This window comes from Phocoena sinus, chromosome X, assembly GCF_008692025.1.
Source record: "Phocoena sinus isolate mPhoSin1 chromosome X, mPhoSin1.pri, whole genome shotgun sequence".
Classification (NCBI taxonomy): domain Eukaryota; kingdom Metazoa; phylum Chordata; class Mammalia; order Artiodactyla; family Phocoenidae; genus Phocoena; species Phocoena sinus.
The window spans coordinates 90,204,828-90,493,185 of NC_045784.1; the positions used below are offsets into that span (position 1 = coordinate 90,204,828).

Genomic DNA, 288,358 nt, shown 5'->3' on the forward strand with positions numbered 1-288,358 from the left:
GCAGAGTCCGATTCTCTACAGAATTCCCCTGCTACTTTAATGCTCTAGTCCATTCCCAGAGGGAATGCAAAATGTCATAAGCAAAAACAACCAGAGGAACAAGACAGCCAAAAGCCAGTAGAATGGGCCTTCACTTGTGCTTATTCTTTGCTGCATTTCAGTTTGCCCCCTGCCTCCCTTTCCTAACCCCCTGCTCATTCATCATTCTAGCTTCCTGGCAGCTCTAGTCTCATCTCTAGTTTTATCTTCTCAGCTTGTCTGCTTCACTGCCTCCCAAACCTATGGCCAATTTATTGCTTGTCTTCTCTACCCTATTCTGACCTTGGGACCCTTTCCTTTGAATTAACCCTAAAGACTATCTTATGTCTCAGCCCAATCACTTCCTTAGCTCTACTCCCTTCTTGCTCGGCCTTGAGGTGGTCAACCTATATATTAATAATTCTTCACAGTTTGGGTTCATCAACAAAAGTTATATGCATGTCTTTCATGTTGTCACCTAAAACATTGATAAATAATTTGAAAACCAAGACAAGGATAGAAATCTGTATCACATTCCTTTTAGAGTTACTCTCCTTAGGATTCTATTTATTTTTCCACTAATTTTAACAAACCTTATTTCTTAAATCATAGAGAGTTGCACTGTCCAGTATAGTGGCCTCTAGCCATTGTATAATTTTAAATTATACACTGTATAAATTATGCACTGTATAAATAAATTTAAGGTTACCTCAATTAAAATTAAATTAAATTTAAAATTCAATTCCTAAGTTGTAATAGTCACATTTCAAGTAATCAGCCACATGTTTCTAGAGGTTATCATACTTAATTAACAGTGCAGATATTGAACATTTTTACCACCACAGAAGTTCTACTGAACAGTGCTACTCCAGAATATATATTTCATTATGCTCAGCATAACCTTATATCAGTATCACAAATTCTCTTCAATTTGCTATTGATTCGTTGGTCAACTGTTTTGTTCATCTAATTATGCCCTTCTGTGCTTTTTCCATCCCACATTTTCCTATCTACTCTAAGAGGATATTATAAGATTCTTTACTGAAATAAAAATACATTGACTATAGTAGTGTCCTGGTCTACTTGGTGAGCAACTCATCTGACTAGTTATTTATTGCTTTGTAACAATTCATCCCAAAATTTAGCGGTGTAAAAATATCATCTTTTCTTATCTCTCATGTTTTCTATGGGTTAGGAATTTAGGAGTGGCTTAGTTCAGGGTCTGTCATGAAGTTGCAGTCAGATGTTACCTGTGAGTGCTATCATCTTAAGGCTTGAATGGGGTTGGGAAATTCACTTCCAATGTAACTCATTACATAATTGTCAAGATGGTATTGGATGTTGTCCACAGGTCTCAGTTCTTCTCCATGTAGGTCTCACCACAGGGCTGCTTCAATGTCTTCAAACCCTGGCAAATGGCTTCCACCAGATCAAGCAATCTGAGACACCTAGGTAGAAGCTTCAATGTCTTTTATGACCTAGCTTTATAAGTCATACATTAGCACGTCATCCATATTCTATTGGCCACACAGGTCAGCCCTCATTAATTGTGGGAGGATACCACACAAGGTCATGTCATGAATGACAAGATGCCTGGTTCACTGGGGGTTACCTTGAAGGTTGATGTCACATCATTCAAAATAAAATATGAGGTGGTTTGTCATGGTACCTTATTAATGTATCCCTGCTTGCTCCTGGGAAGCACCTCCTAGGAGCCATCTATATAATATTCTGTGAGAATTCCCTTAGAACCAACATCAAGTTTACTGGTCTATAGTCTCTGGAATCTATCTTTTTGTTCTGTTTTGAAAATTGGAATTTTGCCTGTTTTCAAATTTGCAGCACTTCTATTATATTCTGAAGATCACCATAATCACATATGTAGGGTTTTTAAAAAATTTTTAAGTCTGTCATTTTTCTGAGCCTAGAGATTTGCCCCTCAGCACAACAGCTGAGTACTCTATCAATTTTCTCTCTTTTCCAACACTACTGTGTAGTGTATCACAATATTTTTTTGTTGAAGTAATGTTCTCTCAGGACATTCTTGATTCTGTGTGTATTTGTGCATGTATGTGTTGCTCTCTACAAGACAGAGCCATGAACAAGAATCCTACTTCTTGAGAAATAAATTTAAAAATAAGAGAACAAAAGCATAAGGAGAGAATGCCATGTGTGTGTGTTTTCCTAAAGTTTATTGTCATCGAGAATGTGGTACACCAAATTGTTAACAACTTGGGAGAGGGGGTTGTGGTGGTAGTATGTGATTGGATGGAGAAGGTAGAGACTGTTACCTTTTTCTGCATTCAACTTTGAGTTGTTTGACATTACAATGAGTTGATATTTTCTAATACAATAATATAAGACATTAAAAATATGCTATCATTATTACTTCCTCCCCCAGTGGCAGTGCTGTGACCTAGATTTAGGAAAGCATTGCCCATATATTTCCTGTCATCAGTCTATAGCACACTCTCATAACAATATCACTTCCATTTTCTCTTTCCTTTTAATCCTCAATTCAAAGGATATCCATCCTACTTATGTAATGTATTCCTTTCTACGTAAATGTTTAATTTCTTAAACTTCCATGCTATTTCTCTCTTCCTCCTTTTATTTTTCTCTCTTTTCAAAATACACACACTCTAGTTGTGGATTGCTAATTGCAACTCACTTTTTTAAGTCTCAGTAATATTATGGAGATTAAACACACACACACACACACACACACATACTTCAACTTTACTATGTTCTTTATACATTATGCATTCAGGGCCAAATCCAACTTCTGTTGGATCTTAAGCTTTTATAATTTTGGGAGCCTACTTCAAAACAGAATATAAAATTGCCAATGCAGAATTACTAGTACTACTCCCAGGACCTTAGAAGTGCAAGTGAGGTATCTTGAAGCATAAGCTTCATTACCATCCTGGTAGATGTGTTCCTATATGTGTTTGTGCTAAGGGAGGCAGGCTGGCTAGCCTGAAGTTCTTGGGTTGGGAATTCCAGGACTAGGAATGGTATGGCCTTCAAAGAGGGAAAAGAGTGAGAAAAAAGGAAGTCCCATAGCTAACTTCAGAAATTCATCTGACTTTTGGTTTTAATTTCCCTGTTTTAGGTCTCTTTATAAAACAATTGTCTTTTTTTAGAGTAGCATTCCAGTTTTCAATAGCGACAAGACCCATGTTCAGCTGGGATCAGATTTCCAGGGCCCCATTTTAGAAACAAGCATAGCTCAAATCATGCTGAGCTTAAGAGCATTCCATGACAAGTGACAGAAGCTTTGCAAACTATGGTCAGAAGGCACATTTCATGACCTTTAGCCTGAGAAAACATCAGGTGTTTTTTTTGCTTTGTCCCACAGAAGATTGACACATAGGAAAAATCCAAGAATCAGTGGCAAGAGTGCTGGGGACTGTGGCAGAAATCCTACAGTTTCAAAGTTGTCTCCAAAAAGAAGAATTGAAAACCATAAGAAGGTCCTTTAGCCCCAGTGGTTCCCAAAGGAGGTTCCTCCCTCAAAGAGGAATCCTGAGAGCTTTTAACGATAGGCTGCCCCAGCCATTCACATGTATACTGGGAGATATTGGTCCTTGAGTATTTACAATCACAAATGTGCAAAGTATCTTGTCAAGAAGATTGCTATGTAACCTAATTCTGCTATTCCCACTATGGATCAGTAATGTAGGCTGCCAAACTTGTCCTAACAGAAGTTTACAAGACACTCATTTTCATACCCAAGGTGTCAGAATGGAGGAAAAACAATAAATGGCAGACCATTTTGTGTGTTTAAATGCTTAACAGATGTGTAATAAAGCATTTTATGAGATTCATTTTTAGTGTCGATTAAGATATATATTACCAGTTATAATAAATGTATAAATGAAAAAGAAGAAAAGCAGCCTAGAATCTTTTGGAATCTGTATTTTTCATAACACACATATGCTCTCTACAGTATAATTTTCTCCAGATTACGGCAATTAGCAATTTACATGAAAAAACAAATATGCAATTCTTTGTATACAAAGATGAAAGCATCGCTGGCTGGCCAGAGGTGAGGTGCTATCAAGGGCCAAAGAGTAGAGAGATGCACACTGGCCCTCTGGAGGATCAAACCCATACCCTTGGCACCATGTCTGCAGTACTCTTACCAACTGAGCTAACTGGCTGTAACCTTGCCATTTAGCGTCTCAGGTCTGCTAAGCACGATTGCTCACAAACACAGCCTCCTTCAAGTCTCCACTGAATAAGGTTTCTTTTCAGCCAAAAAACTCTCTAGAAGGAATAGGAATGGATTTTAATATTTTCTAAGCATTGGAAAATTGCTGGGTTTTTTCTCTGGAAGTTTCTTAAGCTTGAAATCCATGATTTTCCCTGTGAGGTGATCCACTGGTACCCTCTGCACAGGCAAGTCACTGGCTACTCTTGGGCTATAGCTGGGTTCCATTACTTCTTATAAGCCCTTGTTATTTCTGTTAGGAGGGCTTGCAGGCCGAAAGCGGGGAAAGGGGAAACTGGATATTCAGGGGCCTAGCTAATGTCATCTGATCTCACTTACCCTGAAGCTTTTTTGAATTTGGCTCCTCTTCACACAGTCTCAAAATATGCACCGGCCCTTCAACAGTCATTGACAAGTGGGTTCTGGAGTCAGACTGCCTGAATTGGAAGCCAGGCTCCTCCAATTACTAGCTGTGAGGCTTTAGGAAAGTTACTTCATCTCTCTGTGCCTCAACTTCCTTGCCTATAAAACAGAGATAATTTAAAAGCTGGAAGAATTTTTAACAAAATTAAATGAGATAATTATATACAAAACACTTTGTCCAGAACATATAGCAAGTACTCAATAAATTTTAGCTATTAAAAAAATAACAACAATCAAAAGTGCACAGGGCCTTAAGATAACAGAATGGATTGGAGGAGAAATGGATGGAATAAATATGGGACATAAAGTGTTGGCAAATAAATTATTTCTGGGTAAAATACAATCTGACAAGTCCTAGACTCTGGATTGACTAGGGTTATTTTCACGCAGTTTGAGGTCAGGAAATAGAGAGAGAAAAAACACTTTGGAAGGGAGAAGGGGAAGTGATGGTTGTGGGGTGAGGGGAAAAGAAGTCCTGAAGTTGGGAAAACAATGCGCTACTTCAGGGTTTGTCTCAGCCTCATGCTTGGGGGCCATCTATTTGCCTTCTGGTTGGCTAGCCAGGCTGACCTTCCCCAAACTGGCCACAAAATCCCCATAATGGCAGCTTACAGGCAAAGTTTTCCACGCTCTTCCATAACTCTTTTTTCCTTGAAATAATAATAACTTTAAAAATGTGTAGGTTGTCTGTCAAGTTCTGATCAAACACCTAGCTTCCCCTCCCCCTACCACGGGGGTTCCACCCGGCGATGCGGCTAATCCCCATGGAGTCAAGAAGCCGCTAGCCTCCCACGGAGCCTTGCAAACTAGAGAGCCCACGATCTAGCCTGGATTCTTTTGCCTGGTCTGGACTTGTCCCCTTAGACAGGCTAAAACACTCTCTGCCATCGGGGGCCACGGGGCATTTCCCCACACCCTACCGTCAGCAAACTTCATTGTTTAAAAAAAAAAGTCTCAACACTTCTTCCCTTTAGCAAAGATTCTCTTCAGATTTCCTTTAAATGTTGTATTTCTTGACTCTCTTGATTTCTAAAAACTAGATATGTATTAAAAAGTGTAACTTTCTATTAATTAGTTCACCTGCCCAGCTGTAGCTATGAAATGTTATTTTCAGATTAATATTTAGCAAGATCTAGAAGAGTTTTTCTGATCATTCAGGAATGCTTAAACTGTATTTTAAAAAGGCAAGATTTTGTGCGGTGGAGTTGTCAAGATTTGAATTCTTGGAAAATAAAATTTGCTTGGTTTACATCATATTTGAATTAATACGAAAATTCGATCCAGAACATCCGAGTCTCTTTTTTGGGGGAGGCGGCAGTTGGTTTTCCCGCACCCGTTCACAGAGAATTTTCTTTATTTAGCGAGACCGGGTTCTTCAGACTGCGGCGATTACAGAACTCACTGAGGTTCGGAGGTTAAGGAATGTAAAGGGGTCAAACTCGGAAGTTGAAACAGACACGAAATAAACAAAATCCACCAATATAAAAAGAAAATAATAACAAAAGTTAGAAGCCTGGGTCAGAAATGGTGAGCTCCAGGTCTGTGGGAAGAATTATTCCTGTAAATCTTCCTAGAGGAGGTAGAAATTTTTTTACTTAAAAAAGAAAGAAACCGGAAACAACCCCCCACATCGCGTTCTGACTCCGGAGTGCGGGTGCGCGAATGCAGTCGATGAGCTCCAGGGAAAGTAAGCAGCTTTGGGACGTTTTCTAAAGTTCTTTGCAGTGCAAGAGCTTAGAATGCGGTTAGTTGTACACACCAACTCCCTTTCCCATAAACTCTTCAAGAGGTGCCTTACCTCTCAAGGTTAAATCGCCTCTGTCAGATTCTTTTAAACCGTGTATCGGACCTCCTGCGCTTTGTGGGGAAACGGAGGCGAACAGCCTGGGCACCCGGAAATGTTCTGCAACAAAGGAGCGAATGAATGAAACCCGGCCCAAGAGCTGGAGACTGGGAAGGACGCAGGAACTTTCTCTGCGCTTCGCGAACGCGGCGAACTGCAAACTTAGGACCTGGGGTAACCAGGGCTTCTGAGACTCAGTCTCTCTTAACTCCCAGCACCTGTGAACAGGTGCGGTTCCGACTGGGCAGCCCGGGCCTAGTACCAACTAGCCCGGGGCTAGAAGAGATGTAGACCCCCTCGAGGGGACTTCGCAGCGGCCCTGTCCACGCTGCGCTGCCCTAGGCTAGTGGCTTCGAAGACCAAGCTGTGGTAGCCCTGCGGCGCACTTGGTGTTTTCTCCCCGCCCCGCCCTCACAGGGGCTCGCCTAGGTCTGATCCCTAACCCAGTGGTAAGTCATTTCCTTATCTGTCTTGATGGGTCTTTGCAATAAATGGAGCAATAAAATTAGAGGAGCAGAAAGAGAAAATAGACAACTAGAAAAGTCACAAGTGTTTCGTGGAGAGGTGAGGGCGCGGGCTGTTTGGACTGCAGAGCTGTGGGGCCCAGACTGGGAGCGGCGCGGAGCGGGACCGGTTTTCCGGGGCTGGCAGCTGCCTCGAAAAAGTTTCCTGTGGAACACTCGCCAGCGGGGGCGGGGGCGGCGGGCTCAGCGGTGGACGTGGGAGGGGGGGGCCGCCGGGGGCCGGCTCGCAAACCGTTATAGTCCTTCAGCACCTCTCTAGGCCAGTGGCCCCCTCGCCCGCCTCCCCGCCGCGGGGCTGCCCACCTGGCGACGTGACGCTGCACCAATCCCCTTCGAGCTGCTCCCGGGCCCCCTCCTTGCACCGCCCCCCTCCCCACCCTGAAAGAGGCGCACCCTGCCGGGACAAACGCTGCGCTCTCGCCCTCGGAGCACCCTTCTCACTCCTTGGTCTCCGGGACGGACGCTCAGACTCTTCTCTCGCCTTAGCCAGACTCGTTTTCCCGCCTCTCAAACTCCGGCTTCCCTCCGCTCCTCGCTCTTTTCCCTCCACATTCCCCTCCTCTTTCTCCCACGCCGCAAACCCTGGTCCCCGTTGCCTTCCCCGGCCCTTTCCCTTTCCCTTCTCCTTCGACTTCTGTCCGCTTCCACCTCAGACTCCCCGAGCGTGCCTAACTCAGTCACCCGCTCCGGTTCCGCTCGAAGTCATGGCGGGACCTGGGGGTTGGAGGGACAAGGAGGTCACGGATCTGGGCCACTTGCCGGTGAGTAGAGGACGCCCGTCACCCCCGAAGTGCTCTCTTCTGCGAGTTCTGAGCGTCGATGGAGGGGACAGACGTCCGAAAGCCTGGCTAGGCCAGGACTTCGATAAGACCGCGACTGCAGGAGGGGGCCCCGGGAGTGGGCTTGCGGGAAAGGCGCCCCCTGGGTACCCGGGTTGCTCCAAACTCACGGAAAGGCAAAGGGCCGGGGGGGAAAAGGGATGGTGGGAAGAGGTGGCAATAGGTTGGTGCGGGCCACAAACAGCGGGACCTTTTCTAAATGTGGCCCGTTTGGTCTAACGGCGCTCGGGTACTTGTCCTAGCGGGGCCCAAGGAGAGGCCAAAGAGCGCGACGACGCGTGGCTTCCTGAAAGCACGCCTCTCTGTCACCCTGCCGCCCCGTCGTTTGCTTCTTCTTTTCCCAGAAGAGATGCCCACTCTCGGCGTGACCTTTCCTTCTAGGTGCCAGCGGGCCAGAAAATTCAATCGTTGACGTCTCACTTTCTAATAGCACTTTCTAAAACCTTCTTACTCTGCCAGGGCACTGGTCCTGATTTAGTATTGCCGGAGCTAAAGAACTCGACGCCGCTTGGGGAAGAAGTGAATTCTGCACACCCCAATTTAAAAAAAAAATGTATTGCGCTCACTTGCTAACCAGATTTAGCTTTTTCTCGTGGTTTTCGTTTGCGGATTCTCCTTTTCCCAAATGCCCAGCTTTCCTCCAGAGTTGTAATTGATTGGTGAGCTATTATCGCTGTCGTTATTAGTAGACTTATTATTTTAGCAGCACCGTTTATTTCATTGGCATCTGGTTTCTGGCAGATATTGGATCCCACCCAAATCCGTTTTTCAAGTTCCCGTTTTAGATTGGCATTTCACTCGCACCCTCTCTTGAATGCAAAGGGCCCCTGGACTCTCTAAAGGGAATAAGCATGCACCATGCTGGAATGATCACCAGGCAACTGTAGTACAGGGCAGTGGCCTGCTTGCTTTGGGAAAAGCTAAATATTAACCTTGAGGTTATGGGACTATTCAAAGTAGCAGTGCCTTAATTTTATACATATTTACATTTAAATATTGTCTTCCTGATGATGGCAGACACCTGTCCCCCTCAAAAATGGGGCATTCCCCAAGCCTCACCTATATAATTTCACACTAAAACAATGTGGAGGAGGAGGTGATGCACATGGGTAACATTTTAGCAAATTGTTCTCAGCCTTTTTTTTAAAGGAGCCTCAATGTAAACGTGTTGAATTACAGATAATCAGCATTGTGGTTATTGATGCAGCTTCATAAAATAAAGTCACAAAATTTTTAAAAGTTAAATATTTTTCCACTCAGTGTATACATGAGATTTCTGGAATATGGAGGCCTCAATTGGTGGTTTCCTTTCTGAACAGCACTTTCATATTCTGACTAGATTTGCTCCCAAGTGTAAAACCAATGAATGAAATGTTACCCTCCTCCATCATTCTCTGTGTACGGTGGGGGAAAGAGAAAAAACAAACTAGGGCAAATATGGAAACCACACATAGGCAAACTGAAATAAACTCTTTTTTAAATTGACTGAAGGGAGGAATGGGAAAGACCTCCTAGAAATGATAGAGCAAGGAATTCCAGAAACAAGGAGAAAAGGTTTGATTGCTGCAAAAAAAAAAAAAAAAATGGGGGGAAATGGCCCAGACTAGCTGACCCAGTCATGGCCCTGGATATGAGAACTTGGTGAGAGCCAAGAAGATAAGGGGAAAGGCTACAATCTTTACATTGCAGCTCACTGAAATAGTTTTCTGGGGGTTGGTGGGGGTGTGGAGGGGAGAAAGATGAGGTTAGTTTTTAATATAGGGATAGAGGGAAGAAAAAATTTCAGGGCATTGATGTTTGGCCTCATTTTACAGACTTCATGAAAGTCTCGTAAGGTCCTCAACTTCTAACAATTTCTACATTTCTATTACATAGGAGCTATTTTATATCATGGAGATCTTCACCATGTGAGCAAATTATGCATAAGTTTCCCCTCTTCCTGAACATCCATCAGGGTCTAAACCCTAAGAAATCAAGCAGAAGAAGAGCACCCCCATTTAGAATTCTTTTTTTACATCAAATTTTTAGAGATGCAAAACATTCACTGTTGTTTTGGTCACTGAGGTATAGATTAGTGATTTTGGATTTCTTTGCATTTGACTTATTTCCTAAGTTGCCGAAGAAATAAGAGTAAATGAAAAGGTCAAGAGATATCTAAGTTATCTGTTTGGAAGTTTGCATTTTTATGCAAAGTAGAGATGATAAAGCAAGCAAAGAAACCTGCATATGGTGAGATCCCTTGTGATAATTATCCTCAATAGGATACATATGAGGTCAGAAAGTTGGCATCTGTCAACACCAAGTATACCAACTTGGCAACAGCCAGATAATGAGGGGGGATTCAGACTTTGGAGTTTCACACTGAGCAAGAAAAGAATCTTGAAGAGTATAGAATGATTAAATATGGGTCTAGTTTAAGATTGATATATTATGTCCGTTCTAGGGCTGGCCAGCTAAATGACCACAAGACAAGGACCTTTGAAAGAGACCAAGCTGGCTGTGCAAATTGTGATTTAAAGAAAGTAGTAGAAGGTTATCTGGCATTTTTGTTATTAGATAGATATCTTTTAAGACCTAAAATATTAAACAATAGTGAAAGCTGGGGAAGCAGGGAGAGGGGAGTGAGAAATGTACTTTTTTGCATAATTCCCTAAAGTTAAAGACATAAAATAAAAGAGTAAACATAATAACCAGAGACTGCCAGGTGGGTAAGCTACATTTTCTTTGCTAATTAGTGGGTTACTGTCATTTTTGCATTTTTCCTGACTTACTATTGAATAAACGTTTCCTATAGGTGACAAAACAGAAAAGAAAGTACAGAGATTTGTGGTTTGTGCTTCCTTTTTGAAAAAGAGAATGGCAAAACCGTATATATATATATATATATATATATATATATACATATATATACAATCTGTGTGTGTTTCACATTGTCTGCCAGCAGCAATAACCTGGGGATATATATATATATATATATATATATATATATATATGTAAGTTTTTTTCCCTACTATGCATATGTCACTCAATCCTTGGGACTGGAAACTATTTCTTCATCTCCAAATCTGGCATGTCTTTCACTATGATAGTCCCCTTTGCCTTCTGTGCCCAGTATGGTAATGACATTCCTCACAACTCTGGCCTTGGTATTTGACACTGCCGTGTGTAGTCCTAATCTATATTGGGGTCAGGATTAGACAGGCCTGGAGGACAGTAGTGGCAGAGGTGATCTGAAATAGTACATGATCCAAAAATCTATATTTGAATTACATTAGGTTTATATTTAAATATAACTGCCAGCTCTCCCAGTCTTCCATCACCCAGACCAAGCCTGCTTTCCACACTCAGTCATGAGAAACTTTCACTTTCTCAAGTCCCTTAGCCCCCTATTTTGAATCAGTTTTACCTTCTAGTCCACAAAGATTGAAATATTCAGCATATCCTCCATTAGGTATCCCAGAGCATCACCTCAAAATGACATTGTACTTCAATCAGTTTTCTCAGTCTTTTTCCCCTCAATATCTAGAGCAGTGGGTTTTATGTTAGTGCACCAGAACAGTGCCCAAGAATGATCTTGGATCTTGAGACCCATCCACAGAAATTCTAGTTTCATAATTCCATGGTTGGGGCAAGGAATCTATATTTTAAACAAGATTCTCCAGATGAGTCTCATGTAAGGAGAGTCTATGCAGTTCACAGTTTGAGAAACACTAGTCTAAAGAAGAGATTGTCCTTTTTAAATTTTCCCACTTGAATTGTGAAGCCCATTCCTCCAAATATCTCTGAAACTTACTCTGACACTTATTTTGTTTTATCTGCCACTTTCAGATTCTCTCTCCATAAACTATTTTCATAAATCACATTTTCTAATATTTAAAACAAAAGAACAATAGCCTCTGCTCTTTCTAGGTACTGTGCAATCTCTTTCTTCCTTTAGCTGTCTAACTACTGGAATGTGTTTCTATGATTCTCTTTTACTGCCCTAAATCTGAAATGTATTGCTACCTATGATGACCATTTATCATTTCCACTTTGTTCTTAATTTCTGCTGTATTTGGTCCTGTAGATCAGCCTTTGCTTTTGCGTCTCTTCCATGACCAGCAAACACTGCCTTCTAGTGGTTCTTTTTCTTCCTGTTACCCCCAACCCCCTGCCTTTAATAAAATTACCCATCAATGTTCCCATTTTCCCCCCTCTTCTTGAATTCAGAAGACAGAAACAACTCCCCAATTTCAGGATTTCAGGGAGCAGACTAGGACTTTTAAATTGCAAGAGTTAATTTAGATACATAGAAAAACATAACGAAGTATGGAGTATTTGCAACATTTTATGGTTCAAAAATGTTTGAAAACTTAGACTTTTAGTAATATCTTTTGAAAAAAACTTTCACAAATTAAGTTTTCTTGTTAAGTGACCATTCTTTTAACCAAATGGAACACCAGAACATACTGAACCACCAAGTATTCTCTAAATTGATATAGCAGTCATAAATATAAAGATCTTTCCTCTTCTGGTTTTCTTATCTCCGAGTAGCAGGGCAGAGGAGAAGACCAAGTAATCATAGAGACCCCCTTGGTGAGGACTTTAAATTTCACAGTGACCAAAAAAAGTTGACTTCTTAGTACTTCCTTCTTTGGGAGCCCAGAATAAGCTTTCTCTGACTATAATTCAGTGGAAAATCTGATACAAGAAATTGAGTAATATTACTCTAGTAATTAGCATATTTCCCTTCCTCTTTTTGCCGAGTTCGGCAATCATTTAGTCTTGAAAGAGATTAGTGTGGAGATGGAAACAAAAAATATTGCATAAAACTAATGAAAAAAATAGTCTTAGATGAATACTAAAATGAGCTGCCTTTAAGAACAGAAAAAGAGTTTTTAAAATCTTTTTTTATTAAATGTGAGCATGAGGAGAATTAAGATGTTTTGGCCATTTGTGAGCAGGAAAAACTTTCCAAACAACATGAATATAGATAAAATAAGGCCTCCAAGAATTCCACCGGCATTTTGTTGTCCCGTTCATTTCCTTGGTGTCTTTTTTGAGTATGTAGATACCTGGGTTCAAATATGAGTAAAGTACTTACATTATTGAGGGCTAGAAAAAGGATTACAGAAATTAAAGACTGTGCTCAAAGATTCAGAAATAAACTTGTTCAGATAATACAGTAATTCTCTGATATATGATATCGGGGTTTTGTTCGTTTGTTTGTTTGTTTTTAGCTAAAATGCAGCCTCAACTGTAACAAAGAATGGTTTACCGATAGGAATCAGCTAACATATTTGATTCTTTTGACAGATGACCAGAGACTGTTTCTCCAGAATTAATAATGTCTCATATAAGTTTCTCAAAGATCTCCTTTAAAGAAATATGCTAACTTGATAAACTCTTCAAGCCAAACCTTAGGAACTTCTTTGTTGGCTTTTTCCCATAAATTTTTCAATGAATTATAACAGCAATGATATGCCTATTATCAAAGTCCACTATAACAATCTATTTTTAGTTTTCTTGAATCCTCAAAATTATCATTTAAAAAAAATTTATATTTTCATTGGGAGTATGTTCCCTGAAATATTTTCCTACAGTAATACTGTGCATATTGTGACATTGATTTTAATGCTAATTTTAAGAAAGTAGGCTGCTAACAATTGTCATATCAATGCATTGAAACATCTGGATTTTAGAATGTCAGAATCTGATTTTTTTCTAAAGAATTTTAGAGCTAGGAAATCACTTAACACAGCACCTTTATTTTATATATGTGAAAACTGAGTCCCAGAGAGAGTAAATAACTTACACAAAGTCATATAGTTAATTAATGGCAGAACTGGGGCTATAACTTTAGTCTCCTGACTCTGTCCAGTTGAATACTTATTGACTGAAGTAATCCCAGAGCTGTGTCATTTTCCTATGACACTTTTGCTAGATTAAACAAATATCACACCAGTTTAAAGGAATCTATAATTTGTCATATACATTGCATTTGCTCAATAGTTTTTCTGTTTAGCTCACATTTGTCACAGTGATAAAAATATTTTTAAACAAAGTTATACAAAGTTTGTATATATAAAATGTGCTTTCTATAAGGCATGTGAATTTCCAAGAATTTGCCAGTGCTCCTATTACTTTGTGCATAAATTGGCATCTACTCATACTTCATATCTCTTTTGCTAAAATAGCAAAATAAGCTGCTAGAGTAAGAGTTTAAATAGTGATAAAATTCAAGAAACCATGTTTTGTGGTGAACAAGAAATGAATATCCATATTTTAAGGTAAGGAAACAATGTTTAAGGATAAATATGGAAGCCTTAAGAATCTGCTGATAAACATGTTATATTGTCTAGTTTTTTTTTAAAAAAATGATGCTCTTTTAATACCATGATGTTATTTTGTTAGTTATATTTAGAGGCAATATTCTTTCTTAAGAATTACTATTATATAAACAATCTAGACTTTGTAGCCAGTACCTACTCATCATTACATATCTACTCAATATTACCATTGCCATATGGTAAACTTTCTGCCTGTCTGGTTAGCACTCAAAAGATGGATATCAAAAGAGTATTTCAATTGCAAGTAAATTAATTTATTTCTACTTTTAATAGCCTTTCTAATTAACTTATGAATATGCCTCAAGTAGACATAATTGTATGCATTTTACAGTTTTATGATAATTATACAGTTAATATTCACACCATTGCTTCTTTTTTATAAATGACTACACTCAGTCCAGGGAGATTGTGACAACACTGTGCTTTTGGTAAATAACACTTAGGTTCTTCCCATGGAAATTCTAAGGGAACAAGGCAGATTAGAAATTCCACTCTAGATAATTTAATGCTTGGCTGTTTTTCCAAGAAAATTGAAAAGTTTTATCCTACATTTTTGCAGGATCCCACTGGAATATTCTCACTGGATAAAACCATTGGCCTTGGTACTTATGGCAGAATCTATTTGGTAAGTGGAGTTACATTAGGTATTCATTCTGCATTTTCTAATAATAAAAATGATTGTTAAGTCGAAACCCTACACTGCAAATCAAATAATGCCAAAGCACATTTCACTTTGAGAGAACGATCAAATTAAGATAGCTCAGTGACAGCTGTGATAATTATTACAAAAAAATGTATTGGAAAGCTATAGTGAACCAACCAACAAAACATAAGATCTAAACATTATTAGCAGAAAATTAATAAAATCACTAAAGGAAAAGAGAAATAATTCAAATAATATGTACCCAAATAAAAATATCACTTGTTTGATATTATATGTCCATACCATTCTAATTACTGACATTCAACTTTTAAGCTGAATGTTACAAAAAGTTTCCATAGCATTCTATATCATACTATGTACATGAATGTGCACATGTATGTGATAGCTTCCCAAATAATCTAACAAGAAAATATCTGCATTTGTTTAATGATATTTATTAAGCATAAAATATATGCCAGGCACTGTGATAGTCTTAAGTGGTGAACAAAACAGATAGTCCCTACTCTTCCAGGGTTTATGGTCTAGAAATATGTAAGTGATTAAATGTGTGTATTTGTGTGTGGGTGCGTGGGGGCTTGGAGAAGGCAAATATATAAGTAAGCACATGAATAACTATATAATTGCAATTGTAATATATTTCTGTAAGAAAATTCATAGTGATATAAAAGTAAAGAATGGGGGGCTTAATTTAGATTGAAAGTCAGGCTCCCTGGGAGAATCACTGTTAAACTGACATCAGGAGGACAAATATGAGATAACCAAGCAAAGGTATGGTTGTAGAGGATGATGTTGATTCATTCTAGGTAGGGGCAGTGGTAAGGGCTTGATTGGAGATGGGGGGTGCTTTAGTGGCCCTATCACCTTGATCAGGTGCCCTTCCCTCACTCTCTAATATGGTGAATAGACATTTTCTCAACCTTGTATACTGTTATGTACAAATGCAGGGTTCCTCTTCCCCAGGAATGTCCCTCAAAAACCAGATCACTGTCCCTAGTCTGATCCTTACTGTCGACTGACCACCAGTCCTCTACGTATGGGTTGTGTAGAAGTGTCTTGAAATGGGTCCAGCGGAAGGGGCCTCTTTCTAGTTCAGACAAAGGTTCCCTCTGCCTGCCAAGCCTTGTAACCTTAGGGCTGCATCTGCCCAGAAGTAGCTTATATTTTAAATTCATCTACCCAGGTAGGGTGGGGAGATCTTTAAAAGTTGTGCAAATGTGCCTAAAGCACAGACGTTGAGTAGGAGAAATAGCATTGTGGAAGGATCCTAAAAGCAGAAAGAACCTTGGTGAGTATAAGGAACAGAGAGAGTATCAATATTCATGACAAAAGTTTTTTCAAGCCATTTTGACCTGACCTATTAACAGAAACAATAAGCTATAGACGGAAATGTGATACAGACACAAATATATTGTTTCTGTTACTTCAATTGCATTCTAGACTGAATGATTAGTTAACATTTGTGTGATCTAAGCAAATTTTGCCACTTTGTGCATAGATACCTACACCTTATACATAGAAGTTTCTCTTTATGGCACATTTATAATCTCCATGGCTCCACGCACATTTTAATTCCTGAGGGGTGTGTAGTTAAGTGTGTGTGTGTGTGCGTGTGTGTGTGTGCGTGTGTATACTTGGCTTGATTTGAAGGTATAGAGCTCTCTCCACCATCAGATATTAGGAATAAAAACCTCAGTTATATAAGGCAAAAAGCAAAGGTAAGGCTAGATAACACAAAATGATGGTTTCTCATCAGCAGTCATCAGAATTGTGATGCCATAAGAAGAAAAGTCAAGAGGGTAAAAAGGTGAGTTGTGCATGATAATTCTCTTCTTTAAAAAACTAGGGCTTAGGGGACTTCCCTGGCATTCCAGTGGTTAGGACTTCGCCTTCCAATTCAGGGGGTGTGGGTTCGATCCCTGGTTGGGGAGCTAAGATCCCACATGCCTTGTGGCCAAAAAAAAACAAAACAGAAAACACAAGCAATATTGTAACAAATTCAATAAAGACTTTTAAAATGGTCCACATCAAAAAAATCTTTAAAAAAATAAATAAACTAGGGCTTATTTAGGTATAGTTTACACTTGGTAAATTCATCCTTTTAAGTGTAGAATTTTATGAGTTTGGACAAACATATCCAGACATGTACCTACCACCACAATCAAGATTTTTCAATATACATCTTAAATTACACAGTATACCTTCAAGTAGTATTCTACCACTTCACTGTGTGATGTCCTAGTTTGTGTACTATGCTTATGGTTGTTATACATTTTGCTCTTAGGTATGATATGAACCTACACTACTACTATTTTCCCTCTACTCAATACTACTACTTTTTCTTTAGTCAGTTATCTTTTAGAGCAATTTAAAAAGAAGAAATTTTATATTTATACTCATTTGAGCTATTTCTGGAATCTTCATTTCGTTGGATAAATCCAAGTTCCTATCTGGGTACGATACTCTTTAAGCCTGAAGAACTTCCTCTAACATTTCTTTTAGTGCAGGGATTCTGGTAATGAAGTCTCTGCTTTAGTGTGAGAAGTCCTTACTTCTCCTTCATTTTTAAAAGATATTTACACTGGATATAGAATTTGGGGTTGACAGTTACTGTAGTTTCTTTCAGCACTTTAAAGATAACACTATTGTCTTCTGGCTTGCATAGTTTCTGAAGTCCGTTGTCATTTTCGTTCCTCCTTCTATCTTCTGGCTGCCTTTAAGATTTTTCTCCTTATCTTTGTTTTTCAGCAGTTTAAATATGAAATGTCTAGGGGTTTTGTTTTTATTTTGTGTGTGTGTGTGTGTGTGTGTGTGTGTGTGTGGTGGGGTATTTACCATCCTCGGGTTTCTCTGAGCTTCTTCCTTGTGCTTCTGTGCTTCAGATTCTCGCTCAATGCTCTCCTGCCTCCCCTAGTGGTATACTGCTATCGCTTCTTTAAGTGCTTGTTAGCCTGATGGTGTGGGGCAGGGAGGAGTTCTCTGTTTTCCTGATTCAACCGCAGTCTTAGGCAGATACTGTGCTTCTAGGTCATGAGAGTGAGACTTTCTTACTTACCCTGCCCCTCTATTAGTGGTAAGACATCCTAAATGTTTTGGACCCAGGACTAATTCCTGCGCTACCCCCAGAAATAGAGGAATGAATTATTTTTTTTTTTTACATTTCCCCCAGCTATATCAGGTCTTCCTCTGCACCCTGCGGGGAATAGGGTTTGATGCCCTTCCCCTAAGGCTTAGGGCTTGTATTCCATGGGGAGCGGGGAGAGAAATTGCACATGGTTTCACGCTTTTCCTACTGCAAGGGCTTCTTCTCTCCATCAGGTCAGTACCAGAAATCTGTGGAGAAAAGCTTATGACTGTGCATGTATTCCTCTTGTATCTGTGGCTCATGAGCGTACTGTACTCTTATGCTAGCCCATACTTGGCCTTTAGCAGTTCATTAAAAATTCAGCAGAATTCTTTTTTTTTAATTTTTATTTTTTATTGAAACAGTTGGTCAACAATGTTGTGTTAGTTTCAGGTGTACAGCAAAGTGATTCAGTTATACATATACACATAGCTATTCTTTTTAAAATTATTTTCCCATTTAGGTCACTTCAGAATATTGAACAGTGTTCCCTGTGCTATACAGTAGGCCCTTGTTGGTTATCTATTTTCAATATAGCAGTGTGTACATGTCAATCCCAAACTCCCAATCTGTCCCTCCCCTCCACGCTTCCCCCACTGGTAACCATAAGTTCATTGTCTATGTCTGTGAGTCTGTTTCTGTTTTGTAAATAAGTGCATTTGTATCATTTTTTTAAGATTCTGCATATAAGTGATATCATGTGATATTTGTCTTTCTCTGTCTGACTTACTTCACTTAGTATGATAATCTCCAGGTCCATCCATGTTCAGCAGAATTCTTTATACCAGCTTCTATGTGATCCTGTCTTCCCTCTGTAGCCACAGGTGAGCCAGTGCTCATGTCCCATCTCTCCCTGCAAGTGCTTGTCTTTTTTCAGACTTCAGGCTGCCTGGTTGCCTTGAGACTTCTCTCTGGGTTCAAGAAAAGTAATGATTTCGTAGGTTATTCATGTTTTGATTGTTGTTAGGGTGAAGGTGGCACTCCTTTCAGCTTTCCACATCTTCATCAGGAGCCAGAAGTCCATGTCAAATTGAATTTTCATGAAGCATCTACTATATGCTAGGTCCTGTACACATTTATAATTCCTAAGACTTTTATATGTACCTATTCACATCCAGAGATAGAGAACACTTCCTACCATCAGATCTTCAAACTAGAAACCTCTATGTTACAGAAGGTGAATGATTACAGATGCTTTATTTACATTAGACAGATTTTCCTTTGTCACTCATTGATGTAACCTCTTTTTTCTCCCTCAAATTTATTTCCTTCTGTAAAAATTTTTGGGATAGTGGTACTTATATAAATACCTCCTTCATGGAAAACAACCTTGAGTATGTAGTAAATGCTTTTAAAATATTCATACTCTTTATACCAATAATTCCGCCTCTGGAAATCTATGATAAACACAAAAATATAGAAAAAGCATATATTCATTTTAGCAGAAAGGTGGCATTTTGTGGTGAAAAGTGGACCTGCTTTGGAACAAGACAGACTTAATTCAGTGCTTACTTGGCCATTAATTAGCTATGACCTTGAGCAAGTCACTTAACTTCTGAGTATAAATTTCCTTATTTATAAAATGGAGCTAATAATACCTACCTTGCAAGATTTTATAAAATTTAAAAACAATGCATATAAAGCACTTGGCACATAGCTATCTTTAAAAGATAGCTACTGATATCATTATTACTGTTCCTATTACTTGTAGGAAGACAAATTCAGCAAAACATTAAATAGTAAAAAATTAGATGAAGTAAATTATCTTAACTCAGTTAATATATTATTTCTCTGAAAAGCAATGTTTATGAAGGTATCTAGCAGCATAGAACTATGTTTATGATATTTAGTAAAGTATTGCATATTATTTGTATACTCTTACAGTTCTGTTAAAACTTGCACATGAAAAATGGTGAATTAAATGGTTAGAATAGTGAGATACTGGATGTACTTTTCTACTCTATATTTTTTAATTGTATATTTCTAATGACTGTAATGTTACATTTTCTTTATCTAAATAATATATATGTATGTGTGTATGTATATTTTATATATATATATATATACATACATATACAATTCTGTACAGATACCCTGTACAACAAAATGGAAGCATGATACCATTCAAAATTAATGTCAGAGTGACTCATAGAGTCCTTTGCTTTTTCAGCTCTGCCAACCACATCCCCTGCTGGTGTTTGTTTTGGTTAAAGTCTCTCCAATGTCTTCCAGCTTGTTTCCAAGGCCTCGTTCTCTGGCAGGTTTCCAGCTATCTACTGAGGTCTGTGCACGTTGAAATGAAGGCTGAGTTGCACATTCCACATTGAAACCCTTTTCCTTTCCTTCTTTTTCTTCTAATTAAATGCCTGTCTTTCTACCCTCTCCTACCTCCTGCCAGTACAAACCTCACTTAAAATTGTGGGTTTTATTTTTCTCTCTCTTTTTAGGAGAAAGTACTGCTCTTTCTTTTTTTTCCTCTAGTAGAGTTATAAAACGTAGTTTCCTCTTCACTTTTAGATGCTAGTCTCATAGCTTAAGAATTGTCATTTGAATTAGAATTTGCCCATGTGAGACCAAATTAACAAAAAGAAAATAGTTTGAAACTTGTTTTTTAATGTTACTATTAAAAAAATAAACAATTTCCCGAAGAGCAATACACACGGAGAGACCACAGTTATTTTATGAAACATTAAGAAAGAGACCAAGGCACCTTAGGTTGGCTCAGTGGGTGGCAACCTGACTCTCCCATTAACTGACACAATACTTATAAATTGACTTTTCTGGACCTGTTTCCTCAAGTATAAAATAAATGTGTTTTGCTAGATAATCTCCAGCGTTCTTCTGGCTCTTCAACAATACACCTAGCACAGTGCCTGGAACTCAGTAAAATGTAAACTATTCTTATTCTTACTGTCACCAGCATAATAACTAGCTTATAGTTCTTTCACCACCTTGCAAAATAGAAGTTGATTATTGGCTATTAGGTGAAGTATTTCCTCATTTCACCAAATAAAATGATTCTCATCATGTTTTTCCATTCTTTCGTCCACTTTACTACCTGATAGCAAGACCTAATATTTATCTCAGTAACTACTATGATGCTCTATGCAAAGGTAAAACTGTGTTACTGTTATCTAACAGCATTTTCTTAAGCAGAATACTATTGGGGTAAGACAATGAACTGAATCGCCAGAGTGAACCAGTTTGCCTTGCCCTTCATGACGTCTTGACTGTACTTCTAACTTTAATCACCTATTCCCACGTTGCCATTTGCAGGTGGTGAAGGCAGAAAAAGAAGTGGGAAAAGGTTCAAGGCAACTGTTTCAAGCAAAGGAAAAATTCACCTGAAATAGGGTAAAACTTTACAGTTGGATCTAGAGCTTAATTTTCACACGTCCCTGATGCCTAGTTGGAACTCAGTTAATGCTGGTGGAAGGAAGGGACTGGGCCAAATATATTATTGTTCTAAAACTTAAAAACATACCCTGGGCATAAGTAACCATCTGTCCTTGAGATATATTAGAGGGGTCATCTTCCCCTTGGCACTCAGCAGATTAAGTCAGATATAGAAGGTGTGTCATTTCAATGATGAGCAAATTCCTGAATCTATTGCTCTCTGGAAGTGTACTGTTGAATATGGTAATTTCTTTTTAAAACACTGTCCAATGCGTCCCTGTTAAGTTTGATTTTTTTTAAATCACTGCTTGACACACTGCTTTTACTTGGAAATCTCACCAGACAGGTGATATTTAGGTTTACTAGTTATGTTTTCTGGATTTGCAGTTAGGACAGGGAACGGGAACAGAAAGGCAGGAAAGAAACGTCCTCAAAGTTGATGACATACAATTTATGATATTTTAAATTAAGTTTCAGAAACATGGTGCTGACATTTGGATTGCCTAGCCACTAGGCCTATTGGATAGGGGTTTGAATATTTTTCCTTTTAGGCTGAAATTATACTGTTTATTTGCCTAACAAATGTCTAGCACTGTGAATGCTTTCTTTTTAGGTAGGAAAGTTTCCTCACATCCTTGCCATTTTGCAAATATAGCTCAATTAAGTCAGCCAACAAATATTGCTTAAGCACCCATAAAGTGCATAACACTGTGCATTTCATTATACATTGCAAGCCTCAGAAGCAGGAACTGAAGCTGAAGCTGAGTTGAGGCCACAGGCTTACGAGGCTGTTGTGCCTTCCTGGTGCAGTACCATAAGACCAGATCCCTCTCTTGGTTCCTCCTTCTTCCTATGACATCACCCCCTTGTGATTATATGCCTCAAAAGTAGAGGTTGGTCTTTCTTAAGTAATCCTCTGGCTTCTCTAGCATAGGAAACATCAATTTATCCATTAAATAAAAACATTGCTTTGAATGTTTAATTTTCCATAATACAATTAAAAAATATTTATCGAATGTTCACTGTGTCCCAAGCAATATATTAAGTACTAGGTGTTAGTTAGAATTACCAGAAACCATTTTTTTTGGGGGGATGGTCATTTTTATTGATTTAGTTTTAGTAGACTTAAAGAAGGAAGTTATTTTCCCTATGAATGTAGCTCTATATTAAGGAGGGAGTGATGAGTAACAGAAAGGAAAGGGAGTGCCAGGGTGAGATTGGGCAAAAGGAGGGAGGACATAGGAATGTCCTTTTTTTTTCTTTTTTGGATGTGGAAAGTCTAATGAACCTTCTAACTCACCCTCCAGGAACAAGTTTTTCCTCAACAAGAAAACTGAGTTTGAATATTTGCAATGGGGGTGAAAGAACCAACATACACTAAATAAATTGAGACTCAGGGGACCAAATTAGTGGAAAGTGCTGAGGCTTAGTGGCCTTGGAGAAAATGGAATATTTCTATAATGTCCATGACATCTCTCCAACTGTGGAATATAACCCAGTCTCTGAGTTGCAGGCTTGTCTTTTTCTTTTTGTGTTATACCAAAATTTACTTCTGCCTCCTGATAAAACTTGAGGGAGGAAGAAGCAATAGCATGATAGAAATGAAAGGTGAAAATAAAAGTCGTATGTAGAATTTGTGCTCTCTGGAGGCCATGATAAAAAATTTTCACAACTACACATCTATTTAATAAGTTCACAGATATATGGGGAGAAATTGAAATTCTATATTTGGTGTGTTGGGGTAATACAAAATCATGGTCTCATGTCTTCATATCTTCATATACTTAATCCAGTTGATTTTATAAATGGGTTTTATGAGCAGAAAAGACAAATTTAAATGAATGGAGACAAATACATATTTCTAAACAAAAGCCAAGACTAATAAACTATAGCATGGTGGCTTTGTTCAATCAGATAAAAGCATCCCAATTATAGATTTTTAATAAAATATAAATTTCTGTGTGGGAAATAATACAGTTACTTAAAAATTGGCGTACAATTAGGAGATTGGGATTGACATATATACACTATTGATACTATGCATAAAATTGATAATTAATGAGAACTCTACTTACTGCTCTGTGGTGACCTAAATAGGAAGGAAATACAGAAAAGAGGGGATATATGTATACGTATAGCTGACTCACTGTGCTGTGCAGTAGAAACTAACACAATATTATAAAGCAACTCTACTCCAATAATTTTTTTAAAATAAATTTTTAAAAATTGATATACAAAATTACAAAATTGATGCTTCAATTTTACACTTAAAGATGTTTTAAATATATCAGTCCTAGGAAAATTTATGTGAAAAAGCCCATTTTAAAGAGTGCTGGGAGTACTGCTAAAAATACTAGTGTGCTCTTTGTCTAATATATTGAAAATCAAGTTTTGTTTTATTTTGCATATATATGAATATATTTATATATACTATATATGTACATTTATGTATAGGAATATACATATAAATGTACATATGCTTGTATATACATATATACACAAAATGCAAATATATGTATATACATACCATATATATTTTTTTGGGGGGGCATAAAGTTTATTTTGACAATCAAGATATGGAACAGTTCCATCACCCCCCAAAATACCTCCTGCTGCCCCTATGTAGCCAACCCTTCCTCAACTCCAGCCACTGGCAACTAGTGGTCTGTTTTCTATCCCCATAGTTTTGCCTTTTCCAGGATGTCCTATAATTAGATGCACATATATTTATCCTTTTAAGTCTAGCTTCTTTCACTTAGCATGATGCATTTGAGATTCATCCTTGTTGTTGTCGGTACCACAACTTTGTTCATTTTTTATTACATACTTATTGGAGTATAATTGCTTTACAATGGTGGGTTCGTTTCTGCTTTATAAAAAAGTGAATCAGTTATACATATACATATGTTCCCATATGTCTTCCCTCTTGCATCTCCCTCCCTCTCACCCTCCCTATCCCACCCCTCTAGGTGGTCACAAAGCACCAAGCTGATCTCCCTGTGCTATGCTGCTGCTTCCCACTAGTTATCTATTTTACGTTTGGTAGTGTATATATGGCCACGCCACTCTTTCACATTGTCACAGCTTACCCTTCCCCCTCCCAATTTCCTCAAGTCAATTCTCTAGTAGGTCTGTGTCTTTATTCCTGTCTTACCCCTAGGTTCTTCATGACATTTTTTTCTTAAATTCCATATATATGTGTTAGCATACGGTATTTGTCTTTCTCTTTCTGACTTACTTCACTCTGTATGGCAGACTCTAGGTCCATCCACCGCATTACAAATATCTCAATTTCATTTCTTTTTATGGCTGAGTAATATTCCATTGTATATATGTGCCACATCTTCTTTATCCATTCATCCGATGATGGAAACTTAGGTTGTTTCCATCTCCGGGCTATTGTAAATAGAGCTGCAATGAACATTTTGGTACATGACTGTTTTTGAATTATGGTTTTCTCAGGGTATATGCCCAGTAGTGGGATTTCTGGGTCATATGGTAGTTCTATTTGTAATCTTTTAAGGAACCTCCATATTGTTCTCTATAGTGGCTGTATCAATTCACATTCCCACCAGCAGTACAAAAGTGTTCCCTTTTCTCCACACCATCTCCAGCCTTTATTGTTTCTAGATTTTTTGATAATGGCCATTCTGACTGGTGTGAGATGCTATCTCATTGTAGTTTTGACTTGCATTTCTCTAATGATTAATGATGTTGAGCATTCTATCATGTGTTTGTTGGCCGTCTGTATATCTTCGTTGGAAAAATGTTATTTAGGTTTTCTGCCCATTTTTGAATTGGGTTGTTTGTTATTTTGTTACTGAGCTGCATGAGCTGCTTATAAATTGTGGAGATTAATCCTTTGTCAGTTGTTTCATTTGCAAATATTTTCTCCCATTCTGAGGGTTGTCTTTTGGTCTTGTTTATGGTTTCCTTTGTGTGCAAAAGCTTTGAAGGTCCCATTTGTCTATTTTTGTTTTTATTTCCATTCTCCAGAAGATGTTTCAAAAAGGATCTTGCTGTGATTTATGTCATAGTGTCCTGCCTATGTTTTCTTCTAAGAGTTTGAGAGTTTCTGGCCTTACATTTAGAGATTTAATCCATTTTGAGCTTATTTTTGTGTATGATGTTAGGGAGTGATCTAATCTCATACTTCTACATGTACCTGTCTAGTTTTCCCAGCACCACTTATTGAAGAAGCTATCATTCTTCCACTGTATATTCCTGCCTCCTATATAAAAGAAGAGGTGACCATATGTGCATGGGTTTATCTCTGGGTTTTCTATCCTGTTCCATTGATCTATCTTTCTGTTTTTGGGCCAGTACCATACTGTCTTGATTAATGTAGCTTTGTAGTATAGTCTGAAATCAGGGAGCCTGATTCCTCCAGCTCCATTTTTCATTCTCAAGATTGCTTTGGCTATTCGGGGTCTTTTGTGTTTCCATACAAATTGTGAAATTTTTTGTTCTATTTCTGTGAAAAATGCCAGTGGTAGTTTGATACGGATTGCATTGAATCTGTGGATTGCTTTGGGTAGTAGAGTCATTTTCACAATGTTGATCCTTCCCATCCAAGAACATGTTATATCTCTCCATCTATTTGGATCATCTTTAATGTCTTTCATCAGTATCCTATAATTTTCTGCATACAGGTCTTTTGTGTCCTTAGGTAGGTTTATTCCTAGATATTTTATTTTATTGTTGCAGTGGTCAATGGGAGTGTTTTCTTGATTTCACTTTCAGATTTTTCATCATTAGTATATAGGAATGCCAGAGATTTCTGTGCATTAATTTTGTATCCTGCTACTTTACCACATTCATTGATTAGCTCTAGTAGTTTTCTGGTAGCATCTTTAGGATTTTCTATGTATAGTATCATGTCATCTGCAAACAGTGACAGCTTTACTTCTTCTTTTCTGATTTGGATTCCTTCTATTTCCATGTCTTCTCTTATTGCTGTGGCTAAAACTTCCAAAACTATATTGAATAAGAGTGGTGAGAGCGGGCCACCTTTGTCTTGTTCCTGATCTTAGTGGAAATGGTTTCAGTTTTTCACCACTGAGGATGATATTGGCTGTGGTTTTGTCATATATGGCCTTTATTATGTTGAGGGAAGTTCCCTCTATGCCTACTTTCTGGAGGATTTTTATCATAAATCGGTGTTGAATTTTGTCGAAAGCTTTCTCTGCATCTATTGAGATGATCCTATGCTTTTTCTCCTTCAATTTGTTAATATGGTGTATCACGTTGATTAATTTGCATATATTAAAGAATCCTTGCATTCCTGGAATAAACCCCACTTGATCATGGTGTATGATCCTTTTAATGTGCTGTTGGATTCTGTTTGCTAGTATTTTGTTGAGGATTTTTGCATTTATGTTCATCAGTGATATTGGCCTGTAGTTTTCTTTCTTTGTGACATCCTTGTCTGGTTTTGGTATCAAGGTGATGGTGGCCTCATAGAATGAGTTTGGAAGTGTTCCTCCCTCTGTTATCTTTTGGAAGAGTTTGAGAAGGATAGGTGTTAGCTCTTCTCTAAATGTTTGATAGAATTCGCCTGTGAAGCCATCTGGTCCTGGGCTTTTGTTTGTTGGAAGATTTTTAATCACAGTTTCCATTTCAGTGCTTGAGATTGGTCTGTTCATATTTTCTATTTCTTCCTGATTCAGTCTTGGCAGGTTGTGCATTTCTAAGAATTTGTCCATTTCTTCCAGGTTGTCCATTTTACTGGCATAGTGTTGCTTGTAGTAATCTCTCATGATCTTTTGTATTTCTGCAGTGTCAGTTGTTACTTCGCCTCTTTCATTTCTAATTCTATGGATATGAGTATTCTCCCTTTTTTTCTTGATGAATCTGGCTAATGGTTTATCAATTTTGTTTATCTTCTCAAAGAACCAGGTTTTAGTTTTATTCATATTTGCTATCATTTCCTTCATTTCTTTTTCATTTATTTCTGATCTGATCTTTATGATTTCTTTCCTTCTGCTAACTTTGGGGTTTTTTTGTTCTTCTTTCTCTAATTGCTTCACATGCAAGTTTAGGTTGTTTATTCAAGATGTTTCCTGTTTCTTAAGGAAGGATTGTATTGCTATAAACTTCCCTCTTAGAACTGCTTTTGCTGCATCCCATAGGTTTTGGGTCATCGTGTCTCCATTGTCATTTGTTTCTAGGTATTTTTTGATCTCCTCTTTGATTTCTTCAGTGATCACTTAGTTATGAAGTAGTGTATTGTTTAGCCTCCATTTGTTTGTATTTTTTACAGATCTTTTCCTGTAATTGATATCTAGTCTCATAGTGTTGTTGTCGGAAAAGATACTTGACACAATTTCAATTTTCTTAAATTTACCAAGACATGATTTGTGACCCAAGATATGATCTCTCCTGGAGAATGTTCCATGAGCACTTGAGAAAAATATGTATTCTGTTGTTTTTGGATGGAATGTCCTATAAATATCAATTAAGTCCATCTTGTTTAATGTTTCATTTAAAGCTTGTGTTTCCTTATTTATTTTCATTTTGGATGATCTGTCCATTGGTGAAAGTGGGGTGTTAAAGTCCCCTACTAAGAATGTGTTACTGTCGATGTCCCCTTCTATGGCTGTTAGTATTTGCCTTATGTATTGAGGTTCTCCTATGTTGGGTGCATAAATATTTACAATTGTGATATCCTCTTCTTGGATCAATCCCTTGCTCATTATGTAGTGTCCTTCTTTGTCTCTTCTAATAGTCTTTATATTAAAGTCTACTTTGTCTGATATAAGAATTGCTACTCCAGCATTCCTTTGGTTTCCATTTGCATGGAATATCTTTTTCCATCCCCTTACTTTCAGTCTGTATGTGTCTCTATGTCTGAAGTGGGTCTCTTGTAGACAGCATATATATGGGTCTTGTTTTTGTATCCATTCAGCCAACCTGTGTCTTTTGGTGGGAGCATTTAGTCCATTTACATTTAAGGTAATTATCAATATTTATGTTCTTATTCCCTTTTTGTTAATTGTTTTGAGTTTGTTATTGTAGGTCTTTTCCTTCTCTTATGTTTCTTGCCTAGAGAAGTTCCTTTAGCATTTGTTGTAAAGCTGGTTTGGTGGTGCTGAACTCTCTCAGCTTTTGCTTGTCCGTAAAGGTTTTAATTTCTCCATCAAATCTGAATGAGATCCTTGCTGGGTAGAGTAATCTTGTTTGTAGGTTTTTCTCCTTCATCACTTTAAATATGTCCTGCCAGTGCCTTCTGGCTTGCAGAGTTTCTGCTGAAAGCTCAGCTGTTAACCTTATGGGGATTCCCTTGTGTGTTATTTGTTGTTTTTCCCTTGCTGCTTTTAATATGTTTTCCTTGTATTTAATTTTTGACAGTTTGATTAATACGTGTCTTGACCTATTTCTCCTTGGATTTATCCTGTATGGGACTCTCTGTGCTTCCTGGTCTTCATTAACTATTTCCTTTTCCATATTAGGGAAGTTTTCAACTATACTCTCTTCAAATATTTTCTCAGTCCCTTTCTTTTTCTCTTCTTCTTCTGTAAGCCCTATAATTCGAATATTGTTCCATTTAATGTTGTCCCAGAGGTCTTTGAGACTGTCCTCAGTTCTTTTCATTCTTTTTTCTTTATTCTGCTCTGCAGTAGTTATTTCCACTATTTTATCTTCCAGGTCACTTATCCATTCTTCTGCCTCAGTTATTCTGCTATTGATCCCTTCTAGAGTGTTTTTAATTTCATTTATTGTGTTGTTCATCATTGTTTGTTTCATCTTTAGTTCTTCTAGGTCCTTGTTAAATGTTTCTTGCATTTTGTCTCTTCTATTTCCAAGATTTTGCATCATCTTTATATCAATATTCGGAATTCTTTTTCAGGTAGACTGCCTATTTCCTCTTCATTTGTTAGGTCTGGTGGGTTTTTACCTTGCTCCTTTATCTGCTGTGTGTTTTTCTGTCTTCTTATTTTGCTTATCTTGCTGTGCTTGGGGTCTCCTTTTTGCAGGCTGCAGGTTCATAGTTTCCATTGTTTTTGGTGCCTGTCCCCAGTGGCTAAAGTTGGTTCAGTGGGTTGTGTAGGCTTCCCGGCGGCAGAGACTAGTGCCTGTGTTCTGGAGGATGAGGCTGGATCTTGTCTTTCTGATGGGGAGGTCCGTGTCTGGTGGTGTGTTTTGGGGTGTCTGTGGAGTTATTATTATTTAGGCAGCCTCTCTGCTAATGGGTGGGTTTGTATTCCTGTCCTGCTAGTTGCTTGGTATAGGTTGTCCAGTACTGTAGCTTGCTGGTCGTTGAGTGAAGCTGGGTGCTTGTGTTGAGATGAAGATCTCTGGGAGGTTTTCCCCATTTGATATTATGTGGAGCTGGGAGGTCTCTTGTTGACCAGTGTCCTGAAGTTGGCTCTCCCACCTCAGAGGCACAGCACTGACTCCTGGCTGTAGCACCAAGAGCCTTTCATCCACACAGCTCAGAATAAAAGGGAAAAAAAGTAGAAAGAAAGAAGGAAAGAAAGAAAGAAAGGAGGGAGGGAGGGAGGGAGAGAGGAAGAAATGAAGGTGGGAAGGAAGGAAAGAAAGAAAGAAGATAAAATAAAATAAAAGAAAGTTAGATAAAATAAAATAAAGTTATTAACATAAAAATTAATTATTAAGAAAAAAAAATTTTTTAAAGAAAAAAAAATGGACGGATAGAACCCTAGGACAAATGGTGAAAGCAAAGCTATGCAGACAAAATCTCACATAGAAGCATACACATACACACTCACAAAAAGGGGAAAAAATCATAAATCTTGCTCTCAAAGTCCACCTCCTCAATTTGGGATGATTCATTGTCTATTCATGTATTCCACAGATGCAGGGTACATCAAGTTGATTGTGGAGCTTTAGTCCGCTGCTTCTGAGGCTGCTGGGAGAGATTTCCCTTTCTCTTCTTTGTTCTCACAGCTCACAGGAGCTCAGCTTTGGATTTGGCCCTGCCTCTGCGTGTAGGTCGCTGGAGGGTGTCTGTTCTTCGCTCAGACAGGACGGAGTTATAGGAGCAGCTGATTCGGGGGCTCTGGCTCCCTCAGGCCGGGGGGCGAGGGAAGGGCACGGAGTGCGGGGCGGACCTGCGGCGGCAGAGGCCTGCATGATGTTGCAGCAGCCTGAGGCGTGCCGTGCGTTCCCAGGGAAATTGTCCCTGGATACCGCGACTCTGTCAGTGGCGGGCTACACAGGTTCCCTGGAAGGGGGGTGTGGATAGTGACATGTGCTCGCCCACAGGCTTCTTGGTGGCGGCAGCAGCAGCCTTAGCATCTCATGCAGTCTCTGGGGTCCGCGCTTTTAGCCGCGGCTCGCGCCCATCTCTGGAGCTCCTTTAAGTATTGTCTTAATCCCCTCTCCTTGCGCACCAGGAAGCAAAGAGGGAAGAAAAAGTCTCTTGCCTCTTCAGCAGGTCCAGACTTTTCCCTGGACTCCCTCCCGGCTAGCCGTGGTGCACTAACCCCCTGCAGGCTGTGTTTACGCCGCCAACCCCAGTCCTCTCCCTGCGCTCCGACCAAAGTCCGAGCCTCAGCTCCCAGCCCCACCCACCCCGGCGGGGAGCAGACAAGCCTCTTGGGCTGTTGAGTGCCGGTCGGCACCGATCCTCTGTGCGGGAATCTCTCCGCTTTGCCCTCCACACCCCTGTGGCTGCGCTCTCCTCCGTGGCTCCGAAGCTTCCTCCCTCTGCCACCTGCAGTCTCTGCCTGGGAAGGGTCTTCCTAGTGTGTGGAAACCCTTCCTCCTCACAGCTCCCTCACACTGGTGCAGGTCCCATCCGTATCCTTTTGTCTCTGTTTATTCTTTTGTCTTTTGCCCTACCCAGGTATTTGGGGACTTTCTTGCCTTTTGGGAGGTCTGAGGTCTTCTGCCAGTGTTCAGTAGGTGTTCTGTAGGAGTTGTTCCATGTGTAGATGTATTTCTGGTGTATCTGTGGGGAGGAAGGTGATCTCCGCGTGTTACTCTTCCGCCATCTTCCCCTCTAAGCTCTACATACTATCTATTTATACTACATAGAATATTATATACGTGTGTGTGTGTGTGTGTGTGTATGTATATATATATGACAGTGTTGTCAGATTTTCAGTAAAGTCGGTGAAGGTGGTTGAAGGATCAAAAGTTCTTTCTTTCCTTGATCCTCTAATAGTTGACCACTAAAAATTAGTTAACCGGGTCCTCGCCACATTTCTTGAAACAGACACTTTGGAAAATAGCATTTAGGCATTTCTAACTCTTGAAAATAACAATGAGCCCTAACTTGGTTTTAGGACTTTTCAACATTATACCATACTTGTGTATCTGTGTCTAAGGTAGTTTTGTAGATGATGCCAAAATAGCATTTAGAAATTAATGTGCCACTGTAGCTCTCTGGAGGTGCCAAAGCAAAAGTGGAAGCTCTTAAACTTTTATGTTGCTGGGGCTACATTAAAGGCAGGCTCTTATAAAGAGGCTATGAGTAAAATAATGCTAAAATATCAAAGAATGTCAGAATATTAAGCAGTTATTTAACCAGTACTCTTATTTTTCTCTGTTCAGCTACACTCAGTAATTTGTATTCCTCCTCTAGCAGAGCATGGAGAAAGAGAGGAACAATAATGCATAAATTATGTGTCTTTTCAATTGGAGAAATAATAATATGGAGGTGGTTTATGTGTAATTCGTGCTGGAAAAATAATAAAGCTCATTTTAGGTATGTCATTTATAGGCAGAGTTCCTTTATGACTAGGAAAAGGAGGTTGGATTATTCAGGTTCCCCTGAGGGAAAAGAAGATTGATTATATTCTAAGCACTGCCAGTAACATTTTGTATAAATCATTAACTCTGAAGAGAAACAAAACAAAAACACCACCATGATCAAAAAGGACACGTCTGAGAGTCCTCGGAGAAGGACAGCTTTTCCTAACTCTGAGAAAAGAATTAAAATTAAATAAAATTATTTGGTACACAAATTGAGTGAGAAAAAAAGATGGAGAATGAAATGTTTGTCACTTTAGAGATAGTGAGCTCAGTGTTCTAAGAATTGGTATCATTAAAGAAAAACTGGGTAACATTCACTGAGTGCTTACATTGCGCCTAGTGCTTAATTTACACTATCATTTATATCTCATACGAGTGTTTTGAGGTAGGTACCATTGTTATCATCTCCCCCATCTCATAAAAGAAGAAATTAAGGATCCAAAATTTGAGTTACTGAACAATGCTATTAAGTTGCAAAGTCAGGAGTCAAACCAAAATTTGCCTGGCCACTAGGTCTGTGTTCTTAACTCTACTACATTATATTCAGATCAACAGGTACAAGCCAGAGTCAAAAACCACTAAACTAGATCAGCCAGTTGAAAAATATATCTGCCCAAATATAAAAATTTACAGGAGACTGGTGAGCTGAGGTCAGTGATGACGGTTATTTATGATTTGTCCCTCTGGCATATTTGTTTTTTTCATGATGGGCACTAAGGCACACTCTAGTCTGAGGGACTTAGTAGAATTCCAGAAGTGGACTGGAGCAAGCAGATGGGCTTTATAGGACACTCGAAGCTCATGACTAAATCCCCACTCAAACCCTTAGAAGCCCTAGGAAGGCAAAGAAGTGCTTGCTAATGCTTTACTCTCGTCTAGTGAGCAGGGCCAGAGGTATTTTGCCTCACTTACTGCTCCTACTGGGAGCCCCAGGGAAGGGCGAGGCAACAAATGATCATTGAAAATTAGTGTCTCTCAAAGGTGAAACAGAACCTCAGGATCTCCTTTGTGGATGATTGGTTTCTGATTGGTGGGTATTTTTTAAATTAACAAATTAAAAAGAATCTGTGTATTATCTAATAGATGCATTTCTAGGAATAATTGTTTGTTTCCTGCTTAAGAGCACAACTTCTCCCACAGTCTAGTCTGGGAATAAATTACATGTAGGGGCTAAGTGGCTATAGCTTGGAAGATTAGAGGCTGGCAGAGGAAGAGAGTTGAACAGGTAGATGGAGGCAGGTTTGGCATTGAGATGAGGAAGATGAGGAGGTGTATACCAGGGGTGCTGCTTAAGTAAAATTCTTCTTATAGTATCCCTTCAGATGGAGATGCAAGTTTTAGCAGAACTTGAGGCTTTCCTGGTGGTTAGCCTCTACAAGAATTTTGTAGGCAGCCAAGTTCCTCCCACCTTGTCACAAAATAATGTGTTGCAATGACAGTAAAAAACCAGTTCCGAAGCTTGCAGTTGATGCCTAAGAATTCATTAGTCTTTAAAACTAGTTAACAATAAATAAATATATAAATAAAACTAGTTCACAAATTTCTTCAGAGGCAGAGACCAGGACATTTTCATTTTGGCTGTACTTCCAGAGCACCTCATAAAGTGCCTTGCACGTACTAGGCACAAAGAGCATCAGGAATGTATGCCAAGCAAAAAATTCAATGTAAATGTCTTAGTATGTTTTCTATTGCCTACATTCATTTTCTCATTTTATTATCATCGTTGTCATTCTACAAGTACGTGCTGTGAAAAAATTAGGTGTGTCCAGAAAAATCTATCTGAATCACCTTTATAATCTCTTTGGGACCAGCAGAATACCTTCTACATGTGGGTGCTTGGCACAATTTCTTGTGGGACTAAAAAGATGTGTACAAAATTGACCCCCTCCCAAATGACATATTTTAATAGGGGCTGTCTGCAGATGTGCCTTGATGGAAAGGATTGACTAATGACACCCTGTTAAGCCAGTGCTGGAGACAGGTTGGCCTTTAAAAATTATGCCACCTAAGTAAATTTCTACTCTATTAGGAAAAGGTGGCACTGTGTAGAGATAAATATTTCCAAAGGATGGAAATATTAGCCTTACTTTTTTGTTAATTACTTTCTGCTGAATGAGTCATTTAGGAAGCTTGAAAGAGTATATTTTTTCTTGGGGTACTGTAGTTTGCTGTAGTGTCTTTGGCACAGCCAAGTGTAAGGATGGTTTCAAGAGAGCCTCATACCTTCAGGAAGATGTCTAGAACATGTGCAAATATTTCCTGACTTGGAAGATTGGCAGCCATTAGAAAGAAAAACACATAAATAAGAGCCTTCAAATGCCTTTGCTTCTCTCAGCCTTCTACCCACGCTTGCCAGTTGCAGTAATGGGTTTTTAAACTACCTTAAATTTTAGTGAGTTTCAAAAAATTAAATGCCCCAAAATGTTAAACTCTAAAAGTTTTAGTAATGTGGATTTTGCAAGGCCCTACACTGATATATATATACATATATATGTATATGTATATATCTATATATATGTGTATATATATATATACACACCTTGGTTGTTGGGTTACATGTCTAGTCCCATGTCTTGGGAAACTCCCATCAGTTAGGGGCACCATACATACATGCTTGATTTATGCCTTTTCATACTTGAGCAACATATTGTACTGAGTAAGACGTAGTTGTATCCTCCCCTCAACTGTACTCAGGGCAGAACTAACAGATGGGAGTAGAAAGGTGCAAAGTAGTTTAAGAGAAGTGAAAAACATAGAGTGGTGATATTTGTAGGGAGCAGAGTCTATGTTTACCCCAGCCAGCACAATGTGAAAATTGGTTTGACTGATTTCTTCACCACCACCACCATCCCCTCCAAAAATAAACTGACATAATTAATTGACTGATTATTTGACAGAAATTACCAAAATGTTTGTTGCCATCTAGTACCCATAGCCTTACTAAAATGGAAAATGAATGTTTTACATTGTGTCCAAAATGGTTTTTAGAAGGGACTTCTCAGACAGATCTTAATGCTTGGACATCAAGGGAGGGAGATTAGAGAAGCATAACGCACTGTCAACTTACCTCCCTGACGCCCTTCAGATGGGATGCTCCAGTATGAGGCCAGAACTTTTCAAATTAACCTCCCCCCATTCCCTTCACCTTTTTGGATCTGGCAGTGGCATGAGTGATGAGTTGGGTTGGGAGAGGGTTTACATAAATCAATTAGAATATGGCCAGTTAATTTATAAGGATAATTCATTTAAAGAAATAAATATCAAAGTAACTATTTACACGACTCCATTGAAATTGAGTTGTAAAGCCTTCCTAACGCTCTACAAATCAGCAGAGTTTGTATTTTTTTTAAAAATAGGCAAATGATTGGCCTTTCTACAGTATTGGTAAATATAGTAATGTGGTATCAACTCCTTTATAAATACTTATCTCTTCTGAGTTCTGTTGGTGCTGCGAATTATCTTGCCATTTATTTGCATTTAATATATCATTATGTACTTAGTAGAGAAATGCAATGCAGTTTGAATGAGTTATAGCAACAGAGATTTAGTGCCTAAGGTTGTATCTCAGGTTTATATAGAAGCAAAAGTCACTTGAGCCTTTAAGGATGCAACTTGCCCTTTATTTGCATTAAAATATGCAGAATGAAATGTGGCCCCAAGTAACTTCACTTGGCCCCAATCAAACTTTTTATTGTAAAAAGGCTGTGAGGTCAGGGACTAGATACTATACACTGTTTCTTTAATATCCCCTGAAGTAGCACTATGATGAATGAAATTTCATTGGTTAATTCTATACTTTGTGGTTTTCTTTATTAAAATCTTATATTCCAGGGCCCTGATGGTCAGATGGGGGAGTGGGGGAAATGGAGAGGAAAAAACTAACATATACACACTACTATATATAAAATATATAATCAACAAGGACCTACTCCATAGTACAGAGAGCTCTACTCGATCCTCTGTAATAACCTATGTGGGGAAAAGAATCTGAAAAAGAATAGATAAATGTATATGTATAACTGATTCACTTTGCTGTACACCTGAAACTAACACAACATTGTACATCAACTATACTCCAATATAAAATAAAAATTTTTTAAAAATAGAAGGGTAAGAGAGAACTTACAATAAAGGCTGCCAGATTTTACAAATAAAAATACAGGATGCCCAGTTAAATTTTAATTTTGATAAAGAACAAATTTTTGTGTGTGTGTCAGTGTGTCCCAATAGTATATACTTATGCTAAAAAATGTTTGTTTATTTGAAATTCAAATTTAACTGGGCCTGTCCTATAGTTTATCTGCCAGCCTTATCTAGAACAGCTTTCCCCAGGTCACGGATTTGCCATCCACCAGCCCTGTGTTATGAAGTAAAAGGGAGATTATCTCACCCACCTGCTGTGGTATGGTATAGAATGCCGGTTCAGCCTACTAAGAAGCTTCCAATGTCTAGATAGGAGTGGCCTTCTGGTCCTAGAACAGCTGCTACTCCTCCTTGCTTCTTCTGGCAAATATTTGATGTGCTTTCAGGCTCCATAGCAAGGCTGCTTTGCTGGTAGCTATAGGGCCCACGTAGTACAAGTGTGTAATTTTCTCTTTGCTGAGAGGCTGAGTAGAGGAAAGGAGAGATTTCTCTTTGACATGCCGAGGAGAACATTTTGCCTGCTCAGTCCCCTGGGCCAAAAAAGAGAATCAATATCACTTTTTTTTTCCTTCTCTAAAAGTGGAAGGGCACCGGGCTGATGACTTGATTAGTCACTCTCCAGTTTTATTGTACCTAATATGGACCAAAGCACCTAATGTGATTTCAGCCAATATCAGTCAATGATGTTTGTTTGTTTTGTTTCTCGGTAAACAGTCTTCGTTATTCTGTTTCACAGGCCAGGATATCATTGGCTTCAATTTACAGAGTTGTTTCTTCATAGGAAGACCATTTGTGTTGTTTAGAGCCCCACTGCATGTGGTTCATTTCTTTTTAAGAGTTGTGAGTTAAATCATTTTGCCTGTGATACTGGGAGTTTACCTTAAAGAAGGATACATAGGGCATGACTGATCTACAGTGCAGAATAGAGACATTGCCAGCAGAACTGTTTAAATCCAACCATCTCGCTCTGCTCCTAATTCCCTCAGGATGGCCCAGAGAATGTCCTCAAGGACAACTGATAATCACACAGGAAGAATGCTTCTGTAGATTTTAAGAAGATTACAAAAGGGGCAGTGATATACTGGAGCTCTCTACTTGATGTGACATTGTTAGTTATGCCCTCTCTGGATTTGCTAAGAGTCCCCAGTAGAGAGAGAAATAGAGCCTGAAACAAGGTCACCATCTCCCAGCTTTCTCAGTGACTTCATTTATTGGACCTTCTGCCATCATCAACTCTTTCTAGTGTTTCAGGCAAAAGTAGTTCCTAAATAATAAGTGGGGAAGGCCATGCACTCTAATATATAGATAAAAAGTAAATCAGTCTTGAACCCTAGCCCAAAACAATTCATTACCATTAATTGCTTACTATATACCAGACACTATTCTATATTCTTTATAGACATTAACTGACTTGAGCCTCATAGAAATCCCATGAGGTAGATTTTATAAATCTTATTTCTCATTTTGTATATGAAACTGAGGCATGGAGAAGTTAAATAACCCATCTAAAGTCAGGCAGTAAGTGGCCAAGCCAGGTTTGAAACCAGATCTCTCTGGCCTTCAAAGCCCTCACTTTAACTATGCTATATAAAACCACAAGAGGATTGGTAAGTACAAAAAGTAACACCTTTCTATTGATACATGATATAGTTGGATCAATAAGAACCTAGAAGGTGGTTCCACCAAGCCCCAAAGGAGTGTTTAGGATAAGGCTCCGGTGTATATAATTCTCCCAGTTTCAAGCATTATTGTTTTCTTCCACTCAGTCTCAGAGAGCCTTTCTAATGAAGACAGAGAGAATTAGAGAATTATCTTTTCAGTCAATCGACAAAGCCAAATTACATGGTATATTTTATGGGGAACATTAGAAGCTACATGAGAAATTAATTAGCCATTCATGAAGTGCCTATTCTGAATAGTAAATATTTAAGAAGGATTCAATTAAATTTTCTCATTGAGAACTGGCTTTTATTTTTAAGAATAAATTTTATGTAAAATCTTTCAACAGCAAAGTGTCTGGTGCACAATATAGGTTTTGGAACCAACCAGAACAGAAATAAATTAGACATGCTATTGATATTGTGCTATACAATTTCAAGAGGAAAAGCTCTTCTCTCAAAACAACTAGACAGTAGACACATACTGTTTAAAAAACTAATCCCTTTGATGAGAGCCCTGGCCAGGAAGGTTTCAGTTTAGGTTCATAGTATAGATTCTAAGTAGTCAGCTAAAAATTCATGTAGGGATTTATTTTGACACAAGTTTGAAGTATGCAGCTTCCATCCTTGGATAATCAAATCTGTCTAGTCCCCTGCCATGCCATAGTGGGAGCATGTGTTTTGGTGTCATACAGATATGAATTTAATCCATGAAGTGATTGACCAGGAGGTGGGACACTTAACATCTCTAAGCAGCAGTTTCACAAAAATAATGGGTATAATAAACACATTATTCAGTGCATCTGTTATTATCCCCAGGAGAGAACATGCAAAAAGCCTTTCGTCAAGACTGAAAGCATTATAAAAATGTTATTACCACTGAGTGCAGGAATTGATGGAGGGATGCCTTTCTTCAATATAAAAGTTATTTTAATATTCGCTAGTCAGAAAGCTGAGACAAGTGAGGAAGAATCAAACTTGACTGCAGGATAGAGCTGGAAGGACTCCCTAGAGGTCAGATTTTTACAGATGACCAAACTCAAACCCTGAGAGGAGATGTGACTTGCTTAAGGTCAAATATCTAAAGGTGTAAAGCCTCACTTTGTTTTAGAAGTACCATGTTCCGATTCCTTGTTAACTCATACTCAGTTGTTCAAGGCTTCTTAGATGTTAGCTAATGCTCTAATTTCCAGATAGTCATCCCCTAAGTATGCTACTTCTTCATAGGGACCTGAGATGAAATATCTCATTTTCCCTCTCATACCAGATTATGACTAATTAAAACTGTAATAAATCAAGATTACAGTTATAATTATTCTCTTATTATACCAGTGAAACTATAATTTTTGAAATCAGAATGATGATTCAAATGTACCTTCAGACTCTTCTGAGTGACGGCTAGGAATAAAGGATATTATTCAATTTACATTAAGGAGGCTTATTAGTATTTATCAAAATACAAGGAGAAAAAGAAATTTCATAAATCAGGCTTTAGTTATTCCAGCCTCTGAAAAATGAATCCTCTATCTTCAACTCACATCAGCCCCATTTTGCATCTCTTTGCCTTGACAGGTTCTTTTATTTTTGTTTCATATACCCTCTCATTTTTTTCTTTAGATACTGACAATTCTAAGTGTGGTAAATGACCTTGACTGCTATAAGTCTCTTTAATTTTTTTGGACAAAATCTGGAGAAATGTAAAAGTGACTTATTAGTTGACTTTCCAGAGTCACTTTGCACCATGCTTATCTCCATATGCTTTGTATTATTATGTAAAATTTTGAGTAATTTGTCCCAGATACATTAGATGGCGATGAACACTTGAAAGCACTGAAATTAAGTGAAGTCCCGGCCTGCCTAATCTTAAAATGTCTCTCTGTATTGGTCCTTATGGCCCTGTAGCAGGTCAAATAACCACTGATAATTGATATGCAGGGGTGTGGTGAGAGGCAGTAAGGGAGAGAGAATGAATGAATGAATATATACTCATGGATTTCAATGTTGCATTTTTTCCAGAGCAATTCATAATTTGACATGAACTAAGAAACTGTGTTTAAGCAGCATTATGAGCAAAGGCAGTATCAGGCCTAGACTTGCTGCCTTCTGATGGAGCAGAATGCCCTTACTTCTGTATTTCCATGATTCTCAAGCAGGAGTACATATCAAAATCCTCTGGAGGAATCATTTAAAAATGCAAATGTTCAAGACCCACACTAAGAGATTCTGACTGGGAACCACTGCCTAGGTGAACCTGAGATTCTACATGTAACCTAGAAATCTCAGAGAGGGTATATTACTTTTTTCATAAGTGGAAAAAATTAAGCATATGTGCTGGGAGGGCAGAGATTTGACTCAGTATGGTATGAGTTTCAGGAAAGATATCCCAGACCAAATATATATCCCAAAGACAAACCTGCTGCATTCCTGAAAATTCCCATTATTAAAGAGTCATTTCTTTGGACTTCTCACCAGAAATCACCTATTTACATGCATATTATAAATTAAGTAATACATTAAACTACTAATTAACATTTTAGCACAGATGAGATTAGTTCTCACCCTAATCCCAAGGGAAATGAGGCACAAGGCAGGTAAATTATTTTTGGTGGCTATGAGAGAGTCGAGAGGGAGAGTTTTGTAACATGGGAGTTGTTCCCAAGGAAAGCAAAGCCAGATGTAGCACCTCTGTAAGAGAGAGCCTTAAGGGCGACATGGGAGGAGCCAGTGAAAGTGGGGCAGGAGATGAAGGCAAAATACACTTTGCCAGAGGTTATCCATTTGCCCTTGATGGAGGGAGCCTGTTTCTCTTACTCTCACAGGCTCAAGTCACTTTTGCTTAGAATGACCCTCCATTGACCCTGGTTCATTTAAATGCAAAGCAACAAAAGGAGAAAGGCTGGAGGGACTTAACCCTACCATTTAGGTTACACTGTATTTAACAGCTGATTGATGTGGCCTATTCAGTGAAGAGAAACACACAGACACACACGCATGCACACACGCAGGCACAAACACATATTCAAAGCAACTTTAAATTTATTTGTCAATTCAGGGAAATTAGTTAAACTATGTCATATCATTTTGAAATGCCATTTTCTGTTTGCTCACGTGAACCTCAGCCAGAGTTGTGCGTCCTCTGGCAGATAGGGGGACTGACTCTTAGGTGAAAGAAACCTTTCAGAAGACCTGTCAGAACCTTTCAATATGCTGAAAATGCAAGCACAGGGATCTTGGCTGAAGGCTGGTTAGAGGGGATGGGGAAGATGGTCTTGTAGATTAGGTTGTTTTAAGTTAAATGAAAAATAGTGAAATATTGAAAGTACTGGTCTGGTTAAAAAGAAGTTTTGGGACATTGGTAATCATGAATTCCACCATGACTTTTATCTTTCTTTCCAGATATCAATAAAGCCCATTTGTCCAGACGTCCTGAGCAACATATAGTTAAGAGACTACGTTCCCTTAAAAAATGTGGTTTTAATTCATCTGCTCTTGGATTTTTTCGTTGCTCTTTGGTCAGATGACTTGAGTCTTGGACTTTTTATTATTTTTTTTTCTTTTTAGTATTTGGCCATGTAAAACAGGGATTAAAGCACATATCAAATCTAAGCAGCAGGATTTAAACCAAGCCAAGCACATGAACTCATTTTTACTCCCCTGGCTCCCAAGTTAGCATCTATTCCCTAAAGCAGCACCAATGTTTTTAATTAAGGAAGCCAGCTGAAGTGGCATGAGTGGGGACCACTTTCTTTACGGGGAGCCCAGAAGCTGGTACTGACGTCTTGGCAGATCATACAGTAGAATTAAAATCTAGTCAATATGGACTTACTGGAAATATGCTCAACTTCCCAAAACCCATAAGACCTTAACAGCCTTGGTGGCAAAGGAAGGTGGGATATAATGACTTAAAAATCCTTTTGAATACCCTATTACACCCTTGTGAACTTCACATCTGTCAACTGAGTAATGAAATTAGTTTTTTTCCTCCCCTGGTTTACCAGGTTCTTCCTGTAAAGTTCAGTGCAGTGTCCCAGTGGTCCTTGGAATTACTCTTTATTTTTTATTTTTATGACCTTTTGGAGCAGTTGATTCACAGATTCTACTTTCACATGTTAATACCCTTACACAGTGGTTCCCAAAGTTTGGCATCTGGACCAGCAGCATCAGTATCACTCAGGAACTTGTTAGAAGTACAAATTCTTGGTTGCCACCTCAGAACTACTAAATCAGAAACTCAAACTCTGTGGAAGGAGTGCTGGTTGTGCGGGCAGGCAGTTTGTTTTAACAGATTAAATAATTCTGATGCATGCACCAACCTGGAGAGCCACTGCCTTAGTACATTCCTTAGTTATATACCATCCTTGTAGGTGCTCTTTTGTCCCTCTATTGCACATACTCTATGTCCCCATGTCAAGCACATGCATTTATATAGGTTATCCTTCAGATTAAGTTCTTAGAGGATATAGACTTGAGGAAGGTATTTAAGACTCTCTTTCACAGTAAAAATAAACTATAAACTATGCAAGCATGTCCTTGGGCATTGATAAAAGCAAATCTCCTCACTCCTCTACTCCCACACTGCAAATCCCTAAAAGTTTAGAAATACATGTAGCCCTGGTTTTGATTATAGAATTAGTTACTTTTCCTTGCTTTGCATATGTATCCTGTTAGTGAATTGGAAACTTAAGCAATTTGTTCCTTATATCTTAATACACAGTCGAGTAGCATTTTGGGGCTGTCTTCGCAAAGTTCTTTTTTGGCAAGTTAGTGGTGGCAGCTTAGTGCCATGGTTTGGAATACTGTAACAGCATTCTGCAGTAAATTTCCCTGTGATGATGGGCTAGAATTCACTAAATGTTTCTGCAGAACTTTCAGATCTGTAAACCAGTGCAAGATTTCTCAGAAAGGGCAGAAGTTGAGGATGGTAATGGAGAGAGATGTATGATCCCCTCTCCTGGTAAGATTTACAGAGTGAAATACTTTGCAAATGATTTTAGAACTTTTGTTGTTTTGCCGCCAAACAGATTGGTCTATTCCAGTCAACTTAGCCAATCAGTTTAATAATGAAAAAGAAACATTGTCAAACCAATTGTTTGGTTAAATTAACTCTTGATTAACTATATGGCTGGCTATTTCATTCAAGACACAACAGCCTCAAGACACAGCCTACGTTTGATATATTCCCAGAAAGAAACTGAGGAAACGCTAACATCTGCAAGCCACGTGAATATAATTTTATATCTGGTTGATGGGCTTCAGATGAAAATCATTTGAGTCACAGGAAGCACCAAACTTTTTATAGTAAAGTACACTTCACCTGTGTTTCTTTTAACCTGCACCCAAATTGACTAAACCCAGGTTCACTATGGTCTGGTACATGACATCGTAAGTGCACATGTCAGATGATAAATATTCTGCTCTCTCTGAGGTTGAGTTTCAGTATTTGCAAGGGAATCCTCAGCTGTACTAGCTCTCCTGGATTGCCTTCGGGAGCTGCATAGTGTATCGCAGAAAGCATGAGCTTTGGAGTCACTCAGACCTGGGTTTTAACCCTAACTCTGCCACTTTCTGTGTGACCTTAGGCAAATTCTTTAACCAGTCTGAGCCTCAGGTTTCCTCATCTGCAAAATTAATGATAATAATACTTACCTCACAAGATACAGTACCTGATACTTAAGAAGTACTCAGTAAATGTTAGTTACCACCTTTCGGGACACAGAAGTCTACACTTGAGAAACTAATCTTAATTAAGAGGCATAAACACTGAGTTGTCCTAGTGACCTGAAGGGAGTATACTGTTTGTCTTCCTGACAGAATTAATCATGAACTGTGCACATGGTAATACATAAGCTGTTGAACAGAGGGAAAGAGAAGGTGAAAGGGCCTGAGGTTGGCATCTCTGTGCTTTGATTCAATAACAAGGATAAAAAAGAGTTTTGATTCAATGGGAGAAACAATATTGAATGGTAAAATGGAAGTACTGATCTCAGGGAAGAAGCAAAAACTAGAATTGGGAGAAGGGGAAATGTATCTTCATAATTCAACCAGGAGAGAATTCAGAAATAATTGTAATACAGTGCATATTGAAATGAGTACTAGAAAAGGAGCTATGAATGACAGTGGGGGTTTGTGGGAGAGAAGGAGGGAGAGACATTGAAATTATTCTGATTGAGAAGATTGAAATTGGGGGAGTTTCTGGAAGCTTTCTCCTCATGCCCTCTCACCTCCTCTAGCTGGGGACAAGTCTGCATTTGCAGCATACATAATTGTTTATCTCCTCAGGTTACTATCTCCTAAATGATGATCTTTATCTTATAAAACAAAAGAATGAAGGAAAATTATTGGCAGTAGAGACCCATAGATATTCATGCCTCACTTTTTATTGAGACAGTAATATTTTTTAACATCTTTATTGGGGTATAATTGCTTTACAATGGTGTGTTAGTTTCTGCTTTATATCAAAGTGAATCAGTAATATTTTTTAATTGTTGTCTGACTCTGACACAAAGAAGATAGCGTGAAATCCACTAAACCACTGTAGATACTATATTTTTGTGGAAGATAAAATATGTAATTAAGGTATTAACTTAGGCCTCACTTCTTTGTTCATGCCTCACTTTTAAACACCACTCTGATGTACCTAACATTAACAGAACAACAAATTTAATAAATAAACTAAGGGTCATTAGGATGAGTAGTCACTCTGTAGCTATTAGTCAATCAACAGTCATTATATTGATAGTTTTCCTCTGAGCCATTTGATCCATGAAGATACTTTTTACCTAATTTTTACCATCTTTCTTCAAGTTTTATGTTTATCAACCACACTCAAAAGAAAAATTGGGGATAGTAACTTTTTGTTGCTTCTATTGGTCTATGTCCTGTAATCATTCCTTCTTTAATTAGAAAGAAATCTTTTGGGACAGTTTGTCAAAGCTTTGAATTGATACCTTATGAAAATATATCTAATCATTTTATTTAGATACATTAATAGTTGCTTACAAAAAATTTGAAAATCAAGAAATTTATGAGAAACCTTTGCTGAGAAAATACCTAGGTATCTACAACTCTCACCAGAATTCTTGTTCTTAAAGGAATTCCAAATTCTGGGAGCATGTTTATTTTCCACTTTTGCCACTTTGTCTTCAGTGGTATGTAAACAGTCTGTAATAAAGTAACACTAATGCTCCTGGGATGCCATGAGAAGTCTCATTGTAGTCCACTATGTCATAGGGTTAGTGCTTATGTACATAAGATGCTAAACATCTAGATGTTTGATTACAGCATCACATCAATATTGCCAATGTGCGTGATCCTTATTTAAGACTCTTCATGGATGCAACAGCAGTAGAAAACAACATCAATGTTTATTATGCTTGTAGGCAATTCCAAGTAGAAAAAAACAATATACCAAGCTAAGGATACCACCACCACAGGATCACTGACTACTTAGGGACAGAAATAGGTACCTCAGGACCACTTATAGAGATAAAAGGGCCTAGTTTTCTTAGATACAGTAGTATCTAAACTTAACTATCCATGTATATGAGGCTGTTTCAAATAGATGCTAAATCAAATAGGTTTGATCAGTAAGTGGGTTGTTGGGTTCAGTTAAGAGAATTATTTGACTCAACAAATAGTGAAAGGCAGTGTTATATAATCATTCAAAACATAGGATCTGGAGTTTTGAATTTGTATCCTGGCTCTGACACTTAAGTACCTATGTGATCTTGGACATGGGACCCCTTAATTTTCTCATCTGCACAGTGGGTATAATAATGCTACTTACCCAATAAAGTAGTAGTGAGGATTAATTGGGCTTACATATGGTAATAATTGTTAGAACAAAATCCAGTACATAGAAAGCCATATAAAATTTTAATTTTTATTGATGTCATTAGTTATTTGAGTCTAATGGCTCTTTGTCCTGCAGTAATAGTGAAACAATAACCAGCATGTAGAAGAAATTGAGATTGATTTATTTCCTTTTTAAAGCAATCATTATTTTTATTGCTCTGATCTATTATTAACAAAGTAGTATTGCTCTATAATCTTCGACTAGAATCACACTCCTCATGAAATACGGGCTGTCAGTTAAGAAGCAAAAGGTTGGTACAGATTTAGATTCCACATTACTCTTTTTAGCCAGTTTCCAAGCAACCAGATGTAAATAATATGTAAATTAAACCTCTTCTTTTTCAGAGAAAAAGGTAATTTATAATATTAGGTAATTTATAATGTTGAGGTAATTTATAATGTTAATATACATTTGTTAAGATCAAGGTGAGAGATCAGAAACCAATTAGGAGAAGAATAAAGATAATTATACAAGTAATCTAACATCAGAAAATGAGTTAGTTGAATAATAAAGATCTGGATTTCTCAGCATCTGAGGCCAAGAAAAGGAAATTAAAAAAAAATCCTGGGGCTTCCCTGGTGGCGCAGTGGTTGAGAGTCCGCCTGCCGATGCAGAGGACACGGGTTCGTGCCCCGGTCTGGGAAGACCCCACATGCCGCGGAGCTGCTGGGCCCGTGAGCCATGGCCGCTGGTCCTGCACGTCCGGAGCCTGTGCTCCGTGACGGGAGAGGCCGCGGCAGTAAGAGGCCTGCGTACCGCAAAAAAAAAAAAAAAAAAATCCTGATGGCATTTATATCAATTTGTAGAAAACTATATTAAAAGAAAAAGAAAACTAATTTTTTTACAATCCTATCTTGATTGGTTAATCACAACCTAAGGGAGCCTTAATTTACTGGGGTTTTGTTACATAAATAACTTGTAGGACAAGGAGGAAAATAACAAAATAAGCATAAAAAGCTATTTGCTGGCAGGCAAGCACACATTCCCCACGGTTTCGCAAATCTTCTGTCTATATCAACCTTTAAGACTGTCTGCAAAATATATGAATAAGCAAAATTTCCTTTGCCATCTCCTCTTCCTCTTTTGTTCTTCCTTCCTTCCTTCCTTCCTTCCTTCCTTCCTTCCTTCCTTCCTTAACTTGGTAGCATCCCTCCCAGACTTGTCACCTGAGGAACCCTACTTGATCAACTAAATTGGTTTGTATCTCCTGCCTTTCTCTTTTCTACATAATAAGGCAGCAAATGTACTCTGGCATTTTAGAAAGCTTTCCAGCAAAAGTGAAACCAAAAGTGTTTATGGTTACCTCACAGTTAAGCTAAACATTTAGTCAAACAGAACTTTCCATTGACTGCTAAGTTCATTACCAGCACTGTCAATATAGTAAGAATAAAGTGCCACCCAAGGGAATTTTCCAGGATAATGAAACTACTCTATATCTTGATTATGGTGGTAGTTACACGACTATGTTTGTCAAAACACATAGAAATATACACTAAAACAAGTAAATTTTACTAATGTAAATTTTACTTCAGTAAACCTGACCCCAAAAATGTGCTCCATCTCCAATTGTTTTCTCCTTGGATTTTGAAAGGGAGTGATTTAAAAGATATCTGGATGGATGAATGGATAGATATCCAAAATTCTATAGAGATAAAATTATGTAGTTATAGAAAAGCACTGAGACTGAAACCCCAGAGGCATAATTTCAGGCTCAGCCACACCACTGGCTACACCCCTCCTCCAAGTGACACCGCTAAGGTTACTTACACTTTCTGGAGGTTGTTTCTGCCTCTTATAAGCTTAAGGGGTTGGGCTAGAACCTCATTAAGGTCACCTCATTCTCTGTTGAGGTGATCTGATTTGGGGGGAGGGTGGGAGGAGGGGAGATTTGTTTAAGTGTCAGAAAGTAAATCATCTGTCACAAAAACAGGTGGAATGGATAATGTCATGTGAAATTTGAGAAACATCTGTTAGCCTATAGCAGTGTCTGGGTCAAGATGGAGTCACCTGGGTCAAAGTGATGTATCAGGTTGCCGAAATCAGAATCTAACTGACCCAAGACATTTTGGCCAATGTAAAAAAGACTATTATCAGTTTTATAGTTTTTAGGATTATTTTCACTTTCATTGGGAATTGCCTTTTTTTTTAAGCTATGGGGGAAGGGGGAAAGAATTAATGAACAGTTATTCTCAGTGTAAGAGAATTATACTCACCTTAAAAGAGTAAAGATTGCCTCTAAGAGGAGTGGGTATTATTTTATGAATATTTTACTGTCTTGCTTTCCTGTAATTGCTTGCTCAAAAATAGCTCTTTCAGTTAGAGAAATGAGGAAAACCTGTATCATTGATTGTATCAGTATTGAATGTGAAAGAATAATTCATTGAGCAATATTGAGCAATATATGCTGTTATATAACCTAATTATGTTTGGGAGACCTGATTTCCATTTCCAAGCACAAATAGACCTATTGAAATAGTAAACTTGATAAGGTGATAATTTTGAAAAAGAAATAAGAGGAGCCAAGGCAAACTATGCTCTCTGGTTGAACTTGGTTGTCTTCAACCTATAAAGAGCATCTATAAATGAAACCTATGAGACAAGAATCCCCAGTGATAAATTAGAGTACTTTTATGTCAGTGACTTGTCAAACAATTATATATAGCCAGTATCAGCATTATTTTAGTTACTCATAACCCAACAATGGTGTGGTTAAGATAAAATGTGGCTTGAACCTAGAGAACAGCAGCAACTGAGAAGTCCTCATATATCTCAGAAACACACTGGAATGTGTTTCTCAACAGAGTGCATGGAAACCAAGCTTCTACTGTAAACTACTTTTTAAAAATATACTATAGATATCCCCAGTGAGAAATAACTGCTTTATAGTGTTCATTTAACAACAACATACACAAGTAGAATTCTTTGTACTAACTTACTTGATGTTTCCATAATCATGTGTGACAGTGGGGGTAGGAGGGTACAGAAATCTTCTGAGGAGGTAAATAGGCAGTTGAGTAGCCCTTGCTACACAGAAAGCTTGGAAAGAATAATAAACCTGTTTTATGGTAATTTTTAATAGCCTAGTTGACCCTGAACTTCTTGAAGGTGAAGTCCTTGACTTAATTTGTTTTTAAAGCTCAAGCCCAGCACCTTGCATTGAATGAATTAGTTCTGTTTGGATTCTTTTTTTTTTTTTTTTTTTTGGCTTGCTTTGTGTCAGGCACTGTGCTACTTCTTTCATGTACGTTATTTCTTTATTTTTAAACATCTTTATTGGGGTATAATTGCTTTACAATGGTGTGTTAGTTTCTGCTTTATAACAAAGTGAATCAGTTATACATATACATATGCTCCCATATGTCTTCCCTCTTGCTTCTCCCTCCCTCCCACCCTCCCTATCCCACCCCTCCAGGTGGTCACAAAGCACCGAGCTGATATCCCTGTGCTATACGGCTGCCTCCCATTAGCTATCTACCTTATGTTTGGTAGTGTATATATGTCAATGCCTCTCTCTCGCTTTGTCACAGCTCGCCCTTCCCCCTCCCCATATCCTCAAGTCCGTTCTCCAGTACGTCTGTGACTTTATTCCTGTCTTACCCCTAGGTTCTTCATGACATTTTTTTCCCTGAAATTCCATATATATGTGTTAGCATACGGTATTTGTCTTTCTCTTTCTGACTTAATTCACTCTGTATGATAGACTCTAGGTCTATCCACATCATTACAAATAGCTCAATTTCGTTTATTTTTATGGCTGAGTAATATTCCATTGTATATATGTACCACATCTTCTTTATCCATTCATCTGTTGATGGACACGTAGGTTGTTCCCATCTCTGGCCTATTGTAAATAGAGCTGCAATGAACATTTTGGTACATGACTGTTTTTGAATTATGGTTTTCTCAGGGTATATGCCCAGTAGTGGAATTGCTGGGTCATATGGTAGTTCTATTTGTAGTTTTTTAAGGAACCTCTGTACTGTTCTCCATAGTGGCTGTACCAATTCACATTCCAACCAGCAGTGCAAGACTGTTCCCTTTTCTCCACACCCTCTCCAGCATTTATTGTTTCTACATTTTTTGACGATGGCCATTCTGACTGGTGTGGGATGATATCTCATGGTAGTTTTGATTTGCATTTCTCCAATGATTAATGATGTTGAGCAATCTTTCATGTGTTTGTTGGCAGTCTGTATATCTTCTTTGGAGAAATGTCTATTTAGGTCCTCTGCCCATTTTTGGATTGGGTTGTCTGTTTTTTTGTTATTGAGCTGCATGACCTGCTTGAAAATTTTGGAAATTAATCCTTTGTCAGTTTCTTCATTTGCAAATATTTTCTCCCATTCTGAGGGTTGTCTTTTTGTCTTGTCTATGGTTTCCTTTGCTGTGCAAAAGCTTTGAAGTTTCATTAGGTCCCATTTGTTTATTTATGCTTTTATTTCCATTTATCTAGGAGGTGGGTCAAAAAGGATCTTGCTGTGATTTATGTCATAGAGTGTTCTGCCTATGTTTTCCTCTAAGAGTTTGATAGTTTCTGGCCTTACATTTAGGTCTTTAACCCATTTTGAGCTTATTCTTGTGTATGGTGTTAGGGAGTGATCTAATCTCATACTTTTACATGTACCTGTCCAGTTTTTCCAGCACCACTTATTGAAGAGGCTGTCCTTTCTCCACTGTATACTCCTGCCTCCTTTATCAAAGATAAGGTGACCATATGTGCATGGGTTTATCTCTGGGCTTTCTATCCTGTTCCATTGATCTACCTTTCTGTTTTTGTGCCAGTACCATACTGTCTTGATTAATGTAGCTTTGTAGTATAGTCTGAAGTCAGGAAGCCTGATTCCTCCAGCTCCGTTTTTCGTTATCAAGCTTGCTTTGGCTATTCGGGGTCTTTTGCATTTCCATACAAATTGTGAAATTTTTTATTCTAGTTCTGTGAAAAATGCCAGTGGTAGTTTGATAGGGATTGCATTGAACATGTAGATTGCTTTGGGTAGTAGAGTCATTTTCACAATGTTGATTCTTCCAATCCAGGAACATGGTATATCTCTCCATCTATTTGTATCATCTTTAATTTCTTTCATCAGTGTCTTATAATTTTCTGCGTACAGGTCGTTTGTCTCCTTAGGTAGGTTTATTCCTAGATAGTTTATTCTTTTTGTTGCAATGGTAAATGGGAGTGTTTTCTTGATTTCACTTTCAGATTTTTCATCATTAGTGTATAGGAATGCAAGAGATTTCTGTGCTTTAATTCTGTTTCCTGCAACTTTACGAAATTCTTTGATTAGTTCTAGTAGTTTTCTGGTAGCATCTTTAGGATTCTCTATGTATAGTATCATGTTATCTGCAAACAGTGACAGCTTTACTTCTTCTTTTCTGATTTGGATTCCTTTTATTTCTTTTTCTTCTCTGATCGCTGTGGCTAAAACTTCCAAAACTATGTTGAATAAGAGTGGTGAGAGTGGGCAACCTTGTCTTGTTCCTGATCTTAATGGAAATGCTTTCAGGTTTTCACCATTGAGGATGATGTTGGCTGTGGGTTTGTCATATATGGCCTTTATTATGTTGAGGAAAGTTCCCTCTATGCCTACTTTCTGGAGGATTTTTATCTTACATGGGTGTTGAATTTTGTCAAAAGCTTTCTTTGCATCTATTGAGATGATCATATGGTTTTCTCCTTCAGGTTTTTAATATGGTTTATTACATTGATTGATTTGCGTATATTGAAGAATCCTTGTATTCCTGGAATGAACCCCACTTGATCATGGTGTATGATCCTTTTAATGTGCTGATGGATTCTGTTTGCTAGTATTTTGTTGAGGATTTTTGCGTCTATGTTCATCAGTGATATTGGCCTGTAGTTTTCTTTCTTTGTGACATCCTTGTCTGGTTTTGGTATCAAGGTGATGGTGGCCTCATAGAATGAATTTGGGCGTGTTCCTCCCTCTGCTATGTTTTGGAAGAGTTTGAGAAGGATTGGTGTTAGCTCTTCTCTAAATGTTTGAGAGAATTCGTCTGTGAAGCCATCTGGTCCTGGGCTTTTGTTTGTTGGAAGATTTTTAATCACAGTTTCAATTTCAGTGCTTATGTTTGGTCCGTTCATATTTTCTATTTCTTCCTGATTCAGTCTTGGCAGGTTGTGCATTTCTAAGAATTTGTCTATTTCTTCCAGGTTGTCCATTTTATTGGCATAGAGTTGCTTGTAGTAATCTCTCATGATCTTTTGTATTTCTGCAGTGTCAGTTTTTACTTCTCTTTTTTCATTTCTAATTCTATTGATTTGAGTCTTTTCCCTTTTTTTCTTGATGAATCTGGCTAATGGTTTATCTATTTTGTATATCTTCTCAAAGAACCAGCTTTTAATTTTATTGATCTTTGCTATCATTTCCTTCATTTCTTTTTCATTTATTTCCGATCTGATTTTTATGATTTCTTTCCTTCTGCTAACTTTGTTTTTTTTTGTTCTTCTTTCTCTAATTGCTTTACGTGCAAGGTTAGGTTGTTTATTTGAGATGTTTCCTGTTTCTTAAGGAAGGATTGTATTGCTATATACTTCCCTCTTAGAACTGCTTTTGCTGCATCCCATAGGTTTTGCGTCATCGTGTCTCCATCGTCATTTGTTTCTAGGTATTTTTTGATTTCCTCTTTGATTTCTTCAGTGATCACTTCGTTATTAAGTAGTGTATTGTTTAGCCTCCATGTGTTTGTATTTTTTACAGACCTTTTCCTGTAATTGATATCTAGTCTCATAGCATTTTGGTCAGAAGAGATACTTGATACAATATCAATTTTCTTAAATTTACCAAGGCTTGATTTGTGACCCAAGATATGATCTGTCCTGGAGAATGTTCCATGAGCACTTGAGAGAAATGTGTATTCTGTTGTGCTTGGATGGAGTGTCCTACAAATATAAATTAAGTCCGTCTTGTTTAATGTATCATTTAAAGCTTGTGTTTCCTTATTTATTTTCATTTTGGATGATCTGTCCATTGGTGAAAGTGGGGTGTTAAAGTCCCCTACTATTAATGTGTTACTGTTGATATCCCCTTTTATGGCTGTTAGTATTTGCCTTATGTATAGAGGTGCTCCTATGTTGGGTGCATAAATATTTACAATTGTTATATCTTCTTCTTGGTTCAATCCCTTGATCAATATGTAGTGTCCTTCTTTGTCTCTTCTAATAGCCTTTATTTTAAAGTCTATTTTGTGTGATATGAGAATTGCTACTCCAGCTTTCTTTGGGTTTCCATTTGCATGGAATATCTTTTTCCATCCCCTTACTTTCAGTCTGTATGTGTCTCTAGGTCAGAAGTGTGTCTCTTGTAGACAGCATATATATATGGGTCTTGTTTTTGTATCCATTCAGCCAATCTGTGTCTTTTGGTGGGAGCATTTAGTCCATTTACATTTAAGGTTATTATCGATATGTATGTTCCTATTCCCATTTTCTAAATTGCTTTGGGTTTGTTATTGTAGGTCTTTTCCTCCTCTTGTGTTTCTTGCCTGGAGAAGTTCCTTTAGCATTTGTTGTAAAGCTGGTTCGGTGGTGCTGAACTCTCTCAGCTTTTGCTTGTCTGTAAAGTTTTTAATTTCTCCATCAAATCTGAATGAGATCCTTGCTGGGTAAATTAATCTTGGTTGCAGGTTTTTCTCCTTCATCACTTTCAATATGTCCTGCTACTCCCTTCTGGCTTGCAGAGTTTCTGATTAAAGATCAGCTGTTAACCTTATGGGGAATCCCTTGTGTGTTATTTGTTGTTTTTCCCTTGCTGCTTTTAATATGCTTTCTTTGTATTTAATTTTTGTCAGTTTCATTAATACGTGTCTTGGCATATTTCTCCTTGGATTTATCTGGTATGGGACTCTCTGTGCTTTCTAGACTTGATTAAATATTTCCTTTCCCATATTAGGGAAGTTTTCAACTATAATCTCTGCAAATATTTTCTCAGTCCCTTTCTTTTTCTCTTCTTCTTCTGGAGCTCCTGTAATTCGAATGTTGGTTCGTTTAATGTTGTCCCAGAGGTCTCTGAGACTGTCCTCAGTTCTTTTCATTCTTTTTTCTTTATTCTGCTCTGCAGTAGTTATTTCCACTATTTTATCTTCCAGGTCACTTATCCATTCTTCTGCCTCAGTTATTCTGCTATTAATCCCATCTAGAGGAGTTTTCATTTCATTTATTCTGTTGTTCATCATTGTTTGTTTCATCTTTAGTTCTTCTAGGTCCTTGTTAAATGTTTCTTGCATTTTGTCTATTCTATTTCCAAGATTTTGGATCATCTTTACTATCATTATTCTGAATTCCTTTTCAGGTAGACTGCCTATTTCCTCTTCATTTTTAGGTCTGGTGGGTTTTTATCTTTCTCCTTCATCTGCTGTGTGTTTTTCTGTCTTCTCATTTTGCTTATCTTACTGTGTTTGGGGTCTCCTTTTTGCAGGCTGCAGCTTCGTAGTTCCCATTGTTTTTGGTGTCTGTCCCCAGTGGCTAAGGTTGGTTCAGTGGGTTGTGTAGGCTTCCTGGTGGAGGGGACTAGTGCCTGTGTTCTGGTGGATGAGGCTGGTTCTTGTCTCTCTGGTGGGCAGGTCCACGTCTGGTGGTGTGTTTTGGGGTGTCTGTGGACTTATTATGATTTTAGGCAGCCTCTCTGCTAATGTGTGGGGTTGTGTTCCTGTCCTGCTAGTTATTTGGCATAGGGTGTCCAGCACTGTACCTTGCTGGTCGTTGAGTGAAGCTGGGTGCTGGTGTTGAGATGGAGATCTCTGGGAGATTTTCGCTGTTTGATATTATGCGGAGCTGGGAGGTCTCTTGTTGACCAGTGTCCTGAAGTTGGCTGTCCCACCTCAGAGGCACAGCACTGACTCCTGACTGCAGCACCAAGAGGCTTTCATCCACATGGCTCAGAATAAAAGGGAGAAAAATTAGAGAGAAAGAATTAGTAGAAGTAGGAAGAAAGAAAGAAAGAAAAAGAAAGGAAGGAAGGAAGGAAGAAAGAAGAAAATAAGAAAAGAAGGAAAGAAAGAAAGAAAAGAGGGAGGGACAGAGGGAGGGAGGGACAGTGGGAGGAAGAAAGGAAGGAAAAAAGAGAGAAAGAAAGAAGATAAAGTAAATTAAAATAAAGTTATTAAATTAAAAAATAATTATTAAGAAAATAATTTTTTTAAAAAAACAGATGGATAGAACTTTAGGACAAATGGTGGAAGCAAAGCTATACAGACAAAATCTCATACAGAAGCATACACATACACACTCAGAAAAAGGAAAAGGGGAAAAAATCATAAATCTTGCTCTCAAAGTCCACCTCCCAATTTGGGATGATTCGTTGTCTAAAGGAGGGAAGGAAAGAAAGAAAGAAAGAAAGAAGATAAAGTAAAATAAAATAAAGTTATTAAAATTAAAGTTAATTATTAAGAAAAAAATTTTTTTAATAATTTTTTTTAAAAAACGGACGGATAGAACCCTAGAACAAATGGTGGAAGCAAAGCTATACAGACAAAATCTCATACAGAAGCATACACATACACACTCACAAAATGAGGAAAAGGGGAAAAAATCATAAATCTTGCTCTCAAAGTCTACCTCCTCAATTTGGGATGATTCATTGTCTCTTCATGTATTCCACAGATGCAGGGTACCTCAAGTTGATTGTGGAACTTTAATCTGCTGCTTCTGAGGCTGCTGGGAGAGATTTCCCTTTCTCTTTGTTCTCACAGCTCCCAGGGGCTCAGCTTTGGATTTGGCCCCGCCTCTGCGTATAGGTCGCTGGAGGGCGTCTGTTTTTCGCTCAGACAGGATGGGGTTAAAGGAGCCGCTGATTCGGGGGCTCTGGCTCACTCAGGCCGGGGAGGGGGAGGGCCACGGAGTGTGGGGCGAGCCTGCAGCGGCAGAGGCCAGCATGACATTTCACCAGCCTGAGTGAGGCCCGCCGTGCGTTCTCCCGGGGAAGTTGTCCCTGGATCCCGGGAACCTGGCAGTGGCGGGCTGCACAGGCTCCCCGGAAGAGAGGTGTGGATAGTGACACGTGCTCGCGCATAGGCCCCTTGGTGGCGGCAGCAGCAGCCTTAGTGTCTCCCGCCCGTCTCTGGGGTCCATGCTTTTAGCCTCGGCTCGTGCCCGTCTCTGGAGCTCCTTTAAGCAGCGCTTTCAATCCCCTCTCCTCGCGCACCAGGAAATAAAGAGGGAAGAAAAAGTCTCTTGCCTCTTTGGCAGCTCCAGACCTTTTCCCGGACTCCCTCCCTGCTAGCCGTGGTGTACTAACCCCTTCAGGCTGTGCTCACGCCGCCAACCCCAGTCCTCTCCCTGTGCTCTGACCAAAGCCCGAGCCTCAGCTGGCAGCCCCGCCCACCCCGGCGGGTGAGCAGACAAGCCTCTGGGGCTGGTGAGTGCCGGTCGGCACTGATCCTCTGTGAGGGAATCTCCCTGCTTTGTCCTCTGCACCCCAGTTGCTGTGCTCTCCTCCATGGCTTCGAAGCTCCCCCGCTCCGCCACCCGCAGTCTCTGCCCGTGAAGGGGCTTCCTAGTTTGTGGAAACTTTTCCTCCTTCACAGCTCCCTCCCACTGGTGCAGGTCCCATCCCTATTCTTTTGTCTCTGCTTTTTCTTTTGCCTTACCCAGGTACGTGGGGAGTTTCTTGCCTTTTGGGAGGTTTGAGGTCTTCTGCCAGCATTCAGTAGGTGTTCTGTAGGAGTTGTTCCACGTGTAGATGTATTTCTGGTGTATCTGTGGGGAGGAAGGTGATCTCCACGTCTTACTCTTCCACCATCTTCCCCTCGTCCTCCATGTACGTTATTTTTTTGACCTCCAAAACGTTCCTGTGAGAAAGGTATCATCATTCATATTTTACAGATGAGGAAACTGAGATTCAGGAAGGTCAAGTAACTTGCCTGATAGCTGGTCACATAATCATGTAATGGTAAACATCTGAAATTCAAAGACCAGCACACTCTTTTTACCATACCAGAGCTTGCTTCACTGTCCAAAGAGATTAAACATATATTTATGTGCCATTCTAATATATTAGCAATTATTATTAAGCTGTTTCTTTTGCTACATTGTTCTGTTAAGACTAGAGGAGATTCATACTTAACGTTCCTACAGTCATTATTTAACTTATTTTCATTTTTCAATAACAGCTTTATTGAGATAAAATTAACATAAATTTCACCTTTTAATAGTGTGTAATTCAGTATTTTTTAGTATTGATATATTCACAAATTGGTGCAACCATGACTACTATCTGATTCCACAACCTTTTCATTACCCACAAAAGAAATCCTGTACCCATTTGCAATCATTCCCCATTCCCCCTTCCCCCAGCCACTGACAATCACTAATATACCATCTCAAAATATTTGCATATTCTGGAAATTTTACATAAATATAAAAAAATCATACAATATGTGACCTTTTTGTGACCAGATACTTTCACTTAACATACTATTTTCAGGGTTCATCATGTTGTAGTGTGAATCAGTGCATCATTCTTTTTTAATGGCTGAATAATACTTCATTGTATGGATATACCACACTTTGTTTATCCATTCTTCAGTTTTGATAGAGATTTAAGTTATTTCAACATTTTTGACTATTATAAATAATGTTGCTGTGATGATTCATGTACAAGTTTTTGCATGGATGTATGTCTTCTATCCTATTGGGTATACACCTTGGGATGAAATTTCTGGATCACATGATAAGTATATGACTGAGGAAGTACAAGACTGTTTTCCACAATGGCTGCACCATTTTACATTCTCATTAAAAGTGTATAAAATTTCTGCTTTCTTTCCATCCTCACCAACACACTTTTTCATTATAAAAAAAATATTATAGCCATCCTTGTGGATACAGAGTAGTGTCTCATTGTGGCTTTGATTTGCATTACCCTAATGACCAATGTTGTTGAGTATATTTTAATGTACTTATTAACCACTTGTGAATCTTCCTAGGGTAAATGTCTACTCAAATCCTTTGCTGATATAAGTCCCTGATCAGACACGTGATTTGCAAATATTTTCTTCCATTCTTCTTTTCTTTCAATTTTGATGAACTCCAATTTATCTATATTTTCTTTAGTTGTTCTAAGAAACCATTACCTGATCCAAAGATTTACTCCTATGTTTTTGTCTAAGAGTTTTATAGTTTTGGCTCTCATGTTTAGGCAGCTGATCCATTTCAGGTTAATTTTTGTATATGGTATGAGGGAGGGGTACAACTTAATTCTTTTGCAGGTTATCCCAACACCATTTGTTAAAAAAATTTATTACTTCTCCACGATTGTCTTGACACTCTTGTCAACAACCATTTGAACATAAATATAAACATATAGACATAGTTTTAAATAATTTAAATTATTTTCATACCAGCTCGGTGCTTTGTGACCACCTGGAGGGGTGGGATAGGGAGGGTGGGAGGGAGGGATATGCAAGAAGGAAGAGATAAGGGAGCATATGTATATGTATAACTGATTCACTTTGTTATAAAGCAGAAACTAACACACCATTGTAAAGCAATTATACTCCAATAAAAATGTTAAAAAATTATTTTCATATATTATCAAATTTTTATGATGTCTGCCATGAATTTAATTTAGATATTTGAGCTTCACACAAAATGAAACAGTGATAAGATACAAACTTACTTGCTCTAAAATAGTTATTGAAAGAATTTTGTCATCAAGGAAGAAAAAGTGAGTGGCTTCTAATTTTGAAAATAATTATACTTGGGTCTTTGTTACAGTAAATTATTCTCTACTGTACTTTCACCTTAACTGTGAAATGGATTACTCAAGAGCTAGTTTTGAACACAGTAATATATAAATATCATTGACTGCCTTCTATTAAATGCAAGAATAATTTTTTACTGGTTAACTACTAAAATTACAAAGGGAAAAAGAAAAAAAACAGCCAGATAATTATCCTACACACATGAAATATAATCATAAGACACTAAAAAATCAGAATAAAAGGAAAGTTGTCACACATCTCCAAAATGAAGAAGAAATATATTTTATAGTCTCTAAAGTGCTTTCCTTAGAACTTTCCTTTGGCTAAGATTATTCATAGATTTGTTTCAAAAAATAGCAATGGAGGACAGAATATTTTGGTATTATGATATGGATCATTTGATACACAAAGTATACAGAGAAAAAGTTGGTTTTAAAATGTGTGTGTTTGTACTAAAGCAGCCATTGACAATATGTAAATGGCTGTATTCCAATAAAACTTTGTTTATAAAAACAGGTGGTAAAATCCCTATGTTGTGTAACAGGAACTAACAGTGCTATATGTCAATTATACTTCAAAAACAAACTCATAGAAAAAAGAGATCAGATTTGTGGGTACCAGAGGTGGGGGTGGGAGAAGGGGAAATTGGATGAAGGTGGTCAAAAGCTACAAACTTCCAATTGTAAGATAAGTAAGTACTAGGGATGTAATGTACAACATGATAAATATAATTAATGCTGCTGTATGTTATATATGAAAGTTGTTAAGAGAGCAAATCCTGAGAGTTCTCATCACAATAAAAATATTTTTGCTATTTAATTTTGTATCTATGAGATAATGTTCATTAAACGTATTGTGGTAATCATTTCATGATGTACGTAGTTCAAGTTATTGTGCTGTACACCTTAAATGTATACAGTGCTATATGTCAGTTATATCTCAATAAAACTGGAAGAAAAAAATTAAAAATATGAGATGCATGTGTTTGTAGCTTTAACTTTCCTAAGTCAGCGTTTATGATGGATACAATTAATGGCAGATGTTAAAACCAGGGTGGAGGGGCTTGTGCTTATTATGCTCTTGATGCATTGCAGCATCAAGTGTTGACTGAATTTGTTTCCAGTGGGCAATACATTTGGGTGAGAGAGGCCCTGCATAGTACTTAGCAAATTCATACTTTAACTGTCCTTAAATCTTCTGAATGCTGAGTGACTGATTTGAGAATTAGGAATTGTATTCACCAAAAAATTAGGAACTAGCAGGGGAGTTTATATTCCATTTATCCTGTATGATAGGCCTGGGAAAAACAAAAGCAATACTGTATAAATGGTGGACAAGGAATAATAGTTAAGCTATGGGATGGTATGATATATGATTTTTATGAAACCTTAGCCCAGTCTTTTGTACTACATTGATTACATTTCCTGAAAGACAAGAAGGAAAGCCACTATGAAAACACTAGAGATGATTCTAAGGATGCTAAAGTCGCAAAAGATAAGAAGGCAGTTGTATTATTGAATACTATTAATATCAGAGAATAGAGAGTTTTGTTCCAACACCAAAACCTATATTTAGACTGGCCAAACTTCATACTTTCAAGTTAGTTATACACACACACACACACACACACACACACACACACACACACAGTTTTTAAAAGTCTCTGTGAAAAGAAGGTAACCCATTCCCATGTGTTATCATTCTAATTGTCAAAGAATTCTTGCTGCCATTTAGTCAAAATCTTTCCTGCTTTATGATGAACTGGGAGACTGGGATTGACATGTATACACTGATGTGTATAAAATGGATGACTAATAAGAACCTACTGTATAAAAAAATAAATTAAATTAAAAAAAATTTCCCGCTTTAATTAAAGCCTATTTCCTTTTTATCACTTTCCTGTAGTCACACCATATGTGTATATATATGTGTGTGTGTGTGTGTGTGTGTGTGCGTGTGCATGTGTGTGTGTGTGTGTGTGTGTGTGTGTGTGTGTATGTATATATATGTGTATATTTGAAGACAATCTTCCAGGTTACCATTGAACCTTCTCTCAGCTTTACAACCTTAATATCTCTAAACTTTCCTGGAAAGATTCAATTACCATCACTTCAGTGATTTCTGTTATTCTTTGTAAAAGAATATTCTTCTCTTTAAAAAATGATAATACTCAAATTGGCTTAAGTAGAGTCTCTTCAGGAGCGTCTGAACTTTTTGTATTTTTCAAATGAAAGAGGGAGCCTAACAATCTCTGAATTCTATTTAGGAGACTTTCATTTCTCACCTTGACATTTCTCAAACTGTTGTTTCTCACCATGTGTGGTCATATCTGAAAACTATATAAGAAAACCTTATGCCAAAGCATCTCTCAAATGCTCTGCCTTTGGAGTCAATTTGGTCATTAATGCAGGAGAACAATGTGTTTAAACCAAACTGAGTCACTTTTTGCAAGAGGATGATCTTCTAAGTTCTTCTTTATCCATGGTCATTCAGTGTCATGCATAACAGTATAAAGTTGTAATTTGAATGGAAACTTTTAAAAAAGGATTAAAAAGGGTTTTCTCTATTGTTATAAGTATATTTAGAATGCATACTGCAAGGACATGCTGAGTTTAATTTATATATCTGAAGGGGCAGAGCATAGAGTTACAAATTCCTGAAGAAAGGATCCTGCAGTTCTTGGTGCTGCTTAATTTCAAAACTCTAAATGGGACACAGACAAAAGACAGATATTTAGTCTGTAATGTGGTATAGTACATCTCATTACCTTGTAAGTATAGGGGAGATCTTAACATATCTATAGGCTACTGCCCAGTTATATCCAGCCAATTTTGCAAATTTATTCACCCTATTGATTAGAAAAATCTCTCCCTATTGTTTGAGCTAGAAGTTTAGAAATCCTTTAAAAGTAAAAGGAATAAAATATGTATTAGTGGGAAAACTCTGAAACCATCAAATATACCAAGTAGAGGAAAAAATCTGATCTTTATAGAAAATTGTCATTTATTTTAGCTGGTGGCAAACGTACCAAACCATCCAAAGTTTAATGAATATATACCTAATAAGTGAAACACGCATATGCTCATGCACACACATATATGGTTCTCAATACCTGAATAATCTTATTGATGTAATTTGGTAGTTAAACTTGTCAAGGTAGAAAACTAGTTTCCATTTGGCTTTCTGTGAGGCAAGAGTTGGTTAGTCCAGAGTTAATTTGAAAGAGTAAACCTAGGTCATTTAAGGTGTCTGAATTTTGCTACGAGACTAGTAAACTTCACAGATACTAAGCAGAAAGGACTTGTAAAATGAATTGCTTTGGCTGCATACTTTGCCTACTCTCAAAGAGAATCAGTCTTTCTCATCGCCTCCCCCTCCTCCTTCCCCTCCCCTCCTCCTCCTCCTTCTTCTCCACCTTCTCCTGCTCCTCCTGCACCTCTTTCTCTTCCTGCCTTCATCATCTTCCTCCCCACTCCCTCTTCTACCTTCCTCCTCCCTTCCCCCTCCCTCCTCCTCCTCGTCTTCTTCTTCTTCTTCTCCCTCTTCTCCTCTCTCTCCCTCCCTCCCCGTCCCTCTCTCTCCCTCTCCTTTCCTTCCTTCCCTCCCTCCCCTTCCCTGCTTCCCCCGGTTTCCCACCTTCACCCAGTCAAAGTGGATGAGTCTACTCCATTCTTCTACACAGCTCCTCTTCAGGGTCCTCTTCAGAAATATTTTTCCCCTTCATGATTGCCCCAGATGTTTATTTTAATTTATGAATCTCCCCTGAACGTAAATGTTTTTGCATTCCTTTCAGCTGCTGAAACATATTACAGGGGTTCCATTTCAGCAAGACAATTATAAAACAATTTCACTATTTCCCTAAGCTTATGCCTGGAGTGGTAGTTTGGGGAAGACAAGAGGAGAGATAATGGAGGATAGCAGATAGCATTTTATTCCTTGGAGGGAAGGCTCAATTTTTACAGGTACAGTGTCCTCCCAGAGGAGGCCCCTGAGCTCACACCCTTTCAGGTACTGCCCCACAAAGACAAGGTATTTTCTGACTTCTCATAATTCACAGTGGAATAAAGGTACACTATATGATAAATAAGAGCAACTTCTGTATTACCTCACTGACAGTGACTCATGACCATATCACCAGCAAAGACCCTTGGAACCAGAGTATTTTGGTTTTGTGAAATCCCACTTGTGGACTTAGAGAGATAGTGGAATCTTTTTTTAAATAATTGTCTTGTTGAAGTGGAAACCCTGCAATATGTTGCAGCCTCTGATAAGCGGTGCAACAAACATTTAAACCCACACAAGTGGTGAAGGCTGCTGAGCTACTGTTTATGTAAATATTGTAATTTGGGCCTGAGAGGAATTGGACTTTGTGTATTAATAAATAAAATTGGAATAAAAGAAAAAATCTGCCTTTGCTACCATGCTTTGCAGGTCTCTAGCTCTATTTCCCTATCTGTTGAACACTTATTTAGGAAAAAGATATTGGTCTTACAGCCTTGTAGGCATTACTATGGCAAAATAATCTTTTCTTCTTTTAGATTCTGCCAACACAGCCATTTGTCAGTCAATTCAGGGATAAACCAGTTCAGTCAGTTGTTTTGTTTTCAAAGTTTGGCCCAAGGGGCACTCCTTAGCCTGGGAAGTACTCTAGGTGGCATAACTCTCAAAAAGTGTAAGTCAGGTGCTTAAAACAAACCAAAACAAAAAGTAAGTAATAAAAGCAGGATTTTTTCATGATAGATTTTAATTTGTGTTATGAACTCAAATGGATTTTTTTCCTGGCTTAAGTCTATTTTTATTAAAAGAAGTTTATTGCATAATGATGAAATTTAAAATGTATCGGTAAAATATTAAAATATCAGAAGTAAGTGAAGCTAAATTGATAGAATTACAAGGAGAAATTGGTCTATCCCCAATCACAGTGGAAGACTTTGACCCCTGTCTCAGAATTTTACAGACCAAGTTGACAAAAATAAAATTAATGAAAATATAATTAGCAAGCTTGATTTCTTAGAAATAAGTAGAACTCTGCAACCAACTATTAGGGAGCAAACATTCTTTCCCAGCACATAAGAGGCATTTTGAAAATTTGGTTATATGCTTGGCTATAAAGAAAATCTTAAATATTAAAAAATCTGTATCCCAAAGAACATACTCTCTGACCAAAATTCAATACAATTTAGAAAGCAACAACAAAATGGTAACAAAAATCCTCATGTATTTAGGAATCAAAAACTTGTATATATAAATAGTTCATAGAGAAATTAATATTTTAATATATACGCAAAAATATTTTTTTGCTCAGATATTTATCCAATCCAGCAATAATTTTGATTAAATAGGAAAGGGCTATTTTGAACCTCCCATGGATATCAAATAATAGTAGTAAACACATAGCATAATAATTAATAATACTTGTTGGTTGATTGGAAAAAAGTGTAAGCAAATTAATATAATAGACAATCGTAAGATTATTTAATCTGTTAAGAATAACAATTTTTTTCAAGTCCTTTGGCAGCACTAGATTTTCTATCACACACTTCCTAGCAAAATGCTTTGCAAACAGGCATTCAATTAATTTTTGTTGGATTTTATGCAGTAAAAATTAATGAAAAACTATCCTTGGTATAGTCTTGATGAGTTAATTGAAAATCATTCTTACCCAGTCATTAAAGTAGATTTCCTAATATTGTCTATTTGGCAACCTGGATAAATATACTGAAGTTATTTCAATTTAGATTTTGAAATAATTCAGAATGTCTTTCTGAAAATTCTTCTAAATTATGAAGCATAATCTACTTAATCTTCTGAAAAGGCAAAATGACAACCAAAGCTACATCTTACAGATGCTCTTTTGACAAAGTGAGGTATGGGTGAAGTGTCTTCTCTGGACTCCGTACTCTGATCCTAAGCCAGGTGTGATATATGTTTGTTTTTGTTTTTTTGGAGGTTCTGAGCAATACTATGGCTATACTACCCAGAGCAATCCACAGATTCAATGCAATCCCTATCAAACTACCAATGGCATTTTTCACAGAATTAGAACAAAAAATTTCACAATTTGTATGGAAACATAAAAGACCCCGAATAGCCAAAGCAATCTTGAGAAAGAAAAACGGAGCTGGAAGAATCCAGCTTCCTGACTTCAGACTATACTACAAAGCTACAGTAATCAAGACAGTATGGTACCAGCACAAAAGCAGAAATGTAGATCAATGAAACAAGATAGAAAGCCCAGAGATAAAACCATGCACATATGCTCACCTTATCTTTGATAAAGGAAGCAAGAGTATACAATAGAGAAAAGACAGCCTCTTCAATAAGTGGTGCTGGGAAAACTGATATATGTTTTTGAAAGGTCTGATTATTAGCCAAAATGAGCCTGCTAAGGTTATATATAGGCCACCTAAACGTAGTGGCCTAATGCCAGACTAAGAATTAGGCCACAGTCCCTGACTTACACAAACCCACCCTGAAAATAAATCTCATCAAACATATTTCTATTATTTAATGTCTCAGCATTTTCAAAGAAACACTTATCTGGCTAAAATAATATTTAAGTAGCACATTTGTGCCTGCATTTGAATTCACAGGGATCTTTACAGATTAAACTCTTCCTTCCATTACAAATAAAAATTAAAACAAAAAATTCAAATAGCCTATTATATCAGTTCTTTTCCTTATATCCTCTAAATATTAGCAGATTGCTCCATTGGATTTCATCAAGAATCCACCCTGAAGCTTATAATTATAACAGTGATATGTGGCATTGCCATCAATATGAGACCATATAGAACCTATGGCCTAAGAAAATGTAGCTGTTATGTATGATTTCAGTTATATACTAGGAATTTGAAAATAGTCAAATATATAGGATCTCACTGATTTGCAGGAATGCTGGTCTGGATTTGTGAAATATTTCAATAGGAAAATCTTAAATATAATTCTGATACTTTCAAGGACCTCATAAGTTTTCATGTGCACCCTTATAAAAGTTGCCATTTTTTCTCCTTCATGTTGGTAGTTTGTGTACCTTTATTACTATCTAGAAAATTATTTAAAAGTAGAAACTATAACTAATTTTTATAATATATTGCCTGGTGTCTAGCATATAGGTGGGATTTAATAAATATTCCTTAAATATGGAGGTTGTGTGAAGGAGTGAAAGGAGCATCAGACTGGGAAGGAAGTCTTGGGCTTAATTGTGCCTCTGCTGCTAATCTGGGGGACTAGTGGTAGAGAATACAGCAGGAAAAAATGGCAAAACTATTTGAAAGAGGATAGGAAAAAGTCAAAATTGTGTAAAAGGCAAAGTTTATTTCTATACGCCCCCATGATCCTTTAGATCTCTTTTGTTCCTTTCCTGCAAATCTAGGAGTCGTCATTGCTACACACACACACACACACACACACACATGCACACGCACACGCACACACTGTTCCCCACTAATGCTCCTCCCACATGTGTGTGAACACACACACAGATTTTATTGAAATAATGAGGTATTTGGCATAAATATATGTTTTCAGCCTTATTATTCAGCCTTATTATTGCCTTAGCCTCTTAGTCTTCCATATTGCCTTGCTAGATTTGACTTGCCTCGGTAGCTTTCCTCTTTTGATTAGCCTTATCTAAGATCTTCCTGTACTTTTATTTCCCTGTGTACTAGCACCATTCTCCTTTTATCCTGTTACAATTTTCAACTCAGCATTTTTTGGGAGGCTATATCCCGCTATCCTTTCTCCCCACCCACTTCTGTCTGCACACAACTGTGAGAGATGCACTGAGGGGTTTAACTTCGAGTCTTTTAGTTGATTTCACACTCTTCAGATTTCATTTCTGCAGACTTGATGTAAACAGCCTGTTATTGGCAAATCCAGCACTATAGTTGCCAAAATGTGTTGAAATTCCCTTTGCCTAGATAATTCCTTTGAGTTAAAAAGGCCCTGCAAAAAGCAGACAGCTCTACTTAAAATGCACGTGTAGTTCCTTGGTGAGAAGGAAGGTCACTAGACAAGACCTTCCCAGTACATCAGTAAGAGAAGGTTAGCTAATGCTTTGACTTTGGAAAGTCCAGAGCAGGATCCTGAAGGAATGGGGTATCAGTGGAGTAATAAGGGAGTAAACATCTAAGGCATGGAGTATTGCCCACAAAGGTCAGTTCAAGGTCAGTTCAATGAGATGTATGTTTAAGTCATCTTAGGGGCTAGAATGAGGACTCCAAACTTTTTGAGGCTGGCAGAGATGGGGAGTTAGTGGTAAATTACCAAATTAATATTGGTGGAAAATGTCCTTTAATTTCTTCACATCTATGCTTTAGAGCATTGATTAGACCCTGAAAGCTGTTGGTGTTTCTTGGCCTATCTTTTGTGGAAACCATTTTTCTCTCTTCACCTCCTTTATCAATCTTTTCTATGCCCTGCCTGTTCTCTCACTTCCCCCACTACTCCTTCTTTTTCCATTTTCCCTTCTCCTTGGCATTTCCCTAAGTCTTAGTGTCCATCCCTGTCAAATATAGGTGCTTCAAAGGTGCCTTAGAGAACTGCTAATCACTGCTGTAGATTATGGAGACAATTAGGTTTTGTTTTGTTTGTTTGTTTTATGCGGTACCTGTGCCTCTCACTGTTGTGGCCTCTCCCATTGCAGAGCACAGGCTCCGGATGCGCAGGCTCAGCAGCCATGGCTCACGGGCCTAGCCGCTCCACGGCATGTGGGATCCTCCCAGACCAGGGCACGAACCCGTGTCCCCTGCATCAGCAGGCGGACTTTCAACCACTGCGCCACCAGGGAAGCCCGACAATTAGGTTTTTAAGGACTTTTTTTTCTTTAAGGCATCAGCATCCTCTCCACCTTAGCTTCATACTGAGGGTGTTGTGTTTGTACCTCTGTAGACAGACCTGGGAGAGTTGAGGATCCTGTTTTGATTGGGTAGATTTTGAGGCAAAGCTGCTTCTTTTGGTTGAGTCTCTTTCCTTACCCATCTGTCTTTTTCTTTCAACTAGCTGTGCTATTTGATGGAATTGAAAACACTGTAGCTTTCATCTGTGTGAGCAGATGGAATGCATTTTGCATGAGTGTTAACTGATTCATGCATTGCATAAAGACAGCAATCTGCATTAAAACATTGTGACATTGCAAAGAAGCATTATCTAGTGTATGCTGAAGCCTGTTTGCTTATAGAGGGGTTCATCCTTTGCCCTTGCTCATGCCCTCACCAACTACCCCATAGTGAAGCCCAGACAAACCTTAAAGAAAAAAAGGATACGGCAATGGAAGAAAATGGAAACTGAGAGGAAAAAAACCTGAATACAAAAGTGGCTTCTAGCAGCTGAGTTCTTTCTTTATTTTTGTAGTGTATTGGGCCTTCAGAGGGGGAAGATATCACTGTGGGGAAGCTTCACACATGGAGAACTAAATCATCATCTCTCACTTGATCATTATTTCACTATATATTATAGACAAAGCTGTTTGGAAGTGTTTTCAGAGCATTTGACATAGTGTGGTCCCTAGTCTCACAGAGTTCTTACACAGTTTACTCAGCATGAGCATAGTTACAGACTGACTTTAAACCTGAGTTTGTGACCAGCATCAAAGTTTTCATGATGTCACCCATTTGTAGCACAAATACTCAATGGCTTTATACTTTTGTCCCTCGTGGACACTGACGTGCTTGCCACATAGAAGTGCGTTGAGAGCTTCCCTTAGTGGCCTACTAGTAGCTATTCATTTATTTCCAGCAAATGTTGTGTGTATCCTGCAGCCAAGAACATTGATCTTTATTGTCCATTTTGAGCAATTTGCTGTTTGAATGCTGTAGCACAATAAAGAGTAGCTCCATTTGCAAATGATGTTGCTACATATTTTGACCTATTTTTCCTGCAGGAGTAATAACAAGGGTAATAAAACTCATTTGAAGCTGCTGTATAAGCACACATAACTGCCTCAAATTACAGGGCAGTTTCTAAGCTACATAGGCACCTAAACCATGAAGGCCCTCTTCCGATTCCCTTCACAGTTCTAATAAGCATGGCTATGACTGTCCCAGATTTCTGGATGAGGAAAAACATTATTCTGTTGGATTATGCTGATGGTTAGTAGCTTTTTAGCTACAAAATTTCTGTTTCAGTACATATTATTTGGCTCCATTTAGCCAGGGTTTGGGTAATTTGGGGGTTTGCTAACAAAAAGAAAAAAAGAAGTGAGGAACTTGGAACTCTCGCTGTCTCATGTAGTTGTAGTAGATATAACCACAAGGGGTATAAACAGCAGATCTTTACTGAAGAAGCTTTGGGAATAGTAGCCATGGGTTAAGGGAAGCATGGATAAGAACTAGGTAATTTCACCTGACAAACCAAACTTGTACCAATTTGGCAAGAGCCTTGGTACTTCTATTATTTATGTAAGATCATGCCCTCTGACTAGCACATATCATCTCCCTTGAGGATCTCTGACCAAAGAGAATTGTGAGGAACTTTGAGTGGCCTCAGAGTGGAACCACAAAGGTGATTATAGGGTCAAAAAATGAAATTCATCTATGGACAAGTAACGGTCTTTGAGTTCCTGGAGTAGCCTGCTTCACTGCAGCATTTCAGTCTTTGTCAGAAAACCCAGTGTATCATAAGGCACATTGGACTCTGGTCTCTCTCCAAATCTTTGCCCACATAATTTGGCATATCTCTGCACACTCCCCCACCATCACACCCACACATACATACACACCTTTGCCCATGCGTTGTCCTCCCCTATTTAGAGCTCCATATGGAGACTGACTTGGTTTAGTTTAACACATATTTGCTGTGTGATGGTGATATGCCAGGCTTTGTGCTAGACTATAAAGATATACAGAGAGGAAATTTGTCCTTAGAGAGCTGCCAGTCTAATAGTGGAGATGGATAGGTAAATAGACTAATTAGGTAAAAGGAATTTATGAGGCCTCAGAAATATAAAGTACCAACTTATAATGTAAGTTTCATTTATGTTGCTGAACCAACATGAATGCAGATTAAATCTCATGATATATTTATACAGATACGACACTTCTTCATAGGGACCTAGAAGTGACAACTGTGTCATAAAAAATATAAAGTCCAGCAACAATCTGTTTGTTACTATTCTTGAAGGAAGTGTATCTCCTGTTTCCCCCAAAATTGCAAGTTCTGCAAGTTGTAGCAACTTGATTATGGAAGCTTTCTATCTTAAGGTGTCAAGGTTAAAATAGTATTTATTCAACTCCAGGCTCCATATGCTCAAAGCCAGAAATATCTGCTCCTGCTTATTCTGAATTCTCTCCAAAAGGAGAAAGTCACATCCAAAAAGAATTTTCCAACTTTTATACATTTGGTTGTATCAAGACTTTTGTGATGATGGGGTACTCATGCAAATATCAAATCAAAGAGTCTTTTTAGTGCCCCTTGTCAGTTAAATAACTATTTCCCCTCAATCAAATTTAATGAACACAGCTGTTGTGTCCTAGCACTGTACTAGGCTTTGTGGGAGTTATAAAAATTGTGAGTCTTAATAATCTTGTCAATTATCACATTGTGCTTTTCAAACATCTACACATCTGTGAGTTCCTTACAACATTTTAAAGCAAATCTAAAGTTAAAGTCTATGGAATTCCTTTAAGGAGCTCCCCTAACAAACTGCATCTCTTCCTTTGGCAATCTTTAGAGTAAATAAATCTTCCTGATGGATAAGCAGTGAGGTGTAGGGTGATTAACATGTTCCCTTATACCTCTCCCAACTCTACCCACTCACCACTACTACCAGTCTGTGCTAGATCCTCTCCAATCTTGGCCACACCTCCAAACCCTGACTGCTCCAAATTCATCTGTTCCTTTGGCATCATTGAGCTTGTCGGTAGTGATGAAGACTAAAAGAGGAAGCAAAGGAAAAGACTTTTCAAACAAGGACCAAACCACCATTACTCCCCATCTCAAACATTGGTTAAGGAAAGTCCCTGCTTGGAGGCAGGGTTATGGGCTTGCTAACCTTTGAAAGTTCTCTTGAGACCCATGCCTTTGTTTTTCTGCATAGACACAATGCTGACAAAAACTATCCTGTTAGCCATGTTGTCTTATCCCTCCACAGCACAGCATGAAGTACTCAGTCAATGCTGTTTAGGGCTGCACTCTTGGTGGCCTTGAAGCCCCACTTGGTTTGTTTGCTATGAGAAAGCTGGCACCCAAACAAATGACTAGAAGGACAAAACTGTGTGAATGAAAAACAAGGTTACCAAATGGACATGAGTGCAATGAGTGCCTTGTGGCCTTTTGCCACCACAAAACCAATTGAAAAGAAAGAAAGAATGCCCTGGAGATTATGTGGTTTAGATTTGCCAACAGAACGCAAAGTAAATAACTAGAAGGACTATGTAAGAACTGCCGAATAGTTGGCAGTCTTTCCACAACAGTTTCCTTAACTGCATTATTAAAAATAAAGTTTTTAGCCTAATCAAAATTACAAGGCCATCGAGGACTGTCTTGTGTTCTTTCCGGGGGAAAAAAACGTGGTAATTAACTGCTGCATAATGATGGATTTTTCCAACACAGCTGTCACAACTGCTATTTTAAATCATTTGTTATGGTTTAAAATGTGTAATCCCCAAGAAATTGATCATTACTGAAATTCAGTGCTGGTTTTTCATTGCTTTAACCACCCTGAGCTTTGCATTAGACCATTAACTAACAAAAGCCAGTCATAAAGTACTATGCTACTAATGGCTAATTTCTCAGTGACCATTTCTGTCCTCTTTTAAACAAGATTTAAGTTTTCAAAAATTTACACTGAAATTTCTGGCATTACAAAAACAGGTGCACTCTTTTATTCTCTCCTTTTCATCTCTCTTCTATTTATGGCCACTCCCACATTTTCCTTTTCTTTTCTTTTTCAGTGGCTGTGCCTTCATAATCTGTATTACCTCATAGTCTTTGTTCATGGTGTGTCACTCACTGGGTCCATCCTGCCCTTCAGAATCTGTTCAAATGCTATGCCATCTTCATGGTCCAATTGATATTCTACCTCTTCCAGGAAGCCTTCCCAGTTACTCTATTCATCATTCACTTAACTAGTATTCGTTAAAAGGGTCTTATATACTAGCCGTTGTGCTAGGCACTAGAGATACCAAAATATAAGACATATATTCCCAGATTTCAGGAACTTTTATTTTTTACCTGAGTTTATTGATGGAATGACTAAATCCTTGATATGATTATGTGCTTGAGAACTAGACTTTATTGCCTTAATTTATTTTTCCATTGTAATTGTCTGCATGTAATTAATTTACCCATATATCTTATTTATCATTGTCAATGTGGTTCTGTATAATAACAGATTTGAGAAGATTGGGCCCTGCCTGGGGCAGTCACCTGTTCCCTGCTCTACTACTATCCTTCTCCCTACCCTTCCTTCTCCCTACTCTTCCTTCCATATCTACATCTATCTTCTAGATTTCCTAACAGAAATCATATTGAATAAGTGGAATAGCTATTTATCACCATCTGAATAGGTCCAAAGGCAGAAGATAAGCCAATCAAACAAAAATGGAAATCTTGAGATGCTGTGGGCCAAAAAGAAGTATGGTGGACTGGTTGGTCTGCTAGAAGTCAATAAGGCTAAGTTTCAAGTGACCAGGATACTGACAATTTGTAATTTTCTTTTGTAATCATTAGGTAATCTATAGTTTGATTCTGGATTCCCAATCTACAAGTTGACCTTGCTTTACTACTTTTGATATATTCCCTCAAATTGGAAATAATCTGAAATGTGGTAATTTGACTTTCCAAAAATAAATTTGAGGAGTTTGGTGTTTAATGAAAGCTAGTATAAGTCCATTTGTAAACCAGAGAGTTCTTTTATGGCCATTACTTCATTTATTTTGTTATGTATACAAAGATTTTCCTGTAATGTTTTTTGTTTAAAGCAGACACATATACCTTTTAACAATGTTTTATAGGTAACTAGTGCCCTAAATTCAGGGACATGTCACATTTTATGTTCATAGGACAGATTCACAATGCTTATATTCAGCTTGGAGCCATTGAAGAGCAACAGCACAGTAATAAACTCTGTTTTTCCTGGGGGAGGCAGATGAAATAATGCTGTTTATTTGATTATCTAAATTAATTAATTAATAAGAACACAAATCACTGCCAAATTGAAATCAACACATTGAGGAATTTATGTTCTTTCCTGGATAATTTCAAATGGTCCTGGAAAAAGAATACAAGTTTATCCTAATTACTATATTTTGCAGTACAGTCCTAGAAAATAGTACCATCATAAATTAGTAAGGGACGTTTCTTAGGACTTTATTTAAGACCTTCTTGTTTTATCATATATTTAGTCTCTTGAACCCTTTAAACTGTACTTAGACTATATTTGGGACCAATGAGTTCATGTTGTTAACTAGTCTTTGTATTTGGTTTCATTCTGTAATTGTTTCAGGTAATACATCTTAAATACTGTGTATTTCTCCAGTAAAACTGGACTTGTTGCATTTTGTCTCTTCATCTCTCCACCCCGCCACCCATTTTTTTTACTCCCTCACACTTTGAGAATGCCTTCTCAGCCACCTTTACCCATTCTAGGCACCTCCTACCTTCATTATGGCTGAGGAGCAATCTCTCCTGGAACTCCTCAGACTCTAGCCCTTCCCTTCCTCCATCACCACTTAACTGTTCATTATCAATCTTGCAGTTATTTAATCGGATCCTATAACTCATGCTAAAATGTTAATGACAAATCAATGTGTCTTTCTCAGCTAACATTTGAATGATCAGAGAGTATCATTCCTTTAATAAAATTGAGGCCATAATAGTGATTTTATACTTTGTAGTGGGTTGTAAGGTGAATTGGAGGGGGAGATTTTTTGAGTAGTTGACCTTCTGTTGCCCCTAAAATCATATCATATGAGCTTCATCTATTAATAACTAAACTTAAATAAATTAAATGAGCTTATTGACAAGACAGACAGTTGCCTGAGGTGGAAATATAGGTGATTTGGTGCCAAATGTCAATAGGCTTGAGCCTAGAGTCAGGAATGGCTACAAACAATTGTTACTACATATCTTCTGTTACTCAAATATGAGAGGGTGAAACTCAGATCTGAGACATAAACTAGACCCCAGGCACCAGCTGAGCTTACTAACACTACACTCTGGAGCTGAGATGGAGCCCCCCAGGCCCGAGCACCCAGAGCCCTGCATGCCTCAGACCTAGTGCCTGGCCCTCAGAAGACTGCACCTGGAGGAGGAGCCAATGACAGGATGGCCACCCCTCAGGTGTCTCTGTGACAAGACGGCCACCCAGATGGCTCCTGTGCTGGAAGCCTCATGCCAAACAACCAGCAAGGCAGGAACACAGCCCTACCCATCTGCAGACAGGCCGCCTAAATTTGTACTAAGCTCACAGACCCCCCCAAAGCACACCACCTGAAGCTGCCCTGCCCATCAGAGGGACAAGACTCAGTTCCACCCACCAGAGCACAGGCATCAGTCCCTCCCACCAGGAAGCCTATGCAAACCCCTGGATCAACCTCACCCACCTGGGGGCAGACACCAGAAACAAGAGGAACTATGACCGTGTGGCCTGCAGAAAGGAGAACACAAAGGCAGTAAGTTAGACAAAATGAGAAGACATAAAAATATGTTACAGATGAAGGAACAAGATAAAAAACCCACCAGACCAAATGAAGAGGAAATAGGCAAGCTACCTGTAAAAGAATTCACAATAATGATAGTAAAGATGATCCAAGATCTCAGAAATAGAATGGAGGCACAGATCAAGAAGATACAAGAAATGTTTAACAAGGACCTAGAAGAACTAAAGAGCAAACAAGCAGTGATAAACGACACAATAACTGAAACGAAAAATACAATAGAAGGAATCAATAGCAGAATAACTGAGTCAGAAGAATGGATAAGTAAGCTGGAAGATGGAATGGTGGAAATAACAGTTGCAGAGCAGAAAAAAGAAAAAAGAATGCAAAGAATTGAGCACAGTCTCAGAGACCTCTGGGACAACATTAAATGCAACAACATTTGAATTATACGGGTCCCAGAAGAAGAGAAAGAGAAAGGGTCTGAAGAGATTATACTTGAAAACTTCCCTAACATGGGAAAGGAAATAGTCACCCAAGTCCAGGAAGTGCAGAGAGTCCCATACAGGATAAATCCAAGGAGAAACATGCTGAGACATATTAATCAAACTATCAAAAATTAAATACAAAGAAAAAATATTAAAAGCAGCAAGGGAAAAGCAACAAATAATATACAAGGGAATCACCATAAGCTTATCAGCAGATTTTTCAGCAGAAACTCTGCAGGCCAGAAGGGAGTGGCAAGATATATTTAAAGTGATGAAAGGGAAAAACCTACAACCAAGATTACTCTACTCAGCAAGGATCTCATTCAAATTCGATGGAGAAATCAAAAGCGTTACAGAAAAGTAAAAGCTAAGAGAATTCAGCACCACCAAACCAGCTCCACAACAAATGCTAAAGGAACTTCTCTAGGTGGGAAACACAAGAGAAGAAAAAGACCTACAAAAACAAACCCAAAACAATTAAGAAAATGGTAATAGGAACATACATATCGATAATTACCTTAAATGTAAATGGATTAAAGGCTCCAACCAAAAGGCACAGATTGGCTGAATGGATACAAAAACAAGACTCATATATATGCTATCTACAAGAGACCCACTTCAGACCTAGGGACACATACAGACTGAAAGTGAGGGGATAGAAAAAGATATTCCATACAAAGGGAAATCAAAAGAAAGCTGAAGTAGCCATACTTATATCAGAAAAATAGACTTTAAGATAAAGACAATTACAAGAGACAAGGAAGGACACTACATAATGATCAAGGGATAAATCCAAGAAGAAGATATAACAATTGTAAATATTTAAGCACCCAACATAGGAATACCTCCATACATAAGGCAAATGCTAACAGCCATAAAAGGGGAAATTGACAGTAACACGATAATAGTTGGGGACTTTAACACTCCACTTACACCAATGGACAGACGATCCAGACAGAAAATTAATAAGGAAACACAAGCCTTAAATGACACATTAGACCAGATAGACTTAATTAATATTAATAGGACATTCCATCCTAAAGCAGCAGAATACACTTTCTTCTCAAATGCACACAGAACAGTCTCCAGGATAGATCACATCTTGGGTCACAAATCAAGCCTCAGTAAATCTATGAAAATTGAAATCATATCAAGCATCTTTTCTGACCACAACACTATGATATTAGAAATCAATTACAGAAAAAAAACTGTAAAAAACATAAACACATGGAGGCTAAACAATATACTACTAAATAACCAGTGGATCAGTGAGGAAATCAAAGAGGAAATTAAAAAATACTTAGAAACAAATGACAATGAAAACACGACAACACAAAACCTATGGGATGCAACAAAAACAGTTCTAAGAAGGAAGTTTATAGCAATATAATCCTACCTCAAGAAACAAGAAAAATCTCAAATAAACAACCTAACCTTACACCAAAAGCAATTAGAGAAAAGAACAAATAAAACCCAAAGTTAGTAGAAGGAAAGAAATTATAAATATCAGAGCAGAAATAAATGAAATAGAAATGAAAAGAACAATTGCAAATTTCAATGAAACTAAAAACTGGTTCTTTGAGAAGATAAACAAAATTGATAAACCATTAGCCAGACTCATCAAAAAAAAAAGGAGAGGACTCAAATCAACAAAATTAGAAATGAAAAAGAAGAAGTTAAAACTGACACTGCAAAAATACAAAGGATCATAAGAGACAACTAGAAGTAACTATATGCAAAAAAAATGGACAACCTGAAAGAAATGGACAAATTCTTAGAAAGGTACAACCTTCCAAGCCTGAACTAGGAAGAAATAGAAAATATGAATAGACCAATCACAAGTAATGAAATTGAAACTGTGATTAAAAATCTTCCAACAAACAAAAGTCTGGGACCAGATGGTTTCACAGGTGAATTCTATCAAACATTTAGAGAAGAGCTAACACATATCCTTCTCAAACTTTTCCAAAAATTTGCAGAGGGAGGAACACTCCTGAGCTCATTCTACAAAACCACCATCATGGTGATAATGAAACCAGAAAAAGGTATCACCAAAAAAGAAAATTACAGGCCAATATCATTGATGTACATAGATGCAAAAATTCTCAACAAAATACTAACAAACAGAATCCAACAACACATTAAAAGGATCATACACCCTGATCAAGTGGGATTTATCCCAGGGATGCAAGGATTCTTCAATATACACAAATCAATCAATGTGATGCACCATATTAACAACTTGAAGAATAAAAACCATATGATCATCTGAGTAGATGCAGAAAAAGCTTTCAACAAAATTCAACACCCATTTATGATAAAAACACTCCAGAAAGTGGGCATAGAGGCAACCTACCTCAACATAATAAAGGCCATATATGACAAACCCACAGGAAACATCATTTTCAATGGTGAAAAACTGCAAGCACTTCCTCTAAGATTAGGAACAAGACAAGAATGTCCACTCTCACCACTTTTATTCAACATAGTTTTGGAAGTCCTAGCCATGGCAATCAGAGAAGAAAAAGAAAAAAAGAAGTCCTAATTGGAAAAGAAGGAGTAAAACTGTCACTGTTTGCATCCTAAAGATGCCACCAGAAAGCTGCTAGAGCTCATCAATGAGTTTGGTAAAATAACAGGATACAAAATTAATGCACAGAAATTTCTTGCATTCCTATATACTAACGATGAAAGATCAGAAAGAGATATTAAAGAAACAATCCCATTTACCGTTACAACAAAAAGAATAAAATACCCAGGAATAAACCTACATAAGGAGGCAAAAGACCTGTACTCAGAAAACTATAAAATACTGAGGAAAGAAATTAAAGACAACACAAACAGATGGAGAGATATACCATGTTCTTGGATTGGAAGAATCAATATTATGAAAATGACTATACTACACAAAGCAATCTACAGATTCAATTCAATCCCTATCAAATTACCAAGGGTATGTTTCACCAAATTAGAACAAAACATTTTACAATTTGTATGGAAACCCAAAAGACCCCAAATAGCCAAAGCAATCTTGAGAAAGAAAAATGGAGCTGGAGGAATCAGGCTCCCTGACTTCAGACTATCCTACAAAGCTACAGTAATCAAGACAGTATGGTACCAGAACAAAAGCAGAAATATAGATCAATGGAACAGGATAGAAAGCCCAGAGATAAACCCACGTACATATGGTCACCTTATCTTTCACAAAGGAGGCACGAATATACAATGGAGAAAAGACAGCCTCTTCAATAAATGATGCTGGGAACACTGGACAGCTACACATAAAAGAATAAAATTAGAACACTCCCTAACACTATGCACAAAAATAAACTCAAAATGGATTAAAGACCTAAATGTAAGGCCAGACACTATAAAACTCTTAGAGGAAAACATAGGCAGAACACTTTGACATAAATCACAGCAAGATCTTTTTTGACCCACCACCTAGAGTAATGAATATAAAAACAAAAATAAACAAATGGGACCTAATGAAACTTAAAAACTTTTGCACACCAAAGGAAACTATAAACAAGATGAAAAGACAACCCTCAGAATTGGAGAAAATATTTGCAAACAAACCAACTGACCACGGATTAATTTCCAAAGTATACAAATAGCTCATGCAGCTCAATATCAAAAAAACAACCCAATCAAAAAATGGGTGGAAGACCTAAATAGATATTTCTCCAAAGAAGACATACAGATGGCCAAAAAAACACATGAAAGTATGCTCAACATCACTAATTTTTAGAGAAATTAAAATCAAAACTACAATGAGGTATCACCTGACACTGGTCAGAATGGCCACCATCAAAATATCTACAAACAATAAATGCTGGAAAGGGTGTGGAGAAAAGGGAACCTTCCTGCAGTGTTGATGGGAATGTAAATTGATACAGCCACTATGGATAAAAGCATAGAGGTTCCTTAAAAACCTAAAAGTAGAACTATCATATGACCCAGCAATCCCACTCCTGGGCATTTACCCAGAGAAAACCATAATTCAAAAAGACACATCCACCCCAATGTTCATTGCAGCACTATTTACAATAGCCAGGACATGAAAGCAACCTAAATGTATGTCAACAGAAGAATGGAAAAAAGAAGATGTGGTACATATATACAGTGGAATATTACTCAGCCATAAAATGGAACAAAATTGTGCAATTTGTAGAGATGTGTATCGACCTAGAGACTGTCATACAGAATGAAGTAAGTCAGGAGAAAAAGAAATATTGTGTAATATCGCTTATATATAGAATCTAGAAAAATGATACCAATGAACTTATTTGCAAAGCAGAAATAGAGACACAGACGTAGAATGGATGTATGGATACTGGGGGGAAAGGGGAGTGGGTGAATTAGGAGTTTGGGATTGACATATATACACTACTATGTATAAAATAGATAACTAATGAGCACCTACTGTATAGCACAGGGAACTCTAATCAGTGCTATGTGGTGACCTAAATGGGAAGGAAATCCAGAAAAGAGGGAATATATGTATACGTATAGCTGATTCACTTTGCTGTACAGCAGAAACTAACACAACAATGTAAAACAACTATACTCCAATAAAAAATAATTTAAAAATATGAGAAGGCTTCTTTTCTTATGGTAGGAATGAGAGCTAGGAAAATATTCTTCTTGCTCTGTGATGCTTGAGAATTAAAAGGTCATTCTTTGCACACAAACTCTATTTAAGGGAGCATTGCTAATCCAGTGCAGTTAGTACCTCCTGCATGATATTATTGGAATTACTGATGGTAGGAAAATCAGACCCAAAAAACCCACATTTATAGTTTAAGGTTTTCCTTGTGATTTTCCTGTATAATTGTCACTAAGACCAGTGGGAAATGTGAGATTATTTAACATTCAATCTAGAATTCAAAGCCAAACTCCTTTCTTAGCGTTCTCTATGTGTGTTTTCAACAAATGGTGTTTAAATTTTCATAAAACATACATTGTAATTGATAAAAGGCACATTCTAGAAATTGAATTTGCTGGTGCTGGTTCAACATCTCATTTGGGAGACAATCTGTTTATGACAACATGACCTTCAGCTAAGATCACAAAACAGCTTCTATGTAGTCAGTGAACCACAAGATGGCACCACTGAATAAATATTGTTTATCTCAAGATGACTTCTATGTTCTTTAGATAAATGCTCAAGAATAGTGTTATCCCTCTTCAAAAGCAACATCAATCACTTCTGATTGACAGAGTGAATAGAGTATGAAAGGGGCAAATAGTAACTTTACAGTAAAGAAACCTGGCAGACATCACTTAAACCAAGTGATCTAGGTTAACTTCACCAGTGATAAGTCATGGTTATACCATTTACCCCTGACATGATGTAATGAGAAAGGCACTTCACCTCTGTGGTGTTCTTTCCTCAAACCCATGACCTCAGTCTAATCATGAGAAAACATCAGACAAACCCAAAGTGAGGGACAGTCTATAGAATACTTGACCAGTATTCCTGAAAAGTCTCAAGTTCATGAAAAATAGAAAAGTAGACTAAGGAACTGTAACAGATTGCAAGAGCCTAAGGAGATATGACAGCTAAATGGAATGCAGGTTCCCAGTGCAAGTCCTACAAAAAGGACTTTAGTGTAAAAACTGAGGAAATCCTAATAAATACTATAATGCAGTTAAGAGTATTAGACCAATATTAATTTCTTAGTTTTGACAATTGTGCCATGGTCATATAAGATGTTAACATTAAAAGAAGCTGGGTGAAGGATATACAGGAACACTCTTTTACTGTCTTTGAAACTGTTCTCTAAGTCTGAAATTATTATTTAAAATAAAAATAGTCTAAAAGTCCAGATACAAAAGATAGTCTCTGAAATACTAAGTTAACAGGAAGCAGTTTTCCATTTATCTATTATCTGGATATTCTAGACTTCTATGGAAGCTTGCATAATGGTTAGGCATATTAACCCCATATATGGTTCCAAGATCTGGGGTTTAATTCCTCTATAGACACAGTGAGCATGTTTTATAAACCCCACATTAGGATTCCTTGTCTGTCAAAATAATTTTGTGCAGTTTTCAAGTGAGAGAATAAATCCCAGATAATGAGGATGGAACCAAGTTGATTTTCTCTGTTCTATGGCAATTGGTGGCACCTTTTAAAGATATTCAGTTATCTCACTAATATGTGACATGAGTATGATGACTGTGTATTCCAGACTTTAAAAACTTTTGTGGTTTACTAACCATAGATCAAATAATGCAATATATGGCTAATACCTTTGCTAACAAGCCGAATATTTGTGTTGCACAGGATAGTATTTTGGCTCACAAAAACCTCTTAGAATCAAGGAAGTAAACATTTTAACTCCTCTAAAGGGTGTGTGAGAACCAGTTTCCAGCATGCTGTATTTGTGCACACAGATGTGAGTAAAATTTGACTAAAAAGTGTTTATGGGAATAATTAGAAAAACAATACTTTCTACGTCATGATGGGGCTAAATAGATTAAAATATTTATATATATTTTCTCCCAGAGCTGTAAATAAATGTGGGACTCTCCAACATATTTAAATTTCCACATGCAAGAGAATGAAATTGGACCCCTATCTTACACCACTTACAAAAATTAACACAAAATGGGCTAAGGACTTAACCTGGAGTTGTAAAGCTCCTAAGAAGAGAACATAGGGGGAATATCTTCTTGACGTTGATCTTGGAAAGGATTTTTTGGATATGACACCAAAAGCACAAGCAACAAAATCAAAAACTTAAGTGGGACTACATCAAACAAAAAATCTTCTGCACAGCAAAAGAAACAATCAGCAAAATGAAAAGGCAACCTACAGAATGAGAGAAAATATTTACAAATCATCTATCTGATGAGGGGTTAATATCTAAAATATTAATTACTTTTCTCTGATCAGTCAATAACCTATAGCATTTTCCTTTCCTTTAAAAATTCTAGTCTTTGGTAGCTGTCATGCTCCACCCAAAACTGCTCGCCTGATCCTAGACATTTCCTTATACCTTGATCATTAGTTTCTGAACTGTATCCCAAGTCCAGCCCTATTCCTTTGCTTAGTTTCTATCCTTCTAGCCTTGTGTACTAGTTTCTTAGGTCTGCTGTAACAAATTACCACAAACTGGATGGCTTAAAAGAAAAGAAATTTATTCCCTCACAATTCTGGAGGCTAGAATTCCAAAATCAAAGTGTCTGTAGGGCCATTCTCCCTCTGAAGGCACTAGGGAGGAAGACTTCCTTGCCTCTTCTAGCTTTGGGTGATTGCCAGCAATCCTTGGTTTTCCTTGACTTGTAGACACACTGGTCCAATCTCTGCTTCTGTCATCACATGGCATTCTCCCTGGGTATCTGTGTCTAAATTTTCCTCTTCTTATAAGGTCACTAGTTATTGGCTTTAGGGCCATCTCTAATTGAGTATGACTTCATCTTAACTTGATTACATCTACAAAGACTCTATTTTCAGAAAAGGTCACACCCACAGGTACCAGTGGTTAGAACTTCAGCATATTTTTTTGGAGGACACAACTGAACACAAAACACCTTGACCTGACTCTCACAGGCATGACTCCATAAAGTGAAACCAACAATCCATGCCATTCCCCATCAGTGCTACAACAATCTAACCAGTATAGCTGTTTAATGCTAGTTCTTAGGCATGAACTGGAGTTAAATCAAAGTGCTGGTGTTTCTAGAGTTACTGTATTTCCTTGAAAGTCTTCTGATCCATCTCTGACACATGGCTTCATTTACAAACAGTGGCTTGATCAATAGGATTGAAGTAACCTTAAATGTATGGGATTAAATCCTATCAAACATATCAGTGGATAAAATGGAGTTTTGACACTCATGTAGCATGTAACATTGATAGTAATGGTAGAGTGGGATTCTTTTTCTTTTGAGCTTCTTTGATCAGTTGGCTTTATTTTGATGAGAAAACTTGTAGGAATCATCTAAAAGTAGTATTCATATACTTCGAAGCATATGCTTTATAAGAGAGGTTTAACAACAAACTAACAATATATTTAAGTATCACTGTCCTGAAATCAAGGAATCTCGATCTTTTGCATAGTTACTCACTTGACAGGTTACCCAAGATATTTAAAATATTATACAGAAATACCATCCGTCATTTGATCATTCTATAAGTTAAAAAATGTGGCTGTTTTTCACATGAGATCTGTGACTAGTGACAGTCCTTTTTTTTGCCCCTATATTAGTTTACTACAGTTGCAGTAATAAATCTACAAAGTAGGTGGCTTTAAACAGAAATTTATTTTCTTATAGTTCTCAAGACTACAAGTCTGCAGATTCATTCTCCCTCTGAAGGCTCTAGGGAAGAATACTTCCTTCCCTCTTCCTAGCTTCTAGTGGTTGCCAGCAATCCTTGGCATCTCTTGACTCATAGCTGCATCACTCCACTTTTTTCCTATCTTCATATGACCATCTTCCCTTTGTGTGTGTGTGTGTGTGTGTGTGTGTGCAAATATCCCTCCCTTTTCTCTTATAAACATACTAGTCATTGACCATTGTAATCCAGTATGACCTCATTTAACTTGATAACAACTACAAAGACCCTATTTTCGAGGAAGATCACAATATGAGGTTATGGGTGAACCTGAATTCTGTGGAGATACTGTCTAACCCAGTACAGCTGAAGAATCAAATCTGCTGGAGAACTATCATAAAAAGCATTCTGTTTCAAGTTCAAGCTTTACTCATATCAATATCAGACTGATTTTTTTCTATGACTACAGCTTGAAATATTTTAAAAGGCACCAGCCACAAAACAAGAACTCTTATTCCAAACCTCTGTGTTCATTTTTGAAAATTATAAACCTGTAACTTGTACTCACATTTTCTAAGTCCAAGTACTTAGAACTCAGAGTGTTTTCAATAAGAAAGAATCTTTCAGAACTCCTGTTCATAAATATTTTTGGTTCATATGATTGAGGGCACACTAAATGGTTTAAAGGCCATTGAATTAATTATGTATCACTCTTATCTGTGATCATTATGGAAAAAACATTTTTAGTATGTGAAGAGGTGTTCAATAGAAATATCTGTCTGCATAGCACCACATAATCAGTTGGAAAAATGTTCAATAAAACATTTCCTTTTTCCCTATCTCCAGTCTGAAATTTTTACTTTTTATCTGGGTGCTTCAGTGCCATGTAAACCTAGATTAAAGATACTAAGAAAGCAATGCCTTCAAATGGCCAATCATGTCCACTACTCAAATCAAAACATAAAAAGCAAACTGCATAAATTTGCTTGATTTTTTGAGTGACATGGTTGGGGTTTCTTTAAAATGTTCATAATTTAATATTTCTGTTCTCTACATAATACCTTATAGTTAATCTCTATATAATATTTTATATTTCACAATAGGCTACAATGTTTAACCTTATTTAATTTTAATATTTTTTACTTTGTTTACTTCTTGATTGCTAGATTATATAGCCAGCATTTGATGTTTATTACTATCCTGTGTTTCAGGGACTCCATGAAAAGACTGGTGCACTTACAGCTGTTAAAGTGATGAATGCTCGTAAGGTAATATTACCTCCTATCTGTATTCTGTTCCCTTAGTGGACTATGGTCTTGTGATAAACAGCTCAGAAAATATTGTATTTGTTTTTTCCATCATTGTTATATATAATTATCTTAATCTGCATTTATTATATTTATAATTTAATATTATTTCTATCAGTATATTATTTTTATTATTTATTACATTTACACATAAAAAACTTCTATTCACAATGAAAGTGCTATATATTTTAGTATTCTGTAAAAATGAAAAAATAGCTGTACTCCTGTCTATTTTTAGTTGATTATCTGTTTCCAGGGATAGTAAAAAGCCGATTTCCTCTAATGTTGTGTTAATCCTCTGTTTCATCATTATTTCTTTCCCTCCCCAACCATTCGTTTTGAGAGTTGAGGACACTAGATTTTCACTGACAGGTAGAAGGAAAAGAACTTGTCTGAGATGCACATTTTTCATGTATTTTCTGACAGATGCCCAAGATAGACAGTTTAATTGGCACTGTTCCTGCTAACATTCATAAAGCTGTGTCGTGGTTCATAACATATTGTCATAGAATTTGTTAAGCCCTGATTTCTGTCCTCTTTCTTTAGCATGAGTGCCTCACTTTCTCAAGATAATATTAGCATGAGCATAGCAAAGGTCAAAACATATTCACTTCACTACACCCTAAAGGAAAATTCTCAAATATTATATCTGAAAAATTGTACATGTTGACTGAGTTGTTATCAATGCCATAAACTTTTCTTTTCCAATTTGTGCAGGAAGTGAATTGCTGAAACTATTTAGAGTTGCATGCTTTTTGTTTTGCCAGTAAATGTCAAATGTTGCAAACCAACGTGAGTTTCAATGAATTTTGAGGTTTTGTGGATTTATTTTGCCCTATAAACCATGACTTCCAACCTGGCGCTTTTTGAGTGAGACTCTCTAAAATACTTATTTCCTTTTTTTAACTTGAGAGACTTTGACCCACAATCTACATTTCAGATACTCTAACTTGAAATAGTTAAAACTCATGTTCAGCCCATAGATAGTGTCAATTACCTTGTTTACTTTTTAGGGGAAATAGCACTTTACTAACATCAAATTGTAATATACCATTAATGGCAGTTAAATTTTTTACTATGAATTTGGTGCCAAGTTTCTGTATATATTAGAATCTGATTTTTTATTAAAACTATTAGTAAAAATTGAGAGAGGAATAATATTATGTTACTCTTCCATTTAGTACTAGAAGAGCACAAAGCACTTAAGAATAAATCCTTTTCAGAGTGTACCAGTGGATTTAATAACATTTTGTTCTTGGCTTTGCAGACCCCTTTACCTGAAATAGGGAGGCGAGTGAGAGTGAATAAATATCAAAAGTCTGTCGGGTGGAGATACAGTGTAAGTACTGAAAGTCTTCATTAGCCCGCAAGCTGTCTTTCCTTTAATTTTCAAGTTAAACAAGTCCCTTTGTGTTGTATCATTATCTTTAGAAGGCCACCACTAAAATTTTCTTGCCTAAAAGTGATAACATATTTATGTTTTTAACATATTCACATAGTTTCATTCATTATATGTGAACACTAGCAGCTATCAGAAAGCAGGGCCTAGAAGAAATGGTTCCCTGAACAGGTAAGCGTTGACAGCAGATGAAGGACTGAGTAAATTCACAGTGCTCTATGCCCTTTAACTGAGTAATAACAAAAGAGATGATGCGAACAAGAGTGAATTTTGCCTAAAACTGGCCTTGGCAAGGTCCTTTTTTACACCTTTTACACGGTATTCCGGACTGACTGGCTTTCCCCCCATTATGATTCTAAGAAACATTGCCATCATATATGAGCACAATGATGACTACTTTTTTGTATGTGTGAGACCAGTAGCAGACAGAAAACCAACAGGCTACCCAGCCTAAGAGTGTTCAGACATCTGACACAGTACTTGAATACATGAAGGAGTGTGAAAGTGCTTTCTACTTGAAGCTTTTTAACTGCTTTACAAAGCAATCTCTATTACTCTGATAATTTGCTTGCTCTAGAATAAGCTCTGGCAAAGGAAATTCTTTTTCAGTAGATGTTGGTGATCTAGATGTTAGTGATCTATCAAAATATTCTCTGGGCCTAAATGTAGAATTTTGCTCTTACAATATAATTGATATATTTTTTTCTTAATTGTCTGCCCTGCAGTTAACTATCTAGTAGTCAAATATTTTCAACCTTTTGTGTCTTAATAAATGCTCTCAGGCTCATTTAAAATAACCTTTTCCATTAACAATCACATCCAGAAGAACGTTCTAGTTATATTAGGAAGGTATTGGTAAAGAGTTTCATGATTGGTTTAGTAAGTACTGGGCTCCTGTTTTGTTTACAGCGTATCTTGGGAAACAAAGCATATCCAAAAGTAACAGGCAGTACTGATTAATAACATGCTTTGGTTGATCAAGAATCTGTGAAATGGACTTCCCTGGTGATGCAGTGGTTAAGAGTCCACCTGCCAATGCAGGGGACACAGGTTCGATCCCTGGTCTAGGAGGATCCCACATGCCGTGGAGCAACTAAGCCCGTGTGCCACAACTACTGAGCCTGTGCTCTAGAGCCCTTGGGCCACAACTACTGAGCCCACGTGCCATAACTACTGAAGCTCGCGTTCCTAGAGCCCGTGCTCCACAACAAGAGAAGCCACCGCAATGAGAAGCCTGCATACCACAACAAAGAGTAGCCCCCGCTCACCACAACTAGAGGAAGCCTGTGTGCAGCAACGAAGAACCAATGCAGCAAAAATAAATAAATAAAATAATAATAAAATGATCACATTCTTTTAAAAAAAGCTATGGAAGGTAAGATATGAAAATTGTTTCACCAATTTTGGTTTCATCAAACATTTGTGTTAATAAATTCATTTAAAGTTCATCTCCAAACCCTCTCTGATATTCTTTTTATAAGGAAAAACATTTTGATTCTAGAACTGGGTGAAATTTGAAAGCAAGTTTTGGCATCCTTGAGCTGCCTCTTCTTGACAAAAAGCAGGATATTCAGGCCACTCTGGGATCAACTGGCCCTGAGCCAGGAAATGCTATAGCATCATATTACTGGGATATATGTGACAGTTTTAAATTACCCACTTGGCCTGATAGATATAATGTACTTATGTGTTTCTCACAAGCTCACCTTCCTGTTAATTGAGAATGACAAACATACTAATGTTTTCCAAACATATCTGATCTTGGTCTATTGGTTTTGGGGGAGTTTACATTTATACGGGAAACCCACTCTTAAAAGTTTTTCTAGTTGGGAACTTTGTATCTTCTGATTATATATTTTAGTAAGAAAAATAAGTGATCAGCCAGTTAGCATCTCTAAATCACCCTGAATCCTTTGGGGTAAAGAGTTTGTGACTTGCACACACATCTCATTAAGTCAGGAGTTTATGGAAAGAGCAATAAAGTGGAAGTCCAGAAACATGAGTTCAAATGCCAAGTCTACCACTAAATAGCCAAGAAGTACTTAGAAAAGTAGTCTTACCTCTCTAGGCTTCAGGTTTCTCATAGGTAAAATGGCACCAGAATATTTGGCCTGCCTATAACAAGGTTAAAAGTATGGTTAAATAACTACAGAGCTGCCTAGAGCTGAGCCATTCTCCTCTTCCTGCCTGAGGACATGAGATTTCTTACCCAGAAAAGAAAAGGAAGCTCTTTGATATCAAACTACCAAACAAGTTAAACGACTCAACCTAGCCTGTGCTTCTTTTTAACCTGTTCTTTGAGTTCTTATCCTCACACCATCATCTCATTCTTATTTATTGCACTCTTTATGAGTTCATATTTCTCTCAGCAGAACCTTGGTGCTTTGCTAGGAACTGAGAGTGCCCCTGTACATAAAGAATTGCTAGGTTCTGAGGTTTATTCCTACATGATTGCAGACATTGTTACAGTTTCAAAGAAGGGCAACATCACAAGGGAGGCAGAAAGTTTAAGGGTCCTACATGGCAAGAATGAAAGCCACAAGGATCGATCTTTACCTTGTAGAAAACAGGTTAAGGAGATTCGAAGGAAACTTATTAACCAAGCTTCCTTGGGAGGCTGGGATGAAACTGGAACCTGAACTTCCATATAATTCTCATGCTACAAGTGATTGTTTTATTCATTCATGCCTTTATTACACAATATGTACAAAGAGAGACTGTCATTGGGGTTTCCAACTGGAGAAATACGGCTCCATCCCCTCCCCCAAAGACATACAGGTGTCTAGATTTTTTTATAGTAATTGAATGTTTATGGATAAATCCACTGGAAAAGCCTAGGGAAATGCTAAAAAATGTTCTAGAGATGCATTTTCCCCTACCTCCAGGTCTTCAAGTCAAGGTAATTGAGGGAAATGCTGAGGAGAACTAAAGATAGTTAAAAGTTCACACATTAATTGCTTTTAATGCCAGTTGACCCTGTTCTAATTCATTGCCCAAAATAAACCAAAGGTATCATTTTTCACTGGATTTAAGAACAGGAGTTTAACTGTATCTTTAATTTAAAAGTCTTTACTTAATAACCAAGAGATCACTGAATAAATCAAAGAGGAAATCAAAAAATACCTAGAAACAAATCACAATGAAAACACGAGGACCCAAAACCAACGGGATACAGCAAAAGCAGTTCTAAGAGGGGAGTTTATAGCAATAAAATCCTACCTTAAGAAACAAGAAACATCTCAAATAAATAACCTAACTGTACAGCTAAAGCAATTAGAGAAAGAAGAACAAAAAAATACAAAAGTTAGCAGAAGGAAAGAAATCATAAAGATCATATCGAAATAAATGAAAAAGAAATGAAGGAAACAATAACAAAGATCAATAAAACTAAAAGCCAGTTCTTTGAGAAGATAAACAAAATTGATAAACCATTAGCCAGACTCATCAAGAAAAAAATGGAGAAGACTCAAATCAACAGAATTAGAAATGTAAAAGGAGAAGTAACAAATGACACTGCAGAAATACAAAGGATCATGAGATTACTACAAGCAACTCTATGCCAATAAAATGGGCAACCTGGAAGAAATGCACAAATTCTTAGAAAAGCACAGCCTTCTGAGACTGAACCAGAAAGAAACAGAAAATATGAACAGACCAATCACAAGCACTGAAATTGAGACTGTGATTAAAAATCTTCAACAAGCAAGAGCCCAGGACCAGACAGCTTCACAGGTGAATTCTATCAAACATTTACAGAAGAGCTAACACCTATCCTTCTCAAACTCACCCAAACTATAGCAGAGGGAGGAACACTCCCAAACTCATTCTACGAGGCCACCATCAGTCTGATACCAAAACCAGACAAAGATTTCAGAAAGAAACAAAACTACAGGCCAATATCTCTGTTGAATACAGATGCAAAAATCCTCAACAAAATACTAGCAAACAGCATCCAACAACACATTAAAAGGATCATACACCGTGATCAATTGGGGTTTATCCCAGGAATACAAGGATTCTTCAATATACTCAAATCAATCAATGTGATACACCATATTAACAAATTGAAGGAGAAAAAACATATGATCATCTCAATAGATGCAGAAAAAGCTTTCGACAAAATTCAACACCCACTTATGATAAAAACTCTCCAGAAAGTAGGCATAGAGGCAACCTACCTCAACATAATAAAGGCCATATATGACAAACCCACAGCCAACATTGTTCTCAAAGGTGAAAAACTGAAACCATTTCCACTAAGATCAGGAACAAGACAAGGTTGCCCATTCTCACCATTATTCAACATAGTTTTGGAAGTTTTAGCCACAGAAATCAGAGAAGAAAAAGAAAAGGAACTCAAATCAGAGAAGAAGAAGTAAAGCTGTCACTGTTTGCAGATGACATGATACTATACATAGAGAATCCTAAAGGCTACCAGAAAACTACTAGAGCTAATCAATGAATTTGGTAAGCTAGCAGGATACAAAAGTAATGCCCAGAAGTCTCTGGCATTCCTATACACTAATGATGAAAAATCTGAAAGTGAAATTAAGAAAACACTCCCATTTACCATTGCAACAAAAAGAATAAAATATATAGGAATAAACCTACCTAAGGAGACAAAAGACCTGTATGCAGAAAATAATAAGACACTGATGAAAAAAATTAAAGATGATACAAACAGATGGAGAGATATGCCAAGTTCTTGGGTTGGAAGAATCAACACTGTGAAAATGACTATACTACCCAAAGCAATCTACAGATTCAGTGCTATCCCTATCCAACTACCAATGGCATTTTTCACAGAACTACAACAAAAATTTTCACAATTTGTATGGAAACCAAAATGAGCCCATATAGCCAAAACAATCTTGAGAAAGAAAAATGGAGCTGGAGGAATTAGTCTCCCTGACATCAGACTATACTACAAAGCTACAGTAATCAAGACAGTATGGTACTGGCACAAAAACAGAAATATAGATCAATGGAAAAGGATAGAAACCCCAGAGATAAGCCCATGCACATATGGTCACCTTATCTTTGATAAAGGAGGCAATAATACACAGTGGAGAAAAGGCAGCCTCTTCAATAAGTGATGCTGGGAAATCTGGACAGCTACGTGTAAAAGAATGAAATTAGAACACTCCCTAACACTATACACAAAAATAAACTCACAATGGAATAAAGACCTAATGTAAGGCCGACACTCTCAAACACTTAGAGGAAAACATAGGCAGAACACTCTATGACATAAATCACAGCAAGATCCTTTTTGACCCACCTCCTAGAGTAAAGGAAATAAAAACAAAAATAAACAAATGGGACCTAATGAAACTTCAAAGCTTTTGCACAGCAAAGGAAACCATAAAGAAGACGAAAAGACAACCCTCAGAATTGGAGAAAATATTTGCAAATGAATCAACGGACAAAGGATTAATCTCCAAAATATATAAACAGCTCGTGTAGCTCAATATCGAAAAAACAGACAACCCAATCCAAAAACGGGCAGAAGACCTAAAAGACATTTCTCCAAGTAAGGTATACAGATTGCCAACGAACACGTGAAAGGATGCTCAACATCTCCAATCATTAGAGAAATGCAAATCAAAACTACGGTGAAGTATCACCTCACACCGGTCAGAATGGCCATCATCAAAATACCTACAAACAATAAATGCTGGAGAGGGTGTGGGATCCCTCTTGCACTGTTGGTGGGAATGTAAATTGATACAGCCACTATGGGGAACAGTATGGAGTTTCCTTAAAAAACTAAAAATAAAACTACCATACGACCCAGCCATCCCACTACTGGGCATATACCCTGAGATAACCATAATTCAAAAAGAGTCATGGACCACAATGTTCATTGCAGCTCTATTTACGGTATCCAGGACATGGAAGCCACCTAAATGTCCATCAACAGATGAATGGATAACGAAGATGTGGCACATATATACAATGGAATATTACTCAGCCATAAAAAGAAACGAAATTGAGTTATTTGTAGTGTGGTGGATGGACCTAGAGTCTGTCATACAGAGTGAAGTAAATCAGAAAGAGAGAAGCAATTACTGTATGCTAACACATATATATAGAATCTAAGAAACAAACAAAAAAAATGGTCATGAAGAACCTAGGGGCAAGACGGGAACAAAGACGCAGACCTACTAGAGAATGAACTTGAAGATATGGGGAGGGGGAAGGGTAAGCTGGCACAAAGTGAGAGATTGCCATGGACATTTATACACTACCAAATGTAAAATAGATAGCTAGTGGGAAGCAGCCGCATAGCACAGAGAGATCAGCTCAGTGCTTTGTGACTGCCTAGAGGGGTGGGATAGGGAGGGTGGGAGGGAGGGAGATGGAAGAGGGAAGAGATATGGGGATATATGTATATGTATAACTGATTCACTTTGTTATAAAGCAGAAACTAACACACCATTGTAAAGCAATTATACTCCAATAAAGATGTTTAAAAAATAAAAGTCTTTTTTTACATACTACAAATATATTTCACTTTGTACAATAATAGTATTCCTGAAAAGTTTATATAAATTGAACTTTTATAGATGCTGTAGGAGAGCTTTGTTTATTTACAATGAAATGAAATTTATAGCTAGTAGGAATTCAGACCACTTATCTCTCTAGATAGATAGATAGATAGATAGATAGATAGATAGTATTTTTTTACATATTTACCACTGTAATGATTAGGAAAATAATGAATTTCAGCATTTAAAAAGATAGGACAAATCAAACCAATACCTTTAAACTTCAGTCAATCACAAATTAATCAAGGCAGTGTGGTGCAAGCATAAGGATAGATACATAGATCAGTGAAGTAGAACTATTTCCATATATCTGTGGTCAACTAATTTTTGACATGGGTGAAAAGACAATTCATAGGGAAAGACTAGTCTTTTCAACAAATGATGCTGAGTCAACTGGATATCCACATGTAAAAGAATGAAGTTAGTCCCCTACTTTATATGAAAATTAACTCAAAATGGATAAAAATCCTAAATTTAAGAGCTAAACCTATAAAATGTTTTGAAGAAAAATTGGAGTTCATCTTCATGACCTTGGATTTGCAATGAATCCTTACATATGACACCAAAAGTACAATCAACAAAACAAGAAATTGATAAATTGGACTTCATCAAAATTAAAAATTTTGTTCGTCAGAAGGCACTATCAAGAAAGTGAAACGAGCACGTGCAGAATGGGAGGAAATATTTGCAAATCATACACTTATAGAGTACTTATATATAGAATATATAAATAAATCTTACAGTTCAATAATAAAAAGACTATTAACCCAATTTAAAAATAGGGGCAAAGATATTCTATTAGACATGCCTCTGCCCATAAAATGATCCTTAACACCATCAGTCTTTAGGGAATTACAAATCAAAACCACAATGAGTTACCACTTTCCACCCACTATGATGGTTATAATAAAACAGAAAATAATAAGTGTTGGTGAGGTTATAGAGAAATGAGAACCATCATTGATCTGGGAATGTAAAATGGTGTAGCCACTGTGGAAACGTTTGACATTTCAACAAAATGTTAAATATAGCATTACCATTTGACCTAACAATTTCACTTCTAGGTATATACCAACGATAAATGAAAACATATCCACACAAAAAATTGATATGAATGCTCATAGCAGCATTATTCATAAGAGCCAAAGGGTAGAACTAACTCCTTCAGTTGATGAATGGTAAATGAAAAGGAATGAAATACTGATATGTATTACAAATGGATGAATTCTGGGAAAAAAAAGCTAGTCACAAAAGTTCACATACTGTATGATTTTCATTTATATAAGATGTTAAAGATAGATAAATCTACAGAGATAGAAAATATATTTGTGGTTGCCTAAAGCTGGAATGTGTGTGGCAGAATTTGGGGGTGATAGCTAAAGGGTATGGGGTTTCCTCTTGGGGTGATAAAAATGTTCTAAAATTGATTGTGGTGATGGTTGAATAATTTTGTAAATATGCTGAAAACCATTGAATTTTACACTTTAATTGGGTGATTCCAGTTAGTAAAAACTTTACACAGTGGCCATTGCTGCTGGTCCAGGGATCACACTTAAAGAACCATTGAATTAAAAGATATTTAATTAACCTTTATTTTCTCCCAAATTCCCAGTTAACCCCAGATCTCCATTCTGACAATTCTGGTTGAGATCTTATTATAAATTGCTGTGGGATATAATGGGTTGCCATAGGATTCTCCTTCTTTGATCTACTATAGTTTAGGGTCCCATAGTCATTGAGTGGCATAGCTTCGGAATTTTATTGTCTATTCTTATTCTACAGGATGAAGAAGAAGATCTCAGGACTGAACTCAACCTTTTGAAGAAGTACTCTTTCCACAAGAACATTGTGTCCTTCTATGGTGCATTTTTCAAGCTGAGTCCCCCTGGCCAGAGACATCAACTTTGGGTGTGTATTCAGTTACCTTGATCTTATTGCATAAGACTAAGTCTCACTTGAGGGCATAAACTTTCATAAGCTGAGATGTCATTTTTGTAAACCTACAGGAAAACTTAAGCATTCAACTGATCAAAGTAGTATGGAAAAAAAAGTGCTCTGATTCCTGGATATGGGAGTGATAAAATATGGAAAAATAAATTAAGTGCCTGTCAAGGGGCTCAGGGGTAGGATGGGAGAAGGCTCGAACACTGGAAATATCTAACATATTTTTTAATAGAGTTTTGTTGCTTTTAACTTTATGTAGTTACTACATTTACTTGTAAATTAAAGGTATAGCTAAGGAGACTACCTGATGGACCTGGGAATAATGACTGGATAAATATAGATTCTAATTCACATTTGGGAAGAGCATATGAATGCAATTTAAGTGTTTGCTAAGTATATACACTTATGTTTAAACATAATTCCTAGAAACTGTTTTCTAAGTGGTTAGTTGACATCCTTTTCTTAGGCTTCATGCCTATAGTATCATGAATTACAAATCAATGAAGATATAAATTTTAGAGGCTAAATGAGACCCATGCTACAGTTACCAGAATTGTTGCTGCCTCCCCCTATAGGAGACGTAATCAAATCACAAGAAAATGAGCTTTGATCAACGATATCTTTATTTAAAAAGGAATATTTAAAACATAATCTGGGGTCGGTGTACACTTGCTTACATTTCGATTTCTAGTCCAAGTCAAGAGTAGCATTTTTTTAAAAAATAATGACTGAGACTTTTCAGGATCTTCAAGAGTCAAAGAAAGATTCTGTTACATTTTATGTGTGAACTTTAGGAAGCAGGATAGTGGACAAAAAATGGTTTTCAACAAGGGATTGAATTGAAACAGTGGTTCTCAAACTTTAGCCTCCATCAGAATTTCATGGGGATCCTGATAAAACACACATTGCTGGGCCCCACCCACAGAGTTACTGATTCAATTGATCTGGGGTGTGGGTCCACAAATTTGGACTTTTTAACAAGTTTACAGGTGATGTTGATGCTATTCGTCTGGGTACCACACTTCGAGAACCCTGAAATTTAGAGATCTTCGATTTAACCCTATTTTCTCCCAAATGTCCAGTTAACTAAATCCTCTATTCTCTGACAATTCCAGTTCAGATTTTATTAAATATCACTGCACATTTTTCGCAGCTACTGTTTTTCTTTTTCTTTTGTGGGGGCATACAACATTTGTCTTTTAATATATTTTTACTTACAAGTTTTTTCCTCCTGACAGTATGGCAGTCTACTGATTAGATATGTTTCTTAGTGCTCAATTTGTTTAGTCATTCAACATCTATTCATTCGAAACCCATCGACTTGCCAGGCTTTGCTAGATGCTGGGAATACCATGGTAAGCTGAATTGACATGACCCTGGCTCACTGGAACTTAAAGTTTACTTGCAAAGACAAGTATCAATCAAATAATCACACAAATAAATGTATAATTTGTCAGAAGGGAAATAACATGCTTCTGTGTGGGCAAATAACAAAGGAATCTAAGTTAAGGAATGGGAAACTCTTCCTTGAGAAACTTTTTCTTGCACTGAGATCTGAAGGATGAATAGGCACTGCATGCAAAAGTTATTTGTTGAGGTAAGAATTTTCATGGGACCATTCACACTTTCTTTCCCATGTTAATCAGAACACATAGGAAGTAAATGACTAAATAATTACCATGTATAAAATGTATGTGCCAGGCACTGTGCTTACAAAGCCAGGAAAATGAGAATGCCTTGCATTCCTTTCACAGTAGAGCTCTTCTGACTCTGGTAATACTAGCAAGATTTTCCAATGTTCATCTTAGTGAATGGCTTTAATTCATGTTTGTCGTGATTCAAAATGAGCCCCTTTTCTTCCATTACCACAGTGTATATGTTGTGCCTGTTTGATATACTTGACATGAAAATTAACCTTTTGGGTTTATCTGTATTATTGATTTTGTTAGGCTGTTTTTCTTTTCTTCTTTTTTGGGAGAGTGTACTCAGGTAAAAGACACATGATATATCAGTTGTGAACAAATATAAAATAAGGGAGTAATTTTCTGAAAAGAAAATCTTAGTATTCCAAAAGGAAATAAGGTAGACTTTTTGAATATTCATGATTTGGGGTTTATCCTTTTGCTTCCCTTCATCTATGGCAATAATTAACTTACCTACACTTATTTTTAAAAAAGGCGCAGAAACTAACACACCATTGTAAAGCAATTATACCCCAATAAAGATGTTTAAAAAAAAAAAAAAAAAAGGCATGTCTTGTTCTACTGGCAAGTTAGTATTGACATGGGCACTAATGCATAAACCTGTGCTTAAAGTTTGTCAAGTTGATTATAATAGTTACATTCTCCTTCACATTGGTCAGTCCTCTAATTAGCTAATATAGGGAAGCAAATTTACTAGTTGGGCACCTAATTCATTAGTGGGAAAAATAAATTTCCTGAGAAATTGCATTTATTAATAAAGTAAAATCTGAATGAGACACTGTCAAAATATTAACCTTAAAATAGATTTTCTTTAGCAGTAAAGTTATTTGGAAAAAAATGCCCTACAGTAATGGAACTGACAGTTTCCCCCTTGGAGTTGTATTTTGCCAGTTTCTTGGGGAAAATATTCTAGAATTTGAAAATAAAACAACAATTTAAAAAAATCTAGTCTTAATGTTGAAGTGTAAATTGTTTTGAGATCCTCCACATCCTGCTTCTCCACCTGCAAACTATTCCCTCAACTGTGTTTTTTGTTCTACTCCAGTCATCACTCAGACTTACCCCTGTACAAGCTTCTTTCTAAAGGCAAGTCTTATTCGGTTTTCAATAAACTGAACATTTTTCTTTCTCAGCAGGTACAAATACTACCTATCCTTCAAGGCTTAGCTCAAATCCCAGGTCCTGGTTAAAAATCCCTGGTGTGGTACCTGCCTTCTCTCCCTCCACAGATTTTTGGGTTTTTTCCCAGTTCTTTTTCATTCTACCAGACAATTGAGCCAGTCTTTGCAATGTCTTAGTGTCTAAACATTGCATATAAATACAAGCCATATGAACTAAAACTCTCCAGATATTTTCAGAGAATTACTTCCTAAACCTTGATACTTTGCTGGCTTCCCTGCAGATGGTGATGGAGTTATGTGCAGCAGGCTCAGTCACTGATGTAGTGAGAATGACCAGAAATCAGAGTTTGAAAGAAGATTGGATTGCTTATATCTGCCGAGAAATCCTCCAGGTGAGCATTCATATAGTCATTCTCCCCTGGTCTTGAAAAAACCTGGTGGTAATATATACAATGTACCTTATACCTGCTCATAGAGGATGATTTGAGAATTCTAAACATAACTTATGGGTCAGGATACTGAAAAAGGCTTTAGAGAAAGCAGATTTTCAGATGATGTCCTTAAACTTTAAGGTACACCAGCAGATGGCTAACCAGGTCCTTCCAACTCATGGCCTTTAATGGCTCTGTCAAAGTCAGACTGTAGTGTTCAGTGGATCAGGGATATGACAACTTGGAGTATTTATTATGTTGTTATGATTTTTAAAGTTCTTTTTTTAAAAAAGCATAGCACTGTCATTAGAGATTAAGATAAGTTGAGAAGTCAGTGTTTTACTCAATGGCTCCAAACCATCTACAAACTGTTTTGCAGACAGATATTCTCTCTGAATAATGGCTTACTTTTAAAACGTTCCTTATTTTTAACACCAAATTGGATGAAAGTGCCAATCTTCTTGATCTACAAAACTCAAATTTTTCTTTGTGTCTTAAGTGCTTAGGGTCACCCAAGAAGGATATTAACAGAACTGAACAGCACCACTGATAAAAGATTAGAATGTCTTTCCTGTCATCTTAATTGGATTCACTTGTGGTAATAGTGTAAATATTAAGAGTGCAAACTCTGGACTGAGTTTAAATTCTGGTTCATCATGTATTAGTTGTGTGTCCTTGAGCCAATTACTTAATTTCTCCAAATCTCATTTTCTTCATCTGTAATTTGGGGTGGTATTAGCACCTTCCTTAAAGGGTTGCTATAAGGACTTAGTAATTTACTCCACGTAAAGCACTTAGCAAAGTGCTTGGCCAAGAATAAGGACCCAATAAATATTAGCTGTTTTTACTGTTAGTTCTGTTATTAATCCCCAGTTCGTATCTAGAGCAATCTCACTGAAGCCAGGGCATGGGTTAGCCAGGTCAAGGGTTAGTTTTAGTGGTGAATGGTCTGGAGACAGCATGGTAAGCCAATACAAATGGCAAATGCTTTAAAATGAATTTCCATATTCCCCCAAATTCTCAGCCTACAAGGTTGACTAGAAAATATTTTGGACTAAACAAATGGTTGGATGAGGAATAGAGTAAAACAATGCGAGCTATGATATTTAAGATATCCAGGTCTTTACTCATATGGTTCGTTGGAAAAATGGAGGCTAGAAAGGACGGTAAATGGCCCAATGTATACAAACATTAATTTTTGGTCTTTTTTTTCTTTCATGGGTGTCCTGATTTATTTTCCTTTCCTTATAGCCAAAAGTAGTATTTCTGGGAACTGGTTGTAGCAATTCCAGCCTAAAGAAAGAATTTTGTCTGAAAAATGCAAATCTGGGCCATTTTTCTTACCAAAAGTTTTTTCAAAAATACTAAGAAGAGTACCAGAAAAAGAGAAAAATATATACTGATGTTGCTTTTTAATATAAATGTGTATATATATATATATATATGTATATATATGCAGGGCTTAGCTCATCTTCATGCACACCGTGTAATTCACCGGGACATCAAAGGTCAGAATGTGCTACTGACTCATAATGCTGAAGTAAAACTAGGTAAGTTTATTCTTGTAATACTTTAAGTGAGGCCCAAAATATCTTAATAGAGAAAAATCCTTTAAGATTACTGTGTTTTCTATCATGTCACTAACAATCCCCTCTACTTATTTAGGCCGTGTCTTCCCTGCCTGCAAAACAAGTCAAAGTTTGAAAATTTGTTTGGGAAGGGAGGTTGGGACAAGAGAAAGATGCACTTAACTTCTTCTCTGAAATCATGTAGATAAAAACAACTTTTCAAGTATAATAGGATTTTTACATTTTGATCATTGCTTAACCCTCTAATAGATTCAGCTATTACATTTATTTTAACAATTGAATTGAGTATTTACCATGTGCAAGTTTCTGCGCCATGGACAAGGATTAAACAAAAAGACAATTCTTCCACATCACAGAGCCATATTTTCCAAAGAAAATCAAAGAACTTTTAAATGACTTAAGCACAAATTGCTTCATTGGAATTTCCCCTCAAATATTTAAAGAACTGATATCAGTTAGAAATAATGCTCCAGTAATATCCAAATCAAATTGAGAATTAGAAATCAAAATACCAAAAAGTTCCTGGCTTTCTATTCCAGGGTTCAGAATGGCATAATTTATTTGAAAAACTACACATAATGTCTCACAGGCACACAGGGGACAATATATTACACCTTTTAAGGTTTAAAATAAATATTGTTGATTTGTTTTTAAATAATACCATATGAATAATGTCAGTACTATGTAATGCAGATGACCTCACTGATATATACAATAGAACATAAAATCACTGGTATCAAACCCTGCATTACTTTTTAATTATATCAATTCTTGCCTACCATGTCTCTAGCATGACTTTAAAATCATTCCCATTTTTCTGCTAAATAAATATAACTAAAGAAGAGAGTTTGTTCATTCACTGAGAATGCTTTTCACTGAATATTTCTGGAAGAAGCATGAGGCAATAATTGTTCTTAAAATAAGTGAAAATTAATTTCAAGAAAATGTACTGTGTATTTTGTGTCTACAAGCTACAAAGCTAGAAACAGAATTTTAAGACACTGTGTTAAAATTCATGAGAGTCATTTGGATCTCACATTCAAGTGTGCAGGGTAGATAGTATGTCACACAGCTACTCTGTTCACATGTGGCAGCACTACCATATATCTGGGTCAAGTTGCTGGCCAGCCCTACCATTTGCAACACAGAAGAGAAATTGTAAATACGTGAAAAGCCACTGAAAAACCTGTCACAAAGTCCATGCACTAAAGATCATGTACTTGACTCTGTAGGAGAGACCTTTTAGCACTAGAGTAAAATTTAATCAGGCTTATTATATACACAATCCTTATACATTTGGTTTTAGATTTCTTAGATCCCAGCATATTTTTAAACAACATGTTATAAGGAGAAAGTTGCAGAAACCAAACTCAATGACAGCCAAAGGGAGTAACAGAAAGGAAAGAGACTGGACAGTGATTCTGTTGCAATTGCAATTGATCAATAATCCTCATATTCTGGTACCTAGGTCTTTAAAGAAAAGGTGAATGATGCCACTGCTGGGGTCTCATCTCTACTTTTAACTTCAGCTTTTCTTTTTTCCCTTTTCTTCCATTCATCACTGTTTCTTCCAGTCTTTTCTCCTTTCATTTTCTTCTCTGAATGTCATATATCAGTTTATGGCCTTCATAGGTATTTCTTGGCCCTTAACGTTGGCCCTCAGGGATAGTGAAAATGCTGAGCTCTGATGTAACCTATTCTCAATAAAATATCTAGCTAATGAGATCGTGCAACACCCAATGATGATTTTCATATATTATGGACATTTTGTTGTTATTGTTCTTCTTAGTCCTTCCTTTAACACTGCCTTAAACTCTTAACTTTAAAATTTTTCTTTTCCTTTCCCAAGTTCTTTAAACTACTTTTCAGTCAAGGTTGTTAGCCATCCTCTAGATTCCTGGAAACCATTCTAAATTAGGAAATCTACTTCATTTTTCATCCCTGTCTTATTTTTCTGGACTAAATAACCCCAGTCTACTTTAGCCTTTTTTCTGTCTGTTTCTAAGGATACCATACTAAATATTTTCATATAATATATCCCACAGATGAATAGAAGACTGATCTTTTATAGTCTAAGCTAAGATATGGATACTGCAGTAAATATTTGCATCTGATTCAGAAGATCTGTAGAAGAACTTAAACTAAATTTTATCATAAATTCCTTTTTCTTTATCAGTGTGGTAGGGCTTTCTAATATCATAAATGAGACTTCCTAATAAAGTACTAATAAGTTTTAGATTTCTTAGATGTTGCTTATAGTGCTGGTCTTCCTCCATCTTGGTGGCAGGTCCAAATACTACATATGTTATCACTTCAGAGGTTCAGGGTGTACTGATGGAACTTTATTTTTAATATTCATGGTAAACATTCAGCCAAACCTACTGTAGATTTATAATAGCACTGCTGATTCTCTTTCCAACATAAATACCAGCAAAAGCCTATTTCCCAGTGTTCCTGGAGTAGACTTCATGGTAAAGTTTGCTGGGCTGGAATGAAAATCTGTTATCCATTGTGGCTTTTGTATTGGCTTTCCAAGTTAAAGCAATAATTTATTGACCTTTTTGTTACTGATTAATTATTTTGACAAATGAATTTTGCAGTGGATTTTGGAGTGAGTGCCCAGGTGAGCAGAACTAATGGGAGGAGAAATAGCTTCATTGGGACACCATACTGGATGGCACCTGAGGTGATTGACTGTGACGAGGACCCCAGACGCTCCTATGATTACAGAGTAAGTGTAAGGATTCAGATAGTAGGAATCAAATTTTGGAAAGGACTTTTGACTTTTTATTTTAATTTATGAAATAAAAGAATAAAAAGCAGGCAGTTCCCTTTTTATTCTTTTAATGTATTCTTTTTTATATCTTTATTGGAGTATAATTGCTTACAATGTTGTGTTAGTTTCTGCTGTACAACAAAGTGAATCAGCTATATGTATACATATAACCCCATATCACCTCCCTCTTGAGCCTCCCTCCCACCCTCCCTATCCTACCCCTCTAGGTCATCGGAAAGCATCAAGCTGATTTCCCTGTAAAAAGCAGGCAGCTCCTTCTTTCACATAGACTCTAATAAGAAATGCTAGACACTGTTCCTATATGTGGTTTAATGATGTGCATAAAAATAATATTTTCTAAGAATATAGACAAAGTAGACCATTGGGAGTTATCCGTATTTGAGGAAGAATGTCTAGTTCATATTGCTTGCAACTTCTTGGTAAAAATATTATATTATGTGGCTTTATATGGAAATTTAACTTCCAGGGACAGAGTGCTTTGTAAACTTAAAAATGAATAAATGTAAAGCCAATTATTAATCCCCAGTAACTTAGCTCCAGAGAGAAAAAAATAATAATTTGATTACTAAGAGTAATGGAGAAAATCCTTGGCATGGTTCACCTCCAAACCACAGAAAATCAGTGGAATAGACAAATTAAGTAACAATTCATGCTATTTATTAAATTTTCCACTGAAGCTGCAATTTGGACAATATACATCTATGTACACATTTCAAAAAGCTGGTGTGGAAAGAAAACTCTCCATTTGCTATAGACTGGAAAAACCACACTCACTCTCCACATCATAAGTCATCCAAACAATTCATTGTGGTTTCGTTGTATGGGACCTAGGACTCAATACTTGAAGTTGATTAATTCAAGTTTCATCTCTTTTCCCTTTCCCTTAAATGCCCCCTGCTTGATCTGCAAGCAGACCTGATGAGAGCTTATTATAGCCCAGTACTATTAGGAGCTATGGAGACAATGGAAGTGTAATGTTCTTTAAGTGGCTTGCTGTAAAAAAATAATGTTTTATAGCTGTACAATTTTTGGCAGTCTTCCAAGGACTTTCACCCATTTTAATTATATGTCTTTAATTTTTAGTCCCATGTAACTTAAAGAAAACTTAAACCATCACAACAACCCTTTGAAGCTAAGACAACTATAAACAGGTGTTTTAACAATTCAGTTAACTTGCTTAGGAGTCATTAAGCCAAACAGTGCACCTCTAGCCCTGTGCCCTTTCCACATTCTAAAAACCAAAGTACAGTTAATAGTAGTGAGGGTCATTTCCTAGAGCCTCCTAGAATATAATTTCCTAGAATTATAATAATTCTATCTTCAATATACTATATTCAAGGAACTGCTGAAGTGCTTATATATAGTATTTCATTTAATACTTATACTAGTTCTATGATGTGTATACCATTATCATCTCTACATAGGATGAAATTGAGATGCAAAGAGTTAAATCATTTACCTAAGATCCAACTTCTTTACAGCTAGTAGTATGTGATAGGACTTCTTTACAACAAAGTCCTTCTGTTATTTCAGTTAAGGTAACAATAGCAATACATCCAAGATAAATTTTCTTCACATTGAATCCCATCCCATGTCAACTGGTTATGTAGTGTAGTACTGGCTGGTCACAGGGTCAAATAAGATCTTCCTATAACATCAGTCTATAATGAAGCCCCATTATAGAAAACCCATAAAATGGCTGTAGCATTGACATCTCCCCTCAGCCAAAGATTGTTTTGAGATTCTAAATACTATCAGTTTCCCATTTTTAAGTGACTTTTTTTTGATCATCTTTTCTTTTGCAGAGTGATGTGTGGTCCGTGGGAATCACTGCTATTGAAATGGCTGAAGGGGCTCCTCGTGAGTAAAAATATTTGTTGTTTGTTCAAAGTTAGGGAAACATGTTGTACAAATCTGTCACTTGTACTAGCTAGCTTGTACTGGCTACAAAGGTGCCACACTATGTGCCAAACTATAAATGGTGGCCTTTTCCTGCTTACCAAACACTGCAGTCAGAATGGCCAGATATGTCTATAAGAAGAGTTTGTATTTTTCTCTCTTAAGATATCTTATTTTAGGATGATTGAGTGTTGTTTCAATTTAGCCTCAATAACGTTTGGTCCTGATAGTCCTAACCAAACAGAATATAAAGGCATTCAGTACATATTCACTGGTGGAATATTTAGGTTCCCAAACATTTATAGTTATACACTGCTACTACTTCAGACTGTGACTGTTGAGAAAATCCCCCAGTAGTTCCTTTTAATTGAGCCAATCCTCAACAACATTGAGAAGTAAGTTTTTTATTTTCCTTTGGAGTCAGTCTAGCTCATCATTGGTGCCTTCCTTGCTCCTATCAGCCACTTCATTGCCCCTAATTGTTCAGAAGGCTTCATTTCCTCTTGTTTCCCCCTCCTTCCCATCATTTAAATGACCTGTCAGCATTCTGTTCTCTCAGGACACTGTTTTCTGATAGGAAAGTGAAAATAGAATGTGAACTTGTGTATAAATGATTAATAACCATCTAATGTATGACCCCATAAGCAGAGCATATTTGTTGTCCTCAATACCTAAATCCAAGGATATAAATAATAAATACATTCCTAGTATTGATGAGAAGTGAGAGAAGTGCCTGGAGTGTGTGTGTGTCAGGGGGCAGGGGTTGGAATTGCTTTGCTTCTCCCTCTCCAAGCAGATCTTGTAGGTTCCCATGTCCCTACCTGCTTCATCTGCACAGTATCTACTATATTATCACTGTGTTTCAAGGCTAATGGGAGTAGAAATAGTGGTAACATAATTGTTAAGAATTCCTGGTGTTCCTTGGAATATCACATATCATAGAACGGGCTTGGATTAAAGCTGAGCCAGATGTGGAGATCAGGTCACTGCTGCGTCTCTGTTAGTGCCCAAAAAACTACAAAGTACCTATATTGGGTGAGTTTTTAAATGATGGAAAAATTGTTTACTCCACATATATATAATTGAGATGAAACTGGGAAGGTACATATTATTCCTCATTATCTCATGATTATTTCTCTTTATGAAACATGCTTAAATTATATTGAGCTCCTCCACTCTTCCTCTTCCTCCTCCTCTCTTGCTCTCTTTAAATACACATATTGTATTTCATGAATATTGATGCATGTATTTGGTTAGGATGAATGACTACATCAAGTAGTATATTATTTCTATTGTCTTTCCAAAAAGACTAGCTTTCTACATTTTGCAGATTTGTACTTTTTGATTCACGTTTTTTGGTTTCACTTTTTTATTCTAAAATAATAAATCATTGGAGAAAAGAGGTGTAATGAGCAACTCACAGAAGAAATACAGAGAGGGAGTTCTTCACAGAATACACAAATGGCAACTTTTTGCAAAAGATAGCTGAGGACCAGGAGATTCTTAACTCACAGTAGAAAATAGGACCAGTATGCCTGGATAAGTAGTCATTGGAATGGTGCAACTTTAGTCATGAACAACTTGAAATAGCCATACTGCTAAAACATTTGTCTTTCATCAGTCTTCTTTATTGCCTGGAGTATTAATTTTGGATGGGAATGGCTGTCATCAATTTAAATACAGAAATCCCCCAGGTTGTGATATTTATCATCTCAGAAAGGATGGCCTTCCAAAGTGACAGTTATGTGATAATTACCTCTGAGTTCCAAATAACAAAATCCCCTTCTGCCTTTGGTGAGTCTCTCCCAGGGAAGTAAAAAGAAATAGAGAATACCTTCTCACTAAAAGGGTGCTGTAGGGACTCTCAGAGGAGAGAGAATCAGGACCCTTGCACATCAGGACTTTAAGTCCTTGGATTCTGGATAGAAATTCAAATTTGATGTGCAGTCCTTTAAACCAAGGCCAGAACATTGCTAGTAGTTATTGAAACACCAGAATATTATAGCTCAATTAATATTGAATATGTGTAGTTCTTAGTTTCTTTGTTTTTTGTAGAAAAGTGAATCGTTGCCTGGAGAAGCAGGACTGGATTGACAGTTTACTCCAACTCTCCTTCCTTGTCAAGGATCTACACCAGCCAATTTACCTTAATCAGAACTGTATCTTTCCCTATGTTAGCATTCTCCTTGGTGTTGTAGAGATTGTTTGTAATACTATCAGACATGCTTGTTTATAGTCCTACTTCTATTCCTTGTAGTGTCCTTCCCTTACACCCCAGATCAATCTTTACCTGAGTGTCTTTACCCCTGTCCCATCAGGAGACCCATTTCTTCAATATTCAGAAGATTCCTTTGGATCTCAACATATTGTAGGTGTTAAACCACGTTATTTAAAATAATTCAAACTACACCCAGTTTAATGTTTCTAATCTATCAAGATATGTATTTTTAAAGTAGATTTACTACTTCAAAGGAATGAGCCTCTAATGGTGAAAATTTAGGCAACATTAGGATATATGGGGTGAAGGGGACATTAACTGGAATTCCTAAAATTAAACAATATAGGAAACCTCCACAATTGCTGTTTGACATAGTTCTTGTACCCACCCTATGCCTCATTCATTTGTGGACTTCTCCTTTCCTTTCATGAAAACTTACCCAGCCTATGCCCTAACTCTTGACACTGAAGATGTTGTTAGTTAACTGAGATGCTCAGATGTTAATAAATGACAACTGCTTAATATTGTAAAAATTTACTTACAATATGTTTAAAGGACAGATTCTGGTGATTGATTGGACACAGTAAAGGAATGAAGAGAATCAAATATTATCCGGATGTTTTGAGCTGGGGGCTAATTTTGCCCTCAATTATATACCTGCACCTTCTATTAATTTTTACCCATGTAATTGAAACAAAAGTTTGACCTTTGAACAATTGCCTTTATATTACTCTAATGAAATTACCCTGGGGAGTTTCTTTCTACTACTATGAGAGGCCAGTTCGACATTGTAATTTCTCTGGAGATGTATTTTGGGAGAGGAAGGATGCCTCTAAAGAGTTATTAATATCAAAATGTCCTCAGATGAATGGCACACTTCTAGTGTTAGATGAAATTTACACTATGGCTTTCCTTTGGGGGAATTATTGCACTGCCTGTTTTCTTTAATCAAAACACAAGAGGAAATAAGTGAAGTGAGACACATATTTAAACACTTACGGAAAATCCCAGAATTCCCAAGCCAATGAGGTAATGAAATTATATACCACATATTGGAATAGGCTTTTCTTTGTATGGCTGTGTGTCCAAAAAAAGAGAATGAAAGTCTAGTAATTTGGCACAGAATTGAGGTGCCAGATAGTTAAAATCTTATAATATCAATAGCTAATATTTATTAAGTGCTTACTCTGTGCCAGACACTTTTATATGTAGGTTGCCATTTAATCCTCATAGCAACTCTTTGAAGGAATTCTTGATATATTTCCTGTTTTTAAGATGAAGAAACCAAGGCACAGAGAGGTTAAGTAATTTGCCCAAGGTCACAAAGGTAGAATTAGGATTTGAACACAGATGATCTTACTCTAGAGGGTGTGTTCTTAATAGTTACTCTATCTACTTCTTTTCCTAGGACTGTCAGCTTCCAAAACAGATTATTCTCCTCTTTTTAGACTACTAAATCATTGTTTATATATTATTGCAAATAGTTATTAGTCTGGTTGACTTTTTCAGCCTATAATTACATATTCCAATTTTACAACTGTAGATACCTGCAGTACAAAAACACAGAAGAGTGCTTGTCTCCACCTGTATTGTTTACTTCTCTAGATATAAATTATCAATCACACATTTCAAAATTTTTATCTAGTGTAATTTATTATTATTTGTCACACCTGGCAATAGTGAAGCTTTAGGATCTTATATAATGGACTGTTTGTGTTAAAATCAGCTTTCCTCTAACTACATTCTTTTGTATCTATTCCTTAGTATCTATTCAGCATGATATGTGAAAGAATAGTGAGAATCCCCTCTGGAATAAGAAGTGTGTTCTGTAGCTACCCTTATTACTCATTCTAAGCTTATCTATTTTACTTTGCAGCCCTGTGTAACCTTCAGCCTTTGGAAGCCCTATTCGTTATTTTGCGAGAATCTGCTCCCAAAGTCAAATCCAGCGGATGGTAAAGATGAATGACTTAATCTCTTAAACACATTAACCTGATATTTTTATGTAGCAGAATTCATTTGGTCAGTCCTGCTTCAACATCCTTATTGGACAATATTCCTGAAAACCAATACCTTAAGTAAGGGAGTCTAAATGACTAGTGTTCATTAAGAGCTAGCTAGCCTATCAGAAATAATACTCTCCATAGTATATTGTGATGACATTACTGTCCTGGCATTTAGTGACATATTCAGTTATTTCTTCAGTAATGGGATGAACTAATGGAAGCCATTTGAGAAGTTTCTCACTGAGCCCAGATAGGCAGTCAGTGATTGTGATATATAGCCCAGTCGTTTGACCCATTAAACTAAACATCCAAAGACCTAGAAAAGAGGACTTGTTCTCTCAGCGTGCTACAGCCCAACTAAACTTGGGAATCTTTCTTCCTGAAGCTTTTTGATCTAGTACCTGAAGCTCTTGCTTGTTCTTAGTATTTATTGCTTTCCTGGTAGAAGTGGTTACTATGATTTGATTGCAGACATTCTTCCTTGTGATTAAATTTAACCCTTCCCACAGATTCAGGCTTTCTGGTCACATCTGTTTCTGTGGGCCATTTTATAAGATTAATTAGTCATGGTACTATTAACACCCTTTTCTGGATCATTACATTGGCACCTTTATAGCTTAAAGTGCATATAGTCAAGTGAAACACTCAGGCTTCAAAGTATGACTACTGTGGGATGACCAATCTAGTCTCATGGTCTATATAAATCACATCAACCACTTAATTGCCTTCACACCACTTGACTTTTTATCATGTACATACTTCCGAACTCATTGAAGTTTCTACTATTATTTGGGTAGAAAATGCCATTGACTCTGGCCTCTTCAGAGGTTTGAATGGCATTGCTGTGTAATGTATATTGTCAAGCTGCAGAATATTTGGCTATTGAAAAGACTATTAATAGCTAGAGACAACTCTCTTCAAAAATACAACCTTCAGAGTGGCATGTGGGTGGAGGTGGGAGGAGGTGTGGCAGGCCTGAGAATGCTCTTTTATCTCTTTGACTCATTTCTTTTAGGTCCCGCAAGTTCCATAATTTCATGGAAAAGTGCATGATAAAAAATTTCTTATTTCGTCCTACTTCTGCAAACATGCTTCATCACCCATTTGTTCGGAATATAAAAAATGAAGGGCATGTTGTTGAGTCATTAAAGAAGCACCTTACTGGAATCATTAAAAAGAGACAGAAAAAAGGTAGAATATGTGAATCTTCATTTTACTGGAATAAATATTCAAATGAGAGCAAAATTTATTAAATATTTTCAGAAAAAATTATTTAAGAATTAGGTTGAAAGTAAAAATTCTGAGACCACTGATATTTAGTTTTTCCACTAATATGCCATATGCATTTAATTCATTATCTCTTACCTGATCATATATATATACATAAGATTATAATTTTTTGTCAGTTACAACTGGCACGTGTTCATATTTACAAAGACTTTGAAGGCCTCCAGAAGAATTTTGTGATATGCCAATTTCATTTTAAGAAAACTCCTAACTGAAGAAATAAAATTTAAAAAAAGATAACAAAATCTATATCTTATTATTCTTTTTTGGCTAATATGTTAATTAACTCCAATGAGATAAATGGATTTGTAATTATCCATTTACTGACTACTAATTTTGAAGTAATATCAGTGTACCATACAAAGTTGATTTTATGTATGAACCTCCAACTTTAAGATGAAATTAAAGGAACACATTTATGCAAATAAAAGTAAGCTTCTAGATTTTAATGTCAAAAATGGCAGGATGAATGTTCATCAAACCCAGAGGAAATTACTTAGGAAGTTCTAACTTTATAGGTTGTATACCATATTCTGCATTTAACTTAGGGCACCACAGGCAGGGTTGAGTGGTAATGGAATAGCAAGGGGGGAGCCTGAAAAAGATAGCAGGCATTCTCAGATTCACTCTAAGATTGATTGCAGTGAGCTCCTTCCATCTACATAAATATACATATCTTATTTTGGAGTGAGAAGCAGAAGGAATTAATTTATTTACCCATGGTGGAGAATTTATTGGACCAGCATCACAGAAGCCGACCAGTCACAAATGGATACAGGAAGACCACACATCTAGTTGAGAATTCGCTAATTACCAAAGCTGCAAGATTTTCAAAATGTAACCTGCAGGAAAAGACACGATTATATGGAGATTACATGGAAGATGTAAATATAGTTGTCCTAAAATCTTTTTTTTTAAATGTCTTTATTGGAGTATCATTCCTTTAAAATGTTCTGGTAGTTTCTTCTATATAGCAAAGTGAATCAGCTATATGTAGACTTATATCCCCTCCCTCTTGTGTCTCCCTCCAACCCTCCCTATCCCACCCCTCTAGGTGGTCACAAAGCACCGAGCTGATCTCCCTGTGCTATGGGGCAGCTTCCCACTAGCTATCTAATTGACATTTGATAGTGTATATATGTCAATGCTATTCTCTGACTTCGTCCTAGCTTACCCTTCCCCCTCCCTGTGTTGTCAAACCCATTCTCTACGTCTGCATCTTTATTCCTGTCCTAACCCTAGGTTCTTAAGACCCTTTTTTTTTTTAGATTCCATATATATGTGTTAGCAAATGGTATTTGTTTTTCTTTTTCTGACTTACTTCACTCTGTATGACAGTCTCTAGGTCCAACCACCTCACTACAAATAACTCAATTTCATATCTTTTTATGGCTCAGTAATATTGCATTGTATACATGTGCCACATCTTCTTTATCCATTCATCTGTCGATGGACACTTAGGTTGTTTCCATGTCCTGGCTATTGTAAATAGAGCTGCAATGAACATTGTGGTCCATGACTCTTTTTGAATTATGGTTTTCTCAGGGTATATGCTCAGTAGTGGAATTGCTGGGTCGTATGGTAGTTCTACTTTTAGATTTTTAAGGAACCTCAATACTGTTCTCCATAGTGGCTGTATCAATTTACATTCCCACCAACAGTGCAAGAGTGTTCCTTGCTGGTTTCCTCTCCAGCATTTATTGTTTGTAGATTTGTTGATGATGGCCATTCTGACTGGTGTGAGGTGATACTTCATTGTAGTTTTGATTCGCATTTCTCTAAGGATTAGTGATGTTGAGCATCCTTTCATGTGTTTGTTGGCAATCTGTATATCTTCTTTGGAGAAATGTCTATTTAGGTCTTCTGCCCATTTTTGGATTGGGTTTTTTGTTTTTTTCATATTGAGCTTCATGAGCTGCCTGTATATTTAGGAGATTAATTCTTGGTCAGTTGCTTCATTTGCAAATATATTCTCCCATTCTGAGGGCTGTCTTTTCGTCTTGTTTATGGTTTCCTTTGCTGTGCAAAAGCTTTTACGTTTCATTACGTCCCATTTGTTTATTTTTGTTTTTATTTCCATTTCTCTAGGAAGTGGGTCAAAAAGGATCTTGCTATGAATTATGTCATAGAGTGTTCTGTCTATGTTTTCCTCTAAGAGTTTTATAGTGTCTGGCCTTACATTTAGGTCTTTAATCCATTTTATTTTTGTGCATGGTGTTAGGGAGTGTTCTAATTTCATTCTTTTACATGTAGCTGTCCAGTTTTTCCAGCACACTTACTTAAGAGGCCGTCTTTTCTCCATTGTATATTCTTGCCTCCTTTATCAAACATAAGGTAACCATATGTGTGTGGGTTTACCTCTGGGCTTTCTATCCTGTTCCATTGATCTATCTTTCTGTTTTTGTGCCAGTACCATACTATCTTCATTACTGTAACTTTGTAGTATAGTCTGAAGTCTGGGAGCTTGATTGCTCCAGCTCTGTTTTTCTTTCTCAAGATTGCTTTAGCTATTTGGGTTTCCATACAAATTGTGAAAATTTTTGTTCTAGTTCTATGAAAAATGCCATTGGTAGTTTGATAGGGATTGCACTGAATCTGTAGATTGCTTTGGGTGGTAGATTCATTTTAACAATGTTGTTTCTTCCAATCCAAGAACATGGTATATCTCTCCATCTGTTTGTATCGTCTTTAATTTCTTTCATCAGTGTCTTATAATTTTCTGCATACAGGTCTTTTGTCTCCTTAGGTAGGTTTATTCCTAGGTATTTTATGCTTTTTGTTGCAATGGTAAATGGGAGTGTTTCCTTAATTTCTCTTTCAGAGTTTTCATCATTAGTGTATAGGAATGCAAGAGATTTCTGTGCATTAATTCTGTATCCTGCTACTTTAGCAAATTCATTGATTAGCTCTAGTGGTTTTCTGGTAGAGTCTTTAGGACTGTCTATGTATAGTATCATGTCATCTGCAAAGAGTAACAGCTTTACTTCTTCTTTTCCGATTTGAATTTATTTTATTTCTTTTCTTGTCTGATTTCTGTGGCTAAAACTTCCAAAACTATGTTGAATAACAGTGGTGAAAGTGGGAAACCTTGTCTTGTTCCTGATCTTAGTGGAAATGGTTTCAGTTTTTCACCATTGAGAACGATGTTGGCTGTGGGTTTGTCATATATGGCCTTTATTATGTTGAGGTAAGTTCCCTCTCTGACTACTTTCTGGAGAATTTTTATCTTAAATGTTGTTGAATTTTGTCAAAAACTTTTTGCATCTATTGAGATGATCATATGGTTTTTATCCTTCAATATTTTAATATGGTGTTTCACATTGATTGATTTGTGTATATTGAAAAATCCTTGCATCCCTGGGATAAACCCTACTTGATCATCGTGTATGATCCTTTTAATGTACTGTTGGATTCTGTTTGCTACTATTTTGTTGAGGATTTTTGCATCTATGTTCATCAGTGATATTGGCCTGTAGTTTTCTTTCTTTGTTTGTGACATCTTTGTCTGGTTTTGGTATCAGGGTGATGGTGGCCTCATAGAATGAGTTTGGGAGTGTTCCTCCCTCTTCTATGTTTTGGAAGTGTTTGAGAAATATAGGTGATAGCTCTTTTCTAATTGTTTGATAGAAGTTGCCTTTGAAGCCATCTGGTCCTTGGCTTTTGTTTGTTGGAAGATATTTAATCACAGTTTCTATTTCAGTGCTTGTGATTGGTCTGTTTATATTTTCTATTTCTTCCTGGTTCAGGCTCAGGAGGTTGCGCTTTTCTAGGAATTTGTCCATTTCTTTCAGGTTGTCCATATTTTTTGGCATATACTTGCTTGTGTTAATCTCTCATGATCCTTTGTATTTCTGCAGTGTCTGTTGTTATTTCCCCAGTGTCATTTCTAATTCTGTTAATTTTTGTCTTCTCCCTTTTTTTCTTGTTGAGTCTTGCAAGTGGTTTATCAATTTTGTTTGTCTTCTCAAAGAACCAGCTTTTAGTTTTATTGATCTTTGCTATCATTTTCTTCATTTGTTTATCATTTATTTCTGATCTGATCTTTATGATTTCTTTCCTTCTGCTAACTTTGGCTTGTTTTTTTGTTGTTTTTGCTGTTCTTTCTGAAATTGCTTTTGGTGTAAGGTTAGGTTGTTTCTTTGAGATTTTTCTCATTTCTTGAGGTAGGTTTTTATTGCTATAAACTTCCCTCTTAGAACTGCTTTTGCTGCATCCCATAGGTTTTGGGTCACTGTTTTCATCGTCATCTGTTTCTACGTATTTTTTGATTTCCTCTTTGATTTCTTCAAGTGATCTCTTGGTTATTTAGTTGCATATTGTTTAGCCTCCATGTGTTTGTATTTTTTACAGATTCTTTCCTGTAATGGGTATCTATTTTCATAGCGTTGTGGTCAGAAAAGATACTTGATACAATTTCAAGTTTCGTAAATTTATCAAGGCTTCATTTGTGACCCAAGATATGATCTATCCTGGAGGATGTTCCAGAGCACTTGAGAAGAAAGTGTATTCTGTTGTTTTTGGATGGACTGTCCTATAAATATCAATTAAGTCCATCTTGTTTAATGTATCATTTAAAGCTTGTGTTTCCTTATTTAGATTCATTTAGATGATCTGTCCATTGGTGAAAGTGGGGTGTTAATGTCCCCTACTATGATTGTGTTACTGTTGATTTCCCCTTTTATGGCTGTTAGAATTTGCCTTATGCATTGAGGTGCTCCTATGTTGGGTGCATAAATATTTACAATTGTTATATCTTCTTCTTGGATTCATCCCTTGATCATTATGTAGTGTCCTTCTTTGTCGCTTGTAATAGTCTTTATTTTAACTTCTATTTCGTCTGATATGAGAATTGATACTCCAGCTTTCTTTTGATTTCCATTTGCATGGAATATCTTTTTCCATCCCCTCACTTTCAGTCTATATTTGTCCCTAAGTCTGAAGTAGGTCTCTTGTAGACAGCATATGCACACGTCTTTTCTTTGTATCCATTCAGCCAGTGTGTGTCTTTTGGTTGGATTATTTAACCCATTTACGTTTAAGGTAATTATCGATATATATGTTTCTATTAACATTTTCTTAATTGTTTTGTGTTTGTTTTTGTAGGTCTTCTCCTTCTCTTGTGTTTCCTGCCTAGAGATGTTCCTTTAGCATTTGTTGTAAAGCTGGTTTGGTGGTGCTGAATTCTCTTAACTTTTGCTTGTCTGTAAGGTTTTAATTTCCTGTTGAATCTGAATGAGATCCTTGCTGGGGAGAGTAATCTTGGTTGTAGGTTTTTTTCTTTCATCACTTTAAATATGTCCTGCCACTCCCTTCGGGCTTGCAGAGTTTCTGCTGAAAGATCAGATGTTAACCATATGGGCATCCCTTGTATGTTATTTGTTGCTTTTCCCTTGCTGCATTTAATTCTTTTTGTATTTAATTTTTGATAGTTTGACTAATATGTGTCTTGATGTGTTTCACCTTGGATTTATCCTGTATGGGACTCTCTGTGCTTGTGGACTTGATTGACTATTTCCTTTCCCATATTAGGGAATTTTTCCAGTATAATCTCTTCAAATATTTTCTCAGTGCCTTTTTTTCTCTCTTCTTCTTTTGGGACCCCTATAATTCGAATGTTGGTGCATTTAATGTTGTCCCAGAAGTCTCTGAATCTGTCCTCAATTCTTTTCATTCTTTTTTCTTTATCCTGCTCTGCAGTGGTCATTTCCACTATTTTATGTTCCAGGTCCTTTTTCCGTTCTTCTGCCTCAGTTTTTCTGCTATTGATTCCTTATAGAGAAATTTTAATTTCATTTATTGTGTTGTTCATCACTGTTTGCTTGCTCTTTAGTTCTTCTAGGTCCTTGTTAAATGTTTCTTGTATATATTTTTTTCATGGTTTCTAAAAATTTATTTCAGTTTTCAGTATTTAAACTAGACTTTGTGTAAACCCTCCCCAACCTCCTCTTAATGAGTTTGGATTGTTTAAATCTCAATGCATAGACTTGATTTCCCATGAGCATGAGCAGGTACAGAACTTATTCTCATTCTCTCAGAATAAAGGTAAAATTATGGAAAATGCATGTTGAGGTTAAACTCTGCTTCAGTTAACAACCATATAATAATATTTATACTTGCATATGAATATATGCATATATATTCATATATATGAATATATCACATTGACACTTGCTACATATTTTATGAATTAATGTAAAATATGCATTATGGTGAATTGTTACCTGCACATTCATTCCCTGGTTTCTTTTTGTTTTTTTTTTACATCTTTATTACAGTATAATTGCTTTACAATCGTGTGTTAGTTTCTGCTTTATAACAGTGAATCCGTTATACATATAAATATGTTCCCATATCTCTTCCCTCTTGCGTCTCCCTCCCTCCCACTCTCCCTATCCCACCCTTCTTGCATCTCCCTCCCTCCCACACTCCCTATCCCACCCCTCCAGGTGGTCACAAAGCACCTAGCTGATTTCCCTGTGCCATGCGATTGCTTCCCACTAGGTATCTACCTTACATTTGGTAGTGTATATATGTCCATGCCTCTCTCTCGCTTTCTCACAGCCCACACTTCCCCCTCCCCATATCCTCAAGTCCGTTCTCTAGTAGGTCTGTGTCTTTATTCCTGTCTTACCCCTAGGTTCTTCATGACATTTTTTTTCTAAAATTCCATATATGTGTGTTAGCATACGTTATTTGTCTTTCTCTTTCTGACATACTTCACTCTGTATGACAGACTCTAGGTCTATCCACCTCATTACAAATATCTCAATTTTGTTTCATTTTATGGCTGAGTAATATTCCATCGTATATATGTGCCACATCTTCTTTATCCATTCATCTGATGATGGACACTTAGGTTGTTTCCATCTCTGGGCTATTGTAAGTAGAGCTGCAATGAACATTTAGGTACATGACTATTTTTGAATTATGGTTTTCTCAGGGTATATGCCCAGTAATGGGATTTCTGGGTCATATGGTAGTTCTATTTGTAGTTTTTTAAGGAACCTCCATACTGTTTTCCATAGTGGCTGTACCAATTCACATTCCCACCAGCAGTACAAGAGGGTTCCCTTTTCTCCACACCCTCTCCAGCACTTCTTGTTTCTAGATTTTTTTGATGATGGCCATTCGGACTGGTGTGAGAAGGTATCTCATTGTAGTTTTTTTTTTTTTTTTTTTTTTTTTTTTGCCCCGGACGCGCAGGCTCAGCAGCCATGGCTCACGGGCCCAGCCTCTCCGCGGCATGTGGGATCCTCCCGGACCGGGGCACGAACCCGAGTCCTCTGCAGTGCAGGCAGACTCTCAACCACTGAGCCACTGGGGAAGCCCCCTCATTGTAGTTTTGATTTGCATTTCTCTAATGATTAATGATGTTGAGCATTCTTTCATGTGTTTGTTGGCAGTCTGTATATCTTCTTTGGAGAAATGTCTATTTAGGTCTTCTGCCCATTTTTGGATTGGGTTGTTTGTTTTCCTGTTATTGAGCTGCTTATGAATTTTGGAGATTAATCCTTTGTCAGTTTCTTCATTGGTAAATATTTTCTCCCATTCTGAGGGTTGTCTTTTGGTCTTGTTTATGGTTTCCTTTGCTGTGCAAAAGCTTTGAAGTTTCATTAGGTCCCATTTGTTTATTTTTGTTTTTATTTCCATGTCTCTAAGCAATGGGTCAAAAAAGGATCTTACTGTGATTTATGTCATAGAGTGTTCTCCCTATATTTTACTCTAAGAGTTTGATAGTTTCTGGCCTTACATTTAGGTCGTTAATCCATTTTTAGCTTGTTTTTGTGTATGGTGTTAGGGAGTTATCTAATCTCATACTTTTACATGTGCCTGTCGAGTTCTCCCAGCACCATTTATTGAAGAGGCTGTCCATTCTCCACTGTACATTCCTGCCTCCTTTATCAAAGATAAGATGACCATATGTGCATCAGTTTATCTCTGGGCTTTCTATCCTGTTCAATTGATCTATCTTTCTGTTTTTGTGCCAGTACCATACTGTCTTGATTACTGTAGCTTTGTAGTATAGTCTGAAGTCTGGGAGCCTGATTCCTCCAGCTCCGTTTTTCTTTTTCTTTTTTTTTTTTAACATCTTTACTAGAGTATAATTGCTTTACTATGGTGTGTTAGTTTCTGCTTTATAACAAAGTGAAACAGTTATACATATACATATGTTCCCATATCTCTTCCCTCTTGCATCTCCCTCCGTCCCACCCTCCCTATCCCACCCCTCCAGGTGGTCCCAAAGCACCAATCCAGCTCCGTTTTTCGTTCTCAAGATTGCTTTGGCTATTCGGGGTCTTTTGTGTTCCCAAACAAATTGTGATATTTTTTGTTCTACTTCTGTGAAAAATGCCAGTGGTAGTTTGATAGGGATTGCATTGGATCTGTAGATTGCTTTAGGTAATAGATTCATTTTCACAATGTTGATGCTTCCAATCCAAGAGCATGGTATATCTCTCCATCTATTTGTATCATCTTTAATTTCTTTCATCAGTGTCTTATAATTTTCTGCGTACAGGTCTTTTGTCTCCTTAGGTAGGTTTATTCCTAGATATTTTATTCTTTTTTGTTGTAATGGTAAATGGGAGTGTTTTCTTCATTTCACTTTCAGATATTTCTTCATTAGTGTATAGGAATGCCAGAGATTTTGTGCATTAATTTTGTATCCTGCTACTTTACCAAACTCATTGATTAGCTCTAGTAGTTTTCTGGTAGTATCTTTAGGATTCTCTATGTATAGTATCATGTCATCTGCAAACAGTGACAGCTTTAGTTCTTCTTTTCCAATTTGGATTCCTTTTATTTCCTTTTCTTCTCTGATTGCTGTGACAAAACTTCCAAAACTATGTTGAATAAGAGTGCTGAGAGTGGGCAACCTTGTCTTGTTCCTGATCTTACTGGAAATGCTTTCAGTTTTTCACCATTGAGGATGATGTTTTCTGTGGGTTTGTAATATATGCCCTTCATTATGTTCAGGATAGTTTCCTCTATGGCTACTTTCTGGAGGGTTTTTATCATAAATGGGTGTTGAATTTTGTCGAAAGCTTTCTCTGCATCTATTGAGATGATCATATGGTTTTTCTCTTTCAATTTGATAATATTGTATATCACATTAATTGATTTGCATATATTGAGGAATCTGCATTCCTGCAATAAACCCCACTGGATCATGGTGTATGATCCTTTTAATGTGCTGTTGGATTCTGTTTACTAGTATTTTGTTGAGGATTTTTGCATCTATGTTCATCAGTGATATTGGCCTATAGTTTTCTTTCTTTGTGACTTCCTTGTCTGGTTTTGGTATCAAGGTCATGGTGGCCTCGTAGAAAGAGTTTGAGAGTGTTCCTCCCTCTGATATAGTTTGGGTGAGCTTGAGAAAGATAGGTGTTAGCTCTTCTCTAAATGTTTGATAGAATTCGCCTGTGAAGCCATCTGGTCCTGAGCTTTTGTTTGTTGGAAGATTTTTAATCACAGTTTCAATTTCAGTGCTTGTGATTGTTCTGTTCATATTTTCTATTTTTTCCTGATTCTGTCTTGGTAGGTTGTGCATTTCTAAGAATTTGTCCATTTCTTCCAGGTTGTCCATTTTATTGGCATAGAGTTACTTGTACTAATCTCTCATGATCTTTTGTATTTCTGCAGGGTCAGTTGTTACTTCTCCTTTTTCATTGCTAATTCTATTGATTTGAGTCTTCTCCCTTTTTTTCTTGATGAGTCTGGCTAATGGTTTATCAATTTCGTTTATCTTCTCAAAGAACCAGCTTTTAGGTTTATTGATCTTTGCTATCATTTCCTTCATTCCTTTTTCATTTATTTCTAATCTGATTTTTATGATTTCTTTCCTTCTGCTAACTTTGGTGTTTTTTTGTCCTTCTTTCTCTAATTGCTTTAGGTGCAAGTTTAGGTTGTTTATTCGAGATGTTTCCTGCTTCTTAAGGTGGGCTTGTATTGCTATAAACTTCCCCCTTAGAACTGCTTTTGCTGCATCCCATAGGTTTTGGGTCCTCGTGTCTCCATCGTCATTTGTTTCTAGGTATTTATTGATTTCCTCTTTGATTTCTTCAGTGATCACTTCGTTATGAAGTAACGTATTGTTTAGCCTCCATGTGTTTGTATTTTTTCCAGCTCTTTTCCTGTAATTGATATCTAGTCTCATAGCGTCGTGGACAGAAATGATACTTGATATGTTTTCAATTTTCTTAAATTTGCCAAGACTTGATTTCTGACCCAAGATATGATCTATCCTGGAGAATGTTCCATAATCAGTTGAGAAAAATATACATTCTGCTCTTTTTGGATGGAATGTCCTATAATTATCAATTAAGTCCAATATGTTTAATGTATCACTTAAAGCTTGTGTTTCCTTATTTATTTTCATTTTGGATGATCTGTCCATTGGTGAAAGCAGCGTGTTAAAATCCCCTACTATGAATGTGTTACTGTCAATTTCCCCTTTTATGGCTGTTAGTATTTGCCTTATATATTGAGGTGCTCCTATGTTGAGTGCATAAATATTTACAATTGTTATACCTTCTTCTTGGATCGATCCCTTGATCATTATGTAGTGCCCTTCTTTGTCTCTTCTAATAGTCTTTAAAGTCTATTTTGTCTGATATGAGAATTGCTACTCCAGCTCTCTTTTGGTTTCCATTTGCATGGAATATCTTTTTCCATCCCCTTACTTTCAGTCTGTATGTGTCTCTACGTCTGCAGTGGGTCTCTTGTAGACAGCATATATATGGGTCTTGTTTTTGTATCCATTCAGCCAATCTGTGCCTTTTGGTGGGAGCATTTAGTCCACTTACATTTAAGGTAAATATCGATATGTATGTTCCTATTACCATTTTCTTAATTGTTTTGGGCTCGGTATTGTAAGTCTTTTCCCTCTTTTGTGTTTCTTGCTTAGAGAAGTTTCTTTAGCATGTGTTGTAAAGCTGGTTTTGTGGTGCTGAACTCTCTCAGCTTTTGCTTCTCTGTAAAGTTTTTAATTTCTCCATCAAATCTGAATGAGATCCTTGCTGGGTAGAGTAATCTTGGTTGCAGTTTTTTCTCCTTCATCACTTTAAATATGTCCTGCCAGTCCCTTCTGGCTTGCAGAGTTTCTGCTGAAAGTTCAGCTATTAACCTTCTGGGGATTCCCTTGTGTGTTATTTGTTGTTTTTCCCTTGCTGCTTTTAATATGTTTCCTTTGTATTTAATTTTTGACAGTTTGATTAATACGTGTCTTGGCATGTTTCTCCTTGGGTTTATCCTGTCTGGGACACTCTGTGCTTCCTGGACTTGATTAACTATTTTCTTTCCCATATTAGGCAAATTTTCAACTAAATATTTTCTCAGTCCCTTTCTTTCTCTCTTCTTCTTCTGGAACTCCTATAATAAGAATGTTGGTGCGTTTAATATTGTCCCAGAGGTCTCTGAGACTGTCCTCAGTTCTTATCATTCTTTTTTCTTTATTCTGCTCTGCAGTAGTTATTTCCAGTATTTTATCTTCCAGGTCACTTATCCGTTCTTCTGCCTCAGTTATTCTGCTATTCATCCCTTCTAGAGTATTTTTAATTTCATCTATTGTGTTGTTCATCATTGCTTGTTTCATCTTTAGTTCTTCTAGGTCCTTGTTAAATGTTTCTTGCATTTTGTCTATTCTATTTCCAAGATTTTGGATCATCTTTACTATCATTATTCTGAATTCTTTTTCAGGTAGACTGCCTATTTCCTGTTCATTTGTTAGGTCTAGTGGGGTTTTATCTTGCTCCTTCATCTGCTGCGTATTTTCTGTCTTCTCATTTTGCTTATCTGACTGTGTTTGGGGTCTCCTTTTTGCAGGCTGCAAGTTCGTATTTCCCGTTGTTTTTGGTGTCTGTCCCCAGTGGCTAAGGTTGGTTCAGTGGGTTGTGGAGGCTTCCTGGTGGAGGGGACTAGTGCCTGTGTTCTGGTGGATGAGGCTGCATCTTGTCTTTCTGGTTGGCAGGTCCACATCTGTTGGTGTTTTGGGGTTTCTGTGGACTTATTATGATTTTAGGCAGCCTCTCTGCTAAAGGGTGGGGTTGTGTTCCTGTCCTGCTAGTTATTTGGCATAGGGTGTCCAGTACTGTAGCTTGCTGCTCGTTGAGTGAAGCTGGGTGCTGGTGTTGAGATGGAGATCTCTGGGACATTTTCGCCATTTGATATTATGTGGAGCTAGGAGGTCTCTTGTGGACCAGTGTCCTGAAGTTGGCTCTCCCACCACAGAGGCACAGAAGTGACTCCTGGCTGCAGCACCAAGAGCCTTTCATCCACCTGGCTCAGAATAAAAGGGAGAAAATGTAGAAAGAAACAATTAATAGAAGTAGAAAGGAAGAAAGAAAGAAGGAAAGGAGGGAGGGAGGAAGGAAGGAAGGAGGGAAGGAAGGAAAAGAAAGAAAGAAAGAAGATAAAATAAAGTAAGATAAAATATTAAAAAGTTATTAAAATAGAAATTAATTATTAAGAATAAAAATAAACAAATGGTAGAACCCTAGGACAAATGGTGGCAGCAAAGCTATACAGACAAAATCTCACACAGAAGCATACACATACACACTCACAAAAAGAGGAAAAGGGGAAAAAATCCTAAATCTTGCTCTGGAAGTGCACCTCCTCAATTTGGGTGATTCGTTGTCTAAAGAAGGGAAGGAAGGAAGGAAGGAAGGAAGGAAAGAAAGGAAGGAAGGAAGGAAGGAAGAAAGAAAGAAAGGAAGGAAGGAAGGAAGGAAGGACGGAAGAAAGAAAGAAAGAGAGAAAGAAAGAAGATAAAGTAAAATAAAATAAAGTTATTAAAATAAAAAATAATTATTAAGAAAAAATAATAATAATTTTTAAAAAACGGACAGATAGAACCCTAGGACAAATGGTGGAAGCACAGCTAAACAGACAAAATCTCACACAGAAGCATACACATACACACTCACATAAAGAGGAAAAGGGGAAAAAATAAATCTTGCTCCCAAAGTCCACCTCCTCGATTTGGGATGATTCGTTGTCTATTCACGTATTCCACAGATGCAGGGTACATCAAGTTGATTGTGGAGCTTTAATCCGCTGCTTCTGAGGCTGCTGGGAGAGATTTCCCTTTCTCTTCCTTGCTCGCACAGCTCCCGGGGTTCAGCTTTGGATTTGACCGCCTCTGCATGTAGGTCTCTAGAGGGCGTCTGTTCTTCCCTCAGACAGGACGAGGTTAAAGGAGCAACTGCTTCGGGGACTCTGGCTCACTCAGGCCGCGGGTGGGGGGAGGGAGTGGCACGGAGTGCGGGGCGGGCCTGCATGACGTTGCAGCAGCCTGAGGCACACCGTGCGTTCTCCCGCGGAAGTTGTCCCTAGATCCTGGCACCCTGGCAGTGGCGGACTGCACAGCCTCCTCCGAAGGGGAGTGTGGATAGTGACCTGTGCTCGCACACAGGTTTCTTGGTGGCGGCAGCAGCAGCCTTCGCATCTCATGCACGTCTCTGTGGTCCGCGCTTTTAGCCGCGATTCGCGCCCATCTCTGGAGCTCCTTTAAGCAGCGCTCTTAATCCCCTCTCCTCGTGCAACAGGAAACAAAGGGAAGAAAAAGTCTCTTGCCTCTTCTGCAGGTTCAGCCTTTTCCCCAGACTCCCTCCCGGCTAGCTGTGGTGTACTAGCACCCTGCAGGCTGTGTTCACGCCGCCAGCCCCAGTCCTCTCCCTGTGCTCTGACCGAAGCCCGAGCCTCAGCCCCCAGCCCCGCCCGCCCCAGCGGGTGAGCAGACAAGCCTCTCGGGCTGGTGAGTGCTGGTCGGCACCGATCCTCTGTGCAGGAATCTCTCCGCTTTGCCCTCCGCACCCCTGTTGCTGCGCTCTCCTCCGCCGCTCCGAAACTTTCCCCCTCTGCCACCCGCAGTCTCCGCCCGCGAAGGTGCTTCCTAGTGTCTGGAAACCTTCCTTCCTCACACCTCCCTCCCACTGATGCAGGTCCCATTCCCTTTCCTTTTGTGTCTGTTTATTCTTTTTTCTTTTGCCCTACCCAGGTACGTGGGGGAATTTCTTGCCTTTTGGGAGGTCTGAGGTCTTCTGCCAGCGTTCAGTAGGTGTTCTGTAGGAGTTGTTCCACATGTAGATGTATTTCTGGTGTATCTGTGGGGAGGAAGGTGATCTCCGCATTTTACTCTTCCACCATCTTCCCCTCGTCCTGTCTTGTATATTTTATTTCCAAGATTTTGTATCATCTTTACTATCATTATTCTGAATTCTTTTTCAGGTAGACCTCTATTTCCTCTTCATTTGTTTGGTCTGGTGGGTTTTTACCTTGCTCCTTCATCTGCTGTGTATTTCTCTGTCTTCTCATTTTGCCCAACTTACTGTGTTTGGGGTCTCGTTTTCACAGGCTAGAGGTTCATAGTTCCCATTGTTTTTGGTGTCTGCCCCCAGTGGGTGTGGTTGGTTCAGTGGGTTGTGTAGGATTCCTGGTGGAGGGGACTGGTGCCTGTGTTCTGGTGGATGAGGCTGGATATTGTCTTTCAGGTGGGCAGGGCCACGTCTGGTGGTGTGTTTTGGGATGGCTGTGAACTTATTATGATTTTAGGCAGCTTCTCTGCTAATGACTGGTGTTGTGTTCCTGTCTTGCTAGTTGTTTGGCATGGGGCGTCCAGCACTGGAGCTTGCTGACTGTTGGATGGAGCTGGGTCTTAGCATTGAGATGGAGATCTCTGGGAGAGCTTTCACTGATTGATATTATGTGGGGCCGTGAGGTCTCCAGTCATCCAATGTCCTGAACTCAGCTCTCCCACTCAGAGCCTCAGGCCTGACACCTGACTGGAGCACCAAGACCCTGTCAGACACACGGAATTATTTAGATAGTGGTCCTTGGCAAGTGAAACCACAAGATAGGAGGCTCGTGCTATGCCTGGTCCTGCTGAGCAATTTTCAGACTTTAGCTCATTTTGGCAACAGGGCGACTGGTTTGGTGACGTGAGGCAGGATGGGTCCATGAGGCGGGTGGTGCTCAGCCGGTGCACAGCCTGAGGGACCCAGTCGAAGCCCTCAGGGAAGGCCAACAGTGACCAGGACTCCCACCTCCTGCAGCTGCGGCTTCTTTGGGATCTCCCTCCTGGTGTCAAGTATCTCTTACTCCTGCTTTGACAGCTGTGCCTTTACCCTGAGCTTCTTCATGAGGCTATAGAAGTCCCTGAGGCGATGCATGAAAAGTGGGGGCCGCATTCCCAAAGTCTTTAATATAGGAAATTCAAAAGAAAAGTCTTTTATTTTTAAGCTTCTATATTTCAGTACTGCACAGCTGACAGGAAAGATGCCAAACATTTTCAGTGTGTCAAGTGTAAAACCCAGAATTTAGATTTTTACCTTCTCATTGAAAGGACAAAAGATAGGTGTGAGCCCAAGCCATAAAGTCCTTAAATCCAGAGTACACACCTATAAACCATGCTCACCAACCATCTAGGTTCTCTTGGCCCTTTCTCTTTTTACCTTTCTCAATTTTTCCTCTTTAGAATTGCAGCAATCAGATTGCTAAATATTTTTTCCTATGCTGAGAGAAATTAGTCTCTATGGAATAGATGCACCGTGCTGCAGAAGTAGGCCTAGGAACAAGGATATTGTCTACATCACCAACTAGGCGTTATGTGAAGGGTTACAGTCCTCTTGTCCTTATAAATTCACTCAGCTTCCTGAGCAGTAAAGGGTGCACGTTGACTAAGGTGGATTATCTTAATCTCTGTTGACTGTTATGCATTTTTTTCCTCTTTCATAAAAAGGAATACCTCTGATCTTTGAAAGAGAAGAAGCTATTAAGGAGCAGTATACCATGAGAAGATTCAGGTGCGTTAGACATATTACATATATAATTTGATGTTAGCAATTCATGTAAGACAGTTGATTCCATACTGTTATATGTGACTCAGAAAACTTAATCCTTTCTGATAAAATAAAAACAGATCTGTATTTGCAAGAGATATTTGAGTGGAAATGTTGAGGAAAAGTTTTTATTACTACCCAAAGAGTCCTTAATTTCTGGTAATAGAATGATCAAGTATATTATTAGACCATTTGTACTGAATATATTAGTAATGCAAAGACTTTCAGACATTACAGGAATGATTCAAGAAAGATTTACTGAAGATACCTTTATTGCAGAAAATGTTCATCTTTTAAAATAAAAGCATTTCCCCTGAATAACTTCACTCTACTGAGAACTCTAATTGTACAGCATTCATTTGTATGTTTATTTCTAGGGGACCTTCTTGTACTCATGAGCTTCTGAGATTGCCTACGAGCAGTAGATGCAGACCACTTAGAGTCCTGCATGGAGAACCCTCTCAGCCAAGGTGGTTACCTGATCGAGAAGAGCCACAGGTTCAGGCCCTTCAGCATCTCCAGGGAGCAGCCAGGGTGTTCATGCCACTACAGGCTCATGACAGTGCACCTAGGCCTCTACAGGGGCAAGCCCAGGCACCTCAGCGACTACAGGGGGCAGCTCGGGTGTTCATGCCACTACAGGCTCAGGTTAAGGCTAAGGCATCTAGGCCCCTACAGATGCAGATGAAGGCACCTCCACGACTACGGAGGACAGCCTGGATGCTTATGCCACTACAGGCTCAGGTTAAGGCCCCTAGGCCTCTAAAGGTACAGGCCCAGGTACCCAAAGAGCAGCAGGCTCAGGCCCAGCCCCAGGCCTCAGAAGAGCTGCAGGATCTGGACCAGGTACCAGAGGAAGTTCAAGGGCAAGATCAGGTACCTGAACAACAGCAAAGGCAGGGCCAGGTCCCTGAACAACAGCAGAGACAGAACCAGGTACCTGAGCAGCAGCTGGAGCAGAACAGGGCACCCGAGCAGCCAGAGGTACAGGAACAGGCTGCTGAGCCTACACAGGCAGAGACAGAGGCAGAGGAACCTGAGTCATTACGAGTACATGCCCAGGTATTCCTGCCCCTACTGTCACAGAACCACCACGTGCTGTTGCCACTACATTTGGATACTCAGGTGCTCATTCCAGTAGAGGGGCAAAATGAAAGGTCACCTCAAGCACAGGCCTGGGCACTAGAGCCCACGCAGGCAGTTGGCTCTGTTCAAGCACTGATAGAGGGACTATCAAGAGACTTACTTCGAGCACCAAACTCACATAACTCAAAACCGCTTGGTCTACTGCAAACCCTGATGGAAAACCTGTCATCAGACGTGTTTTACTCTCAACCAGAACAAGCACGGAAGAAAAAATCAAAAGTTTCTAGTCTAAGGCAGGCATTGGCAAAAAGACTATCACCAAAGAGGTTCCGGGCAAAGTTGTCACGCAGACCTGAAGAGTTTGAGCTATCAGATTTAGAAGCCCATAGGCAAAGGCGCCAACGCAGATGGGAGGATATCTTTAATCAGCATGAAGAAGAATTGAGACAAGTTGCAAATGTAAGAGTTTCTGATATTTTTCCTAAGTCAAATATGCAGAGAAAATATGCTAGTTCATACTCAAGTGTTCCCTCTGTAAAAACCAAATGAAATAAATATTCCTTGTGTCCCAGAGAAGATTATCTAAATAACTTGTGCTTCAAATAAATTATCCTGAAATTTCCAGATAATTGTGACTAAATTTGAGAAAGAAAAATTTGCTTGAATGACCCAGATAATTGCTTAATATCTCTGTAGAGATATAGCTTTAATTATTAGTTAAATGTCTACCTATTATTCCCTTAGCCAATAAAGGGATGTCATATGCACATTTAAAGTTACTATACTGGATCTTTAAAAATTACTTTCAGGGCTTCCCTGGTGGCACAGTTGTTGTGGGTCCGCCTGCCGATGCAGGGGACACGGGTTCGTGCCCTGGTCCAGGAAGATCCCACATGCCGCGGAGCAGCTTGGCCCATGTGCCATGGCTGCTGAGCCTGTGCATCCCGCATACAGCAAAAAAAAAAAAAAAAAAAAAATTACTTCCATAGGTCAAAATTTCAAATATAACTCATTAAAACTAAACACAAAAAAAAATTTGATTTTGTTCCTCCAACTTCTAAGTTTATTTTGCTCTTCCTTCCCATAGAATGCTGAATGTATTATTTAAGAGAATTGCACTAGCTTTTGTACATCAGGATGTTAAAGGTCAAACTGAGAAGGAAAAGCATTTTCTAAAACATTTTGTACATGGTTACCATAAGTATGACTTGTCTCACTTATTTTTCACTCATTTTACATAATTGATGAAGTACCTGCATGGAACATGACACAAGTTACAAATTCATCTCTGCACTCTTTTGAAGTGTGGGGTACAATATGTTAATCTCTTTATCTTATTTTGGTTTAGTCAACAAAACTTCATTCTTTCAAAGTTCTCTAATATAAATGGATATAATTGGGCTGGAGTTCATGGATACAATCTGGCAAATCTAATCTGATCCTGAAGGGTTTGTGGGCTTTGTAAGCAAATTATAGAGGTCAAAAAGACCAGGAAAGCAGTTGTTTCCTAATACTTCATAGCATCCATTTACATAAAAGGAATCATTGTGAAGATCCTAAATTAAACCCTGGTATCAACATCCATTTACCTAATAATAATTAATGTAGTTATTACAAGTGAACCTTGTCTGAACGTCTGAATAAGGGAGACTTTTGGTTTTTGTCCATTGAGTTAATTGAGCAAATACTATTTCCCTGACATGTTTAACATGAGAAAAGGTAAAAGCAACAAGAAAAGAAAGACCCAAAAGGGGAAATGAATGTCTAGTCCCCCAAAAAACAGGAAGATAAGAAGCAAAAGAAACCAAATAGAGAAAGGGTGGCATGAGTCTAGAATGCTACTATTTGCCTGACATTAAGGCATCTAAAATGCTAATGACTATTCCCAATGAGCCTTAGTAACAATTGGATCTAATGGGCTTTGCATTTTTTAAAAAGACTTTTATGCATTTCTGCAAGACTCATAGTATTAGTAGCATGACCCATACTTATTGGCATTCAGTGTTTTAAATATTTATGTGAGAAGCCATTCTAAAATGGAAGAAAAAGTCACTAAATAATAGTTACTAATCCCATGACCCTAGGATCTTGTATAGGCATTCCTGCCTTTATGTGTAACTCTTAAAGAAAACATAAAGAAAAAGAAAATTATTGATGTTCTAGTCAAAGTCATAGGTCTTTTGAAATACCTGAAAATTTATTAGAGTTTAAAGACATATGTGAGTGCTTCAACTCACTAGAAGGAAAGAAAACACATTCCCATTATTCTGTTTGAGTTGAAGAAATATCAGTTGGCTTAAATGGGAAAACAGAAACTTTCCTAAACTACTAGGACTCAATCAAGAAGAAATATTTGCACTGCTGTGTTGCAGATCTTCCACTGCACAGGAGGACCAAACTTTGTAGCTATAACCGCTTATTAAATATGACAGTTTGCGGCTATGAGTTAAGCTTTAGACCAGAGATTTTTAACCTGGGTTTAATAGGTGAGTTGCAGGTGGCCAGTGATCCCCCTGAAAATACTTGCAGAGATATGTGTCTGTCTGTATGCAGTTTTCTACAAAGAATCTGTAGCATTACTCAGATTCTGAAAGGGATCCAGGACCAGAAACTATTAGAAACTACAGGCTTAAATCAATTTGAATATTTGAAAATTATTTTTTTAATTGAACATTAAGATGATGGGAATTGCTCGTATTATTTACAATTTAACAACAAGTAAAATATTTATCTTCCTTTTTGTTTCAAGGAAAAAGAAGATGAATCATCAGATAATGATGAAGTATTTCATTCGATTCAGGCTGAAGTCCAAATAGAACCATTGCAGCCATACATTCCAAATCCTAAAGAAAATGAGGTGAGTTTCTCTATATGAGTTGCTGTGGCACTAATAAGTGCCTGGAACAGTGGTTCTTAAACATTTTGGTCTCAGGATGTCTTTATACTGTTTAACATTGAAGACCCCAAAAGCTTTTACTTAGTTGGATTGTGTCATTCAATGTATGATGTATTAGAAATTAAAACCAAAAAATTTTTAATATTTATTACTTCATTTAAAAAGTAAGAAAACTATTAGATATTAATATAAGAAACAAATTTTAGTGAAAATAACAATTTTCCATCTTGCTTAATGGAAAACAGCTGGATTCTCATATCTGCTTCTGCATTCAACCTGTTGCCATATGTTGTTTAGGTTGAAGTATATGAGTAAAAGCTGACTTCTCACATATAGGTGGTTGGAAAAAGAGAATTTCCATAGATTTTTCAGATAATTGTGGATATTCTTTGAAATACACCACAACTAGAGAAGTGGAGTCCAAAACCATATCAGTGAAATTTTGAATATTCAGTAATATTAAAATCCATAAGTCTCTTGTGTGCTGTGAATATATGTTTTGCTCATACACAATTTTGTATCTTTGTGCATTGCTCAGTCGGAAAATATTGGTTCACTGTATATGTAGATCTTTCCAAATATTTACATGTTTTATTTTACAACACCAAAAAGTGGCATTTGTTAATATCATCAATTTCATCATAAAAATTATTGAGTATTGATAAGCTGTCAAATGCACAGTGATAGATGAGTTTAAAATTCTAATATTCAATTGAAAGCTCAATTTTATCATTGCTAACAACTAACATCAGTTGCTTTATCTTTGAATTGATAGGCTTACTTTGTTGATTTTAAATAAAATGCCTGCCAGATACCCAAATTGAATAACTACAGTTTGTCTCATCAGTCATTCTTCTAAGTAAAAATATTGCCCATGAAATATTCAGTAGTTCAGCTTGTAACACAATCACACATACTTCTTCCCTTGATCATTTCTGTTCTGAGATGTAGTTTATGACAGGGTCTGGGTTATTGAATCTGTCACTTATTTTCTTAGATTTATGGGAATAATCAAGTCAGTCCTGGTGTCCAGGTTGACTTTTGTTTTCACGAGTTTATTAATAGATATTTAGCACATGGTATTGGTGAGGACCAAGTAGCAGTTTCAATTCCTGTGTGGACAAGGTAGTGTCATTATAGACAGCATTCCTTACAGCTAGCTATCTAAAAAATTTTTGGTCACTAAGGACAGATAGGTGGATGGGTGAAGAACTCAGAAATTCTTGCCTTACTCATAGTGAGTCATGAGTCTCATTGCTGTTCTTAATTAGGACAAGGACCCAAGATCACTATATTTCCTCTTTCAAGATGTTTCACAGTAGTCCATTATGATGTATGTCATGGACAATCATCCTTCTTATTTTTTTAATTTTATTTTATTTATTTATTTTTTATACAGCAGATTCTTACTAGTTATCTATTTTATACATATTAGTGTATATATGTCAATCCCAATCTTTGAATTCATCCCACCACCACCCCACCACCCTTGCTTTCTCCACTTGGTATCCATATGTTTGTTCTCTACATCTCTGTCTCTATTTCTACCTTGCAATCCGGTGCATCCATACCATTTTAATAGATTCCACATAAATGCATTAATATACGATATTTGTTTTTCTCTTTTTGACTTACTTTACTCTGTATGACAGTCTCTAGGTCTATCCACGTCAGTACAAATGATCCAGTTTCGTTCCTTTTTATGACTGAGTAATATTCCATTTTATATATGTACCACATCTTCTTTAACCATTTGTCGGTTGATGGGCATTTAGGTTGCTTCCATGACCTGGCTATTGTAAATAGTGCTGAAATGAACATTGGGGTGCATGTGACTTATTTTTTATATATTCTTATGTGTTTAATTCCATATCTGTACACATACACACACAGAATGGCATGATAGATGTTTTAAAACATCCTTTACATGCAGCTGTACATACTTTTTTAACATCTTTATTGGAGTATAATTGCTTTACAATGGTGTGTTAGTTTCTGCTGTATAACAAAGTGAATCAGCTATACATAAACATATACCCACATATCTCCTCCCTCTTGCATCTCTCACCCAGCCTCCCTATCCCACCCCTCTAGGTGGACACAAAACACCAAGCTGATCTCCATGTGCTATGCGGCTGCTTCCAACTAGCTATCTATTTTACATTTGGCAGTGTATATATGTCCATGCCACTCACCCAGAACTTCCCAGCTTACCATTCCCTCTTCCCATGTCCTCAAGTCCATTCTCTACATCTGCCTCTTATTCTTATCCTGCCCCTAGGTTCTTCAGAACCATTTTGTTTTAGATTCCATATATATGTATTAGCATACAGTATTTATTTTTCTCTTTCTGACTTACTTCACTCTGTATGACAGTCTCTAGGTCCATCCACCTCACTACAAATAAATCAATTTCATTTCTTTTTATAGCTGGGTAATACTCCATTGTATACATATGCCACATCTTCTTTATCTATTCATCTGTCGATGGACACTTAGGTTGCTTCCATGTCCTGGCTATTGTAAATAGAGCTGCAATGAACATTGTGGTCCATGACTCTTTTTGAATTATGGTTTTCTCAGGGTATATGCCCAGTAGTGGAATTGCTGGGTCGTATGGTAGTTCTACTTTTAGATTTTTAAGGAACCTCAATACTGTTCTCCATAGTGGCTGTATCAATTTACATTCCCACCAACAGTGCAAGAGTGTTCCTTGCTGGTTTCCTCTCCAGCATTTATTGTTTGTAGATTTGTTGATGATGGTCATTCTGACTGGTGTGAGGTGATACTTCACTGTAGTTTTGATTTGCATTTCTCTAAGGATTAGTGATGTTGAGCATCCTTTCATGTGTTTGTTGGCAATCTGTATATCTTCTTTGGAGAAATGTCTATTTAGGTCTTCTGCCCAATTTTGGATTGGGTTTTTTGTTTTTTTGATATTGACCTGCATGATCTGTCTGTATATTTTGGAGATTAATCCTTTGTCAGTTGCTTCATTTGCAAATATATTCTCCCATTAAGAGGGTTGTCTTTTGGTCTTGTTTATGGTTTCCTTTGCTGTGCAAAAGCATTTAAGTTTCATTAGGTCCCATTTGTTTATTTTTGTTTTTATTTCCATTTCTCTAGGCGATGGGTCAAAAAAGGATCTTGCTGTGATTTATGTCATGGAGTGTTCTGCTATGTTTTCCTTTAAGATTTTTATAGTGTCTGGCCTTACATTTAGATCTTTAATCCATTTTGAGTTTATTTTTGTGTATAGTGTTAGAGAGTGTTCCAATTTCATTCTTTTACATGTAGCTGTCCAGTTTTCCCAGCATCACTTACTGAAGAGGCTGTCTTTTCTCCATTGTATACACTTTCCTCCTTTATCAAAGATAAGGTGATACGTGCATGGGTTTACCTCTCGGCTTTTTATCCTGTTCCGTTGATCTATATTTCTGTTTTTGTGCCAGTATCATACTGTCTTGATGACTGTAGCTTTGTAGTATAGTCTGAAGTCAAGGAGCCTAATCCCTCCAGCTCCGTTTTTCTTTCTCAAGATTGCTTTGGCTATTCCAGGGTCTTTTGTGTTTCCATACAAATTGTGAAATTTTTTGTTCTAGTTCTGTGAAAAATGCCAGTGGTAGTTTGATAGGGATTGCATTTAATCTGTAGATTGCTTTGGGTTGTAGAGTCATTTTCAAAATGTTGATTCTTCCCAACTGAGAACATGGTATATCTCTCCATCTGTTTGTATCATCTTTAATTTCTTTCTTCAGTGTCTTATACGTTTCTGCATACAGGTCTTTTGTCTCCTTAAGTAGGTTTATTCCTAAGTATTTTATTATTTTTGTTGCAAAGGTAAATGTGAGTGTTTTCTTAATTTCTCTTTCAGATTTTTCATCATTACTGTTTAGGAATACAAGAGATTTCTGTGCATTAATTTTATATCCTGCTACTTCACCAAATTCACTGATTTACGTTTACCAGTTTTCTGGTAGCATCTTTAGGATTCTCTATGTATAGTATCATGTCATCTACAAGCAGTGGCAGTTTTACTTCTTTTCCAATTTGTATTCCTTTTATTTCTTTTTCTTCTCTGATTACTGTGACTAAACTTCAAAAACTATGTTGAATAATAGTGGTGAGAATGGGCAACCTTGTCTTGTTCCTGATCTTAGTGGAAATGGTTTCAGTTTTTCAACTTTGAGAACGATTTTGGCTGTGGGTTTGTCATATATGGCCGTTTTTATGTTAAGGTAGGTTCCCTCTGTGCCTACTTTCTGGAGAGTTTTTATCATAAATGGCTGTTGAATTTTTTTTGAATGCTTTTTCTGCATCTACTGACATGATCATATGATTTTTCTCCTTCAATTTGTTAATATGGTTTATCACATTGATTGATTTGCATATGTTGAAGAATCCTTGCATTCCTGGGTTAAACCTCACTTGATCATGGTGTATGATCCTTTTAATGTGCTGTTGGATTCTGTTTGCTAGTATTTTGTTGGCGATTTTTGCATCTATGTTCATCAGTGATATTGGTCTATAGTTATCTTTTTTGTGACATCTTTGTCCGGTTTTGGTGTCAGGGAGATAGTGGCCTTGTAGAATAAGTTTGGGAGAGTTCCTCACTCTGGTATATTTTGGAAGAGTTTGAGAAAGATAGGTGTTAGCTCTTCTCTAAATGTTTGATAGAATTCGCCTGTGAAGCCATCTGGTCCCGGGCTTTTGTTTGTTGGAAGATTTTTAATCACAGTTTCAATTTCAGTGCTTGTGATTGGTCTGCTTATATTTTCTATTTCTTCCTGGATCAGACTCGGGAGGTCATGCTTTTCTTTTTTTTTTTTTTTTTTTTTTTTTTTTTTTTAACATCTTTATTGGGGTATAATTGCTTTACAATAGTGTGTTAGCCTCTGATCTACAACAAAGTGAATCAGCCATACACATACATGTGCTCACATGTGTCTTCCCTCTTGCGTCTACCTCCCTCCCACTCTCCCCCTCCCACCCCTCCAGGCTGTCCCAAAGCCCCGAGCTAACATCCCCGTGCCCTGCGGCTGCTTCCCCCCAGCTATCCACCTTACTACGTTTGTTAGTGTGTACATATCCATGACTCTCCCCCGCCCCGTCAAATCTCACCCTTCCCCCTCCCCATATCCTCAAGTCCGTTCTCCAGTAGGTCTGCGCCTCTATTCCTGTCTTATCCCTAGGTTCTTCATGACATTTTTTTCCCTTAAATTCTATATATATGTGTTAGCATACGGTATTTGTCTTTGTCTTTCTGACTTACTTCACTCTGTATGACAGACTCTAGGTCTATCCATCTCATTACAAATAACTCAATTTCATTTCTTTTTAAGGCTGAGTAATATTCCATTGTGTATATGTGCCACATCTTCTTTATCCATTCGTCCGATGATGGGCGCTTAGGTTCTTTCCATCTCCGGGCTATTGTAAATAGAGCTGCAATGAACATTTTGGTACATGACTCTTTTTGAATTTTGGTTTTCTCAGGGTATATGCCCAGTAGTGGGATTGCTGGGTCATATGGTAATTCTATTTGTAGTTTTTTAAGGAACCTCCATACTGTTCTCCATAGTGGCTGAACCAATTCACATTCCCACCAGCAGTGCAAGAGTGTCCCCTTTTCTCCACACCCTCTCCAGCATTTATTGTTTCTAAATTTTTTGATGATGGGCATTCTGACTGGTGTGAGATGATATCTCATTGTAGTTTTGATTTGCATTTCTCTAATGATTAATGATGTTGAGCATTCTTTCATGTGTTTGTTGGCATTCTGTATATCTTCTTTGGAGAAATGTCTGTTTAGGTCTTCTGCCCACTTTTGGATGGGGTTGTTTGTTTTTTTGTTATTGAGCTGCATGAGCTGCTTGTAAATTTTGGAGATTAATCCTTTGTCAGTTGCTTCATTTGCAAATGTTTTCTCCCATTCTGAGGGTTGTCTTTTGGTCTTGATTATGGTTTCCTTTGCTGTGCAAAAGCTTTGAAGTTTCATTAGGTCCCATTTGTTTATTTTTGTTTTTATTTCCATTACTCTAGGAGGTGGGTCAGAAAGGATCTTGCTGTGATTTATGTCATAGAGTGTTCTTCCTATGTTTTCCTCTAAGAGTTTGATAGTTTCTGGCCTTACATTTAGGTCTTTAATCCATTTTGAGCTTATTTTTGTGTATGGTGTTAGGGAGTGATCTAATCTCATACTTTTACATGTACCTGTCCAGTTTTCCCAGCACCATTTATTGAAGAGGCTGTCCTTTCTCCACTGTACAATCCTGCCTCCTTTATCAAAGATAAGGTGTCCATATGTGCGTGGGTTTATCTCTGGGCTTTCTATCCTGTTCCACTGATCTATCTTTCTGTTTTTGTGCCAGTACCATACTGTCTTGATTACTGTTGCTTTGTAGTATAGTCTGAAGTCAGGGAGCCTGATTCCTCCAGCTCCTTTATTCGTTCTCAAGATTGCTTTGGCTATTCGGGGTCTTTTGTGTTTCCATACAAATTGCGAAATGTTTTGTTCTAGTTCTGTGAAAAATGCCAGTGGTAGTTTGATAGGGATTGCATTGAATCTGTAGATTGCTTTGGGTAGTAGAGTCACTTTCACAATGTTGATTCTTCCCATCCAAGAACATGGTATATCTCTCCATCTATTTGTATCATCTTTAATTTCTTTCATCAGTGTCTTATAATTTTCTGCATACAGGTCTTTTGTATCCTTAGGTAGGTTTATTCCTAGATATTTTATTCTTTTTGTTGCAATGGTAAATGGGAGTGTTTTCTTGATTTCACTTTCAGATTTTTCATCATTAGTATATAGGAATGCCAGAGATTTCTGTGCATTAATTTTGTATCCTGCTACTTTACCACATTCATTGATTAGCTCTAGTAGTTTTCTGGTAGCATCTTTAGGATTCTCTATGTATAGTATCATGTCATCTGCAAACAGTGACAGCTTTACTTCTTCTTTTCCGATGTGGATTCCTTTTATTTCCTTTTCTTCTCTGATTGCTGTGGCTAAAACTTCCAAAACTATGTTGAATAAGAGTGGTGAGAGTGGGCAACCTTGTCTTGTTCCTGATCTTAGTGGAAATGCTTTCAGTTTTTCACCATTGAGGATGATGTTTGCTGTGGGCTTGTCATATATGGCCTTTATTATGTTGAGGAAAGTTCCCTCTATGCCTACTTTCTGGAGGGTTTTTATCATAAATGGGTGTTGAATTTTGTCGAAAGCTTTCTCTGCATCTATTGAGATGATCATATGGTTTTTCTCCTTCAATTTGTTAATATGGTTTATCACATTGATAGATTTGCGTATATTGAAGAATCCTTGCATTCCTGGAATAAACCCCACTTGATCATGGTGTATGATCCTTTTAATGTGCTGTTGGATTCTGTTTGCTAGTATTTTGTTGAGGATTTTTGCATCTATGTTCATCAGTGATATTGGCCTGCAGTTTTCTTTCTTTGTGACATCCTTGTCTGGTTTTGGTATCAAGGTGATGGTGGCCTCGTAGAAGGAATTTGGGAGTGTTCCTCCCTCTGCTATATTTTGGAAGAGTTCGAGAAGGATAGGTGTTAGCTCTTCTCTAAACGTTTGATAGAATTCACCTGTGAAGCCATCTGGTCCTGGGCTTTTGTTTGTTGGAAGATTTTTAATCACAGTTTCAATTTCAGTGCTTGTGATTGGTCTGTTCATATTTTCTATTTCTTCCTGATTCAGTCTTGGCAGGTTGTGCATTTCTAAGAATTTGTCCATTTCTTCCAGATTGTCCATTTTATTGGCATAGAGTTGCTTGTAGTAATCTCTCATGATTTTTTTTATTTCTGCAGTGTCAGTTGTTATTTCTCCTTTCTCATTTCTAATTCTACTGATTTGAGTCTTCTCCCTTTTTTTCTTGATGAGTCTGGCTAGTGGTTTATCTATTTTGTTTATCTTCTCAAAGAACCAGCTTTTAGTTTTATTTATCTTTGCTATCGTTTCCTTCATTTCTTTTTCATTTATTTCTGATCTGATTTTTATGATTTCTTTCCTTCTGCTAGCTTTGGGGCTTTTTTGTTCTTCTTTCTCTAATTGCTTGAGGTGCAAAGTTAGGTTGTTTATTCGAGATGTTTCCTGCTTCTTAAGGTGGGCTTGTATTGCTATAAACTTCCCCCTTAGAACTGCTTTTGCTGCATCCCATAGGTTTTGGGTCGTTGTGTCTCCATTGTCATTTGTTTCTAGGTATTTTTTTATTTCCTCTTTGATTTCTTCAGTGATCACTTCATTATTAAGTAGTGTATTGTTTACTCTACATGCGTTTGTATATTTTACAGATCTTTTCCTGTAATTGATATCTAGTCTCATGGCGTTGTGGTCAGAAAAGATACATGATACAATTTCAATTTTCTTAAATTTACCAAGGCTTGATTTGTGACCCAAGATATGATCTATCCTGGAGAATGTTCCATGAGCACTTGAGAAAAATGTGTATTCTGTTGTTTTTGGATGGAGTGTCCTATAAATATCAATTAAGTCCGTCTTGTTTAATGTATCATTTAAAGCTTGTGTTTCCTTATTTATTTTCATTTTGGATGATCTGTCCATGGGTGAAAGTGGGGTGTTAAAGTCCCCTACTATGAATGTGTTACTGTCAATTTCCCCTTTTATGGCTGTTAGTATTTGCCTTACGTATTGAGGTGCTCCTATGTTGGGTGCATAAATATTTACAATTGTTATATCTTCTTCTTGGATCGATCCCTTGATCATTATGTAGTGTCCTTCTTTATCCCTTTTAATAGTCCTTATTTTAAAGTCTATTTTGTCTGATATGAGAATTGCTACTCCAGCTTTCTTTTGGTTTCCATTTGCATGGAATATCTTTTTCCATCCCCTTACTTTCAGTCTGTATGTGTCTCTAGGTCTGAGGTGGGTCTCTTGTAGACAGCATATATAAGGGTCTTGTTTTTGTATCCATTCAGCCAATCTGTGTCTTTTGGTGGGAGCATTTAGTCCATTTACATTTAAGGTAATTATCGATATGTATGTTCCTATTCCCATTTTCTATATTGTTTTGGGTTCGTTATTATAGGTCGTTTCCTTCTTTTGCATTTCTTATCTAGAGAAGTTCCTTTAGCATTTGTTGTAAAGCTGGTTTGGTGGTGCTGAACTCTCTCAGCTTTTGCTTGTCTGTAAAGGTTTTAATTTCTCCATCAAATCTGAATGAGATCCTTGCTAGGTAAATTAATATTGGTTGCAGGTTTTTCTCCTTCATCACTTTCAGTATGTCCTGCCACTCCCTTCTGGCTTGTAGGGTTTCTGCTGAGAGATCAGCTGTTAACCTTATGGGGATTCCCTTGTGTGTTATTTGTTGCTTTTCCCTTGCTGCTTTTAATATGCTTTCTTTGTATTTAATTTTTGATAGTTTGATTAATATGTGTCTTGGCGTATTTCTCCTTGTATTTATCCTGTATGGGACTCTCTGTGCTTCCTGGACTTGATTAACTATTTCCTTTCCCATATTAGGGAAGTTTTCAACTATAATCTCTTCAAATATTTTCTCAGTCCCTTTCTTTTTTTCTTCTTCTTCTGGAACCCCTATAATTCGAATGTTGGTGCGTTTCATGTTGTCCCAGAGCTCTCTGAGACTGTCCTCAGTTCTTTTCATTCTTTTTTCTTTATTCTGCTCTGCAGTAGTTATTTCCACTACTTTATCTTCCAGGTCACTTATCCGTTCTTCTGCCTCAGTTATTCTGCTATTGATCCTATCTAGAGTACTTTTAATTTCATTTATTGCGTTGTTCATCGTTGCTTGTTTCATCTTTAGTTCTTGTAGGTCCTTGTTAACTGTTTCTTGCATATTGTCCATTCTACTTCCAAGATTTCGGATCATCCTTACTATCATTATTCTGAATTCTTTTTCAGGTAGATTGCCTATTTCCTCTTCATTTGTTAGGTCTGGTGGGTTTTTATCTTGCTCCTTCATCTGCTGTGTGTTTTTCTGTCTTCTCATTTTGCTTATCTTACTGTGTTTGGGGTCTCCTTTTTGCAGGCTGCACGTTCATAGTTCCCGTTGTTTTTGATGTCTGTCTCCAGTGGCTGAGGTTGTTTCAGCGGGTTGTGTAGGCTTCCTGGTGGAGGGGACTAGTGCCTGTGTTGTGCTGGATGAGGCTGGATCTTGTCTCTCTAGTGAGCAGGTTCACGTCTGGTGGTGTGTTTTGGGGTGTCTGTGGCCTAGTTATGATTTTCGGCAGCCTCTCTGCTAATGGGTGGGGTTGTGTTCCTGTTTTGCTAGTTGTTTGGCATAGGTTGTCCAGCACTGTGGCTTGCTGGTCGTTGAGTGAAGCTGGGTGCTGGTGTTAAGATGGAGGTCTGGGAGATTTCCACCGTTTAATATTATGTGGAGCTGGGAGGTCTCTTGTTGATCAGTGTCCTGAAGTTGGCTCTCCTACCTCAGAGGCAGAGCCCTGCCTCCTGGGCTGGAGCACCAAGAGCCTTTCTTCCACACGGCTCAGAATAAAAGGGAGGAAAAGTAGAATTATTAGAAGTATGAGGAAAGAAAGAAGGAAAGGAGGAAAGGAAGGAAGGAAGAAAGAAGCAAAGAAGGAAAGAAAGGAGGGAGGGAGGGAGGAAGGAAGGAAGGAAGGAGGGAAAGAAGGAGAAAATGTAGAGAGAATTAGTAGAAGTATGAGGAAAGAAAGAGGGAAAGGAGGAAAGGAAGGAAGGAAGAAAGAAGCAAAGAAGGAAAGAAAGGAGGGAGGGAGGGAGGGAGGAAGGAAGGAAAGAAGGAGGGAAAGAAGGAGAAAATGTAGAGAGAATTAGTAGAAGTTTGAGGAAAGAGAGAAGGAAAGGAGGAAAGGAAGTAAGGAAGAAAGAAGCAAAGAAGGAAAGAAAGGAGGGAGGGAGGGAGGAAGGAAGGAAGGTAGGAGGGAAAGAAGGAGAAAATGTAGAGAGAATTAGTAGAAGTATGAGGAAAGAAAGAAGGAAAGGAGGAAAGGAAGGAAGGAAGAAAGAAGCAAAGAAGGAAAGAAAGGGAGGGAGGGGGGAAGGAAGGAAGGAAGGAGGGAAGGAAGGAGAAAATGTAGAGAGAATTAGTAGAAGTTTGAGGAAAGAAAGAAGGAAAGGAGGAAAGGAGGAAAGGAAGCAAGGAAGAAAGAAGCAAAGAAGGAAAGAAAGGAGGGAGGGAGGGAGGAAGGGAGGAAGGAAGGAGGGAAAGAAGGAAAAAAGACAGAAAGAAGATACAGTAAAAATAAAATAAAGTATAATATAGTTATTGTACTAAAAAATATTTAGAAAGAAAGAAAAAAAAAGAACAGATAGAACCCTAGGACAAATGTTGGAAACAAAGCTATACAGAGAAAATCTTACACAGAAGCATACACATACGTGTTCACAAAGAGAGGCAAAGGGGGAAAAATCATAAATCCTGCTCCCAGAGACCACCTCCTCAACCTGGGGTGATTCGCTGTCTAAAGGAGGGAAGGAAGGAAGGAAAGAAAGAAAGAACGAAGGTAAAGTACAATAAAGTTATTACAATTAAAATTAATTATTAAGAAAAAAAATTTTTTTTTTTTTTTAAAAAAAAACCATGGATGGATAGAGCCCTAGGACAAATGTTGGAAGCAAAGCTATACAGAGAAAATCTTACACAGAAGCATACACATACACGTTCACAAAGAGAGGCAAAGGGGGAAAAATCATAAATCCTGCTCCCAGAGACCGCCTCCTCAATTTGGGGTGATTTGTTGTCTAAAGGAGGGAAGGAAGGAAGGAAAGAAAGAAAGAAAGAATGAAGGTAAAGTACAATAAAGTTATTACAATTAAAATTAATTATTAAGAAAAAAAAATTTTTTTTTTTAAAAAACCATGGACGGATAGAGCCCTAGGACAACTGTTGGAAGCAAAGCTATACAGAGAAAATCTTACACAGAAGCATACACATACACGTTCACAAAGAGAGGCAAAGGGGGAAAAATCATAAATCCTGCTCCCAGAGACCACCCCCTCAACCTGGGGTGATTCGCTGTCTAAAGGAGGGAAGGAGGGAAGGAAAGAAAGAAAGAAAGAACGAAGGTAAAGTTCAATAAAGTTATTACAATTAAAATTAATTATTAAAAAAAAATTTTTTTTTTTTTTTAAAAAAAAACCATGGACGGATAGAGCCCTAGGACAAATGGTGGAAGCAAGAGTATACAGACAAGATCTCACACAGAAGCATACCCGCACACATTCACAAAAAGAGGAAAAGGGAAAAAAATCACAGATCTCGCTCCTAAATTCCCCCTCTTCAATTTGGGACCACTCCCTGTCTATTCAGGTATTCCACAATGCAGGGCACATCAAGTTGATTGTGGAGCTTCAATCCGCCGCCTCCGCGGCTGCCGGGAGAGACCTCCCCCTCTCCTCCCTGCTCTCACAGCTCACAGGAGCTCAGCTTTGTACCCGGCCCTGCCCCTGCGCGCAGCTCGCTGGAGGGCGTCTGTTTTTTTGCTCAGACAGGACGGGGTTAAAGGAGCCGCTGATTCGGGAGCTCCGGCTCACTCAGGCCGGGGGTTGGGGGATGGGGGAAGGCGGGGCACTGCGTGCGGGGCGGGCCTGCGGCGGCAGAGGCGGTGTGACGCTGCGGCAGAGGCCGGCGTGACGCTGCACCAGCCTGAGACCCGCCGTGCGTACTCCTGGGGAAGTTGTCCCTGGATCCCGGGAACCTGGCAGTGGCGGCCTGCACAGGCTCCGCGGAAGAGGGGCGCGGAGAGTGACCTGTGCTCGCACACAGCCCCCCTGGTGGCGGCAGCAGCAGCCCCAGCGTCTCCCGCCCGTCTCGGGGGCTCGCGCCCTCAGCCGCGACTCGCGCCCGTCTCGGGGGCTCGCGCCCTCAGCCGCGGCTCACGCCCGTCTCTGGGGTCCGCGGTTTTAGCCGCGGCTCGCGCCCGTCTCTGGAGTTCCTTTAAGCAGAGCTCTTAAACCCCTCTCCTCGCCCACCAGGAAACAAAGAGGGAAGAAAAAGTCTCTTGCCTCTTCGGCCGGTGCAGGCTTTTCCCCGAACTCCCTCCCGGCTAGTCGTGGTGCACCAACCCCTTCAGGCTATGCTCAAGCCGCCAACTCCAGTCCTCTCCCTGCGCTCCGTCCAAAACCGAAACCCGAGCCTCAGCTCGCAGCCCCGCCCGCCCCGGCGGGTGAGCAGACAAGCCTCTCGGGTTGGTGAGTGCCGGTCGGCACCGATCGTCTGTGCAGGAATCTCCCCGCTTTGCCCTCCACACCCGTCGCTGTGCACCACTCCGCGGTCCCGAAGCTCCCCCCTCCGCCTCCCGCAGTCTCCGCCCGCGGAGGGGCTTCCTAGTCTGTGGAAACTTTTCCTCCTTCACAGCTCCCTCCCACTGGTGCAGGTGCCGTCCTTATTCTTTTGTCTCTGTTTTTTCTTTTTTCTTTTGCCCTACCCAGGTACGTGGGGAGTTTCTTGCCTTTTGGGAGCTCTGAGGTCTTCTGCCAGCCTTCAGTAGGTGTTCTGTAGGAGTTGTTCCACGTGTAGATGTATTTCTGGTGTATCCGTGAGGAGGAAGGCGATCTCCACGTCTTACTCTTCCGCCATCTTCCCGCCAACTCCCAGGTCATGCTTTTCTAACCTAAAAATTTATCCATTTCTTCCAGGTTGTCCATTTTATTGGCATACAGTTGCTTGTAGTAATCTCTCATGACCCTTTGTATTTTTGCAGTGTCAGTTGTTACTTATCCTTCTTCATTGCTCATTCTATTGATTTGAGCCTTCTCCCATTTTTCTTTATGAGTATGGCTAGTGATTTATCAATTTTGTTTATCTTCTCAAAGAACCAGCTTGTCATTTTACTGATCTCAGCTACTGTTTCCTTCATTTCTTTTTCATTTATTTCTGATCTGATTTTTATGATTTCATTCTTTCTGCTAACCTTGGGGTTTTTTTGTTCTTCTTTCTCTAATTGCTTTAGGTGTAAGGTTAGGTTGTTTATTTGAGATGTTTCTTCTTTCTTGAGATAGGATTGTATTGCTATAAACTTCCCTCTTAGAACTGCTTTTGCTGCATCCCATAGGTTTGGGGTCGTCTTGTTTTCATTGTCATTTGTTTCTAGGTATTTTTTGATTTCCTCTTTGATATCTTCAGTGATCTCTTTGTTATTTAGTAGTGTGTTTTTTAGCCTCCATGTGTTTGTATGTTTCACAAGTTTTTTCCTGTAATGCATATCTAGTCTCATAGCGTTGCGGTCGGAAAAGATACTTGGTAAGATTTCAGTTTTCTTAAATTTACCAAGGCTTCATTTGTGATCCAAGATATGATCTATCCTGGAGAATGTTCCATGAACACTTGAGAAGAAAGTGTATTCTGTTGTTTTTGGATGGAATATCCTATAAATATCAATTAAATACATCTTGTTTAATGTATCATTTAAAGCTTGTGTTTCCTTTTTTATTATCATTTTGGATGATCTGTCCATTGGTGAAAGTGGGGTGTTAACACTCCCTACTATGATTGTGTTACTGTCGATTTCCCCTTTTATGGCTGTTAGAATTTGCCTTATGTATTGAGGTGTTCCTATGTTGGGTGCATAAATATTTACAATTGTTATGTCTTCTTCTTGGATTGATCCCTTGATCATTATGTAGTGTCCTTTTTTTCTCTTGTAATAGTCTTTATTTTAAAGTGTATTTCGTGTGATATGAGAATTGCTACTCCAGCTTTCTTTTGATTTCCATTTGCATAGAATATGTTTTTCCATCCCCTCACTTTCAGTCTGTATGTGTCCCTAGGTCTGAAGTGGGTCTCTTGTAGACAGCATATGTACAGGTCTTGTTTTTGTATCCATTCAGCCAGTCTGTGTCTTTTGTTGGAGGATTTAATCCATTTACCTTCAAGGTAGTTATTGATATGTGTGTTCCTATTACCATTTTCTTAATTGTTTTGGGTTTGTTATTGTAAGTGTTTTCCTTCTCTTGTGTTTCCTGCATAGAGAAGTTCCTTTAGCATTTGTTGTAAAGCTGGTTTGGTGGTGCTGAATTCTCTTAACTTTTGCTTGTCTGCAAAGGTTTTAATTTCCTGTTGAATCTGAATGAGATCCTTGCTGGGTAGAGTAATCTTGCTTGTAGGTTTTTCCCTTTCATCATTTTAAATATGTCCTGCCACTCCCTTCTGGCTTGTAGAGTTTCTGCAGAAAGATCAGATGTTAACCATATGGGGATTCCCTTGTGTGTTATTTGTTGCTTTTCCCTTGCTGCTTTTAATATTTTTTCTTTGTATTTAATTTTTGATAGTTTGATTAATATGTGTCTTGACATGTTTCACCTTGGATTTATCCTGTATGGGACTCTCTGTGCTTGTGGACTTGATTGACTATTTTCTTTCCATTAGTAGGGAAGTTTTCAAGTATAATCTCTTCAAATATTTTCTCAGTGCCTTTTTTTGTCTCTTCTTCTTTTGGGACCGCTATAATTCAAATGTTGGTGCATTTAATGTTGTCCCAGAGGTCTCTGAGCCTGTCCTCAATTCTCTTCTTTTTTCTTTATCCTGCTCTGCAGTAGTTATTTCCACTATTTTATCTTCCAGGTCACTTATCCGTTCTTCTGCCTCAGTTTTTCTGCTATTGATTCCTTCTAGAGAGTTTTTCATTTCATTTATTGTGTTGTTCATCACTGTTTGTTTGCTCTTTAGTTCTTCTAGGTCCTTGTTAAACGTTTCTTGTATTTTTTAAAATTATTTTTGTGGTATGTGGGCCTCTCACTGTTGTGGCCTCTACCATTGTGGAGCCCAGGCTCTGGACGCGCAGGCTCAGCGGCCATGGCTCATGAGCCTAGCCACTCCGTGGCATGTGGGATCTTCCCAGACTGGGGCACGAACCCATGGTCCCTGCATCGGCAGGCGGACTCTCAACCACTGCGCCACCAGTGAAGCCCATTTCTTGTATATTTTATTTCCAAGATTTCGGATCATCTTTACTGTCTTTACTCTGAATTCTTTTTCAGGTTGACTGCCTATTTCCTCCTCATTTATTTGGTTTGGTGGGTGTTTATCCTGCTCCTTCATCTGCTGTGTATTTCTCTGTCTTCTCATTTCGCTTAACTTACTGTGTTTGGGGTCTTGTTTTCACAGGCTAGAAGTTCACAGTTCCTGTTGTTTTTGGTGTCTGCCCCCCGTGGGTGAGGTTGATTCAGTGGGTTGTGTAGGCTTCCTGGTGGAGGGGACTGGTGCCTGTGTTCTGGTGGATGAGACTAGATCTTGTCTTTCTGGTGGGCAGGACCGTATCCGGTGGTGTGTTTTTGGGTGTCTGTGAACTTATTGTGATTTTAGGCAGCCTCTCTGCTAATGGGTGGGGTTGTGTTCCTGTCTTGCTAGTTGTTTGGCATAGGGTGTCCAGCACTGTAGCTTGCTGGTCGTTGAGTGGAGTTGGGTCTTCATGTTGAGATGGAGATCTCTGAAGGAGCTCTCACCATTTGATATTACGTGGCTCTGGGAGGTCCCTGGTGGTCCAATGTCCTGAACTCAGCTCTCACACCTCAGAGGCTTAGGCCTGATACCTGCTGGAGCACCTAGAGTCTGTCAGCCAAATGGCTCTGAAGAAAACGGAGGAAAAAAAGAAAGAAAGAAAAATAAAATAAAGTTATTAAAATAAAAAATAAAATATATTCTTAAAAATAAAAAGTAATTAATAAAAGAAAGAAAGAAGAGAGCAACCAAACTGAAAAGCAAATCCACCAATGATAACAAGTGCTAAAAACTATACTAAAAAAAACCCCAAAAATCCGACAGAAAGAACCCTAGGACAAATGCTAAAAGCAAAGCTATACAGAAAAAAATCACACAAAGAAGCATACACACTCACAAAGGGTGAACAACGGAAATATATATATATGTATATATATATAAAGAAAGGGAGAGAGCAACCAAATCAATAAACAAATCTACCTATGATAATAAGCTCTAAATACTAAACTAAGATAAATATAAAACCAGAAACAAATAAGGTGCAGAAAACAAACCACAAGTCTATAGTTGCTCCCAAAGTCACTGCCTCAATTTTGGGATGATTCGTTGCCTATTCAGGTATTCCAGAGATGCAGGGTACATTAATTTGATTGTAGAGATTTAATCTGCTGCTCCTGTGGCTGCATGGAGAGATATCCCTTTCTCTTCTTTGTTCGCACAGCTCCTGGGGTTCAGCTTTGGATTTGGCCTCACCTTTACATGTAGGTCGCATGAGGCATCTGTTCCCCGCCCCGACAGGACAGGGTTAAAGTAGCTGCTGATTTGGGGACTCTGGCTCACTCAGACCAGGGGGAGGGAGGGGTACGGAATGCAGGGCAAGCCTGCAGCGGCGGAGACCCACATGACATCACAACAGCCTGAGGCGCGCCGTGTGTTCTCCCGGGGAAGTTTTCCCTGGATCACAGGACCCTGGCAGTGGCGGGCTGTACAGGCTTCCAGGAGGGAAGATGTGGATAGTGACCTGTGCTTGCACACAGTCTTCTTGGTGGCTGCAGTAGCAGCCTTAGCATTTCATGCCTGTCTCTGGGTTATGTGCTGGTAGCCGTGGCTCGCGCCCATCTCTGGAGCTTGTTTAGGTGGTACTCTGAATCCCCTCTCTTCACACACCCCAAAACAATGGTCTTTTGCCTCTTAGGCAATTCCAGACTTTTTCCTGGACTCCCTCCCGGCTAGCTATGGTGCAGTAGCCCCCTTCAGGCTGTGTTCATGCAGCCAACCCCAGTCCTCTCCTTGGGTTCTGAATTCCGAAGCCCGAGCCTCAGCCTCCAGCCCCCACCCGCCCCAGCAGGTGAGCAGACAAGCCTCCAAGGCTGGTGAGTCCTGGTCAGCAGTGATTCTCTGTTGCGGGAATCTCTCCGCTTTGCCCTCAGCACCCCTGTTGCTGTGTTCTCCTCCATGTCTCCGAAGCTTCCCCCCCCCGCCCACCCCCTATCTCTGCCAGTGAAGTGGCTTCCTAGTGTGTGGAAACTATTCCTCCTTCACAGCTCCCTCCCAGAGGTGCAGGTCCCATCACTATTCTTTTGTCTCTGTTTTTTCTTTTTTCTTTTGCCCTACCCAAGTATGTGGGGAGTTTCTTGCCTTTTGGGAAGTCTGAGGTCTTCTGCCAGCGTTCAGTAGGTGTTCTGTAGGAGCTGTTCCTCATGTAGATGTATTTTTGATGTACTTGTAGGGAGGAAGGTGATCTCCATGTCTTACTCCTCTGCCATCTTGAAGCTATCCACATGTGTCTTTTGGAATTATGGTTTTCACTGGGTATATGCCCCGTAGAGGGATTGCTGGGTCCATCCTTTATAAATATGTTCTTTCTGATACTAAGTCCTCTGAAATGAATAACAGAGTACTGCTTTATAAATACTAATTACTGGCAGAAGGAACATAGGCTGGATTTTATTATTTAATTACAAGAGGCAATGTGTCCCCCTCTCTGCCTTATTAAATGATGACTTTACTCTTACTCCCAGATAAGAATTATTACTATAAGCATGATACATTAAGCCTAAAATATAATGAGCTGTGTCTGGTTGATTTGGAATACATCATTTGCCATAACATATGCTATTCTTACTACTCATTTTCTTCTCCCCATTTTTCAGAACAAATACAGTCAATTCATATTAGGCATTAGCCTTACTTATTTTTGGCCTTTATCTCTTCTGAGTAATTTTGGCCTCTGGTAAACTAGTTTCAATAAACTTTCTGAGATCAGCTTCATGAACCAGGAGGCCTAGACTTGGTCAATATGATTCCAGTTATCTGAATCAAAAGTGGAAAAAGTCAGTCAGATGCTTATCCTGCATACTGCCAAACATCTGGTTGTATTTGGAAACATTCATTAACAAAACATGTGAACGATTGACAACATTTCTCACTTCTTATGTATCTGTCTGTTGGAGTATAAAGACAACCTTGATAAGTTACTACATAAGAGAAAAAAAAGTGTAGTAAGGTTATTATAGTTTCTAGAAACTATAACATGATGTTATCAGCATGAAAATGCTAAATTTATTTTTTATTGTAACATGTTGAATTTTCCTTTCTAAAGAATCTAATATGACTGCCTTGTTGAATGTCAGAATGATCTATTTTGGGGGGTAGCTAAAAACTATTTTGAGGAGAAACCTAGAGATATAAAATTAAATTAGACAAGGCAACACTCCATGGCCCTACATATTAATGCTGGCAGAAGGTATATCTGCACTGCTGATGGAAGCTGGATCATTATATGTGCTCTTTCTTGAGTCTTTTGCTGTATGAGATGAATGAATAGTTAATAAAATAAAAATTAATTTATTTAGAATTGAAAAGTATTTGGAACTCTGATTATGACATTACAGTCAAGTTGTAAAGTGAAAAAAAACATACTTTCCTAAAGATGAGTAAGGCCAGACACTATAAAACTCTTGGAGGAAAACATAGGCAGAACACTCTTTGACATAAATCTTAGCAAGATCTTTTTTGACCCACCTCCTAGAGTAATAAGAATAAAAACAAAGATAAACAAATGGGACATAGTTAAACTTAAAAGCTTTTGCACAACAAAGGAAACCATAAACAAAACGAAAAGACAGCCCAAAGAATAAGAGAAAATATTTCCGAATGAAGCAACTGACAAAGGATTAATCTCCAAAATATACAAACAGCTCATGAAGCTCAGTATCAATAAAAATAAACAACCCAGTCCAAAAATGGGCAGAAGACCTAAATAGACATTTCTCCAAAGAAGACATACAAATGGCCGACGCACACACTAAAAGATGCTCAACATCACTAATTATTAGAGAAATGCAAATCAAAACTACAATGAGGTACCACCTGACACCTGTCAGAATGTCCATCATCAAAAAATCTACAAACAATAAATGCTGGAGAGCATGTGGAGAAAAGGGAATCTTCATGCATTATTAGTGGGAATGTAAATTGATAGAGCCACTATGGAGAACAATATTCAGATTCCTTAAAAAACTAAATATGGAATTACCATATGACCCAGCAATCCCACTACTGGGAATATACCCAGAGAAAACCATAATTCAAAAGACACATGCACCCCATTGTTCATTGTAGTACTATTTAAAATAGCCAGGACATGGAAGCAACCTAAATGTCCATCAACAGAGAAATGGATAAAGAAGATGTGGTACATATATAAAACAGAATATTACTCAGTCATAAAAAGGAGCGAAATTGGTCATTTGTGCAGATGTGGATGGACCTAGAGTCTGTCATACAGAGTGAAGTAAGTCAGAAAGAGAAAAACAAATATTGTATATTAACACACATATGTGGAATCTGAAAAAAATTGGTACAGGCGATCTTATTTACAAAGCAGAAATAGAGACACAGACATAGAGAACAAACATATAGATGCCAAGGGCAAAAGGGGGGGTGGGATGATTTGGGATTGACATATATACACTATTGATACTATGTATAAAATAACTAATGAGAACCTACTGTATAGCACAGGGAACTCTACTCAATGCTCTGTGGTGACCTAAATGAGAAGGTAATCCAAAAAAGAGGGGGGCTTCCCTGGTGGCGCAGTGGTTGAGAGTCCACCTGCCGATGCAGGGGACACAGGTTCGTGCCCCAGTCTGGGAGGATCCCACATGCCACAGAGCGGCTGGGCCTGTGAGCCATGGCCGCTGAGCCTGCACGTCCGGAGCCTGTGCTCCACAATGGGAGAGGCCACGGCAGTGAGAGGCCTGCGTACCGCAAAAAAAAAAAAAAAAAAAAAGAGGGGCTATATGTATACATATAGCAGATTCACTTTGCTGTACAGTATAAACTAACACAATATTGCATCTATACTCCAATAAAATTTTTTTTAAATAAAGAAGGAATACTTTAGACTCCTGAGAGGTTTTTAGTGATGTGTATGTGTGTTACAACTTTTGAAAATCTAGTATTAGCTTTAGAAAGGGTGAGTGAGTGAGAAGTTTGAACTTGGTATAAAAAGTAACATGAAAACATAGAAAGAACTTTAAATTAGCAGGTGGGAGACCTACAGTCTGATTAAAGATATCCTTTGACTTGATGTAAAGTTCTTAGAAAAGTCATTTTCCATCTCTGGGATACAGATTCCTCAATAATAAATGAGGGTGTTTTATTATATGATCTCCAGAATCTGTTGTTATACTAAAATTCAAGGATATATTCAAAAATTATGGTTAAGTAGTTCTAATGTTATACTGTAAGTAATAATGAAATACAATCTATTTATGAAAATCAGATTTTATAAGCTAGATTTTTAAGAAAATATCTCTTTGTGAAGAATGACATTTTCCCATGAATTAATAACTCAAAAAATGTATGATTCAGAATTCTACCAAAGTATTGCATTGTATCTTTAAGGTTCAAGAGAGATCTATTTCTATGCCTTACAACCAGGATCGTGTACATCGTGTCAAGTTCTCTTCAAGGTATGTGTCTCTGATTTCTATATTCAGATTACTCTGATTTACTGTCATATGGGAAATTAAAGCTTATTTATTTGATACTAAGTTCTGTGTGAATTCAAAACTAAAATATTACTGACAACATAGTCATCAATGATATCACCGGCCCATATTTAAAACCTTAAAACTGCAACAATCCATTAACTAGATCTTTCACCTTTAGACATACTGCAATCTCAGTGTTAATTAGTTTGATGATTAGCTGGTAACATTCACAATTTAATAACACAAACAGCAGTGAATTCTTGGAAAGCGTTCAATTAGTAATTTACAATAAAAAGATGTGAAATTTCATGTGTATCATGTACACTTCAATTACATGATATTTGTGTTGTACTACATGGTAAAACACACACACAATCGCTAACCTCAGAACCTAATGCCACAGAATGGGCAAACCTAAAATAAACTATAGGGAAAATCAAATCTAAAACTCAATATTATAGCAATATTTTATACCAGTCACTGTAATTTTTAACTCTGTAATATTGATAATCTTCAGTAATTTTCAAAGATCATGTTTCATATGTTAGATGTATGCAATGTGTTATATTTGGGGTTTTTTTACATCTTTATTGGCGTATAATTGGTTTACAATGGTGTGTTAGTTTCTGCTTTATAACAAAGTGAATCAGTTATACATATACATATGTTCCCATCTTATCTCTTCCCTCTTGCATCTCCCTCCGTCCCACCCTCCCTATCCCACCCCTCTAGGTGGTCACAAAGCACCAAGGTGATCTCCCTGTGCTATGCGGCTGCTTCCCACTAGCTAGCTATTTTACGTTTGGTAGTGTATATATGTCCATGCCACTCTCTCGCTTTGTAACAGCTTACCCTTCCCCCTCCACATATCCTCAAGTCCATTCTCTAGTAGGTCTGTGTCTTTATTCCTGTCTTACTCCTAGGTTCTTCATGACATATTTTTTGAATGCTAAATTTTAATTTAGATGTTCCTTGAAAATCATACCCCTTCCAACTCCAACTCATAGTGGAGAGAACTTAACCTATATTCATTCACTCAGTCATTCAGTAAATACTTTTTGAGTACTTACTGTATTCAAGATTCTGGACAGTATGGTCAGATGGCATAGAGCTGATAGTATTTAGCATGTATATTCTTATCTTATTATTCTTTAAAACCCCCATGTATTTGTGTCCTTAGATTTAACTGGTGTGCAGAAATTTTGAAAAATTTTAAAGCAAGATTGGGAACTTTCTCTTACTATGCATTCAATGAATGAGTTGTCATGATCCTTCTGACAACAAAGGGGGAGAAATCAGTTTAGTTTTGTGTATCTGTTTTGGTATCATGGGGTATGATATAAAATCAATATAACTGTTAAGCATGGGGTATATAAAAATCAATATTGCTACTAAACTGGAATTGGTTGTTCTTGTTACAAAAAAGGGTTTTGAATTTATGAATTGCATATATATTTACTTTAAATATGGTTATATTTATGAAATCAATTTAACTTAAACTTAAGTCTTTCCTGAAATTTGGGGTCATAGAAAAGACTCTTGTCTATTCTAGGCCTAAATCAATAACCAAAGTCCTTCCTATATAGAAATTCCAAAGCAGCTATAAATTTAGCAGAACTGGTCCAAAGAAACTTTCTAAATATTCCCTGAATTTGAATAGTGAAAACTAAAGTGTCCTATCTATTTATCCATGTATCTAAATTAGGAATAGGACATTAAAAAACACAAATTCCAAGCATTTGAAATCAGGATTATAATAATGGAATATTTAACATAAAAATAACTTAGTTTTTATCATGTTAAAATACTCACATACACTATAAATTTGTTTCTTGCTGTTTTACCCAGGTAGCAATAATGTCTGAATATTAGCCTAAAGAAAGTTCATAGAACTTTTTAGAAATAAATATATATGTGAAGGAAACATACTTGTATAAAGACAATTTTTTATATTTTGGAAATTGTTTCTCTCTTCTAGATAAAACAGCAGATCTGGGGAAATTGGAAAATATTACTTAAGCTCTACTTCTTTTTAGTTTGATATATACCCATATACTTAAAACTTTTGTTGGTCTTGATGTGGAGTTGTACATTCCCTTTATGAATGTTAGGATGTGACACATGCTTTTCTGTCTTTTCATTAGTGTTCCTCAGCGGTCTCTTTTGGAACAAGCTCAGAAGCCCATTGACATCAGACAAAGAAGTTCACAAAATCCTCAAAATTGCCCAGCAGCATCAGGTGATTCAAAGCACAAAGTTTAAACAGTCAAAATGGAGTTAATGTTTAATAGTTTATTTTGCAAAAGTTAAGAAAGAATTCAAGAAGGAATGAATCAATAGTGTCAGGGAAGCCAAGTAAGATTAAGACCAGGAGGCCATTGGATTTGGCAATTAGGTGATCAGTGATGACCTTTGAGAAATGGAAAGTAATTTTTCTGAAGTTTCTTCTTTCAGTTGGGTAGTAGTTAAGAATGTGTCTAGGGAGGCGGGAGGGGGGTCAGCTTTAGTTTCTAAACCATGTGTGAAAAATATGGAAAAGGAATTTGAGAGAGGCTTCTACAACAGGCTAAAATTTATAGGCAATCTTTAGAATATTGAAATATTAAATGGAGTAGTTGCGGGCATGTGTTTTATTTATGTTTGTTATTTCACCTCCCCAAAGTAAGATATATACAGTATCTCTTAAATGTTAAAAATTAATGTAGTTACTCAAAATGAAAAATTAATCCATAAAATCATAGAAAATAACTTTACAAACTGTGATATGAATTTCAAATAAGTATTTTATTTTATGATGTACTTTTGAGAGAGTTTAAATGAATTATAGATTTGTGACATATCAGATAAACAAAGTGAAAAGTTATGCCCTGGATCATAAAATCTTGCACTATCTACTTTTAAGCAATTCAAGTAAGTTAAGTAAGGGAAAAATACCTGACTGAGTCCCCAAGTCGTCTGTAAAATATAGCATATAGATTTTATTAAAATGTCAATAATTAAATGGATATATAGGTACACTGTATGAAAATCATATAGTCGAAGACCTGAATTTTAAAACCCCATTCTTCTTCTTAGGAGACTCAGATAATGGCATAATTCTTTTAAATGGTAGTGTCCCCTTGTGCAGAAATATTATCTTGTGAGAAATAAGATAAGCCTGTGTGAAGAGAAACTTTAGGACTTTTTTCCCCAGAATCTTTCTGGTTTGACTAGGGTTAATTTTGCTAATACTGAAGAAACAGCTAAAACTTTAAGGTTTATTCATATTGTATATTTTGAAATAAGGAAACTCTGGAATAGGCCCCAAAACGTTTATGAACAGTGGTGGGAGGGAGAAAGGGAGAGTATCTGGGTAGATAATAGCTAAAGTTCTTTTTAGCTCTAAAATTCTGTTCTTTTATTGTGTGTGCTACATAGATGATTTGAAGTTCCCATGAGACTGAATACTTCATGATGCAGGAAATCAGAACACCTTACTACAAATTTGCCTCAAAATCTCAGACATTCACCCAAACTTCTTACTTAGCCTAATGATACACCAAAAGACCTGAGAGAAAATAGTTTCCTACGGAAAGATAATAAATTGCAAAAGTACAACAGTGTCAGAAGATGTGAACATAAAGTGTAAGATGTGTTCAGTACAATATTCTCAAAAGATAGAAATGTTTTCAAATACATGCTTTTTTGAGTTCTAGTGTCAATATTTTGGCTATGTATCAAGGCTGCAAATAAAAAAGGGATAGTACTATTTATCTTCAAATTCCAAGCACACAAAAACCATAAAAAGGGACTTGAGGGTCCCCTTAGTGAAGCTTTTTCTAAGTACACTCACCCAGATCTACTGATCTTTGAGCCTAAATATTCTCACTCTATTTTAACCACAGATGTTATTTACTATACCACAAATCTTAATATCAAAAATCCAGTCTTCTGGGCTTCCCTGGTGGCGCAGTGGTTGAGAGTCCGCCTGCCGATGCAGGGGACACGGGTTCGTGCCCCGATCCGGGAAGATCCCACATGCCGCGGGAGCGGCTTGGCCCGTGAGCCATGGACGCTGAGCCTGTGCGTCCGGAGCCTGCGCTCCGCAACGGGAGAGGCCACAACAGTGAGAGGCCTGTGTACCGCAAAAAAAAAAAAAAATCCAGACTTCTAATCCAGACAAATTTGCATTTTAAATGGAAATATTTACACTATAGAAATGAGCTGTGCATTGTGATACAACTAGCAAAATGTGGCTATTAAAATTAAAACGAAAATGAAGTTAAATTTTAAATTCAACCTCTCAGACACACTGGCCATATTTCAAATGCTCAATAGCCATGTGTGGATAGTGGCTACTGTATTGGACAATGCAGATACAGAACATTTCTATTACTGCAGAAAGCTCTATTGCAGAGAGCTTCTACAGAAGGGTTCCTGGCTTTATAAAAAAGGCTAAGATCTGCCACTTTTCAGTTGTTCACTTCTCAACTGTATTGAAATACTTGAAGATATATCATTGAGTAGAAATTGGGGGATTAAGATTCAAGAGTCAACTCTCCTCTTGAAAGTTTTGTCTAATCCATCATCTTCTAGTATACTGTTGGGCTTTTTTTCTACTGGTTAGTATGGGAGGCCAGAAATACCACCCAGCCCTTCCTATTCTTGATACATTCTCTTTTTTTATGGGACTATCTGTATACCAGTCTTATTGTGTACCTTGTTACACAGATAGAGAGAAATACCTAGCAAGTGTACACTTAATACTGAAAAAAAAAGCCATGCAGGTCTAACAGAACAAACCTTGAGCCTGTCACTGGCTGTGAAAACAGAACATAGGATCTTAGCCCCATAAGAATTTACCAAGTGATATCTCCAGAATGGAAAGAGGCTACAAGAAAAATACCAAGGGATTGAACTGGTACACTATAAAAATGAAGTCAATGGCTGTGATCAAAACTGTTACTAATGTCTTTTTGGCATTCCACAGAATCTTCTTCTGAGGAAGAGAGCCCTGTGACCAGGAGGAGGTCCCAGTCATCACCACCTTATTCTACTATTGATCAGAGGTTGCTGGTTGACATCCATGTAGGTTTCCATCTTAACTCTTAAAGCATTTATATCTGTTCTTTTTAAATTTCAATTTCTTTTAACTTACATATTTTCATCTTCATTCGAGGGAAAGGCTAAAGTGTTCAGTTTTTAAATTAATCTTTCAAATATATATTTCTATTGGTATGTCAGTATGCAGAATATGAAATCTAGAAATTAAATTTAATCGATGTAAAAACATTTAATGTAAAATGTTTTATAATGTAAAATATAAAAACATTTAATCTATCATAAAATATTTTACTTTCACATTCTTGTGTCATAACATATTCGGGAGAGGAGTGATAAAAAGCTATTTGTAGAAGCTAATCTCAAATTAAGGAGTAAGGTTTAGATGCTCAGTTTTTGTCTAATATCATTTCGTGGATGATGAGGCAATGCATAAAGATAAAACATTTAGCAAAAAATAAAATGCCTTCTAATTTCATAAATAAAAAGGCCTTCTAATTATTTTTGCAGTGTGCTTTCAGATCATTCTGTTTTACTTTTGTAATTACCTCTACCCTACTACACATACACCCCTTTCAGATTGCTCAGAGGTTGCTTATAGGACACATACCATACTTAAAGGTGAATTTATATGAATTTACTTCTTAGAAGTGTTTACATTACTTTAATACAACCTATGTTGTATAAAACTAGAGCTGGGAAATTAACATATCAATTTTAAGAGCTAATCCCAATATCAAAGGATAAAGCAAAAGGAAAAAAGTGATAGTCTTCTCTAGAATGTTAAATCATCTGTTCTCTTCTCCAGCACCAAAACCAAATGTCTAGTTCTCAGCAGATAAGTAGGACTAATATAAAACAAAGTGAGTAAATTTTGCCCTGTGTGATCCAGAAAGGCCATTAATGATCATAGCCTGAGGTTTGGGTTTTGGCAGCTCATCCTCACAAAAATGTTGGCTCTATATAGTGAGTGAACATCTTCATTTCAATTGAAAATACATTTTAAAATATTATCAGCCTGGAAGCTTTCCAATCTAGAAGAAAATGAAAGGCTACTAGAGACTACATTAACCTTTCTTGTGCACACAGGTTCCAGATGGATTTAAAGTAGGAAAAATATCACCCCCCGTTTACTTGACAAATGAATGGGTAGGCTATAATGCACTCTCTGAAATCTTCCGGAATGATTGGTTAACTCCTGCACCTGTCATTCAGCCACCTGAAGAGGATGGTGATTATGTTGAACTCTATGATGCTGGTGCTGATACTGATGGTGATGATGATGATTCTAATGATGCTTATGAAGATACTTATGACCATGACAATGGCTGTGATGAGTTGGATAATCAGGTTGATCAGGCTAATGATGCTGGTGAAGACGAAGATGATGATGACAATGATGAGGTTGTTGATGACAAAGGCAATAATCGTGATGATGCTCCTAGTTGGCCAAGGTTGGTTTTTCTGGATTACTTGCATTATCCATATTTTATCATTTCAAAACTATTTGCATCTTTGGTTTACTTTCAAAATTTATTACCAAGAGGGTGAATGAATTGCACTTGCATGTTGGTAAATGGTTGATTTTCAACAATAGATTTTAAATTATTTTAATGCAAAACACTTAATTTTGCATTTCTTGTAATACTATATTTTATTAGCATTCAACTATTTATTAAGTTCTTTATAACTGGAGCTGTCTGGGTGTTTCTGTTAAAATTAATGCTACTGAATCATTCTACCCTGTAAAACACAATGAGTGTGAGAAATGGGCTGACAAATTAAGTAGTGTGCCTATTAATAATTGTAAGTTGAATCCCTGATGTTTGTGAACAAAATCTCTAAATTTGCTGAGAAAAATGAAGTGCAAACATGATACTCACTTGATAGTTTTAAGCTCCAACTTACTAACATAGCATTATCCTTGGGATTCTGAAAACTGCTGTTAACTAAATTCAGTGCTCGTTCAATTTTATCTTCTTACAGAGTAGCTGCTCAAAGTGGTAATATTTAGTGAAGTAGTGTTTTTGGCATACCACCAGTATGCTATATATATATATAGTTACTTGTTCCTGCTCTATAAGCAGCCAGTGTGTTCTTATTTACATGTGCTTATGGTTTGTATTTAAACTGCTCTCAAAGGTGATTCATTAATATAGTATATTTTTAGAAAAATAATTAACAGTGGGAGAATTGTTTGCTTCATAATATTGAAATCCATATTTTATTTTGTTAATTTTCAAATGTTACTGGGGATATACATGACAGAACAGACTACAATTCATTCAACATTTTTTCTTTTTTGCCAACTAAAAATCTACCAGGAATTCCGTTCTCAAATTCATTTGCTTTTAGAATTATCATAGGTACATATTTATGTTGTCCCTTATGCAAAAGATCATTGAGACATTTTGCTAAGCTTGGTGTTCTTAGCAAATAATTAAGTGACTATCTTAACTTAATGAGATCTATATTACTGAACTTCCTGGTGATAATAATAGAACAATCAATGGAAATCTGTTGCAAAGCGGACAATACACATGTTAGAAAATAAAGGCACATGTTTAAATTAACATAAATTACATATATTATAAGAATTATTTAAATATGTTGTGGTTGAACCAAAAATATGGGCTTGATCATTCATGTGGCTGTGAAGTTGCTAATGCATGAAGTAGTCTACGGTTTAAGAAAATAAAACATATTATTGCTACTAACCTAACACATGTTCCTAATAAAGGATGCAAGTTCTCTTCCATCTGCCATCCAAATGCAGCCAGGGAATTGACAGTGGCTATGGTGTTAATTTAATATTTAAGATTGACAAGACATAGGGACATTTTTCATATCTATATCATACCAGTAGTGTTCACATAGAACAAAAACATGCCTGGAGATAGTACATATGTGTAAGGCATACTAATTTTGTTTCATTTGTTGACTTTCAAATATGTTTTTGTTGGGTGGTTTTCTATCATTAATTAGATTTTGTTATCAGGCCAAGCTGTGGCAGAGGTGGAAGCTACAAGCAAGATGGTAAAGATGGAAGTGATGGAGGGGAAGGAACTTTCAGCAGCAATGGGAGCCAGAGAGCTAGTAGAAGCCACGGAAGAAGTACAGCCATTAGGGGCAGTGAAGCCATTGGAGACCATGAAGGACACAGAGCCAATACAGGCAGTGGAAGAGAGGCAAAGAGAGTAATGGAAATGAGGGAGTCAGTGGAACCAATGAAGAGAGTGAAGCCCTTGAACTCAATGGAGGAAATTGCTCAGAGATAAATGATCCAGTATTGGAGAGACCAGCATCCCAGGAATTTGAACATAAACCAGAGGTAATGCGCCATTTGAAAAGGAGAATGAACTCTTCTCCTTGTGAATGCGTTTCTTCATGTGATATGTCATATTTCCAGCCATTACAAATATATTTTAAACTTCTATCCCAAAGCCTTAAAGACTTTTAATTATAGCTGTAGATAGATCTTTATTTCTTCTAATTTGGATGGTTCCTATTTTCTTCCAGGGACAAAATTATCTTATTTGTTTACCTTTATTACTCAGATCACATGCTTGGGATAGTGCCTCTTAACACATACATTTTTCTGGGAGGTTTTATTGTGATAAAATACACATAACATAAAATTTTATGTTTTAACCATTTTTTAAGTATACAATTCAGTGGAATTAAGTACATTCACAATGTTTTACAACAATTACTACTATTCATTTCTGGAAATTTTTTATCATCTCAAACAAACAATTAACTCCCCATTATCCCTCCCCCCAGTCCCTAATAACCTCTATTCTACTTTCTGTGTAGTTACCTTATATAGGCAGAATCATACAATATTTGTCCTTTTGTGTCTGTCTATTTCACTTAGCATAATATTTTCAAGGTTCATCCATTTTGTAGCATGTATCAGAATTTCCTTCCTTTTTAAGGCTGAATAAGATTCTGTAGTATGACAATATCACATTTTGTTTATCCATTCATATGTTGATAGACACTTGGGTCGTTTTCACCTTTGGCTGCTGTGAACATTGGTATACAAATATCAGTTGTTGGAGTCCCTCTTTTTAATTCTTTGAGCTATATATCTAGGAGTGGAATTGTTATCTTCTATTTTAACTATTTGAGGAAGTGTTAACACATACAATTTAAAACAGAAGTAGTGTACTGTGTTTAGACAATTATTTTGTCATTCACAAAATATCTACAGACTTTATAGATATGTTTTAAAATACTCAAGTAGCTTCACATATGCTAGATAAATAGGAATTATCACAGAGATTTCCTGGAACACGTGGGTTTTGAACTAATTCTTGACAAATGGAGAGTATTGGATATCTGAAAACAGAGATGAGATTCCAGACAAAGGAAAAATCATGCCAATTTATTTTCCCAGCCTATTGTCCTATCATAACTAGCTTAGAAGATGCCGTGCTCTTTCATGAATTAGTGACCATGTTCAAGCACTTCCTTTTGTCTATAAGGCTTCCCCTTACCTCTTCTCTGCTTGTGAACTAGTCATCCTTCATGATCCAACTCATATATCATCTTTGACTTCCCAAGGCAGAATTACACACCCCTTCATCTGCACTTGCAAGCATTTTGCCCATCGTTTTATTTTAGTACTTATGACTTTGTAATTTATTTATTTGTTACTTGCTCTTCTGTCACGATAGATTGTAAACTCCTAAAAGGCAGGAACTATTTTTAATCCATCCTTGATTACTTTTCTTTACCTACTCACGCAATCCCAGGGTCCAACCTAGGGCTTCGTCTATGGCAGGCATACAGTAATTACGGAAGAAATCAATGAAGGAAGGAAACAAAGAAAACAAGGAAGGAGGAAACTCCCTAGATGGTTTCCAATGGGAAAGCAACATCAGCGGGAAAGTATCTATGTCTGCCTCTCTATCTGTCTATCTATCTATCTACCTATCTATCTATCTGTCTATCTAGCTATCTTTCCATCCATCCATCCATCCTACCTACCTACTACCTACCTACCTAACTGCCTACCTACTTATCTTAATTAAAGACATTTAAAAAGGATGTCCCAGCACAGTTTTCATAGCACCCCTGGTTATCTCCAGTTATCTTAAGAAATGTTTTTGACATTTACAGAGTAAATGGATCTTCTTTTTATTTTAATTTTTTTTAGGATGAGATAATCTTTTATTTTTTTTAATTTAACATCTTTATTGGAGTATAATTGCTTTACAATGGTGTGTTAGTTTCTGCTTTATAACAAAGTGAATCAGTTATATATATACATATGTTCCCATATCTCTTCCCTCTTGCGTCTCCCTCCCTCCCACCCTCCCTATCCCACCCCTCTAGGTGGTCACAAAGCACCGAGCTGATCTCCCATTGCTATGCGGCAACACTTTTGTGGCAGGAAAGGTCATAAAAACAAGTCTTTGACAGGGCAGCACAGCTGTCTCAATCACTGTTTATAAACAAAGAAATGCTTATCAGCAAACAGGCTTACCAAAAACTGTTGGTATGTTTTTCCACAGGATATGGCATCCCACATAAATTCTGTCACATTTTGTGACTTTTATCCTTGAATTTCTTCTCTGTAAGTTAATGGAATCTGGCTAAATTTTCACTGAAGCATGTTCACACTCTTGAATTTGTGTTAGTTGATTTTCCATCATTAGCTTTGTCATTTGACAAAATGGAATTGAATCTACCATAGCATAGCTGAATGTAAGCTTTGGAATCAAACAGACTTTGGCTTCAAACTGATCCTCTTAATTATCTCTATGACCTTGAATAAATTATATAACTTCGCTAAGCTTTAGTTTCCTTGTAAGTAAAATGGAGATGATCTTACTTACTTTTTGGGTTGTTGCAAGGATTCACAACAATATGTAAATAAGATGCCTAGCAGGGTATCTAATGCATAGTAAAAACTCCACAAATTTTAGGTCCGCAAATTATACAGCTAAGGAGTTCATGCTCCTTGAATTTCTACTTTGGCATCAGTTGTCTCAATATAGGTTAGTTAGTTTTGGTTTTTTTTTTTTTGGTACGTGGGCCTCTCACTATTGTGGCCTCTCCTGTTGCGGAGCACAGGCTCTGGACGCGCAGGCTCAGCGGCCATGGCTCACGGGCCCAGCCGCTCCGCGGCATGTGGGATCTTCCCAGACCAGGGCACGAACCCGTGTCCCCTGCATCGGCAGGTGGACTCTCAACCACTGCGCCACCAGGGAAGCCCTGTTTCTTTTTTGATAACGTTGTTGAGTTCTACTGGTAAATGTGGATTTTATAAGGATAAAGAATTATAAGATGTTACAAATTTTGTATTCTCTTTTTCAAATAACCGCTAGGCATATCATATTTCTCTCACTGTTAATTTCCTAATAAAGTCAAAATAAATTTTTAATCATCTTTTAGGAGTCAGGTGGTAGAAGTGAAGCCTCAAATGCCGTTGCCTCAGGCGCTGCACCTGCAGCACCTGGTGATGAGAATGACACTATGGACATATCAGAAGTATCAACAGAATCAGGTTTTTCTGCCAGCCACTCATCTCCTTCCAAAGGTTCTGAAGGGGCTGCAAATGCTGACTTTGCCAGTACCATCTGTAAGTGTATTTAATATAATCTCCAAATGCTGCAGTCTGTTCACATATTAAATACAGTGTTTGACCACTGGTTCATTATCAGAAAAGAATCAAATCATTCTGATACTCATTTGACATAAATTCAGATGGATGTATATATATTTTTAAATCTACTCTTCACTTAGTCTTTATGGCACCTAAATTTGAACTACAATTGAGAAATTGGGTCCCTCATCTGGATTTTACTTGCAATTTAATCACAGTAACTTGAAGTATATTCATATTCAGAAATGTATTCTGACCATCTTGATTTGTGTTAACTGATGGTTTAGGATTTATAGAAATTATAGCTCCAATAAAAAAATAAAATACAGTAAAGGAAAAGGAATTTTTCTAAACTATGTCTCATTTGTGGAAACACTCAAGCGCATATGGTGTAAGTTCTCTCAATATCTTCTCTTCACAGTATATGCTGGATTAGTGGAAGTACCTGAGAAATCATCTAAGCAACCCTCTGAAGTCAATGTTAACCCACTCTATGTCTCTCCTGAATGTAAAAACCACTAATCCACATGTATGAAAAAGAATTCACTTCTGAGATCTGCTGTGGTTCTTTGTGGGGTGAGTTTTGTTTCTTAAAACTGAGTTGTTATACTTTAAAGAATATATTTTTATCTATATAGCAAACTTGTGAAAAATCATAGATGTAAACATGTGTTTGCTATTGAAAAACCATTTCCAAGTATATACATATATACACATACATATACACACACAGTAGTTAACTTGCTTATTTATTTATTTGCTGATTTATTTTTACTCAATGCAGTTTGCTGTTTGAATTACTTCCTACCCTTTTTATTCTGTTTTTCTTTACGGCCCAAATTAACTTGGCTAAAATATAAAATTGGACTAGGTTATGATTATTTGAAAATTCAAGCTTAGTATTTTTAATTTGGGCAGAATGCAACATATAATACCTAATGAGATATTACAAGAAATTTCTTCAGGTTCTTGTTTTTAAAATATCTTGAGGATTTGTAGAGAAAGTTCCTTGTATAATATCTTAACTTTGATAGACTTTTTCAACCCTTTGTTACAGAAGAATTATAACCACATTGGTAATGCTGAGACAATATTTTACCTCAAGCGGGTCTGAATCATAAATGAAACAGAATAAATGAATGCAAGGAAGGGAAAAATCCCAAATAAATGCCAACCTCCTACATTCAGTTTCATAGACTTTGCTTAATGTATGATTGAACAGGAGACAGAATTTTAAATTAAAAATAGAGCAGTGTAGCAAACATTATAGTTATGTGGATTAAACAATTTGGAAAAAAATAAGCCATCCTCAAAGTTCTACTAATATAATGTCTCGGATAACAAGAAAGCAAAGTTTACTTCATTATCATTCCAGTCAGGCAACTACCCAGAGATGAACTTAATATCTAGTAATTCATTTTTATCATTTGTGATTTTATATTTTGAAAAATAAAAGATTATAATATGTGTCAATGTGGTAGACCGAGATCCCCAAAATGGCTGCTGCCAGTGTCAGTCCTCAGGGGGGTCCCAGTTGCCTCATGCCTCTCCAGGGGGATACTCTAAGAACAACAAGTGGTTCTGACCCAGGCATCTTTCACACTACTGCATCTGCCCTGCATCATGCCACTTGGAGCATGTGAGATTTTGTGCATGCCCTGTAAGAATGAAATTTCCTTTTCCTATAGCCCTCCAGCTCCCCTGAACATAAGCCCCACTTGATTTTCAGAGGCAGATGTTCTAGGAACTCATTTTCCCAGTGCCAGACCGCCAGACTGGGGAACCAATGTGGGTTTCAGACCCCTTGCTCCTTGAGTAGAACCTCTGTGGTTATGATATCCCTTTTGTTTATGAGTCATCGACCCTGGGGTGTGGGTCTTTACTAAACCACATCTCTGCCACTCCTTTCCATCTTGTTGTGGCTCCTTCTTTATGTCTTTAGTTGTGGAAAATCTTTTCTGCTAGTCTTCAGGTCATTCTGATACACAGTTGCTCTGTAAATAGTTGTAATTTTTGTATGCCCATGGAAAGAGGTGTGTTCAGGGTCTTTCTACTCCACCATCTTGAGACTGACCCCCATTTGAAGTATATTCTAACTTTACTTCAATCTGCTATTTTAGTCTTCTCATTTAGTCTATAAACAGTGCTTCTATTAGAATGAATAAAGCCAGCACACAAATAACAGAGTGTAGGAGTGTAAATACATGAAAGTAGAAACTAATTTTATAGGCATTTAGCAATATAAGTTTTTTTAATATATGTGTGAACACAGAATCACTCAAGTTAAAAACAATTTACATGCAATTATTCTAAAAGCATTAAAACCATGTTACAGTTAGCAATGAGAAATCAACTGAATTGAAGGCTTGATATATACTAGGCATATTTTATATTTAATGGTAACTTTCAAAAAGGTTGATTGATTTTTATAAACTTTGGGACACTACTGAAAGGTGCTGAGATATACATAAAGTTCTATTTGTGTGATGGCAAACAAGACACCAGCCAGTAGAATATTGACAGAGGGTATTATCTTCAATATTTTAATGAAAATAAATTTGTTCTGTTGGCAGAGAGTTCATTTTTACACAGAATGAAGTTAACATTAGCCTAAGATGATAAACGTCACCTGTACATAGATCAGCACACTGGAGTAGCAAAAATACTAGTATAAATTCAATTATAAAAATGTAATCTGAGATAATATAGCACTTTTCTTTTCATATACGAACAGGAGTGAATTTGCTGTTGGGAACTCGATCAAATCTGTATCTGATGGACAGAAGCGGAAAGGCAGACATTACTAAACTTATAAAGCGAAGACCATTCCGTCAAATTCAAGTTGTAGAGCCACTCAATTTGCTGATTACCATCTCCGGTTTGTTTAAGAACTAAAATTAACTGAGTAATTATGCAGATAAATTAGGTTTCAAACTGGGCTAAAGACTCTCTCAAGTGAAAGTATTCATAGGAAAGCACTATAAATATACATTTTAATTGGGACACCAGGCTTTCCTACTTGTATTTTCTTACCTATTTACAATTTAAACTTCTGACTCTCCTTTGGTGTCTGGATATTTGATTGTAATGTACCTGTCCAAGGTCAGTGACAAGAAAAACCATGCCGTTTGCATCCTTTCACGTCTTTTCTGAGTAGCCACCTACATCTTCACAACTCACAGCTTCACCCACCCATGCACACACGACCACACTAACCACCACTATATACCTTTCTTGTGTTAGAAGCAACAAAGAACAAAAAGGACAATAATTGGATAAAAATGAGACTCTGTTGTCTCTGCCACAGCTGTATAATAAGGGCCTACAGATAGGACTAGTAACAAGAATGGATCCCCTAAGATCTCTCCATTCTTCCCACATAGTAGTTGAACTTCTTAGTTTTGGTCAGTCAGATCCTGAACCTTGAAATATGAGAGGCCAAGTATATGGATGTTAATAATTATTGTGATTACTAAACAGTACTTGGTATCAGGAAAGCACTAACATTAATGCTGACTTTAGGCAAAAAAATGACTGTTGAAAGATTAGGAAAAATTTTTTAAATGGTTCGACTGTAGAATAAAATTATGCTAATCACAGTAATTTTATGTGTTTATATACTTCCTGTCTGTACCTAATAACGATATTGCACATTAATTAATGATTATGTATAGTCCTAAGTATGATTAACTTTGCTTTAAGTTTTGGTTAGAGAAATCCTCTACAGATATGCTAAAGTGTCATGATTTTTTGGTCATTCATTTATAATTGCTTGAGGCACACAGAAGCAACATTTAGTTTTTGAAAACATCTGGGTGGCTTACAGACTGCACATCTGGATAACAGATTTCTTTACGTTTTATCCAACTTTCTCTAACCCAAATGTTCTCTTTTTAATTTTTTTTTTTTTTTTTTTTTTTTTTTTTTTTTTTTGCGGTACGCGGGCCTCCCACAGCTGTGGCCTCTCCCGTTGCGGAGCACAGGCTCCGGACACGCAGGCTCAGCGGCCATGGCTCACGGGCCCAGCCGCTCCGCGGCATGTGGGATCCTCCCATACCGGGGCACGAACCCGTGTCCCCTGCATCGGCAGGCGGACTCTCAACCACTGCGCCACCAGGGAAGCCCTCTTTTTAATTCTTAAGTTTATCTTAAATATGGATTATTTTTGCATCAAATAGTACTGAGAATGTCAGTATAGAAAGATATCTAATGGTTTGGATTTCAATTTTATTTTACCATTTGAGAATAGAATGGCAATAGATATAGATGCTTGAATTCTAACACTGCTCGAAAATGTTGTATAAAAATGTATTTAAGATTAATTACATAAATGAGAATCTTATTGTTGGGCCCAGAAATCTTACAGTCATAAACCCTAAAAATGGATGTAAAGTCACTATATATGAAAAGAAATGTGTAATTTTAATGGCTTGTTTTTCTGAAGGAATTGTAGAAATTTGATGGGACTTACTTCGTAAGTATACTGGAATGAAAGAGTACAAAGACCCATCTCACTGGCCCAGAATGCCTAACAAGCAATACATAAGACACCCTTCTCATATATACACACTACCAGAGATAGCTTCTGGTTCTCTGAATCCCAGAAAGGTCATGACTTAGATAAGAAGCTAAGGTACAAATGAATGGATGGTGATTCTGTTGCCTGCACAGTGGCAGTCTTAACCTGTCCCAAAGAAGTATTTTACATTTGCTTCTACATAGGTAGCTGGTAGATACTTCAGCTATCTCTTGTAAGTGGGAGACTGAGAGACTTTGCTATTACATTTCCAAACTCTAAAGGGAAGACTCTGCTGCAGCATAGATTTTTTTAAAGTGCATTTTTACTTTAATGAAAACATTTGGTTAAAAAGACAAAAATACTTTTACCATTTTTGTTCTTCTAATATATAAAAAAATAGACTGAATTGAAACATTGTATCTTTTCTTATCAGGCCATAAGAACAGACTTCGGGTGTATCATTTGACCTGGCTGAGAAACAAGATTTTGAATGATGATCCAGAAAGTAAAAGAAGACAAGAGGAAATGCTCAAGACAGAGGAAGCCTGCAAAGCTATTGATAAGTTGACAGGCTGTGAACACTTCAGTGTCTGTAAGTCTCATTTCGTGTTTACTATAGCTATATAAATTTTGCTTCCCTTCATTTGGTGAAGAACATTATTGTGAAAGGCAAAGTAGAGAAAGAAAAGAATTTGCAACTTCAAATACAAAAATGAGTTAATTTCACTGAGATACCTTTCAGGTCTTTTATGTCACAATCTTGGCTGTTATTGAGAAAATATAGATTGACTGAAATAGCTATTGGAGTAAAGTTTGGTTCACTTTCTCACCTTTCTTCCCTTCCTAGTCACTCTAATTAGTTCATACGAACTGATATTTCTTCCTGCTTCTATCTAACTTCAATTATATAAATGGTGTTGATGTATCTTCAATAACCTACAAGGAGATTTATATGACAGTATCTTTTCTTGGAACAGCAATAAAATAGGATCACATAATAATTCCTTTTTTTCAAAATCAGAAAATCCCTCCTAATACTGACCAGGAAACTTTACCATGAGTCAAAACGAAAATTCATCAATTGTCTGCTGGCTCTCATTCCCACTGTCGATATTCATGAGTATAATAATTACTAAATATTTCCTATCTGATTACTGTGTTTTCATTTCCCCTGTCTCTTCACAACCATCCACTGTGAAATGGAGTAACACATCCAAAGTCTTAGAGTCCTGCTCTAATCTGTCCACAACTTGGAAGTAATGTTATCCAATTCTTTCTGTTTCTGAAGCAAATCCCCTCTACTCTCAGCCTTTGCTTTCTTCTTTCCTCTTTACTAATTGCCTGTGAGGTAGAACTAGTGGCATAGGTAAGAGATAGCTGGAATCACATAATATGAGCTGCAGCAGTATATTTCTACACTGACTGACCGTTTTTGTTCTGCATACAAAGAGCCTTTCCAAGGATAGGTTTCCATATGTGTGTACATATGTACACAAACACCAATAAAGGTAGGAATGAGCACCCAGACAACTTAGGCATCAACTAAATATACTACTTTCTTCTAGTTTTATGTATCACTAATTTCCTCCAAATCATATTACATAAATGTGGTAGCCAGAGGTGAAAGATATTCCCAGATGTTAACCCAAAAGTTTATATAGCAGAACTGCCCCTTACTAACTTATCGAGTTTTTAGTTGAATAAGAGAGAGTTTACAAAGATAATCATCTTGCAAATCTATGCTTTTGTTAACAGATGGACTAGTTTAGTCCAGTTTTCCTGGCTGACCGCATTCCAACCCATCCCAGCTCTCATAACAACCAATAACATTTGTCCTACTGACAGGTGGAACAGTAGCACCTTTACATAGGAGGACAACAACATAGCCATACTTGCGTGGTATTTTCATGGCCTTCCAAGGTCAACAAAATAATGGACTGATATCAGTTACTGTTGTATATTAAAATTATTGGAACTATTTGCTTAACAAAGAATTCCTTTGCTTCTTGGGGGTTTATTAATCATGCTTCTTTGACCTACTTCTGAACGGTTTAAAGAAAAAAGAAAGCAAAGCTAGACTCAGAGAGACAGCGACACAGAATGAGAAAGAGAGAAGGAGAGAGGAGGGAAGGGGAGAGGAGAGAGAGAATTCGTATATATTAGTCTCAGATGAAGTCTGGCTAGCGAATACAGAAGCAGTGTCTCGGCCAAAGAAGCGGGGTTTTAGCACAAATATAAATCTAGAAGTAGGACAAAATATTTCATGAGAGCCAGAAGGTCTAGCCAAGAGCAAGCATATACTTTTTATATTTTTTTCTCTTTTTTAATAAAAAATGCTCTACTGAAATAATTTACATATCATAAAATACACCCCATTAAAGTATACAATTAAAGGCTTTAGGGTATGTTTATAGAGTTGTGTAACCAACACCATGATCTAATTTTCATCATTCCAGAAAGAAACCTCATGGCCATTAGCAGTCACTCCATATTTTATTCCTCTTACCTTATTCCCTTCATAGTCCTAAGTAGCTACTGATCTACTTTCTTTGCTGTGGATTTGTCTTCTTTCCACGATTTATTTAAATGGAATTATACATTATGTGGTCTTTTGTGACAAGCTTCTGTCACTTAGCATAATGTTTTCAAGGTTCATCCATGCTGTAACCTATTCAACATGTATCAGTATTTTTTTTTATTGCTGAATAGTATTGCCTTGTATATATATATATATATATATATATATATATATATATATATATATATCTCACCTTTTGTTTATCCAGTTTTTTATACATCCATTGTTTTATACGTTTGCACTTTTTCCACTTTTTGGCTATTAGGAATAATTCTGCTATGAACATTTTCATACATGTCTTTGTACATTGGAGTGAATATTTTCTTTTCTCTTAGATAGTACTGCCAGAATATTTTTAAAAGTGACTGACAGAACTGTTTTACATTGCCATAAGTATGAAAGCTCCATTTTTCTCTTCATTCTTACCAACACCTGTAAATGTCAGTCTTTTGATCCTAGCCATCCAAGTGGGTGTAACGTGGCATCACATTATAGTTTTGATTTGCACTTCCCTGATGAATAATGTTGTTGAGCATCTTTTCAAGTGTTTGTTGATCATTTGTATATCTTCCTTGGCTTATTTATTTTTTTGTTGTTGAGTTGTAAGTATTCTTTATATATTCTGGACATTAGACCTTTATCAGATATATGATTTGCAGATATTTATTCCCATTCCATACTTTGTCTTTTCACTTTCTTGATAGTGTCCTTTGATACATAGAAGTATTAATTTTAATGAAACCCAATTTATCTGTTTCTTTCTTTTGTCGCTTATGCTTTTGGTGTCAAATATAAGAATCTATTGCCATGAAGGTTTCTTCCTATATTTACTTCTAAGATTTTCATAGTTTCAACTCTTACATTTAGGTCTTTGATCCATTTCAACTTATTTTTTATATATGGATTGAGGTAGGAGGTCCAATTCATTTTTTTGTACTTGGATATTCAGTTGTCGCAGTACCATTTGATGAAGACATTATTCTTTCCCTATTGAATAGTCCTGGCACCACTGACCATAAATGAATGGCTTTACTTGTAGACTCTCAATTCTACTCCATTGATCTATATGCCTGTCCTTAGGTCAGTACTACACTGTTTTGATTACTGTAGCTTGTAGTAAGTTTAGAAATTGGGAACCATGAGTCCTCCAACTTTGTTTTTCATTTTCAAGATTGTTTTGGCTATTTGGAACCTCTTCCAATTCCAAGTGAATTTTAATCAGCATTTCCATCTATGCATAGGGGGGCATTGGGACTTTAATAGAGATTGCAATGAATCTGTAGATCACTTTGGATAGTACTGACCTCTTAAGGTCAGTACTGCTGACTACTGATGATTTTTAATCACATCTCTCATTTAACAATGTTAAGTCTACCCGTCCATGAACAGAGGAAGTATTTCCATTTGTTTAGGTCTTCTATAATTTCTTTCAGCAATTTTCTGTAGTTTTCAGTGTACAATTTAGAGTGTTCTTAAAGGCTAATGCATACACTCCATAAAGCTATACAGTATTTTTGTCACCTTCTATTGGGAATCAAATTGTAACCAAATAACTTTTCTAAAATAAATGATCTATGGTCTTACATTGTTATTATGACATTTTCAACAACAAACACAAATACTTGAGTGTTCTTGTTAACTCTGTGGCATCGTTACTTCTTTGTATTTTATCACTGTAGTGCAACATGAAGAAACAACATATATTGCAATTGCTTTGAAATCATCAATTCACCTGTATGCATGGGCACCAAAGTCCTTTGATGAAAGCACTGCCATTAAAGTGAGTGGTCTCCTTTTCCTTTGGTTTTTCTTTTGAGAAATTGTAAACAGAACAGTATTTGGAATAGAGTAGCAGAAATATATACCATTCTTCTACAATTAATGTAATTTAAATATACCATGTCAATAATTATCATTTAACCCTTTTTTAGATAATTCACAGGCACCACACCAAGGGAGAGTGTGAGGGAAATCCCTGACCCCTCCCCTTAAAGGACCTCCCCACCAGCTCCTCACTCCCAATTCCTATAGTCAACATGAAGACCTTCTCTTCTAAAGCCACAAACACAAGCTTTGGGTGCCACCCCAATGACTTGAAGCTGAGAAAGTCCCTGTTCTCTCTTAGTGGGGGGTGGAGAGCAGAGGGAAGGTAAGGAAAGGTGTGACAATGGTAAAGGGGGAAACCTCTACCATTGTAGCGGAATGGTAGAGGAATGAACCTGGAAGAGGAATGAAGGAAGAGAAAGGCTTTGCTCTAATTACCAGGGCTACAGTAGATGGGGGTGGGGAGGAAAGGATGGCTCTATATTCCTTCCAAGCTGGATCTCTAAACACATTTTTCTCTAGAACTATTACAAGGAATGGTGGTTAGGCTTATTTGGATTATGAGTACTGTTTCCACCCTTATTATGGTTTAATTGAACTTCTATGGATCAGCCTCTTAAGGTAACCATTTAGTGTCCCAAACAATTAAGTTGCTGATGATTTTTAATCACATCTCATAAACTAGAGACTATTTTTATCTTCATTATCTTTTTATAATGCTCCAGAACTCAACATAAATAAGATTAATTTGTATTTATTCTATAGTAATAAGGACTGATTAATGAGCTGGCAATATTACATAGAGTCCAGTAGCTCCTAACCTGGGATATACATAAGAATCATCTGGAGCATTTGTTAAAAGTTTAGATCTCAGACCCAACTCCAGACCAAATTAGTAGGTCTGAAGTGGAGCCTGGGAATCTATATTTTTAGCAAACAACCCAGGAGATTTTGAACTGGTTGGTCCCTGGACAAGTTTTTACAAAGCACTGATAGGGATACATCATGATAGACCCCAACAACATATTCGTGAAATACTATTGTATCTTAGGTCAGGATCTGATTACGTGGTATATTTTGTAGGCCAAAACATCACATGTATACAATAAAGATGGGTTAATATCTATGACTACTCCTCAATGTCTATTTGTACAATAAATATGTTCTTTTATAAAGAGCACAGACTACTATATAGATAGTCTGGGTCTGTCCTGACACAAATCACATCCCTGATCTGATCTCCCTAAATTGGGCCTTGGGTCAGCTGTCAGTATTTGGATATGGGTTTGTTCTTGGGTGTCTGCTGATTGGTCAGAGCTGCCTGGTATGGAGCTGGAAAGCAAAGAAGGTAAGTACCAACAGTCTGTGTAGCCTGATACACAATTCCTGGTCCAAGTCCTCACTCCAGTTCTTGAATCCCACCTCATGACTACAGTGTGGTGAAACCTGTGATGCCCAGTCCTCTACTGTGACCTGAACTTGGCAATGAATCCTGTTTGGCTTTTTGTTTCCTTGGACTAGGAACCATAAGAGCCTAGAGTACATCCAGTCTATGGTAGGTTAACATGTCTGGCCTTTCTCATTCCCTACCAAGTGTGCATTGATCAATCAGCAGACTCCGAAGGAGACTACATGTCCTATGAAGCCTATATACGAATACTGGCAAAAATACAGGCAGCTGATCCAGCAAACCGGTTTAAGAGACCAGATGAGCTCCTTCATTTGCTGAAGCTCAAGGCAAGGAATTTAAAGACAGCAAACAGAGTACAGGGCCATACAAGGCTCTTATGATTTTTGGAGATTTGGCCTTCGAAGGAAAACTCAATATTTAGAACCTGAATATAATCATTCTTATTGTAATAACAGACCTAAGAAAAGTTATAATACATAGGTCTCTAAATATATTATGTAACTTTAAAAATAATTCTGGGTTTTATAAACCTGTTAAACAAAAGGGCAGGGGAATTTTCTCCTTAGACAGAGTGTCATTTTTGGCCTTTTGGCCATATTTGGTTTTATATCTACAGGTGTTTCCAACACTTGGTCATAAGCCAGTGACAGTTGACCTGGCTATTGGTTCTGAAAAAAGACTAAAGATTTTCTTCAGCTCAGCAGATGGATATCACATCATTGATGCAGAATCTGAGGTTATGTCTGATGTGACCCTGCCAAATAATGTAAGATCCCTAGAAATTACTGTATAACACAATTTGAGTATTTCCAACTGTCAAAACTCTTAAAGTTTTAAAAATATGAGTATCAATATCTATGTTAGAACTGAGACGTAAAAGGTAAGTATAAAGTGCCAGACAGTAGTAATGGATAAACAAAAATCACTGGTTTCTTAGTCCAGACAGCTAAGTTTGTTCCACAGATAGATTTTGTCTGCAACAGTGATTTTTGTTTGTTTTTAAGTGAATATCGTTTACATTTAAAATCTGGATTTCTATTGAAAAACCAATGATCTGACAATATCAGACCAACATTACTATCTGGCCATAATCAACTGGAACCAATTTGTGCCTGTCCACTTTGAGATGGAACATACACTATACATTCTCTATCCATCCACCATTATGTATTTATAATAACTGGCCCTTGTAGCCATATGAGTTTGCAACCCTTGCTTTAGTCTTCTGCACCTCATAATGCATTAATAGATTTTTTAAAATTACACCAGTATTGCAACATTATTATGTGTATGTCCTTTCTTTATCCAGATTGTTGTACTTTAACTGTGATATATAGCAAATTATCATAAAGTATTCTCTTACAGTATAAGTTATACTTAGAATTTCTGATCAAAGATTCAGCATTTTAAAAGCTAATGCACATCAACTCTTAACTCAAATAATTATAAATATGAAAATATGGCACAGCATCTAAAATATGGATAGTTGTAAAAATACTATACACATCATTTGTCTAAAGAGCTTGAACATAACATAATACCCCTCACACACACGTACCATACATAATATAATTCTCCTATATCTCAAATTTGATGGTAGAAATGATATTTGTCCTATTGAAAATTATATTAAAAAGGAAGGGCTGAACCAACAAATCTCTGCTTCACCCTTTTTGAATCCCCCATTTTGTCAATCACTAAAGTTTTAGCAGTTTAGCATTATACAAAATTCCAGGAGAAAACTTTTATGTACTGCTAGCCACTGTAGTAATGTGATATTTTGCACAGCTTTCAGAATTATCTATATATCTCTGACAGATTACATGGAGCAATTGTCAGATCATTAGTGGAGAAATTTTTTAAAGTTTTGGTCATATTTAACAATCTAATTAGCTGATCATTCTGTTGTCACCTATGACTATATAGAAATCACTGTTCATAAGGCAGAAAATACTGAACCAAGCCCAGCCAAAGCCATTTAAGTGAGTGTAGGTTAATTTTAATATAAATATTATAGTACTTTTCACTTGGAGTGTCTTCCATCACTTCCTGCATCTTATTTTTTATGTCATGTCAGATAGCCTTTATTTTGAAGGTAGTGCATTATTGAACACCACAGTGTTGGTCCAAGTTTATACTTATTTGGAAAGTCATTTAGGAAGATTGAATTCTGTGTTCCACTTGACTACTAAGCAAGAAGAATTATTTTCTTTTGAAACGATCAGTTAATTATTATGGAAACAAGAATGAGAGAAGGTGAGGTTTTTAAAAAATCATTTTCTGGCCTAATTAGGATACCTTAAGTGTATTAAAAAATAGAATTTTTAGCTAAATGCCCTAGTGTCTTGACCCATTAAAAGAGAAAGGACTCTAATATAAAGGAGGAAGGAGTGTCTTCTGAAACAGAATGTACTAAAAATAATACTTTTCCAAAAGTGTTAGATTACAAAAGCTGTAACGCTACAGAATATCTGGTTACTTCAGGAATCATCTGAGAAGCAAGAGGATTACCTTTGAGGCTTTCTGGATTTACAACAGCCCAGATCTATTCTAAACAAATTTTTTGAGACAATCTTTTTTCTTGAATTTCTTTTTCTCTCTTCCTTCATCTCTTTTCTGATTCAACTGCTCATGAGAGTGCCCAGGGAACGCATTAAAATTGCTTTTCGCCTCTGGATCCCCATTTTAGTTTTAAGAATTGTTGTTGCTGAGACTGAGACATGGCCTCAAGCACTTGGCCTGAGTACGCTGGGTTTGGCAAGTATAGTTTCTGACATTTTTTCCTTTAACTTGCTAAATTCGAAAAATGATAGAGGAATTAATTGTTCGGTTTTTAGGGAAATATGATTAATGTGACAATATCTGTAGTTTAGGCAAGTTTTGTCACATTGTTTTATGCATCATGAAATTTAGAAATTCTTAGATATTTCTTAGTATTTCATCTTCTGTCACCTAATACATCTCTGAATTGAAGATATTTTAAGATTATATAAATTAGATAAGAAATTCCATATTTTTGTGAAGGGAGGATATATTTCAAGCAGTGAAGGATATTATAAGGCTGCCCCTTGTAAATATTTAAACTCAAGCTATTTTAAATGTAATTTTCTATTTCTGATTTGAATAAATTGGTTGATAAGCAGTGATTTTGTATTTGTTACTTGGTTCACACATTCCTTACTAAAGTATTAATTAGTGTGCTGAAATGAATCTGAAATCAAACAAGTAATGTTTCTTCTATCATTATACATAATAGTTTGTGAAATTTCATTGAATTTCTCTGTGTTGGAAGTATATCTCTGCTTTTTACAAAGTTTTCTCCTAAATATAAAGAAGAATATTAAACAGTGACAGATTTATGACATAGGGAAGGCTCTTTTCAAGTGTTGGATAGCATGCTGTTTAGTACTGAAATAGAAATTTCTCTCCTCCCTGCATTTTGAACCCCTTTTTGGTCTTTATTGCTCAACCAAGCTGCTTCAATGAAAGTAGTAGTGATAAAATGTTGGACATGTAAATCCTTATGAAACATAATTCCAGCCCCTGGAAATCATTATACCACAGAATATCATCATTTTACCTGATTCCTTGGGAATTGGCATGATGCTCACTTTCAGTGCCGAAGCCCTTTCCATGGAAGCAAATGAACAACTCTTCAAGAAGATCCTTGAAGTGTGGAAAGACATACCATCTTCAGTAGGTATGTATAAAATTTTTCTCCTTTCAGATGTTCCCAGAAAAGCTTCTATTTCCTGAAGTATCACTTTTTCTCAAGGCATATAGTGTTAATTTGGGATATGGCATACTTACTCCCTTGTAAGGTAATGTGTATGTTTGTCTTATGCTTAATTACTTCACAAGGCTATCACAAAGAGACTGATTATGGCTGTCTTCGTTGTTCATTTTTAATAATCATGTAATTAAAATAGGAAAGTAATTCTTTTCCACAATAATCTGTAATTTTATTTTAAATACCTTTGCTTGCAGCTTTTACACAGGTGTTGAAAGTGTTTCATTCCATCACATTGATTTTTGGGGTTTACCTTTATCTTAGGAGACTGCCAAATAGTCATAAGAGAAGAGCAAAATACTTCCATTTTATACAGTCAATAGTGTTCTGTTCAGCAAGTAATATTTCTGTGAAGAATCAAATACAAACTGAATATGTGACATATAGGTTGTCACTAAGATTTCGTCAAACTTCATTTACAAAAGTTTCATCTTCATTAGACCAGAACATCTTTTTTTCTTCCTGACCATCGTAGGACTGCTGATCTGGGCAATCTGAATAACTTGAAACTCGTATTTCTCTGAGTCTTGGTGACTACAGAGGTGATTCTAGATAGGGAACAGAATAATGCATATGAACAGTAAAAATATTAGAGAGAGAGTAGAATGATTTGCTTGAAGATAAATGTTCCTGGAAGTAAGATAAGGTTAATGAAGCAAATAAAGGAGAAGGGAGAAGGAGAGGGAGAGGGAGAAGGACAAGGAAAGGGTGAGGGAGGAAGGGAGGGGGGGAGAGAGGGAGAGAGAGAGAGAGAGAGAGAGAAGGAAGGGAGGGAGGGAGAGAAGGAGGACAAGAGAGACAGAGAGAAAACAGTTTATCAATAAAGAAGCCAGAAGCTTCTGAAATCTCTATAAAATGGCTAAATGTGATCCACATGTGGCTTTAAAGACCAGTGTGAAAGAACTTCTTTTTAATGGACATTTTTTCCATTATGGGATGATGGTACTTTGCACTGCATCTGCAGAATCCTTTCCTTTTTCATACATAATGTTAAGGATTATGCTGAAAACCTCCAATTTCTTCAAAAGGTAAGAACTCACAGAGGGTTTAAAACCATTTTGTGACAAGACGTAAACGCTTACAATATAATTGACAGATCTGGGAAAAAAAACCCTGAAATAATGAATCTTGTTCTAACCTTTACAGTGGTTGTGATCAATATATTAATCAAAAATTGGAATAAGGAAATTCAGTTCAAATGGGAAACAGAACCCCTATATTTATGCCATATTTATGCCACATGTAGACAATGATAGGACTCAAAGAGGTCTTAAAAAGTCATCTGGTACAGTTCTTGTCCTTAGGCAGGACAACTTCTGACCTAAAACAAAGAGCTATTTTAAGTCACTAAAATTGAAAAGCATCCCTCTATGTGTAAAATAAATTATAACACTATAAAAACATGATATTTTGGTCTGTGTAATAAGGGTATTTTGAGAGTATATAAAGATTGCATTATAACACTAATATTAAGAAAATCAATTACTCTCTTTTTCTGTCTAAAAACAACAGCTTTGTTATTTAAAACTAACCTAGATCCAGATTTTCCCAATCTACATTCCTTTAGATATAATGAATGTTTTTACAAATAAGATCTTTGCTTTGGATTTTCAAACAAATATATAGAGACTTAGCAATCACAGCAAGTATCATTAAGCGTTCCAAACTAAATCGCTGGATTCCATCCCATACACAAGCTAGCTCAGTAGCTAGGTTAAGTGGCTGATTAATGTGTTTTAGAATTAAGGTAGAAATTATGTAACGCCATGTGAACTGTGTATTTGAGCTCAGCAAGTACACTGTGCATTATGTTTAGAAAATTTTGCTGTATGCAGTTGTTGGAAAAAATACTGCTCCCCATGTCAGAAAATACCTTACAGTGTCAGCTGACTATATAGCTATTTACATAATTAGGTTTTCTGCTTTAAAGCAATTGTCATAGTCTTTATTGTCACTGAGTAATATAAAACAGGGTCCAATAGTTTAAATCTTAATAAAAATTTCCTGAGCAAGAGAAACGCTTAGCAGTATCAAATTAGCTTTAGTTCTATGTATAACATGGTAATTAATTGAATTACATTAGAGTTGCTAAAGTCATTATTTGAGCGAGTCATTTTTTAGCAGTTTTAATTTTGAAAAGTTAGTCAGGTTTCCATATATGTCACTTAAGCACAAGTACAAACCCTTACAGGATGTTGTACCTCAACTAGATTATAAAATAAAGAATCACTGTAGCTAGATTTGACTTTCTACAAACAGGGTAAGATTAACCCTTAGCTTTTTCTGTGGTATTGGAGAATATGAATACAAACATTAACTGAGATCTAGTTATTCACAATGTTAAATAGTTGGTCACAATGGTGATAGTACATAGCAGGTTTGAACAACACTGTCGAGCAGCATAATGGCCAAACAACAGTCTTATAAGCAGGAAAAAAAGAATGTATTTACCTGAACTGTAATAATGTTCCTCTTAATAATCAAATGTTGACTGCGTTTATAATTTTCTATCACTGACAGAAAGATATTATGTTTTTCTGATTTTTAAATTTTTATTGTAGCTTATGAGTGTTCACAGCGAGCCACAGGATGGGGCCAAAAAGCCATTGAAGTCCGCTCTTTGCAGTCAAGGGTTCTGGAAAGTGAACTGAAGCGCAGGTCAATTAAGAAGCTGAGGTTTCTGTGTACCCGAGGTGACAAGGTATAGTTTATATCCCCCAGTTAAAGCAAAAATAAAGCAAGTGATGAAAATTAACTAAGGAAATTTATATCCTTTTCTTTCTGGCTATAAATATATTTCCCAAATTGGCATGCTCTTAATAATATAATAAATTAATAATTTTGCAATTTGCATTAGAAGCATTGATTTGGTAAATCATGAAATTTGATTTCAAAAGAAATCATTTTCAAAAATGTAAAACTTCTAATTGTGTCCAAAGCAAAGCTTAGCCTTTATTTTATTTCTTACAAATTCCATTATTGTCTTTGATGCATAGTTCTTTTCATGTTCATATTAATATGATATTTTGAAAAAGAATGCTTGAGTAAATCTGCCTTTTATAGTTTTCAACGTAATCCAATAACAGAAGAAGGAAAAAGTTACTTACGTTTGCTGAACACCTAATTATATGGTAGAGTTTGTGCTAAATACTTTAGAAGCTATCATAGTTAATCTTCACAAGTGGACATTAGTATGTCCATTTCACAGGAAAGAAAAATAAAGTCAAGATTTGGCAATTATTTGTGTAATGTGATCAATTTTAACCGATTCAGATAGTTTAGATGGAAAAATGAATTGCATGACATCATTACAGTCCCGACATGTTATGAGAAATAATAGCGTGAAGAAATAATTCTAATAAGACCAGAAAACATTCACATTTGGAAGAAATTGCAAAGGATTTGAATTAATATCAGAACAAACAGGGTAAAGCACTGGGCATCAAGAAAAGGTACTTTTTTGTAATATAAAGGGATATAATGGCAAGAACCAGTGATTGAGATCGGATAGATCTAAGATGCAGTCCCAGCTTTGCCACCTAATTACGTGTAAAAACCTAGAAGTTTGACTAGTCCTTCTGAACCTTAGCTTTTTCATCTCAGGAATGGGAATATTAATAACTACTTTGGGAACAATTCTGAAAATTATCAATAATATGTATATAGTAAGCATCTCATAGATTGCCTGGCACATAAAAGTGTTAAATCACGGGTAGCTAGTGTTATTATCATCATCATCATCATTACATCACACACCCTCCTAAGTATATCCATTGTGGACGTTGAAAACCTTAGTCCTAACAAGGATACCTCTGTTTGCTATTTATATTATTGTACTGTCCTAATTTTCTTTATGGCACAGACCATATTTACACAACATGTTCCTCTCTAAACCAATTGGTTTAGCTCATAATCTCAGTCTATTGATGTCAGTCTGTTCCACTGAAATAGAAACTTGCACCAAGTAGAAAATTTCAGTGGCCACTTAAACACCAGCAACAATGTGAACATCTAAATAAGGTAATATTTTCCATATATTAAAAGAAAAAGGAAAGCCAACTTGAATAAAAATAGATTTTAAACAAATAGAATTGTTAACCAAACCAATCAAGAAGTTTAGCAGATGAATTCCACCTACAAAAATCTAATTTTATTTAAACTATATGAAGTACAATTATAGAATATGGTAAAAGGTTATTTTTTAATTGTAATTTAGACTCCATACCAATTTAACTTTGTATTCTTTAATCTGAGGAAATCCCTTTCTGAAAAACAGTATGGCTTAATATTTTATTGGTTGGTGCAGATAAATTGAAGTTATAGTTGTACCTATCAAATATCAGTTTGCAATGTATTAAATACTTACTGATGGTGTCTCTTTCTCTCTTTTTAAAGCTGTTCTTTACCTCTATCCTGCGCAATCGCCACAGCCGGATTTACTTCATGACCCTTGGAAAACTTGAAGAGCTCCAAAGCAATTATGGTGTTTAAAAGGTTCCAATGATTTATTATAACAATTACAAACATCATAAATATACAATTTGCATTTTAAATTTCTGAGATTAAATGAGCATACAGTTTTACTGGTAGGGAAAAATTAAATCAGATACTTTTAATGTAGCACAGAATAGTTTTAATGAGAAATGTAGCTTTATATATAAAATTAACTATAGCAAGCTCTATGTACTCCAATGGTGTACAATATCTTTTGCACAAACCTTGTAACTTTTGTTACTGTGAATTCAAACATTACTCTTTGGACAGTTTGGACAGTATCTATATTCAGATTTTACAACATGGAGTTAAGAAACCTGTAATAAGTTAGATTCCAAACAGCTTTCAAAAGAGTTGGCCCTGAATGAGGGGGGTTTTTTTGGAAAAAAATAAAAATAGCAACAAACCATATGCAAATTTGCCAAGTCCTATAAAGAACCAAAGGTTAGATTATGAAATGAAAATAATAAGGACTAAACATAAACCAGACTAAGGCTGAACAACCTGCATGCCTGGAGAAAACTACAGTGATAAAGGGGAAAAGGCCACCCATTTACTCATTGCTCCATGACAGTTAAGCCCACAGACAGAGAACAGTTGTGTTCTTTCACCCCATGTTAAGCTGGTTTTCTCCTGATAAGAAGAAAGGAAGAAAGCCTCAGATGCTTGATTTTCCTCAGAAACTCCAAAGATGTGCAATAGCTGTTTTTAAAAACCACCGAATAATACACTTGCAAGCCTGAATACAGGACTGAACTCCTATACACATGTACTGTAAAATAAGTTGTATTTTTTAATACTTTAAAGTAGGCGTCAAATTCTATCCCCAAAGGCAAATTGGTTGATTTATCAAAATTCTTATCTGGCCAACAGTGTGACCATCAGAAGCATTAAATATTTTCCTGATTCCAGATTAAACTATATAAAAATTTCACTCCAGTCATTAAACAAAAATTACAAAATGTAACAGCAAAAAGTTTTGGCTGCTAATACTTGTGTTTTTCATGTTTCTATTTCTGTAATATCAGAAATTAATCTAAAAGTGATAAGTCCACATGTAGGGACTTAATGTAATAGGTTAAAAAGATTTTGAAAGAAAATACAACTTTCATCAAATACCTAGGTCTACAAATTTATAGTCGTGAAAAAATCATTCTAGTCCATCACTCCAATAAGTTATAGACGCCATAGATAGGTGGCGTTTGGTCACCTATGGTAATTGCTACCTGGTGAAAAGCATCATTTCTGCATATCCATCCTCAATACCATGGTTAGTTCTGGAGCAGTAGAGAAGGAACAGAACTACCACAAAGTATACCTCACTATAATTCCTCTAGTTCTGCTTCTAAAATCTGAAGACGGTGCTAGTGGGATAATAATTTTCAAGCTACCTGGTTAAACCAAAATACAAAAGCAGACTATGTGTGATTTCATGATAGCACGTTATTTCTTGGCACCTTGGCGCCAGGAATGATGATTTGGATTTTCCTAACAACTTATATCAAGAATGTAGTAGCTCAATAATGAGAATTTAGGAGAACCTGAATCCATGAATTAAAAGTAAATGTGATTCACATTTCTGTTACTGTGACACAATAATGTGATCTTAAAACTGGCTTATCCTTGAGTGTTTACAACTCAAATGACTTTTTAAATGCAGTAGTTTAAAGAGAAAGCAAAGTTTTATGTCAAATTATTTCCTTAGAAGTAGTCTTCATTATTATAAATTTGTACACCAAAAAGGCCATGGGGAACTTTGTGCAAGTACCTCATCGCTGAGCAAATGGAGCTTGCTATGTTTGAATTTCAGAAAATTTTCTCATTTAAGTAGCGTGTAGAATCAAGTCTTTTAAGAATTCATTTTTTCTTCATAATATTTACTCAGTTAAGGTTCAAAAATAAATTTTATCTTAAAATCATATTTTTAACACAGTAAGACAGTAAACTATTTTAGGAAGTCAACTCCCATTGTGCTCTGTGGCTGTTATTCTAATAAATATACACAATAGTGAATTGCATCTACAGAGGTGTCCCAAAGTAAACAAGCAAGAGACATTGCAAATGTGTAATTGAGCGTTACATGATAAGGTGCTAATGAGGAAAGGAAGCTGGGCACATATTAAGAAAGGAGATTGAGATGTTGGATAGCCAACTTAGGAAGGACTGAAAATATTTAAAGTGGTTTGTAGGTAATGAATATTTCCAATTTAGATGTTAATCCATCTGGAATTTTTACATCCTTTGCCAGCTGAAACAAGAAATGAAGGGACAATTAAATTTCACAGTCAGTGCACAGTGACAGAAAAAATTATAACTACACCTCACCTTGGAGCAGCAGTACCTGGAAGCCCTGGCCCACCAGAGAAGCATTGAGGGGGATTTCTGAAAAGCCAGGTTCCCAAGTCCTGTGAGTTGAAGCATGAAAGTTCTGGCAAGTTGTGAGTAGCATTGGGACAGAGTACAGTGTTATTTTAGTGTACTTTAGTTCTTTCACCAAAGCCCTTGTCCAAAATAGAAGGAATTATTGAAAATGTTCAAAAGCTAGAAAATGATGTATGCAAAGGGCTGACAAGAATAGTTCAGTGTGATTAGGTCTCTTGAAGTAAGGTAAGAGCCTCAGAGGAAACAGTAAGAAAGGATAATCATTAAGATAGTAAAATAGGCAAAGCAGAAATCACACATGTATACATAGAAGCATACACACGCAAAACATTAGAATGCATAAATTTTAATATTTTCAGTGCTACCAGTTTCTAGATAAATTAATCACTAAGTGTTTTCTGCCAGGACATTTAATTGAGACACTATCGATAAAACTAGGAATTGTGCCACATGAATTCAATGGGATCTTTTAAGTACTCTTCAGTTCTTTTCAAAACTGTGCCTATTTAAATCAATTTATATTCAATCTGTGCTCTAACTTTAAAATTTATTGAAATAATCTTTGAGACTGCTAATTGTTTCATCAGAAAGTCTGCAATGAATCATTGTTCAACCTCTAAAAATAAAATGTTTTTAAATGTATTGATTGATGTCATTATTTGAAATACACTCGTCCAATACCTCAGAATTAAGACTCATTCAAGGAATATTCATTTCTTTAAAGTATATAATAATGCACTGATTGGGAGGTGTTATGGGTTCTGCCTATTGTTCCATTAAGAATTCTAGCCAAGGAGGGGTATATTAACCTGACTAAAATCTTTCTGCGTACAGTGGTGGAATTAGAAAGTAAAATCTTTCTGGGTACAGTGGTGGGATTAGTTTTCCTCTAAATATGTGGAACTTTAAACAGACACACAGACTCACAGGGTATGGGTAAAACCTGAGCAAGTTTTAATGTTGACTTCCTTCCCATCCCATCCCAGTGTCTGTCCTGAAGTCCAGTGGAGAAAAAAGAGGAGAAACTTTATCCAAAAAATGGATCATTATCCTGGGGATCCTTTACCAAAGGATGGGATTGTGTAGGTCATGAATAGAAATCGCTATTGGTAACTTTATCATTCTCAAAGGGAACAGTGGGTTTACAGACTCCAACACTGCAAGTCTATTAACAATCTTTTCCCAGTATAATAACACTTTTTTCTTTATAGGTCCTCTAACCCTCACCTAAGGATAGTCAGGTTGAGTGTGCCTGCTCTTTAATAGGCAGCTAATGTAATAAAGGCCAACATGTTTCAAAAAACATTGTCAGTATTACATTTTATATTGTTTACAACCATGGCAACTGATTAAAGAAGAATAGTTCCTAAGGGAATAAAATTGATTCTATATGGATTTATATTTTCAGCAGCTAGTGCACAGCCTACCTTGTAGAGAAATACAAAATCAGGTTTGGGATTAACTTTTTCTTATAATGTTGCCATCCCATACATCAAAGTGCCTCATTTGGTGCTTATACAGCAAAGACCCAATAAAAACATGAGTTTAAAGGGAAAACTGAGTCTTTTTTGATTTGATTGTCCTTAGTGCTATTTAATTTACAACAGCCTGAAATGGAAACTCACAAATCCAATTGTTTAATCAGAGTACCATCTGGGTTCCAGTGACCAAAGTGTAATGACCTATTTTGGGTAACTTCAAATTACTTTCCCTACAAACCTGAAATGTAACAAAGAGTAGGTCAAAACAAAGCTAAAAGAGTGTCTTTTAAAGTTTTGTTTACCTTTAAAAGCAACACATAAGGGACCACTATGCCCCTTTAGTAATTACCCAAGGATCATGAGAAATGACAAAGGTTATTTAATAACATAAAAACAGCACAAAAACAAGCTATATAACTGTCTGTTTTGTACAAACATTTGATTTGAATCTGATTCTTTTTCACAAGAATGACTCAACGTTGCAGCATCCTGAGACATATTTAAGGGTCATCAAAGTTTGTCAATATACTATTGATCCCAAAATTTTAAATTATGTTCCCATAAACTGATATATCAAATTCCAGGTATCCCCTGAAGGTACTTTTTTAGCTGATGAAAGAGTGTGTCTGACTTGCAGGTAGCCATTAAAATGCATGCCAAATGGAACAATATTTCCAAAATTCTAAAAGCAAACTTTTAACACCATGAAGTTGAGTCTCACAAGTCCAGATAGTGAGAAATGAATATAATGAAGTTCAAAGTAAATTGGACTACACAAAAATGAAAATCTTCTCTCTAAAAGTAAAATTAATATTATACGACAGGCTGGGAAAATAGGCACTTCATTTGACAGTGTAGAAAGTATTTATGAATTTTATTCCACAAACCTGTATGTGCAAAAACCAATCCAAAACAAAAAAACCTGGTTATTTGAACTCCAACTCTTATCCCACCAGTCTGAGAGGAAATTTAAACGTAATCATTATTTGTTCTTTCCTTATTTAGCTACTAGGGTTGTAGGAAGGTCTGAGGGATCAGAAAAAATAGGGGTACCCCACCGATCTATAGTCTACACTGGTCAAGATTGTTACACTCATTGCTCACTTAGTCTCTTGCGGTGACTCTGCAACTTCTGTGTCTTGTGTAGCTATGGAAATCTTTGTCAAAGCAGGGAGCCCAGATACCTAGGGTCATATCCACGGTGGTCACAGTACCTCCCTGGGTGCTGGGTGGGCATAGGTCCCTGCTGCTTTAAGTAACCACAGTTCCTCATATCCTTTCCTATTCCTGGTGAATCTCTCTCTCTCTCTCTCTCTCTCTCTCTCTCTCTCTCTCTCTCTCTCTCTCTCTCTCTCTCTCTCTCCCCCTCCTCTTAAGCTCTTGTACTTCTGTCCTCACCTCATCCCATATAAAATGTAATTACCTCTTTCCTTTCCCTTTGTGAATATTGTGTCAAAGAGCTTAAGCAAAAAGTAAACAAAAATCCAGCATGAGATTTTGACACAATTTTTACCTTGAGTTCCACTGTATAACCTTTGTACCTGCCCAAGGAAAAGGACCCATCCATAAACTTGGGGAGAGTAAACTCAGTTAGAACAAATTAAGACCACAATTACTTATCCTGTCACCTACATATGAAAAAATAATTCAACTTAATGTAATCAAAGAAATGAACATTTCAAAGTGAAACATTATTATTGCAATGATAAGGAAGTACGGAAATGTCTAATCACTTCTCATTACTCTCTCTACAGTCCCCTCCCTAGTACCCTGACCCTTTCCTTTGTGCCCTGTTGCAGCTTCCAAACAATTGTCCCTTCTTAGTCATTGTCTCTCTTTCCTTGGTAGTCTCCACTGTTGAATCTCTTGCTATCAGACCATACTATCCATTACTCATCCTTGTTTCAGTCATGTATAGACCTCCACATCATTCTTTTTCATTCCTTAAAAAATTTAATGCTCTCTTGCTGTCATTTCCTCCAACACTATTTCTAATTCTTGATAAAGTTAATATCTACTTAGATGATTCTGTCAATATCCTTTGGCCTGTAATCCATGGCTTACTATCCAATTAAACTTGACCACATTATCTCAGCCACCCACCTCCAGAGTAATACACTCTAGACTGTATCATTACCATTAATTATACTTTTACAAGCTTAGGTTCAATTGTTCCAGTCTCAGACCACCACCTTCATTTTCCAACTGACTCCCTCTATCACAGGACTCCAAAAATTCTTTGACTTCATATGGATCCACAATTCAATGATCCTAACATCTTTTTACTGCCCTTCACCCTCACTCAGAGAAGTTCTCAATCCCTTATTGGCTCAGCTAACATTTTGTGGTATATCAACATAATCAGTCCTATGCATGGGCACTTAACTTCATTGCCTTTCTTTAGCTTAGCAAAATTATAAATTTCCTTGAATCATATTCTTTGTCTCCTCCACACCCACATCAGTGCAGCTGATTGTGGCTATAGAAAACACACAACTGTGCTAACTTGTCTCATTTTGAATTCATTCCTGAAAGCCACCAGTGGGCTGGCAATGCAACTCAGTAATTTATACATTTCCCTATTCCACTCACTCTTCCCACTCACATATGGGAAGATGAAAATTTCATATTTTCTCTTCTGTCCTTAATCTTCTAAAATCTGCCTCCACTGATTCTCCTTCTCACCTAATGACCTGTATTCTTACTTCACTGAGAAAATAAAAACAATCAGTAGCTCCCACCATCTTATCCACCCATGTATTAAGTTGATTCTCTGCAATTCCTCTTCTACAAATCATTTTTATAGTAATTCCAGTCAGATTTTCATTCCACAGAAAGAGCTGATGAGTTCTTTGCAAGGTCATCAATGACCTCTACATTGTTAAATACAGTGCCAGTTTTTCCCAGTCCTCTTTCATTTAACATATCAGCAATGTTTGGCAAAATCGATCAGTCCCTCCTCCTTGAAATAATTTTTTCTCTGGTCACTGGGATACCACTCTCTCCTGATTTGTCTCCTACATCACTAGTGCAGTTGATTGTGGCTCTACAGTCATGAACAATTTTGCTAACTGATCTCATTTCTTCCTGTCTCCTCTTCTGATTTCTTTTCATCTCTGTGATCTCTAAATGTTGTAGTATCTCAGGGTTCAGTTCTAGTATATTATATCTCTTCTATCTACAATTTCTCCTTAGGTGATAACATTTATACCAGTGCATTTTAATGTCATCTATACACAGACAACATCCAAATAATTACCTCCAGTCTGAACCACTCTTCAGAGCTCCAAACTCATGTAATCTACAGCTTATATGATATATTAATTTTTGGCAGAATTCTCCAACAAACCACATGTGCCTGAAGATTTCTTTTTTGGGGGTAGCTGTGATACTATGAATTAAATTTTTTAATGGTTATAAAGCTGTTAAGATTGTTTAATTCATCTTGGTTGAGTTTTAGTAGTGTATTGTTTTTGAGGAGTGGTCCAATTATTTTAAGTTGCTGGATCCTTAGTGATATTCCCTGCCTCAGTCTTGGTAGTGGTGCTTTATGTCTTCTATCTCTTTATTTTTGTATGTCCTGCCAGAGGCTTATCAATTTTATTGACTTTTTGAAAACCTTGTCTTTGTTTTGTTGATTTTCTATATAGTTTTCCAATTTTCACTTTTATTGATTCTTGCTCTTATTTTTATTATTCTCTTCCTTCTGCTTTTTATAGATGCATTTTGCTCTTCTTTTTCTATTTCCTTGAGGTAAGAACTTACATTATTGGTTTGAGACATTTTGTTGTTTACAGTGCAAGTATCTAGTGCTATAAGTAATTTAAAACCTAATTCTGTCATTGTATTATTTTTTTTCTTCTAGTTCTTTCTTCTAGCTCTCTTTTCTTGACTTCCTGTGGGCTACTTGGCCGTTTCAGTTTATTTATAATGATTTTTAGTGTATTACTTTGTATAATTTTGTGGTGGTTACACTGGGTATTAAAATATACTTATTGGTTCTTTACACTAATAATGAAATATCAGAAAGGGACTGTAAACAAACAATTACTTTAAAAATTATATCAAAAACATAAAATATTTAGGAATAAACCTTACCAAGGAGGTGAAAGACTTATATGCTGAGAACTACAAAACATTAATAAAGGAAATTGAAGTTGGAAAGATATCCCATGCTCTTGGATTGGAAGAATTAATATTGTTAAAGTGGCCATACTACCCAAAGCAATCTACAGATTTAATGTGATCCCTATCAAATTACCTGTGACATTTTTTACTGAGCTAGAACAAATAATCCTAAAATTTATACAGAACTATAAAAGACCCAGAATTGCCAATGCAATCCTGAGGAAAACAAAAAACAAAGCAGAACACATAACCTTTCCAGACTTAAGACAATACTACAAAGCTACAGTAATCAAAACAGCATGGCATTGGCACAAAAATAGACATACAGATCAATGGAACAGAATAGAGAGCCCAGAAATCAACCCACACACTTATGGAAAATTAATCTTTGAAAAAAGAGGCAAGAATATACAATGGGGAAAAGAGTCTCTTCAGCAGATGGTGCTGGGAAAGTCAGATAGCCACATGTAAATCAATAAAGTTAGAACACACCCTCACACCATACACAAAAGTAAACTCAAAATGACTTAAACACTTACATAAGACAAGGCACCATAAAACTCCTAGAAGAGAACATAGACAAAACATTCTCTGACATAAATTGTACCAATGTTTTCTTAGGTCAGTCTCCCAAGGCAATAGAAATAAAAGCAAAAATAAACAAATGGGACCTAATCAAGCTTATAAGCTTTTGCACAGCAAAGGAAACCATAAACAAAATGAAAAGACATTCTACAGACTGGGAGAAAATATTTACAAACAATGCGACTGACAAGGGCTTAATTTCCAAAATATACAAACAGGTCATACAGTTCAATAACAAAAACAAACAAACAACCCAATCTAAAAATGGGCAGAAGACCTAAATAGACATCTCCCCAAAGAAGACATACATATAGCCAATAGGCACATGAAAACATGTTCATAATCACTAATTATTAGAGAAATGCAAATCAAAACTACAATGAGGTACCACCTCACACTGGTCAGAATGGCCATCATTAAAAAGTCTACAAATAATAAATGCTGGAGAGGGTGTGGAGAAAAGGGAACCCTCTTACACTGTTGGTGGTCATGTAAATTTGTGCAGCCATGTGGAGAACAGTATGGACCCTCCCAAAAAAACAAAGATAGAGTTACTATATGATCCAACAATTCCACTACTGGGCATATACCCAGAAAAAACAAACTTCAAAAAGATACATGCACCCCTATGTCCATAGCAGCACTATTTACAATAGCCAAGGCATGGAAAAACCTAAATGTCCATCTCCAAAGAAATGGATAAAAATGTGGTACATATACACAACGGAATATTACTCAGCCTCAAAAAAAAGAAAGAAAGAATGCCATTTGCAGCAACATGGATGGACCTAGAGATTATCATACTAAGCAAAGTAAGTCATAAAGAGAAAGACAAATGCCATATGATATCACTTATATATGGAATCTAAAATATGGCACAAATGAACCTATCCATGAAACAGAAACAGGCTCACAGACATAGAGAACAGACTTGTAAACTTGTGGTTGCCAAGGGGAAGGGGGTGGGGGAAGGAATTACAGGGAGTTTGGGATTAGCAGATGCAAACTATTATATATAAGATGGATAAACAATGAGGTCCTACTATATAGCACAAAGAACTATATTCAATATCCTGTGATAAACCATAATGGAAAAGAATATGAAAAATATATGTGTATAACTGAGTCACTTTGCTGTACAGCAGAAATTAACACAACATTGTATATCAACTATACTTCAAAAAATTTAAATTATATATATACTTATGGGATTCATCACAGCCTAATGATATCAACATTTGACCACTTGAAGTAAAATGTGAAAACCTTACTTCCATTTAGGTCCCTTTACCTTCTCCATTTTAAAATATCTTTAACTTGAGTATCAGATTGTGCTTTAGTCTTCAACTATCATTTTTAGATAATGGCATGTAAATATCATTATAATTTGTACAACTCATGAGGGAAGGGATAGTTTACTGTATTATCATATTTCTGGCTCTTTCCTTTTTTCTTCCTTCTTTCTGAGTCCCCAGATTGCTTCTCGTATCATTTCCTTTCTGTTTGAAAAACACCCCTTCACCAATCTTTCACTGTAGCTCTTCTAGAGACCAATCCTTTTAGTTTTCTTTAATCCTAGAATGAATTTACGTATTTCTACCTTTATTCCTGAAAAATATTTTCACATGATACAGAATCCAAAATTGACAGTTCTCTTATTTCAGCACTTGAAAAATATGTGCCAGTTCCTTTTGACCTCCATGGTGTTAGATGAAAAAACTGCTCTCATTCTAGTTGATGCCCCTCTATAGGTAATACATTTTTTTCTTTCTGGCTCCTTTCAAGACTTTTTCCTTTGCCTTTTGTTTTCAGAAGATTATCCTGTGCCTTGGAGTGGATGTCTTTGGATTAATTACTTTTGAGTACCGTCAAGGTCCCAGATGGAGAGAAGAGAAAGAGAGGGTAGTATGGAAAATAATATAAAGAAATAATGACAGAAAATATCCAAATATGGTGAAAGACATAAACCTAACAATTCAAGAATCTGATTAAACTCTTATAACTGTTTTTACAGCATCCCATGTGTTTTGGTGTGTTGTTTTTACATTTTCATTTCTTTAATATATTTTAAATTTCCCTTTTGGTTTCTTCTTTGATTCATTGGTTGTTCAGGAAAATGTTGTTTAATTCCATATATTTGTAAATTTTCCAGTTTCTTCATTTTGATTTCTAGTTGCATACCATTGTGGTCAGAAGTGATATTTGGTATGATTTTAGTCTTCTTAAATTTGCTAAGACTTGTTTTGTGGCCTATTATATGATGTATCCTGGAAAATGTTCCATTCGTGCTTGATAGTAATGTGTATTCTGCTGTTGGTAGATGGTAGAATGTCCTGTATGTGTCTGTTAGACTCATTTGTTCTAAAGTGTGGTTCAAGTCCAGTGATACCGTGCTTATTTTCTGTCTGGATGATCTATCCATTTCTAGAAGTGGGGTATTAAAGTTCGATACTATTATTTTATATTGTCTATTTCTCCCTTCAGATCTGTTAGTACTTGCTTAATATATTTAGGTGCTCTGATGTTGAGTATGTATATATTTACAATTGTCATCTCTTCTTGTTTAGTTGACCTCTTTATCATTATATAGCGACCTTCTTTGTCTCATTATTGTTCTTGGCTTAAAATCTATTTTACCTGATATAAGGACAACTATCCCTTTTCCTTTTTGGTTTTCACTTGCATGGAATATCTTTTCCCATTCCTTTACTTTGAGCTTAAGTGTGTCCTTAAAGCTAAAGCAACTCTCTTGTAAGCAGCATATACTTGGATGTTATTTTTCAATCCATCCAGTCATTCTGTGCCTTTTTATTAGAGAATTCAATCTATTTATATTTAGAATAATTATTGATATATAAGGACTCACTAATATCATCTTATTAATTGATTTCTAGCTGTTTTGTAGTTCCCTTGTTCCTTGCTATCTTTCTTACTGCCTTCCTTTTTGAATTGGTGATTTTCCACTGTGGTATGCTCTGATTCCCTTCTCTTTATTTTTGTGAGTCTACTATGGAGTTTAGCTTGTGGTTACCATGAAACGTACATAAAATATCTTATAGTTAAATACTCTATGTTATGCTGGTAAAAACTTAACTTCAATCACATACAAAAACTGTACCCTTTTACTTCCCCCTTTATGTTTTTAATGTCACAATTTACCACTTTTTATTCTATGTATACATTAACAAATTATAGTGGCTATAGTTATTTTTAATACTCTTGTCCTGTAATCTTTATGCTATAGTTAAGTAGTTAACACATCATCATATTACAGAATTAGAGTGGTCTTAATCTAACTGTGTATTTACCTTTACCACTGAATTTTATATTTTCACATGTTTTTGTCACTAAATGTGTCCTTTCTTTTTTTTTTGCAGTACGCGGGCCTCTCACTGTTGTGGCCTCCCCCGTTGCGGAGCACAGGCTCCGGACGTGCAGGCTCAGCGGCCATGGCTCACGGGCCCAGGCGCTCTGCAGCATGTGGGATCTTCCCGGCCGGGGCACGAACCCGTGTCCCCTGCATCGGCAGGAGGACCCTCAACCACTGCGCCACCAGGGAAGCGCCTTTCATTTCTTTTTGAAGAACTCCTTGCAGTATTTCTTGTAAGGCATGTCTAGTGGGGATAAATTCCCCAAGCTTTTGTTTGTCTGGGAAAGTCTTTATTCTCTTTCATTGAAGGATAACTTTGCCAGGTAGAGAGTTCTTGGTTAGCAAAATATTTTTTTCCTTTCATCACTTTGAATATATCATCCTACTCTCTCTTGGCCTGTAAGTGTTCTGCTGAGAAATCCACTGATAGTCTAATGAGAGTTCTTTTGTAGATTACAAACTTCTCTTCAACTTGCTGCCTTTAAAATTCTTTCTTTGTCGTCATTTTGGCAGTTCTATTACAATGTGTCTTGGAGAAGATTGTTTTGGATTGAAATAATGGTGTGACCTATTAGTTTCATGAATTTGTGTGTCTAAATCTCTCCCCAGTTCTCAGCCACTATTTATTTAATAAGCTTTCTGACCCCTTCACTCTCTCTTTGCCTTCTGGAATTCCAATGATTTGTATATTGGTTTCTTTTATGGTCTCTGATAGATCACATAGGATTTTTTTCACTCTTTTTGTTGTTCTCTGACCGGGTTATTTCAAAGTCCCTATCCTCTATCTTGCTGATTCCACTGATTCTTTCTTCTGTTTGACCTATTCTGCTGTTTATGTTCTTTACTGCAGTTTTTTTCATTTTATTCATTGAATTCTTCAGCCCTGACTGTATGTTTGGTTCTTTTTTATGATTTCTCTTTGTTAAATTTCTCATTTTGATTGTGTACTGTTTTCTTGATTTCATTGAATTGTCTGTGGGTTTTTTGTAGTTCACTGAGTTTCCTTAAAAAAGCTATTTTGAATTCTTTATTGTATAAATCATAGATCTCCATATCTTTGTGTCTGGTTACTGGAAGATTATTGTGATCTTTTAGTGCTGTCATGTTTCCTTGATTTTTCATGTTCCTTGGAGGTTTGTGTTGCTGCTTTCACATTTGAAATAACAGTTACCACCTCCAATCTTTACTAACTGCATTCAGGGTAGAAATACCTTTAATCAGTCCTGCTGTAAATTCTGAGAGTCTCTCAGACCTTGTAGGATACAGCTGTTCCCTGCTTCCTGTTCCTTCTTGTGGCAGAATTCTTAAGCTTGTATGGCTTCTCTTGATCCTACAGTGCATCAGGCCAGTTGCTGATAGTCTCTCTTTTGCTTTCTTGAAGGAGATACTACAGCTCAAGTTTGTGCTTTCTCCCTTGCCCACAAACCCTGGCCTGCTTTCTGTGAATGTTCCCTAGTCTTCTTCCAAATCACACTCTCATGGTCACCACAGGGAGCCAGCTACAGAGTTGGAGGAGGTGTGGATTTGGTATGCATACACTGTGGGGTCCTATGGGGCCAGTCCAGGGGATCTGTGGTTGAGATTTCCCTACAGCTTATGGGTAGATTTCCTAATTGAGTCCAGAATGCAGTCAGTAGGAATCATGTCCTTTTAATACCCTCCAGGAATCTTTTATGCCACTCCCCTGATCTGTTTCTTCCTCCCAGTAGTGGAGCTCACAAGTTAATACTCTAGATGCTATGAGGGAGAAATGAGTCTCTTTGGCAGTGTCCCACACAGCTGGGAAAGCCAGGTGTTTACCCATCTACTCTCCCATTCTCCCCTGGGAGAGATCACAGGCTCAAGTCCAGCGTCCTCCAGTTGTTTGCAGACCATAGGCAATAGGGACTAGAACCAATTCATTGTCTCCTGCAAATTCCAAACCAGTACCAAGGTCTGTCTGACTGCTGTCCAATTCACAGGTGGATGAGACTCTTCCCAGGTGCTTTGGCATATTGTGCTGGATCTCAGAACTCTCAGAGAGGCGATATTGTTCATAGATGGCTGTCAAAGTTTTGTTGTTGAAGTGGGAGGACAAATACAAAGGACGACTTATGGTACCATGATAGTGATGCCCAGATGACTCCAACATTGATTCAATCTTACTTTTGGCATCTGTTACTTATCTTTTCTTATTCAAGTTATGATTTCCCTGATTCTTGGTATGATAGATTTATATTTCCTATACATTTTATTGATTATGTTAGGAGACTTGAATTTAAATCTTTTATCTAAGCAGGAAGCCACCATGCCTAGATTTAACACCAAAGTCCTGGTCTACTTTTGTGATCTGTGGTTACAATGACAGTTTATTTATTTTCAGAGTCTTTGCAGTATTATTTTGGTCTGTTTGGTTTATCTGGTGCTGCTGTAGCTCCCACCAGTACCTGCTGCTGGGGTGGAAGATGTTTCCCTAGTCCTAGGTACCTGGTTCTCTGGGTAGGAGAGGGGAGTCTCAAACCATGGGCCAAAGAGGCTTCCCTGGCAATGAGGTTGTTGTGGCATAGTTTCTTCTGTCTGTGGATGATGGAGTGTATATCTCTTGCTGGTCAGTTGTTGTAGGATCTCATCTACTGGTGAACTAATGTCTCTGGGCTGGGAAGGGGAGTCTTATGCTAGTGGAGAGAAAGGAGCTTTCCAGGCTGGGCTGATTATTGTGGTGGAACCCCTCTTGCTGGTGTTACCAGGCTACCCCCAGTATTTTCCAGTGTGGGATTGGAGTCTCTGGCCCAGTGGGGTGAAAGAGTGCCTCCTTTGGCCACTTATTCCTCATGAGGTTACTGATAAATTTCCTTTTCTAGTAGTGTTGGGCTTTCTTGATGTTGTCAGAGGGACTCTTTAAATCTGGGGGAGAAATGATCCTATCTAGGCTACCTCTTTTTACTCAGCTGAGGATTGGGAATACTTATGATAACTTACCACTGTGTTGTCTCTCCAGTCTTGGGAGTCCCAACAACCTTGCCTTCCTATTACCACCTTTTAGAATTCTTTGGTTGCCAAATGCACTGTAAATTCAGAGTTTATAGCTGTACCTGGTGGGAAGGGGCAGGGAGAAATGAGTCTGTTCCATCTTGTCCCTAAAACTTGCAGTGGCCTATATAATGCATCCACACATCATTTTATTGTCTTTCCTTCCTCTTTTTCTCACTCTACCAACTCTCCAACTCCAGCTTTCTGAGATCATCTCTCAAATAAACTATCTGAATCCATATCCTTGTATAATGTTCTCCTTTCAGTGCCAAACTAAGACAATCCCAATAGACGAAAATAGGCTAAAAACATGAACAATAAGGTCATCAAAAGAAATATGAATAACTTATAAACTTATTAAATATGTTTGGCCCACTCATAATGAAAAAAACACAGGAATGAGAACAAAAAACATTTTTTATCTGTCAGATTAGCAAAGGTTAAAGATTTTGATATTATGTCACTTTTGTGTTCTATTGTTACAATCTCTTTGCAAGGCAATCTGACAGTAGCATTCAGCACACACATTCCCTTTGAACCAGCAATTTTACTTGTAGAAATATATACTACAGATACACTCAGACACAGTTATATGCACAAGAATGTTTGTTGCAGGATTGGTTGTAATAAAGTACTGGACTGAGGAAAAAATACTGAATTTCCATCTGTAGGTGATTGGTTTAAAAAGTATAGTAAGCCTATGCAGCAGAAAATATGCCATTAACAAAAATGGAGTTTATCTATGTGGGCCAATATGGAAAATCAGGTTCATTAAAGAGATTACACAAGGTGCAAAAATGTACATAGTATAATTAAGAATCATATTATTTATATTACCTACTATATTACATAATAACTTTTAACATTAACATACAATGTCTCTGAGAAAGGAAAAACAGTTTCTGATTGGGTAAAACATCTTTTGATCTATCCTGTTGTACTCTTAGAATTTTTAGTCATGCCCTATATTACTTTTTCAATTACAAAATAATTCACCAAATAATGGATGTTGTGTTCCTCAATTGTAATTGAAATTAATCTTCAGTTTAATTTAGTGTAGCAGTTTCAGAGAGAAAAACAATTTGTTCTATAGCTCTTGTGCATAGAAAATACACATACACACACACAAATGCACACACACACCAAAATGTTAAAAGTAATTATCTACATAGAGGTAGGACTATATATTATCTTATTTATTCTTCATACTTTCCTGAATTGTTTGTATTACTTTAATAATAAAGTAACAAAGTCCTCTCCCCTCAAAAAATATTTTCATAAGCTCTGCATGGCATGTTTGGGTGGCACCATCACCCTCTTCACTGGAAAACTCCTTTATGCTATTACCAGCTATTCCTTTTCCCTTGATTCCTCTATCTTGCTCTAATTGCTGCTTTTGGAGCAAACTCAGGCAGCACAAGAGAGAAAAGGAGTTCCTTCACCTGGACTTGAGCTTAGGCCTCTAATGCAATACCAAGGGGGAATATAATTTTTCCCTGAGATTAGATGAAATTACAGCTGTTTGATATTTGTATTATAGTTCTGCTGCACTTGGTTATTTTAAATAAGCGTTGTAACAAAATCAGAAAAATAGGAATAGCACCTGTTTTCCTGTTAGACCTTAGGAAGAAAACTACTCTTAAACTTGCTTTTCCTGTGAACCATACTAGCCACTAAGTGGCGCTATAGGCTCAAGTATGAGAAATAAGGGACAAGTTCAATTATTTTATGAAAATAGATATAGTGATGTTTTTGGAATCTTCCAAGAAAACTGACAAATATTCAGGCCGATTTTCCTCCCAAAATTTTACTCCTTTGCTCAAAATGAGTATTCATAAACTGAGATGTTGAAAGACTGGATGAGTTCACTAGAAGGCCTAGGGGTGGGTTATACAGGTGACACTTGTTTCATTATTCTACTTCATACCAGATTATTAAAAACAATTGCAGTATTATAGAACGTACAACAATTTTAGTATCATATAATTTTGTCTTTTTCTTTTAAAATTCCAGCTTCCTGCATGCCATTCCACTATGAACCTGTGATTATGGAAAGACTTAATAACTTTGCACACCAGGAGACTACAAAAGAAAATGCTTTAAGTTTATTTCGTATTTAATAGAGTTTTTATTAAATGATTCTATTCTAAACTGATAACACTTAGCATTACTTTCTCAATATCTTATTGCCTACAGTAGTGGCTCTTAACTGGGGGCAATTCTGTTCCCCAGAGGTCATTTGGCAATGTCTGAAGATAATTTGCATTGTCACAAATGAGTAAAGTGGGTGCTACTAGCATGTAGTGTGTCGAGACCAGGGATGCTAAAGAGGATGTACTTTATATTTTCCCTAATTCATTTCCATTACCTTTTGTGATCCTTGATACTACAATGCAAAGAAGAAAAAAAAGTTAGAAGACAACCCTCAAAATGGGAGAAAATATTTGCAAACGAAGCAACTGACAAGGGATTAATCTCCAAATTATACAAGCAGCTCAATATCAAAAAAACAAACAACCCAATCCGAAAATGGGCAGAAGACCTAAATAGACATTTCTGCAAATAAGATATACAGATTGCCAACAAACACATGAAAGGATGCTCAACATCACTAATCATTAGAGAAATGCAAGTCAAAACTACGATGAGGTATCACTTCATAACAGTCAGAATAGCCATCATCAAAAATTCTACAAACAATAAACACTGGAGAGGGTGTGGAGAAAAGGGAACCTTCTTGCACTGTTGGTGGGAATGTAAATTGATACAGCCACTATGGAGATCAGTATGGAGGTTCCTCAAGAAGTTAAAAATAGAACTACCATACAACTCCGCAATCCCACTACTGGGCATATACCCTAAGAAAATCATAATTCAAAAAGAGTCATATACTAATATGTTCATTGCAGCTCTATTTACAATATCCAGGACATGGAAGCAACCTAAGTGTCCATCTAGAGGTAAATGGATAAAGAAGATGTGGCACATAGATGCAATGGAATATTACTCAGCCATACAAAGAAACGAAATTGAGTTATTTGTAGTGAGGTGGATGGACCTAGAGTCTGTCATACAGAGTGAAGTAAGTCAGAAAGAGATAAACAAATACCATATGCTAATATGTATATGGAATCTAAAAAAAAATGGTTCTGAAGAACCTAGGGGCAGGACAGGAATAAAGACGCAGACGTGGAGAATGGACTTGAGGACAAGGGGAGGGGGAAGGGTAAGCTGGGACGAAGTGAGACAGCGGCACAGACATATATACACTATCAAATGTAAAATAGATGATAGCTAGTGGGAAGCAGCTGCATAGCACAGGGTGATCAGCTCCGTGCTTTGTGACCACCTAGAGGGTGGAATAGGGAGGGTGGGTGGGAGGGAGATGAAAGAGGGAGGAGATATAGGGATATATGTATACGTATAGCTGATTCACTTTGTTATACAACAGCAACTATCACAACATTGTAAAGCAATTGTACTCCAATAAAGATGTTTTTTTAAAAAAAAAGTGAGAGAGACAGAGGGAGGAAGGGAGAGAGGGAAGGAGGGAGGGAGGGAGGGAGGGAGGAAGGAAGGAAGGAAGGAAGGAAGGAAGGAAGGAAGGAAGGAAGGAAGGAAGGAAGGAAGGAAGGAAATGAAAAAAATTGTAAGTGAATTGCTTAAGGCCATCTGAGTTAAAAGCTCTTCTGACTTTAGGGCCCTTTCAGAAAGCCACACTATCTCTTTGAAAATCAATACGCAATGCTACAATAATTTTGAAATTGTTGTTTGAATGGCTTCCATATGGATATATAGGTGAGTTTTTATGTAAATAATCATACATATATATAAATAATATGAGCTGCTATTTGTTGAACTTACTATGTGTCAAATTCTGTGCTTGAGCAAGTTATATATATTATTGATATTAAAATTGCAATAGCCCCAAAAGTTGATATATTTTCTGCTTTACAGATGACAAATTGAGGTTCAGGGAGGTGAAATAACTTGTCCAAGTTCATAGGGCCTATAAGTAGAAGAATCGGGGTTTAAATCTAAGGTCTGCTGACCCAAGATCATGGGTTATTTTTCCTATTTTTAATATACTTTATTTTTAGATCAGTTTTAAGTTTACAGCAAAATTGAATGGAATCAAGTCCATGTTTTAAACCACTATCTCATTTCATACCACCTCTCGCATAAAGACTACTCCCATTACACACATGAGCACCTACATACACACACATATACCTATAGATGCTAACTGCACCACATATACATGTAATTGAGAAGTGTGGTAGCAGAGATTGCTCCTAATATGCATTTTTCTCAAGCCTGCTACAAGCCCTTCGATTCAATCAGCCAAATAATAGTATTTTTAGTTGGAAATGTAGCTCCCTAGAATAAAGAATAAATTTCTGAGCCTCCCTATGTATGACATGTGATTAAGTTCTGGCCAATGAGATGAAAGCAGAAGTGTCACATGACATCTTCCAACAACCTTCTTTATAAAAGTGCTGAAGTTTGCATGTTGCACGTTTCTCTTTATCTTTTCATCTGTTCTGCTGCCTGGAACGTGGTTGATGCTTTAGACCTAAAGGTAAGGGCCCCACCCAGCAAGGTAGAAAATGAACTGGAGGAGCTTAAGTTCTCTAAGATTTCATTGATCAGAGCTGCCATGTCACCCCTGACATATGAGACTCCAGATTTTACATGAGAGAAATACATTTCTAAAATATTTAAGCAATGGAAATTTTGAATTTTTTAGTCACTGGCCGCAGATTCTAATCCTAAACATCATAAGGATAAAGTATTTTTCAAAAGGAGAACTAAAGGCCAGGAATGCAGTCAGGCCTTAGGCCCTATTGACTATATCAGGACACTGCTTTCCCAGACAGGATCACACAGTCTTCAAATCTATGGTGTCTTCTCCCCAACAATATTGCCCCAGATACAGCTGAAAAGATACACAGTCTCAGTAAAAGAATCTTGACTCCATGAAACTAAATCTGATTTCATTTTGTCATATAAACACCCTTCTAAACACATCTGACAGATATGTGGAGGAGGTTGAGTCTGTGTTGACTAGACCATAGTAGCGCCATCTTTGATCAAGGCCCTTATTAGATGCAATTCATCTCCTAGGAAAGAACTTAACCTTGAACACTAAAGGTTTATGTGCCCTGCATAGAAGTATATCTGACAAACTATATGCAGAGAGTATGACAGAAGAGACTTTAGGGCCCTGCAAATGAACCCAGTCTAGCAACATGAGTCACCCATGTAACAGAGACAGACGTTAGAGAACAGTAAGTATCGGTACAGTATGTGGCCTTCTGACAACATTAAGGTATACTCAGTCCAAGACGATTGAACTCACCTTTACCCCACTCCCAAGAAGCACCTTTGTGTCCTAGGAGAAGAAATAGCTGTGAGCATAAAGCAAAATGTGTTATAGCACAAGAGTTATTGCATATTTACTGTTAGACCTTTCTAAACCAGCACAGAGATGTGATAAAAAGGCATTTCCTTATAGTTCCAAGTTTAAGTCCAAGAGATGATTATAACAAATGAATATATCAAAAGCACATTGTGATGGTGAAAATAATGACTCAGTCAAAATCGAAGTTGTAGTTTGGAGTACTGAGGTTGCATAAGTGACCAGTGGCATTTGGACAGGAGATCCACGAAGCTGGACATTGGCCAAGTTTGCCCCAAATGGTGGCAGCAGTAACTAGCATTTATAGGTGGAGAGTGTCAGCAATAGGAATCACCTGCATCTGTGCAGTGGCAGCAAGGTAACAATGGTGAGAATGGATGAATTCAGGATGTGACACATGTCGCATTAAGAATAGCCTTAAAAGCAGTCCAGGTGGAGCTTGATTCAAAATTTACCAGCTTTTCTGGAGTATCTAGTACTTTTTTAGTAACTCTTCCAAGTGCTGGTGACATAGCAGTGAACAAAAGAGACAAAATCCTCGTCTTCATGGAACTTATTTTCTAGGAGAGTGAGACACTAAATAAGGAAAATTAATAAGTACAGTATATTTTAGAAGATGAAATATTACAGAAAAATAAAACATGCTGAAGGGGAAGAGTGCTGGAATTGTTGGCTGCAATTTTAAAGAGTGTGGTCAGGGTAAGTCTCACTGAGTTAATATTTGAGCAAAGATTTAAAATAGGTGAGGGAGCAAGTCATATGTCCATTTCAACAAAAAAACATTACAGGAAGAGGAAATAGCAAGTACAAAGGCTCTGAGATTGGAACATGCCTAGTAAGTTCAAGGAGCAAGGAGGTTAAAGTTGCTGTAGTTGATGGAGATAACAAATAGTAGAAGAAGAATTCATAAAGTTAAAGTCTAAACCACTTAAAGGACTTTGGATTTTATTCTGAGAGGATGTCATTAGATGGTTTTATGCAGAAGAAACATGAACTGACTTAAGTATTAAAAGGATTACTCTGACTTTTTTAAAATAGACTGTAGGAGAGCAAGAACTGTTTTATATTTTAGATTCCACATATAAGTGAAAACATACAGTATTTGTCTTTCTCTGTCTGACTTCACTAAGCATAATACCATCCAGGTCCACCCATGTTGTCACAATGGCAAAATTTCATTCTCTTTATGGCTGAGTAATATTCCATTGTGTGTGTGTGTGTGTGTGTGTGTGTGTGTATCTCCTTTATACATTCGTCTATTGATGGACACTTAGGTTGCTTCCATATCTCAGCTATTGTACATAGTGCTTGTATGAGCATTGGGGTGCATGTATCTTTTTGAATTAGAGATTTCTCCAGGTATATGCCCAGGAGTGGGATTGCTGGATTATATGGCAGTTCTATTTTTACTTTTTTTGAGGAATCTCCATACTGTTTTCCAAAGTGGCTATACCAGTTTACATTCCCACCAACAGTGTACTAGGGTTCCCTTTTCTCCACATCCTTGCCAACATTTATTATTTGCTGTCTTTCTGATGACAGACATTCTGACAGGTGTGAGGTGATATCTCATTGTGGTTTTGATTTGCATTTCTCTTATGATTAGTGATGTTGAGCATCTTTCATGTGCCTATTGGCCATCTGTATATCTTCTTTGCAAAAATGTCTATTCAGATCTTCGGCCAATTTTTAATCAGGTTGTTTTTTTTTATATTGAGTTGGATGAACTCTTTTATATTTTTTGGCTGTTAACCCCTTATCAGGCATATCATTTACAAATATCTTCTCTCATTCAGTAGTTTGCCTTTTTGTTTTATTGATGGCTTCCTTAGCTACACAAAAGCTTTTAAGTTTAATTAGATCTCATTTGTTTATTTTTGCTCTTGTTTCCTTTGGTGGAGGAGATAGGTCCAAAAAAATATTGCTAAGATTTATGTCAAAGAGTGTACTTCGTGCACTTTATGTTTTATTTTAGGGATTTTATGATTTCTAGTCTTACATTTAGGTCTTTTTTTCTTTACATCTTTATTGGAGTATAATTGATTTGCAATGATGTGTTAGTTTCTGCTTTATAACAAAGTGAATCAGTTATACGTATACATATGTTCCCATATCTCTTCCCTCTTGAGTCTCCCTCCCTCCCACCCTCCCTATCCCACCCCTCTAGGTGGTCACAAAGCACCGAGCTGATCTCTCTGTGCTATGCGGCTGCTTCCCACTAGCTATCTGTTTTACGTTTGGTAGTGTATATATGTCCATGCCACTCTCTCACTTTGTCACAGCTTAAATCTATTTCGAGCTTATTTTTGTACGTGGTGTGGAAAATGTTCTAATTTCATTCTTTTACATGTAGCTATCCAGTTTTCCCAGCACCACATATTGAAGAGACTATCTTCTCCATTGTATATTTTTGCTTCCTTTGTCAAAGATTAATTGAACATATTATGTGGGTTCATGTCTGGGCTCTCTATTCTGTTCCATTGATCTATGTATCTGTTTTTGTGCCAGTACCATACTGTTTTGATTACTATAGTTTTGTAGTATAGTCTGAAGTCAGGGAGCATGATCCCTCCAGCCTTCTTCTTTTTTCTCAAGATTGCTTTGCCTATTTGGGATCTTTTGTGGCTCCATACAAATTTTAGGATTATTAGTTTTAGTTCTATGAAAATTTTCATGGTATTTTGATAGGGGTTGCATTAAATCTGTAGATTGCTTTTGATAGTATGGACATTTTAACTATATTAATTCTTCCAATTCATGAACATGGGATATATTTCCATTTATTTTATCACCTTCAGCTTCCTTCATCAATATCTTATAGTTTTCAGAGTATAGCTCTTTTACCCCCTTGATTAAGTTTATTACTAGGTAATTCATTTTTTTTATGTTACCGTAAATGGGATTGTTCTCTTTCTGATAGTTTGGTATTAGTGTATAGAAATTCAACAGATTTCTGTATAGTAATCTTGCATCTTGCAACTTCACTGAATTAATTTATTAGTTCTAATATTTTTTGGTGGAGATTTTATGGGTTTCTATATATAGTATATCATATGCAAATAGTGATAGTATTACTTCTTCCCTTCCAATTTGGATACTTTTTATGTATTATTCTTGTCTAATTGCTGTGGCTAGTACTTCCAATACTATGCAGAATAGATATGATGAAAGTGGTCATCATTGTCTTATTCTTCATCTTAGAGGAAAGCTTTCAGCTTTTTAACATTGAGTATGATGTTAACTGTTGGTTTGTCATTTATGGCTTTTATTATGTGGAGGTACATTTCCTCTATACTCACTTTGTTGAGAGTTTCTATCATAAATTGATGTTGCATGTTGTCAAAAGCTTTTTCTGCATCTATTGAGATGATCGTGTGATTTTTACACTTCACTTTGTTAATATGTGTCACACATTGATTTGCAGATATTGATCTTTCATTCCTGCATCCCTAGAATAAATCCCACTTGATCACAGTGTATGATCCTTTTTATATATTGTTGAATTCAGTTTGCTAATATTTTGTTGAAGATATTTTGCATATATATTCATCAGGTATATTAGCCTGTAATTTTGGGTTTTTGTAGTGTCTTTCTCTGGTTTCCATATCAGGGTAATGGTGTGCCCATAGAATGAATTTGGGAGTGTTCCCTTCTGTTAATTTTTTGGAATAGTTTGAGAAGGATAGGTATTACCTCTTCTTTATATGTTTGGTAGAATCCCCCTGTGAAGCTATCTCATCCTGGACTTTTGTTTGTTGGGAATTTTTTGATTAATGATTCAATTTCAGTGCTAGTCATCAGTCTGTTCAGATTATCTATTTCTTCCTGATTCAGTTTTGGAAAATTGTATGTTTCTATGAATTTATCTATTTCTTCTAGATTGTCCAATTTGTTTGCTTATAATTGTTCATAGTATTTTCTTATGATATTAGTATTTCTGTGATATCAATTGTAACTTCTCCCCTTTCATTTCTTATTTTGTTTATTTGGGTCCTTTCTCTTTTTTTCTAATGAACCTGGCTAAAGGCTAATCAATTTTGTTTATCTTTTTAAAAAACCAGCTCTTGGTTTCAATGATCTTTCTATTTGGTCAGAGGTCTCTATTTTATTTCCACTCTGATCTTCATTGTTTCCTTCCTTCTAACTTTGAATTTTGTTTGTTCTTCTTTTTCTAATTTTGTTAGATGGTAGTTTAGGTTGTTTATTTGAGGGTTTTTTTTGTTTCTTGTGGTATGACTTTATCACTATAAACTTCCCTCTTAGAACTGCTTTTGCTGAGTCAGATAGAATTTGGAAAGTTGTGTTTTTATTTTTGTCTCGAAGTATTTTCTGATTTCCTTTGATTTCTTCATTGACCTATTGGTTGTTTAGTAGTATGTTGTTTAGTATTTACATTTTCATGTTTTTCCCATTTTTCTTCCTGTAACTGATTTCTATTTTCATATCCTTGTAGTCAGAAAAGATGCTTGGTATAATTTCTGTCCTCTTAAATTTGTTGAGACTTGTTTTGTGACCTAGCATGTGATTTATCTTGGAGGACATTCCATGTGCATGTGAAAAGAATGTGTATTCTGCTGTTTTTGGATGGAATGCCCTGTAGATATCTTTTAAGTCCAACTGCTATAATGTGTGTGTCATTTAAGGCCACTGTTTCCCTACTGATTTTCTGTCTGGATGATCTGTTCATTGATGTAAGTGGAGTGTTAAAGTCCTCTACTATTATTGTATTCTTGTCAGTTTCTCTTTTTATGTCTATTAATATTTGCCTTATATATGTAAGTTCTACTATATTAGGTGCATATACGTTTACTAAAGTTATATCCTCTTGTACTGATCCCTTTATCACTATATAATGCTCTTTTTTGTCTTTTATTATAGGCTTCTTTGTTTTAAATTCTACTTTGTCTCATATGAGTATTGCTACCCCAGATTTCTTTTCAATTCCATTTGCATGGAATATCTGCTTCCATCCCTTCACTTTCAGTCTGTCTGTGACCTTGGCTCTGAAGTGAGTCTCTTGTAAACAGAATATAGGTGGTTTGTTTTTTTATCCATTCAGCCACCCTGTGTCTTTTGATGGGAGCATTTCATCCATTGACACTTAAAGTGATTATTGACAAGTACTTACTGCCATTGTGTTATTTGTTTTCTGGTTGTTTTTGTAGTTTTTTTTCTGTTCTTTTCTTCTTTTAGTCTCTTCCCTTGTGGTTTGATGATTTTGTTTAGTGTTATGTTTTTGTTTCTTTCTCTCTAGTTTCTGTTTATCTACTGTTGGGTTTTGATTTGTGGTTACCATGGAGTTCATATGTGCTGACCTATAACCATATCTACCTATTTTAAACTGATAGTCATTTAAGTTCAAACACATTCTAAGAGCTCTATATTTTTTACTCTCCCCTCCATGTTTTGTGTTTTTGATGTCATATTTTACATCTTACTATCTATTAACTATTTATTGTAGTTATATTTCATTTTACAATTTTGTCTTTTAATCTTTGTACTAGCTTATTTAAGTGGCTGATCCACAGCCTTTACTATACATTTGCCTTTACCAGTATAATTTTTCCCTTCCTATAACTCATTTTTCTTGTTGTAGCCTTATCTTTTTCACTTAAAGCAGACCCTTTAACACTTCTTATAAGTTCAGTTTAGTATTGATGGACTCTTAGGTTTTTGCTTGTCTGAGAAGCTCTTTATCTCACCTTCAATTCTGAATGATAACCTTGCTAGGCAGAGTATCCTAGGTTGTAAGCTTTTCCCTTTCAGCACTTTAAATATACTATGGCACTTCCCTCTGGCCTGCAAAGTTTCTGCTAAAAAATCAGCTGATAGACTTGTGGGGGTTCCCTTGTATGTGACTCTTGTTTGTTTTTCTCTTGCTGCCTTCAGAATTGTCATTTTATCTTTAACTTTTGCCATCTTAATTATATGTCTTGTTGTGGGTCTCTTGGGTTCATCTTGTTTAGAACTCTGTATTTGCTGTACCTGGACATATATGTTTCCTTCTTCAGGTTCAGGAAATTTTCAGCCATAATTCCATCAAATAATTTTTCTACCCCTTTCTCTCTCTCTTCTCCCTCCAGGACCCCTATAATATGAATGTTAATACGTTTTATGGGGCTTCCCTTGTGGTGCAGTGGTTAAGAATCCACCTGCCAATGCAGGGGACACGGGTTTGAGCCCTGGTCTGGGAAGACCCCACATGCCGTGGAGCAACTAAGCCCATGCACTATAACTACTGAGCCTGTGCTCTAGAGCCCACGAGCTACAACTACTGAAGACTTCATGCCTAGAGCCCATGCCCCACAACAAGACAAGCCACCACAATGAGAAGCCTGTGCACTGCAATGAAGAGTAACCCCCACTCGCCACAACTAGAGAAAGCCTACTCACAGCAACAAAGACCCAATGCAGCCAAAAATTAATTAATTAATTAATTAATTTTTAAAATATATGTTTGATGTTGTTCCAGAAGTCCCTTAAACTATTCTCATTTTTAAAATTTGTTTTCCTTTTTACTGTTCTAATTGGGTGACTTCCATTATTCTATTTTGCAGATCACTTATGCACTCTTCTGTATCACCTAATCCACTGTTAATTCCCTCTAAAGTATTTTTCATTTCAGTTATTGTATTCTTCATCTCTGACTGTTTCTTTTTTATATTTTCTGGTTATTTGTTAAAATTCTCACTATGTTCATCTAGTCTTTTCCTCACTTCAGTTAGCATTCTTATTACTATTGTTTTGAACTCTTTATGAGGTAATTATCTCTGTTTCATTAGGGGTTTTTTTCAGTGATTTTTCCCCCTTGTTCTTTAATTTGAAACATGTCCCTGTGTCTTTTCATTTTGTTTAACTTTCTCTGTCTCTGTGAAATTAGGTGAAACATTTACCCATCCCAGTCTTCAAGGTGTGCCCTTGTGTGGGAGTATCTCTATGCAATCTGCTTGTGCACAGTGGCTTTGGTGGAAGAGCTGGACCTGAAATGAGCATGGGATGCATCTTTCCCTGGGGTGTGCTGGCACCCACCACCTTAGTGGGAGGTAGGGCTGGAGTCAGAGGGACTAGAGCCAAAGCCAGGTGCAAGTCAGGACTTTTCCTAAGCTTAGTGGCCGTCATCCCCTTATCATGGGTGGGGTTGGGCGCTGAGGAGCTGGAGCAGGAGCCCTCAGCCAACTGGGTTTCTCCTTGGTATAAAGGCAGTCTCCATCTTGGTCTGGGACATGGCTGGGGCTTGAGGGCTTGGTGCTGCACTTCTGTGCTGGTTTCACTTTTCCCCTGGTATGCATACCTTAGTTAGAGGCTGAGTCCTGGCCGGAGGGGTGGGTACTACACCACTGAGCAGCCCCAACCCTCTCCCAATTGTGTAGAGGAATGCATGCTCCTGCAGTGGCTGTCTCTGCCCTGGAGCTAGCTTCACTTTCTCTGGAGTGTGTACAGGGACATGAAAGCTGGTAATCGCTGCCCAGATCTGGTCAGAGGCAGGGTCAGGTCTAAGTTGCCTCTATTCCCTTCAAGTGTGTGCATTCTCATTGGCAATGGTAGGCTCCGTCTCAGTGGGAAGCAACACCGGAGCAAGAGGGGCTGGAGTAGGAGCCTGGTGTGGGCTGGGGGTGTGCTGCAGCAGTCCTGGCAAACTGGCCAGAGCTCTAGGCAGTTTTCAATCTGCTGCCTCTGAGCTGTGACTGTGAGTGTGCAAGTCTATGCACATGCTCTTCAAGAAGAGTCTTTGCTTCTTACAGCCATTTACTAAAAGTCTCACTGTTTTTCAAACAGCTAAGGGGGCTTGTGTTCCCAGTGTCAGACCCCAGGGCTGAGGTGCATCATATGTGGCTCAGACTTCATATTAATTGACCTAGCAACAGCATTTGACACAGTTGATTACACCTTCTCTTTGATAAACCCTTTTCCCTTGATTTCCAAGAAATGGCATTCTTATGTTTTTTTCTCCAACCTCATTGACAGCTTCTTCTCACTGCCCTTTCTAGTTTCTCCTATTCTAGCTAACCCCTTAACACTGGCATTCCCCAGGGTTCAGTCCTTAATTCCCTTCTCTGTCTATGCTCATTCCCTTGTTTATATCCAGTCTTGAGGCCTGGTGGTACGAAGTAAACAAGACATTCTCATCCATTACAGAAATTTATAATTCTGCCCAAATCCAAAATCATTACTATAAAATTATATAAATATTATAATGAAGTATATAAAAATACAGAAGTGTGAAAAACAGTACCTTTAAACAAACCTGTAATTTGTTTGAATAGTTTCACGGGTTGCCATGGAAGTAAAACACCTTAGGTTCAGGACCCGATTGGGTGCCGCTGAACCCACTGATAAAGAGACTAACTAGGTGGGAAGCTTTCCCTGCTGGATGTGGGGCATACATAGTGAGATCAGGAGAACTCACAGCTAACCATTTGGGGCTACGTGAGTCTCAAAAATGTCAAGGCAGCACGTGGAATTTCAATCCTTACAATACAGAGGTAAAAAAGCTAGACATAAAAGCATCTATCTATGGACTATTAAGTACATTTACATTTAAGAACAGATTAAACTAGCCTATAGTAATAGAAATGGAAAGAGTAAATGATGTGGAGACATTGCAAAGGGACATGCGGAAACTTTCTGGATTGATGCAAATATTTTATATCTCCACTTGAGGATGGATTTTGAGGGTGTATACATTTGTGAAAACTCATTGAACGGTACACTTTCAATATAATTATTTCAATACATGGGAATTATATTAAAGATGAGTGTGTATGCACATGTGTGAGAGAGAGGGGGCAGAGAGAGAGAGAGAACAGAGAATGGGATGAGAGAAATTGTATACGTCAAGTATTAGTAAAAATTTTTGTTTTACTGTGCCAGATAACAGGGAAGTGATATCAGGGAACTTTTCTTTTATGATGGAAGAAGTAATAGGAAATTTGTATATTTATTGGAATGATCCACTAGAGAGAAAAAAATAAGAATTTATAGGAGAGTGAAGGAAGAATCTCTGGGGCTTAAGCAAAAGTGGTTAAAAGAATATGCAATCTAGTGCAAAAAAGATTGATTTTAGAGAAAAGTAAGGAAAGATCATCTTTGTACAAGCAGGAAGTTAGCGCATATGGGTGCAGATGCCGCTAAGTGGTTAGAAGTAGTGATGAGAGTATGTGGAAATTCCCCTTTGTTTCAATTTATCTCCAAAGTAGGAAGCAAAGAAATAAGCTGAGAGAGAAGATGGGGGAGATGGTATCAGAGGTTTGAAGAGAGAGAAGAAGCTGTGAAATAGTCACCTTTGTGGATGGGAGATTTAATGGATTTAAAACAAATAACAAGGTATCTGGCAGCATTAAAAACATACTTTAGGTATGTGGTCATTAATTTATTGTGCAATTTTTTTCTCCAGTCATGGTCAGCTTTTCAGGTGCAGGTATGAAAGAAAGGTGGATTTAATCAAGGTTCTAGTTTCCCAAGTAAGTGTGCCAAAATGAAAGAAGAGCAAGGGAGTCAAGGGCATATGCAAGAAAATAATTATCATGATTGAGCATGAATTTGAGCTGGATAAAATACCTAGATATAGAGAGTATTATTATAATAGATTTCCTTAGAAAATGGCTTTATAAGGAAGGATCTATAGTTTAGGAAAATGTGTAATTATAGAAGAATCACATGATCCTTTTTTTTTTAAAAAAAGAAATGTATAAAATAAAAATTTAAATACCCAACATCCACATCTCCACCCCCCACTACTAAGGGTCAACTACTATTAAATGTTTTGTATGTATGCCTGAACATCAAAAATGTAGTTGATTTTCAAAGCCTTTTGCTATAAATGCAGCATTGTTGGGGAGTAAAAGGGCTACATTCCCATAAAGAGGAAGATTCACGGCTGAATGAATGAATGAATAAATAAACAAATAAATAAATCCAAGCTCCCACAGAATTAGCAAATTCTGGGAGCATAATTTAGGATAAGCAATAGGAAAAGATGTTCCTCTCATAGTTAAAGTCACTTTTATTAAAAGCAGAGATTTTTCTCAAGTAGTCCTGCTCTAGCACCAGAGAAAGAGACATTTGAACCCTGTCTTTAGCAAAACTTGTTGCTGCCAGATGGAAAAGGTAAAGTACTTAATGGGGAGAGTTTAAAGGTCCTCAGTGTTTTCAAAGTAAACATTAGTTAAATAATATTGACAAAGTGCTTTAGAACTCTGAGGCAGGCCAATGGGAATATTATGAACCATAGGGACTATTCAGGTCAAAAATTTAACTATATGCATGTTGGTGATGAAGACTTAATTACAGAAGACAATCGGGAAATGAGCACAGATAGAGGAAGTATTGATCGACATTGCCGAAAAAGAAATTATGTGGCAGAGGGGACAAGACAGAATGCTTCAGCTGAAACTCCCAGGAACATATCAGGGGAAGAACCTCCCCCATAACATCGCACAAACACCTAATTTATTTTAATTAATACAATGTAAAGCTTGTTGTCTCTGATCAGTTACATCACAACGTTATATTCAAAAGACTCCAGTCCTATATCCAAAAATCATTGAAAATCAATTTGAAATAGTCACCTTTTCCTAAGAATTAGCTCAGTTTACCTTTACCTTTCAAAGGTAAACTGAGCAAATCTTTTAAGGGTCCTTCAGTCCTGCAGCTCTATCCATTATTCCAATCAGCACAATAAAATCCCATGTCTGGGAGCTGCCCAGGCAACAGGGGATTCCTCCTTATAACATGGCAATGAAGGACAAAAGGGTAGGAATATTTAATTTAAGAAAATTTAGTCAGTTACATGATAGTAAAAGCTAACATTTATTGGACACATCACACAATAACTCTATGATGTAGGTGCCATTTTAATCATCTCCTTTCTACAAATACTAAAGAAACTGAGGCCCAGAGAGCTTAAATGAGTTGTGGGACCAGAATTTAAACCCATGCTCTAATGCTAGTACCCATGTACATCATTAGTTTATCATATTGAAATTCTTTAAATTTTTTAAAGTTAAAAAAATAGAAAATAACTCAGGCAAACTTAAAAAGTGAATTTGCTATAATGATATTAAGAGCTCAGAGAACCAACAGGAAACTGGACAACTGGGCTAGGAATAATCAAAAGTGGTGATGTAGCATGATTGGTCTGATGAAGATACTGACACATGGATTGCTTAGACCTCAGACATTTTCATTCTTGTGTCCCTATTATTAAGATCCAAAATCTAGCCACAGAGCATTAGATTATTCTAACTTAGGTCAAGATATGCCTGCCCCTTCATTAGAGGAGAGAAGTGCCATTGATTTAAGTAGATTTAATATAAAAAGCAAGGGTACTTCTTTAAAAGGAAACTGGAGTACAATAAGAACTGGGAAAGTTGATGCTGGGTTGCTAAAAAGCAATACATGTCTATCAGAATCCATGCTTAGGGCTACCCAATATCTACATCTCCTTCTCAAATACTTTCTTCCAAAAATGTTCTTACCTAAAAAGATACAATTATCTTATATATAATCCAAAATAAATTCTGTCACTTTCCAACATTTCTTCAGTCACTTCACTGACCTCCAATTCCAGGATCTATGGGTAATGCTCATACTTCCTCTAGACTTATTGTGATTATACTTCAATATTCCTCAACTTGTGGACTAAATTTTGCCATCATAAACACAGTTTATGTACAGTTTTGGAAGAAAGGGACTATATTAATTAAAATATATAGGTATAAATCCATGACCAGGAAGAAAGAACCTACTTGTTAAGACCTATTTGCAAAACCCATATTTCTTTAGCTGGTATTGAGATCATATTTAGCATTTATGACTTCCTTACTCCACTCTCTATTTAATATACCCTTTTCTTTTTGCCAGCACCTTAGCAGTTGGGCTTCATTGTTCAGTGGTATACTCAAACTTTAATTCTTGCCTGATCTGAGCCTTCAGATGTACTGCCAGAGAAGAGTCGCATTAATTTACATTCTGGTGCCAGCTTGTCAATCTAAATAACAAGTTTAGATTGTTTTCCTAGCATTATATTCATTTCATGCTATTCAGGCATTAAGTGATTTGCCAAAGTTCCCGTACCCAGTAAGTGATAGAACCAAGGTTTAAATTCAGGTTCCTCTGATTCCAAAACTCACACTGTGGTGCTAGTCTGGCTCCTTGAATGAATAAGAAAAGACTGAGATAAGAGGCAGGAAATAAGTGGAACAACATCAGGAGTCATAGGCCCACAATCAGCAAAGAACAGGCCTGTTAGATGGGCAGTAGAGAGATGGAAAGTAGATAAGACAATTGCCACAACAGGATAGGGGAAGGGAGGTGCAGACTGAGACAAACCCTTGCAAAATCGTACCTTGCAAAGTTAATAATTTGCAAGGAAATAAAACAAATAGGTGATGGGGGGAGCAAAAATCAACTTAGACCTTGTGAGGGTGTTTCATCTCAGGTTCTGGGAAGTGTGGTATATCAAACAGAAAGAGTAACCCTTGTTTCTCCAACCCACAGAAAGGGACCATTATATCTGAACTGTTGTACTTTCCTTCTTCCTTGCTTTATTGTTCTCCATGATACTCATAACTATGCAAGACCTAGTATATTTTACTTATTTAGTTTACTGTCAGTCTTTCCACACTTGGATTGTAATCTCCATGAATATTTTTGTTTTGTTTTGTTGGAACAGATCCTGGCACATGATAGGCCCTCCATTTATGTCTGTTGAATGAATGAATGAATGCATCAAGAAGGTTTATGGGTCCCCCTCTGCTTCTGGGCCTTTAATTCCAAGTTCCAAGTTTCCAACTAACTTCTTGGAAATGTTGAAAAATGATGAAGCTTTCTGACTGCTTTTGCTAATTTCTTTCTATTTACCTGTGGGTGGCCTCCTGCTGTAGCAGGAAGTAACTGTACAAATACCAGTACTGCTGGCAATGCCCTTATTTCTACTATTTTTCCAAGAGACAAGTAATGTCCTAGCCAAGAGCAAAGGCTCCAGAGTGAGATGGCAGTAAGAATCCTGTCTCAACACTAAAAAAGCCATTTAAGTTTGGGAAAATTCCTTAAGCCCCTGAGCCTTTATTCCCTCATCTACAGTGTTTCCTTAGCTATGTATATCTGTATGCATCTTCCTTCTTACATCTAGAATATACTGACTCCCTCTCCAAAGAAGATAAGCCAATGTTCTAACCAGTTACTACATTCAGTTCAAAATCCAGGATCTCTTGGTGATGTGCAGTCCTCTCCATCAGGTCCACATGTAGATCCTTTTGAACTAAAAGTTAAATTATAAGTCTCTCCCACGTCTCCAATAGACAATGGTGGAATATGGACAGAGTAAGCTGAATAAAAACTTCCATTATAAAAACGGAAGAATGAAAGATATACTGTGATAACTTGTTCATAGCAATGATGGAATCTTACTGATCAGGTCTGAAGACACTCTGCCCTGGTAGTGAGGGAGGTTCCCTGATTAGATAGTGAATCTTCTCTCTGTGAGAAACTCCCTTGTCCATTGCTACCCATAGTAATATCTCAAGTGAGTTTGGGGGATATTTCCTTCCTTGGTGGATACACAATTTTCCACACCTCTCTTCCTGATGGTACAGGTTTGGGGACCAGGCTATACAGTCATAAACTCTTCTACAACAAGTTTGTGGTTTCTCTGTCAATGCAATTGCCTCAAAACTCAATAAGCTTTCAGTCTATTTGCATTCATTCAGTCCCATATGACAGCAATCATATCCAACATTTTTGCTAGACACGATTAAGTCTACCTTATTTCTTTGCTTCCTCACTCTCTGTCAACCTCTTTTCTTAATTGAGGCCATCTAAATCTGTTGGGTTGGGTGAGAAGGAAACAGCTATAATCTGATCTTTGCTGAAAGACTGAGTCTATCAGTTTAAATGAAGTCTTAATAAGCCTTTCAAAGACCTTTATCTACTTGAGTTAATTAGAACCTTTTCTATTTGAAGTTAATTTTTGTATATGGTGTGATATAATGGTCCAACTTCATTCTTTTTCATGTTGATATCCAGCTGTCCCAACATCATGTGTCAAACAGACTATAATTTCTCATTGAATGGTCTTGGGACCCTTGCCCAAAATCAACTCACCATAGATGTATGGGTTTATTTGTAGAATTAAATTCTATTCCATTGATCCACATGTTTATCAATACCAGTACCACACTGCTTTGATTACTATAGGTTGGCATAGGTTTATAAATCAGGAAGTGTAATTTCTACATCTTTGTTCTTTTTCAAGATTTTTTGGCTACTCAGGGTCCCTTGTACTTCCTTATGAATTTTAGGATCGGCTTTTCCATTTCTGCAAGAAAAGGTGGTTGGAATTTTGACTAGGATTACATTTAATCTGTGGATCCATATTGGGTAATGCCAGTTTAACAATATTAAGTCTTCTAATCCATGAACCCCGGATGACTTTCCATTAATTTATGTATTCTTTAATTTCTTTCAACAATATTGTATAGTTTCAATGTGCAAGTCTTGCATTTCCTTAGTTAAATTTATTCCTAAATATTTAAATCTTTATGATGCTATTGTAAATGAATTGTTTTCTTAATTTCCTTTAAGACTATTTATTGCCAGTATGTAGATATAGACCTGATTTTTGTATGTTGCTTTATATCCTACAATATGGCTGAACTTCTTTATTAGTTTCAGTAGTATCCTATGGATTCTTAAGGGTTTTCATCAACAAATAGAAATCATTTTTCCTCCTTTCCAATCTGTAGGATATTTATTTATTTTTCTGGCTTAATTGCTTTGGATATAAATGCCAGTAAAATATTGAATATAAGTGGTGATGTTGGGCATCCTTGTCTTTTTCCTGATTTGGGGAGAAATGCTGCCAGTTTCTCACTATTGAGTATGGTATTGGCTTTGGGTTCTTAACAAATGTCCTTTATTATGTTGAGGAAGTTCCCTTTTATTCCTACCTGGTTGATTGTTTATATCATGAAGGTGTGTTTAATTTTTCAAACACTTTCTCTTCAATTATTGAAATGTTATTGTGCTTTTTTATTCATTCTGTTAATATACTGTATTATATTGATTGAGTTTTGTATGTTGAACCACCATTGCTTTCCTGGGATAAATCTCCCATGGGCATGGTGTATAATACTTTTTATATGTTGCCAGGTTCAGCCTACTAGTATTTTGTTGAGGATATTTGCATCTATATCTATAAATGATACTGGTATTTGTTGTTTTGTGTGTGTGTGTGTGAAGTCTTTGTCTGGCCTTGGTATCAAGGTAATACTGGCCTAATAGAATAAGTTGGGAAGTGTTCTTTCTTCTTCTATATTTTTGCAAGAGTTTGAGAATAATTCATTTTAATTCTTTTATAAAAATTTGGTAGAATTTGACAGTGAAGCCACCTGGGCCTGAGCATTTTGGAATTTTCTGTATATATCTATTAGTCCATCTGCTATAGTATTTCATTTAAGGCTGAAGGTATTTTGTTGACTTTCTGTCTGCATGATCTATCCATTGATGTAAGTGGCATGTTAAAGTCTGTTACTATTATTGTGTTGCTGTCAATATCTCCCTTTAGGTCTGCTAATAACTGCCATATATTTGGTGCTCCTATGTTAGGTGGGTATATATTAATAACTTTCCAGAGTTTGGTAAAATTGATTCTGACAGGTTTTGCTAGTTTACTATTTTTGTGGAAGAATGGGCTTTTAAGGTTTTCTATTCTACCATTTTCTCTCTAACTGAAGAGACTTAATGAGACTTTTTAAAAAATTTTATTGGCGTATAGCTGATTTAAAATGTTGTGTTAGTTTCAGGTGTACAGCAAAGTAAATAAGTTACACATATACATATATCCACTCTTTTTTTTTTTTTTTTTGCGCTACGCGGGCCTCTCACTGTTGTGGCCTCTCCCATTGCGGAGCGCAGGCTCCAGACGCGCAGGCTCAGTGGCCATGGCTCACAGGCCCAGCCGCTCTGCGGCATGTGGGATCCTCCCAGACCGGGGCATGAACCCATGTCCCCTGCATCGCGGACGCTCAACCACTGCGTCACCAAAGAAGCCCCATATCCACTCTTTTTTAGATTCTTTTCCCATATAGGTCATTACAGAGTGTTGAGAAGAGTTCCCTGTGCTATACAGTAGGTCCTTACTAGTTATCTATTTTATATATAGTAATGTGTATATGTCAATCCCAATCTCCCAATTTATCCTTCCCCCCTCCCCCTAGTAATCATAAGTTTGTTTTCTACATCTGCGACTATTTCTGTTTTGTAAATGAGTTCATTTGTACCATTTTTTTTAGATTCCACTTATAAATGATGTCATATGATATTTGTCTTTGTCTGACTTACTTCACTCAGTATGATGATCTCTAGGCCCAAGGATGTTGCTGCAAATGGCATTATTTCATTCTTTTTTATGGCTGAGTAATATTCCATTGTATATATGTACCACATATTCTTTATCTATTCCTCTGTTGATGGACATTTAGGTTGCTTCCATGTCCTGGCTATTGTAAATAGTAACAAGCCTTTTCTCTTGAAGACTTTTTCAGCCCGAAGTCTTTCTATTTAGAGTCCAGAAGTATACTGTTGGCATTTTAAATGCTGCAGGACCACTCCTATGGACTGAATATGTCCCTCCAAATTTTATGTGCTGAAACCCTAATCCACAATGTGACAGTATATGGAGATAGAGCTTTTAGACTGTAATTAAGCTAAAAATGAAGCCATAAGGGTGGGGTCCTAATCTGATAACACTGGGGGCCTTACAAGAAGAAGGAGAGAGAGAGATGTCTCTACACACACACACACACACACACACACACACACACACACACACACACTGAGAAAGTCTATGTCAGGATAGACTGAGAAGGTGGTTATCTATAAGGCAGGAGGCTAATACTTGTTAGAAATAATTCCTACTGCACCTTGATCTGGGACTCCTAGCCTCTTAAACTATGATAAGATACATTTCTGTCATGTAAGCCACCCAATTGATGACATTTTGTTATGGCAGCCCAAGCAGACTAAGACATGTTTTGTTAGTGAGAAATAGGGTGCTGCTATAGCAAATACCTAAAAATGTGGAAGTGGCTTTGGAACTGGGTAACGGGTAGATGCTGGAAGAGTTTTACAGTGAAATCTAGAAATATGGACATTAAGATGACTTTAGTGAGGCCTCAGCTGGAAATGAGCAACACATATAATGTATATGAGATTCATTGTTTGATTTTATGGAATTGGGTCACATGATTGTGGAAGCTGGCAAGTCCAAAATCTGCAGGGCATGCTAGCAGAGCAGAGATCCAGGGAAGAGTTGATATTGTAGTCTTGTATCTAAAGACAGTCCAGAGATGAAATTTTTCTTTCTGTTCCTACAATTCTGGGCTCCTTAGGGTGGCAGGTCATGATCTCCAAAAGACAAACACTTCTCCCATGAAAACCAGCAAGAGTCCCATTGTACTATAAGCTATGGATGTTATGTTGACACTTCAGGATTCTTTTGTTCAGGGAATAGCAAACAACAAGAGGAGTCACCATCTGTTGTGGCCATCCTTATAGACACAGAATGGACCCCTGCTCAAAATTTGTTTCAGATGTCAAGACTGGTAAACACACACACACACACACACACACACACACACACACACACACATGTTAAAGTCTTAGTACTTACATAGTAAGGATTTTTCAAAAGAGCCGGCTTCTTATGCTCGTCCAAAAATGACTTCAGAGATCAGGGAAATGAAACTGGCTTGGGGTTTTATGGTGCGTAGGGTATGGAGATTCTTCTGTGCATGCTTGTGTGATTTGAACCTCCCATCAGCACCAAAGGAGGGAACACCTTAGTTACTTATAAGCTTGCCCAGATGTGGTACACAGGGGAATAGGGAGGGGTGAGGCTTAGAAGATGTTAGCAGTCAAGCATTAAAAAATGGATTCAGACTATTACACCATCTAAGGCAAAGGCAATTGACCCTCTCTATCAGGAGGAGGAAGAAATGTTACACAGTGGGAGCAAGCTGAATATGCTTGGCACCAGAGCAATCCAAATGGTGCCTTTTGATACTCTTTTGACCAGTTTTGATGGGAAATAGACATATGTAGCAACCTTGGCCAGAGAAGTGTTCAAGACTTGTCAGGGATGAGGGTCTCAGTCATGTCACGAAGTGAGGTACAGAGGCCAGCTGAGAAGAATAGGAATCTAGAACAGATAGTGGAGGACTCTGGAGGATCTGCTTCTTGGACTTATATGAAGAAGTAGATTTAAGCAGCATAAGAAATAGATTGTGTTGGACATGGAGATGTACCATACATATTCCTCTTCAGGGAAAGGACTTGTTTTTCCAGATTCTAGGTGTCCTGTCAGTAGAAAGTCTTCAGCTTTAGACCTTTATAGGATAGCCTCAGCTGTAGAGAGATGTCTGGCCCATATCCAATGACTGATTGAGGTAGGTGTGTGAAGGCTCATCCATTTCATTGCATCAGTCGCAAAGAAACTCCCTGTAAACATCCTGTATGATGAACTCTGTCTGCTTCCTGGAGAATATAACCAGCAACATCCTCACTAGTGCTACCAATTTCTGTATGACTTGGAATAAGGCTAGTGTTATAGACTGAATGTATTTGCTCCCCCCATTCATACATTGAAGCCCTACCCCTCCCCCAGTGTGGCTATATATGGACTAAGGAAGTAATTAAGGTTAAATGACGTGACCAAAGTGGGGCTGTGATCTGATAAGATTAGTATCCTTATAAGAAGAGATACCTGAGAGCTTACTTGCTCTTTCCACACACATGTATGCATGGGAGGAAAAGCCATGAGAGGACATAGCACAAAGGCTTCAGCTAGGAAGAAAGATTTCAACAGAAATGGAATTTGCCATCACCTTGATCACAGACTTCTAGCCTCCAGAACAGTGACAAAATTAATTTCTTTTTTAAGCTAATCAGTTTGTAGCATTGTTATGGCAGCCTGATTAGTAAATAGACTCAGCAATAAGTCTAATTCTTAAAGAAGACAGAAAATTATTTCTGGTCACCTAATCATCTGGGATAAGAATTTTAGGTCAGCGACCACCTCTTTTCCATGTGGGTATTTAGATATCAGGTCTTTTCCATCCTGTTTTTCTGCAAAGGCAGAATTTTTAACCTGGAGTCCAAAGAAACTTCAAGGATGTCTCAGGGCAAAATTCTGAGAATCTATAAATTTGTTTATGAAAAAAATTCATATTTAATTTTGCCAGCCTCCAACCGAAATTTAGCATTTTGTTCATTTATAACTGTGGGCCACAAACCACAGTAGTGGCAACTGTACCTGTGATTTTTTCACAAACAAAGTTCACATAATTTCAAAACAATTATACTTCCTATTACGTTGGAAAGAATGTATTTATTATACCAGTTATAAGATCTTATTAATTAATATGTTGTGATGGAAGCATACATATTACTATATCAGTCATTTCAATTGTATTATTTTTATAATTATATTTCAATGTTACTGATGGCCTTTGTAATCCTAAAATTTTTGGCATTTAAACTATTCTGAAAAGAGGCACATACATTACACCAGACTGCCAAAAAGCTCTTCATCTGCTTGGTGGTCAAACTAGATCATAAGTAAGTCCACAATCCAGTTCAAAGGAGATGGAAAAAGAGTGAAGGAGGTACCCAACTATTGTAATGCCCTGACCAGTAAATGTCACACCACACCTACACTCATATTCCATTAATGAGAACTTAGTCTCATGGTCACACTTAGTTGTAAGGGAGGCTAGGAAATGCAATATATCAGGGAAGCCTTGTGGCTATGATTCTATTATAATGGAGAAAGGAAAACAGAGCTGATGAAGTTCGCACAATGTATGCCACTACTCTTTTGTACCCTGTCCCCCAACAAGTTTTCTCACTTTTGTTCTAAGAGTTTACCCATAGATTTTTCTTGGTTTTTCTGTGTAGAGAGATTTGTTTCCTCCTTTACATTACATTTTTTATAATGTGTATTTCTTTTTCTTATCTTGCTGTATTCACTAGGACCTCCAGTATAATGTTTAATAGAAACAATGATAGAGAAAATACTTGTCTTTTTCCCAATTTAGTAAAAATTCTGCTGTGAACTTTTACTACTGAAATATTGGTATAGGTATTTTATGGTTAACATTTATGAAATTAAGGAAGTTATCTTCTAGTCCTAGTTTGCTAGAATAAGCTGAGATTTATATGGTGAATAGTGGTAGTTCTTCATGATCTGGCTACAGGAATGAATGATTGAATGAGATTTAGTCTCTGCTTGAAAGACAGTGTCTTGGTAATTCCTGACTTCCCCCTGGAGAAACTGATATTCCTCCAAGAACAACCTCTGATCCAATTCATTTGGGGAGGTTTAGGAAGGTGCCTGTATAACACCTACATACTTTTCTAAACATATCTATTTAGCCTCTGGATGTAGGGTCTGTGCCAGAGAACATAAATCTACAAACCAGGAGACCCACACTACAACCTTGGCTTTGACACTAGGCTCCTGGCTGATGTTGACCAACAAGAAAAACAATATTTACAAGGCTTTCTATCAGATGTCTGACTCTGTGATGAGAACATTACATATTCTGTAGCAAGGAATGTTCACAAAATCCTGCTGACACGAATATTATTAGTGTTCCCATTTTACAGATGAGGAAAACAAGGTGCAAGGTTTAAGTACCTTGTCCAAGATCACAAAACAGTATAAGTAGCAGAGCCAGGATTGTATTGTAACTTCAGTGAAACCAAACTGCATGTTAGTGATGACTTTTCTGTGCTATAAATCACCTTCCCTCCCTGGGCTTCCAGTTTATTATCCATAAAACCAAAATGCAAACTATACCAGGAGTCAGCAAACCTCCATGCAAATTGTCTAATAAAACACTAGAATGTTTGTGGGCTACATACTTTTCTAAAAATATCTATTTAGTTCAATCTGGAAGCACAATATCTGCAAAAGCACTGATGCATTTATTATTATTTCCCTGTCACTGAAGAGTTTCTCCTTAGGGCTAGAACTTCAGACAGTACATCATTAACAGTCATTGTACTATTTATGTGTACTGAATTCTAATATTGGAGATTTGAATACATATTGTCTGAGATGAAGTCTAGTTTGGTGGATGGGGGTAGAAGGGCATGAACAGACAAGGGAAAATTGCTGAAGGATCTGAGGATAGGGAGGTATCAAACTTCAGTGAAACTAACCAGGAGATTTATACTTGAGCAAGTGGGACTGAGGTACAACATTTGGAAAGGAGTCTGATTAGAATACAGAAAAGGAAGGGCCATGAGATATAATATGAATGAATCAGTTTCCTTCTCCACTGCCAACTTATAGCTTATCAATAAGGAAACTTTTTAGGGGCAAGGTGGGCTTGTACAGTGAAGTTCATCTCTGTCTCTATTGCTTTTTTGTCCCATGCTTGTTAGGTCACAAAAGCGACATCCCTAGCAGTAGCTCTCAGTCTGTGATTCAGCCCTGTAGTGAAAACACCTTTTTACAACCCACCAATGGCAGTTCTGGCAAGAACACAAAGAACAATTTTGATGGGGTAGGAGGAAGGAGGTTGAAAAGTTCATACATAATCTACTGCATTTATGTTGCTTAATATTCATTGTACTTATTATGAAAATAATGGGTTAGGAAGACCTGACCTGCATTTCAACTATTCTCCAAGAGGGCAGAAGACAGAGCATTTGTCAGCCCAGTAAAATTCCTTGGAGCTAACTAACTGGGAGCTAATTAACTGGGGTTCTGACAAAGAGGAATGCATTGACATGGGGCCTTCTTGTGCTTTGGGTAATGAGTCACTCATTGACTATCTGAACATAAGAGTGGCCTCTTTCACACCCAATGCAGTTCGGCTAGGGTCCAGTCTCCACCCCTGTACAAAGGAAAGCACATCCAAGCCCACATCGATCACATCAGGCTATACTATTTATTTATTTCTCATTGCAATAAGCACATGCAATTAGCCAACAACCTCTTTCCCAACTACACTTCTGTTGGGTCCACAATTTTCCCTAGAAAGAGAATACTCCTGGTGTTTTTCTCCAATATCAACAACAAGAAGGATCTATCAAACTGGATGATAGGATGAAGAAGAGTTATTTCAGGCTGATTCAGAAATCTGACTTCAGGGACAGCTTCAGTTCCCTTTTCACCAATATGCAGCACAGCCTTGTGGGCAGCCTGTGGAGGGGGGGGAGAATAAATACTGCTGATCCCCTGAAGAAACAGGAAACATCTTTGGAACAGTTTAGAAGCAGGAAAGAAGAAGGAAGGATGGGGCCACCCCTTTACTGTATTGTGTTGATGGTGCTTGAATATGAAGGACACTTGTCTAAGTGTAGTTAATGACTCTCTGGTGATTTTAGAGCTAGATGTCAAGGAACCACCACTCTTTCCATGGCTTTCTGCCTCTAGAAGTCACTTATTAAGCTTTCCCCTGCCCCCACCACCTCCTCAAGAACTGTATCACATCAGAGTCAATTCTTATGATTAAGTTCTTCTATCAGAATCATTTAGGACATGAAGGTCAAGGATGGAAGTAACTGTTACAATGACTTGTTTGGGGGTAATGAGAATGGCCCTGGAGTAAACCTGGCTTAGGAAAAGTCATTCTGCCTCTACAGGCTTCAGAATTATCACTGATAAAGTGAGAGAGTTGAATTAACTGACTCTCAATGGCTCTTACATCTAAAGGATATTAAAGGACTCTAATCTACCAACTTACGTTGGAAAGTTTAAGACCATTGTCCTTTGTGAGTCCAGAAAAATCAGCAGTGTCAGCAAAGGCATCCTGGATCCCCATCTTCGAAAGGATGGCTCCAAGGTCATATGTGGCAGAAATGGAAAACTTTGGAACAAACAAGTTAATCCACCTGTGGAGAAAGGGGAAGGGGACATATGGCTATCAGCACACCAAGCTCATGATTCCCTCCCTCTCTGTCTCCATGTTATTGTACTGGGCGCTGCTCCTCCCCTAGGTATTGACAACCACTACCATGCAGGCCAACACGTGGCACCAAAACCTCAGAAGTTATCCTGGAAGGAATTCTTTCTGGTTCAGCCCATTTGGGACTGCAACAATGGAAGTTGGAAGCTGTGACCCACTTATAATCTCTGGGGGTGTTCATGAAGGTTGGGAAGCCAGTGGCATGAATGTCAATGGGTAGTACCAGGGGGAATGTCATCGTTTTCCATCTAGCACTTCCAGCTCAGTATGAAATATCTATCAATATCCTACCCATCCCCCAAGCTCCACTTGGACTCTGGGAAGGCACAAATTTACTAGCTGGCTGACTTTGGATAGTTCATTTTATTTTTCTAGTCCTGATTTCTTCATTTGAAAAATGCCTGTAATACTATCTCCTTTGCAGGTTTGTTGATGTGCTTAGGTGAAATAAAGTATGTAAAGTGCCCAGCAAAGGGATTGGCAAAGAGTATGTCCTCACTATATTGTAGTGATCAACACACAGCTCCTAAGTGGTTCAGAGTGATTCTCCTGCCTCTGGGTTTCTGCTGAATTCGGTCTCTGTGCCATTATGCCCACCCTCCACTTCTCACATCATCTAAGATGTTTACCCCTTCCGCAGTAAGCGGTTCCACTTCTTCAGTGTTTTAGATGACATGGCCCCTTCCACCCACTCAATCTGGCCCTCCTTGGGAAGGACAAAGAGTGCCAGAGCATTCTTGCTGTAGTCCATTTGCAGCACTGTGCAGTTCAGCTCTGTATCCACCAGGTGATAGTATTGTTCAATCTGGTGCATCATGGGCACTTGCACTGTTGTGGTCTTGTCCACTAAGAAACTGGAACCCTCTTCTGTCTTGGATGGATCAAAAGGATTTGCCCACTGGGCTTAAAATACAAAGAGAAGAGAGTTGTTTGTTTAAAACCAGTATTTGTGCCAATATGAACTTCTCTATCAGTCATCTAATCTAGTAATTAATACCACCACAGAGGTAGGTACCTTCTGTCAACCAGTTTTACAAATGAGTAACTGAGGATCAGGGAGAGAATGTGACTTTACATGTTCTCCCAGGTAGCTGGTGGCAGAGCGAGGAGTCACAGCCAGGGTTGTTAGACTCCATGTTCAACAGATGTTCCATCTGTGTTCAGAACCACTATACTTACACTAAACCCATCAGAGCCACAGTTTCCTCTTCCGTAAAAAGGCATAAGCACATCCAACACACAGGGTGAAATGAGACAACAGATCTGTTCTGCCGTTTTATCCGTCTACAAGTGTGTGATTTGTGGCCAAGAATCGTTCACTCCTCCACCAAACATGGCTGACATGTGCTGTAGAACCAGCAGAAATCATTTGGGCACAGCACCTTCAGGAAAGAGTCACATGATTCTTGTTGTTACAAGCACCAGCTTTAGAATCAGACAAACCTGGGTGGGAATACCAGCTCTGAAACTTATTAACTGTGTGAAACTGGGCACTTGTGAAGATTAGATGAGACAATGTGTGTAAACCACACATGTAGCATGGTGCTTAGTATATAGTGGGTACATAGTACATGATAGAGACATGATAGTCTTTATGTAACATGCCCAAGAATGAACAGCAAGTGAGGGTCACTTTAAGGTTTAAAACTAATCCTGTTTACCTGCCAAGTGCAAGCTTGTCTCACCTCACCAAATCTTTTGGAAACCATGATTCTGTAGCTAGATGTGAGGAAGGTGTTCATACCATTGTAACTAACCTCTCTGAAAGTTCCCTCTCCCTAGAAATTTCCTGGGCTCATCCACAAGCTGTGTGTCCCTCCTGGGAGATCCAAAACTACACACAGCTATGTCCAGTGAAGCAGGTCACTGTAGTATGAGGGACACCTACTGATGCCAGTGAGAAGACACCACGAGCTTCCCCAAGTGCCCCATGAAATTATTGGAACACTGAACTAGAAATGGACATCTTAGAACCTTACCTTTAAAGAAAATATAGTTCACCAGAACCATAATGGTGTTTGGTTTGAGGTCTTGGATGAGGCCCACAATTTTCCCTTTGGTTTTCCTCTCCACGTGACTATTGATCTCCTGCTGGGCTGCAGAAACATTGGAGAAGTTTGTAGAAAAGACTTCAGTCTCATAGAGGTTGTTGACATCATCCAAGAACTTTGCCAGTGGTTTCAGCTGCTTCCCAATGAAAAGGGTATTTCCCATCTGTAATTCCAGCTCCTTCTTTGGAAAATTCAGTGAACAGATCAGGTACTGGAAGCCCTGCTGGATCTCTGCCATTGTGGTGTCTGTAAGGTTGAACCCCAAGCTTTCCAGGATTTGAGTTTGGGTGCTGGAGCAGGCCCCAGTGGAGAGCATGGCCAAAGCTGCAGAGATGCTCACAGGGGAAAAGAAGATGTTCTGATCTGGAGTCTCCACGGTGAACCTCCGGTACAGGTTGAATGCAAAGTCAGCATTGATAGATGACATCTTATAGAGAGTGGCATTTTGTTGGGGGGAAAGGCAGGAGGTTATTTTGCCTTCACAGCTGTTAGGTGGTGCACAATGAAGCCCAAGTACCAAGAAAACCAGATAGAAGAACAGTGGCATTTTGGAAGGAGGGTAATCTATAAGAGATGAGGTGAGAAAACCATTGGGGATCTTAGCTGGATGAAAACTCTGAACCAGAAACACATAATATTCACCCATTGTGATTAGTAAAACTGTAGAAAATATTTACTGGTGTGCTCACTAGGGCCTGTGGGAAGGCCTTTCTCACCTGAAAAACTGATGGCACATGTAATAGGAGCAGGAAATAGGTGGCCTCCTGGGGCCACAGAAATAATGGCAAGGACTGTCATTCAGATGTAATAGTGACATATGAAAATTCTGGGAATAAATCAAATTTATGGAAATTGAATTACTTTTTATTTGAACCAGAGGCAACCTTTTGGAGAAGGAAGACTCTTTAGATAAAATTAGCAATCTCTCTGCTTACGTTATTTTTTATAGATAAGAATTTAAACTTTTTTTAATTTGGTGTTTTTCTTAAGGTAAAATCTATGAGAGATAAGAGAATACCTGTACTTTTCTTAGGATAAAAGACAAAAGGAGAATAATTTTCACAAGATATGTTTAATTGGAATGGAAGGGTGGTAGTTTATGGAGCCATGTATAAGGTCATGACCTGAAAGTAATGCATTCATGCAACATATGGAAGTCACAGGAATATTTCTAAACAACAGGAAGATTAAAGTATAGTTTTTGCATTTCAGATCTCTTTCACCATCAGTATCATCTAAAGAGTCATATTTAAGTTGCAAGACATCTTATCACTATTATTCTTAAACTCGTTCAGGTTTTTTTTAATTATTAGAGCAGAAGCCAGAAAATATGATGTAAGATTCTCCGAGCCTGGATGAGTATGAGGCAGCAGAGAAAGGGAGTCAGCTGTGGAATCCAATGACCATGGATATGAGTGATAGGAAGGAAGTGATAGCCCTCCATTCTCTTCCTGAGTGATCTCATCCACTTCCAGGAACTAAACTGCCATTGCACAAAACTACATACTGTATTGCAGAGTGTACTGTGTTCCCAGCCATTTGTCCAGCTGCCTACTGCATATAGCCACCAGAATGTTCCACACATACCTCAGTTTCAATTTGGAAATCTCAGTTTCCTAAAGTAAATGCATCATATTTTTCACCCTCAAGGCTGCTCCTTCATCTTCATTCCACCTCACTGTCTATTGAGGCTCCCATGCCAGAAACCTGGGAGTCATCCTAGGGGCTTCTTCATTCTCATTTCCCACATCTAATGAGTCATGATGCCTTATGAGTACTACCTTCTAAATACCTCTCAAAACTGTTCCTTTCTCTCCCTTTCTACTGTCACTGCCTCAGTTCATGGACTGAACTACTTCACCAGCTCCTAGCAGGTCACATGACCTTCAGTCTCTCCCACTCCAATCCCCCTGCTTCTACACTTCTATCCAATCTCCACATTGTCACCAAAGTCCTTTTTCTGAAAAAGTCACAGAGGCTGGTAGGAGGTCAATTATCAGATGATCACACTTAGACCTTGGCCTCTAGAGTTAATAATTTGGAGCTCATGGTTATTTGGGATTCTGACTTGTTGATAGAGATGCTCAAGGTTCCAAAAGAGAAAAAATGTACTTACAGCACATGCCCAAGAAGCCACTTGCATCTCTCAGAAAGCAAAATCTTTCCATTTTTATAACATGCCCTGTATTGCAAAAGTAGAGTGTTCTTAGTTACTCATTAACCCCAGGCATTAGCCCTGGGGTGATAGTTTCAAAGCTGGTGTACAAAACCAAGGCCAAAAAGAACAAAGTGAAAAATGATAAGGATAGAACTTTGAATGATTGCTTTGCTGCCACATCCTTCATCTATAACAAGAGAGGAAGAAGATTGTCAGAGCAGGCAGGGCCCATGTTCATGCTAGGAAATGTGTCTTTTCACCAGGCAGGATGAGAAACAAGGGCAAACATGCCAAAAGGCAGCAGGGCAAAGATTATTTTCTCCATCACAGCCAAGCAGTGCTGGGATCAGCAGCCTTTTGAGAGAAAAATATACATAGGCAGAGGCTGGGTGTATCTCTTTTAATGGGTGCTGTAGAAATTACTTATGCATTGGCTTGTAGGAGATGATGTCAAAGGTAGCTTCCAATGCTAGACTTCTGATGCTATACACATCTATGTCTGCTCAGGGGGAAAGCAGTCCTGTCCTCTGGTCACTAAAATCATCTGTGCCATTGCCTGTGTCACAGGACCCCAAAAGAGAACACAGAAGGAGCCAAGGAGTGTGGAATCAAAGATTTCATTGTTCGGTATTCACTATGTACTGAACTGTGTGCTGCAAAGAAGCAGTGGGAGCAAAGAGCACTGGACTCAGTCAGGAGACCTGAGTTCGACCTTGCCTCTGCCAATTTCTAGGTCTAGTAGTAGTAGTAGTAGTAGAAACTCCTGCTTATTGAGTATTTACCATGTGCAGGGCGTGATGTGAAGCATCTAATTCCAGACACTCACTTCTTCAGGACTACGTTAAGGATATGTGTATGTTAAGATTGGGGTGAATGTTGAGGAAATGGGAGCTAGTTTGAGATAAGCTTAGATCACAGTCTATGGTAGGACTTGGAAACCAGGTTAAATAGTGCAAACTTTACCTTGAGGGCACTAGAAAGCCACTGGGGGATTTTGAAAAAGCAGTAACTAGATAGAGGGTGATTGTACTGTGACATTGTTTCTTCTCATGCAAACATAAACAGAGCTCCTACTGTGTGGAAATGACCACACTTAATAATGAGATTTCAAAATCCCACTGCTGCTATCAGTCCTGAACCCAAGGGATCTTTCCAACTACCTGACACCCACTGCCCAAACTGAACAGGAGAGGGCATACCTCACATATAGGATGGTCATGGGTGTATTTGTCCTGCAGCAAGGCAATGGAAAGCTCAGATCTCCCAACACTGAAGTCAGTCCATACTCACTCTTGATATACAATACACAGTCTGCTCTCTCAGTTATAAGTATTTGCTTCAGACGAAACAGGCAGACTATCCAGAAAGAAAACTTCCAAAGTTGTGCCCTCTGGCGGCATAGTCAGACAATGGCACAGCTTATTTTCTGCTGTATCTGATTCAGCTGAGCTTTGCTAGCAGGTAGCAACTGCAAGATCTGTTGCTGACAAATGAGAAGGGCAGCCCTCCACGCCCCCCACCAAGACTTCCCTGTTCTGTGCTCTGGAGTCCTGTGCTCCTGTCATGCCTTTGCTATGTAAGAACTGTGTAATTTGGGGCAAGTTACTTACACTCTTGAACTTAAGTTTCCTCTCTTCTAGAGCAGAATGATAACAATCCCCACATCATGTGATTATCAGGAATATCAAGTAAAATTTAGAGGTGGTATATATACAGCTACTATATAGTACCTGGCACATAGCAGGGATCCAGAAACTGTTCATTCTCTTCCCCTTCGTCTACTATCTTGATTCTCTTCCCCCACCCCAAGTCTCCACCGTCCCTGTACTCCACCTCCCTCCCATTCCAGACTACTGTTCAGTTCTCCTTTCTGGTAACACATTCTCCCTAAGATGAAATTGATGGATTGACTGTTAATGTGTAAGATCTTCTCTAAAACTTATATTTTTTAAAAAATCTTTATTAGAGTATAATTGCTTTACAATGGTGTGTCAGTTTCTGCTTTATAACAAAGTGAATCAGCTATACATATACATATATCCCTATATCTCTTCCCTCTTCCATCTCCCTCCCTCCCACCCCCCCTATTCCACGCTTCTAGGTGGTCACAAAGCACCGAGCTGATCTCTCTGTGCTGTGCGGCTGCTTCCCACTAGCTATCTATTTTACATTTGGTAGTGTATATATGTCCATGTCACTCTCTCACTTTGTCCCAGCTTACCCTTCCCCCTCCCCATATCCTCAAGTCCATTCTCTAGTAGGTCTGCGTCTTTATTCCCGTCTTGCCCCTAGGTTCTTCAGACCATTTTCTATTTTTTTTTTTTTAGATTCCATATATATGTGTTAACATACGGTATTCGTTCTTCTCTTTCTGATTTACTTCACTCTGTATGACAGTCTCTGGGTCCATCCACCTCACTACAAATAACTCAGTTTTGTTCCTTTTTATGGCTGAGTAATATTCCATTGTATATATGTGCCACATCTTCTTTATCCATTCATCTGTTGATGGACACTTAGGTTGCTTCCATGTCCTGGCTATTGTAAATAGAACTGCAATGAACATTTTGGTACATGACTCTTTTTGAATTATGGTTTTCTCAAGGTATATGTCCAGTAGTAGGATTGCTGGGTCGTATGGTAGTTCTTATATTTAAAATAATTATATTGGTCTCGTGTAAAGCTGCTGGAGCTAGCACATTGAATACAGAATCTCTAGGAAGTGCAGCCATATCAATAAACTCAACCAGATCTAAAAATATGTATCTCCCTTATAATTCAGAGGACCACTTAATTACTTTGTCATTTCATTTGATATTCCCCTTATAGGGTTTTCAACTCCCTTTACCTCTACTAGACCAGATAATCAATTTCAAAGTTTCATAATTTCATCAAAAATTTTTTCACAGAACTGGAACAAATAATCTTAACATTTGTACAAAGCACAAAAGACCCTGAATAGCTAAAGCAATCTTGAGAAAGAAGAACAGAGCTGGAGGTATCATACGCCATGATTTCAAACTACACTACAAAGTTATAGTAATCAAAACTATATGACACTGCCACAAAAACAGACACATAGATATCAATGGAAGAGAATAGAGAGTCCAGAAATAAACCTATCCTTATATGGTTGATTAATTTATAACAGAGGAGCCAAGAATATATATACAGTGGGAAAAAGACAGTGTCTTCAATAAATAGTGTTGGGAAAACTGAACAGCCACATGCAAAGAATGAAACTGGACCACTTTCTTATAGTATCTACACAAATAACCTCAAACTGGTTTAAAAACATGAATGTAAGACCTGAAACCATAAAACTCCTAGAAGAAAATATAGGCAGTACACTCTCTGACATCAGTCAGAGTGACATTTTTTGGTTCAGTCTCCTCAGGAAAAGGAAACAAAAACAAAAATAACTAAATGTTACTACATCAAACTAAAAAGTTTTTGCACAGTAAAGGAAACCATCAACAAAAGCAAAAGGCAACCTACTGAATTGGAGAAGATATTTTCAAATAGTATATCCAGTGAGGGGTTAACATCTAAAATATATAATAAACTCACACAACTCAATATATATTTAAAAATCTGAATAAAATTGGGCAGAGAATTTGAATAGACATTTTCCCAAGGAAGACATACAGATGGCCAACAGATACATGAAAACTGCTCAATACCCTTAATCATCAGGGAAATGTAACTCAAAACTATAATGAGATATTACCACACACTTATCAGAATATCTATTATCAAAAAGACAACAAAAAACAAAAGAATCTTAAAGAGAGTGGATATATGTATGTGCATAACTGATTCAATTTGCTGTACACCTGAAACTAACACAACATTGTAAATCAACTATATTCCAATAAAATTTTTAAAAAGACAACAAAAAAGTGTTGGTGAGGATATGGAGAAAAGGAACCTTCGTGCACTGTTGGTGGGAATGTAAATTGGCGCAGCCACTGTGGAAAACAGTATGGAGATTCCTCAAAAATCTAAAAATAGAACTACCATACAATCCAGCGACTCCACATCTGGGTATTTATTAAAAAAAAGAGAAAAAGAAAAAACCCACTAATTTGAAAGATACATGCACGCCAGTGTTCCTTGAAGCATTATTTACAATAGCCAAGATATGGAAGCAACCTAAGTATCCATCGATAGATGAATGGATAACTATGTGAGATATATATATATATATATATATATATATATATATATATATATACACAATGGCATATTACTCAGCCTTAAAAAAAGAAAGAAATCTTGCCATTTGCAACAACATGGATGGTCGCTGAGGATATTATGTTAAGTGAAATAAGTCAGAAAAGACAAATACTGTATGATCTCACCTATATGTGGAATATTTTATAAATAAATAAACAAACAGACTCAGAGATACAGAGAACAAACCAGTGGTCACCAGAAGGGAGAGTGGTGGGGGATTGGGCAAAATAAGTGAAGGCGATTCAGAGGTACAAACTTCCAGTTATAAAATAAATGTCTCAGATATATAATATACAGCATAAGGAATATTGTCAATAATATTGCAATAACTTATTATTATAAGTTATTATAACAATAATTGTCAATAATGTTGCAATGACAGATGTTTGCTACACTTGTGGTTTTTAATTTGTAATGTGTATAAATGTTGAATTACTATGTCATACATCTGAAACATATAATTTTGTATGTCAACTATACCTCAATTTAAAAAATAAAGAGAGAGACAGAGACAATGGAGGCCAAAATACAGTGTTCAAAGAAAAAAACTGTCAACCAATAATCCTATATCAAGCAAAGTGATCTTTCAAGAATGAAGGTGAAATAAACACATTCCAGACAAACAAAAGCTTAAAGAATTTGTTGCTAGCACACCTGCGGTAGAGGGAACTTTCCTCAACATAATAAAGGCCATATATGACAAACCCACAGCCAACATCGCCCTCAATGGTGAAAAACTGAAACCATTTCCACTAAGATCAGGAACAAGGCAAGGTTGCCCACTCTCACCACTATTATTCAACATAGTCTTGGAAGTTTTAGCCACAGCAATCAGAGAAGAAAAAGAAATAAGAGGAATCCAAATTGGAAAATAGGAAGTAAAGCTGTCACTGTTTGCAGATGACATGATACTATACATAGAGAATCCTAAAGATGCTACCAGAAAACTACTAGAGCTAATCAATGAATTTGGTAAAGTAGCAGGATACAAAATTAATGCACAGAAATCTCTGGCATTCCTATACACTAATGATGAAAAATCTGAAAGTGAAATTAAGAAAACACTCCCATTTACCATTGCAACAAAAAGAATAAAATATCTAGGAATAAACCTACCTAAGGAGACAAAAGACCTGTATGCAGAAAATTATAAGACACTGATGAAAGAAATCAAAGATGATACAAATAGGTGGAGAGATATACCATGTTCTTGGATTGGAAGAATCAACATTGTGAAAATGACTCTACTACCCAAAGCAATCTACAGCTTCAATGTACAATAAATACTAAAGGAAGTTCTTCAGGCTGACAATGGCTGACACCAGATTGTAATTTGAATACACACACACACACCCAGATACACACACACACACATGCACACACAAAGAGCAACAGTAACTATGTAATTATAAAAAGACTGTATACAAGCATATTTACTCTCCTTTCCTTTCTTAACAGATTTAAAAGGCAACTGTATTAAAAATATGTACATAATATATTGTAGAGCTTATAACATATAGAAATGTAATATATTTAGCAAAAACAGCACAATGGTGGAAGGTAGGAGCAAAGCTGTATTGGACTAAGGAAATTACTCCAGATGGTAACTTGAATTCACAGGAACAAATGAAGAGAACCAGCTATGATAAATAAGGTTAATATAACAAAAGCTATAAACATGTACTTGTTCTCCTTCTTTCAGATTCTTCAAGAAACATAAAATTATATAAAGTAATAGTTATAACAATGTATTCTTGGGTTTGTAACATTTATTAGTTAACATGTATAACAATAATACCACAAAATAGGGTAAAGTGAATACAGCTATATAAAAGCAGTGTTTCTATATCTAACTGGAATTAAGTTAATATAAATCTGAAGCTGATATTAAAAAGTTAAGATGTATTAAAAAGTTAAGGTGAGCCCTAGAGCATCCACTAAAAAAAACCTACTAAAAAATATAATGAAAATGAAGAGTCTGGCTCGTGGTTAAAAACTTATGTATGATTTTCAGGCCTGACCATAGGCAATTACAAAGGCTTTAACTGGCAGACTTCACAAGAGAACATTGCTCTCCCTACAACAGATGTCTTGTACAACCAATGCATTGAAGTCTCTGGAGGGCGTTGCTGTACAGGAATCAGCCTCTCCTGGCTGGCCATGCTCTTACACATAGCTGCGTTCCTAGCCTGGGTGCCTCCACTTGGGGGCCTTTTTAACAGGTGCCTTTGGCAGAGGCCTTCCTCAGGTGCCTCTGCTGAAATCTCCTTGGGTGGGGGATGGAGAGGGAAGGAACCTTGAAGACACATTTTCTCCTCTCTGAATCAGTACTCATTACACTCTTAGCTCTTCCCCTTCTCCTATTCTCCAGCTCCTTGGACTGTAAAACAACAGGAGCATTTTGTTCAGGGCTCCTTCCAGTGAGACAGTGAGACAATCTCCATGTCTGTGTTCATCCATCTGACCCTGTGCTGGTACTGGTCCATGGGCAAAATGGAAAAGAGTGGAATCAGCACTTTCCCCAGTTTAGCTTTTTGCTTATCTTATTGCAGTAAGTGATTTAAGTAAGGCTTGAGTGTTACTTTCACTTTGGTTTGTTGTCTTAAACAGCTACTCTGACATCTGGCAGATCAGCTTTCTCTCCAGCTCAACTGAGCTCCTGACAAATTGGTGTAGAGAGCCAAGCGGTCAATTAACCACAATGCTATCCTGGAAAATCAAACAGCCTGAAGATCCCGTGCAGTACCTTTGAGAGGTATTAGCAGAGTCTGCAGGGCATATTAAAAGGTTGCTAGTGGATTATTTGCAAGAGTCTAAAAGTCCCACGGGGCACTTTGCCAGCCATGCGTATGGGTCTTGGGGAATGCTAGAGGAAGCCATGGGGCATTCTTAGAGTGTGTTAGCATATTTTTATATAAAGTTTTCAGCTCTGAGGGCAATTTCTAGTCCTCCTTAGTGCCTGACTCCCTGGCAGATCTCACCTGGCTAGTCAGACAAGTGATCCAACAGACAGGTTCAAAGAAAGCTAGGGAAGCAATATCCTAGCCACTGTTTATGGCTCTCCAACAATGAGATGGGAGGGGTGCTGTCGCGCAAGCTGAGTAACTTGTACTCTATGTCCCTGGTGCCAATAAACACCCTGCTGTCAGCAAGTTGTTGAAACTTCAAGAGAGAAAAGAAGTGTAGTACCCCTCAAGATTGCTTTGTCCAGCAGCCCCAAAGAGACCTTAGAAACTTAATTAGATCCCACCAGAGGTAATCTAGCTAAAGTTAATAAAGGGAGAGTGGCACAGTGTGGGGTGCGTTACTACAAACTCTGTCCTTCAGATTGCCCTTATGGCAGCCGTTGCCAGAATAACAGAATGCAAACAGCAGCAGCAACAGCAGCTGCAGCCTTCTGGTTGCCACCCCCTTCCAGGGAAGCCTGGTCTCTGCTTGAACAGGCCCACCCTGCACGCCCCCAGGAGTCCTAGCCAGGAAACAGCTGTCTACCCTAGTCAGTTGTTTCACCCACTCTCTGCTCCTTCTCCCTCTCCTGCTCCAGAGAAACTGTGGCCAAATCCAGGGAGGTTGCCTTGCTGGGGTCTGTATGTTGTCAGCCCCTGTGACTGATGCAGGTCCACGCCTCCCTGTGGACCTGGGAATGTATCAAAAGGCCCAGAAGCTTTGTCTAGACCTCTCAGCAATTTTTTTCTTCTTCTTTAAAAGAAATATTTTTTAAATTGAGGTCTGACATATAACATTATATTAGTTTCACATGTACAACATAATGATTCAGCATATACATTGTGAAATGATCACCACAATGCCTAGTTAACATCTGTCACCTTACAGTTACAAAAAAATTTTTCCTTGTGATGAGACATACTTTCTTAGCATCTTTAAAATATGAAATAGAGTATTAACTATAGTCACCATGCTGTTCATTACATCCCCATGATTTATTTATTTTATAACTGAAGTTTATACTTTTTGATCCCCTTTACCCATTTTTCCCACTCTTCACCCACAACTGTTGGCAACCACCAATCCGTTCTCTGTATCTATGAATTTGGGTTTTTGATTTTGCTTTATTTTTTAATTATTATTATTTTTTTTGCGGTATGTGGGCCTCTCACTGTTGTGGCCTCTCCTGTTGCGGAGCACAGGCTCCGGACGCGCAGGCTCAGTGGCCATGGCTCAAGGGCCCAGCCGCTCCATGGCATGTGGGATCTTCCCAGACCGGGGCACGAACCCGTGTCCCCTGCATTGGCAGGCGGACTCTCAACCACTGCGCCACCAGGGAAGCCCTGGTTTTGTTTTATTTTAAGTTTTGTTTTTGTTTTTATGTTCCACATATAAGTGATATCATATAGTATTTGTCTTCCTCTTTTTTAATTTAATTTTTATTTTATATTGAGGTATAGTTGATTTACAATGTTGTGTTAGCTTCAGGTGTACAGCACAGTGATTCAGTTATACATATACATATATCCATTCTTTTTCAGATTATTTTCTCACATAGGTTATTACAGAATATTGAGTAGAGTTCCCTGTGTTAACCAGTAAGTCCTTGTTGATTTTCTATTTTATATATAGTAGTGTGTATATGTTAATCTCAAACTCCTAATTTATCCCTCTCCCCCACCTTTCCTCTTTGGTAACCATAAATTTGTTTTCTAAGTCTGTTTCTGTTTTGTAAATAAGTTCATTTGTATCACTTTTTTTAACTCCACATATAAATGATATCATATGATATTTGTCTCTCTCTGAGTTACTTCACTCATTATGATAATCTCTAAGTCCAGCATGTTGCTGTAAATAGTATTATTTCATCCTTTTTTATGACTGAATAATATTCCATTTTATATATGTACCACATCTTCTTTATCTATTCCTCTATCGATGGACATTTATGTTGCTTCCATGTTTTGGCTATTGTAAATAAATAGTGCTGCAATGAACATTGGGGTGCATACATCTTTCCAAATTATGGCTTTCAATGGATATATGCCCAGGAGTGGGATTGCTGGATCATATGGTAGTTCTATTTTTAGTTTTTTAAGGAACCTCCATACTGTTCTCCACAGTGATTGTACCAATTTACATTCCCACTAACAGTGTAGGAGGGTTCCCTTTTCTCCACACCTTCTGCAGCATTTATTGTTTGTAGACTTTTTGATGGTCATTCTGTTTGTCTTTTTCTATCTGACATTTTTCACTTAGCTTAATGCCCTCAAGGATCATCCATGTTGTCATAAATGGTAAGATTTCATTCTTTTCTATTGCTGAATTATAATATATATATGTATACATATATACATATGTATATATATATGTGTGTGTATATATATATATATATATATATACACATATGTATGTATGTCACATTTTTTTATCCATTCATCCATCGATGGACATGTAAGCTGTTTCCATACTTTGGCTAATGTATGTTGTAAATAATGCTGCTATGAACATGGGTTCATGTATCTTTTTGGGTTAATGTTTTTGTTTTCTTCAGATAAATACCCAGAAGTAGAATTGCTAGATCACATGGTAGTTTTATTTTTAATTTTTTGAGGAAACTCCATATTCTTTTACATAGTGGATACACGAATTTAAATTCCCGGCAACAAGTCGCAAGTATTCCCTTTTCTCCACATACTCACCAACACTTGTTATTTGTGTTCTTTTTGATAATAGACATTCTAACAAATGTGAGGTGACATCTCATTATGATTTTGATTTTCATTTCTCTGATGATAAGTGATGTTGAGCATTTTTCATGTACCTGTTGGCTATCTGTATGTCTTCTTTGGAAAAAATATGTATTCAGATCTTCTGCCCATTCTTAATTGCATTTTTTTTTTTTTGCTCTTGAGTTTCAGGGGTTCTTTATATATTTTAGATATTAACCCCTTGTCAGATATATGATTCACAAATATTTTCTCTCATTCAGTAGGTTGCCTTTTCATTTTGTTAATGGTTTCCTTTGCTGTGCAGAAGCTTTTCAGTTTTATGTAGTCCCACTTGGTTTTGTTTGCTTTTGTTGCTTTTGCTTTTGATGTCAGATTCAAAATTATCACCAAGACCTATGTGAAGTAGCTTACCATCTATGTTTCTTCTAGTTTATGGTTGCCAGTCTTAAATTTAAGTCTTTAATATGGCTTGAGTTAATTTTTGTGTATGGTGTGAGATAATGGTCCAGTTTCATTCTTTTGCATGTGACTATACAGTTTTCACAATACTATTTATTGAAGAGACTGTCTTCTCCCCCTTGTATAGTCTTGGCTCCTTTGTTGTAGATTAATTGACCATTTATATGTGGGTTTATTTCTGAGTGCTCTATTCTGTTCCATTGATACCTATGTGTCTGTTTTTCTGCCAGTACCATACAGTTTTGATTTCTATAGCCTTATAATATACTTTGAAATCTAGGAGCATGATGTCTCCACCTCTTTTCTTCTTTCTCAAGATTGATTTGGCTATTTGAGGTCTTTTACAGTTCCATACAAATTTTAGGATGGTTTGTTCTATTTCTATAAAAAAATGCCATTGGAATTTTGATAGGGATTGCATTAAATCTGTAGATTGCTTTGGGTAGTATGAACATGTTAACAATATTAATTTTTCTAATCCATGTGCATGGCATAGATTTTCATTTATTTGTGTCTTCTACAATTTCTTTGATTAAGTTCTTGTAGCTTTCATTATATAGGTCTTTCACCTCTTTGGTTAAATTTATTTCTAGGTATTTTATTCTTTTTGGTGCAATTGTAAATGGGATTGTTTTCTTAGTTTCTCTTTCTGATAGTTGGTTATTAGTGAATAGAAACACAACATATTTTTGTATATTGATTTTGTATCCTGCAGATTTACTAAATTCTTGAATTAGTTCTAGCAGTTTTTTAATGGAGTCTTTTGGTTTTTCTATATATAACATCTTATCATGTGCAAATAGTGACAGTTTTACTTCTTTCTTTCCAATTTGGATGTCTATTTCTTTTTCTTGCTTAATTGCTCTTGCTAGGACTTCCAATACTATGTTGAATAAAAGTGGTGAGAGGGGGCATCCTTGTCTTGTTTCTGCTCTTGGAGGAAAAGCTTTCAGCTCTTTACCATTGAGTATGATGTTAGCTGTGGGATTGTCATATGTGGCCCTTTACTATGTTGAGGTACATTCCCTCTATACCCAATTTGTTGAGATTTTTATCATAAATGGGTGTTTAATTTTGTCAAATGCTTTTTCTGCATTTATTGAGATGACCTTCTATTGAGAGGATCATCTATTGAGATGACGTTTATCCTTCATTTTGTTAATGTGATGTACTGCATTGATTGATTTACAGATGTTGAACCATCTTTGTATCCCTGGAATAAATCCCACTTGATTATGGTGTATTATCCTTTTAATATCTTTATTTTTGAGTTTGGATTGCTACTATTTCATTGAGGATTTTTGCCTCTATGCTCATCAGAGATTTGGGCCTATAATTTTCTTTACTTGTGATGTTCTTGCCTAGTTATGTCCGAGTAATGCTGACTTTGTAAAATGAGTTTGGAAGAGTTCCCTCCTCTTCTATATTTTAGGAGTTTGAGAAGAATTACTCTTAATTCTTTTTTTAAATGTTTGATAGAATTTATCAGTGCAGATGGAATTTTGTTTCTTGGGAAGTTTTTGATTATTGATTCAATCCCCTTACTAGTAATATGTCCAGATTTTCTATTTCTTCATGATTCAGTCTTTGGTAGGTTGTATGTTTCTAAAAATTTATTCATTTCTTCTAGGTTGTCAGATTTTTTGATGTATAGTAAGCTCTTACAATCCTTTGTATTTCTGTAGTACCAGTTTTAACATCCCCTCTTTCTTTTCTGATTTTATTTATCTGAGTCTTTTCTCTTTTTTTCTCAGTGAGTCTAAATAAAAGTTTGTCAATTTTGTTTATTTCTCCAAAGAACCAGCTCTTAGTTTCATTGATCTTCTCTATTGTCTTTTTAGTCTCTATTTCATTTATTGCTGCTTGATTTTTGTTATTCTCCTCCCTCTACTAACTTTGGGCTTATTTGTTCTTATTTTTATAGTTCCTTTAGGTTTAAAGTTAGTTTGTTTATTTGACATTTTTCTTGTTTCTTGAGGTAGGCATTTATTGTTATGAACTTCCCTCTTAGAACTGCTTTTGCTGCATCCCCTAAATTTCAATTCATTGTATTTCCATTTTTGTTTGTGTTGATGTATTTTTAAAATTTTTCTTTGATTTCTTCTTTTACTTGGTACTTCTTATATTTTCCATCTCTTTGTGGAAGTTCACAGTCTGTTCATCCATTCTTCTCCTGAGTTTGGTGAACATCTTTACTTTTACTTTACCATTACCTTTAACTCTTTATCAGGTTTAAATTACTTATCTTCATTTCACTAAGATTTTTTTTCTGAGATTTCATCTTTTTTCATTCAGAGCATATTCCCCTGTTACTTCATTCTGCTTGACCCTCTGTGTTGGTTTCAGTGCATTAGATGAACCAGTCACCTCTCCCAGCCTTGAAGTAGTGGCCTTAGGTAGGAGATGAACCTTGTCATTCAACCCTTCCATAGCTCTTGGTTATCTCTCAAACCTTTGTGATTGTCCAAGCAGCCTATTATAATTTTAATAGCTCCAAGTAGTTGAGGGTGTGCTAAGACCTGTCAGCATCCCAAAGGGGAGGATCTCATTCAGCTCCTAGATTCAGGCTGATTGAAATCCAGACCTTCAGGCAGCAGCTTTTAAAGTATGCAAGTATACACAGTCTGGTGGGATCACAAGCGTGTGCCCTTCTAGCCACCAAATCCAGGCCGTTTGCAGGTGTCCCCTTGGAAGCAGTTTTAGAAGTTGGGTCTCCAGAAAAGTATATAAGCTCTTTTATGGGAGATACTGGCAAGCTTTAGTAAGACAGAGGGAGAGCACAAAGATGGAATCCACTGTCCTACATTCCCTGAGAGCAGTTCCATAGGCTTCTTGTTATGAGCCAAATCTGAAGCCTTCCCCTCAGGCCAGTGCTCTGGGACAAGCAAATAAGCCTCTTTCACAGAAAGACTGGGGGTGCATTTCAGTCCATTGTTTCTGCAGTGTTATCGAGGTGTTAGCTTGTGAAGAAATATCTCTCTGATTGTTACAGTCCCATGGGACCCAGGAACACAAACTTCTCTGGCCACCAAACCCAGGCAGTCAAGGAGCATCCCCTCAGCAGCAGCCACAAAAATCAGGGCCCAAGACATGTATAAGAGTGCCCCTCTGGGAGATACTGTTGCTCCTGAGCACAGCAGAGGGAGAGTGTAAAGATAGCACCCACCCTCTGAGGTCTGTGGAAAAGATTACAGTCATGCCTTAGATGTGTGCTTAATTATAAGCTTGCCCCTCAGTCTGCATCTATGATGATTAGCTAATAGGCTTCTTTCAGAGACTGAGCTCCTGGATCTGCTGTCTCTTGCTGTGCCCTTGGGCTGGTAACTATTTAAGAACTATTTTTCTGTTGGTTAAAATCCTGTGGGACCCACAAGCATAAGCCCCACTGGTCACCAGAGCCAGGCCATGTAGAGGTGTCCCCTGGTGGCAGTTGCAACAATCTGGGCACCAGGCAAGGGTATAAGCTCCCTCCTGGGAGATAACAATGAGCTGTAGTGAGGCAGAGGGAGAGTGCAAAGATTGCATCCATTGGTCTCTGTTCCCTGAAATCACTTCTTAGGGCACCAGATGTGTGTTAAACCAGAAGCCTGCCCCTCAGGCCAAAGTTCCTGGACAAGCAAATAGGCCTCTTTCATATAAATACCAGGGTGTGTTTCAGTCTACTGTATGTGCAATGCTTGGGGGTGGTAGACTGCCAAGAACTGTCTCTTTGATTGATACAGTTCCATAGTACCCAGGAACACAATTTCTCTTGGTCTCCAGAACCAGGAAATCAAGGGGCATACCCTGGGTGTTAGCTGCAAAAATCAGGGCACCAGATTTGTATAAAAGCTCCCCTCCCTGAGATACTGGTGCTTCAGAGCATGGCAGAGGGAGAGTGTGAAAATGGTGCCTACCAGCAGTAATGAGGCAGAGGGGGAGCATAAAGATGGTTCCCACCAGAAATAAAAATAAATAAATAAAAAGATGGTACCTCCTGACTAGAGTAAGGCAGAGGGAGAGTACAAAGATGGCACCCAATAGTCTGCTCCCAGAGAGTATTCCAGCAGGCTCTTAGATATGTGTGTTAAATTAGATGCCTGCCCCTAAGGCCAATACTTTAATACACACAAACTTCTTTCACTTAGCCTCTGAGTGCAATTGGCTACCTCTGAGCTGGGCCCTAGCGTGGGTGAGCCCAAGCACACAAGCCCTTTTAGAGCCATTTCTCATATTGCTACAGTCTTGTAGATCTCATGGCTGTGAACTCAGTTGGTTTTCAAAGCTAGATGTTTTGGGGGTTCAGCCCTCAGGTGCAGGTCTTAAAAGTTTGTGTGCCCAATGTGGTGTTCAAATCTTTTGCTACTCAGGGAGAAGCTCTAGGTTTTGAGTTCCATCCCAATTGTGGGTCACCATGCTAGGGGTGGGTTTTATAGGAAGATTGTGTCCCAGTCTCTTCTACCCACTTCTGTGAGGTTTTGTTTTTTTCTTGTTTGCTTGATGTGTAGTCATTGCTCAGCCAGCCTTTAGGTTTCCTTCAGAGGAAATTGTTTCGTATAGCTATAGACTCAATGTGTCCATGTGAGGGAGTGAGTTCAGGATCTTCCTATATAGCCATCTTGAACCAGAATCTGACCTCTCAGCTTTCAAATACAAATAAGACTGGGATCAAGCCAATGTCCCTATGTTACCAGGGGACCAGAGTTCCTATGCAAAGGTTAAAATTCAATAGAGAGGTGAAAAAATTAAACTCCTTGGCTTTCTAAGTATCATTTCATAGGTTACTGTGCTCCACACAACCACTGGCACCAAGATGAGGGAAAAGTAGATAATACCCTCTGATGTGGAGTCTAAATCCACAACCACTAATACCCTTACCTAAGCTTGACTCTGACAGGGTCCCTTAGAGCTCCTACAAATCTCTATTTTTATGACTCCCACAACTTAATGTGTTATTGGTATTGACATATTGTCTACATACATCTCTGCTAGCTTTTGCCCTCAGGACCTGATAGGAATTGCTACAATTAGGGCCATTTTAGTGAGACATATGGAAAACCATAAATCTATGTGACTCATAGGTTATAGCTAATGGCTTGTAAATTTGATCTGGCCACTTGCAAGTCTCAGACTGGCCTATTAAAATGGACCCCTTGGAGGGCAGAAATATTTAAATAAAAATCAGTTTTGCTCCTAATAAACTTTTTGTTACCCATACAGATGTTCACTAGAAAGGCCTCTAATAATGGTGAAGGAAAACATAATCAATGTGTAGACTGTGATTGTCCGCTAAATGCTGAGACTGAAGTGTCTTCTACCCTAAAGCAGGTAGATTTGTGATAGCTTGCCCCTGGGATCCACCAGAGATAGCTCATAGAAATTCAGACACAATCCTAGACTTGGTCTACACACATGCACTGCCAGTGCCATTAGAAAATACTGAAACAACACAGAAAACCTACTACACCTGCCAAACCCTTCCCAAAGCTTAAAACACTGCCCAACATTCCTCAAGCCATGGGCCAGGACATTCTTAACAGTTTAATCACATTGAGTCTCTGGTCACATCTGGAGGGGTTCACTAGATCCTAACTGGTACAGACATTTTCTCTGGGGTTTGGCCTAGTCATTTATATGTATTTCACTGACTTGGTCACATTATCCTGGACATACAAAACAACAATTGTTTTCTGTTCAGGTTTCCTGAACACATTGCATCTAATAATGGCTTCACATTTGTGATTCAAAGTACACATCAGTGGACCCAATCATGGGATATATGATACAATCTCCAAGCTTCATATCATGCCCAAGCCACAGAGGTAATTGGAAAATTTAAAGGATAATCAAAGGACAAGCTTAAGCAGCTGACAAGATGGGACAAAATAATCCCAGCTTGGACTACATATCTCGAGTGAGTAGTCTGGGGTATCAACACAATAATTCTCCCAAAAAAGCCCTTATGCCATATGTTTGACCACACTGTCTACCTCCTTCCTTCAACTGTGTACCCTTCTTTTATAGTATTGACACTTTGGTCTCTGTAGTAGACCCTGCAAGGGCCTTCCATATCCTTTTATCTTTTTCTAAAGACCCAAATATATGGGAAATCAAAATACCAATTAAACATTTACTGGTTTATTATAAAGGATACAACTCAAGAATAGTGAATTGGAAGAAATGCATAAGCCAAGGTATGGGGTAGTAGCATGGAGTTTCCATGCCCTCTCCAGGCATGCCACCTTCCCAGCACTTTGATGTTTACCAACCTAGAGGCTTCCTACATCCTGTTGTTTAGGGATTTTTAATGGGGATTTAACTACGTGGGCATGATTGATCAAATCATTTGCCATTGGTGATTGAAATCAATCTCCAACAGTTCTCCCCTCCCTAGAGATTAGTACATGGGGCTGAAAGTTCTAAACCTCTAATAATGGCTTGGTCTTTCTGGCAACCAGCCCCAATCCTGAAGCTATCTAGGGTCCAACCAAGAGTCACCTCATTAGCATAAACTCAGGTATGGTTTAAAGGTTAAAGGGGCTTGTTATGAATAACAAAAGAAGTTTCTATCACCCCCTATGACTCAGAAAATTCCAAGCATTTTAGGAACTCTGTGTTAAGAACTAGGGACAAAGACCAAATATATATTTTCCATTATACCACACTTGTGCAAATTGCTTGTCCCCTCAGGACTTGCTCAAGCCAAATCTTCCACTTCCCAGCTATACCACTATCATGTGTTAATGAAATGCTATTGTTCACCCCCAACTCTATGGTTTAATGGGTTAAGCAATATTCAGTTCATCAATAGGCATTTCAGGTTACCTGAGTGTTTGGTGGCCCACCGTCAAACATTAGTTTGTTCTAGAGTTCAAGATCAAAAAATAAGCTGCTCTTAAAAGGACACTGATGAAGGAAAATCTTCTCAGTGGCCAAGACTTCAAGCAGTGCACCAGATTGCTCATTTTCCCTGAAAGCAAACATGAACAGAATTATGCATCTACCCTAATTCATGGACAATGGTTAATGGTTGGCCTGAATGATTGGGAACATGGAAAGGACATGAATGGAAAACAAGTGATAGGAGGTCTGGGGAAGCTCTATGTGTGTAACTCTCTGCAAATGACCATGGAGCATGAAGATATTTCTGTCCCATGCAAATATTCACCAAAGAGCAATATTAACAGAGTAGAAATTTTAATAATCAGGTGGATAAGATGATGCAATCTGTGGATGTCAATCAGCGACTTTTCCCAGATATTCCTGTCCTTGCCAGATGAGATCATGAAGAAAGTGGCTATGCCAAATGAGATAAAGTTTATGCATGGGCTCAGAAATGAGGACCTCCACTCAACAAGTTCAATGCGACCACAACAACAGCAGATACCAACACTGAGTTTCAAGTAAGGCACTATACCTCAGGGGAACTAGCAAGCTATTTGCTTTTACCTTGATTACATTGGCCCACATACATTATAGAAAGGGCATTGCTTTGTTCTCACAGGAATAGACATTGACTCTAAATGTGGCTTTGCCTTCTTTTCCCACAATGCTTTTGCCAAAACTACCATCCATGGACGTACAGACTTCCTATCTACCATCATGATACCCTACATAGCATCACTTCTGACAAAAAAAATCTCGTTCCACACCAAACTAAATGTGGCAATGGGCTGATATTCATGAAACTCACTGGTCTGACCATGTTTCCCATCACCTTGAAACAGCTGGCCTAATAGAGAGTGAAAAGGCCTTTTGAACTCAGTTACAGTGCCAGCTAGATGACAACACCTTGTAGGGTAGGACAATGTCCTTTGTGATGTGGCATATGCTCTAAATCAGCATCCAAAATGTGGTGCTGTTTCTCCCATAGCCTGGATTCACAGGTTGGGGAATCAAGGAGTGAAAATGAGTATGGATCCTCTCATTACTCCCCTACTAATCCACTAGCACAATTCTTGTTTCCTGTCCCTGTGAACTAGACTCTCTGGATTCAAATGGATGAGTGCTTCCACTGAGGGGTACAACAATGGTTCCACTGAACCTGTAGTTGAGATTGTCACCTGGCCACCTTGGGTTACTCATGCCACTGAATGAACAGGAAAAGAGAGGAGTTAGAGTACTGGTTGGGGTGGTAGATCCTGACTATCAAGAAGAAATGGCATTGTCACACAAAATGGAGGGTTGTAATGCAGGAGTTTCCTAGGGATTCCTCTTACTACTCCTGTACCTGAGCAGGACCCTATGGGGCCTTCCCAGGACATATTTCCCCCCCATGTCCTTTGCCTGCCTCTTGTCTGTAGAAAACTTTAGCCTCCTAGGCCTTCCCTGAGATCTAGTCAAGCAAGACAAAATAACAATACTTTAGTCATTAAACGAAGTCAAGAACCCTTAGTTCCTCCTCAAGGTCTATAGATATTATTCTGATCCAAGTCCTTTGAGCTGTTTTGAAGATACTGAAAGCCCCCCCACCAGGTGGAAGAAGTTAACTGCATGCTGCCCACAAGTACATATACCTCAGACTGGTTGGAACCAGAAGGTTGATAATGTGGACTCCCAATTACCTCACCACCAACCAATCAGAAGAATGTCCACAAGCTGATCACACAACCCACAACCCCACCACCCCAATCACTCACCCTGCCTTTAGAAACCTTTCCCTGAAAGCCATAGGGGAGTTCACACTTTTTGAGCACTAGCTAGCTACCTGGACTCCTTGCTTGGTGCCTGGCAATAAACATCACACTGTCCTTCACCACAACCTCGGGTCAGTAGATTGGCTTTATTGCATGTGGGCAAGCGGACTCAAGTTTGGTTCATTAACACTCCCATGTCCTGTGAACAAAATCAATGGAAAACTATAGCAGCCCATACAAAGAGAACTGCTAATAGTCCAGACCTTCCAGAAAGGAAAAATTGGGTCACTCCACACCAGACAAGGAAACTCACCCAGCTAAGGGACTTGCTGACAGCAATGAGACTACGGAATGGGTAGTAGAAGAAGGTAGGTGAAAACCTCAGTTATGATCACCAGACCAGTTGCAAACCCCAGGACTGTAATAGTCATGAGTACTTCTTCCTTATTTTGATATCAATATATCTGTCTTTATATTAACCATTTTTCTTCTACCTTCCTTTTCCCTTATTCCTTCCTATTTATATAACATGTGCTACTTATGGTTAATTTTTGTTTTGGTGTACAAGTTACCAGATGTCAAAGTGGTCTGAGAGGAAAAGTGAACATCACCCAAGATCCCAAGATGGATAAAGGGGATTGTATCTTCTTTTATGAAGAGAGTTAGCATGTTCTGATTTTTACATGGGAGAGTTGCATCATGATAGGCTGAAGCATGGCTTTGCTCTTTCCTTTGGCTGAATTGTGTATAGGTGCCAAGTTGACAAGGGCTGGACTGTGAAAGCACTGTTCTGTGTCAACTTGTCTAAGCCAAACTACTTTTCCCAGAATTGTTTACTTTGCATGTTACAAGTTAGTGTTTGTCACCATAAAATTGTGCCTAAAATCTGGAAAGCTAAAATGAAACAGTAGCCATGTTTTATTGTTGGAAGGATGATGCAGGTCAGGTACCATGATGTAGATCACAAAATTTCTTGTACATCTGCTGGTTCCACTTGTTGATAATGGCAGTGACCAGGCTCACAACTCCAGCCTCCAGGGTCATATTCCTCTAGCTTCTATCATTTCTGGGCCAAGTTCAAGACGGACTTTGTGGCAAGAATTGCATTTCTCTTGCAGGTCATACATGGCAGCAAATTTTTAGGCTTGATGTTAGACAAATTCTGACATGGGGGCCAATGAAAGAAAGGAATGATACAGGTTCCATCTTGCTTGCATGTTTCAATTTTTCCCTGCATTTCCCCAGTTCATATTTATTCTTCCTTCCCAGCCATGTGTCTTGTGAGTTGAGGATCAGCACCAGATGTGAAGGTAACAGCTGAACCAAAATTGTTTTACCAGTTCCTACAGTAATGTAAAGTCAAATCTCCATTATATTTTCCTTCCTCCAGAGAGAAAAAGTCAAGGACATTCTGAGAGGACAAGGGAGCTGTGAAGGGGCAAAGCAAAAACTGTCCTACCAAGTGAGGTGTCTGATGCCTTGCTTTTGGTGCCCACCTTAAGTCCTTCCTCCTCCTTTCTTGAGAAAAGCCCACCCACTGTGACCCCTCCTGATTCTTTCAGCTACACAGTTAGTAGTAAATGTATTATGTGTAATGATACTTTATAGATCCAATTCACATTCAGTCTTTTCTCCAAGCCAGGCTTTGAGTCTCTCATTTTGGGGGACTGTGGCACCTCTTTCTCAGTCCCTGGCAATGCTTTTGGTCAAAGGTGGAGGGAGGTTGGTAGAGATAGCTTAGTCTGGTCCTTTCAGATTCCCTTAATTGGGGCCACTGACTTTCTCTGTGGCTGGCTAATTAACCTTCATATGTCATGTTGCCCCCTAAGCTGGATAGAAAAAGCAACCTTGTTTAGATGCAGATTAGACATCAAGAAATTTTGGATGGAGACTTGACTCTGCCATTAATTTGCGTGACCTTCAGCAAGCCAATTAGGTGCTCTGGGACATTGATTTTCTCTGTGTCTGGTTAGTTACTTTGCTACATTCCCTTCAAATTTAAATCAGTGTTTTTTGGCAATGCCATGTTCCATTCCTGAGGTGAGACCAGAGACAAAATTAACTACCATATGATCCAGCTATCCCTCTTCTGGGTACTTATCCAAAGAATATGAAAACACTAATTTGGAAAGAAATATGTACCCCCTTGTTCATGGCAGCATTATTTACAATAGCCAAGATATGGTAACAACCTTAGTGACGATCAATAGATGAAAAGATAAAGAAGATGCGATACATATCTTCTTTATATATAATATATATATACATTACTCAGCCATTTAAAAAATGAAATTTTGCCATTTGCAACAACATGGATTCCACTTGTGGGTATTATGCTAAGTGAAATAAGTCAGACAGAGAAAGACATATATCATATGATTTCGCTCATTACTGGAATGTAAAAAACAAACAAACATAATAAATGAACAAACCAAAGCAACCCAAACAAACACCTAGATACAGAAAACAGAGTAGTGGTCACCAGAGGGTAACCACTGAAGAGGAGGGCAAAATGGGTAACAAAACTCAGGTCCAGCTGCTCACTGCTCAAAAGCCAATACTCAAGAGGCAAGATTGGCAGAAAGGAAAGTTTGCTTTATTCCAGAGGCTGGCAGTTGGGGGAGAAGGCAGACTCATGTCCAAAGGCCAACTCTCTCCTGACAACCAGTGGGGAATAGCTTTTAAGGGGGAGTTTCAGGGTTTATAGGCAGAGGGAGGGGGGCATGCAGAAACGACACAGTCACCTCTGACAGTCATCTTGAAATTGGTCATGCAGTGGTCTAATCAGTGTTATCTTGATTGTTTTAAATACAGTTAATCTTCGGTTCCAGGGTGGGTTTGTCACATTTCCTTGAGGCCAGTTCTCAGAATTATGGTAGCTTATGTCATCGCTACAGTCTGGTCATCATGTAGTTAACTTCTTCTACCTGGTAGGGGATTCAGTATCTATAAAACAGTTCAAAGGATATGGCTCAGAATATTATCTATCACCCTTGAGAAGGAACTAAAGGTCCTTGACTATGCTTAATGACTAAAGTATTATATTTAGTCTTGTTGGACCATTTTCTTTTGTTTCTGCATTTTCTCACTTTTCAGATTAAACTTATTTTTTGGCTAAAGATTTTTTCACCAACAAAAGGCAGGCAGAGGACATGGTTGGGGCGGGGGGGGGGGCGCGGTCTGTCCTGGGAAGGCCCCATAGGGTCCTGCTCTGTTTCAATATGGTGATGGATGGAAAGTAAATTTTTGGTGCTGAGCATGCTGTTGTGTATTCAGAAGTAAAAATACAATGTTGCACACATGAAGCTTACATAAAATTATAAACTAATATTATTTCAATAAAAATCATTAATTTTTTTTAATTTAAAATTTATTGAAATTTTGTTGGAGTGATGAAAGGGGTTTATCAGTGTTATTTTTCTGATATATGATATTTCATAATTCATTTCCTATGTTTCTTTTTTCTAAAATATTTTTCAGTTACAAAATATTTTAATTTTCAGAATAAATACCATAAACGTGATCTATCCATTTTTTTAAGAATTTTTTTACACTTGATTTCTTGGTTTAGTGGGTCAGAATGCAGCAGAAAGCCTTAGTTTAACTCAAATCATACTAAGAAGGCTGCCCTTTTAAAGTCTTTTACAGTTGCCTTAAATAAGAGTCCTCCTTTCTATACTTATTCTTTAGAGGATTGATGTGTTTTTGGCAGCATTTATTAAACTCCTTCCAGCTCCTGTTTTTAACATTTCTTCAACCCTTTGTTCTGACTGATTTCATTTTAACTTTATATGTACTTTTTAAGGAGTTTTAATAGCATTACTAAATCCAAAATCCTTTCTCTCTCTCTTCTTGGAGACTTTTGCCACTGCTGAGATTTGAGCTATACAATTTTTTATGACTTTGTCCCTACCGACATGAGCTGTCCTTAGATGAAAATGGGGGGAGGGTATTACAGTTCCTGTGCTGCAGGGTGCAGTCATATTGGAATACTATAGTTTTGCTGACAATGGTGAAATTAACAGGACTTACGAACTCGTGTGGGCCTAAAGCACGAACAAGGACTCTAAGGTTCAAAGGGAGATTCTAAGCAATCCAGAACCAAGGGGTCTTGATCACTCATTGGACCACAGGCATGTCAATCCTCACTTCTCAGCAAATGAGCTTAGAGCTGGGCGATGACAGAAGTGGTCCTTTGTTGACCCTTCAAGCTTCCGCTCCCACCACCCGCCCCTCGGATTCTTTCCCACCTTGTCCACTGCCACTGCAGGTGCAGTTTTGGTGGGCTGCACTCCGCCCTTCCTGTCACGGGTCCCCCACAGGCACCTTCGCAGACTCTTGTCCCCTGTGCAGTCATCTTCTTTGTGCCTCCACCACCTCCTGGTGGCCCCAGTGCCAGCAGCGTCCCCTCAGTGGCAGTCAGTTTGGTGGCTGCCATCTTCACCGCAGCCATCACTGCACTGGATCACAGCTTAGGTCCAGGCAGGGATTCGTGCATCCCTCCTGCCATGTCTGCCACAGAGGAGCAAGACCCAACTCAAGGTGACCAGGACAGAGCTAATGGTGGGGCAGACCGTGACCCTGCACTCGTCAAGGACCCCGTGGTTCCCTTTGAAGAAGGGTCAGATGAATTTGTGGGGGCTTCAGCCTTTCTGGCTTCCCAGGCAGTTGCCAGAGCTCTTCTGGAGGACGAAGGTGAGCAGGAGGCCTCCCAGTCCACAGTCGAGGAGGACAGGGATGTCTGGTCAGCAGAGCAGGAGGAGGACCTGGAGGAAGGGAAGGCGGAGGAGGAAGAGGAACAGGACTACGATGGCGAGGAGGAAGATGAGTATGAAGGGGAAGACCATAACGAGAGGTACAGGAGGAGGGTGAAGTAGTCGTTGTAGGGGTCCTTTAGTTACCCATGGCAGGGTTTCAATCCCTTTTCCAGGATCTGATCCAGTCCCTTACACGCTGTATCCATTAAAATGACCACGTCTTGAATCACCCTCATGCAGGCCGCATAGTGGTCAGGAGTTGTTCCCCAGAGCCCAAGGATCCAGAAGAGGGACCCATATCTCGGGAGGGCGAGGACCTGGCAGAGGGAACCTCCCCGCAAGTGCCCAAGGAACTGGTAGAGGAGGCGGCATCCCAGAAGGAAGAGGAACCGGCGGCAGAGGCCCAGTTCTGGGTGGGCAAGGTCCTGGCTGATGCCTCCGAGTCCTGGGAGACTGCGGCCTGTGGACCCGATGGGGCCGAGGCTGGCGAGTGGCGGCCCAGTCCTCAGGCCCTTGCAGCCCCTGCTGGGGCATCGGCCTCAAAGGCAGGCTGCGCTCAGCGCTGCCCTCTGGCGGTTAAGCAGCGGGTCAAAGCTCTGAAAAACCTTCAGCACGATATGCACAAGTAGAAGCCCAATTCTCTAAAGACCTTTAGGATCTTGAGGAAAAGTATGCTGCCTTCTACCAACCTCTGTTTGATAAGAGAGCTGACATCGTCAATGCAATACATGAGCCCACAGAAGTCGAAGACAGTGGCAAGTAGGTGTTCAGGAAGGAGCTTGGCAGGAAATGGAAAGAGAGCCTGAAGGAAAGGGGCAAATGGCATACCTCACTTTTGGTTGATGGCCTGTAAAAATGTAAAGATTCTCAGTAGCGTGATCTGGGGAAATGATGAACTTGTACTGGAGCACCTGAGAGATGTAAAAATAAAATTTTCAGGGGTTGGGAACCCATGAGCTTCACTGTAGAATTTCTCTTTAAGTCAAATGAATACTTTTTCAACAACGTTCTGACAAAAACATACCGAATGCGATCAGACCCAGATGATTCTGATCCTTCTTCTCCAAAGGGCCAGAAATAATCAGCAGCACAGTGTGTGAGATCTACTGGAAAGACGGGAAAGACCTCACTGTGAAAACTCTGAAGCTGCAGAAATGCGAGGGCCCTGGAAGTGTCGTAACGACCCCTAGGAAGGTGCCCAGCTCTTCTTTTTTCACCTACTTCTACCCTCCTGATTCTCCGGAGGGTAGAGTTCTGGATGTCACCACTGATTATAAGTTGGGCTGTTTTTTCAATGAAGTTCTCATCTCAAAGTCCATATTACTCTTCATGAAAGAAGCAATTAAATATCAGTATGAAAACTCTGTTGAAGAGGTCCAAGAATCTGAAGGCAAGGAGGAGAAAGAAGCTGAAAATGAAGAACCAGAAGAAGGGCCTGAGAAAGATCCAAATCCAGTAGAGTGCAGCCTGGAAGAATCCAGGTTGAATATCATCCAACTATTCCTGCCATACACATGTCATATTCTTAAATTTTCTCAATAAACAATAATAAATTGTTTAAAAATTTTATGAACCAGTTTTAGGGTTAATAATATACATATGTACTACATCATATAGAATGCAGCTTATTCTGAATTGTACTTCTTTCACAGGCACACATTCTTTGAGCTGTAATTATAAGACTTCTGTAGGTGGGAAATTTATCACACCTGGTAACTGAGATCATTTGTTTAGAACACAGTTGCCAGAACTAGTAGCTAAAGTGACTAGAACATACATTAGATGGGACTTCATCATTCGGTGGCCAATTATATGTGGTCTCTTGTACTAACTAGGAGGCAATGCCTTTGATAATGTGACTACCTAAAAATTGTGAAAAGTTAAGAATTTCAAGTAGGACCATATTTAATGACTTATACCTAAGTATTTTCTTAGTTTTAAACTTTTGTATTTCATGTGACACTTAAAAGAAAATTTGTTATATTAAGGTTTTGGTTATCATTAAATTGTTAATTTAAATTATATCTCTTCTATCATTTTATTTCCCTTTTTTTCTTCTTTCTCCTTTTACAGATATGGACACTGAGGGTCTGGGAAATTAAGAAATTATGGTTTATGGAAAGAGCACAGTCTTTTAAGGTGGAAAGTCATATTATATCCCTGAGTGGTATCCTACTCCTCCCCCCCAAAAAAAAATAACAAGCATTTTTGGTGTTTGGCAAGTGGGAGATGATATTGGTGTGATCAGATGATTGAAGGCGTCAATGATGGACAACCACCCTTATACCCAAGGGTCTGGGTTACAAGAGGAAAATTGTGTTTTCTCTTGTTGAGACAGCAGATATATGTATGATTGACTATTCTTAGATTTAGAAAGTCACTGGTGTATTTTAATTGTGTTCAATTGTTCATTTATTTCTTCCTACAGTTTGAAGTCATAGAAAGACATGGATGAAGGAGAAACAGTGAATTTGTTCTTCACAGATTTGAGATTTTCTGATTTTCAGTAGTCCGTGGGAAATTTTATCAACATGAGTTTGTTCCAAAGTTCATCACCCAAAAAGTAACATCCACTGATATCTGATTTTTTTCTCTTTTTTCAGATATATCTGACAGCATTTGTTCAAGTTGAAAATAAAACTTTGTTTAAAATGAATAATCTGAAAGATTTTTTTAGATAAATAACCCTGATTCAAATTTATCTTTCTTTCTGTTTTGGCCCACCTTACTGTCATTGAAAGGGATCGAGTTCTTTTATTGCATCCTTCAATTAATTGAAATATCAAGTTATAAACAATTTATGTAAAGAGGGATAGAGGTCTAGGCCCTACTGCATTTTATTGAAAGAACCTGATGGATGACTTAGCTTACCTCGAGACCAGATGATGCTGGGCTGGTACTGGGCTGACATGGAGCAGTAGCATCAGTGTCATTTGGGAACTTGTTAGAAATACAAATTCTCAGACCCCATTCCAGACATACTGAATTGGAAATTTGAAGGTGGTCCAGCAGTCAGAGTTTTACAAGTCCTTTAGGTGAATCTGAAGCACACTAAAGCTTGAAAACCACTGGCTTAGGCTCGACCTATGTGATGACCAGTCTTACTTCACTGGCTTGTGACTGTTTCAAGTAAATTGAACAGGACAATAAAGGCTGAACTGGGAAAGAGACCAGAATTCTCAGGTATGGAGAGACAGAGAAAGACCAGGTACAAAGATTGGGTGGTAGCAGTGGAAAAAAAATAGATAAGGGAAAAATCTAGTCCCAGAAGTATACAAACATGATGTCTTGTATATGAAGTTTAAAAACAATCAAAACAATCACCATAAATTGATTATGGGTAAATATACATGTAATAAAAGGAATGTATAAGAATTATGCATGCATATGTAGCACACAAAAAGTCATGTATGAGAATTATAAACAACTTATTTAGGATAGTGTCTACATCGAGTGGAGAGAAAGTGAAGAAAATTTAATTGGGGAGGATTACAAGGTGGGCTTCAACTCTGCAAATGGCCAAGAGTCCAGTGTGTGGGGTTAAGGGGATGTGCATGCTCAGAACTTTTGCCCCCCTACCTATTTGGGGCCCGAAATTTTCTCCCCTTGTAGCCCTAAGTCCTAAGGCCCAAGAGGCCTGCATGGTCCTCTTCAGTGAGCCTGTGCTTCTGAGAGTTGAGTTCACAGCCAAGATATATACTCCCAGGACTGAGAAGTGACCAAGAGGTAATGGCTGTAGGCAGGGAACAGAGGACAAGTTAGCTACATTATCTGCATATATGCATATGAAGCCTCTTGAGGTGAGGAATGGAGCTCAGTGAGTGTAAAGAAGAGGTAAAGGAGAGGCTGGGATCTGAGAGGAGGACCATGGACTTAGGGTGGTGGCTCTATTCTCTCCACATCACTGGAACAGAACTGAAAGGAGTCCAGGTATAGTGGACAGACCAAAAGCTGATCCGCAATAATCCCCACCTTCTGGTATTCACACTCTTGTATAATTCCTTGCCCTGGAGTTTGGCAGGACTAATGACTTCCTTCTAACCAATAGAATATGGAAAGGTGGGAGAGATCCTTTGTGTGGTAATTTGTTATATAACAATAGATGATTAATACACTCGATTTAGCACAGGAAAGCCCTGGAGATAAGTATCTGGATGTGATCTTGAGTACCACTGAACCATTCCTGACATACACCTGTACTGACAGCTTTGTTTTTTACTTTCCTCAGCCAACTATATAAGAAAAACAACACAATACACCGACTACTCAAATGCAAACCTGACCCTTCAGGTTAATGTCAAGATATTTTGTTTAACAGTCTATTAGTTGATTTAAACCTTTCACATATTTTATATATGGCCTGTAAGCCCCCAATTAAACTCTTGTCCTAAACCTTTAAATATTTCAAATGTTACAGGTGGTCCAGTTTAGATATTTGACCTATTACCCCTTCCCCATCCTCACTCCCTGTCACACTTTGTTACCTAGGCACAGAAATAGTGTTGCTTCTTGCTTTGGAAATGGTCTCTGCAGCTGGATCCCATAGTTCATCATTCTACAAGGTTGGACCTATGGACCTAGTCCCTGGGCAAGGCTAAAGTATAATCACCAACCATCTTCTTGCTCCCCTTCCCATGCCCAATCACATACACCCTTTCTCCCATTCATATCTCACTCTCTCCACACATATTGGGTGTATAAATCCTCTTACTCAAAACCACTTCTCCCCCATGCAAACAGTCGCCTTGAGGCTACAGCCATCAACTTGTTCATACACACTTGTATGGAGCCCATTTAAGATCATACAGAACAATCATTCTTAAGAACAATCCTTCTTAAGAACATTTTGCTTCCCTGACAGCCTTCCTATCTGACCTGTCAATATCCTATTTGATTTCTCTCTGTTAATCATAGATTGTGATGAGCTACAGAACAGTTTCTATTTTTGTAACGGTAGTTTTTCATAGAGTGAAATACTAAGTAAGCTACAAAAAAGCTGGAAACTTGTCAAAATGTGCCTCTGTGAATTTAGAAATTCTTAGCCTCTTCATTTAAAATAGTTATATTGTTAGTTTTGGAAAATAAAATATTAATGCAGGAATTGTCAGAGTGATAATAACTTTATATTGGTCCCCTCTGAGAAAAAAACAAAGGGGTAGGAGGTGTAGCATGCCACAATTATCTTGGGGAAGAGTATAAACCCAAATAAACTATTTGCTATGGGCAGTTGAAGGAAATATAAGCAAACTATCACTTATAAAAGTATGAAAAGTGCTCCACACGACATCCTGATTTGCCAGTCACTGCAAATTCCATTAGATCTGCTGGGCCATTCTGACCAAGTGAAAGAGCAGGTTTCATGGCAGCCTGTGTATATTGCAGATCTTTTTCTCATTCTGGATCCCACTCAAAACTGGCAGCCTTTTAGCATACTCAGTAAATGGGTAGGATTAGCACTCCCAAGTAAGATATATGATGCCTTCAAAATCAAAAGAAGCCCACTAGTATGGGCCAGGTGCAGCAACTTTTCCTTCCCCTTGAAGGAATATTTCAAAGTTCTCTAGACCACTGAACCCCTAGAAAATTCACCAAGGACGCCAGTCCATGAATTTTTTTGTGGGGTTCATTTCCCAGTCTCTGGCATACATTCATCTTAACAAGGTGTCTAGGGTTGTTGCTGCATCCTACTCATCAGGTTCAATTAGCATGATATCATCAATGTAATGGGACAGTGTAATTTCCTATGGTATGGAGAAGTGATCAAGATCCCGAAGGATTAGTTTTTGACATAAGTCTGGAGAATTGATAGAGCAGAATGGTGAAGATAACCTGCTGGCCCTGACAGCTAAAATCAAACTGCTTCATAGGGTCTTTATTTCCAAATACAGAGGGAAAAAAGCTTCACACCGGGTGCCAGGGGATATGTTGCTTTTCTCCAGCAAAGAAACCACATCTTGAATAGCATCTACAATTGGGTTCACCATTTGACTGCTTTTATAATAATCCACTACTATTCTTGAAAAGCCATCTTTCTCCTACACAGGCCAAATAGGAATGTTGAATGGGGATATGATGAGAAGGTCCACTACCTGAATATTTGAAGTCCTTGATGGTGGTGTTTCATCCAGGAATACAGTAAGTCCCCTACATACGAATCTTCAAGTCATGAACGTTCAAAGATGCGAACGTGCATTTGCATGTCCAGTCACATAAGTTAGTTCACGTGTCCGGTGTACATTGTAATGTGAGTGCATCCTCTACAGGTAGTTGTGCTTTTGTGTACTTTACTGTATAGAGTATAGTACAGTACCTTTATTTCAAGCCCAGGATGTCTGGAAGTAAGCATAAAAGCAGCAGTGATGTACCTGGTACTACTGTACTTTTCAGGGTACTGTACTGTAAAATTAAAAATGTTTTATTTTTTGTGTTTGTTTTCTTATGTATTATTTGTATGAAGAGTATTATACACCTATTACAGTGCAGTACTATATAGCGGATTCTGTTAGTTCAATATCTAGGCTAACTTTGTTGGACTTATGAACAAATTGGACTTACGAACACACTCTTGGAACGGAACTTGTTTGTATGCAGGAGACTTACTATACAATATTGCTTTTGGTTTACTGTATTAGTAGACAGAGGCAGTTTTAGTGTTTTTCACTTGGCCTTCCCTGCAGTAATTGTCCATATTCTATGGAGCAGGAAACCAACATGGGGATTCTTTCCCCATGTTGAGTGTCTATTTCTGAGTGTGTCTATTTCATTTACGCATTCTGTAATGAGGATAACAACAGTGTAGCAGGATATGTGTCACTCACTTGAGTCAAAACTCCACAGTGGCATTTTGAGTCTCTGGGAATTAGGATTACTTCAGAGTCAGTGTCTAGTAATCTCTGAAAATTTTTATTATTTCCCTCCTTCCTCATTGCAGTTACCCTGATAAATGGATACAAGTTCCTTTAGGGAAGACCAAATAAAGATTTACAATATTTCTTTTGGTTGGGTAGCAGAGTCCTTTTTCAAGGGGATCTGGCCTCCCCTTTATTCACAGGGCATAGAATTTGTGAAGTGGCTCAAGTATGGGAGTTGAGCTCAAGAAGGCCTGTGACTTTTTATTGTAGCGATTCAAGTCAGATTTCTATTTATTAGATATAGAGCTGTTTAGTTTATACAGATGAAGTAGAATTTAGTAGACTGCTCATCTATTTTAGTTCTAGGGACACCACAATCTACTTGTCAACACCAAAGCTCACTGTGAGTCAGAAAATGCTCATTACTGCTTAAGCTCTGACACCTATTATAGCAACCATACCCATCTTGTCTCTGGCACATACATGTCCCCACTTGTCTCCTTCCAAACCAAGAACACAATGTCCCCTTTTGATGCAGGAAGCTCAATTTGATGGCAGCAGTTCCCACTCTCATCTATGCCCTACAAAGACTATACATCACAGAGCATTCAGTGATGCTGAGGCTCCCCTCATGGATGTGTTTCTAACAGCTTTGGTAAAGAAAGAGTCTTCTGGACTTTTCTGGATGTCACAGTGGGGTGTTGAGAGTAGGTGTTAAGTGATAAATCCACTCTACCATTTCAAACTCCTTAAACCTTTAGATACCTTCATCTCCAGTGTTCTAAGGAAGTACTGACATTTTGACTTCATTTCCTATAGGATACCTTTGGGTGCATGTTTCAGTCAACCAATTAAGCAAATTGTTAAGTTCACTCTTGCCCACTGAAATTGACATATTAAATACTCTCCACTTAGTGAGACCATATCAATAAATATGGCCCAATCCAACATATCTTTTTACATCATGATCCAACAACTTTAGGATCTATTTCCACACTTGTTCCCCAGATTTCATTAATATAAGTGGACAAAATCATATAACTCTTTTGATATGCATCATACCTTCCCATAGGCTACACTTTTTACCTCATGCTCTGGAAGCTGCTAGGACTTGAGTCTGGTTATAGACCTAAAAGCAATGGTAATTATGTGATATGATGGAGGTGTTAGCTAGCACTATGGTGGTAATCATTTTGTCATAATGCATTGTATACCTTAACTTACATAATATTATATGACAATTATATCTTAATAAAGGTAGGAAAGTAAAAATAAAGCAAAGATACATGGTGTGGGTAGGTGCTGAGGAGGATCAGTAGTCCCTTGCAAGTCAGTTACCTCAGGCAAGGCCATTACAGGTTTTTCATACTAAGGAAGATTGATCTCCTCAGACACAAGTGTAAAGACTGCTACTAATAGCAATGGAAGATTGGCAGAATTTATGGTTTCAAGGACTTCAGCTTCATGCTGATCTTCCTGCATGTTCCTGTCTAAATTTTCATTGTTCAATTACTTTTCTATCCATGTTCTAACTTTAATATAAGAGAATCCATGAGTTTGGAAAATAAATTTTCATTGTACTTCAGTCACCCACAAGATTATACTTTAGTTTTGCTTTTCAGAAATATCAGCCTTATGACTACATGAGATAACAATTGTTGTTTAGAGCAGTCATAGATATGGTTTGCTTCCCTACCAGGAACTTGATCTGGGAATTTAAAACCCTGAACTCATCATTCTCTTTCCCAAGTTCTCTGAAACATGTAGAAGCAAACAACCAACCTCATTATAAACCTTATTTCAATAAAGTATTTTATGGCTGCAAGTGTTTTTCAGACACTCAAAGTCTTGCCATGTATATGCATTTGCTTCAAGGTGTCTACAGGTGATAATATAAGAAATTGTATTGCTGCTGTACACCGTAAACTATACTATGCACTTTACCAATGGAAAAAGCTATTAATGTCTTTAAATATAATCAGATCAGAGAACTAATTCAGAGAAGCCATCCTTAAAGCAGTTCCTCTGGAACCACTCCTGATACCTGTTCTGGCTATTTTTATGCACAACAAATCATCCCCAAAATTGTGATATAATACAAAAATTTTATTATGCTATCAGATTTTTTAGGTCAGGAATTCTGAAATGGCATAGCAGAAAAGATTTATCTCTGTTCCATTATATCTTGGGCTTCAGCTGGATAGATCTGAAATCTAGGAGTCTTTCATTAGCTGGGGAATGGAATAATATGAAGGTACTTTCACTCACACATACGATGCCCAGATGAAAGGATGCAAAAGCTAGGATTGCCAATCAGAACACATGCATGCATGTGAACTCTCTAGATGGCTTGGCTTCCTTAGAGCATATTGGCCTCAGGATAGACATATTACATGGCAGCTCAAGAATTCAAAGACAAGTGTTACAGAAGGCCATATGAAAGTTGCATTGACTTTCAGGGTCTATCCTTGGAAGTCAAATAGTGTCACCTTCACCAAACCCTATTAAATGAAACTTTCCCCCCAAACCTGCCCAGTTGAAAGGGTTAGAGACATAGGCCCCAATTCTCAATGAGATATAGCAATGCTCTTGAGCAGCATGTGGGATGGAAGACAAAGTCATAGATATCTTTGGAAAATACAATCTTCCACAGTCTGCTCTCTAGCAACAATTACTTATATTCTTCCAGCATGCAAATTATACTCATCTCCTTCAAGACCCCCCAGAAGTCTCATACTGTTAAAGATTCTGCTCAAGACCTGGATCTCATCATCTCAATCAGGTCCCTGTGCACATAACACTCTTTGGTTATTGTTCTTCAATTTTGCCTCTTTGAGTACCATTCTTCTCAATCTGAAAACCTGTGAATTAATGAGACAAGTAATTTCTCCTTCCCTCCCAACATAAAATTTGAGACAGGCACAGGAAAATTACTATAGAGACTCCCATTCAAAAGGGAAAATAAGAGGCACTTAGCCACTGAATATGGCAATTCTAAAATCCAACTAGTCATTTCCTGCAGTTCCTTGATAAAGTAGTCGTACTACTCCCTGGGATCTGTTCTCTGAGGCTCTTGGCTTTGTACTGTGTGTCTTGCTTCTGCTCTTTGAGTCATCTTTCTTTTTTCCCTAAGAAGTGGCCTGTGTGTAAAATGGAGTAACCTCAGTCTTCTACACTCTCAGAGAAGTTTGGGTGCCCAAATGCCTCTTTTTATTTTGTATAACCCCTATCCATTTCAGTTCAAACTGAGGCAGTTCCTTTAAATCCTTTGGGGGCTTCCTGCATATCAATTTATAATCTACTCCATTAAACAAAAACCACACCTAGAAATTTCTTCTCTACCTTGGAATTCTGTGAGGCTCTTATAGGATACACCTTTGAAATTTTAATAAGTCCTATAATTTAATTTGGATTATAATTTTACGATTCTTAGAAGATGTTTTGTCTATCTGAAAGTGTCTGAGAGCCACTGACTTAGATCATTCTAAGATCAGGACAAAGGCTCTTACATAAGGTTAAATGAAAGGTCATAAACAGATGTGAGTGTATGTTCTGTTTAAGGTTGAGAATCAGTTTAGAAATATGTGAATGTCATCCTCCCATAGGGAGTGGCCAATATAGTAGAGTAGGAAGATGTTGAGCTCACCTTCTCCCACAGGTGCACCAATATTACAACTATTTACAGAGAAACTATTGAAGAGAATGACCTGAAAACTAGCAAAAAAGATCTTCTACAACTAACGATATAAATAAGGAACCACAATGAGATGGGTAGGATGGTCAGAGACACAGTATAGTCAATACTCACACCTCTGGTTAAGCGACCCACTTGCCGACTTTGGAGAGGCTCTTAGAGAAGAGGGAGGCAATTGAGACTTACCCTAGGGACACAGACACTGGAAGCAGCCATTTGGAGGAGCTTATTCTACTATGAGGACATTTTGGAGTGCTTCCTCTATCTTATTGGCACCTGGACCCAGCCATGCCAACCAGCCAGTCAGCCTCAGTTCTGGGACCTATGAGACCAAGCAGTTAGCCATGCAGGGACATAGCTCCACCCATCAGAAGGCCAACAGCAGCTGTAGATCATCCTGAGCACTCCGGCCTCCCCAAGACCCAACCCCAGAAACTTGATCTGCCCAACAGTGGGCTGGCACTGGGCCTGGGATTCCCCAGGGGTCTGTAGCCAGCCACCTTAAGATGTAGCCCTGCCCACTAGTGGCCAGCAGCTCCCACATTAGGCAGGACTTGGCAACCAATGAGGTTGGGGGCTAGCCACACTTAGCAGAACACCCACAGTAGTTGGTCTCACTACAAAAGAAGGGACCATGCAGCCCACATAGGGGTCACCCCTAGAGCATATAACTCTGGTGAACAGAGGGGAGTGTGTTGCTGGGACCCATAGAACATCTCCTACATAAGTCCATTTCTCCAATATCAGGAAACATGCCTGACCTACCTCATGCATAGAAATAAAAAACAAAGAATCAGGCAAAATAAGGTGACAAAGGAAAATTTGGGGGAAAAAAAAGAACAAGATAAAACCCCAGAAGAAGAGCAATGCAAAGTGGAGATAAGTAATCTACCCAATAAAGAGTTTAAGGTAATGATCATAAAGATGCTCAATGAACTTGGGAGAAGATTGGATGAACACAGTAAGAAGTTTAACAAAAAGTTAGAAAATATAAAGGGGAAGCAAACAGAGCTGAAGAATCCAATAACTGAACTTAAAAATATACTAGAAAGAATCAACAATAGATTAGGTGATACAGAGGAATAAATCAGTGAACTGGAAGACAGAATAGTGGAAATCACTCAAGCTGAAAAGAAAAAATAATTTTTTATAAATGAGGACAGTTTAAGAGACCTCTGACACAACATCAAGCATACTAATATTCACTTTACAGGAGAAGAGAGAGAGAGAAAGGGGCAGAGAAATTATTTGAAGAAATAATAGCTGAAAATTTCCCTAACCCAGAAAAAGAAACAGACATCCAGTTCTAAGAAGCATAAGGAGGACCACACCAAAACACATTGTAATTAAAATGGCAAAAATTAAAAATAAAGAGAGACTATTAAAAACCAGGAAGGGAAAAGCAATTAGTTCCACACAAGGGAACTCCCATATGACTTTTCAGCAGAAACTCTGCAGACAAGAAGGAAGTAGCATGATATTGATATATTTAAAGTGATGAAAGGAAAAACCTACAACCAAGAATACCCTACCCAGCAAGGTTATCATTCATATTTGAAGGAGAGATAAAGAGTTCTACAGACCACCAAAGTCTAAAAGAGTTTAGCACCACTAAACCAGCTTTATAAGAAATGTTAAAACGATTTCTCTAAGCAGAAAAGAAGAGACCACAGCCTGAAATATGAAAATTACAAAAGGAAAAATCTCATTGGTAAAGACAAATATACAGTAAATGTAGTAGATCAACCACTTATAAAGCTAGCAGGAAAGTTAAAAGACAAAAGTAGTAAAATCATCTATGTCCACAATAAGTAGTTAAGGGATATACAAAACAGAAAATGTAAATTATGATGTCAAAAACGTTAAATGTTGTGGGGAGGATTAAAACTTCAGGGTTGTTATAACTTGAGATCATCAACTTAAAAAAAAAAAAAATATATATATATACCTCGTGATAACCACAAACAAGAAATCTATACTAGATACACACACACACAAAAGAAAGGAATCCAAACACAATACTAAAGATAATCATCAAATCACAGAGAAGAGAGCAAAAGAAGAAGAAAAGAACAAAAAGGAACTACAAAACAATTAACAAAATGGTAATAAGTACATACCTATCAATAATTACTTTAAATGTAAATGCTCTGATCAAAATACATAGAGTGGTGAATGTATACAAAAACAAGACCTATCTATATGCTGCCTGTAAGAGACTCACTTCAGATTTAAACATACACACAAACTGAAAGTGAAGGGATAGAAAAAGTTATTCCATGCAAATGGAATAAAAAAGAAAGCCAGGGTAACAACACTTATATTAAACAAAATAGAATTTAAAACAAAGACTGTAACAAGAGACAAAGAACGACATTACATACCACTACTGGGTATTTATCCAAAGAAAACAAAAACACTAATTAGAAAAGATATGTACCCCTATATTCATCTCAGCATTTTCTACAGTAGTCAAGATATGGAAGCAACCTCAGTGCCCATCAATAGATGAATGGATAAGGAAGATGTGGCATGCATACACAATGAAGTATTATACAGCTATAGAAAATGAAATCTTGACATTTGCAACAACATGAATGGACATAGAGGTTATTATGCTAAGTGAAATAAGTCAGGGAAGGACAAATAATGTATGATTTCACCTATATGCAGAATCTAAAAAACAAAACAAATGAATAAACATAACAAAACAGAAACAGAGTCATAGATACAGAGGGCAAACAGGTGGTCACCAGATGGGTAGGAAATGAGAAGATGACAGAAATAGGTGAGGGATATTAAGACATAATAAACAAACAAGAAGTATGTGAATGACTGTGAGTGAGTGTGAAATGTGACAATGATAGTATGAAAGTATGAGAATGTGAGGGAGAGTGAAAAAATATGGATAGGTTTACTGAAAACAGCCAGAATTTTCCAAAACTTTCCATCAGGGTCATAGAATTAAACAAAACATACGCTGGGATTATAATCATCAGTTTTATCATTCTATGGATGAACATCACCCTGGTTGCTAAAACAAAGCCTGATTCCTCACATAGGATGTGGGGAAGGGTGGTGGAGAGAGTACAACTGACTGCTATGGAGGACACAGACCTGGGTCCAATATGGGCTCCTCTGCTTCTCATCTGTGTGACTTTGGGCACATGCCTGAGAGTGACCATTTCCTCACACCCATGCTAATGGTCTAGTAGGTCATTCAAAACAGGTTTAAAATGTGGAATCACATTTCTATTTATTCTCTCAGTATTTTATTTCTGAAGATGTCTCTATTTACATTTTCTCTCTGAGAGAAGTGAAAACAATCCTGTTTGGCTATATGTATAATCTTGTCCTAGATGGTTCTTTTGTGAGCCCCAGAGGTATGAGATGGCTTCATCTTGTTTAGAATACTTAGGCCTGAACAGATAGGGCTTTTTCTTATTAATCTTCTTATTAATAAACAATTGAAATTAAAAATAATTTTGTTATTAATCTCCCAAAATCAATCAAGGCCATACTATGTTTCTGTCTCTCTAACTGGAATATCCTGAATTTGTGTAACAGTGTCCTTCCTTCCTTACTTTTTTGTCTGCTTGTTTCATCATAGGATGATAAAAAATTCCTTAACTCCAGGCATCTTTATACATTTGCAGGGTGTTGATTTAGCATTTCCTGGGGAATGCAATTTCCCAAATATGACAGGCTCAATTTCTCTCCCTGTGGTCACAAGAACATAAGATAGTTTCTAGAGTTTGTTTCTCTTCTCTGGGAGCTTGATTTTTCTCCAATATCATTGTACATGTTTTTCCAATGATTATCTACATGTTTGGCTCTGGCATTGCCTCAGTGTGGGTTATTTTCTCTGAACCTGTGGAGGTTATCTTCATTAAATTCTCTCCTCCTTATTAGAGTCCTGGTGACTGTTATAATTGTGCAATTTTCACTTTTTATATGGATCTCTTATAAGAAACTTAGATATATTATTTAAGTTCTCCTTTCTCGCCTGAGCCTTCATCTCCAGGTTCTAACTTTTTCACTTTTGCTTCATCCATTCATTCATTTCTAGCTTTGGGAGGAATGTGTGATCATTGAGAAGTATTAAAGACAGTGCTTGTGAATGTGCCATAGAAAGTATATGTTAATCTTGCAACCCATGTATTTATACCCATGTATACATTAGTCTTGTGACCCATTGCATTTTCATTTTTCTGTTGCCTGGGATGGAGGAGGTCCAGTTATTGAATACAGTTATGCATTGAAATTATATGTTGTATACAAAGATATGATATCCGGAATCCCTAAAGACCCAATCTTTGCAGATTTTAATGTGTGTGTTTGCTTGGGGATTGAAACTAAGGGCCTAAGGCCCCTTGGCAAGTGACTCAAGCCTGAGATCTCTAGGGAAGATCATCAGATATATCTCAGACATGCCTGCATTCTCTCCATCTTTGGGTCTTGGGATCAATCATGGCAACCAAGTGTTGTGATTGAATTTGGGGCTTTGTAGACTTTGAGATCTTTTCCACCCTGTTTATCTACGTCTGTGTGTCTACTGGAAAAGACAAACCTGTTCCTTTGTGTCCTCCATAACTCACTATTTGAAAAGATTTTTTCTTCAATTTTTTTGAGGGTTGCTGATATTGCCTTTAATATTTTATTTACTAATTTATTAATTGGATTAGGTGGACAATAAATGGCTGATGTCTAGATTAAAGGGGTACCACTGGGAATGAATTTGTATTTTCCAGTTTCCATAGAAACCTAACAACAATTAGAACTTTATAATGGCATTCTGCTTTCTATGATACCTGGGTTATATCCACATATCCCGGAAGCAGAAATATTAGCAGCATATTTACACTAGATGGAAGAATGCTTCCATCAACAACAGGCTTATTGCTTGTCTACCATTATTATGAGCTTTTGTATTCTTTGAGGGGGAGGATGTAACTCAGGATAAGTGACATCTGATCTATCCTCTTGGGTGGGAGAAGCCTGTTGCTTCTGCTGAGAAAAAACTGACATTCCAGCTGTGCCCATATGCCTCTTATTCTGTGATTTAAGATGACAGAGGCCTGCGATTTGATGTTCTTGTGACTTTTGAGTTATAGAAAGAGAGGTTCCTAGACATATTTGAATAGCCCCAATCTCTTCCCCACTTTTCATCCTGTCTCTAATTATGGTAGCTGCCTCCTGCTGTTACTTCTTGTATGCTGTCTCAATGTTTCCTTCTCTTTTTCTGTCCCTTTCAATATTCCAATTTTTTAAAACAATTCATCATTCAACCTATTTAAATAACTGATGTGTGTTATTTTTTTCCTTTGCATTTTATTTTCAGTAATTTCTCCATAATGTGGTTAAGTGTGATGTCCTTTGCATTCCCTTTGGTGTTTGTGACATTTCTTGAATGCATGTTTTGATGCCTTTAATATTTTAAAAATTCCCAGCTATGTTACTTACAATATTTTGTTCATTGATTCTGTATCCCCTCTCATTCTGAGGCTGCAATTACACATCCTTTAGTCCTTTGCATCAAGGTAGTTATGTCTGTTAAGGCAGAGGACCTTAATTCAGACAGGTGATTCAAAGCTGAGATTCAATGTTTGGGAGGGCTGATTTTTATTCTTAGCCCTTCATAATTCCTTACTGAAGTCCTTGGGCATGCAAAGGGCTTTTTCTCAGTATCAGAGAAAAATCCAGTTATTGTTCTTCAAGCCCTAAGATGCTTCTGGAAGCTCTGCTCAGCTCCAAAACCTCAGCTACTACTTTCAAAATCGACAAATGTCTTATGGGAAAACACCCTGCCAAATTTTGGTCCCACCTCTTTGCTTTCTTTCTTTGGGGATTCCCTTCCTTTCCAATTTGGATGCTTTTTATTTCATTTTCTTGTCTGATTGCTGTGTCTAGGGTTTCCAATACTATGTTAAATAGTAGTGGCGAGACTGGGCGTCCTTGTTTTGTTCCTGATTTTAGAGGAAAAGCTTTCAGCTTTTCACCATTGAGTATGATGTTAGCTGTGATTTTGTCATAAATGGCCTTTATTATTTTAAAGTATGTTCCCTCTATATCAACTTTAATGAAAATTTTTATCATGAATAGATGTTGTATTTTGTCAATTTGTGAATTTTCAACTTTCCTCTTGTTATTAATTTCTAGTTTCATACAATTTTAGTCAGGAAAGATACTTGACATAATTTCTACCTTCCTAAATATGTTCAGACTTGTTTTTTATGCTAATATATGCCTATCCTAGAAAATGTTCCATGTGTGCTTGAGAAGAATGTGTATTCTGCTAATGTTGAATGGAATGTTCTGTATATGGCTGTTAGGTTCATTTGGTCTACAGTGTTCAAATCCACTGTTTCCTTATTGATTCTCTGGATGATCTATCCATTTTTGAGAGTGAGATACTAAAGACTCCAACTATTATTGTATTCTGTTTATTTCTTATTTTACTTCTGTTAGTGTTTGCTTTATATATTTTAGCTGCTTTGATGTTGAGTGCATAAATATTTGCAATTATTATATCTTCTGGATGAATTAATCCCTTTATCATTATCTAATGACCTTCTTTGTATCTTGTGACCATTTTTAGCTTAAAGTCTATTTTGTCTGATATAAGTATAGCTGCCTCCATTTTCTTTTTGTTACTATTTATAGGCTTAGAATCTTTTTTTCCATCCCTTCACTCTCAGACTGTCTTTAAAACTAAGGTGTCTGTTTAAGGCAGCATATTATTGGATTTTGTTTTTGGTTTTTTTTTTTTTTTTTTTTTTTGGCGGTATGTGGGCCTCTCACTGTTGTGGCCTCTCCTGTTGTGGAGCACAGGCTCCGGATGCACAGGCTCAGTGGCCATGGCTCACGGGCCCAGCCGCTGTGCAGCATGTGGGATCTTCCCGGACCAGGGCACGAACCTGCGTCCCCTGCATTGGCAGGCAGACTCTCAACCACTGTGCTACCAGGGAAGCCCCGTTTGTTTCATTTTTTTAATCCATTCAACCATTCTATGTCTTTCGATTGGAGAATTTAATCTATTTTTATTTTAAAGTAATTATTGATAGGCAAGAACTTGTTATTCCTATTTTGATCATTGTTTTCTGACTGTCTTATAGATCCTTTGTTCCTTCCTTCCTCATTTCTGGTCTGTATGTTCTTGTATTTTGCTGAACTTCCTTAAGAGGACTATTCTGAATTCTTTGCCAGACAATTCACAGGTCTCCATTTCTTTAAGGTCAGATGCTAGAGCTTTATTAGTGGTGTCGTTTTTATACTATTCTCCATGATCCTTGAATCCTTGCATTGGTATCTGCACATTTGAATGAGCAGTCTCCTCTTCTAGACTTTACAGGTTTGCTTCAGCAGGGAAAGAGCTTCACCAGTCAGCTCGACTTGGAGTACTGTATAGGTCAGCTGGTAGCATTCAAAGGCAGGCAGGGCCTGCTATCAGGGTCTCTAGCTGGCCAAGGCCACTGCTTATACTCTGGGAGGGCAGGGTATTACTGCCTGGGCTCCATGGTTGGGTTTGTCTGTTGGCTGTGCTCCTTGTCCAAGTAGAGCTCCCTGGTTGGGCAGGGCTGCTGGCTGCGTTCTGCAGTCAGGTGAAGCCACTAACTAGTCTCTGCAATTACCTCCAGTTGGATGGGACCTGCAGCTGTGCTCCCCAACCAAACAGATGGTGCCACTGGCTGGACTCTACATTCATGTGACACCACAAGCCAGGCAGCACAGTTGGATGGGGCTTCAGATGTGCTCTGAGATCAAGCAGGGGTCTGCAGGCTGTGCCCTGAAGTTGAATGGGACCACAGTCTGGATTTTGCAATTGGGTAAGCTGTTGGATATTCTCTGCTGTTGTTCAAGGACACTAGCCAGGCTCTCTGATTGGGTGGAAACTGCAGCTGTACCCCACAGTTGGGTGGAGCTGGAGATGGTGTTTGATGCTGGGTTGATGTCCCATCTCCCTGGTCAGGTGGGCTCACAGGCCATGATTCCCTATTGGGTGGAATCACTGGCTCAGCTTCCTGCCTGAGTGAAGCCACAGGCTGTGTTCAGTAATCAGGCAAGGCTATAGGCTTTGCTCCAATTCTGGGTGGAGTTTTAGGCTGAGCTCCATGGCTTGGTGGTACCATAGGCTGTGCTCTGAGGCTGCTCATGGTAACAGTTCGGGCAAGCTGGGCAGGGCTGCTGGCTTGGCTCCCTGTCCAGGTGTGCCATCAGATGTGCTCTGCACTTTCCAGATGTCTGTGGCCACTTTTCCCAGAGGGGCAGGACTTGGAGGTTATGCTCAACAACTTGATGAGACTGAAAATTTGCTCTCCAGACAGGCAGGCCATAAGATGTGTTCCACAGCTGCTGGCCATCTGTGGCCATGCTTCCCAGAGTGGCAGGACTGGAAGTTGTGCTTAACAGTTGAGTGAGACTGCAAATCTGCTCCCCTGCCTTAGCAGAGCCTTAGAATGGGCTCCACAGCTAGTATAATCTGTTAGCTGAGGATCCAAACCATTCAGAACTGCCAACAGAGCTCCCTGGCTACAGAGGGCTACAGGCTTGACTCTATAGTAGAGAAAATCACTGGCTGGGATTCCTGCTCAGGCACCACTGCAAGCAGGCACATGGCCCACCAAGATTGAGTGCTCGTTGTTGTAAATCCCACCCACCTTCTCCACCTCTATCTGATCCCCAGTGGTCGAACTCCACAGATTCTCCCAGTGATCCCCATGAAATGAGACTTGAATGGGCCTCCAAGAAGCATCCCACAATGCTGGGGAAGCTGAATGTTCATCTTTGGTTCTCTTTTTCCCACTGGAGAAACTATAAATCCAAGGGGACCCTGTCAGTGTGGCACTGGGCTGGCCTCAGGGAGGGGCAGTGTGGTCAAAGTAAAGCTGCTCTTTGGACACTTCTAATGTGGTTTCTCTTGGTCTCTGTGGTCTAGGAGTATGCTTCAGTCTCACCTCCAAGGTTCTGGGATTTTCACAATGGTGTCTTGTCTATGGATAGTTGCTAATTGATCGTCTTGTTAGAGGCACTGGGTCGGGAATGACCTATGTCACTCCCTCAATTCTCCTGAAGTATATGTGAGATTTATACAATGGGATACTATGCAGCAATTAAAAAAAAGAAGGAATTATCAATAAATACAATATAGGTGAATCTAACATATATGTTTATTGAAAGAGATCATACACAAAAGGATACATGCTATATGATTCCATTTATATGATGTTCAAGAGCAGAAAAAACTAATCCATGTTGATACAGGTCAGAAAAACTGTTGGATTAGGAAGTCTGGATACTGATTAGAAAAGAACACAAGAAAACTTTCTTTTTTAAAAAAATAATTAATTATTATTTTTATTTTATTTATTTATTTAGTTTTTGGCTGTGTTGGGACTTCATTGCTGCACACGGGCTTTCTCTAGTTGCGGCAAGCAGGGGCTACTCTTCGTTGCAGTGCATGGGTCACTTCTCATTGTGGTCACTTCTCTTGTTGGGGAGCATGGGCTCTAGGGCGTGCAGGCTTCAGTAGTTGTGGCGCGTGGGCTTCAGTAGCTGCGGCGCATGGGCTTAGCTGCTCTGCGGCATGTGGGATCTTCCCGGACCTAGGCTCAAAACCGCGTCCCCTGCATTGGCAGGCAAATTCTTTCTTTTTTTTCTTGAAAAAGGTACATTACTTTTATTTATTTTTTTTAACATTTTTATTGGGGTATAATTGCTTTACAATGGTGTGTTAGCTTCTGCTTTATAACAAAGTGAATCAGTTATACATATACATATGTTCTGATATCTCTTCCCTCTTGCATCTTCCTCCCTCCCACCCTCCCTATCCCACCCCTCCAGGCGGTCACAAAGCTCCGAGCTGATCTCCCTGTGCTATGCGGCTGCTTCCCACTAGCTATCTACCTTACGCTTGGTACTGTATATATGTCCATGCCTCTCTCTCGCACTTTGTCACAGCTCACCCTTCCCCCTCCCCATATCCCCAAATCTGTTCTCTAGTAGGTCTGTGTCTTTATTCCTGTCTTACTCTTAGGTTCTTCATGACATTTTTTTCCTTAAATTCCATATATATGTGCTAGCATGTGGTATTTGTCTTTCTCTTTCTGACTTACTTCACTCTGTAGGACAGACTCTAGGTCTATCCACCTCATTACAAATAGCTCAATTTCGTTTCTTTATATGGCTGAGTAATATTCCATTGTATATATGTGCCACATCTTCTTTATCCATTCATCTGATGATGGACACTTAGGTTGTTTCCATCTCCAGGCTATTGTAAACAGAGCTGCAATGAACATTATGGTACATGACACTTTGAATTATGGTTTTCTCAGAGTATATGCCGAGTAGTGGGATTGCTAGGTCATATGGTAGTTCTATTTGTAGTTTTTTAAGGAACCTCCATATTGTTCTCCATAGTGACTGTACCAATTCACATTCCCACCAGCAGTGCAAGAGGGTTCCCTTTTCTCCACACCCTCTCCAGCATTTATTGTTTCTAGATTTTTTGATGATGGCCATTCTGACCCGTGTGAGATGATATCTCATTGTAGTTTTGATTTGCATTTCTCTAATGATTAATGATGTTGAGCATTCTTTCATGTGTTTGTTGGCAGTCTGTATATCTTCTTTGGAGAAATGTCTATTTAGGTCCTCTGCCCATTTTTGGATTGGGTTGTTTGTTTTTTTGTTATTGAGCTGCATGAGCTGCTTGTAAATTTTGGAGATAAATCCTTTGTCAGTTGCTTAATTTGCAAATATTTTCTCCCATTCTGAGGGTTGTCTTTTGGTCTTGTTTATCGTTTCCTTTGCTGTGCCAAATCTTTGACGTTTCATCAGGTCCCATTTGATTATTTTTGTTTTTATTTCCATTTCTCTAGGAGGTGGGTCAAAAAGGATCTTGCTGTGATTTACGTCATAGAGTGTTCTGCCTATGTTTTCCTCTAAGAGTTTGATAGGTTCTGGCCTTACATTTAGGTCTTTAATACATTTTGAGTTTATTTTTGTGTATGGTGTTAGGGAGTGATCTAATCTCATACTTTTACGTGTACCTGTCCAGTTTTTCCAGCACCACTTACCGAAGAGGCTGTCCTTTCTTCACTGTACATTCCTGCCTCCTTTATCAAAGATAAGGTGACCATATGTGCGTGGGTTTATCTCTGGGCTTTCGCTCCTGTTCCATTGATCTATCTTTCTGTTTTTGTGCCAGCACCATATTGTCTTGATTACTGTAGCTTTGTAGCATTGGCTGAAGTCAGGGAGCCTGATTCCTCCAGCTCCGTTTTTCATTCTCAAGATTGCTTTGGCTACTCGGCGTCTTTTGTGTTTCCATACAAAGTGTGAAATTTTTTGTTGTAGTTCTGTGAAAAATGCCAGTGGTAGTTTGAAAAGGATTGAATTGAATCTATAGATTGCTCTGGGTAGTAAAGCAACATTGACAATGTTGATTCTTCCAATCCAAGAACATGGTATATCTCTCCATCTATTTGTATCATCCTTAATTTCTTTCATCAGTGTCTTATAATTTTCTGCATACAAGTCTTTTCTCTCCTTAGGTAGGTTTATTCCTAGATATTTTATTCTCTTTGTTGCAATGGTAAATGGGAATGTTTTCTTGATTTCACTTTCAGATTTTTCATCATTAGTGTATAGGAATGCCAGAGATTTCTCTGCATTAATTTTGTATCCTGCAACTTTACCAAATTCATGGATCTGCTCTAGTAGTTTTCTAGTAGCATCTTTAGGATTCTCTATGTATAGTATCATGTTATCTGCAAATAGTGACAGCTTTACTTCTTCTTTTCCGATTTGGATTCCTTTTATTTCTTTTTCTTCTCTGATTGCTGTGGCTAAAACTTCCAAAACTATGTTGAATAACAGTGGTGAAAGTGGGAAACCTTGTCTTGTTCCTGATCTTAGTGGAAATGGTTTCAGTTTTTCACCATTGAGAACGATGTTGGCTGTGGGTTTGTCATATATGGCCTTTATTATGTTGAGGTAAGTTCCCTCTCTGACTACTTTCTGGAGGATTTTTATCTTAAATATTGTTGAATTTTGTCAAAAACTTTTTTGTATCTATTGAGATGATCATATGGTTTTTATCCTTCAATTTTTTAATATGGTGTTTCCCATTGATTGATTTGCGTATGTTGAAAAATCCTTGCATCCCTGGGATAAACCCTACTTGATCATCGTGTATGATCCTTTTAATGTACTGTTGGATTCTGTTTGCTACTATTTTGTTGAGGATTTTTGCATCTATGTTCATCAGTGATATTGGCCTGTAGTTTTCTTTCTTTGTTTGTGACATCTTTGTCTGGTTTTGGTATCAGGGTGATGGTGGCCTCATAGAATGAGTTTGGGAGTGTTCCTCCCTCTTCCATGTTTTGGAAGTGTTTGAGAAAGATAGGTGATAGCTCTTCTCTAATTGTTTGATAGAAGTTGCCTTTGAAGCCATCTGGTCCTTGGCTTTTGTTTGTTGGAAGATATTTAATCACAGTTTCTATTTCAGTGCTTGTGATTGGTCTGTTTATATTTTCTATTTCTTCCTGGTTCAGGCTCAGGAGGTTGCGCTTTTCTAGGAATTTGTCCATTTCTTTCAGGTTGTCCATATTTTTTGGCATATACTTGCTTGTGTTAATCTCTCATGATCCTTTGTATTTCTGCAGTGTCTGTTGTTATTTCCCCAGTGTCATTTCTAATTCTGTTAATTTTTGTCTTCTCCCTGCTTTTGCTGCATCCCATAGGTTTTGGGTCACTGTATTTTCATCGTCATCTGTTTCTAGGTATTTTTTGATTGCCTCTTTGATTTCTTCAAGTGATCTCTTGGTTATTTAGTAGCACATTGTTTAACCTCCATGTGTTTTTATTTTTTACAGATTCTTTTCTGTAATGGGTATCTATTTTCATAGCGTTGTGGTCAGAAAAGATACTTGATACAATTTCAAGTTTCGTAAATTTATCAAGGCTTCATTTGTGACCCAAGATATGATCTATCCTGGAGGATGTTCCAGAGCACTTGAGAAGAAAGTGTATTCTGTTGTTTTTGGATGGACTGTCCTATAAATATCAATTAAGTCCATCTTGTTTAATGTATCATTTAAAGCTTGTGTTTCCTTATTTAGATTCATTTGGATGATCTGTCCATTGGTGAAAGTGGGGTGTTAATGTCCCCTACTATGATTGTGTTACTGTTGATTTCCCCTTTTATGGCTGTTAGAATTTGCCTTATGCATTGAGGTGCTCCTATGTTGGGTGCATAAATATTTACAATTGTTATATCTTCTTCTTGGATTCATCCCTTGATCATTATGTAGTGTCCTTCTTTGTCGCTTGTAATAGTCTTTATTATAAATTCTATTTCGTCTGATATGAGAATTGATACTCAAGCTTTCTTTTGATTTCCATTTGCATGGATTATCTTTTTCCATCCCCTCATTTTCAGTCTATATTTCTCCCTAAGTCTGAAGTAGGTCTCTTGTAGACAGCATATGCACACGTCTTTTCTTTGTATCCATTCAGCCAGTGTGTGTCTTTTGGTTGGATTATTTAACCCATTTACGTTTAAGGTAATTATCGATATATATGTTTCTATTAACATTTTCTTAATTGTTTTGTGTTTGTTTTTGTAGGTCTTCTCCTTCTCTTGTGTTTCCTGCCTAGAGATGTTCCTTTAGCATTTGTTGTAAAGCTGGTTTGGTGGTGCTGAATTCTCTTAACTTTTGCTTGTCTGTAAGGTTTTAATTTCCTGTTGAATCTGAATGAGATCCTTGCTGGGGAGAGTAATCTTGGTTGCAGGTTTTTTTCTTTCATCACTTTAAATATGTCCTGCCACTCCCTTCGGGCTTGCAGAGTTTCTGCTGAAAGATCAGATGTTAACCATATGGGCATCCCTTGTATGTTATTTGTTGCTTTTCCTTGCTGCATTTAATTCTTTTTGTATTTAATTTTTGATAGTTTGACTAATATGTGTCTTGATGTGTTTCACCTTGGATTTATCCTGTATGGGACTCTCTGTGCTTGTGGACTTGATTGACTATTTCCTTTCCCATATTAGGGAATTTTTCCAGTATAATCTCTTCAAATATTTTCTCAGTGCCTTTTTTTCTCTCTTCTTCTTTTGGGACCCCTATAATTCGAATGTTGGTGCATTTAATGTTGTCCCAGAAGTCTCTGAATCTGTCCTCAATTCTTTTCATTCTTTTTTCTTTATCCTGCTCTGCAGTGGTCATTTCCACTATTTTATGTTCCAGGTCCTTTTTCCGTTCTTCTGCCTCAGTTTTTCTGCTATTGATTCCTTATAGAGAAATTTTAATTTCATTTATTGTGTTGTTCATCACTGTTTGCTTGCTCTTTAGTTCTTCTAGGTCCTTGTTAAATGTTTCTTGTATATATTTTTTTCATGGTTTCTAAAAATTTATTTCAGTTTTCAGTATTTAAACTAGACTTTGTGTAAACCCTCCCCAACCTCCTCTTAATGAGTTTGGATTGTTTAAATCTCAATGCATAGACTTGATTTCCCATGAGCATGAGCAGGTACAGAACTTATTCTCATTCTCTCAGAATAAAGGTAAAATTATGGAAAATGCATGTTGAGGTTAAACTCTGCTTCAGTTAACAACCATATAATAATATTTATACTTGCATATGAATATATGCATATATATTCATATATATGCATATATATGAATATATCACATTGACACTTGCTACATATTTTATGAATTAATGTAAAATATGCATTATGGTGAATTGTTACCTTCACATTCATTCCCTGGTTTCTTTTTGTTTTTTTTTTACATCTTTATTACAGTATAATTGCATTACAATCGTGTGTTAGTTTCTGCTTTATAACAGTGAATCAGTTATACATATAAATATGTTCCCATATCTCTTCCCTCTTGCGTCTCCCTCCCTCCCACTCTCCCTATCCCACCCTTCTTGCATCTCCCTCCCTCCCACACTCCCTATCCCACCCCTCCAGGTGGTCACAAAGCACCGAGCTGATTTCCCTGTGCCATGCAATTACTTCCCACTAGGTATCTACCTTACATTTGGTAGTGTATATATGTCCATGCCTCTCTCTCGTTTTCTCACAGCTCACCCTTCCCCCTCCCCATATCCTCAAGTCCGTTCTCTAGTAGGTCTGTGTCTTTATTCCTGTCTTACCCCTAGGTTCTTCATGACATTTTTTTTCTAAAATTCCAGATATGTGTGTTAGCATACGGTATTTGTCTTTCTCTTTCTGACATACTTCACTCTGTATGACAGACTCTAGGTCTATCCACCTCATTACAAATATCTCAATTTTCTTTCATTTTATGGCTGAGTAATATTCCATCATATATATGTGCCACATCTTCTTTATCCATTCATCTGATGATGGACACTTAGGTTGTTTCCATCTCTGGGCTATTGTACGTAGAGCTTCAATGAACATTTAGGTACATGACTATTTTTGAATTATGGTTTTCTCAGGGTATATGCCCAGTAGTGGGATTTCTGGGTCATATGGTAGTTCTATTTGTAGTTTTTTAAGGAACCTCCATACTGTTTTCCATAGTGGCTGTACCAATTCACATTCCCACCAGCAGTACAAGAGTGTTCCCTTTTCTCCACACCGTCTCCAGCACTTCTTGTTTCTAGATTTTTTTGATGATGGCCATTCTGACTGGTGTGAGAAGGTATCTCATTGTAGTTTTGATTTGCATTTCTCTAATGATTAATGATGTTGAGCATTCTTTCATGTGTTTGTTGGCAGTCTGTATATCTTCTTTGGAGAAATGTCTATTTAGGTCTTCTGCCCATTTTTGGATTGGGTTGTTTGTTTTCCTGTTATTGAGCGGCTTATGAATTTTGGAGATTAATCCTTTGTCAGTTTCTTCATTTGCAAATGTTTTCTCCCATTCTGAGGGTTGTCTTTTGGTCTTGATTATGGTTTCCTTTGCTGTGCAAAAGCTTTGAAGTTTCATTAGGTCCCATTTGTTTATTTTTGTTTTTATTTCCATTACTCTAGGAGGTGGGTCAGAAAGGATCTTGCTGTGATTTATGTCATAGAGTGTTCTCCCTATATTTTACTCTAAGAGTTTGATAGTTTCTGGCCTTACATTTAGGTCGTTAATCCATTTTTAGCTTGTTTTTGTGTATGGTGTTAGGGAGTTATCTAATCTCATACTTTTACATGTGCCTGTCGAGTTCTCCCAGCACCACTTACTGAAGAGGCTGTCCATTCTCCACTGTACATTCCTGCCTCCTTTATCAAAGATAAGATGACCATATGTGCGTCGGTTTATCTCTGGGCTTTCTATCCTGTTCAATTGATCTATCTTTCTGTTTTTGTGCCAGTACCATATTGTCTTGATTACTGTAGCTTTGTAGTATAGTCTGACGTCTGGGAGCCTGATTCCTCCAGCTCCGTTTTTCTTTTTCTTTTTTTTTTTAACATCTTTATTGGGGTATAATTGCTTTACTATGGTGTGTTAGTTTCTGCTTTATAACAAAGTGAAACAGTTATACATATACATATGTTCCCATATCTCTTCCCTCTTGCATCTCCCTCCGTCCCACCCTCCCTATCCCACCCCTCCAGGTGGTCCCAAAGCACCAATCCAGCTCCGTTTTTCGTTCTCAAGATTGCTTTGGCTATTCGGGGTCTTTTGTGTTCCCAAACAAATTGTGATATTTTTTGTTCTACTTCTGTGAAAAATGCCAGTGGTAGTTTGATAGGGATTGCATTGGATCTGTAGATTGCTTTAGGTAATAGATTCATTTTCACAATGTTGATGCTTCCAATCCAAGAGCATGGTATATCTCTCCATCTATTTGTATCATCTTTAATTTCTTTCATCAGTGTCTTATAATTTTCTGCGTACAGGTCTTTTGTCTCCTTAGGTAGGTTTATTCCTAGATATTTTATTCTTTTTTGTTGCAATGGTAAATGGGAGTGTTTTCTTCATTTCACTTTCAGATATTTCTTCGTTAGTGTATAGGAATGCCAGAGATTTTGGGCATTAATTTTGTATCCTGCTACTTTACCAAACTCATTGATTAGCTCTAGTAGTTTTCTGGTAGTATCTTTAGGATTCTCTATGTATAGTGTCATGTCATCTGCAAACAGTGACAGCTTTAGTTCTTCTTTTCCAATTTAGATTCCTTTTATTTCCTTTTCTTCTCTGATTGCTGTGACAAAACTTCCAAAACTATGTTGAATACGAGTGCTGAGAGTGGGCAACCATGTCTTGTTCCTGACCTTAGTGGAAATGGTTTCGGTTTTTCACAATTGAGGATGATGTTGCCTGTGGGTTTGTCATATATGGCCTTTAGTATGTTGAGGAGAGTTCCCTCTATGCCTACTTTCTGCAGGGTTTTTTCATAAATGGGTGTTGAAATTTGTTGAAAGCTTTCTCTGCATCTATTGAGATGATCATATGGTTTTTCTCCTTCAATTTGTTAATATGATGTATCACATTGTTTGATTTGTGTATATTGAAGAATCCTTGCATTCCTGGAATAAACCCCACTTGATCATGGTGTATGATCCTTTTAATGTGCTGCTGGATTCTGTTTGCTAGTGTTTTGTTGAGGATTTTTGCATCTATGTTCATCAGTGATATTGGCCTGTAGTTTTCTTTCTTTGTTTGTGACATCTTTGTCTGATTTTGGTATCAGGGTGATGGTGGCCTCATAGAATGAGTTTGGGAGTGTTCCTCCCTCTGCTATATTTTGGAAGAGTTTGAGAAGGATAGGTGTTAGCTCTTCTCTAAATGTTTGAGAGAATTCGCCTGTGAAGCCATCTGGTCCTGGGCTTTTGTTTGTTGGAAGATTTTTAATCACAGTTTCAATTTCAGTGCTTGTGATTGGTCTGTTCATATTTTCTATTTCTTCCTGATTCAGTCTTGGAACGTTGTGCATTTCTAAGAATTTGTCCACTTCTTCCAGGTTGTCCATTTTATTGGCAAAGATTTGCTTGTAGTAATCTCTCATGATCTTTTGTATTTCTGCAGTGTCACTTGTTACTTCTCCGTTTTCATTTCTAATTCTATTGATTTGAGTCTTCTCCCTTTTTTTCTTGATGAGTCTGGCTAATGGTTTATCTATTTAGTTTATCTTCTCAAGGAACCAGCTTTTAGTTTTATTGATCTTTGCTATCATTTCCTTCATTTCTTTTCCATTTATTTCTGATCTGATTTTTATGATTTCTTTCCTTCTGTTAACTTTGGGGTTTTTTTGTTCTTCTTTCTCTAATTGCTTTAGGTGCATGGTTAGGTTGTTTATTCGAGATGTTTCCTGTTTCTTAAGGTAGGCTTGTAGTGCTATAAACTTTCCTCTTAGAACTGCTTTTGCTGCATCCCAAGAATTTGGGTCATCGTGTCTCCATTGTCATTTGTTTCTAGGTACTTTTTTATTTCCTCTTTGATTTCTTCAGTGATCAGTTCGTTAGTAAGTAGTGTGTTGTTTAGCCTCCATGTGTTTGTATTTTTTCGGATCTTTTCCTGTAATTTTTATGTAGTCTCATAGCGTTGTGGTCGGAAAAGATGCTTGATACAATTTCAGTTTTCTTAAATTTACCAAGGCTTGATTTGTGACGCAAGATATGATCTATCCTGGAGAATGTTCCATGAGCACTTGAGAAAAATGTGTATTCTGTTGTTCTTGGATGGAGTGTCCTATAAATATCAATTAAGTCCATCTTGTTTAATGTATAATTTAAAGCTTGTGTTTCCTTATTTATTTTCATTTTGGATGATCCGTGCATTGGTGAAAGTCAGGTGCTAAAGTCCCCTACTATGAATGTGTTACTGTTGATTTACCCTTTTATGGCTGTTAGTATTTGCCTTATGTATTGAGGTGCTCCTATGTGGGGTGCATGAATATTTACAATTGTTACATCTTTTTCTTGGATCGATCCCTTGATCATTATGTAGTGTCCTTTTTGTCTCTTCTAATAGTCTTTATTTTAAAGTCTATTTTGTCTGATATGAGAATTGCTACTCCAGCTTTCTTTTGGTTTCCATTTGCATGGAATATCTTTTCCCATCCCCTTACTTTCAGTCTGTATGTGTCTCTATGTCTGAAGTGGCTCTCTTGTAGACAGCATATATATGGGTCTTGTTTTTGTATCCATTCAGCCAATCTGTGTCTTTTGGTGGGAGCATTTAGTCCATTTACAGTTAAGGTAATTATCGATATGTATGTTCCTATTCCCATTTTCTAAATTGTTTTGGGTTCGTTATTGTAGGTCTTTTCCTTCTCTTGTATTTCTTGCCTAGAGAAGTTCCTTTAGCTTTTGTTGTAAAGCTGGTTTGGTGGTGCTGAACTCTCTCAGCTTTTGCTTGTCTGTAAAGGTTTTAATTTCTCCATCGAATCTGAATGAGATCCTTGCTGCGTAGAGTAATCTTGGTTGCAGGTTTTTCTCCTTCATCACTTTCAATATGTCCTGCCAGTGCCTTCTGGCTTGCAGAGTTTCTGCTGAAAGATCAGCTGTTAACCTTATGGGGATCCCCTTGTGTGTTATTTGTTGTTTTTCCCTTGTTGCTTTTAATATGCTTTCTTTGTATTTAACTTTTGACAGTTTGATTAATATGTGTCTTGGCGTATTTCTCCTTGGATTTATCCTGTATGGGACTCTCTGTGCTTCCTGGACTTGATTAACTATTTCCTTTCCCATATTAGGGAAGTTTTCAACTATAATCTCTTCAAATATTTTCTCAGTCCCTTTCTTTGTCTCTTCTTCTTCTGGAACCCCTATAATTCGAATGTTGGTGCATTTAATGTTGTCCCAGAGGTCTCTGAGACTGTCCTCAGTTCTTTTATTCTTTTTTCTTTATTCTGCTCTGCAGTGGTTATTTCCACTATTTTATCTTCCAGATCACTTATCCCTTCTTCTGCCTCAGTTATTCTGCTATTGATCCCATCTAGAGTATTTTTCATTTCATTTATTGTGTTGTTCATCATTGTTTGTTTCATCTTTAGTTCTTCTAGGTCCTTGTTAAATGTTTCTTGCATTTTCTCTATTCTCTTTCCAAGATTTTGGATCATCTTTACTATCATTATTCTGAATTCTTTTTCAGGTAGACTGCCTATTTCCTCTTCGTTTGTTAGGTCTGTTGGGTTTTTATCTTGCTCCTTCATCTGTGGTGTGTTTTTCTGTCTTCTCATTTTGCTTATCTTACTGTGTTTGGGGCCTACTTTTTGCAGGCTGCATGTTCGTAGTTCCCATTGTTTTTGGTGTCTGTCCCCAGTGGCTATGGTTGGTTCAATGGGTTGTGTAGGCTTCCTGGTGGAGGGGACTAGTGCCTGGCAGGCAAATTCTTAACTGCTGCACTGCCAGTGAAGCCCAAGCAAACTTTCTACAATGGGAAAAATGCTCTGTATCTTGAACTGTGTAGTGATTATAGGGGTGTTTATATACATACAATGACATTGAGTTGTACAATTAATTTTTGTTTATTTTAATTTGTGAAAAGTATGTCTCAACTGATAAAGTGAAAAACAAGGAGAAAAAAGTTGGAAAACTAAAACTTCTGGTTTTAAAATTAATACATTTCATGTATGTAAGTGGGTTCACCATCCGATACACATATCTCAATATTTTTCTCTTTAAACAAGTTTAAAGATTAGAACCAAAGATAGTATATAAATACATCTATTTTAGTGAAATAAAAACTATTATAATAGTGATAGCTGTGAAAAGTACTTTAAAAAATTTAAAGATATTAACTCCAAAATCATTGTAGCAAGGTATAATACCACCAGCAATGTATGTTTTTTCTACATACTTTAAGTCGGGGTATTAGTTTATTTTTAATGTTAGCAAAAGTGATAAGCATACATTGATTTTTATATCATTTTTGCACATGCATATTTAGAGATTTAATGAGGATGATCATCCCTCTCTATCCCTACAACTAAAAACCTAAGAAATAACATAGCAAACAAGCAAAGAAAACTCTGAAATTTAGAAAGGAGGAGACAGATTGGCTAGGGAGTTGGGATTTAAAGAACACAGCAAGTTAGCTACTTTGGTTTCCTTATTGCCTACCATATGTCCCAGACAGTGCATTGCAGAATCCTCCAACTCAGAAACACCAACAGGCACAGACACAGCAAATAAATAAAAGTTCCAGTGAAAGTCTATTCCCCCTGGCCAGAGCCTGGATAAGAGTGGCTTAACAACAGAAAAACTTTTTGATAATACCCACCCTACTCCAGTGAAACACAAATGATAAAACCACACTCCTCTCCCAGTTTCAGTGGGGTGAACAGAAAGTGGGTTATCCATCGTATATGCCCACCCCATGGAATTAGCTGCACTCTAATTTCCCTACCTGGTAGTGTCAGTGGGGTTGGCCAGGAAGCTAATTCATGCCCCACTCAGAAGAAGCAAGCAGCACTGTGATTCTTCAACCAGGTGATGGAGGGACTAGCAGGCAGCTGATGTGGAGAAAAGGAAACGCTCGTGCACTCTTAGTGGGATTGTAATTGGTACAACACTATGGAAAACAGTACAGTATGGAGGTTCCTAAAAATTAAAAATAGAACTACCATATGATCCAGCAATTCTACTTTTGGGACATATCTGAATGAAACAAAAACATATCTGCACTCCCATACTCATAGCAGCAATATTTACAACAGCCAAGACATGGGAACAACCTAAAAATCCATCAATGGATGAATGAATAAAGAAGTGTGGTATATATATATATATATATATATATATATATATACACACACGCACACACACACACAATGAGATATTACTCAGCCATATTAAAAAAAAAAGAAGGGAGCTTCCCTGGTGGCGCAGTGGTTGAGAATCTGCCTGCTAAGGCAGGGGACAAGGGTTTGAGCCCTGTTCTGGGAAGATCCCACATGCCATGGAGCAACTAGGCCCGTGAGCCACAACTACTGAGCCTGCGCGTCTGGAGCCTGTGCTCCACAACAGGAGAGGCCGCGATAGTGAGAGGCCCGCGCACCGCGATGAAGAGTGGCCCCCGCTTGCCACAACTAGTGAAAGCCATCGCACAGAAACGAAGACCCAACACAGCCAAAAATAAATAAATTAATTAATTAATTAAAAAATAGACTGCTAACTACATAGATTGTTATATATGAACCTCATGGCAACCAGAAACCAAAAACCTGTAACATATATACAAAAAAGACCCAATGCAGGCAAAAATAAAATAAATTTAAAAATAAATAAATAAATAAAAAAGAAGGAAATTCTACCGTTTGCAACAACATGAATGGACCTTGAGGACATTATGCTAAGTCAGATACAGAAAGACCATCACTGTATTATTTCACTTATACGTGGAATCAAAAACAAAATCAAAATCACACTCATAGATAAAAGAGACCGGATTTGTGGTTACCAGAGGTGGGAGTGTGTAGGTGTAGGGGATTTGGATGAAAATTGTCAAAAGGCACAAACTTGCACTTATAAAATAAATAAGTCCTGAGAATGTAATGTACAACATGATGACTATAGTTAACACTGGTGTGTGTTATATAAGAAATAAACATAGTAGAGTTCTCATCACAAGGAAAAGCACATTTTTTGTATCTATATGATATGATGGATGTTAACTAAACTTACTCTGATAATCATTTCATGATGTATGTAAGAAAATCATACCTTAAACTTATACAGTGTTGTAGGTCAATTATATCTCAATAAAACTGGAAAAACATTGACTGAGTTGGATTTTCTATAACTTGAAACAGAAAGACTTCTAATATATGCATTATCTGCTTGCTTTGTAAATGGATGTATCTAAATAAAGGGGATTTTAATATTTAAAAAACAAACAAACAAGCAAAACCTCATGAGCCAACAATATGCTGACAACAAGAAACTCACTTCAACTACAATTATATAGCTAGGTTGAAAGTAATGGGACGGAAATAATACACCATACAATCATTAACTGAAAAAAAGCCAGAATGGTTATATTAATATTAGATATAGTAGACTTTGGAGCAAAGAAAATTAGTAGAGACAAAGAGGGATATTACATAATGATAAAAGGATGAATCCACTGAGAAGATATAACAATCCTTAATAGGTATATACCAAACAACAGATTGTTACAATATATGAAGCAAAAACTGATAGAGCTAAAAGTGAAAACAGATGAATACACAATTACACATGGAGACTTCAATACCCTGCTTTCAAAAATTGGTAGAAATATTACACAGAAAATAAGCAAGGATATACAAAAACAAAACAACACAGCATCGACAGGCAATAATTGACATTTATAGAACACTCCACCTAACAACAACAGAAGACAAATTTTTTTCAAGTGCCCATGGAACATTCACCATGACAGATCATATTCTCTGACCATAATGGAATCAAACCAGAAATCAATAACAGAAAGACAACGGGAAAACTTCTGAACTTTTGAAAATTAAACAAAAATACATGTAAATGGCCTATGGATCAAGTAAGAAGTCCCAAAGGAAATAAAAACATAGAACTAAATAAAAAATTAAAATACAACATATAAAGTATAAAATACATGAGCCACAGTTAAAGCAGAGTTGAAATGTAAATTTATAGCACTAAAATGTTTTCATTAGAAAAGAGAAAGTGTCTCAAATTAATAACCAAATTTCCCACCTAAACAAACTAGAAAAAGAGCAAAGTAAACCTAAAACAAGTAGAAGAAAGGAAATAATCAAGATAGAGCAGGAATCCTTGAAAATAGAAAAATGATGGAGAAAATCAATGAAACAAAAGCAAATTATTTTTCAAAAATCAATAAAATTGATAAACCTAGCAAAAATGACAAAGATAAAAAGAAAAAAAATCACCAATATCAGAAACAAACTATGGGATATCACTAAAGATCCTTCAGTCATTTAAAGGATAGTAAGGGAATACTACGAAAAATTTTATGCTCATAAATTCAACTTCTTAAAAGAAATAGACCAATTCCTCAAAAACCACAAAATAACAAAACTCAATCAAGATGGAATATACACTCGGAATACTTCCATAAATGTTAAATAAACTTCATTCAAAACTTAAAACCACAAGAAAAAGAAATCTCCAGGTGGTTTTGTTGAAGAATTCTATCAAACATTTATAGAAGAATTAAAACCAATATTACACAATCTTTTCCAGAAAATAGAAAAGGAGGGAATACTTCCTAATTCATTTATAAGACTAGTGTTACCCTGTTATTGAAATAAGATAAAGACAGTGAAAACAAAAAACACAGAGCAACATCTCTCATGAAATTAGACACACGAAGTCCTCAACACTATACTAGCAAACTAAATCCAACCATGTGTAAAAATGTTTATGCAACAAGACCAAGTAGAATTTATTTAAATTATGCAAAGCTGGTTCAACGTTTGAAAATTGATTAATTAATGTACTATACCATATCAACAAGCTAAAGAAGAAAAATCATATAATCATATCAAGTGATGCAGAAAACATATTTGATAAAACCCAATACTCAGCCATGAAAAACACTTTCAGAAAACTAGGAATCCGAAGGAATTACTTCAATTTGATAAAGAGAATCTACAAAAAACTTACAACTAACATCATATTTAATGGAGAAATGCAATACCCTCCCTCTGCTATAGACTGAATGTGTCCCCACAAAATTCATATGTTGAAATCCAACCCTCAATGTGATGGCATTTGGAAGTGGAGCCCTTGGGAAGTGATTAGGTCATGAAGATGGAGCCATTATGAATGGGATTGGTGATGTTATAAAAGACACCACAGGGGACTTCCTTGGTGGTCCAGTGGTAAAGAATCCGCCTTACAATGCAGCGGACATGGGTTTGATCCCTGGTCAGGGAACTAAGATCCCACCTGCCATGGGACAACTCAGCCCAGACACCGCAACAAAGAGCCTGCATGCCACATTGAAAGATCCCGCATGCCTCAATGAAGATCCCAAGTGCCGCAACTGAGACCAATGCATCCAAAAAATAAATAAATCTTAACTACAAAAAAGAAGACACCCCAGAGACTCCTTTGCCCTTTTTTGTCATGTAAGGGCACAGTGAGAAGACAGCCAACTATAAACCAGGAAGCAGACCCTCACCAGACTCTGAATCTGCTGGCACCTTGATCTCGGACTTTCCAGCCACCAGAACCATAAGAAATAAATTTTTGTTTATTAACCACCCAATCTATGATATTCTGTTATAGCATCTTGACTTTACTAAGACATGTCCTAAGATTGGGAACAAGGCAAGGTTGTTTGCTCTCACCACTCTTATTCCACATGAAGCAAGGAAAATATATAAAAGGCTTATAGATTGGAAACGAAGAAAGAAAAATGGCCTTGTTTACAGGTGATGTAATTACCTATGTAGAAATTCCTAATGAATTTACCAAAACACTTCTAGAACTAATCAGTGAGTTCAGCAATGTTTCAGGATAAAAGATCATATGTAAAAATCAATTATATTTCTACATACTAACAATAAACATGTGGAGACCAAGAACTTATATATATATAGAATTTACATTCCCTCCAATGTAAATTAAATATGCAGGTATACATTTAACAAAACAGGTTCTGTATGTTGAAAATTACAAAATGCTGATGAAAGATTAAAGAAGACCTAAGTACTTGAGCAGTCATTGTGTGTTCATGGACTAGAAGTTTCAACACATTAAGGATGTCAATTCTCCCCAGATTGATCTATAAGTTTAATTCATTTCCTATCAAAATCCCAGCATGTTTTTACAGACATAGACAAGCTTACTCTAAAATTAAAATGGAAAGGCAAAGGAATTAAAATACCTAAGTCACTCTACTGACAGTAATACCTAATATATAGTTACAATAATCAAGACAGTGTGGTACTGGCAATGAGATAGACACATAAATCAATTGAAT

The 288,358-nt window shown here is 37.6% G+C and overlaps 2 protein-coding genes across 2 annotated transcripts; one reads left to right on the top strand and one right to left on the bottom strand.

Annotated features, from left to right (window-relative positions):
* The first annotated feature begins 7,488 nt into the window (after positions 1-7,488).
* Positions 7,489-183,598, top strand: NRK (Nik related kinase). Its single transcript, XM_032620963.1, is given in 30 exon segments — positions 7,489-7,785; positions 14,752-14,817; positions 84,057-84,113; positions 85,420-85,491; positions 93,885-94,010; positions 97,152-97,262; positions 98,761-98,851; positions 101,491-101,621; positions 103,493-103,547; positions 107,681-107,759; positions 108,826-109,001; positions 124,837-124,900; positions 125,314-126,481; positions 128,772-128,879; positions 150,251-150,318; positions 152,484-152,578; positions 155,309-155,406; positions 156,469-156,833; positions 158,378-158,556; positions 158,559-158,710; positions 161,785-161,971; positions 162,417-162,503; positions 162,506-162,571; positions 164,730-164,873; positions 166,948-167,106; positions 170,772-170,872; positions 172,944-173,093; positions 175,892-176,027; positions 178,679-178,818; positions 180,513-183,598. Coding segments are annotated over 30 exon segments (4,584 nt in total). The 5' UTR covers positions 7,489-7,728; the 3' UTR covers positions 180,609-183,598.
* Positions 183,599-222,924: 39,326 nt separating this feature from the next.
* Positions 222,925-228,171, bottom strand: SERPINA7 (serpin family A member 7). The gene is made up of 5 exons (XM_032620235.1): positions 228,135-228,171; positions 225,947-226,582; positions 224,597-224,870; positions 223,746-223,893; positions 222,925-223,201 (listed from the first exon to the last, which is right to left on the bottom strand). The coding sequence occupies exons 1-5, from the start codon at positions 228,139-228,141 to the stop codon at positions 223,004-223,006; spliced, it is 1,263 nt and encodes a 420-aa protein (XP_032476126.1). The 5' UTR covers positions 228,142-228,171; the 3' UTR covers positions 222,925-223,003.
* Positions 228,172-288,358: the final 60,187 nt, after the last annotated feature.

Coding starts and splice junctions, on each gene's coding strand:
- SERPINA7 (XM_032620235.1), bottom strand. Junction 224,871..225,946: donor GAACTATATTTTCTTTAAAG/GTAAGGTTCTAA, acceptor TTGTATTTTAAG/CCCAGTGGGCAAATCCTTTT. Junction 223,202..223,745: donor ATGGTCTTAAACTTTCCAAC/GTAAGTTGGTAG, acceptor CCCCCTCCACAG/GCTGCCCACAAGGCTGTGCT.